Genomic DNA, 233170 nt, shown 5'->3' with positions numbered 1-233170 from the left:
GAAATGCTGGCCACTGAATGTGTGGGCTATCTACCCCAGCATGGTGACACTGCTACCTCCACCTTTGAGGTCTGGCTTCCTCCACCCCAACCCTGTCAACCTTGGCTCAGGCAGCTTTTTCACTTGGCGTGCACTTTTGCCTATCAGCTGGATGTCATTTCCTCCACTGTAAGTCTTACAACGGCTGTGTAGGAAGTGTGTTCTGAGCTTGCTCAACCAGAGCAATGCTGTAAGCCCACAGTGGAAGCAGCAGGCTTGTCGTGAGATGGCCATTGTGTTACGGGAAGTGGTTCTCCACATAAGTCACCTCAGCCCTGGCCACCCAAGGTGGGGCTCCTGGCAGCCTCCCAGGGACCTGGGAAACTCACCCACACAGAAGTGAGTGACTTGCCCTACAGAGATCCCCCAGAGCCATCTCACTCCTGTTGTCCGTGCAACTTCAGGAACCCAGCTGAAGGGGATATTCCTCTGGGAACTCTCCTAGCAACCATCTCACATCTCCAAGCAGGCCTCACAGGCAACATTGCAGAGCCTGTTGCCAGCCAGGTCTGCTGAGAGCAGTGTGACAAGACAGTCTGGTTCCTCTTTGCTCATGATGTGGAAGAGATACATGTTGGGGACATGGGCAGGAGCCGTGAAGTTGAGATGCAGGGAAAGGCCTGACGCAGGAGATGTGATGGGACGATGAAGAGCCAGACAGGTTGGACCCACATGTCAAAAAATCTGCGTGTTGTGGCCAAGGCAGGCAGAGCAGTTGGGCTCAGGTGGGAGCAACAGGACAGTGCCCTGGAATGCCTGGCTAAGCAGACAGAATCTCTTCCAATTAGCCAGCAGTTGCCAGAGAAGTTTCCTTAAGACACTAGATGTTGGTGAAACGAGGAATAGCTGCTCTGGTCATAAGAGTTTTGAGAACCTCTCTAGTAATTCCGAACAGGTTGCTTTTGGCAGAACTGGTCAACAAAAAGGGACACTGATCGAAGAAATCCTCAGTATCTGCAGGACACATTTGAGAAGCGGACAGCAGGTGGGGCTGGGAGGGTAGAATTGGACCTCATAGAGGCTGGTGGGTGGCCAGGGCAACTGGCCTGAACATCAAATGGTCAGGACAGAGGTCATTAGTGGTCCTTGACACACACACACACACACTCTCTCTCTTAAATTCTCAGAAACCTGCTGGTCACTCTGCCCATTCCAGGCCATCTCTGCCACCTGTCCCCTAGCCCCAGTCATGTTTCCCACCTGGATGTTGTCCAGCCTCCTCCTTGAATGTTCTGGGAACGTTCTGTGCTCCTTATCTGTCTCCCTGCCAGGGGCACTCTCCCTGGAGCTGCTAAGCATCACCAGAACGTCCTGGCCCAGGACTGGCACATGGTGAGTGGGTCTATGGGGCAGCCCAGAGGAAGAGCACACGGCCCGAATCCAGACAGATGCAGCAGATGCCATGTGAAGACCTATCCCAGCTGCCCACTGTAATAACCCCTTTAACTAGCTGTTTCAGTCTGTTTAGCACCTGACATCACTTCCTCGATTTGAACCTCACCCAGCCTCTTCTCCCAACACAACCCAGTTGGCTCAGAGCTGTGGACTGGATATGGAGGAGAGGTGCTGCTGGGGTCAAAGGGTGATGTAACCACCCCACCTGGAATAAGGGAGCTGGACCTGGAGGGCTATGGAGGCCTCACTATCCATCCCCAACCATCCCAGGAGGAAGCTCAGGGGGCCAAGGAGAAGGAGGATGATTGCTGACAAGCTGCAATGTTTATTTTCCCCCAAATGCATGCTCACACAGTGAGATAGTTGGGAAAGGAAAAGATTTATTTCTATGTGAATTTTATTTTCTTAGTACTTTGATATTTGTGGTACTTTTTTTAAGAACCAGAATATAGTTAAAGGGGTTATTACAATGATACTTCATGAGGAATACTACTATACTTTTGACATATTACAACTGCTACAACAACTGTAATTTTAAAACACATGACAGTCTTGAAGCCCTGGCCTGGAACTCAGCTGGTTACAGCATTGTCCTGATACACCAAGGTTATGCGTTTGATCCTGGGTCAGGGCACATACAAAAAGGAACCAATGAATGCATGAATAAGTAGAACAACAAATCAGTGTTTCTCTCTTTCTTCCTCTCTTTCTCTCAAATTTTTTAAAAAACAACAGCTCAGAGCCTGTTTGCTCCATCCCTGTTCCACATGCTGAAAAGCTCTCTGAAACATAGCTCTCCGGAGATGGGCCACTTTGTCAGTGTGTGTTAGCTTTGTTCTTGCTCTCAAGATTTTATTTTATTTTTAGAGAGCGGGGAAGGGAGGGGGAAAGTGAAGGAGAGGAACATTTATGTGTGGTTGCCTGTCACGGGCCTCCTTCTTGGGACCTGATCTGCAACTCACGCATGCGTCCTGACTAGGAATTGAACTGGCTGTCCTTTCATTTGCAGGCTGGTGCTCATTCCATGGAGCCACACTAGCCAGGGAATATTAGCTTTGTTCTAAGAGTCATTTCTAACCCCTGTTCTTGCACTTAATATCTGTGCAATGTGTTTAAACTCCATCTGCAGTTAGGTGCACTCTGTTCAGAGCAAGTGTTTGTGTGGCCCTGAAGAAGTCCCATAACTACAGATTTCGGAGCACAAGTGTTCTCTAAAGGGTTAAAGTACAAAACTGCTCAGAACTGTCATCGTGAACCGGAAGTATATCTCCCACTCTGTCTTCACCTACTTGTTTCACCAGTTGCTATCCCCAAACTGGCCATTCCGTGCTTGGCCACCAGGGGGCGCCGGTGGCCCGGGCAATGTCCCCACCAGGGAGGGAGAGCAGGACATCTCCTGACCCGTGTGGCTAGGCAGTCCTCATCTGCAAGTATGTACAATATGACCTGGATTTCAGGGCCTCTCTGTTCCCCACCTGTAACTTTGGGGGTGGGAGATGCTGATTTCCAGGTTCTCTAGGTCGGGGCTATACCATTTCCTCATTTACTCACCAAATATTTATTGGGTACTTATGGGGTGCTAGGGACACAGCAGAAACCATATCAGACAAACTCCCTGCCCTCAGGGAGTGGAACTTCTACCGGCAATGGGCCTCAAATAGAAGTGAGCACGGTCTCGCCTGTGAGAGGGTAGTAGTGCACTGTAGGAGGGACATCCAAGAGGCACGTGGGGCATGCTATGACAGGACAGAGGGTCAACCTCCCTTGGCCAGGTCAGCCAGAGCTGGACAACTTTTCAAACACCTGCTATATGGCCACCAAGATGGGGTTCTGATGAATGCTGTGCTCACGACTTCAAGGCCAAGTAGCTGGGGCTGAGGCTGGGGCTGGGGCTGGGGCTGGGGCAGCCAGCAATGTGTAGGTAGGACTGAATGGCAGCAGGCACATGGGTCAGATGGTGGCAATAACAAAGATGGGGTCACTGACCCCACCTATAATATAGAATTCAATAGCAGATGCCCGATGGCCAGGGCACTTCTGACATTGGATAGGACAGTGGCTCAACTTGCCCCCAACCACAAACCAAACCCTGGCAGATGCCTCAGAGGCAGCTAGATCCCCAATCTGAGTGCCCCTAACCCCCTGCCCAGTGGCCACCACACTGTTTCCTGAGCCACCCCCTCCTCCGGAAAGGGGACATCATCTCCAGAGGAAGTTTTTCCTGCCTCCGGAAAGTTCCTTGGTCCTCTGGCCAGGACAGAGGGAAGTTCCAACTGGGCCACACCCGAATCTCTCTTTTACAGGATCTGTTTCTCTCTCAGCATCCAGTTCTCCTCAGGCCCAAAACCTTGACTTAAGGAGATTATTTTTCCAGGGATCATTTGCCCTCCCTGACTGTGTCCTGGAATGGCCCAGGCCACACCAAGGTTTGGCCTGGCTGTCAATACTACTATGTGCCTTGTCTGTGGAGTGCAGGGCCAGAGTAGGCTTTTCACAAAGACAGAGCCCATGGCCATGTTGGCTTAGCTCCTGTGACAGGACCAGAATCTTCTAACCTTTACATCTTATCTGGCGCTCATAGCCAGTGAGGACAGCAGAAGAAGGGATAAATGCTGAATATACCCCTATCCTTTTCTTAAGTCCCATGAAAAGGTCCAGAACCTAAGTCTGGCTCCAAGTCCATACAACATGACACCCATCTGTGATGTGAAGGATGCCAAAGGCATTTTGATCAGTGCAGTGGGAACATCTAACAAGAGTTGGGCGCACTCAAAGGAATCACCATTTCACAGTCACAGTTTGTGGCCAAAGTGGATTTTTGAAGCTGGTTTTTCTCTCTCTTCCAAGCCACACTAGACTCTAACCTTCATGTTTGACCAGTTTCTCCAAAGGCACCAGGTCATGGGGTCCTGTGAAGTGGAGTATGCAAACCCAGTTGGGGCCTAGTCCATGGAAGATGCTCTATCCCTCTGAGATACACTGAAGGTGTATTTCAAATCTAAAGAGGTACCCTGTGTTTTCATTTGCTAAGTCTGGCCACACTGCCCACCCCAGGGGCTCAAGAACATCTTTAAATAAAGGGAGAGCTGGAAGATTACTGTGTCCAAACAAGGAATTTTACAGGGGAAACAGAGGTCACAGTACTTTGCAGCACACATACTTCTTCTTCTCCTCAGAATAAAATCCCACCTCTTCCCAGGCCCCTATGTCAGCTGGCCCTGTGCTCACTGCCATGTCAGGACTGTGGTACTTACTGTCTCTTCTGCCCAGAAGACTTGCCCCAGGATGAACCCTTTGTTAATATTCAGGTCTCTCCTCAAATCTACCTGTTCACAAGCCTCCAACTCCTGTCCTGGCTGGAGGTCTCCCTGGTCACAGTGTCACACTGTGAGGTTACTCTTCATCATTAGTAGTTGAAATCATCTTGTTCACTTAGTTAGCCTTCCCTCCCACCTCAACTGGCTTACTACGGCATCCAGGGTGTGACCACAAGCCTCTGGGTAGCCATAAATGACAGCCCCAATGGGGAACCTGAGCCCTTGCATAGAACTTCCTGCCACAGGTCCCATCTGCCCCTAAGCTGCAATCTCCTAGCTCTCAGTATCACCTGAAGAAGAGCAAAAGTTTCCAGACCAGGGGGTCCTGATGACTCCTGCACTACTAGTAGGAAGGTCTCTAGATGTGTTCAAAAGGTGGATGGCCTTTTATAACCCTTGACATGTAGAAATATACTGACCCAAGGATCCTTGGACCTTTGTCCTTTTTGGAAGGTCCCAAGGTAGGGGAGACCACAATGTGGGGCTGAAGGTGCTTGGTTCTCAGGAACATTCTAGAGACTGGAACCAAATTCCAAAGGACAGTCCTGAGTCACTGACTGAGGGTGCCTGTTTCTGTGGTGAGAAGGATGCCCCCATCAGAACACTTGCTTTCCATTTAAGATCAGAGCTTGCATACTGTGCCTCTGGCTGCACACACAATCAAAGTGGACCTCTGTGTGTGGAATGGAACCTCTCTGGAGGGACATGCAAGAGAAAAACTGGTGATAGCAGCTGGGCTAGGGCACAGAGAGCCTGAGAGAGATGCCTCCTCCCCAATGCCTTTGCCTACTGCTCCACCCCACAGTGCCTGGTCCTTGTTAGAGGTCCACTGAATATTTGTGAAATACATGAATATACAGTCATCCCTCAGTATCACAGGGGATTGGTTCCAGGACCCCCATAGATACCAAAATCCAAGAACACTCAAGTTCCTTAAATGAAGTGAAGTAGTATTTATATACAATCTATATATATATCCTTTAAATCATGCACATCCTCCGGTATACTTTGAATCATCTCTAGATTACTTATAATACCTAATACAATGTAAATGCTATGTAAATAGTTGTGGCACTGTATTGTTTAGGGAATAATGACAAGAAAACACTATGTACAAGTTTAGTACAGACATAGTATATGTCAGCAACAATGTATTTATGTATGTACTTTTTAGAGAGAAGGGAAGGGAAGGAGAAAGAAAGGGAGAGAAACATCAGTGTGCTAGAGATACATTGATCCATTGCCTTTCACATGCCCCCAACTAGGGACCTGGCTTACAACCCAGGCATGAGCCCTGACTGGGAATCAAACCAGTGACCTTTTGGTTCTCAGGCTGAAGCTCAATCCACTTAGGCATGCCCAGCTAGGGCAACAATGTAACTTTAAGAGAAAATATTTTTAATCTGCAATTGGTTGAATCTGAGGATATGGAGCCCTCAGATACCAACTATAGCAATGAGTGAGTAACCCCAAAATAACAAATAAAATGGAGGCACTAGGTATTTTCTTTCATTCCAGGCTACCCTCTCAGTTCTCACCCTACTACCCACCCACTGCCAACCTCATGCCTGCCCATGGGGGAAGAAGAGGGGAAAATCTGTGCTAACCAAACAGAATTCTATAGTTTTTTATGTGTCTGGGAGAAAGTATTTCTCTCCCAACTGTCTTACCTATACTTCTGTAGCAATCCAGGAGAAAATTCTCATAAGGAAGACCAGAGCTTTGGTGAGCAGATGGGTCAAAGCCTGAACAGCAGTAGGAAGGACAAACCTGGCCCGGTATGGGTGCAGACAAATGCAGGGAGCCTGGAGCCCTCAACGTAGAAATACTGACTTTTAATCATCCTTTCCCTGGGAGAACCAAGGCCATTTCCTGCCAAAGGATGCAGGTTTCAGTAGATCAGCAATTCACACATGTGAACCTCAAAGTGTTTGGCAAACCCTAATGAATTATGTAGTCCAAGAATCTTAGGAAGCAATGATGGAGGGTGCACTTTGCTGTGTACACTTAAACTGCCACTGTCATTGAGTGAAACTGAGGGCTTTAACTTTTGTGCTTAGTATCCTTTCCACTGGTATTAACTAGCTATCATTATTTATTGCCAGTGGGCATTCTTCCTTGTCCAAGGCTACAATACCAACAGGAGGTCTCTGCAAGCTGGCACCCATCAGGCCCTCATTTTTCTATCATCAAAGCCCTGCCTTCTTTGCTGCCTATGTAGTCACCTGGTTTGCTCCCATTTCCCTGTTTGGTTGTGAATGTCACTTAGCCAGTTTGCCCACATGATTTCTCAGGCCCATGAAGGGACACACCTTGATGCAGAGAGATGCAATCGCTGCTACCACTGTGGAAAGGAACGCTCATCCTTGGTATGGGTCGTGTTTTTTTTTTTAACTTGTTTTTTATAAATATTTTATTTATTTATCTTTAGAGGGGAAGGGAAGGAGAGAGGAAGGAAACATCAATGTATGGTTGCTTCTCGTGCATCCCCTGCAGGGAACTGGCCCCTGCTGGAAACTGGCCTGCAACCCAAGCATGTGCCCTGACTGGGAATCGAACCGCGATTGTCTGGTTCGCAGGCCCACGCTCAATCCACTGAGCTACATCAGCCAGGGCTGGATCATGTTTTTTTCATGTCAGAAGCTTTGCTCATGTTATCCATTTTGGTGGGGCATTTCATCCCCTCTGACAAACGCCCATTTGCCTTGGATTCTTTGAGGATACAATTTCCCAGCAAATGGGACTCTTGCTTATGCTTAGGATTCCAGACTTCATGCACAGACCTTAATCCAACATCTCTGCCTCCAGGCAGTGCCTTTTTCTAGAGAATCAGAGAAATTCTGTACATTCCTAAAATAAAAAGGTAAGATGTCATTATAGGTCCTGACATTTCCAGGGATCAGTCTGGAAATTACACAAGATAGCTCTGAAATAACCTCGATTTATTTGCAAGCTTCCTTTGACAAAGTCAATTTAGGTAGTCTTGATCTGGGTTAGGTCCCCCACTTGCACTTTTCTCTTGAGTTTGGAGACTCTATTAGACCTGTATCCAGAATCTCCCCACAGCTTGCCTAAGAGAAAGACAAGGTGCAGGGAGTTTTAGTTTCTCAACAAGGCTCTGCTTTGTACAAGGAATAAAGGGCTCAGGCTCCCCTTCTCCCCTTTCCTGCACATAGGACCAAAGTGAGATTAAGGCAATGCAAGCTTAGGATACAGTCATAAAGTAGCAGTGGGATACGAACAAGTCACATTGCCCTCTGGGCCTCTCAATTCTTCATGTATAAAATGAAGGGGTTGGACAATGAGCTGCTCTTTGATCCCAGTTCAATTCAATAATTATAAAAGCACTGAGGGATTACTTAAATGAATAAAGCTGTATTCCTGCTCTCAGAATACATTCTGGTTGGTGACTGGAATGAAATAAAAAGCTCCTCAGGCCTTCTGTGCACCAGGCATGGTACAAGGCAATTTAACCTATCTTCATTTCAACCTTTAGATATTAGTGTTCTCATTTCTGATATGGTTGAGGAAAGTAACTGGCCTAGCTAGAGAGTGGCAGGTGTGGGTTTGACCTGTTTTGCTAGCCACCAATGGTCAAGTGTTTATTGTCTACCCAGACTATCTCAGACAATTGCAGAATGTGGTATACACCAGAGGTGCAAACAAGGTGCTCTGGGAACACATTGCCTTCATGTTTCTAGTGGTTTCATTCCCTAGCCAAGGACTCTTGGTTCAGGTTCAGATCACTCAGGGAGTCAGGGCCCATAAGGCTCCCTGCCAACCTCACATCCCTGAGAATCTCAGATTTTATTCTTTACTTTTCTTACAGGAATATCAGCCCACTTGTAACAGTAACAATAATTCTTTCCACCCTAGTACATTGCTTTGTGTTTTACAAAGCACTTTCACATCCATTATCTCATTTAATCACTTCCTCTTCTACTTGCCTACAACATTTTCTTGGTATTTCTTTAGTGTAACATTCTGCTTTGCCTAACAGACCTATTTTCCTTCATTGTGTTCATCTTGGCTCACAAGTTGTCTTATAATTCAGGTACCTCAGCAGCTTGCACAGTTCTGCGCACAAAGGTGGTGGGGGGGGATAAAAGTTTGGCATATTAAATCCTCATAGTATTGTGGGTCTTTCTCATTGCTACCTTCTTCACCCCTTTGAATCAATGGACATTTGGTTCCCTACTAAGGGGAAAGCTGGGTTCTTTGGGGGAAAATCAGACAAGGAGATCAGATTAACTGGAGGGAGGCAGAGGAGAAGGCTTCTAACACCTGGTAGGATATGGTATCTACTACCAGAGGAGTTTGAGTGACTGATTACTTTTGTCAGGGGGTGGGTGGAAAGCAAAAATGCTTCTTGGAAGGGCCCCACCCAGTGGAGATGGAAATGGAGACAGAACAGAATCAGAAGGGACCACAGATCTGACCATTGTGAAAGAGTAGGCAGTTACACAGAAAAATTCCCCTCTAAAAAGGGGAAAAGGGCTAAACGCATAGCTTTTCCAAATAGAAGTATAACACCCCACAATTTTCTAGGGAAGAGAAATTGAAAGGTCACAATTTGTAAGAAAAACGGTACCTTTCCTGAAACACTCTGATACTGCTTAGAGAAAAAGCTCAGGGAGGACAATTTCCTGGCGTTTCCTTAGTGAAAGGAGTGAGGTGAGGGTCACGGATTTCCTGCAATTCCTCTCTGTTGAGGAGTGGTGTTTGAGGTTCAAAATTTCTCCTCTGGTTAGGGGAGGGACACGCAAAGTCGGAATTTCTCGTTATCTTCAGACAGGAAAGCCAGGGGCACAAAGCCCCAGTTGCTCTTCAGATAAGGAAGAGAGCCAGTAGTCCCCAGTAAGGCTCAGAAGAGGCAGGGTATGCTCCCCAAATACTGCTCAGGAAAGGCAGTGATTTGGGGGCTTTGAATTCTCCAAATTCTAAAGGGAGCAAGAAACCGAGCCCTCTCAAGTTTTCTAAGAAAAGAGAGCTGGGGTTCCGAATCTACAAAATCAGCTTTATTCTGGCAATTCTCCCAAGCGTGCAGGGCAGGAAACTTCTAAGATTCTCTTCCGCAGAGGGGCCAGTAAGCAAGATCCCCAAAGATTCTCCTCAGAACAGGAGCCAGAGGCAAGAATCCTCAAGATTCTCCTCAGAAGAGGGTCAGACCCACAACAGTAGACTAAGACGAGCACAGAGGCAACGAATTCCCTGGAGAACAAGGAAGGGCCACAGCTCGCTCACAGCACGGCTCCTCAGAGCGCGCCTTACGCGACCCCGCCCACCACCCGGCGTACCCGCTCCACGCCCTCCCGGCCCAGGCTGCCTCCGGTGCATTGTGGGTGGGGCGCCCCTGCTGAGCACTGCAGGGAACCCCCTGCCCCGCCAGTTGTCCCTCGCTCGGCGGCCCAGTCGAACCGCCTTCCAGGGTCCGAGCTTGCCGGCCAAGGATTGACGCGTCTCCCAGGCCCCGCCCTTCGCGGTGTTCCCGCCCCTAAGCCTAAAACCCGCCCCCTGACGACCCTGACTGGCCCTGAGGCCCGCTCCACTCTACCATTGGCAGGCCAACTGTCAGTCACTCTGTTTTACCTCTTCGGACCCTCCCAGGCCGTCGGCGCTATCCCGAGGGCGAGCCGGCCGAAGCGCTCATTGGCGGTTGGGCACAGTCCGTCATTATGATGGACACGCCCACTGTGGGGCGTGCATCCCAGAGGCCCCGCCCAGACCTCATTGGCCTGGGGCGCCGCCACTCGGCAGGACGCGCCTCAACCCGGAAGTGTGTGAGGCGAAATCTGCCTAGCAACCGGGGAAGCCGGGCTGGGAAGCGGGCAATTTCAGTGTGAGACTAAGCTGCGAGACCAAGCCGTGGCTTTGAGTGCGGCGCAGCGGCTCCTCCCGCCCGAGGTCAGCGCCCCGGAGCGCGCACGCGCACCCCCGTCGCCTGAGCGCGCCTCGCGCCGCCCGCACTGTCTGTCGGTCCGCGGTCCGTCGTCCTGTCGCCACCGCCACCGCGGGCGCCACCTGAGGGAACTGCCGCCGCGGGATCTGAGCGGGCCGGACCCGACCCCGCTGTCCGAGGCCGCCCGGGACCCAGCAGCTGCCCACGGAGGCGCTGAGCAACTTCGGTGAGTGAGGGGCCAGAGCCGCTGGTGGCGGGTCCCTGGCTTCCGGTGCTCCGGGCTTTTCTGGGGCTTCCGCTTCTCCGAGGTGGCCGCCTCCAGTGCGTGGACCCCCTTGTCTGCGGGGACCCGCTTCGGTGAGGCCCCCCATCTCTGAGGGGAACCCCCGCTTCTCTGAGGAAGGGGTTCTCCCTTTTTCTGAGGAACCCCACCCCAGTGAGAGACTCCACTGTGGTCTCCCGCCTCTGGCCGCTCCCTTCTCTGATGGACCCTTCACTTTTCTGAGGGACCTCGTCTCTCTGAGGGCCACCCCTACTTTTCTGGGACCCCTTGTCACCTTAGGGATCCTCCACTTCCCGGAGGCTTCTCTCAGGAGACACTCCTGCTTCTAGGGGACCCTCGCCCTCACTTCTCTGGGGGACCTCCACTCTCTGAGGAGACGTCCCCGCTTCTCCAGGGATCCCCCTGCCATATTATCTGAGGAGATTCCAGGTTCTCTGAGCTGTTGTCCCACTTTTCTGATGTGTTCCTTTTTCGTTCTTGCTTTTCTAAGGTGTTTCCGACTTTTCATAGGTTCCCTTTCTCCCTACTTTTCTGAGATGTACTTCCTACTTTTCTGTCCCCACTTGTGTGGTTGACCTCCCCCTTCTACCGAGTATCTCTCCATTAATCAGAGGAGAGATTAATTCCTGCTTCTGTCCGAATCCTTCTTGGAGGTGCTTCCTACTTTTCTGAGTTGTCCCACTTTTGGGGGGAATCCTCTGCTTTTTGATGATTGCCTCCACTCACCTGAGAGGTTCCAATTACTCCGAAGTGCCCATACATTTGACTGGACCTTTAGTTTTCTGAGAAAAAATGGCTCACTTTCCCAAAATCTTTTTCATTTCTTTTGGGTTCCCCACTAGTCTATGGATAATGCAATGTTTGGAGGAGTCTGTAGCTTCTCCAGAGGTTCTCCCCCTAATATGAGATGTCTCACTCCTACAGGCTCCGCACATCTCTGAGGTATGCCTGCGCTTTTCTAAGATATCCCCTCTGCTGATGGGAGACATGGTGGATTTCACCACTTCTGAGGGGTCCCCTTGCATTTTGAGGGGTTTCTCTTCCTCTTGCCTGAGGACATATCCCTTTTCCTAAGGTTTTCCTCCTGATTCTCTTTTTGAATTTTTTATTATTTTATTTTGATTTTTGATTTACCTTACCCTTCTTGATTTTCTCGGAGAGAAAAAGTTCCCTCATTTCTTCTTGGAACTTCAAGATTACTTTGTTTCTGTTTGTGACCCACTTCCTTTAATTCTGGAAGGAAAAATGTGCCTTCCCTTCAGTCTTTCTTGCTGGATTAGTGGGTCTTCTTTTTAACCTTTACCTCAGCTTCCAGGGACCTGAGAGATTTTGTGGCTAGAAGGGATATTGGGAGAGGGGGAAAAAAATCCAACCCTCCCAAACCAAAACAAAATACCGTTTTCTCTTGTCCTTTAAGACTTGCTAGATTTGGGGGAGCAGGAGCTGTTGTCAGATGACCACCTTGGTTACTCTGTTTTTGAGCCTTGGGGCCCTTACTGTGTTGTCAGGCCAATATAGAGGCAGGAGGGACAGGGCTGGAACATTGTGTTGTTCGTTGTTTGCCCATTATCACACTGTCAAGCTGTGGGACTGATCCACTTCCTGTCCCATGCCTTACTCCTCCCTCTGCATAGTGTAACTCACCCCCCTGAAAAAAAAAAACGGGGGAGAAGAAAAATGCTCCTTCATATCATTCTGTTGAATTTTTTTCTCCCTGGGTCCTCTGATTTACCCCTTGATTACTAGAGGCTCCTCAGTTTGTGGGCCACTCTGATTTGAAAGGTAAGGCAAGAAGCAGGAAATGGGTCACCTTAGATCCAGGAAGGGTGGAAGGAAGGAAGAGAGGCAAGGGACAGTTTTGACTTCATTTCTCCAACTTATAGGTGACTTCAACCTGGTCAAAATAAGTTTTTATATGGCTTTTATAAATCTTATGGGTACCTTTTTTAATGCCCACCCTGGATTCCAAGTTCACTCCAGGAGCTAATTTTATCTGCTTTGCCAAACACAGAACTCTCTGGAGCCCAAGTAGATGAATACTGGCATTGAGAGATGGTCCAAAGGACAGGAATGAACTCAGTTTGAAACTTGAGTAACTTGTAACCACTTTGTGTCCATGCAAAAGTTTCAGACTAAAAACATAGAGAGAACGTTCCTGAAGTGGAGTTTTGAAATATAGGCTGAACTCCTGTTTGGTTTAATATTTCAGTGAGTTCTTCCTCTGACTCTGCTAGAACTGCAGGTCACTTTACAGTTTGACTTAAGCCTGTTTCTCTCCTGTTCGTTTCCATCTGGGTCTTGCTTAATTTGAGTCCTTTGTGAAGACTCCTGTCGAAGCTATAATTTGAGTTCTAAATCTGTCGGTGGACCATGTGGACACAAGTTTCAACTCGAGCTATTTTCTTCTGTAGAGAAGTGCTTGGAGAGTTTCCTGGGCCCTCTGCTCCTGGGGTAGTCAAGTCCAGGCAAGAAACTGCTGCAGACCTGGTTGCTCTTATACTGCCTCTTCCTGGTCAGCTGCAGGCACTGCCCTGAAAGGGGGAGAGGAAGGATGATGGGAAGTTCAGGGTTTGGGGTGTCCTGAGGCAGGGCAAAGAAGTGTTGGCACATATTTATTATTTTAAATGAAACCCACAGGACCAGCAAGGTAGGATGTTAGAAAGGGAAGGGAGAGCTTTGAAGTCAGAAGAAACTGATTGAGATCTTGGCCTTGGACAAGTTATGGCATAAAATTGGCATGTCACTAAATATTCAAGGGGTCACATCTCTGTGAAAGTGTGTAAAGATGCCTACAGATGGCAAGTATATCTATAGACATACAAATGGTATAAATGAATGAATCTGAGACAACGAGTGGGTGGCAGACAGCACAGTGCCTAGCACATGGTTGGTGTGCAATAAAGGTTGGTTGTTGTGCTTAGGAGATTAGGGTTCTGTCCTACACTCTCAGGCCAGGAAGTACTTGACAATCTGCCAAGGCTAAATATGTCCAAAGAGAAAGAAAGTTGGTATATCTCTTGTAAAACCCAATGGCCTCCCGAGTCTCACAGGAATTTTGTGTTCAGGTAGCAGATGTGAGGTGGATTTGCTGTGTGGGAGACATTTGTGTTTGCCTTGCCTTCTACCTCTGTAAAATGGGGTAATTTGTGAGTTAAAGGCAAGTAGGGAGATGTATTATTGTAATTAGACTGTAGGCAAGATAGAAGATTATAATGAACTTAGAAGAATTGTGGGAAGGAAATAGTAAGAGAACTATAAACCTATAGGATCATATCCATATTTTGGGACTGGTTGAGTGAATGATGGGTAGTAGTTACCTGGTGAGCAGTCTCTTATACATTAGAATCTTGAAATAAAAACTGTTCTTTTAGGGTAATGGATCAGATTTAGAGACAAAAGACTGGGAGAGCATTTGATGCGACACAATAATAGTACATTGAGAGGGCCAGTGTGTGGCTTAGTGCCCATGAGGAGATCAGAATTCACCTTGAGCTCCCAGGATAGAGAGAGCTGTGGAAATGCTAACTCTGCCTCTGGGGATGGGGGTGAGAACTGGGGTGGGCAGGACAACTTCTTTTTTGAGAGGATTCTTTCTTAGCAGTTAGTGAAAGCCCTAAAATCATGGCTGTTGGGCCCAGCCCTTTCCACAGATGGCACTTACTCCTGATAGCTAAAACCCAGGGCGAAATAATGGATGAAAATTTGAGTAAGGCTCCCACTGGCCTGCTCCTAAGTTTGAAGAAAAGAGTTTTCTTCCCTACTTGAATTATCCCCACTCCCTCCCTTCTTCTCTCTCTCTCTCTCTCTCTTACACACACACACACACACACACACACACACAAACAAAATGACTTTACTGATACTATTGAGGCCAAGAAATACCCACAATCTTAAATTATTTTAATTCTTAATTTTTCTCTTAATTCTTTTTTTAAAAAGGATTTTTATTTAATTTATTTATTTTTAAAGAGAGGGGAATAGAAGGAGAAAGAGAGGGAGAAAACTGTCAATGTGTGGTTGCCTCTCATTCACCACCTACTGGGGACCTGGCCTGAAACCCAGACATGTACCCTGACTGGGAATTAAACTGGCCACCCTTTGGTTCTCAGGTCATGCTCAATCCACTGAGCTACACTAGCCAGGGCTCTCTTAATACTTTTAAGGATAGTTATTCCATCATATGAGAAAGGGGCAAAGTTTATTACTTTTAATATATAGAAAATAAGGTGAACAGCTTTAAAGGGATAAGTATCCCTTTTGAAATTATGCTGTGTCTTTTGTGTACCACAGACTTAATTCTGGTGGATAGTGGCACCACTGCCAAGTCTCTTTTATATAACAGGAAGTTTTTTAAACTTTTTTTAAAATTGGAAGATCTTTACACCAATAAAACTCCTTGGATAATTAGAAATGATATTGATCTAGGTACATTTATCAGATGTAATGTAACATGGTTATCCATTGGTGGGCAGCCCTAAAAGGCATGTGGGTCCCAACATTGCCTGGTTTCTCTGGACAATAAACTGTTGATTTATATAACTGAAATAGCTAGGGAAGTCAGGGTTTCCTTCCTGTTGGAGACAGCACAGGGGGCATTAAATCCCTGTGGGATCTTGATGATAAGAGAGAAGCTGACCTCTTTTGGAATTGGGAAATAACTACTGTATTGAGTTGTTCTATCCAAATGAATGGTTATGTTTTAGAATATTTTAATTATTTTTTAGAGAGAGGGGATGGGAAGGAGAAAGAGTGGGAGAGAAACATCAGCGTGTGGTTGCCTGTCATGTGTCCCCTACCAGGGACCCGGCCCGCAACCGAAGCATGTGCCCTGACCAGGACCCGAACTGGTGACCTTCTGCTTCATAGGCTTATGCTCAATCCACTGAGCTACACCAGTCAGGGCTGAATGGTTATTTTTTTATTTTTTATTTTTTAAAATATTTTATTTATTTATCCTTAGAGGGGAAGGGGAGGAGAGAAGGAGAGAAATATCAATGTATGGTTGCCTCTTGTGAGTCCCCTGCTGAGAACTGGCCTGCAACCCAGGCATGTGCCCTGACTGGGAATCGAACCACAATCCTGTGGTTCGCGGGCCCGCACTCAATCCACTGAGCTGTACCAGCCAGGGCTGAATGTTTTTTGTTTTTTTAAATTTATTGATTGATTTAAGAGAGAGAGAAACAAACATCAATTTGTTGTTCCACTTATTTATACATTCATTGGTTGATTCTTTTATGTGCCCTGACCAGGGATCAAACCCACAACTTCGGTGCATTGGGACAACAATCCAAGCAGTTGAGCTATCTGGCCAGAGTTAGATGGTGTTACTTTTATTTTACTTTTTAAAAAAGATTTATTTATTTTTAGAGAGAGGGGAGGGGAAGGGAGAGAGAAAACATTGATTGGTTGCCTCTCGCATGTGCTCCATCTGGGGAGTGAACCTGAGACCAGGGTATATGCCCTGACCAGGGAATTGAACTGGTGACCTTTTGATTTGCAGGATGATGCCCAACCAACTGAGCCACACCACTCAGGGCAGGATGGTGTTATTTTTAATTTCTGTTATTAAGTTTGGCTTTATCCTCTGTGTAGCCCAACCTCCTTTGTTTAATACAAATTTATTCCTCCAAACTTGCCTATGAGTGATGTTTGAGCTCTCAAGTAAGGGCTTTATTTACCACAGGTTTTCCTGTGTGGCCATAAGTTAGGCTTTTAAATTTATTTATTATTTATTTTTGTGCAACTTAAATTGGATTGAAAAATATAAAGTGTTAAATCTTTTGGCTCATGTAATTTCCTAATGCCAGCAAATAATTCATCAGTGGTTCTGTGCCTACCATGTGTTGGGCATACGACCCTGGGTGCCCAGGGTCTAGCAGTGAGGAAGACAGGTGACGCATTAGGCCCTCAAGGAGCTTACATCCCAGTCACAGACAAGCAAATGAATGAATGGAAGAATATTGTAGGGCTTCTCTGGGAATATCCCTGGATTTGGGGAGTCCTGGGTGGAGTTTCTTGGAGGTTTAGAAGTAACACCTCACTACCCTTCGCATTTCTTCACTGGACTCCTTGCTTCTGTTTCTTCCCTCTATAAAGAGGTGAAATTTCGGCATTTTCCCAGTTGATTGTTGGCTATTGGCACTAGTTGATCTAGGTTGACTGTGGTTGTAGGTTTTTTTAAAAAAAGATTTTATTTATTTATTTTTAGAGACAGAGGTAAAGAAACATTGATGTGAGTGAGAAACATTGATTAGTGGGAGATTAGTTTAGATTAGATTAGGAAACATTGATTAGTTGCCTCTTGCAGGCTCCCAACCTATCCCTGACTAGAAATCAAACTGGCAGCCTTTTGGTTTGAGGGATGGTGCCCAACCCACTAAGCTGCACCAGTCAGGTCAGGGGCTGTAATTTTGGAGTAACTAGAGAGAGAGTCTGGGATAGTCATGGCCAGGAGCATTTTCAGCTTTGCTTTTCTTAAAGTTAGTGGCAGTGTGTATTTGGAATCCTGTGGCATTTCTTAATGGCAGTGCATATTATGCAGAGATAAACAGCTCTAAAAGTCCTTCCTGCCTTGTTTGAAATCTTAAAAAAAAAAATTCAGACAAGGGGAGTGCTTGTCTATTATTCATGGGATAGGAAAAGTGAGACTTCAAATAGATTGCTTTGTTGTGTATTGGTAGGTTCATGGTGAATGAAGTTCCCTCTGTCCTAGGGTTCCCTCTTACATGGGGTTTGAGGAAGCACTATTTTGACTTTTCTATGTTGTGGACAGCTTTGATGTTAGTTCACATAGGTCAGTTATATGATAGGTGCTTTTCTTACAAAAGTGTATTTGTGAGGGAGCCAGAGAGGGGTGGATACTCATTTGGGGCACAGGCTCCAGGAGAGAGGAGGAGAGTTTCTGGTTAGTCTGTCTTTTTTCCTTCCACCCAAGTACTGACTCTGGAGGTGAAGAGACAGGCCCAAGCCGGAAGTGGGTGTGAATAAGTAATGCAACTGTGCATGTGACCAGGTTCCCACCTCTGGGCTCTGCTGTCCTTTGGAAGTGGATGCTTGCTCCCTCCTCACTTCCTGTTCCTCAGCACTCCAGGCTAAGTTCTTGGGCCTCGATTTGAGCATAGAAAGCACCACTTTTTCTTTGGTAACCTGGTTTGTCAGAGTTGGGAGCACTTGGCAGTTCTGAGGCTCAGTTCATGTACTCACAAAGTCAGAACTCTGGCAGGGTAGCCAATAAGATGATTTCCTGTTGCATTACCACAGTGCTCCCTGTATGAGCGTGCCTCTAGAGGGATTCTCTGGAGATGTGTATAGAACTTAAGGAAGCAGAGAGCAGAAAGGTCCTTCTGTGAGAGTGTGCTCTGGAAGAATGGTCTTCTTTGCTTTGTAAAAAAAAAAGTGCTATGGGAGGCCCTGTGTGCAGTGGGAGCTTTAGAGCCAGAAAGCCTTAGGTCTGTATCCAGATTTCACCACTTGCTGGCTTTCTGACCTCAGGGAAGTGGCCTAATTGCAAGTGGCCTAAGCTCTTTGGGCGTCAGTCTCATTTGTGGGGTAGGGATGGTAATCACAAAGCAAGCAATCAGATCATTGTAGGTACCTTGTAAGGGAGTTGTTACAGAATTGTATCAAGACTGACTATTTCTCTCGAGGTTGGCACCCAAGTGTGGTCAGCTATCTATAGCAGTTAATAATGCCCAAGAGCAAACCAGTCCACATTGAGGCCACAGGTTGCTGTGCATCACCAAGGGCCATGATCTAGAGGTTCCTGGGTTGGCTGATTTTCTCAGTGAGTTTCCTCAGTTTAATGTAGCTTCACACTGGGTATACTTGCTCTAAGGACTTTCAGTGCCTCCTGAAGCATAACAGGGTTACTAGGAAAAAGGCTCAAACCTATACTCTATGTGACTGCCATAGGTGCTAGCAAAAGCCTCACCTTTGACTTACTAAGGGTCAGATACCTGGCTGGACATAGGAGCTTATAGGTTACTAGGAAAAGACAGGTACATTAATTGGCAAGTGAAGCAAAGTATTGTATGCAGTTGGATTGAGGGAAGGAGGGGGAGATTTGGAAGGTCAGTAAAGAAAGGGGAGTGATGGAGAGAAGTACTTGTTAGTAGGCACCTACACATTTTGGGGAAAGGAATAGCATGGGCATGGGCAAGGGTCTGGCAGCCAAAACAGCCTGGTGAGTTCCTTTGACCTGAGGAGGTTATGCTTATCTAAAAGATAGAGTTTGAACTGGGTACCTATAATATAAGTAAAGCTCAACGTTACCTTCAAAGGGAGGAACTCTTTTTTTAAAAATATTTTCTTTCTTTCTTTTTTTTTTTTATTTTAGAGAGAGGGGAAGGGAAGGAGAAAGAGAGGGAGAGAAACATCAATGTGTGGTTGCTTTTTGTGTGTCCCCCACTGGGGACCAAGGACGCAACCCAGACATGTGCCCTGACTGGGAATTGAACAGCGACCCCTTGGTTCACAGGTTGGCACTCAATCCACTGAGCCACACCAGCCAGGGGTAAGGTAGTCTAAAATTCTTTTTTTTTTTGGATTTAAAAATATTTCGAGTTTTTTTTAAAAAAGATTTTATTTATTTATTTACCTTTAGAGGGGAAGGAGAGAGGGAGAGAAACATCAATGTATGGTTGCCTTTTGTGCTTCTCCTGCTGGGAAATGGCCTGCAGGGAACCAGCCTGCAACCCAGGCATGTGCCCTGAATGGGAATCAAACCGCAATCCTCTGGTTCGCAGGCTTGTGCTCAATCCACTGAGCTACACCAGCCAGGGCGGTAGTCTAAAATTCTTAATGCAGGATAACAGTTTAAAATTCTTTTATTTTGGAGAGAGGGGAAGGAAGGGAGAAAGAGTGGGAGAGAAACATTGGTGTGAGAGAGAAATATTAATCATTGCCTCTTGCATGCACCTCAACTGGGGAACCCACAACCCAGGCATGTGCCTTGACCAGGAATTGAACTGGCAACCTTTCTGTTTGCAGGATGATGCCCAGCCAACTGAGCCGCACTGGCCAGGGCAGCAGTTTTTTAACTTTCAAGGCATTTTCAAGGTTTATGCTTTATATTTATATTTATAAAGCTTCAAGCTTTATATTTAACCCCTAGTATCATTATTGAAGGTGGACTTTTGACCTGAATTTGAAAGAAAGATCTTACTCTTTCCAAAGTATGAGTTGGTAAAATGTAGGCCTGACTAGGTCAGCATGCAAAGAGGGCCTGGTGTTTGTTATCAAGCTGTGAAGGAGAAAGCTGGGTAGACCTGTTAACTGTATTTTTTCTATAGGGAAATGCTGGGCACCAGGGAAGGAAGGAGAGTACCCATCTTATTAGAAAAACTTGGGGAAGAATGTTTTCCCTCCTCCCTATGTCAGGTTGGAAGATCTGCCATTTAATAACTGGGTACTAAGTGAACTGGGTACTGAGTGGGGTGTGAACTGGATACCGAGTTTTTAAAACATGTTTTTCTTTATGTCTAAATCAAGGATGTTTATTAGCAGACCAATGATGTGACTAACACTGTTTCTTTGCTAAGCAGGTTTGAATATGTTGATCTCTAGATTTAAAATTGCCTCATTGCCTTTTCTTTTTCTGGTAGTTTTCTGATTGTTTTTCTCTTTTAAATCTTGAATTCATAGAAAACATTGTTCACTTAGTAACTTTTCAAAGACTTAGGTAGGTATTTTTTTGTAAGCCATGTATAGATACAAAAGAGATATTCCTTACCACCTGGTGACAATGCAGATGAAGACAGAATAAGAGATACATTTGCAGTTCATGATCACTCTTCTGAGCTGTTTATATTTAACCCTTTAGGGAAACATTTGTGCTCAGAACTCTGTAATGGTGGGACATCAAGGTCGCAGAGAGACTGACTACAGATGAAGCCTGAACTCCACATAGCACAGACACGAAGTGGTTCAGAATTGTAGTTAGAAATGGCAGCCCTGGGCAGTGTGCCCAGTGGGTTGAGTGCTGGCCTGTGAACCAAAAGGTTACTGGTTTTATTCCCAGTCAGGGCACGTACCTGGGTTTTGGCCAGGTCCCCAGTTGTGGGCATGCGAGAGGCAACCGATTGATACTTCTCTCCCTCTCTTTCTTTCTCCTGTCCTCTCTCTCTAGAAATGGATAAAAATCTTTAAAAATAAAAAGCGACACTTAGAAGAAAGCAAACACATGTTGACAAAGTGTCCTATCTCTAGAAAGCTGTATTTGAAACAACTTTTCAGCATACACAACACCCATGGAACAGACAGGTGCTGATATGTCTTCCATAATTCCTAATCTAGTGTAAAAATGTTGTGACTTAAAAAATGAAGCCCTGGCTGGTATGGCTCAGTGGACTGAGTTCTGGCCTGTGAACCAAAGGATCACCAGTCTGATTCCCAGTCTGGGGTGTATGTCTGGGTTGTGGGCCAGCTTCCCAGTATGGGGTGTGTGAGTGGCATACATTGATGTTTCTGTCCCTCTCTTTCCCTATCTAAAAATAAATAAATAAAATCTTTTTAAAAAAGAAGACATTTGTTGCCCTGGCTGGGTTGCTCAGTGGTTGGAGTGTCAGCCTGTACACCAAAAGGTTGCCAGTTCGATTCCCAGTCAGGGCACATGTGTAGGTTGCAAGTTTGATTCCTGGTTGAGGTGCATACAGGAGGCAACCAATTGATGTTTCTCTCTCTCTTTTTATTTATTTATTTATATTTATTTTTCAAAAGATTTTATTTATTTATCTTTAGAGGGGAAGGGAAGAAGAGGAGAGAAATATCAATGTATGGTTGCCTCTCGTGAGTCCCCTGTTGGGAACCGGCCTGCAACCCAGGCATGTGCCCTGACTGGGAATTGAACCGTGATTGTGTGGTTTGCAGGCCTGCGCTCAATCCACTGAGCTACACCAGCCAGGGCTCTCTCTCTCTTTTTCAAAAATATTTTATTTATTTATTTTTAGAGGGGGAAGGGAGAAAGAGAGGGACAGAAATATCAATGTTTGGTTGCCTCTTGCACTCCCCCTACTTGCCTGGCCTGCAACCCAGGCAAGTACCCTGACTAGGAATCGAACCAGTGACCCTTTGGTTGAAGGCTGGCACTCAATCCACTGAGCCATACCAGCCAGGGCAGATGTTTCTCTCTTTTCTCTCTTCTTCTCTCCCTAAAATGAATAAACGTACCCTCCGGTAAGGATAATTTGAAAAAAAAAGACATTTGTTGTAGCAGCTGTCATGTATCATGAGTATCTCATTCTTCATAGAGTATCACTATAATAGTCTTTTTAACTATTTTCTGGTCTTTGAAAAGGTACCCAAAATATCAAAGTACTATGGAAATCAAATTCACTTAAAAATGAATTCTTTCCTTTTCTTTCCCAACCAAGTGCTCTGTAATTTCACCATGTGATCATGAATTTTGGTTGAAGTAAGAAATTTCAAAACAATTCTTTCTTGGAGATTGTGGCTATCTTGTCCTTAAACTCAATGAAAAGAGTTTCAGACTTTAGAGTACAAAAAATGCTAAATATGGGAAGTGGTTAGTGTTCTTGTTCATAAGGGTACTTTAAAAAAAGCTTGGTACACTTTTGAATATATACACTGTTTATTTCATTTATTGATTTTAGATATTTTATTTATTTTTTACTTTTAAAAGATTTTATCTATCTTTAGAGGGGAAGGGAAGGAGAGAGGGAGAGAAATATCAGTGTATGGTTGCCTGTCTTGTGTCTCCCACTGGGAACTGGCCTGCAACCCAGGCATGTGCCCTGACTGAGAATCGAACCGCGGTTTGGTTTGCAGGCCTGCGCTCAATCCACTGAGCTACACCAGCCAGGGCTAGATACTTTATTTTTTATTTATTGATTTTATTGATTGTTTAGTGATTTTATTTAGAGAGAGAGAGAGATTGGCATCGATTCATTGTTCCACCTACCTATGCATTCATTAGTTGACTCTTTTTAAAAAAAAAATATTTTATTTATTTATTTTTAGAGAGGGGGGACAGGAAGGAGGAAGAGAGGGAGAGAAACATCCATGTGTGGTTGCCTCTCATATGTCCCTGACCGGGGACCTGGCCTGCAACCCAGGCATGTGCCCTGACTGGGAATTGAACCGTGATCGTGTGGTTTGCAGGCCCAAGCTCAATCCACTGAGCTACACCAGCCAGGGATACACTGTTTATTTATTTATTTTTTAAAAAAGATTTTATTTATCTTTAGAGAGGAAAGGAAGGGGAGAAGGAGAGAAATATTAATGTATAGTTGCCTCTCGTGAGTCCCCTGCTGGGACCTGGCCCGCAACCCAGGCATGTGCCCTAACTGGGAGTGGAACCGAAAACATGTGGTTTGCAGGCCCGTGCTCAATCCACTGAGCTACACCCGCCAGGGCTACACTGTTTATTTTTTAGAGAGCTTCTCAGAAAATAAGTAGGTCTGTTTAGCTTGTGAACTTAAGTAAGTAATAGTTCATTCTACTTACTTAGTAGTAGTTTTGGGAGAGAATGATGGCATCTAGAAAGTTTATAGTATAATGAATCTTACCTCTTTTTCAGCCCTTTCTGCCCCAAAGCCCCCATACTCCAGGTGTAGCCAGCTCTGGCCTTTTCCTCTGCTATTCTGGATGCCTCGGATGCTCATCTGTTAGGATGCTCATCTGTTAAAACTGGATCAAATGTCACATCCACAAAGATTTCCTAGACCCTTACCCAGGCAGGGGAGCAACCCCTTCCTCAGTCTTTTCCTATGAATGCCTTTTCTGCATTGACGTTGTTCTGTGTCTTTCTTCATCACCAGCCTGTGAATTTCTGGAGTTGGTGCATGCAGGTTTCTCATCATGCTAAACCCTTGGAAAGACTGGTCTCTTAGACAGTTCGTGTGTATCAGTGTTTATCACAAAAGGCATCTTAAATTTTGTCCACCAGAAACTTTAAAAAAATTTCCTGATTAAAACAAAAAAAAGACAGTACCTTAAACATTCAGTAGGTGATGCTACTCCTTTTCTGTCAGTTTCACTCTATTGTGAAGCCTCTGACCAATTTCTGCTATAAAAGAGGACATGAACTTGGATTTTGGCCTAAATTTCTTTTCTTTAGTCCCTGTTTTGTGCAGAAACAGGTTCAGATGGTGTTTAGAACTTTATCTAATAGTACATTAAAATGATAGTTAAAATATTTTTGTAGTGGTTAGGGTGGAAGGAGGCTTAGCTGTTATTAGCAAGGATCTGGTCTATGAAGGATATGAAATTTAAAGTGAATTTGGAAGGCAATTTTAACTAATAAGTATTTTTAAAGTATTATATATTACCTGATATCTATAAGTATTAATTGAATGCCTTGTTCTTAGGACAGAGGGAAAACTTAGAGAAAAATATGGTTCTAGCTACAGTTGTCTTTTGCCTTAGAGTGGCATCTGCAGGTGATTGCATCATATTTCATAATTATCCAGCTGAACTATTTGCTGTTTAGTCCAGTGGTAGGCACCGAGGCAGCTTTTAGTTCAAGCAGCCTCAGTATTCACTGGCTTGAGTATCAGGGACCCCAAACAGGTCTGGATTTACTGTCACTTTCCATTTATACACCTGGCTCTCTCTTCCTATCACAAAAATAAACCTTGTAACAATTTCATTCTATCCCCACTCCTGCTTTCCCAGCTAGAGAAGTTGGCATTGCCCTCTGGAGCAGCCCACCTGTCACCAGTGCACACCTCAGTCCACAGGGGTGTGTCATTAATATGTTGCAGCTGAGGCCTCCTTCTTTAAAACAGGATGGTTGTTGCCTTGGTGACTCATACAGAGCTTGCCAGCTCAGACTGTAGAATCTCTATCTCAAGTCTTGGGTCTCCCACCTGACCACACTTTGGTCTGTTTGGAGTTAATTAAGTTGGCGTTAATCGAGACCAGGGTGAGGAGCAGTGAGGTAATATTTTGCTTGTATTGCTTTAATATACATCATTTGATTAATTGTCGTAGAGTAAAGCAGTTCTTAAAATACACAGCTGCTGAGTTACAGTGAAACTCTGGATATTCGCTTTAACCTATTCTTGCAAATGCGATCAGGAAGCTTCCTGCATTTCTGTATCATGTCACCTGTTTAGGAATAACACTGTTTTTGTTTGTTTTTTGAATTTGAACATTTGAATTGCTTTGTAGCAAAGCAAGTTGCTGACAAAACTGGGTCAAGGAATGTTTGGGGTCAACATTTTGTATTTTGTATCATTTTTTTAGTTTGAGGAATGCTTCTCTTAACCCAGGGGAGGTTGTGTCAGATGTTGCATTAAGCAGTTGGAAGATTTTGGAGCTGGGGTGGTGTAATCAATGACAAAATGTTGCCAAATAGAAATGAACACAGAATTAAGATGGGCTTTTTTTTTAACTTTGTGGCTGGGAGCATATAGCAGAAAAACAATTTTATTTGTAAAACTTGTTCTACATTAAATGTTTTTCAAGTTTGGCGTCAAGAGCAATCATGGGTCAGAATTATACTGGTTTCTCTTTTTAAAATGAAATAGAGAATATCAGAGTACATTGCAAGTGGTAAAGGTATGTCCCGTGAAACTTGTTTCAATTGTATTAATATGTACTAGGATGTATTGTAAAAAACTAAGTCACTATTCAGGAGTCTGTGTCACATCATAAATTATTTAACGTGGAAAAAGAATATGAGTTTTTTTGCGATTCTTCAGAACCTGATCTTGATATTGAGAGACTTCTTGTAATATTTTATTTTCCCTATTGAAATTATGTTGCTTTATGTAGTTTAACATCCCCAAAGTCCATGCTCTCTCAGGTTAGACTGTGTTTCGTGTTTCCTTCATGTCATTAGAGAGTAAAGGGTGCAGGTTTGCTTTCGAAGTTGCGTGGCCGAGGGTGGGGGAAGGGTGCGATTACCTTCTCCCAGAGGCACTGGAGTACACTGGGAAGTAACTGGAGAGGGAGCGCAGTCATCCCTGAGTGTCTGGAATTGGGTGGGTCTGGAGCTTTGTAAACTCTCTTCACTGAACTGGAGAAGTGATGGTTTAGTGGATAGCCGGGAGGGGAGCTTCTGTGTGACGACGGAGACACTCAGATCTTGGTTTTCAGAAGCAGCTGAGTTAGTCCTGGTGGTTCAGCGCAGCTGGAGTGAGGTCAGCAGTGAGCGCGTCGTGAGTCAGCCTTGGGTGCGGCCGGCCGGCTGGCTTTGCTACGGGTGAGCTGGCCGCGACCCCGGGGTCCTACGCTGAGAGCCCGCCCGGGGCCACGTGGGAAACCGACGCGCAGAGCTGGGCGTAGGGAGCAGGGTCTGGAGGTCGGTGCTTCCGGGGCGGGGCCGGTAGGGCCCCGCCTGACCACGCCTTTCAACCATAGGCCCCGCCTCAGTGCTTAGCCCCGCCCATCCGGGCGCGGGCGGGCGGCGTCTCCTTTAAGAGCTCCCCGGTGTTTTGGGGGCCGCGGGCCGGGCGCGCTGACCTGGTGCGCATGTCCCGGGCGGTGACGCCGGCGCCGGGCTCCATGTGTGCGGCCGAGGGGCGCATTATCTGGCCGGCGGCGCGGGCGGGCGGGAGGACCGGCGGAGCGAGCGCCGCGGGCCCGGGCGGCCCCACAGGCGGAAGAAGAGCGCGTGGCCCGGCGCCCCCGGTTCCTCGGCCGCCCGGCCCCGCGGGTGACCCTGGTCCCACGGCCCCGCGAACCCGTGCGCTGCCCTAGGGCCCGGCCGGCCCGTGGCGGCCCGGTAAGTTCCGGACCAAACTTGGCGGGGGGGGGCGGGGTGTATGTGCGGAGCCGGGGCCCCGGGCCCCCTGGTAGAGACTAAAGTGGCAGGGGTGATATGAACTGGACAGGGTCTGGAGGTCGTGAGGGACTTCCCTCCTGAGCGTGAAAAAGTGAGGGTGAGCGAGTTCTACTCCTTGTAATTTCGGGAGCTTCTTTCTTGCGCTGCCCTGGAAAGTTCCGCGCTCAGTCGCTGCTCGGGCACGTGGGGGCCGGGCGGGGGTCCGGGCGGGGGTCCGGGCAAGTTGCGGTGTCGCCCCTACACCTCTTGCGTTTCCTCTGGGACCGGGGAGAGGCCGGGTCGCGAGGTACCGCTTTCAAGTGGCGGGGACTGGTGGGGTTGGTGGAGGCGGCAGGAGGGAGGCACGTGGGCCCGAGGGGGGGGGTCCGGGCGGGCCGCGGGGGTCCAGGGCAAGCTGAGACGGGCTGTGGCGCTGGCCCCCGTGGCGGCGGCGAGGACGGCGGCGGATCCCTTGTCAGAATAAGAGTCCCCGCGCGCCCACGCCTGCAGGGCTGTCCCTCCCCTTGCTCGCGCCCTTCCTGCCTGACCCCCGGGAGCTGCAGGATCCTTCCCCCCTCTCTGTTCCAGCCCTTTACGGGGCCCTTCTCTTTAAATTTGCCCCCTCCCCCATTTAGGCGGTGGCTCTCTCGAGCTCTTTTTTCCCCACTTGGAATAGGTCGGCATCACTTGACTACAGTAGTAGCTGGCCTTTTAAAGGGATTATTGCCAAGAATCGGAATTGATCATTTCAACAAGGAAGGGCTTAATGGGCAGGGCTCCAGCTTAGAGGGTGACTGACACTTAGTGTGTGCCTACACAGGCACCCAGGAATGAATGGGACCCTTCCTTAAGTAACTGAATGACAACCATTGGGGGCACGTTTTTGCTCTGCTCTGAAATTTTGAGTATCCGATCAAAAGTCTTTAGGTGTGTAGTTCATCCTTATCTTAAGAGCTTTGGATTCTTTAGATCAAAGTCCGGGTGAGTCACTTAAGCCTTTAATTTTCTGTCTTCCTCACCCTTTACTTTTTAAAGTTTTCTCGGAGTTCACCGTGCTTGTTAAGTCTCTAGTTCTGTGTGTCTGTTTCCTACAGTGACACCTTCTGGTTGTGGCAGCACAGAGAACCTGATGGACAGACAGACTTCTGTGCATTCGCCTCAGTCTTATTTTTTTCCTGGTAGTGGTTATAAGTTTTCTTTTAAGTTAGATTATGTGAGATAATGTTTACTGGCACCTGATCAGTATTATTGTGGGTGGTCCTTAAGGTAAAACCAGTAGCTTGTTAGACCTGAGAGCAAGCTGTAGAGGAGGGCTAATAAATTACACTAGTACCCAGATTTGAGTACCTACTGTATGCCAAGTTCAGTGCACAGACATCTTCAGTACCTGTAAAAATCTCATGGGGAGGGGGGAAGTATAGTACTCCACTTCACTGGTGAGGAAACTGAGGCTTGCCTGAGTAGCCGAAAGGCAGAACTGGCTTGAACTTGCTGTGTAGGGCACCAGAGTCCAGGAATGTTTTGTTTGCAAACCCGGTGTATGAGCATTTCCTGGGAGCTCCTAAACACAAGGTCATTTACTTGTCCAGGCTCCAGTGCACTTCCTCTTGGAGGTGTGAGATGATTTGGTGACACTGTTTTAGCTATGCTTTGTCTTCAGTTACCAGCTGGCCTTTAAGGAGCCAAACTTGAGTCCTCTCTCTGCATTCATTTCCCCAGGAGAGTTGGCCCTTTCCTAAAGGAAGCAGTTTAGAATGAGAATTTGGAGTGAATTGCTAGACTCTCCTATCACTTACTCCTCCACTCTTCATCTTTCATCTCTTATCCATCCCCTAAGATTCTGATGCTGATTTTTACAGAGGACTGTCTCATCTTGGTTGTGGTGTAGAGAATAGATGGCTTCTGTATTACTGATTTGAATGCATTGTTATTTCCACTGTGATGACATCATTTTTTAAAATGTCAAGTCATCTCTATTAATGCAGTATCACTTAGCAGATTCTACAATCTTATATTTTGATAGTGAGGAAAGAAATACTACTACTCTTGGTAGAAAAAATTCTGGAAGGATTTGTACCAAAATGTCAATAATAAAATCTCTTGATTAGGGTTAATAGTGGTTTTTTTTTGACTTTTTAGTACCTCTATTTTATGAGTTTTAAAAATAAGGAACTTTTTGGGGTAATCAAACACATTTTAAAGGCTCCAATTCTCAGCTCTTCAGTAGCTCCTCTCATTTGCCTTGAATCATTTTGTGAATTTCTGACATTGCAAGTAGTGATTTCTGGATTGATTTGTTCAGTAAATACTGGAGTGTGTACTGTGCTCCAGCACTGTGCTAAGAACCCCTGCTCATTGGAGTTTACGGTGAGATTAATGGGAGAGAAATCATAATTAATCTCATGAACGTGGGGAAATTTACAAGGGCCAAGGAGAGGATGCCATTACTTGGTTTGCAAGACTCGAAGAGTTCTTCCTTCAGTTGGGATCAGAGGACAAGTAGGAGCTAAGTAGGTAAAGAGAAAAAGGGAGAGCATTTCTTGCAGAGGGACTGACTGAATCTCAGTGGGTTGGAGAAGAGAGACAGACAGATGTGTGAGGGAGATGAGGTGGGCAGCCCTGGGGCAGAGGGGCTCTGGGATTTACCTGACAGCAGTGAGATCCAATGGAAGAGGTTAAGGGACTGCGCAACTGAGGTGGTACAATGAGTCTCACAGATAAGACCTCATTGGACTTTAGATAACAGACAACTGCAGGATGCCCCTGAAGGAAATGAGTGGGAAGGTAGTGAGGCCATTATGAAATATTGGCATTTTCTTGAGGGAAAATAAAGAATGATATGCAGAGTCTTGAATGTATTAATTCCCAACAGAGACAAAAATAAAATACCTTTACCACCGAATTCAGTTAAGGACTGTCAAATGTGCTAATCTCTTAAGAGTGGGCAGCTCAAGTATTTTTCCGGAGAAATACCTTCTTGGACTTGGGGTGTTTCTCTACCATCAGTTGAAATAGCCAAGGCTATTTTTCCTAGACAAATTTCTCCCTGATAATTCAGTTAATGTATGCTCATTGTAGAAAACTAGGAAGATTATGAAACAGGTGAGATCTTCCTGAGCAGTATGAGCAGTTGTCCTGGGTAATAGAGCATCCCTGGGATTTCCTTGTAACAGTTGTTGGGCTGGGAGGTGCAGCAGAACCAGAAGAATAAGTTGGCAGTGTTACAGTTTGGGGCTTACAGATTCGTGCAGCCTGCTAAGTTGATTGTTAGAATGGATGCTCTTGAGTTATCTGAACTGTTTAGGAGGTGAGTTACACCATCTGGTATTCTTTGATTGCTATTCTTTGAGGTATAATGAAACTTATTTTATGTGCTAACTGTGCAAAGTTCCCGTCTCTGACTTGAATTAGGAAGGCAGCATGTTAAGGTAGAGATTAAAAAACTGGGGACTTGAAGTGATGGCAGTGTGGTGAAAGTAGTGAGACTAGTTTTCTTAGAAACAAGTACCAGCTGGGGACAGACCCTGCACACACGTGGATTCTGGCAAACGTGATCTAGGACTTTTTAGTCAAGAGGAATGTCAGACCATGGGTTTCTTGCTCTCCTCTCCTTGCTTCCTAGACTGTATTTGTGACCTCTTTTTGTGTGATGAAAATGTAGGTTAGGTCTTTTAGAAGACAAAGAAATTTAATAGAGTTCCTGCAGATAGCCTTAGGAAGTGACTGGGAATTCTCCAAAGTGTGGTAAAGGAGTCCTTGCAGCTTCTCAGTGACCTGCACCCACTTTTCCCCCAGCTTCACAAAGGTACCGCTGTTTCTCATTTGAGTTTGTCATAGACCTTGCTTTCCTGTTCTCCTGATACCTAGTTCTTGGGCTCTTTATATAAAAGGAGTAAAGACTATATCCATGTAGGAAGGCTAGCATCTGAGTTAGGAGGTAGTGGCAGAGGGTGGCCAGTACTCCAAAGGGGACACCCAGGCAGGTGTTTGTAGGGGAAGGTTTGAGGCTGTAGGACTTTGAGGCAACTTGGTACAACTGCAGCTGGGGGCCGGGAAGGGGAGGCAGCATGGGATTGGAAAGTCTCCACTTGTTTGAAATTGAGGGATCCCTCAGCTGGTCTTCTGCAGCTCTATTGTCAGACACCATACCACTTGTTCTGCCTTGCTGGTCAGATCTTATGGTTTGAACCATCAAACTTAATTTAGCCTAAATGGAATGATGCCTTTGAGTATGCTTTACTGAAATTACTGCAAATAAGTAAGTAAAAGTACTGCTTATAGTGGACAACCAGCTCCTAATACCAGGGAGGCTGCTTGTGTACCGTGCTGCCTGCTGTTTGCCAGGTGAGGCCATGGGCCTGTTCTTAGGCAGCAGGTCCCTGCAACAGTGTCCTGGGCCAGCCCTGGTCTTGCCTCAGAGAGGTTGGGTGTGAGCTTCACTTAGCCGCTTCCTAGTGATGTGACCTTTCTGAACCTTGCTTTCTGTTTCCCATTTCTAATAAGGGTAGCACTGTCTATCTTGAATGGTTGAGTTAGGTGTTAGGGAGCTAATGAATGCAGGTGGTTTAGCACATCACCTAATGTGTGTACCTGCTCAATAAATTGGAGTTCAGTGAGCTTTACCATTATGACTAGAACAGATGAGGCAGAGAACAAAAGCATTAATGGCTGCTCTGCTTTTCTTGTGTGGAGCACCTTCATGCTGGTAGTCCAGACTGTCACTCTCTAATGTGTGCCCCTTGGAGCCATAGCCGGTCCTCACCGTCTAGCTGGAAGAAGGTGAAGCCCATTAGAGAGGGTGACATTGTCAGGGTCACCTTGCTGTTAGTTATTTTACAGCTGGGATTTCTCTCGGCCTTTCTGATTTCAGACTTTGCGTGTTTTTCCCACTAGCCTCAGCATCTCCCTAGAAATAGAGTAGAATGGCTGGATTTTGGGGGCTTCACCAGGGGAAAGGAGGGAGCCCCTTTCTGGGCCCTGGGCTTGCCAAATTCCATTCTGACTTTTGGGTTAGCCCCTCCATTTGTGAGAGGGAAAGATGTTTGCCAGACATATCTGTCATGGGGTCCTGGCTTTGAGAACTAAGAGAAGTCCATATATCCCTGGCTTTATCCCTGAGTGGATTCTGGTCAGGAATGGCAATTGGGTTGCCCAGTGGTACATGTAGTGGGAAATGGGAGAGCCTGACCTGAATCCCGTCCTGCTTCCAGGCTTCTAGCTCTCTAGCTGGGTTGGAGAATGAGCAGATTTATCATTGCCTACAGTTTACCACTCTTCAGCCTTGGGCCGTGCACCTGGCCCCCTGACTTCGGGTGGGGGCTGTATCTTTCACCTCATAGGATGTTGTGAGGATAAGTAGTCACAGGTATCCCAGGCCCTGCTCCTCCATTCACCTCTGAGACAAATTTTTCTCCTCCTGGGTAACAGCTACTTGATGATCCCCCTGTGGTATCACAGCTCAGGTATGCACAATGAAACAGATTTGAGGAGCTAGATTTTCTTTATAACAAAATCCTACCATAGCTAATAGTCTGGAGTTACTGGAGCTCATTGTAAGGAGATCTCACCTAAAAAATTCTGTGAGATTATCCAGAAGTAATGCAAAAAACTCTGTGGTCGTGAATTTGCATATACTCCAGCCTAACATTTCCTTCAGTTCCAATTGTTCTATGCAATTAGCCCTTGAGTTAATGGCTGTTAAACTCAACACATTCTTACCTTGTAGGCAGCTGCTCACCATGACCTCAGAGGTGAGCAGGTTTCAGGCCAGGTAACTTGAGTTTCCAGTTGCTGAATTTTTGTGGCAGTGAGAACAGATTGTTTGGTTTTCTTGTGTGTTTTAGGCAGGCTAACTCTGCCAGTCAGTTTTGAGAACTTTCCCTCTGCAACCTTCATACATATCCTCAGAGGAAACACATTTTCACCAATTGCTCAGTGGTTTGGGAAAGGTAGGATACGGCAAACTGAATTTTTTAAAAAGATTTTACTTGTTTTCAGACAGAGAAGGGAAGGAAAAAGAGAGGGAGAAAAACATCAGTGTGTGTTTGTCTCTTTCAAACCCCCTACTGGGAACCTAGCCTGCAACCCAGGCATGTGCCCTGACTGGGAACTGAACCAGTAGCCATTTGCTTTGCAGGCCTGCACTCAGTCCACTGAGCCACACCAGCCAGGATGCAAACTGAATTCTTGAGTTGAGGGTATTGGTTGAGTCACCCCAGATCTGTGCTATTCTCAGGACTTATGTATCATTGATGGGACAACTGAACTTCATGTTCTGTGGCCTAATTTTTTTCCCCTGTGCGTTTAAAGAGTTAATGCCCACCCTCTTAATGGCACTGGCTCTTTCAGAGGATTCTATAGTCAGATCCTCCCCTAAGTGGGATTCTCCTATACCCACTGGAATCCTGGGAGAGTTTGAGGGTTTGATTAGTATTTTCCTTAATACTTTTGTTTAATTACTTGTCTTTTTTCAACCAAAGTGACAGTTCTCTCTTTCTCTCTATCTCTCTTTCTCTCTCTCTATTTTATTTATTTATTTTTAGTGAGACAGGAAGAGAGGGAGAAAGAGATAAACATACTCACCTGGACTGCGGACTGAACCCACAACCCAGGCATGTGCTCTGAGGGATGACACCCAACCAACTGAGCCAACACTGGTCAGGTTCCAAGTGATGTTCTTAATGCTGAAGTCAGGGGAGGAGGTGGGGAGCGTCAGGTGTCAGTGGTAGGAGTTGCCTGGTCTGCTTTTGAAGTTTTCTTGGGTAAAGATATTAATGTGTTGAGTCTGGAATGAGATGTAATTGCAGCCATATTGTTAATTTATATGTGTTGAGCAGGGCATTAGAAATGTAACTATTTGGGTCCTTGGGCAGGAAACAACTTTATAATTTACCTGGGACTAGTCTGCTTCTGTGTGCAGTTTTGCTGTGTCCCCATCATGTGGCACACAGATTTCATTCAAGATGAGTGGGGGAAGCCCTAGATATACACTAGAAACTGAGGTTCTAGAAGAGTGACCTTTCCCCTGCTGACTTATAGAAGGGAGGGAACATAGGTGGCTCTCCATTCCCTCCTAGAGCTACCCTGGTCAGGTCTGTCATCTTTATTTCTTCATGGTTTGGATAGGTTTTTTTTGTTGTTGTTTAGGTTCCTCTTCGCTTTATGTAGGTCCATTGGCAGGTTTCCTTTCTGAGCCAAGATCATTGTGGTGAGAGGATAGGGCAGGACACAGGGAGGAAGACTTCAAGGATGCTTTTGGAATTTCAAGGCAGTTTTTTGTTTTGTTTTTTATTTTTGAAAGATGTAGCTATGTTTCCAGTTTTGGAATTGAGTTGGGGTGGCTTTTAATTTTAAGTGCATAAAACTGCTTTTCCTGTCTACTAAGAAAAGTGATGGTACTTATTTGAGTAGACATCCTTTAGACATGAGGGTGACCATTTCTAAATTCTTAAAAGCAACACATGTAAATAAGGTGGAACTGGCTTAACGTCAGGTTCTCATGGTCAGCTGTGCTAGTCCATGGCAAGAGAGGGGCTTTGACACTCTGCAAAGGATACTGGTTGATTCCAGAACAGTGCAGCCTGTCTGCTAAAAAGCATTCTGGGAGGTTATTTACTGTTATATTACTTATATCTAGGAGAGTCTGTTCTGGCTGATGGAGAGGTCTTTATACCATATCACAGGACTGGTTAGAAGGGTTCAACATGTTTTGTTTGGAGGAGAGAAGACTGGGGGCAGGAGATGGTGAGGGTTTCCTGGAGGCCCATTAGTGAGTCAGGATCTCAGCTCAGGATAGAACAGGAAGCCTTTCCTGTTGCTGGAGCACTTGCTTTACTTCCTTTGGGAGTGTGGAAGGGGTTCCTCTTACTTTCCAGAGATAATATCAGGTGACCCTGCCACAAAAGGCAACGGAAGTGGACAGGTCATCACCTGGGGTAGGAGCTCAGCATTGGGTGAGCAGCTCAGAGACATGCACTCACCTGTGAAGTTTGAGATGGTGGGAGCTTCTTTACTTTGTTACTACCATGGTTTATTACAGAAGAAAAAAGGAAACAAATTTCTTAGAAAACGAGGTAACTTTGATTTGTTTAACCAGCTTTCTCAGTCTATGAGCCACTGTTTGTGTGTGTGTGTGTGTGTGTTTTAATCCTCACCAGAGGATATTTTTTCATTGCTTTTTAGAGGGGAAAGGAGAGAGGGTTTAGGGGAAGGGAGGAAGAAAGAGAGAGAGAGGGACATCAATGTGAGAGAAGCATTGATTGGTTGCCTTTTGTATATGCCCCAACCAGGGACTGAACCAGCACCCTAATAAGCATGTGCCCTGACTGGGAATCAAACCTGTGACCTTCCAGTCCATCCGCAAGACAGTGCCCAGCCAACACCCATGCTGGCCAGGGCTTTTTTTTTTTAAAGTTATTAAAAAAAAACTTAACCCATTGACATTTCAGGGTATAAGCTACTCTGGTCAGTACCCCATGGAGTGAAATGTTGTGTGGGTTTCTCATCACTACATGGTGAAATGACCAGAGCAGGAAATGTGTTGTTGGTTGTGGGATTCTCTAAGCAGAGTTTCTTAGCTGATGGGAGAAGTGCAAAGATGTTCTTGCAGCCAGGTGGCCCTAGCCCCTGGGCAGTACCTGAAGCTGTGAGTAGCTTTGTGTTGTGCAAATTCCCTTTTTGTTACATGCCATGATGTGAGAATAATGGGCATCTGATTTGTATCTGTCCCCAGTCTCCTCCATCATCTCAACCCATTCTCCCCTTTCTGAGAAGAGATATGGTTTTCTTGGTCTCGAGATTTATCATTGTTGTGGAGAAAGGTGCTTGACACTGGATTAGACCCTTCACAAGGAGTGTCCATTAGACCATTCACAAGGAGTGTCCACTGCACTGGAGTGTCAGGAAGGGGTGAAGTTGGAAGATCACCCTTCCAGATGCCAGGGTTTATGGTAAGTTGTAGTGGGAAAGAAGGTTGAAAAATGCATGTTGTTCTGGTTATTGTTGATGACCTTAAATCACAGGTGGCAAACAGGCCCTTGAGATGAATCCAGCCCTCTACCTTGTTTTATCCAGCCTGGCATCCTTATTTCTATCCAGCGGCAGCGCCAAGCTCTCACATAACTGTTCAAGAGTAGTTACATTTATACAGTCCTAAAATTATATTCAGCCCTTTGAAGGCAGCCACGTGGCTGATGTGGCCCTGGTGAAAATGAATTTGACACCCCTGCATTAAAGGGAAGGCTGTTTTATTTTTCTCTCCTAAAAGCATGGAGACCTCTCAGAGGTTTCTGGGGGGAAGAATGTCAACTTGAATTGGGCAGGAAAGCCAGACAGGAAAAAATGACATTGATAAAAGGCAGGCATGAACTGATACAGTCTTGAATTTGCTTGGTGAGGAATAAAAAGCAGGCACAGGTGCTGGAGACAGTGTGTAGGTATATTGGATGGGGACTAAACTGGTTACCAGGGGATGAGAACAGGTCACATCTGTCCATTCAACAACTGGGGTAGCTTTGCTGTGTGGGCTGTGCTGTGCTCCTGGGGTACAGTGGTGCCTGAAATGGCCTGTTCCTGTCCCCAGGGATCCATAGTCACATGGAGAGACAGGGTAGGGTGCCCTGAGAGAGAGAAAGGGTGAGCAGGAACATAGCTGAGAGGTGGCCACTGAGGGAGGATTGGAAGGTGACACAGGTCCCCCAGATTATGGGTCTGATTTTAGGGGTGCTGAATTTAAACAAAGGCAATGTGAGCTAGGTTCTATAGAGGGTGGTTTTAGGTTGTGTCTACTAATACTTCCTGGAAGAAGATAGATGTTGGTGAGACAACCCAGCCTGTGATTCTACATGGCCCCTCTGCTTCTCTAGGCTGGGAGGGTACAGTGGTTTGAGGCGTGGAGGCCATGTGTGGTAGTCAGGATCCTCAAGGCATGTCTGTGATCCTATCCTTCATAGCTGTGACCTCTGGGGCCAGGTACAGAACTTGATTTGTCCTTGCATCTCCTCCTCACCAAACTAATAGTACTTTGTTTTAGGTGCCAGTGAAATAACTGATAGGTGAGGGACTAAAATATCCAAGGGACTATCTCTTATATGTAGGAAAAATTTGTTTTGCTCTATTCCCGGGAGTGAAGTAGTGATGGATGGATGGAAATTAGAGGGACACAGCCCTTAATGTAGTCTGAGAAAGAACTTTGTAGCAATTAGAGGGACCAGAAAGAGACTCAGTGTGATTGCAGTGCCCTGGGAACTGGTTGGTAACCCACATTTTCTAGATTCTAAGGATTTTTCAGCTTGAGATTTTGGACAGTTTTCCAGAAGGACTGAGTGATTAAGATGCTTCTCTGAAATATCCACATGAATTATTCCAACAGCTGCTGCTTCCTGGTGTAGAAATTTTCCTTGTTTCATGCATTGCTCAAGTGTTTTTCAAATCTTGGCTTTTTTGGCAGAGTTCAGGGGAGAAGACAGGTGGTGTTCTGCCAAGTGATGATACTAGTTTTGAGATTGGTGAAGGGTTGTGGTTGCAGGAAGGGAAGGAACTTTGGGGATTTGGCACTTGGAAGAAATGACTTGGATCAGAGCATAGCACCTGGCTGGTGATGACCACAACACTGTCAGGGTCCTGATTAATTACGGGTTTGAGGTCGGTGGTGCGTAATCAGGTGAATTATGTGAAGGTAGCAGTCTGGTGCCCCATATGCAGAGCTGGGAGGGCTGGTGTGGGCCCTGGCTACTCGTACCTGGGAATCCCTCTCTGCAGGGCCTGGGCTGTCCTCTGGGCCTTGTGTCTTCTGCTGTCCTTGAACCCTCCTTGCTTTGTTACTGACCAGTGGAACCAGTTCCTTTCCCACTGGTTTGTGTCTGCCTTGTTCATTGCCTTTCATGGGTGAGGCTTCTGTTGTTTGAACAGAAGGAAGTCCACTGGATGCTAGCATGCACATTGGGGCTCAGCCCTCTAGGAGGTTTCCCAGCAATTCAGTAAAGGGTTAAGTTAATGTGCTCTGAGAAGAGGAATCGAGGGTGTGCTGATCTTTGCTCTAAGGAGTCTCCCAGAGCCCTGAGAAGGATCCAGCCCAAGGATGGTCTCAAAGTCAGACTGTTCTTGATTTGCAGTGGTTCAGATTTGACCCTGGGCCTGGGAGATGGCAGACCTGGGTCTGAATCCCCATTTGACTTCTTATAACCCTGTGACCCTATCCAATCACCTTTACCACTCAGCCCCATTTTTCTTACCTGTCAAGTGTGGGTATCAATGGCAGTCCCCTATGTAAAGTGTGGGCGGGCAGGCAGTCCCTAAGTGAAGTGTGGGTGATAATGGTAGTCCCTCATGTGAAGTAAGGGTGACGGTGGCAGTCCCTGTGTGAAGTGTAGGTGACAATGGCAGTACCTGCACTGTGTGAATGACAAGGGCAGTCACTTGTGTGAAATGTGGGTGGCAGTGGCAGTCAGTCCCCTGTCTGAAGTCTAAGTGACAGTGGCAGTCCCTGTGTGAAGTGCAGGTAACATTGGCAGTCTCCATGTGAAGTGTAAGTGACGAGGGCAGTCCCCATGGCAAGTGTGGGTAACGTCAGTACCTTGTTCCGTGGTTATGGGGATTAAATGAAATCATGCGTGTAAAGTGCTGGTGTGACACATGCCACCAACTAAAGAATTCAATCATTGTTAACCACTGTTGTGCTTTTTTTTCTTCGTTAGTAACCAATTTTTTTCTTTTTAAAATAATTATATTTCATTGATTATGCTAGTATAGTTGTCCCCATTTTTCCCCTTGGCAGGTCACCACCTGGCAACCCTTCTCAGGCAATCGTCACACCATTTTTCCTGTCCATGGGTCATTGGTATAAATTTGTGGGCTACATCATTTCCTGTGTGGTACTTTACATTCCCATGGCTGTTCTGTAACTACCTATTTGTATTTACTTTTTGATCCCTTCACCAATTCACCTATCTCTCCCCCTCCCCTGTCCATCTGGCAACCATTGAAACATTCTCCATATTCATGGTTCTGTCTCTGTTCTTGTTTGCTTAGTTTAAAAAATTTTTTCATTTATTTATTTTTAGGTAGAGGGGGAAGGAGAGGGAGAGAAACATCAATGTGTGGTTGTCTCTTGTGCACCCCCTACTTGGGACATGGCCCACAACCTAGGTGTGTGCCCTGACTGGGAATCAAACTGATGACCCTTTGGTTCATAGGCTGACACTCAGTCCACTGAGCCACACCAACCAAGTGTGCTTAGTTTGTTTTTAGTTTTAATTGTTGATATGTATTTATTGCCATTTTATTATTTATACTTTTGATCATCTTTTTCTTAAAAAGTCCCTTTAACATTTCATATAATAATGATTTGGTGATGATGAGCTCCTTTGGATTTTTTTTTGGCAAGATTTTATTTATTTATCTTTAGAGGGGAAGGGAAGGAGAGAAATATCAATGTATGGTTGCCTCCCACGTGTCCCCCACTGGGAACTGGCCCAGAAACCCAGGCACGCCCCCTACTGGGAATCAAACCGCCATCTCCTGGTTCGCAGGCCCGCTCTCAATCCTCTGAGCTACACCAGCCAGGGCTCCTTTGGATTTTTTCTTCTCTGGGAAGCTTTTTATCTGTCCTTTGAATCTAAATGATATCTTTGTTGGGTAGAGCAATCTTGTCTGTAGGTTCCCGCTTTTTATGACTTTGAATATTTCTTGTCAGTCCCTTCTAGTTTGGAAAGGGTCTTTTGAGAAACCAGCTGAGAGTCTTATGGGAACTTCCCTGTAGGTAACTAATTGCTTTTCTCTTGGTGCTTTTAACATTCTCTGTTTATCTTTAAATTTGGCATACAAATTTTAACTGTACTATGTCTTGGAGTGGGCCTCTTTGCATCCATCATAATTGGGACTCTCTGCTTCCTGGACTTGCATGTTTATTTCCTTCACCAGATTAGGGAAGTTTTCTTTCATTATTTTTTCAACGATGTTTTCACTTTCTTTTTTTTTCTTCTTCTTATGACACCCTTATGATGAGAATGTTGGAATGCTTGAAGTCACAAAGGTTGCTTACACTATTGTTTTTTTTAATTCTTTTTTCATCTTGTTCTGTTTGCTTGTTTTTTTCTTCTTTATGTTTTAAGTCGCTGATTTGATTATCAGCTTCATTCATACTACTGTTTCCCTGTGAATTGTTTTTTTTAAGTCTTTAAAATTATTTTATTTTATTTTTAAAAATTTTTAAAATATTTTATTAATTATGCCATTGCAGTTGTCCTATTCCCTCCTTCATTCCCCTCTACCCTGCACACCCCTCCCCCATCATTCCCCCCTTTAGTTTATGTCCATGTGTCACAAGTTCTTTAGATTCTGTATTTCCCATAGTATTCTTGTCCTCCCCCTGTCTATTTTCTACCTACCGTCTATGCTACTTATTCTCTGTACCTTCTGCCCCCTTCTCCTCCTCCCACTCCCCTTTTGCTAACCCTCCATGTGATCTCCATTTTTATGTTTCCATCCCCATCTTGCTGTCCTCTTAGTTTGCTTTTGTTTTAGGTGTGGTTAATAACTGTGAGTTTGCTATCCTTTCACTGTTCATGTTTTTTAATCTTCTTTTTCTTAGATAAGTCCCTGTAACATTTCATATAATAAGGACTTGGTGATGATGAACTCCTTGAATTTGATCTTATCTGAGAAGCACTTTATCTGCCCTTCCATTCTAAATGAAAGCTTTGCTGGATAGAGCCATCTTGGCTGTAGGTCTTTGGATTTCATGACTTGGAATACTTCTTTCCAGCCCCTTCTTGCCTGTAAGGTCTCTTTTGAGAAATTAGCTGACAGTCTGATGGGCACTCCTTTGTATGTGACTGTCCCCTTATCTCTTGCTGCTTCTAGTATTCTCTCCTTCATTTTAATCTTGGGTAATGTAATTATGATGTGCCTTGGTGTGTTCCTTCTTGGGTCCAACTTCTTTGAAACTCTCTGAGCTTCCTGGATTTCCTGGAAGTCTATTTCCTTTGCCAGACTAGGGAAGTTCTCCTTTATTTTTATTATTTGTTCAAATAAGTTTTGCACTCGTGGCTGTTCCTCTTCCCCTTCTGGTACCCCTATAATTCGGATGTTGGGACGTTTCAAGATGTCCTGGAGGTTCCTAAGCCTCTCCTCAATTTTTTGAATTATTGTTTCTTCATACTTTTCTGTTTGGTCATTTTTTTCTTTCTTATGATCCACTCCCTTGATTTGAGTCCCAGTTTCCTTCCCAACACTATTGGTTTCCTGTGCATTTTCTTTCATTTCAATTAGTTTAGCCTTCATATGTTCCTCTAATTTGTGACTAAAATCAACCAATTCTGTGAGCATCCTGATCACCAGTGTTTTGAACTGTGCATCTGAAAGGTTGGCTATTTCTTGGTCACTTAGAATTCTAGGCTCTGGAGCTTTGAGCTGTTCTTGAGCCATGTTTTGGTCTGTTGGTACCTGTTATGTATGAGGGTAGGAGCCTTAGGTGTTCACCAGGGCGGGGCGACCCAGTCACTGGGGCGGGGTCAGAGAGGGAAAAAATGGCGCTTTGTTCCACTCTCTCTCAGATTTCTGTCTCCTCTGGCTTCCCACAAGCAAATTGGGCCCTTCTGATGAAGCTTCTCGGGTATTTGGGCTTGCGTACCCTCCAGGACCCTGTGGGTCTCTCCAATGAACTCTCTGTGAGCCTGGGAGCCTCTTCCGGCACCTTGACCCCAAAAGTGTTTCCAATTGGTGCTTTCAGGCTCTAATTCCTGTCGCTGGGGCCCTAGCCTAAGCAGTCTGTCTCACTGTTCGCTCCTTCGCTTGGTTTATCCGTCTGGCTGAATGGTTCATTGTTGTCGGACTTCTTTTTTTTTTAAAAGATTTTATTTATTTATTTATCTTTAGAGGGGAGGGAGAGAAACATCAATGTATGTAGTTGCCTTTCGTGCGTCCCCTGCGGGAAGTTGGCCTGCAGGGAACCAGCCTGCAACCCAGGCATGTGCCCTGACTGGGAATTGAACCGCGATCCTCTGGTTCGCAGGCCCGCGCTCAATCCACTGAGCTACACCAGCCAGGACCCTGTTGTCAGACTTCTGTACAGTTCAATTTTCTGTGTTTTGGCTGTGTTTTTGTTACTAAAACTTTGTTGTTTTTAAATTTAGTTGTGCAAGGAGGCACAGTGTTTCCACCCACGCCTCCATCTTGGCTGGAAGTCAGCTTTCCTTAATCTTGACTCATTCTAAAAGTTCAGGAAAACTGAACTACCTTAGGGAATTCCTCGTACACTCGCTTCTTAAGATGCGCTGCCATGGCTGCTTGCGGACCCTCTCTGAATTGTTCTTTATTTCAATTAATGAGTCCTTCATTTCTGACTGGATCTTTTTGATGCTGTTGAAGTTCTCACTAAGTTACTTGAGCATTCTTTTTTTAAAAAATATTTATTTGTTTATTTATTTTTAGAGGGGAAGGGAAGGAGAGAAGGAGAGAAATATTAGGCAATGGTTGCCTCTCGTGAGTCTCCTGCTGGGAACTGGCCTGCAACCCAGGCTTGTACCCTGACGGAATCAAACCATGATCGCGTGGTTCGCAGGCCCACACTCAATCTACACCAGCCAGGGCTACTTGAGCATTCTTATAACCGTTGTTTTGAACTTTGCATCTGATAGCTTGCTTATCTCCATTTTGTTTAGTTCTTTTTCCGGAGTTTTGATCTGTTTTTTTTTTTTTTTAATTTTATTTGGGCTGTTTCTTTGTGTCCTCATTTTGGCAGCCTCCATGTCTTTGTTTTTATGTATCAGGAAGAACTGCTATGACACCGTCTGTTGGTATTGTGGCCTAATGTAATAGGTATCCTATAGTATCCAGTGGCACAGCCTCCTGTATCATCCAAGCTGAGTACTTGAAGTATGTCCTTTATGTGGGCTGAATTTACCTTCCTCTTATAGTTTAGCATTGATTACTGGTGGCAGGTCAGTGGGAGGGATTTATCCAGGCTCATCAGCTGCAAGGATTGGCTGTGACCACTTACCCTCTGCCCTGTGTGGAGGATCCGCTGTGGAGAGGCAGGGTGGTGATGCCCCAGCATGGTCTGTAGCTGTCCACTGGATGTGCAGGCTCTGAGGTTTTCCCAGGTGGTGCAGACCAAGGTCTGCACCTACCTGTGTTCTCCTTGGGGCCACCCTGCCTGATCTGTAAAGCAATCTGAAATGGCTGCTACTTGTGTTGGTCATGGAGGTTCCCAGGTAAAGCTAAGCGGTGAATCTAGGATGACTGCTGCTAGTACTGTGTCTGTGGCCACTTAGTAAGAGGTAAAGGGGGCTGGAGGCTTACTGAGATCAGCTGTTGCTTGTTTGATAGGGTTTAGAAAGTTGTGCCCTGGTTGGTGTGGCTCTGTGGATTGAGTGAGTACCAAGCTGCAAACCCCAAAAGGTTGCAGGTTTGATTCCTAGTCGGGGCACATGCCAAGGCCTGGGTTGCAAGCCAAGTCCCCTGTTGGGGGAGTGGGAGAGGCAACCATATATTGATGTTCCTCTCCCTCTCTTTCTCCCTCCCTTCCTCTCTCTAACAAAAGAATAATAAAATCTTTAAAAAAAAGAGAGGGAAGTTATGAAGCATGAAGCCAAGACCTGCCATTCACCTGGAAAAGTCACTGGGGTGGGCCAGTAAGTTGGGTGGGAGGGAGTCTGAGGGGATTTTCAGGGTGTGGCAAACAGTGTTAGCCAGCTTGATGGAATCTCAGATATGGCACCTGCCTGCTGGCTCTGTGGCTCTGTGGGAGGAGGGTTCACAAAAGGGACAATGGCTTCTGCCTCTCTTTCTCTCTGGGAAAAAGCTGTCCTACAGTTTCCACCTTGATGCTAGACACTTTAATTCCTGCCTATATGCTACTAGTGCCTTTCTAACTGCTACCCTGGAGGTGGAGCTCAGAGGGAGTGAGTCTGAGTAAGTTTATGTGTGGGTCCTTTAAGCCTAACTGCTTGAGGCTCCAGAAGTTTCTTCCATTGACTCATATCATACCCCACTGGTTTCTGCAGCCAGAAGTTTTGGGGACTTAATCTTCTTGGCCTTAGAACCCTGGGGTGAGGGGCCTGGTAGGGGGTTGGGACTCCTCACTCCTGAGATATCCCTCCCAAAAATTTATCCACCACATGTGGGTGAGGGATTAGCCTGTTCTGTGTCTCCGCCCCTCCTACCAATCCGGATGGATGTGGTTTCATTAATTCTGTAGTTGTCCGACTTCCATGCAGTTTGATTTCTGTCAGTTCTGAGTGATGGTGGTTCTGTGTTTTAGTTACAATTTTGATGTGGTTATGTGAGGAGGTGAGCTGTGTTTACCTATGCTGCCATCTTGACCAGAAGTTAGTAACCAATTTTCTTTTTAGCTTGTTAAATGATGATTCTTTCAAAGTCCTCAATGTTGTTCTCAATGTGCTTTTTTCTGTAGCATTTTGAATTGTGTGTCCAATGGTAGCTTTCTCAATGAAGAGTCAGGCATTCCCCTTCCTGCCCCACTGAAACCTGATGAAACATGCAGGAGGAGCCTGGACTGTGGGGAGAGAAGAGCCCCTGCCCTGGCAGCAGTGTCACAGACTGGCACAGACTGGGTCTCTTGCTGGATCTTGGCACTGGCTGGTTAGGAAGGATCTGGGTCTGTGTGAGTCTGCTGAAGGCAGAGCAGAGCAGAGGGGTGGGCCTTAGAGGAGGCATGAGGGTCACCAGCAAGGCTGGCCCAGTAAAGGCTTAGGTCAGTGAACTGCCCCACTTCGTCTCCCTCATGGCCTTGCCCCTGCCTATCTTACAGCCTCCCTGCAGGAAGGACTGGTGGCGTGGGACTCTGGGTGACTTCTCAGGGGTTATCTTTCTTGCTTGGGATTGGGTTGTCTTGGTAGGACTGTTCTCAGAGATACTGGAATGGGGTAGACTTTGTGGGTCGCTTGGGAACCTGACCTCACTTAGGACAGTGTTTCTCTGGGATGTGCAGTCTGCGTACTCAATAACTGACAGCTTAGAAGTGTACCTTTGCCTGGAAGTACAAAGCTTCTAGCACAAAGTTTGTGCTGGTTCTGTGCATGTGTGCATGTGTGTTTGTACGTGTGAGCACTGGCCCTGACTGCTGGAAAGGAGTGTGACCTGTGCAGTCACTCTGGTGTGTGAAAGAAAGACATTTCAGTTCATGTTGGATGTGGACTTTGTGTGGCAGAGTCCTGCCTTTTGTGGGGGCCCCAACTTTGGGGTTGGTCTCAAATGCAGGCGAAGTCCCACTGAGGGCATAGCCCAAGCCTCCATGGCCCTTGCAGATTTCTTCAGATCTTCTTATTTTAAGGCGGAGATTCAAGTGTCCTTGGCATAGTACCTTAAAACATTTCAGAGTTTTTAGTACTGAAACCTCTTAATGGCAGGGAAAACTCCTGACTTGAGAGAGAAGCAGCAGGCAAGTTTCAAGACTCGACTTCTTGCTATTGCATCTTGGGAGGCAGACCCTTCTTTCTTTTAAACCTCCTGTGGAGCAGTTTGGTCTTTGCTACCTTGCTCCTCTTAGAGTGGGGTTCTCCAGATATCAGACCCCCAGTGCAATTTCTTTCCTGTGTGCTCCCTAGATGTTGCCTGTTTGGACACTTCGAGCAAAGCTCCTCCCAGCGGGCAGAGCCTTGTGTCTGTCTGCCATCCCCTCTCCCTGCAGATGGCCCTTCTGTGAGGATTACATGATGGGAAATATCCATGCAGGGTACTGGCAAACTCTGACAGCTGAAAGAAGCCAGGGGTACACCACCTTCACCTCCATCTGGGCCTCGGTTTACTCTGTAGGGCTGGGAGTGGTCGCACAGTTGAGAGTTCTGTGAACACCCTCCCCGAGGAACACCTCTTTCTTGAACCTTCTGATCTTACTTTTATTGTCTGTCAGGTACATTGTCAGGAAGGTATGAGGTCTCTTGACATTGTTTCTCAGTTCTTAATTGGTGTGTGTGGTGTAATCCACAATTTAGTGATGGCTTTTGCCATTTGTTACAGTTTCTTCCTTTACACTTCCCAGCGTATTAGGTGCTTTTTGTCATTGCTGCAGTGCTTCATCATCAGAGTTTGCAGCAGAGATGAAGCGTCTGGGGCTGAGAACCAGCTTGTTGGCCTGGACCTTGTGGTGAGGTCTTAGGACCCTTTGGGCCAACTGTGTGGCTTCAGTCAAGGCCATCAGTGCTGTGGTGGGGTTGTTGGACAGCTCCTGCCACAACTGACAAGTTGCCAGATGGTGTTGACCCTTTGACCTGGTCCCTAATGGTAAAAGAAACTGAATTCTGCCTCTTAGGGAAGCTTGGTTGGTCAGATGGTTATAGGTTCTTATTTGAAGGCCCAGTGTCAGACTGGATTTCTAGAATTCTCACAGGTTTACCCTCCTGTTTAAAACTTGTCTTGAGGGTATCTGGGGAAGGTTTGTGGATATATGACATTCTGACCCTGCCATCTGTCTGGGTGCTCACTAGCCACTCCAGACTTGTTTTGTTTTGCTTTGCTTTGCTTTTTTCCTCCCAAAGCACTTTAATGCATGCAGTAACCCACAGTCCCTGTCTGCTCCCTGGGCAAGGGAGGCCAGCACTGCCTGGAAGATCCCATTGCTTCCATGGCCCAGTGGACTCAGGAGGGCTGTGACCACACATTAATATGTGAGGGGCATCAAGATGCAGAGGCAGAAATTTTAGAAGATTTTAAATTTATTTTTAGAGACGGGGAGAGAAACATCAATGTGTGGTTGCCTCTTGTGCGTTCCTTTACTGGGGACCTGGCCCGCAACCTAGGCCTGACTGGGAATCAAACCTGTGAGTGACCCTTTGGTTCACAAGCTGGTGCTCAGCCCACTGAGCCACACCAGCCAGGGCAAGAGGTGGTCTTCTTCCTTGTGGACCCAGCACATTAACTTAAGGTTGGCATTGGTCTCCAAGGGGCTATAGCACATGTAGAGGTCAAAGTTACTGTCATTCAGACCAGGAGGTTCTTTTTTTTTTTTTTAAGATTTTATTTATTTATCTTTAGAGGGGAAGGGAAGGAGAGAAGTATCAATGTATGGTTGCCTCTCATGAGTCCCGTGCTGGGAACTGGCCTGCAACCCAGGCATGTGCGCTGACTGGGAATCTAACCACGGTCGTGTGGTTCACAGGCCTGCGCTCAATCCACTGAGTTACACCAGCCAGGGCAAACCAGGAGGTTCTTGTTGGGACCTGTGTAGTGGATGGTGAGGCATCCACTGAGCTACACCAGCCAGGGCAAACCAGGAGGTTCTTGTTGGGACCTGTGTAGTGGATGGTGAGGCATTATGGACATGGCTGTGCAGGTACTGGTAGAGGCCCAGTAGCCACTCTTCCTGCTCCTCATTACTGGTATATGGGGCCTCAATCCCAGGGCTAGTGAAGAATCCTGAGCTCTTTGACATAGAAAAGAAATGGCGATGGTCAGGGATGCCCACTTGGACAACACTATAGTAATGTGCGTACGGTGTCTCCTGCAGCACCACGTGGGCTCCGTGCTTCCATACGTGCTCCTGAAAGTAGAGGAAGAGATGGCAAAGAAGTCATTGTTTTTGGAAACGAGAAGTAGGCAGAGATCAATGTCAGGCTCCAGATAAGATTGGTATGTGTGGAAGACGCTGGCTGTGTTGACCTTGGGCAGGCACAGCACCCAGGCCTCCCCTTCATGGAATGATGAAGAGGAACTTACGAGGTTGAAGAGCAGGTGCAGGTCGATGGGGTGCAGGAGTTGGTCTTTGTGGTATGCAAGTGCCACTGGCTGGTTGTGTGCGCCAGCAGGGTGGAGAAAGCCAGGCTTTGTGCGGATACCTGCTGCAGGCTGGCACAGTGTCATACCCAGCTGCCACCAGGGACAGGCACCATGCCACCCCTGTCAGGAAGCTAGGGTCTTGCACCGTGAGCTTCAGCAGGTTGTCTATAATGTGCTCTGAGCCTGAGAATGGCACCACAGGTCATAGTTCTGCTTCTGTTGTAGTTCTGCTTCTGCTGAAGGATGTGGTTCAGCTGCATGCCTGTAAGAAGGCTCAGGATCTGGTAAATACAGAGCAGATTCTGCTTCAGTTCATGCTGGACTGCTGTGTATGGATCACCAGCACCAGTGGGCATACAAATAATACCTTGTAGCCTTCTGCATGAATGGAATAAATGGTGTTTTGCATCAGCCTGCAAGAAGGACATTAGGACCACCATGACACCCATGGTGCTGGAAAGTGCCTCCTCTGGCCCATAACTGGAGTATACAGGTTGCTTGACCTTGCTCAGCACTAAGACGTGCTTCTGGTGCAATTGCCAGACCTCAGCAGCTTCTATATTCCCCTTGCCTGTGCCCTCTCTGGGGGTCTCTGTGGTTGGTGTGCGGCTGCCCCTGGGGGCTCTGCTTAGTCCTCAGCTTCCTAGCAGCATCTCCTTCTGGAGGTCTTGGGCCATGACCATCAGCTGGGTGCTTAGCTCACTGAAGTTATGGTTGATCTGGCACCTGTCTGCAGGTGGACCCCAAGCACCCTCCTTGGGCCTCTCCCCAGGAGCCGCCCCATCCTCCACTTCAGTCAGTTCCTTGTAGGAATAGGCATGGGCAAACATAGCACCATCTTGCTTGGCACCTGGCTCCACTCTCTGGGCCAGTCCTGGTGTGGGGCTTTTGGCTCTCTCCACACTCTGCCCATCAGAAGGAGCCAGTGTGTCATCACGGCATTTGCTGCTTCTCTTTCTTTGCATGTCAGCAGCCATCCCTTGAACTTTCCTATTTCTCTGGGAGACCCAGGACACACAGAGATTGCCAGTCACTGCCCTCTGCAGGACCCCAAAGAGGACCCTAGGTCCTCTTTGGCTAGGTCCGGCTCGGTCTGGACTGAAGGCATAAGTTTGCAGGGCTACAACATCTTGTGGACACAGACATGGCTACAGCGTGGACCACAGTCCTCTCCCACCACCCATTGCTCAGCTGCCAGTCCAGGAAAACCTAGCCTCTTTGGATTTGGATCTAGGGAGATCCTTTAGTATTCTGGAAACTATCAGCTTTAATAGACCTCAGTCACTCATTCCCAGTCTCCTGTTGCCATCCTGGAGGATGGGTCCCTTTGAGATCAAGGCAGAAGCTTCCTGAGGCTCCAGGTCTTTTCCAGCTAGAGTGGTGCAGCTGGAGAGGGAATGATTGGGAGTTAGAGGTGAGAATTGGAGGTACTCCGTTTATCTTTCTTCAGAGAGATTGCCTTCCTGTCTGTTGTTATTAACTGACCGCAGTAGTTAGTCTTATCTTGGCTGTTGGCTCAGGTCTTCATTTTTATATAGTGGGTTGCCCCAGAATGCTGTTCTCTCTCTCTGGGTGCTTGAACAGCAGACAGATGTTTTTCTTTCTCCCTTTCAAAGAAAAGTATTCTGGAAAGTATGTGGGGAGCACCCACTGGAGGTACGAGGTTATGTGCTGGATCTGGCTATCTGGCTGTTTATTGATCAAGACTGTGTTGTGTCTTTGAAGGTGGCCCAGCAGTGGCCTTCACGCTGCTCCTCAGAAGACTTTGGAGATTGTTTGGTCTTTGCCCATTTGTGAATATGCAGATCAGGGTTGGTGCCTTATTGTCAACAAATGAAGTAACCTCCTGAATGGGGCTGTCTTTACTGCGTGGAGATGTTCAGGTGGTGGCTTTGCTCTCACTCTTATGGCACATATGATCCCGTGGACTCACAGACCTGGCTTGAGGCAGCACATGGCACCTGTGGCCAGGGCAGTGGAGGATATTCTGTCCATTGGTGAAGGAAAGATTCTCACCTTCTCAGGAGGTTACCTCTGTGATAAGGTGTTGCTACTTTAAAAACAAACTAAAAAAACCTTCAAGAATAAAATAGTTGGAGGATTTATTTCTTGACATGAACATAAACATAAACTTTCCCTGGCTGGTGTGGCTGAGTGGATTGAGTGCTAGCCTGTGAACCATAGGGTTGCCGCTTTGATTCCCTGTCAGGACACATGCCTGGGTAGCTGGCCAGATCCGCAGTAGGGGATGTGTGAAAGCCAACCATGCATTGATGTTTCTCTCCCTCTCTCTTCCCTTCTGTCTAAAAATAAAAAAATAAAAAATCTTAAAAAAAGAAAGAAAAGAAACACCCCAGCTATGAAGGTAATAACAGTTGTTTGAGATACCACACAACATGGAGGATCCCTGGATGGTCTCTCTTGGGAGGGAAGCTGGATGTATTGGAATCTCCTGTTGGCCACCTGCTACAATGGAGATGATATCTTCTGCAGGTGGGGCTTTTTGTGATCCTCACTCCTAAATTTTCCTGTTTCACCTAGTCCTGGAGACTCAACTGCTCCCTTCCCAGCCTCCCCACTTGTTAGTTGTCTCAGGAGGCTCTTGGCATGTTTTGCAGTGATATGTTGCTCAGGGACATGTGTGTTTGCAAAGAAGACCACTTGCTCACCTAAGCCAAATTTGGCAGAGGATCTCAGACCATTTCATTTTTGCTCTTATTCTTTTCAGGAATAGTTGACCCAGTGATAATTGGGATGCTCTGGGTTTTCCTGTTTGAAATGATGAACAATAAAATGCTCTCCTTCTGTATGAACAATAAAATGCTCTCCTTCTGTGAGTGGATACCTTGTGTGGGGTCCTTTGGTGTTACTATTTTTTCTGTGCAAGCATCCTTACATCTCAGCTAGGGTCTGGGGCTGGCTCTGCCTCACAAGATGGGTGGACTTGGTCCTCAGAACTTGAATGGGGTGCAGCAGTTTCCTTTTCAGTGACATGGTAGGTGGGCTTGTTGTCTGGGTCTCTCCTGTCTGGAGTTGAGTGTATTGGGAGCTCAGGGTTCACTCCCTCAGTGGGCCTGTGTAAAGGTCCCATGTCTGACCCAGGTGCTTCAGGGAATAGGTCTGGGTTGAGCTCGATGTCTCTGGCTTCTACTTTTTGGAAAAGTTTGTGCACAAGTTAGTCATTGTTACTGTTCACCTGACAGGTACTTTTTGACTCCCTGGTTCATGGCTATGAGATGGGGCTGGAAGAGGTGTGTCCACAGAGTGTTGTGGGAGGTAAGAGCAGGGGTGAGACAGGTGCACTTGAAGTGCATACAAGGCATAACATTTGATGCTGCTCTGTCTTACCATTCTGGGTCTTTACAGTGCCACTGGAAAGTTTTGTGCAGTTTATTTGAGGAATGGTGGGAAGCACTGGTTGATAGTGGAGGCTATCAGGGCTATGGCTGGTCTGGAAAGCCATCTAGGCTGCAGGTATACCAGGGCTTTGTCTATGGGCTTTGTTCTGTACATATTTTGGTCCCAAGGGGTTAAAATATATGTTGTTTTATCTTGAAGATACCTTGTGATAAATGAAATAAACCAGATACCAAGGGACATACTGTGTGATCCCACTTACATGAGGCCCCTAGAGTAGTCAAATGTATAGAGGCAGAATGTGGAATGGTGGGTGCCAGGCGTGGGGGCATGGGGAGTTAGTGTTTTATGGGGACAGAGTTTTAATTTTGCAAGATGAAAAAGTTCTGGAGATGAACGGTGGGAGGGGATGGTTGGGCAACATTGTGAATGAACTTAACACCACTGAAATACACACTTAAAAAGACTAAGATGGTAAATTTTATGTATATTTTTTAATTTATTGGGGTTACGTTGGTCAACAAAATTATGTTTCAGGTATACAATTCTATGACCCCTCATCTGTATATTGCATTGTGTGTTTACTACCCAAAGTAAATCTCTATCACCATATGTTTGACCCATTTTTTACCCTTTACTACTCTCTCCACCCCTCCCCCTCTGGTAATCACCACATTGTTGTATGTGTCTTTGAGTATGTTGTATATATTTTATTTTTTTACTTATATATTATTATTATTATTATTATTTTAAATATATTTTATTGATTATTCCATTACAGTTTGCTATTCCCCCTTTCATTCCCCTCCACCCTGCACATCCCCTCCCCCACCATTCCCCCCTTTAGTTTATGACCATGTGTCTCAAGTTTTTTAGATTCTATATTTCCCCTACTATTCTTGCCCTCCCCCCTATTTTCTATCTACTGTCTATGCTATTTTCTGTACCTTCTCCCCCCTTCTCCTCCCACTCCCCTGTTGCTAACCCTCCATGTGTTCTTCATTTCTATGGTTCCTCTCCTGATATAGCTGTCCTCTTGGTTTCCTTTTGTTTTAGGTGTGGTGGTTAATAACTGAGTTTGCTGTCCTTTCACTGTTCATATTTTTTGTCTTCTTTTTCTTAGATAAGTCCCTGTAACATTTCATATAAGAGCTTGGTGATGATGAACTCCTTGAATTTGATCTTATCTGAGAAGCACTTTATCTGTTCTTCCATTCTAAATGAAAGCTTTGCTGGATAAAGCAATCTTGGCTGTAGGTTTTTGGATTTCATGACTTGGAATACTTCTTTCCAGTCCCTTCTTGCCTTTAAGATCTCTTTTGAGAAATCAGCTGACAGTCTGATGGGCACTCTTTTGTAGGTGACTGTCCCCTTATCTCTTGCTGCTTCTAGTATTCTCTCCTTCATTTTAATCTTGGGTGATGTAATTATGATGTGCCTTGGTGTGTTCCTTCTTGGGTCCATCTTCTTTGGGACTCTCTGAGCTTCCTGGACTTCCTGGAAGTCTATTTCCTTTGCCAGACTGGGGAAGCTCTCCTTTATTATTTGTTCAAGTAAGTTTTGCACTCGCGGCTATTCCTCTTCCCCTTCTGGTACCCCTATAATTCAGATGTTGGAACGTTTCAAGATGTCCTGGAGGTTCTTAAGCCTCTCCTCATTTTTTGAATTGTTGTTTCTTCATTCTGTTCTTGTTGAACGTTTCTTTCTTCCTTATGATCCACTCGATTGATTTGAGTCCCAGTTTCCTTTCCATCACTATTGGTTTCCTGTGCATTTCCCTTCATTTCCCTTCATCACTATTTGTATTCCCTTCATTAGTTTAGCCTTCATATGTTCCTCTAATTTGTGACTATAATCAACCAGTTCTGTGAGCATCCTGATTACCAGTATTTTGAACTGTGCATCTGAGAGGTTCGCTATTTCTTGGTTGCTTAGAGTTATCGGCTCTGGGGCTTTGAGTTCTTCTTGAGCCATATTTTGGACTGTGCGTGCCTGTTACGTATGAGGAGTGGAGCCCTAGATGTTCACCAGGGTGGGGCAACTCAGTAGCTGGGTTGTGATGCAGTATGTGGGGGCAGGGTCAAAGGAAAGCAATGGTTGTCCCCTCTGCCGCCTCCCGCTGCTGGGGCCGCTGGGTGGGGCCGCGGGGTTGTCCCACTGTGCTCGAATGTGCAACCAAGCTTAGCCTGCCCACACCCTCACTGGGTCCATGCTGCTACCCCAGGTGCCTGTGCGCCTGGGTCGGGGGATCTTTCCTGCCCGACCCTGCTCTACTGCTGGCTCCGCCCCTCTTACCGGTCCCAGTCGAACTGTTCGTTGTTGTCCGACTTCCATATAGTTCAGTTTTCTGTTCTTTGGCTGCATCTTTGTTTACTAAACCTTTGTTGTATTCAAACTTGGTTGTGGGAGAAGGCACAGTGTTTCCACCTACGCCTTCATCTTGGTGTAAGTCTATTTACTATATTACTATTTTACTATATTTTAATACAGTAAAAAAATGGAACTGTTTGTATTTACCCTCACCTAAGGACATGTGTATTGATTTTATTTTTTAAAACGATTTTGTTTATTTATTTTTAGAGATGGGAAAGGAGGAAGAGAGGGAGAGAAACATCAGTGTGTGCTTGCCTCTCACACATGGCCTCCCCCCCCCCCCCCCCCGGGACCCAGTGCACAATCCAGGCGTATGTTGTTGACTGGGAATGGAACTGGTGACCCTTTGGCCTGCAGGCTGGCACTCAGTTCACTGAGCCACACCAGACGGGGCTATGCTTATTGATTTTAGAGAGAAGGGAAGGGAGAGAGGGAGGGAGGGAAACATCAATTCGAAAGAGAAATACTGATCAGCCACCTTGAGTACACACCCCTAGAGACTGAACCCGCAACCTAGGAATGCGCCCTGACCACAAATTGAACCTGTGACCATTTGGTCCATGGGATGACGCTCCATGCAACTGAGCCAAACTGGTCAGGGCAAAATAGAACATTTTTGAATTCAGAAATGCCCTATATCCCTATGGGAGTTTCATTTTATCTTCCCTAAGAGTTAGCTTAGGGAGAAAGGAACAAAGGCACTCATTTTGATGGTCTCCCTTGTGCCAGATATTGTGGGATTTAAGAGAAAAAGGATATGCGTGGTTCTAGAAGGTTCATTGTAACATCATTTTGGGAGTGTTGGAGCACAGAGATTCCATGGGTGTTCTTTGGTCCCTGGAGGTGTGGGGCCTGGATGTACCCAGCTTGGTGGGCTGATACAGGATTCCTGGAGTCTTCAGAGGGCTTTGAAGAACAGAGCCCAGAAACATCTGAGGTCTTCTCTGCTCTAGCACTCAGCTCAGAGTTGAAAGGTATTTCCTTGTTTTCCTGTGGCTATTTGTCAGAGAATTTCCTTAATACAGCATGATACAAAGTGGGAGACACCAGTTCCTAGGACCTTGTTACTAACAGAGAAGTCATTTCCACTTTATTTTTTGTGACAATTTCTTCAGGATGACTTTTTTTTTTAAACAAATTTATTTTATTTATTTTTTACAAGATTTTTTAAAAAATATTTTATTTATTTATCTTTAGAGGGGAAGGGAAGGAGAGAGGGAAACATCAATGTATGGTTGCCTTTCGCGTGTCCCCTGCTGGGAGTTGGCCTGCAGGGAACTGGCCTGCAACCCAGGCATGTGCCCTGACTGGGAATCGAACCACGATTGTCTGGTTCGCAGGTCCGTGCTCAATCCACTGAGCTACACCAGCCAGGCTACAAGATTTTATTTATTTATCTTTAGAGAGGAAGGGAAGGAGAGAAGGAGAGAAATATCAATGTATGGTTGCTTCTCGTGTGTCCCTTGCTGGGAACTGGCCTGCAACCCAAGCATGTGCCCTGACTGGGAATCGAACCACAATCGTGTGGTTTGCAGGCCCGTGCTCAATCCACCGAGCTATACCAGCCAGGGCTAGGATGTCTTTTAATATTGTAACACATGTATATCCTCATTACTAAACACTTCTAACACTTCTCAAAGTCTCAGACTAGGCTAGATATGGACACTTGATTACTGGACATTTTAAATATGGGGATTTATCTGAAGTTTTATTTTTCAGTTACAGTTGACATTCAATATTAATTTGTATTAGTTTCAGGTATACAATGTGGTGGTTAGACATTTATATACTTTGAGAAGTGATACTCCCTTATAAGTCTATCTAATACCCCATCTGCCACCATATAGGAGGAGGGATTTAAAAAACTAGAATTTTCTGAAGGGTCAGCCCCTTGTAGTAAAGGCTGTGTGTTCACACAGTAGGTGAGTGGGAACCCATCTGTATCAGTATATCAGATGGTGGTGTTGTGAGAGGCTGGTTCAGCTTCAGTGAATTTTTTTGGAGACTTTAAATGCGTTTGCTCATTTCATGGTAGGTAATTTATGAACGTACTTGCTCACACCACGCTGCGTACTTGCTCACACCACGCTGCGTATTCAGCAGTTTTTGACTAAAAAACAGCATCACCCTATACCCAAGGCTCCCTATTCACCTGATCTCACCCCAAGCAACTTCCTTCTGTTTGTTTCCCTGGATGAAAAAAGTCCTTAAAGGGAAACATTTTGTCCTTTGTGGAAGAGGTGAAACAAAAAAGGCAGAAGCACTAAAAGGCATCAACATTGACAAGTTCAAAAACTTGTTTTGAGCAATGGAAAGAAACATCGATGGGTGTATTGCATGAAATGGAGAGTACTTTGAAGGTGACTGAAGTTTAAACGTGCAGCAAGAATAACTATACAATTTTTATAAATTCTGTTTTTTGGGTCCCCCTTATAGGTATTGCAGCATTATTGGTTATAAATCCCTATGCTGTACTTTACATGCCCATGACTATTTTGTAATTACCAATTACATTTCTTATTCCCTTCACCTTTTTCACCGAGTCCCCTAACCTCCCTGTCCTCTGTATCTGTGAGTCTGTTTCTGTTTTGTTTATTTGTTTATGCTATTCTTTAGATTGCACATGTAAGGGAAACAATATGATATTTGTCTTTCTCTAATTTCACTTAGCATAATATCTTCTAGGTTCATCCATGTTGTTGCAAATGATAAGATTTCACTCTTTTCTATGGCTGAGTAATATTCCATTGTATATAGGCACCTACATCTTCTTTTCCAGCCATCTGTTGATGGATACTTAAGTTACCTCCATATTTTGGCTATTGTAAATAATGTTGCAGTGAGGTATTGTTTCTAATTAGTAGGTATTAATGGCCTACTAATGGCCTACACTTCAGTACCCATGCACCCACACCCTACACTCCCCTCCTTTCTTATCCCAACCTAAAACACCCAGCCACAGTACTTCCAACTGATCCCTGTCCTCTCCAAGGCTTGATTCCACCACACCCTCTGTTCTCCTGGAAATTCCAGCAGTCCAAGGCCCTGGAGAGCACATATTGGCTGTTACCTTATAGGTATTGTTTCTAATTAGTGTTTTGTGTTCCTTCAGATAAATACTAAGAAGTAGGATTGCTGGATCATATGGTAGATCTGTTTTGAATGTTTTGAAGGACCTCTGTAGTTTTCTGGTTTGAAGAACCAGCCACAGTTTTCCATAGTGGCTGCACCAATTTGCAGTTCTATTAACAATGCACGAGGGTTCTCTTTTCTCCTCATCCTTGCTAACCCTTGTTTATTAATGATAGGTGTGAGGTGATGTTTCACTGTTTTTAATTTGTGTGTCTCTGATAATTAGTGGTGTTAAGCATCTTTTCATGTCTCTTGGCCAACTGTATGTCTTCTTTGGAGAAATGTTTATTCAGGTCCTCTGCCCTGAATAATTTAATTGGATTGTTTTTTGGTGTTGTGTTTTTTATAAGTTTTGAATATTAACCTCTTATTGGATGTATCATTGGCAAATATTTTCTTCCAGTTGGTAGGTTGTCTTTCTATTTTGTTGATGGTTTTTCTTTGCTGTGCAAAAACTTTGTTTGATGCAGTTCCATTTGTTTATATTTTCTTTGTTTCCCTTGCCCAAGGAGATCTAGCAACAAAAATATTACTGAGAGCAATGCCAGAGTTTATTGCCTGTTTTCTTCTAGCACTTTTATGGTTTTAGGTCTTACATTTAAGTCTAATCCATTTTGAGTTTATTCTCCCCCCTGCCCCCCGAGAGGGAGAGAAACATCAATGTGTGGTTGCTTCTCAAATGTCCCCTACTGAGGACCTGCCCCACAACCCTGGCATGTGCCCTGACTGGAAATTGAACCAGTGACCCTTTGATTTACAGGCTGGCACCCAACCACTGAGCTGTGTCAGCCAGGGCAAGTTTATTCTTATATATGATATAAAAAGGTGGTCTGGTTGTTTTTTGGGTTATTTTTTTGGTATGTATCTGTCCAGTTTTCCCTACATCATTTGTTGAATAGACTGTCTTTACCCCATTATATATTGCCTCCTTTGTCCTAGATGTCTGAAGTTTTGAACTGCCATGGGAACTTGCCTGGGTAAGCTTGCTGGGGAGCAAGAGTTGAAACATTGAAACAGACCTGTAGAAAGGACTCAGTTTTTTGAGGAACAGCATTCATTACAGTAAAAGTAGAGCTAGTTTCTTTTTGAGAATCGACCTGGTTCTTGGTCCTGTGATGGTCCAGAGGTCCAGGGGGCCAGGTGGTCTCCCTCAGCTAGTAATTCGTCAGAAAAAAGCACTGAAACTTTTGGTATGGTTTGGTGGTGTGAAAGGGAGGGACTGCTGGAATTTCCAGGAGAACAGAGGGTGTGATGGAATCAAGCCTTGGAGAGGACAGGGATCAGTTGGAAGTACTGTGGCTGGGTGTTTTAGGTTGGGATAAGAAAGGAGGGGAGTGTAGGGTGTGGATGCATGGGTACTGAGGTGTAGCTCACACATCTCAGCGATGAGAGAGGAGGTCCTTCAAGACACAAGGCCATAGAGGCCTCTGGAGCCTCTGAATGCCTTTCTCCAAACAGCCCTGTGCAGGAGGCAGTGAACGCTTCCCCCACGGGCTGTGGTAGGCTGTGTCCTTGCTTATCTTCATGTTGCTTTTTCCTGGATAGAGTTTATATTTATATTGTTACGTTTTTGACTCAAGTCTTTGGTGGTAGCATAGTGGTTGGGTATTTATAACTCAGGGAGTATTCCATTTGCCATTTCCTCCTGTGTGCCTCCTTGGGCGTTGGATAAGGAGATGAGCAAGAGCTCTTTGTCTTGTGGAGCAGTTGGAGAAGAGAACCTATTGAATGTCAGATGTCAAGTTCAGCTGGGCATTAGTCCTAAGGGGTGGGAGGGGGAGGGGTAAGAGCTGGCAGGCAGAGCAGGCCTTGAATAATAGGTGCTTGATTGTGTCTGAAGGATGAGTGGGAGGAAGGGCTTTCCCAGCAGTGGGAAGAGCATGTGCAAAGTAGAAGCTGGCAGGTGTGGTGGTTGTGAAGGATTGAGACAAGGCCAATGTGGTTGGAACTAGGAGCATGTGTGTGTGTGTGTGTGTGTGTGTGTGTGTGTGTGTGTGTGTGAGAGAGAGAGAGAGAGAGAGAGAGAGAGAGAACATATACATACATGTCTATTAGATGCAGACAGAGTCTTGAAGTCCATGGTGAGGTGTTGCTAGCATTGGGAGGTTTCAACGGGCTTTAGGAATGTCCTCATTGGCACGGTGCGGGGAGTAGAGGATCTTTCCCTTAGTGAGGCTGTGGTTACTGTGGCCGAGGGAGGACAGGCAGGGGCAGACCGAGGCCCTGGAGAGCACATATTGGCTGTTACCCTAGTGCACACCTTGGCTTGACAGTGAATACGGGCCAGTTCTGGTTGCCAAGGACGGGCTTATGTGGCTTCGCTGTCGGCTCCGTGGCCCTCATGGGGCTGGTTCTTTGCCAGTAGTGTGCCGAGTCATGCTCTCTCCTGCTCTGCAGGTTAATGAGGCTCCATACCTTGGGGAGAGCAGGTACTGCTTTGTCCCCTGGGGCCTAATGGAGCTGGAGCATTTCCTTGGTGTGCCTCTTTCTTTTTTGTCTCAGACATGCCACAGTGGCTGGGTCCCCTCTGGTCCTTTAATACTCAGCATATCCTGTCAGGGCTGCAGTTTCTTCCTGCTTTTAAGGATCAGGTATTCAATATTTTTGGTTTTGCGGGTTGTATTATCTCTGTTGCTACTACTCAGGTCTACTTTGTAGGTGAAGCAGCTGTAGAACATGCATACTTGGGTGGAGCATGGCTGTATTCCAGGAAAACCGTTCACTACAACAGGCCCAGGCAGTAGTTTGCTGCCCCCAGATTAGAAAACCAAATCCAGTCCTTCCCCAACTAGCCAGCACATGTTGGAACAGTGTAACCTGTAGGCTTTCTTGATGCTTCACAGTTTGTTCTGCCTCAGTTTCTCCCTTTCTGGTAGGGCTGGCCAGGGAGTTACCCTCCTTGACAGTTTGGTGGTACAGTTGCTAAGACTGTAGACAGAGTCTAGGTTGCTCCTGTCTCCAGGGGCACTTGGATTGCATGAAACAAGTGGACTTTGTGGACCTAGGGGTGGGAGAAGGTGAATGTATTGTTGGGTTTCCCCTCAGAGTTTATTTTCCAAATGTCATGTTCCCAGGGCTGGATTTGAGCCAAGGTGGTAAACATTTGGGTGCAGACACAGTTAAAGAATTTTAGTGATAGCCCAAGTGTTTGGTTAGTGCAGATAGGGGTAGGAGGAGACCAGAAATGTGCAGCTTCCATAAGGGCTGGGCCCCTGGCAGGGATGCTGGGCCCTCTGGGAGCACCTTGGAGAGCCCAGGCTTCCTGGTCAGGTGCCCATGGCCCCAGAGACCTCTATCTCTGCTGGCCACAGGCACTGCAACCCAGTGTCTCCTCCGAACTGGAGCTCACCAGATAGTAGGTGGTGTCTGGTTGGGGCTCCTTGCCTCTCGTTAAAAGGGAGCTAGCATTACTTACCTGAGCTCCAGAGGATGAAATGGCAACACAGGACTTCTGTTGCCCAAAGTGCAGTAACTTGATTTTATGTAAATCACCATGGCTGCCCTCTACCGAGTGTGACTCTTTCAGACTGGGAAATCAGTGTGTTGGGGTATGTCTCAGAGTTGGTGTGGAAGAGGGGGATGTGTGTGTGCATGCATGTGTGCATGTAAGTGGAGTACCCAGGTGCAGGGTCAAAGCCAAACCGTAATGATTTATCAAGGGAGCAGAAGAGTCTCTTATGAGTTAGTAATTGTGTACTTAAGGGTTACTCGATACTGTTTTAAATGTATGGGTTGGACATAAAAACAGTAAAAGCTGTCTAAACTCAGCCAGTGCGGGTGGGTAGCAAAACGGTCCAAATGCTATATCAGTGAATAGTGATTATAGTTTATTTTAGAGAAGTCCTCCCAGTTCTCATAGTGCTGAATGGTCTCTGCTTGGTTTCAACTCCTTTTTGAGTTTCACACTAATTGTATCTGAGGGTCTACTGCTCCTCAGAATGGTTACTTCAATGTTAAACCACCTTGGCTCAATTCATTTCATAAATATTTGTTGTGTACCTGGTACATATCTGACACTGTTCTAGGTGCTTAGGATAAAATAGGCATCAGGGAGACAGATACCTCTTTCCTTGTGGCATTTATGCTTTTGTCAGATGAGAACGCTTGTAGAGACAGTAGCTGCCTTGTGTGGAGCGTGCAGGGCTTCTCTCCCAGGGTTGTGGGAGAGAAGGAGCAGGGTGGGCCTTTGTGAGGGAGACATTTGAGCAGCAACCTGGGGGGACATGGAGAGAGGGTCAGCCATCTGGGGGAGAGTGATTGAGATAGAGGGAGCAGCTAGCACAAATGCTGTAGTAGCTATTGTTGGAACAGGCTGTATAAAGACATTTCTGAGAAATTGTGTCAGCTGAATATGGACTGGGCATTTGTTGACATTTAGGGATTTTTGTATGGTAGTTACATTTTTCAGAGGTCCTTTTCAATTTGTGGTTGCTAAAATGATAAAATATCTGCGATTTTGTTTAAAACATATAAAGACCTCAAGGTGGGAGGGTGCCTGGTGTGTTGGAGTCATGGCTAGGAGGCCAGCACCGCTGGAGCAGAAAAAGCAGGTGGCCAGTAGGTGGGCCTCCAAGTCCAGGAGAGGGTCAAGCTTCATACTAAGTGAATGCAGGACCTTCAGAGGGGTGAAAGCAGGAGGTTTAGTTTGCTGTCCTCCATTTTAGCGGGGAGGGTGTGTGAGAAGTGGTTGGACCCCAGGGGTGTTTGATGGCAGAATCAACAGGATTTTCAGATGGACTGGGTAGAAGGGCATTCTGATCAAGAGGGCAACTCCAGATTTTTATCTGAGCAGCTAGAAGACTGAATGTGCCATAAGCTAAGAGACAGGGAAAGCCATGGTGGAGCATGGTCTGAGGTGACCTTAAAACTTCTTTGCATATTGTACTCTACCCAGGATGCACTGTGTGTGTTGTGATAACAGATTAAGATGACCTTCCTCCTTGTTGGTTAACCACCCCCCCAGGATATGTTGTCCAGTGAGTCTTGTGGTCTCACAGAATAGGGTACTCGGATCTTTGTTGAAAATCAGTTGTCCACATGTGCATGGGTATATTCTGGTTGTCCATCTACATGTTTGTATTTATGTTCATATCAGACTTGGTTATTGTAAGACTTGTGGTAAGTCTTTCTTTTTTAAAATACATGTTTTACACTAGTTCCAATTATTTCCCCCTTCCATCCCCCTGTGCCCAGCCTGCCCCCCGTTTCCATAGTCAGTCCCCCACCATTGTCCATGTCCATGGGTCTTTCATATATGTTCCTTGACTAGTACCTTCACCTTCTTTCAAAATTTCTCTTTCCTCCTCCCCCCTCCCACCTCCCCAACCTTATGGTAAGTCTTAAGCTCAGGTAGGGGAAGTCCTCCAAATTTGCTCTTCTTTTTCAGTGTTGCTTTCACTATCCTAGGTCCTTTATATTTCCATGTAAATTTTAGAATCAGCTGCTTGTTTCTACAAAAAAAGCATGCTAGGAATTTTTGATTGGGCAAGTGTTAAGTTGGATCAATTTGATGGGGAGGGATTGATACATCTACCCACCCTCAAGACCTGACTATTTATTTTTTTCTTCTTTTTTTAAAAAATACATTTTATTGATTATGCCATTACAGTTGTCCCATTCCCCCCCTTCACTCCCCTCCACTCTGCACACCCCTCCCCCACCATTCCCCCCTTTCGTTTCTGTCCATGTGTCACAAGTTCTTTAGATTCTGTATTTCCCATAGTATTCCTGCCCTCCCCTCTGTCTATTTTCTAACTACTGTCTATGCTACTTATTTTCTGTACCTTCTCCTCTTCCCACTCCCCTGTTGCTAACCCTCCATGTGATCTCCATTTCTATGGTTCTGCTCCTGATCTAGCTGTCCTCTTAGTTTGCTTTTGTTTTAGGTGTGGTGGTTAATAACTGTGAGTTTGCTGTCCTTTCCCTGTTCATATTTTTTATCTTCTTTTTCTTAGATAAGTTCATTTAACATTTCATATAATAAGGGCTTGGTGATGATGAACTCCTTGAATTTGATCTTATCTGAGAAGCACTTTATCTGCCCTTCCATTCTAAATGAAAGCTTTGCTGGATAGAGCCATCTTGGCTGTAGGTCTTTGGATTTCATGACTTGGAATACTTCTTTCCAGCCCCTTCTTGCCTGTAAAGTCTCTTGAGAAATCCGCTGACAGTCTGATGGGCACTCCTTTGTATGTGACTGTCCTCTTATCTCTTGCTGCTTCTAGTATTCTCTCCTTCATTTTAATCTTGGGTAATGTAATTATGATGTGCCTTGGTGTGTTCCTTCTTGGGTTCAACTTCTTTGGGACTCTCTGAGCTTCCTGGACTTCCTGGAAGTCTATTTCCTTTGCCAGACTGGGGAAGTTCTCCTTTATTTTTATTATTTGTTCAAATAAGTTTTGCACTCGTGGCTGTTCCTCTTCCCCTTCTGGTACCCCTATAATTCGGATGTTGGGACGTTTCAAGATGTCCTGGAGGTTCCTAAGCCTCTCCTCAATTTTTTGAATTATTGTTTCTTCATACTTTTCTGTTTGGTCATTTTTTTCTTTCTTATGATCCACTCCCTTGATTTGAGTCCCAGTTTCCTTTCCATCACTATTGGTTTCCTGTGCATTTCCCTTCATTTCAATTAGTTTAGCCTTCATATGTTCCTCTAATTTGTGGCTAAAATCAACCAATTCTGTGAGCATCCTGATCACCAGTGTTTTGAATTGTGCATCTGAAAGGCTGGCTATTTCTTGGTCACTTAGAATTACAGGCTCTGGGGCTTTGAGCTGTTCTTGAGCCATAATGTTTGGTCTGTTTGCACCTGTTATGTGGGAGGGGCGGAGCCTTAAGTTTTCGCTGGGGCGGGTGACCCAGTTGCTGGGTTGTGATGCTGCATGTGGGGGTGGGGTCAGAGAGGGGAAAAATGGCGCTTTGCTCTGCTCTGCTCTCTCTCAGATTTCTGTCCCCTCTGTGGCTTCCCACAAGCAAATTGGGCCTCTCTGGTGCTGGTTCCCAGGTGTGTGGGCCCGTGCATTCTTTAGGACCCTGTGGGTTTCCCCAACGAACTCTCTGTGAGCCTGGGAGCCTCTCCCGGCCCCTCAACCCGGAGAAAGTTGGATGAAAGTTGGAGACCTATAATTCGGATGTTGGAACGTTTAAAGATGTCCTGGAGGTTCCTAAGCCTCTCCTCATTTTTTTAATTCTCATTTCTTCATTCCTTTCTGGTGGGATGTTTTGTTCTTCCTTCTGGTCCATTCCATTGATTTGAGTCCCCGTTTCCTTTCCATCACTATTGGTTTCCTGTGCATCTCCCTTCATTTCAATTAGTTTAGAAATATTCCTCTAATTTGTGACTTTGTTCCTCTAATTTGTGACTATAATCTACCAGTTCTGTGAGCATCCTGATAAATAGTGTCCTGAATTGTGCTTCTGAGAGGCTGGCAATTTCTTGGTCGCTGAGAGTTATTGGCTCTTGGACTTTGAGTTCTTCTTGTGCCATCTTTCGGGTTGTTCGTGCCTGTTCCATAGCAGGATCAGAGCCCTAAAATGTTCACTAGAACAGGGCAACTAAGTCGCTGGGTTGTGACGCTGTATGTGGGGGCGGGGTCAAAGAGGGACTCTGGCATCCGGTCTGCCACCTGCCGCCCCGGCCCTCACCGGTGCCCAAGGGCAACTAAGTCGCTGGGTTGTGACGTTGTATGTGGGGGTGGGGTCAAAGAGTGACAATGGCTTTCACCGGTATTGCAGGGCAACTAAGTCGCTGGGTTGTGATGCTGTATGTGGGGGCGGGGTCAAAGAGGGACTATGGCGTCCCATCCGCCGCCTGCCGCCACAGCCCTCACCGGTGCCACAGTTGCTGCCGTCACCTGGCCCACGCGTTTCGTCCCACTGCTCGTGAGTGTGCCACCGCCGTCAGCCCTCGCCCCCTGGGGCCTGCGTGGTCTGTCTCACTGTGCGCGAATATGCGCCCGGGGTCCGCCCCGCACCCCAACTGGTTCTCGTCTGCCTGCGCGCCTGGGTTGGGGGGCCCTGTCCTGCCCGACCCTGCTCGCTGCTGGCTCCGCCCCTCTTACCGTCCCCGTTGAACGGTTAGATGTAGTCGGACTTCCGTATAATTCAATTTTCTGTCCTTTGGTTGTGTCTTTGTTTCTCCAAACCTTTGTTTTATTCAAACTTGGTTGTGGGAAAAGGCACAGTGTTTCCACCTATGCCTCCATCTTGGCGGAAGTCCCGGAGAAAGTCTTTCTAGTTGATGCTTTCAGGATCTAATTCCCGTTGCTGGGGCCCTAGCCTGAGAGGTCTGTCTCACTGTTCGATCCTTTGCCTGGTTTATCTTCCTGTGAATGTGTGACCACAGTCAGCCAGCCGCCCTGGGCCCTCACTGGGTTGTCCCGTCGCCACTCCATGCCTAGGATCCACCAACCACCTCCGCCTCCGCTCCTGGGTCTTTCCAGCCCAACCCTGTTCCACTCCGCCCCTCTTACCTGTCTGGCTCAGTGGTTCGTTGTTGTCAGACTTCCGTACAGTTCAATTTCACTATTTGTCTGCGTTTTTGTTACTAAAACTTAGCTGGGTTTAAATTTAGTTGTGGGAGGGGGCACAGTGTTTCCACCTACGCCTCCATCTTGGCCGGAAGTCTATTTTTTTTTCATGTCTCTCCAGAATGTATTTATTATAGTTTTCAGTTTATAGGTCTTGCACATTTAAAAAAAATCAAATTCTTAAGTATTTTACATTTATTTATGCTTTAAAAATTTTTTTTTAAATTTTATTTATTTATCTTTAGAGAGGAAGGGAAGGAGAGGAGAGAAATATTAATGTATGGTTGCTTCTTCTGAGTCCCCTGCTGGGAACTGGCCTGCAACCCAGGCATGTGCCCTGACTGGGAATCGAACCGCGATTGTGTGGTTCGCAGGCCCGTGCTCATTCCACTGAGCTATACCAGCCAGGGCTTACTTATGCTTTTAATGGATTTTTTTAAAGCCTATAGTTCTGGTTGTTCATTGCCAATGTGTAGAAATACTGCTGACTTTTTTGTATTGACCTTGATCCTGAAGAGATCAGGTCCTCTGAAAGTCCAGGGTCCCTGGTTCTGAGGCTTCCCTTCCATGGCAGAGAGGGGCCGTCACTTCGGAGATAGGAAAGAACTAGGACTAACTTCATTCCCTGTGTTTCCTGCCCTGGACCTCACTGAGGAGGATGCTGTGTGCTCCTCAGTACCCAGAGGCCTTTCCAGGGAGGTCACTGATATTTACTTATTTCTCAAGTTCTCCTGTTCAGAGTGTTTTTCACCACCCATGAGCTATGAATTACTGTGAACCCAGTTTAAAAATAAAGGTTTTATATCAAGCAAGCTCTGGGATCATGTGGGTGCAAAGAATAACAGGAGATACTGACAATACTAAGACCATGGTTTGGCTGATTCACTGGGTTTTATTTAGCCTTTGCAACTGGAGCCCTGGACATCTGATGTCACAAAGAAGGGGAAGTCCTGAAGTCAGCTATGTCTGTGACCTCAGGAGAGTTCCCGAACATTTTTGAGCCTTAGTTTTTCTGTCTGTGAAATGGTCAGCCCCCTCCTTCCTTGAACAGTGTTTGCTCTCTGGAGATGATCCCTGGGGGAAAACTGTGAGTTGCCCCATAAAGGCGAAGCTACCTTCATTTAGAAGGTGAAGTATGTCTGTCCCCAGGCACATCACACCCTCAACTTGTTGAGGGTGAGTCCTGCGCTGACTGGGATGGAGGGTGGTTTCTCTGGGGTCTGTGCCAGGGAACATGCACCAGAGAACAAAGAGGTCATTTCTGGATAGGGAGACCTAGGTGACCCTGGGCAAGTTCATGAGTATCAGACATCAAATTTCTTATCTGTAGAATGGGTATGGTTCTGTAACCTGCCTCTAAGGTTGTCCTGTGGATTCATAGAGATGCTGAGTTTCTTAGCACAGTACCTGGAACTCACTCTTAAGCACCTACTCAATGCTGAGTATTACTGTTTCTGCTGATAATGTTATTACTGTTACAAGCAAACCTTGAACCATTTACTGTGTTTCTGGCAAGTGGCTGTGGGGCTGTGTACAACCTTTTGTCTCCATCATATTGTCAAAGACAGCATCTACTATGGTAGTGTTTATAACATTGCATCAGGTCATAGGTCAGAGACTAAAGAAACTTATTTCTTCAGCTTCTCCCTGTAGAAGAGAGCTGAGACAAAGCTTTGGTTAAAATCTGAAATTTTACTATGTAATTCGAGGGGTTGGAGGTATTTAAAACTACCAGAATGTTCCAGAAACTTTCCTTGGAAACTCAGTGTTTCTTTTTCTGTCCTTCATTTTAGGTTGGCAAGCACATTGACACAGGTTGCCATTTACGTAGTTGCTGCCATGGCCAGCTGGTAAGACCAGAGTCCCATGCCCAGAAGCCAGGTGAGTGTTTAGGTTCTGGTATCTGTGTAATGAAGGTTCTGACTTTCCCAAAGGGCCTCATTCAGCTCTTTGGGCATTTGAAACTGAGCACTGCTTTAGAAGCTGATGGCCACCTCCTAGAGGAAATGGAGGGAGGCAAGTCCTCCAGGATTGTGTGCTAATAAGACTGTCTCCATAGGGCCACCCAGGCCCTGCCTGCCTTGTGTATCAGGGGTCACTTGAAAAGCCCTGGCCTAAATAGGATGAGCCATCCTCTGTGAGGATCAGTAGCAGAGGATAATCCTGACTAGGTGGCCATGACCCTCTGGCCATTTCTGTGATTTCCCAATGCTGACCAAAACTGGTAGAATTTTTCCTTACCATTGTCAGCAATGCAGGTCCTTGCATTGTTGCTTGGAGCTGGTTGCCCTTAACTCATTCTGTGTCTGTGCAGAAACAGAGCCATTCCTCACTGCTTAGAGCTGTCAAATGCAGGTTCTGTCAAGGGCTCTCAGGACCCAGCAGTCAGAGCCTGCCATCCAGGTGGGATTTTTTAAAGATTACAAATTTGTCAGCTTTTTGCTTTTTGTTGTGGGGTATAAATTAGTCCAACAAATCCATTTATTTTAGGTTTTCTCTGGTTGGCACCAGTTCAATACTGACTTCAGCTGAACTGTGGCATGTGGTCAGCTGGGGTCTCCTCATTCCTGCCACCCAGGACACACTTGGGCACAGAGGAGGAGCAGGTGGGAGGAGGGCTGACTCTTGGTAAGCCATGAGGCACACATAGCCCCCAAACATCACCCACATCGTATGTGGTTGTTGGTGTACACATGGAGGGTCAGACTGCCTATTTGGGCTAAGGGACATGGTGTTCACCCTTGAAGTTCTGTTGGGTCCTGTTCATTCGGCAGGTACAGATGGCTCATGTACCAAGAGATGGGCTTTGTGCTGTATATTCAAGATCAAAAATGGGTGTGATTTACAGAAAAACTGTTCACAGAAAGAGTAATACAGGTGACCCTTAACCAACCAAGGTGTGGAAAATGGTCAGTCTCTCTGATACTAATAATGGTTGTTGGATTGTCAAAACATTTTTGACCTTTTGTCCATAGAGGTGGACACCATTCTATTTGTGAGAATTGGGTACCACCGTACATTGCCTTTGGAGGTTCATACTCCTCTGAGTGGGCATCACTTAGCCTTTGCTCTAGCAATTCCACTTCTAAAAATGTATCCCAGAGATACACTGTTAAAAATAAGGATTGTGATAAGGCTGTTCATTATAACATTCTGAAGGGGCAAAACTAGAAAAACTTAGGTGTTCGTCAGTTGGGGTTGGGGACTGATGGGGTAGAGCTGAGCCATTCAGCAAAGGAATGATGAGATCTTCATGTCATGATGACAGGATTTCTAAGGTGAGATGACAAGTGGGAAAAAGAACAAGATGAAGGGTAAAGAGCTGTAGTGTACTTACTTTTATCTAAGGAAAGGTGGGGAGGATATGAACATATATGTACTTATGTAAATCAACCATGTGGTCACACCTTTGAGAAGAGGTATGAGAAGGGGGACAGGATTGCTGGAGATTTATTCAAGTTTCCTTCTATGTAGAGCTAGATATATGTTTATATAATTATAAAATGAAAGTGGGTCAGGGGCAGTGACGATCCCTAAAAACCACAGCAAAGTGAAATAAATGAATCTAGGTGCATGTCAGTTGCAACTCAAGTTGGTGACATAACCTCTTATAGTTATTTTACATGACTTTTAAACACAGTTTGACTGTAAATGTTTTAGTGATGCAAAATGAAAAATTTATCTTTAGCTGTTTTTAGGAATCATATTTTTGGTTTCAGGTTAATACCAATAATTTTAGTGTTATACATTACAGAAGAAAATAAGCCATTAAATTCTGTAAGAACCAGAATTTTCAGCATGAAATAAAAGTGTGAATATAAAATAAAGCATTTAAGTTAAACTGTTAATTCTAAATCTGCATTGAAACATCCCAGTTGTGTCAGAAGGACCCATAGGGTCTTCCTGGCCAAGGGTGGGGCAGGTGAACATGAGGGAGAAGAAGGAGTCTTGGGTTGGAGCATCAAAGGGATAAAAAAATCGATGTTCATGTTGGTGCTCAAAAGAAAGGAAAGCACTTGCTGGTCTCTTCACAGGGTGTTAAGAAACCAACTCATTTTGATAATTGATAAATAGAGGGAAAGAAGCATTTATTACCTCTTATCTATGGACTTAACTCTCAAGGAACAAAATAGTGGGTGAGGGCAAGATTCCCTCACAGATTAGAACTACCCTACAGAACTTTCTGAAATGATCTGAATACATATCATCTAGTATTTTACCTGACTAAGGTAAATAGTTTGACTAAGGAAGTCAAATTTTAATTTTAATCTATTCAGACGGCCACATGTGGCTAATGGACACCACAGCTATTGACATATTCTGGCTGGTTAAAATGAAGTGATGGAATTAAAAATTATAAGTTTTCAGGCATCTAATGAAGTGATGGGTCTCAACAGCAAGCACCCCCAGTGGACAGTGCGCCCCCCCCCCCCAAGGAATGTGCATGTGCTTGGTTGGGCCTCAACATCTAGTTGACAGGAAGTCAGGGGCGTGTGGTATTTACCACAGGGGTGCCACCAGCAAAACCTGACTGTGGGAAACAGGCTAAATGACCTAATTCCTCCAAGGTGTGATTGAAAAAGGGGCAGGGGGCTATAGATTTCAACCAGTGTGACTCTGACAGGTTATGGAATGCTGGTTAAGTTGTTGAAAGTATGATGGTGGTGGTGGTTTGTCCTATGGAGATAAATACTGACCTGTTCGTTTGTAAATGTATGTTGGGTAGGATTTGCTTCACAAAAGCTAGTGGGGTGTGGGAGACTAAGGTTGGTCACCTAGAGACCATGAATGGGAAGTGCATGCAGTTAATCCTGCTGCTCTGTTTCCTTCTGTGGGTATGTTTGCAGTTTTCCATAATCAAAGTTTACTAAATGGACTTGATGCAAACATTCCCTCAGGGAGCTTTATGACACACATCACCCAGAGCAGGGTAAATGGCCATTTACAAAGTGAGGATGGTGGATGCTTGTGGTTAGTTTAAATTCAATCAGAAAACTTGAATCACTGTGAGAGGCCTTGGCTTATGGTCTACCAGGTGGGACTGGAACAGCCTCTCCTGCAGCATTCATATTTTCTATAATAACACTCATAGCTACCCTTTGTGGAGCCCTTAGAGAGCATTAGTGATAAACTAGGTGGGTGCTGTTCCTGTTTCACAGGTAAGGAGGCTAAGGTACCTGGAGGTGAACCAGGCATCGTTCTGTGCTTGTTGGTACCTTCTATTCTGTGAGCCTGCCCCTGCCCACACACACCTGAGTTCATCATTGTTACCACCTGTGCTTTCTTTTTCCCTTTTATTATTTTTAAAATATTTTGTTTATTTTTAGTGAAAGGGGAGGGAGAGAGACATTGATGTGAGTGAGAAACATTGATTGGTTTTGCCTCTCGCACATACCCTGATCAGGGAACTGAATCTGCAACCCAGGTGCATGCCCTGACAGGGAATGGAAAAGGAGATCTTTTGCTTCGTAGGAAAGTGCCCCAAAACTGAGCCACACAGGTCAGGGTCATCTGTGCTTTCTCACTTCAGTACTTTGACACCATGGCAGCCCATACATTGTTTTCAGACTTAGATTAATATTCTTTATTTTAATTTGTGTATCCTTCATTTATGACTGGATTTTTTTTTATACTGTTAAGGTCCTCCTCACTAAGTAGCTTGAGCATCCATATAACCAGTGGTTTAAACTCTGCATCTGTTAGATCGTTTATCTCCATTTCTTTTAGTTCTTTTTCTGGAATTTTAATCTGTCCTTTCATTTGGGTCATTCATGTTTCTTTGTCTCCCAATTTTGGCAGCTTCCCTGTGTTTGTTTCTATGTATTTGGTAGAGATGCTTTGACTCTGTGTCTTGGTAGCATGGCCTAATGTAGGTGTCCTGTGGGGTCCAGTGGCATAGCCTTCATGTGGGCTGAGTATACCTTTCTTCTGTAGCTGAGCCTTGATTGCTGTTGGTTGATCAATGGGAGGGATTTACATAGGCAAGTCAGCTGCAGGGATTGGCTGTGATCACTCACCACCAACCTCTACCCTTCGTGGAGGATCAGCTGTGCAGGGGCAGGGTGATGGTTCTCTGACATGGTCTGTAGCTGTCCACCGGTGTGCTGGTCCTGGGGTTTCACAGGTGATGGAGGCCAAGGTCAGCCCCTACCTGTATTTTGTCCAGGGCCACCTTTCCTGAGCTATAAAACAATCTGAGATGTCTGCTGCTTGTACTCAGCTTAGAGATAGATTCCCAGGCATCTAGTACTGGACCTGCGGTTCACTGAGGCCAGCTGTTGCTTGTTATGACAGGATTTAAGAAGTTGTGCAGTGAGAGCCAAGACCAGCCATTCATACAGAAAAGCAGCTTGAGTGGATCTGTAAGTTGGGTGGGGTGGAATCTCTGGGGATCTTCAAGGCTAGTCAAACAGCATTAGCCATGTTGATGGAGTCTCAGATATGGCACCAGCTTGCTGGCTCTGTGACTCTGTTGTGGGAGGGTTTAGCAAAGAGATAATGGCCTCTGCTTACCTTGATGCCAAACAGTTCAGTTTCTCCCAGTATGCCACTGGTGCTTTTTCTACCCCAGTGCTAGAGCTCAGATGGAGTGAGTAGAGTAGGAGAGCATGTGCAGGTTCTTTTTAAGAGGAACTCCTTGGTGCTCTAGCAGTTTCTTCCACCAACTCAGTCCCCACTGCCAGAAGTTTTGGGGATTTATCTTCCTGGCACCGGAACCCTGGGTGGGAAGGCCTGGTGTGGGGCTGGGACTCCTTGTTCTCAAGATATTCCTCCCAAATTTTTGTCCATAGGAAGTGGGTCAGGGAACAGCCCTCCAACCAGTCTGGATGGATGTGATTTTTTAAATTTTGTAGTTGTCAGACTACCATGCAACTTGATTTCTGCTGGTCCTGAGTGATGGTGGTTCTATATTTTAGTTGTAATTTTTTTAAGAGAGGAGAAGGTAATTTTATTTTATTTTTTTCCACTTTTTAAAAAATATATATTTTATTGATTATGCCATTACAGTTGTCCCATTTCCCCTTCCCCCCCTTCATTCCCCCTCCACGCCCCTCCCCCACCATTCCCCCCCTTTAGTTTATGTCCATATGTCACAAGTTCTTTAGATTCTACATTTCCCACACTATTCCTGTCCTTCCCGCTATTTTCTACCTACTGTCTATGCTACTTATTCTCTGTACCTTCTCCCCCCTTCTCCTCCCACTCCCCCCACTCCCCTGTTGCTAACCGTCCTTGTTATCTCCATTTCTATGGTTCTGCTCCTGATCTAACTGTCCTCTTGGTTTGCTTTTGTTTTAGGTGTGGTGGTTAATAACTGTGAGTTTGCTGTCCTTTCCCTGTTCATATTTTTTATCTTCTTTTTCTTAGATAAGTCCCTGTAACATTTCATATAATAAGGGCTTGGTGATGATGAACTCCTTGAATTTGATCTTATCTGAGAAGCACTTTATCTGCCCTTCCATTCTAAATGAAAGCTTTGCTGAATAGAGCCATCTTGGCTGTAGGTCTTTGGATTTCATGACTTGGAATACTTCTCTCCAGCCCTTTCTTGCCTGTAAGGTCTCTTTGGAGAAATCTGCTGACAGTCTGATGGGAACTCCTTTGTAGGTGACTGTCCCCTTATCCCTTGATGCTTCTAGGATTCTCTCCTTCATTTTAATTTTGGCTAATGTAATTATGATGTGTCTTGGTGTGTTCCTTCTTGAGTCTATCTTCTTTGGGACTCTCTGAGCTCCTAGATTTCCTGGAAGTCTATTGCCTTTGCCAGACTGGGGAAGTTCTCCTTTATTATTTGTTCAAATAAGTTTTGCACTCATGGCTGTTCCTCTTCCCCTTCTGGTACCCCTATAATTCGGATGTTGGAACATTTAAAGATGTCCTGGAGGTTCCTAAGCCTCTCCTCATTTTTTTTGAATTCTTGTTTCTTCTTTCTTTTTTTGTTTGGTTGTTTCTCTTTTCCTTCTGGTCCACTCCCTTGATTTGAGTCCCAGTTTCCTTCCCATCACTATTGGTTTCCTGTGCATTTCCCTTCACTTCACTTAGTTTAGCCTTCATTTGTTCCTCTAATTTGTGACTATAATCAACCAGTTCTGTGAGCATCCTGATCACCAGTGTTTAGAACTATGCATCTGAAAGGTTGGCTATCTCTTTGTTGCTTAGAAGTATTGGCTCTGGGGCTTTGAGCTGTTCTTCTTCTTGAGCCGTAATGTTTGGTCTGTTTGCACCTGTTATGTGTGAGGGGCAGAGCCTTAGGTGTTCACCAGGGTGGGACAACCCAGGTCGCTGGGGCAGGGTCAGAGAGGGGCAGTGGGGCTTGTTCCATGCTCTCTCTTGGATTTTGGGCCCTTCTGGTGCTGGTTCCCGGATGTGTGGGCTTGTGCACCCTCCAGGTCCCTGTGGATCTCTCCAGTGAACTCTCTGTGAGCCTGGTAGTCTTTCCCGGCACCTCGACCCCCAAAAGTTTTTTCAATTGGTGCTTTTAGGCCTTAATTCCCAGTGCTGGGGCCCTGGTTTGCGTGGTCTGTCTCATTGCTCATTTTTTTGCCTGGTTTATCTGTGTGCAAATGTGTGATTGCGGTCAGCCAGCCAGCCGCCTTACACCCTCACTGGGTCTGCCGGTTGCCACCCCATGCCTGGGATCTGCCAACCCCCACCTGTGCTCCTGGGTTGGTCTGGCCACTTTTTCCTGCGAGACCCCACTCTGCCAGCTGCTGACTCCGCCCCTCTTATTGGTCTGGCTGAATGGTTCGTTGTTTTCAGACTTCCGTACAGTTCAGTTTTCTGTCTGTTTTGGTTGCATTTTTGTTACTAAAACTTTGTTGTCTTTAAACTTGGTTGTGCAAAGAGCCACAGTGTTTCCACCTACGCCTCCATCTTTTTTGTTGTAATTTTGATGTGGTTGTGAGAAGAGGTGAGCCTTGTCTGCCTACACCACCCCTAAGTTAGTATCCTTGATTAGAGACCAGTCTCATTTCCCCATTGTCATCCATCCATAGCAGTTCTAGCCAGTAGAGTAGATAAAGTAGGTGGTTAGTTGGTCTTCAACATGACTTTGTCCTAAAAGAAGTAGTGCTTTACAAGTTTGAGCCTGTGCCATCTAGGGATCACTGTATATCTTCTCTTGGGAGGGACCTGGCCCTGCATCATCCACCTGCTTTGTGTCCACTGCCCATTCCCCCACCTTTGTGTGTGTTTTCCCAAGGCTTCATGGGGTCTGTGGTCCCTCGGGTGTGAGGCATATCATTGGAAACCCCCAGGGTTGTCCATGGGCTCTAGTCAGCCCTGGTCCCTGGTAGAGACTACGCACATGTTTGTATGAATGAGTGAGTGAGTGGAACCCCTGTGAGACTGAGGTAGGTAAGCACACTCATAGTGAAACCTGTGTGGGCCTGACTTGAATAGAGCTCTGCCTGTGGTGACCTGGTGACCCTCTCTCCACTTTGACTCTCTTATCTGTAAATTGTATGTCCCACATGGTTATAGTCCAAGGCATCAGCTCCTTTTCTGGGAGATAGTTCTTTTTTTAAAATTATTTATTTATTTATTTTTAGAGAGAGGGGAAGGGAAGGGGAAAGAGTGGGAGAGAAACATCAATGTGTGGTTGCCTCTCATGTGTCCCCTACTGGGGACCTGGCCCGCAACCCAGGCATGTGCCCTGACTGAGAATTAAACCGGCAACTCTTTGCTCCACAGACCCGTGCTCAATCCACTGAACTACACCAGCCAGGGCCCTTCTCTGGGAGATAGTTCTTATTTCCCATCTGTATGGTGGACTTGCTGTGCTGTGAGCACAAACCCTGTAATATCTAAGAAGGGCTGTGGCCCTGTTGATGGGGGTTCTTCAGTGGTTTAGGATCTTGGTGCACAAAAGAGTCTTTCCTTGAAGACCTGATTCTGTGCTCCCGGAGTAAACCTACTTTTGTCTTTTAGTTTAGTAGTTCTCGAGGGGTTGTGGCTCTTGGGATTAGGATTTTTTTCCTTTTTTAAAAATCCTGTCTTTAAAAAATATGAAGGTAAAATTCACATAAAATTTACTCTTTAACCATTTTAAAGTGTGAATTCATCGGCATTTATATTTTTTCAGTGTTGTGCAGCCATCACCTCTAATTCCAGAACATTTTCATCCCTTCAAAAAGAAAACTATGTCCCATTGGCAGCCACTCCTCTCACTTCCCCACCTCTGTGCTAACCAGGGCCCTAGCAACTACTGTTTACTTTCTGTTTCTATGGATTTGCCTGTTTGGGACATTTCACATACTCTGTGGAATTTCATGTCTGGCTTCTCATACTTAGCATGTTTTCATCATTCATGCTGTGGCATGAATCAGAACTTCATTCCTTTTTATGGCTAAATAATATTCCACTGTGTGGATGGACCACATTTTGTTTATCTATTCATCTGTTGATGGACAATTGGATCATTTTTACTTGTTGACTGTTGGGAATAATGTTGCTTTTTAACATTTATATACAAGTTTTTCTTTGAATACATGTCTTCACATTTCTTGAGTGTAAACCTGGCAGTGGAATTTCTGGGTCATATGGTAATTCTGTGTTTAACTTTTTCAGGAACTGCTAGACTTTTCCACATCGTTGCACCATCTTATATTCCCTACAGCAATGTATGAGGGGTCCAGTTTCTCTACATCCTCACCAATATTATTTTCCCATTAAAAACTTTTTTTTAATCATAGCCATCCTGGTGGGTGTGAGGTGGTATCCCATTATGGTTTGATTTGCATTTCCCTGATGATTAGTGATGTACATCTTCTCATGTACTTATTGGCCATGTGTGTTATTGGAAAAGTACCTCTTCAACTCCTCTGCCCATTTTTGAATTGGGTTGTCTCTTTATTATTGAGTTTTAAGAGTTCTTTATATATTCTTGGCACTAGATATATGGTTTGCATGTATTTGCTCCTTTTCTGAGGGTTGTTTATTCACTTTCTTGTGTTCTTTGCACAAAAGATGTGAATTTTGATGAAGTCCTATTAATCTTTTTTCCTTTTGTTGGTACTGTGCTTTTGGTATAGTATGTAAGAATCTACTACCAAACCCAAGGTCATGATATATCTTTTTATTTTTTAAAGATTTTATTTATTTAAGTTTAGAGATGGTAAGGGAGGGAGAGACACATCAATGTGTGGTTGCCTCTTTGTGCCCCCAACTGGGGACCTGGCCCGCATCCCAGGCATGTGCCCTAGACTGGGAATCAAAGTGGTGACCTTTTGGTTCATAGGCTGGCACTCAATCCACTGAGCCACACCAGCCAGAGCACCTTTTTATATTTTCTTCTGTGAGTTTTATAATAGGTTTAGCATTTTAAATTTAAGTCTTTCACCCATTTTGGGTTAATTTTCATAATGTGTAAAGTAGGGTGTTTTTTTTAATCATCTTTTCTACTGGCATGAAGACATTTTGGCTTATTTAACTAGGAATGGGGTGGGGGGCGATAGCTGGGACTTCTGGAAGTACTTTTTCTCGTCCTTTATTATTTTTAAATCCTCACCTGAGGACATTTTGTCACTGTTTTGAGATAGGGGGAGGGAGGAAGAGAGAGAGAAACATTGATGTGAGAAAGAAACTTTAGTTGTCTCCTGTACATGCCTGGACTGGGGATCAAACCTGCAACCTAGATTTGTACCCTGACCAGGAACCAAATCTGCTGTAGCTCTTTAGTTAGAGCATTGTTCTAACCAGCTGAGCCACACTGGCTCGGTGGCTCTCTCTCTCTTTATTTTTTCCTTCTCTCATCTTCTTAACACATATGTATTGAGCACCATTCTGTTTTGGGCCCTGGGATGGTAGTGATGGTAGAGGTATTTCCTATACTGTGTAGGGGGCGGGGCACACAAATAGATGGGATGAGTAAATAGAATGTCAAGTGGTGATGAAGTGGGAAAGGGCATGTGTGGAGGGGAGATAGATGTCATTTTGCTGTCTCAGCTGAGACCTGAAGAAAGAGAGCTTTGTACAAAGACCTGGGGGAAGAATCTTCCTGAAAGTGCAAAGACCCTGAGGTGGAAGTGAGCTTGGCTCTCAGAGGAGCAGCCAGGATGTAACTGTGGGTAGAGCTGAAAGAATGGGGTCGAGGGGTTGGGAGGGAACACGGGATGGTGGGAGGTGAGGTCGGAGAGGCCGATAAGATCTCTAGTCTGGGTTGAGGGCCTTGCTTTTACCTTTAGTAGCGTGTTTTACAAAAGGATCACTAATGTGATATTCTCCAGCTTATTAGCTTGGCAGTTTCCTAGAGGTTGGTGTAGGTGTCCAAAACCAGGACAACTCCTGCCCAGGGGAATATTTCCACTTAGAAGGTAGAGGGGAAAGGTGGAGTCTGTTTTAGTTCTTATAGTTTGCAGAAAGTGCTATGAGAACTGTTTTTTAGGCCCATGGCTTCATTGAGACCAGAAACTTGCTTTAGCTCTAAAAGTAGTTTATCGTGCTGGCTCCAGTCCTCCTGGGGCAACTGTGGGCTTTGACACCAAAAAAGGACTTTTGCAGGGAGGAGCTTGACAAAGGAAGCCCAGGCAGGGTGAGTTACAGCATTGCTGGGTGCCCTGATGAAAAACAATAACAAATGCACACCTGTTCGCCCACTTTCCACTCATGTCTCCTCTTTGGAATGGAGAAGGCCTTTGTGGCTCTTCTGGAATTTTTCGTGCAAAACCTCCCTGCCATTTCCAGCCACAGGCCCCAGTGGAGCTGGTGGTCAGGGCTGTTCTGCACTGGGCCCTGAGGGAGCCGGCCCTGGAAGAGTTAGGGCCTGTCATTTTGTGATGTGACACTGACGGGCACATTGCAGATGTGGAAATGGCAGGCATTAACAACCCTTTGTGGGCTTCAAGGCTCATAGCCCATGAGGGAGCTGGGAGGGGACAGAGGGCTGGTCCTTTCCTTTGGGTGGGAAATTCGGCCAGCTCATTCTCACAGTGATATTCTGCACCAGGGGGACTCCTGGTCACCATTTCCCTGTGGATATTTAGTATTACTCAGATTCCCCTTTATAGGCGGCTTCTTTGTTTCTGTTCTGTGTGCTCCTCCAGTAGCATCTGTTTTTCTCTTTGGGGCCTCAGGGTTGGGATTTGGCCATAGTCCAGCAGCTGTCGGAGACCCAGATGTCAACCTGAAATGGCCCCAAGTGGGTGGCAGTGGGTGCTTATTAAGCACCTCTGAGATGGCAAACACTAAAACTAAGTCCTCATCTCCAGTGTGAGCTTGAAGGAGTTGGTGACAATTTTAAAAGGCACTTTCTAGCAGTCTTTTCCTCCTAACATGTGATCAGGGTAGGTGCAGTTACTTCCACTGAGTGCCAGCCACAACTTAGAGATGAAGGCAGGATTTTGTCTCATGTCACTGGGAAGGGTGCTCAGAAACCAATGGATGGGGCTGCAGTACAGATGGAGCTAAGTGGGATCCATGGAGCTTGTGTGGTCAGTGTTTGCTGTTTTCAGAGTTTTAGGGGGAAGATAAAAACATAATCCCCATACAATATTCCAGGAAGAGCTATGCTTTCTCTAGTTTTTTCTCCCATGACACCATGAAGGGAGGTTGAGGTCAGGGGACCTGGTTGTCCCAGGGTGAGTTTGAGCAGCCAGGTGCAACCATCTGGTGGATACTATGGCACGAGCCTTGCCAAGGGCAGTGACTTGTCCTGAAATTGGCTTTGTTCCCACACATTGTGCTGGGGTGAGATGCTCCCAATGCCTTCTGCACTGTGCAGTCATCATGGGATTTGCATTGAGGAATATGAAGAAGTTTTCTTTTTAAAATGTTGATGGTCACTATTTGAATATGTTAAAATGTCTGCTCTCCAGGTTAATTTTGTTAACTAGATACCAAAAAAGTGTTAAATCAGAGGCATTATTTACAAGTCTTCCACCTTAAAAAAAACACCCAAACAGATCGTAAATGTGGGTTTCTTGAACCTAGGAGTGAAGGTGACTGGGATAGGATGGATGTCTTGGTCTGACTCTACCTTGGATATGACCCCTCTACCCCACCCCTGTGTGATGGGCCTATATTTGATGACTCATCAGCATTTCAAATGGAGTACAGTGTTTGGGCACACCTGGGGTGTTAGAAGTGCCCTATGAGGAGGCTGAGATGTTCCTGAACTTAACCTAACTTAACCTTCCCTTTTGACTCCTGTCTCTGAGCTGAGCACCACACTTGCAAGTGGTATCTCTTCCTGGAAGGGTTAGGTGGGGAGCACCTGTGGGGGCTGGGGGCAAAGAGATACCCTGAAGAGCACACAATACTCAGAGGGACTTACTTGATAGAGTGACTGGAGGCACTTCTTTTAAGTTGTGTGCACACACAAGTCTTAAAAAAAAACACAACAGCTGTTAAAAGTTTTGGTTGAGGATCCTTTTATTTGGTTGGTGGTATCTCCTTTTCTTGAAGACGGGTTTTCACGTGCCTGTATATTTGTGCCACTTCACCTTTTCTGCTACCATTTCTTCCTCCCTGTTTTCTCTCTACAAATTCAGATTCTGCCCCAGCTCAAGTGAAACATTTCTAGATTCTTCCCCATCTCCTCTGAAGCAGCAGGTGGATTCCATTTCTGGTGTTGACTTGCAATAAAATGGTGATTGGCACTCACATCTCAATAGCCCTTACCGGGTCTGTGTTCCCATGAAGGTGGGGGCCCCGAGCAGCACCTCCAGTCTTCCACAGAGAGGCACCCCCAGGTCACTGGCTCTTTGGAGGTCACTATTGGGCACAGGATCAGTATTTGTCAAGAGCCCATTGGTGTCCACATACTGCTGGGTCAGGTGGGCCATGAACTTGGAGATGGGGTGTCCCAGGCCCTGAGTAACAAGCACCTTGTGCTGCAGAAGTTCCCTTCTGGGTTCACTCATCACTCAGATAAACAACAGTAAACAGTTCTTTGCCTTCTCTGGAAACTTAAATTATTTTGTGCATGAACGAAGCTGTAGAAATGAGCATGGTTGTACTGCTACGGATTTCAAAACCTCTGCTGTTCCAGTCAGGTGCAAAATTATATGTGGGTTAAGTGACAGAAGTACACGGGGATTCACACCAGACCCTTCAAGGCTCTGGACTCCTTCACGTGCTTTAGAAGTTAATGATCCTGGCTCCTGTGTCTGATCTCGTGTTTATACTTACTGGTTTTCCTTTCTATTGAGACAGGTGGATCTGGAACTGAGTGGGCACTAATCACCTATAAGAACTGCTGCTATTCTTTTTTTTTTTAAAGATTTTATTTACTTACTTTTAGAGAGAGGGCAAGGGAAGGATAAAGAGAGGGAAAGAAGCATTGATGGGAGAGAGACACATTGGTTGCCTCTCAAGCGTGCCCTGACCAGGAATTGAACCTGTGATCTTTTGCTTTGCAGGGTATTGCCCAACCAACTGAGCCACACTGGTCAGGGCAAGAACTTTTATTCTTTGCCAAGAATTGAACAGTTAAAAAAGATCTTTCCTGAGATAATTGGGCAAGATTCAGAAGTGGGAGGAGGGGTTGAAAACTGTGCAGCGTGTGGGGGTGCATGTGTCTATGTGAGCGTGCATGAGTGTGGTTGCATACGTATGTGTGTTTGTGTGTGTGATGCAAGATTGCTTGGTGTTTACCTAGCCTGGTGTGTTGCATCTTTGGGGAGCAAGGAGGTGTCTATTGATCACCCAGTATCCTTTATATGTTCTCTATCAATAGGGTGTCCATTGAGTGAGGTCACATGCTCCCAAGTCTAAGTGCCATGTTTCTTGTCCCTTTCCCTCTCTATTCACTGCCTTTGGCTCCCTGCAACCCAGAGTCCGTGGAACCATGGCTGTTGGAAGTGGACCATGAGATTGCTCACCTCATTTAAGGCTTTGGAAAAGCAGCTGAGCCCCTTCAGTAGGACAGCAGAATTTCTTGGTTACCTGTCTCATTTTTGTAAAGTGGCTGTCCATCTGGAGGGCTGTGTTGGCTTCTCTTTACAGGCAGAAGATTCAGAAAACCTGCTTCAAATCCCCAGGTCCAAGGAACCCCAGTGTAAGACCATTAGGATGCCACCACCTTGGGGGTGAAGTGCCCACCAGCCAGGCCCAGTGTTAACATAAATGTTAGCAGAATTGAAGGACTGAGGTGCTGACTAGGTGCAGGCTGAGCCCCAGGCAAGTTCTCAAGACTCTCCTGCTATCTCCAGGCTGGGCTGTGGAGCTGCAGTCATAGGCAGAACATACTGGGTGCAAATTGTGATTGTTTAGAGATCGGCAAAGGGTGCCATGGCTAGGGTGGTGCTTCCCGCTGCCCTAGAGTGGGACATTTGGAGACAGTTTGGTGTGGGTTTGCATCCAGATGGTCTCTCTTTTATACCAGGTAAAGCACGCTTCTTAGGTTTTTCCCTGGCAAAGGGGAGTCCTGGTTACCTATGGTCCTTCAGGGCATCCCCATGGGCTCCCAGGTCTCCAGTGAGTCTGCACCACTGTGCTTGATCCACACTTTCCATCCCTACTCAAACTCTCCTCCATCAGAGAGGCTTCTCCTTCCTCCACCCTCCACCCCCCACCCCCCACCCCCCACCCGCCTTTCACCATTAGTTTCTTAGCCCTTGTGCTTCTCCTCAGAGCTTTGGCCCGATATTCAGGCATGTGTGCTGAGGAACTGCTTGTTTTTATAACGGGGTTAAAGTTTCATCCGCCACAGTAATTGAGTTTATAGCATGTAATTTTCTTTTGTGAGGGACCTATTTGTATTGAGAGTGTATAGGGCTTTTAGGATGGTATAAAATTGACCTGTAGTGAGACAAGCTGATCCTGCAGTGAGCTGTGTATACTAGGCACTTTTTGAAACTAAATTTCTTTTGATTGTTAAAAGGATTAATCATGAGTATTGGGCTCATATTGAATTTACATGTTCAAGGCCTTTTTTTAAACCTGTTTTTTTCTGTAGTTCAGCTCTAATGCTTGTTTTGGAAAAGCACATTTATTCCAACACTATTGATATATTAGGGCACAGTTGGAGAATAACACACACATCGTGTTTGGTTATATGTGATTTTGTCCAGGAGAAATGCTGGGTAATCTAAATGCTGGTGACCTATTTTGATAAATAAAGTTTGACTGGGAGACAGCTATGCCCCTTTGAGGACATGCTGTTACAGAAGTAGAACTGAGTAATCGGGACAGCGACAGAATGGCCCACAGAGCTGAAAATACTGTATTTGCTGTGTCCCTTGAAGAAAAAGTTTACTCACTCCTGTACCAGGTGAATCCAGAAGACTGTTCTAGTCAGAAGAGCACCTGCTGGTACACAGAATCAAATGCACATACTTAAGATGCACCAACCCTCCCTGGGTCACACCCATCCCCTTCTGGAGTCAGGTAGCCTCCTACCAACTTGTTAAAGTAACTCAGAAACTGTAGCTGCCCACAGTCACACACACTTAGGTCTTCCCAGGGCAGGCTTCAGGTAGCATTTGTGTACTTTTTGGGTTGTTTAACATGCTGCCATTTTAAAATTGGGTTCCTGTCCTTTTTTTTTTTGTGATGATGGAATGCCATGCACATAACTGCATTGTTCCTGTAAGCCCTTTGTTTCTGTTGCATGATGCTCCAGCAGAACTTACTGTACTTTGAAAGCAAATAGCAAATGAGGTGTGGTCTCACTCTGACATTCCATAAGGCTGTAATTGCTTAATATTTGATCTGGACTCTGTGGTGAGAGGTAATAAGGCCCACTCCCCCGCATGAGGAGCTCTTAGTGGCCTTTGGAAACCTTGAGTCTGGCTCTGGGTGGTTGATGGGATGTTTTGATGGACATTGCCGGGGGGGGGGGGCATGGCCTTTAGTACCCAGCACTGTCCCACTCATTGCTCTATGACCTCTAGTTTCCCTACCTGTAAAACAAGGGCTGGTGCTCTGACTTGTGTGGCTCAGTTGGTTGGGTGTCATCCTGCAAAGCTAAAGGTTGCTGATTCAGTTCCCGGTCAGGGCACATGCCTGGGTTGTTGGTTTGGTCCTTCTTCAGGGCATATGTAAGAGGCAACCGATGGATGTTTCTCTCTCTTTCTCCCTCCCTTCCCTTGTCTCTAAGATATAAAAATCTTCAAAAAAAGGGGAGGGGGCTGTGGTAGTAGTACTCACCTTGCAGGTAGTCCTGAGGCACATCTGAGGTAATCCCTGTGGGTAAACAATGTGAGAATAGTCTACATTTCTGTTAACAACACACAAGCAATTTGGGTCAAGGTATGAGAATCCCAGTATTGAAAGGGGGCCTGAAGTATCTGATCTAGGCACCCCTCTTCCCAAACTTCTCTCTGTAAAATCTTCATTTGTTCATTCATCAGATGTTTGCTGTGCACCTATTATGTGGCCAGCACTTTTCATGGACTAGGGACATACCAGGAACTGGTATGCTGTTCACCCTGCTGCCTGGTACCTGGTAGGTGGTGATAACACCTGAATACCGGGGGCTTGTATCTTCCCATGAAGGACAAATCTTAATTCTCTCAGGCGAGGCAGCTGCTGCAGGCATTTGAGGATGGCTGTTTGATCTTCCTCACTGGAATGTGCATCATTTTAGTTCCACCACGTGATTGTCCCTCTAGATGAAAACAAACCACTTAAACATAATTAACAAAAGGTCTTTAGACCATATAATGCAATGGTTGTGAGAGTGCCAGATAGAGGAATGTGGACCTGGGTTCCAGCCCCAGATCCTTAGCTCACGGAGACTTGGATTTCCCCACCTCATGGAGTGGCATGCCCATCCCCTTGTCAACATTCAGAAGCTCTAGGTGAGTGGCAGCTGTCACCCCCAGTGTGTGGGTGTGCCCCTCTCCTGAATTGCTGCAGGGAGAGTCTCCCCAGGGTCTTCTCAGTCTGTGTTTTTGAAGTCTCATGTAGCTTCTGGCCAAGTGTCTGGGCCCAGGGCCTTCCTGATAGTGTAAAAGAAAGAAAATGCCTGTGTTTCTAGAGTGTTTTTTAAGTTTCCACACTGCTAAGGGTTAAGATCCCAGCTTCAGGCAGTGAATATAGAGAGACTTAGTTCCCCTTTTGAGCAAACCTTTAGCACAGGACTTGCTGTGGCTCCTTCCTTGTTCAGTATAAGATGATTTCTGCTCAGCAGCTTGTCCCATGTTCCCCTGTCTGGACCATCTCTCCATACTCCTGTGCCTACTTCTGCCTCAGTCTGTGGGACTCCATCTGAGTATACTTGCCTTACAGTCAGAGTGCAGGAGTTTTTAGTGAAAGTACGTGACTTAATTTGCTTTGTTTTACCCTATAGGGCAACCCCAGGAATCACACTTCATGAGGCTAATTTACAGAAATGTAGGTTTAACTCAGTAGCAAGTAGTAAAGCCATACTGTGTGCTTCCCACTGAAAATGAAGATAAATGGTAACCCTGGCCACTGTGGCTCAGTTGGTTGGAGCATCATCCCATGGACTGAGGGGTCATGAGTTCTGTCTCAGGCCTGCGCACATGCCCAGGTTGCAGGTTTGGTCCCTGGTTGGGGTGCATAGGAGAAGGTGGCCCATTGATGCCACCCACTTTCTTCTCTCTATAAAACCAATGAAAAAAATGTCCTCAGATGAGGATAAAAAAAAGAAAAAGAAAAAAGATGAATGGCTAAAAGAAGTTTCTGCTATGAAAAGAGTTTAGCATCAGCCGGGAGGGGAGACGAAGCCATGGAGTTGTGTGGGGTTGCTGCTGTGGGCAGTCCTGGTGAGGGACTGTGTGGAACATGGGCCCTGTCGGAGTGAGCCCACACTAATGCTGTGTCTTGGTGGCCCCTCCCAACAGCTAGTGGCCCAGGTAGAAGGTGTGCATGTGGGTGAACCAGGGGGTTGGGTACACTCCTTAGAGCTCTGGAGTCATTGTGTTGAAAGAAAAGGTGGACTTTTAAGCTGCGTAGACATTTGCCAATAACGAGTGGGAAAGTGGCAGCGGTGTTCCCTCTAAGCCCACTGAGGTTCTGTGTTCCTCTAGTGTTCTTGGTTCCACCTGTTGCAGGAGCCAACCAATTGCCCTCCATGCATCTTATGTGCCCTCTTGGCCAAGGGCCATGGAGGGCAGCACCTCCCTCCCTGCAGGGCCTTCTCTTGCCTGCCCCCTAACACTTAACATTTCAGTTCTCAGCCTCTGAAGGTAACTATTATTTTATATAGCTTTCTTTTTTACCTTCATTTTCTTTTAATATAAGACTGACACACAGTCACTGTTCAAAGAAATAATTTAATACAGAAAGTGAATGTTTCTGAATTATAATCCACTCTTCAGAGATGAATGCTATGGATTTTAGCCCCATTTCTTTCAATTTCAATTTTGGGCAACTTGCAATTTTTTTCCTGCTGATTACAAGCACTTTTAAACCATGTGAATGGTATTATACAGTTGTACAACTTAATGTTCTCATTCAGGTTATTTCTAACATCACTCTCTGTCTTTTCACGTAGCATGTCTATAAGGAATGGATGGGGAAACTAAGGCTCAGAGAATGACAAGCTCCCCCTGCCAGTTGCTTTTTGTGGCCCTGGCTCTTCTCTGCTGTGTCCAGTGGTGCAGGCTGGCCATCGGGTCATCTTGTTGTTTCCCAAGTTAAATTGCATTCCTTGTACTCAGCCTAATGATCTCTGACATTGTGAGAGCTGGTGTTTTGGTGTGAGTTTCTTCCAGAACACAACCACCACATCTCTGCCACTGTCACTCAGAGATGGGTGTCAGGAAATGGCTCAGGCCCAGAGCAGAGTGAGATCTATTCTGGAAGGGAAGACCAAAGTGCAGCTTAGCTCTTTTCCCCTGACCCCACCCCAGGCACCTGGGTTTGACTCAAAAGACCTGGGGAGCCTGTGGAGAGTGTGCAGACACAGGGTTCAGCTTTGGAAGCTTCCTCAGGCTGCTGTCTTGGGGAGGGTGGGTAGGGTTCCTGGGTCTAAGCAGGAAACAAAGGAGACCATGGAGAGGTGGCACAGCTCCAGTCCTGGGACCATTAGAGTGCAGAGACCCACCTCTGCTGTATGTCAAGACTGTGGAGCTTGTGGTTGGTGAGACTGACATGTAGATCCTGTCATCATCCAACCTAGCATTGGTTGCTTCATAGACCCTTCTTCCTTCCTGGCCGGAAGAGGTGCCCTGTGCTGCCCCTTGTGCAGGCAGGCCTTCACCTGTCAGCAGATGCTCCTTGGCCTCTCTTTGTGGGTCTGGTAGAGAGCTCATGCTCAGTATATCCAAAGTACCTCCACTGCCAACCTTCTTACCCCAGAACAGCTTCTTCCCAGTAGTTGCTCAGGCGAAACCCGACAAAACAGAGCAACCCTCTGTCACCTCATGTTCAGCTGTTGGAATGTTGTGGTGTCTGTATCTTCTAAAGTACCACCCAGCATGTGGTCGTGTCTCCCTACTGTTCTGTCCTCTTCTGTCCTGAGCTACAAGATACAGAAGCTCCCAGTCTGTTCCCGAATCAACCAGATCATCCTTTAGAACAAATTGTATCCCCCTGTGCTCCCTCTGAGGTTAGTCCACACTCAGCACTCTCCTCCTACCTCCTCATGCTCACTGCTTTCTCTGGGCTCCAGAAAAAGCATCCCAAGTCCACTTTTCAGCATATTGGCTCTGTCACTTCTTTCGAGCACATTATTGCTGAGTCTCGCTTTCCTCATAGCTGAAAGAGGAGTATTGCTTGAGTAATACTGCTGGTATGTTAGTAACAGAGTAGTAGTGTAAATAGTCCATATAGTGTCTATTGACTTTTTTTTTTTTTTAACTGGCCTGCGTGCCCAAGCTGAGTCACTTGCTTTCTGTTGGTCTCCCAAGTCCTGTTTAAAAATTTGGGTTTCTGCTGTAGCATAATTTACCCTTTGGAGTTGTTTTAAAACATGTTTTCCTCCTGAGGTTTTTAGACCAGTTGGATGATGGGATTTTATTAAAATAAAGCTGCTTTTGGTTGAGGCAGCTGAAATTCATATTGGATCCAAAGCCGCATGTCAGCATTCTGCCCGGAGCTCAGTGGCCCCATCATCCTGGATTCAGTCTGTGCTGTGCCTTTCTACTTTCTAGCCTCTAGTGTGGCTGAAATCTGCCCTTCTTGGCTGAGGAAGACCAGGACTACACCCTGCCACCTCCCCATGGCTCAGCCAGGTTGGAGAACAGGACACATAAGAACAGGGTTGTGTTGGGAGAGTGAGGAGGGGCTGAAGCTACCTGGGTTTCAGCCCTGTTCCCTGTGTAGCAGTCTGTGCCTCAGGTAGCCTTGGGCCTCGGTCCCTCATCTGTATAATGGGCATGCTGCTGTCTGGATCTGCCCTTCAGACAACAGCCAGCACCCAGCACAGAATCCCACCAAGAGGGGACTGCTCTCTGTGGGCCCCATATTTCCTGAATGAAAGGCCATGTGGTGGAACTTCTGTGGTCACTGCTTCCCCTTCATTTTCCTCCCCTTACTTGCCAGGAATTTTGAAGATGATTTAAATTTGTCAGCTTGGGTAATCCAGCCTCTTCACCTGCTCTTTTGAAAGTATTCTAAATGCACCTCCTCACTGCTCTTTGCAGAAATCAGCCATTATACTTCATTCCACAAGGCTGGTTTATCCTGAAACTTTGTCACCATCCTTGATTCCGTGTCTGTAGCCACCAGCTTTGATGTGCTGGTGGCATTAGCTCTTCCCTCTGAGAGGAGGAGCGGCTATTTACCAGCATGTGCCCTCCCCAGAAGCAAGGCCCTAGGGGCCAAAGATTGGCCATAGCAAACCCCACTGGGCCCGAAGGCAGCCTGGCACCTGGCTGTGGAGGAGGCCTCATCCCCATGGTAGGTTGTGCCCTCTCCAGCTGTGCTTGTCCTTTGTGGGGTGGGGGAGAGTTTGGGGAGGGTTTGAGCAGGTCTGCCAGAAGCACAGACCAGGTCATTGATTCTGAGCCTAGGGTTGGCAGTGGTCCAGTCCCTGGGCTTCAGAGTGAGTTGTTCTGACATTGCACACGTAGGACCAGCCTGGGAATTCCCAGGCTGTCTACTGAGGTGGAGGGAGTGGCCCTGTGGTGTGAGGCTCTGCTCTGACACCTCACAATTTGCTTGTTTTATACCAGTGATGATGAAGTGAGAGTCTTGGGCACCACCTCACCAGTCTGGTCACCTGGCTCACAGTGATCTTGTGGGCTCCCCCTTATCTGTGGGCAGTTGAAACGAAGGACTTCACACAGGTTCTGGGATTTATGTGAGCTTCATGAATAAGACCTTGGCACTTACCCTGTGGGGGGGAAGTATGGATACTCTGAGTGCAGGATTGGGGGACACAGCATCATGAAGTGGGGGTACATTTTCCCTGTCTACCTGGGACCCCTTACACCCCCAGTGGGTACCAGGCCAGACTGGGAACTTCTCCTTCAGGGGCAGAATTTCCCCAGACTTCAGCAGCAGCTCTCCATGCCTGAGATCCTGGTATCTTCTCAGTTTCTACCTAGACAGGCATCCCCCCATCCCTGGGAGCACTCATACCTATTGGCCAAGGCAGCAGCAGAATCACTTCTTTTGTCCAGTTCTCAGATGTTTGAGGAGCTCCTGTTTCAGGCTGTGCTCAAAGGAAAGGTGATCCATCCCTCTCACAGTGGCAGACACTCAGGGCAGTGACTTGTCTGCAGTCTCATGGGGAGACAGGATGGACACTCAGTGAACAGGCTGAAGGGGGCTGTGGTCAAGGCATGTCAGGAAAAGAAACCTAGCATGTTAGGCTAGGAGGCACATGTGAGCATCCCTTGCTTCCCTGTGGGGGCAGTGAAGAGATGAAGGGGGTAGATAAGGGGATGGGGAGGTCTAGGGGAGAGCAGGGATATGGGGGTTATATGGAGGCCGCTGGGGCCAAGCACTTGTAAAGCATAGATTACAGGTGCAGGTTGGGATGCCAGAAGGGGTTGGGGGTAGATAGAGGCCAAGCCATAACGTGTAGCTCTGCCCTTCATGTAGATGGAGCAGGGAACACTAGGAGGCCATGGGAAGACCTGCTCTGTTCAACCTTCTGTAGGAGCAGGGACAGTGTCATGCTGGTCTAACAAGTGTGCAGAGGGGCCGCTCTACCTCCTGTGCCAGGAGCAACAAGCAGCTGTTCCCACTTTTCTTCCTTTCATTCTGAGTCCACAGTAGGGCCCGTTGGGGCATAGCCTCCTTAAGGATGTTTTGAGTGAGTCATCTCAGGAGTGTGTCCTCTATGTGATGACATGGCCCTTTTGTTGTCCTGTGCTGTCCTCAGCCTCACCAGAGGTGGGCTCTGGGAGTGGGTATGCCCAGCCCTGTCCAGAGCAGGCTTCCTCGGGTGTTCACTGGTGAGAGAACTGAGGCACTAGGTGCCCTGCCTGCATGGACACAGACAGAGCCAGGAGGCCTCGAGTGTAGGCACACCACAGGTGTGAATTAGGATTCCGGGGGGGTTCTTATGGTGCTCTTCCCCGTGCCTGAGTGTGGATGTGGCTGCTGACTGACCTGAGGAGAAGAGGCACTTGGGGAATTCTACTAGAGCCTGGCAGCTAAATTCCTTTCTGTCCCCTGGTGAACTCTCAGTCTCGTTTCTGGTGTTCTGCCCAATTGAAACGTTGAGACTCAGATGTGGTTGTGAAATGCCTGCAGCCTCCCTGCAGACAGACATCACTGTCTCTGTGAGGGTTAACTGCACTTCAGCTTGTTGTCTGGAACCGGTTCAGACTAGTTTTCTGGAAAGTGCTTTGTCTCTCAGACTGAATCCTGGGAAGGGTCATGTGGAGCCCAGTGATGTCATGGGATCAAAAACTGACTCAGCTGTTTTTTTTTCCCCTTGTCTTTAAATCAAGATATGTATGTGCTGCAGTTACAGGGTGCTGGCATCATGATGGGCCAGGCCTCACCTGACTCAAGTTTGCCTCATCAGCAGTTAAAGGGTTAAATGTTATCCTCACTCCTTACCCCCATGCAGTGAGCCAGGAGTGGGGAGGACATACTCACTGGAGGGGAGAGGGGTCAAGGGTCAGCTCAAGTTTTGCTGTGCACGACTGGACCTGGGCACTGACGTTGTTCCTGGGACTGCTTGGTTCCCTTTCCTGGATTTCAGACACCTCCAGGGAGTTCACAGTTTTCTTCTCTTTGCCTTGAGTCTGAAGCACCAAGAATTCCCCTTCTTTCTTGTAAACAGCCACCCTCCATTGTTTCTGTCTAGGTCCCTGAGGTCTCAGTTCTCCAGGTGCTCCACCACTCCTGTCCCAGCCTTCCCCAGGGTGGTAAAGAAGTGTTCCAACACACTTTGTGGGCCCTGCCTGTGTTTTTTATACCTGTGTCTGCCATTGTCATGTGGCAAGGCAAATACTCCAGCTGACACTGAAAAGTTTCTAGGAAGGTAGTAAGCAACTCATTGTGTTGAGTTTAAATATCTTGTTTTCTTCTTCCCCAAAGATCAGAATGACTGAAGAAGCATGCCGGACACGGAGTCAGAAACGAGCGCTTGAACAGGATCCAGCAGAGGACGATGTGGAGAGCAAGAAAATAAAAATGGAGAGAGGATCGTTGGCTTCAGATTTAAACACTGATGGAGACATGAGAGTGACGCCCGAGCCAGGAGGCCCAGCCCAAGGATTGCTGAGGGGCACTGAGGCGACAGCCATGAGCCGAGGTGAAGAACAGGCAGGTGATGGGCCTGTGGACATGCGCACCTCACACAGGTGAGTGGGAGGGGACAAGAACCAGCACAGGCCCAGGTGTGAGGAAGTGGGCTCAAGGCTGCACCTCCCCATTCCCACCCCTGACCTGTAGAAAGCAGGTTTTGGTGGTTATTGTGTAGGTGTCTGTGGACCCCAGCCCTTGGTATCATTGTGCCATCCTGGCCAAGAGACCTTCTTTCTGTGGCCAGGACATCAGTGGAACAGAGTGTGGATTTCATAGGAGGGGGAGTAATATCCTCTCTCTGCTATCCTGCTATCTGTTCAACTCAGTACTTTTGGTTTGTAGGAAAACTTGAGTTTTTCATTTGGTTATGCCTTCCTGCTTTTCAGATCCTGGGGCTCAGTAACTAGGGATGCTGTGACCTACGTGGGTTTCTTGGCTGTAGGCAGAGCCAGGAGCCCAGCCCAGGGTACATCTCACACATGCCACCACTCCTCATAGACAGCTCATCTTGGAGGAGGGGTCACACCGAGGCGAGGTCTTCTGTGGCTCTGTTGATTTCTCCTTAGTTGATACTGATTACTTCAAGAGTAACTTTCCTGTTCTGCTGATGTGGCTTGGTTAGTTGGAGCATCATCCCATATACTGAAATGTGGGTTTGATCCTTGGCTGTGGCACATACTGGAGGCAACCAATGGATGTTTCTTCCCCTCTCCACCTTGCTCTAAAGAAAAAAACAAAAACAATGAAAGAATGTCCTCAGGTGATGATTTTTAAAAAATAATAACTTTCCTGATTTTCCACTTTTGTGAAGCTTTTAAAGAAGGTTTGAACGAAATACAATTCAATGTTCCTCTGTATTTCTTCCCTCAGAACTTTTTCTCCCTGTAGAGAGAAATTCAGCCTTAGTTTCTTCTACTCCTGCTTCTGCTGTCACCCCCAGAGCTCTGGTGAAAGCAGTTTTCTCCAGAATGTTCACACCCAGAGTCTTATGACATTTCTCCTTGGGCATGTGAGTTTGGCTGTGGCTTCCCAGCCAGCCCCACAGCCCCTCCGTGTGGTCTATTCTTTGGCTCCCTTGCTGCCTCCCTTTCAGATTTCCCTTTCCCTCTGTTTGCCCAGGTGGGGGTGGAGGGTAAGAGGTAGCAGATACGAGGAAATTTGGGGGCTCTTGCTTTCTTGTGAGTGTTAGCTGATCCCCCAGAAGGGGCCTCAGCCTGCAGTCTTTGTGTTAAATTTGTTTTAGAACTCAGTTTGTTGGCATCCTCATTGTTTGAAAAGTCTTATTACCTCCTTGAGATAAATGGAAAAATCCAAAACCCTACTGGAAAAGCATCTTTGCCTGGGGGTATGGGGTATGCTTTGTGTTTCTGCTACCCAGAAAGGCCTTTTCTGTCTGGTTCTGTTTTCTTTAGCCCCTGTTCTAAAGCCAAAGGCCTCTTTAGAAGTTCCAAAAATAAAATTGTAACTCCTTTCTCTCTCTCTGACTTCGTCCTCAGCGATGTCTCAGATTGTGAGGATAAGGAGGAACTTGTGTTTGTGGAGATCTTTTGGGCTCCTGACTTATATTTTTTTCTTGTAATCACCATGCAGTTCTGCAGGGCAGTCCAGTGAATTGTGAGAGAGAGGTTAAGTGTTGAAGGAGCTCTGGGTGTCATCTGAGTGATTATGAGGGTACACTTATTAAAGCTGGGGACAGTGAAACAAGGAAAGGCTCAGAATAGAAGAAGCAACAGCAGACCCCAGGCCGAGTTGTTAATTCACTGGGAAGTCAGAGAAAAGAGGGGCCCTGGGGGCAGGTTCAGGGGATCAGCCTGGGATAAACTGCACTGCTCATGGCTCTCCTGATTGCAGGTCTCAGGGTTCCTTAGAGTTTAAGAGATGTGTGCCTATGGGGAAAGAAGTGAGGGAGGAGGAGGGAAAGGGAATGGTGTGGGCTGCTCCCTAGAGGGTGAGCACCTGTGCACTAGGTCCTTTGTCTTGATTTTTTATTTCTCTCGCAGGCAGGAATCTTAGGGGAGGTTTCAGGGGAGGGTTGCAGCAGAATATCCATCAGTTCTCCAGGTATGTTCTTTCAGGGATGTGTTTTCCACTGATTGGTTGGTCAGTCTTAGTCATGCAGCTGGTTCTGACATTGCCCACCTGGTTTTGCTGCTTTTCTGGGCCTGGAGCTGAAATACAGCTGAGGCCTAGATGTTATCTCCAGGGAGGTGACCTTCTCTATCTGGCTGTAAATTGGTCAGCCATTTTGTTCAGCTATTGGTCTCAGTTTCCCTATTCCACTTATCTTGGCTTAGTGTTCTGTCTCAAAATCACACTGCCTGACTGATCTTGGGCAGATGATCTTTGTCTGTGCTTCTTCATTTGTAAACTGGGCAATAATCTCTGCATTTCAGGTTGATGGGTGGTAGATGTTTACCCAGCATCATTCCTGGAGCAGCATAGCATGTGGTGAGAGAAGAATATGCTCTCAACACTGCCCTTCAGTTTTAAGTGTCACTGAAAATAAGATGTCATATGTAGAGCTAGTGTATCCACGAGTTCCCACACTAAATGTTCTGCCTATAATAGTTCATTGGTGAAGTACAGTCATAGGTTTTGACAGAATCAGAATCAGGTTTAGCCCAGAGCCATTCTGGAGTGAGTAGTATTAGAGGCAGGCAGTGTTTGGATTCTTGTTAAGAGTATCTGGCTTTGGACACACCCCCTGGGAACCTACACCACACAGAAACATACAGTTGATCCTTGAACAGTGTGCGGTTTAGGGGCATCAATCCCTTGTGCAGCCAAAACTCCATGTATAACTTTTTATTAAATTATATTTTATTGATTATACTATTACAGTTGTCCTGATTATTTCCCCTACTCCCCTCTACCTGGCACCACCTCACTCCCTCAGGACCCCCACCCTTGTTCATGTCCATGGGTCATACATACAAGTTCTTTGGCTACTCCCTTTCCTAGGCTGTACTTTACATCCCCATGGCTATTCTGTAACTACTTATTTCTACTTCTTAATCCCCTCACCCATTCTCCCCCTGTCCCCCATCTCTTTATCTTTACTTTGGTTTGCAGTGGATTGGTGCTCAATGCACTGAGCCACATCAGCCAGGGTTCAAATAGATTTTCAGTTTCTTGCCCTTTCTCTCTTTCTTCTGCCACCCCTATGAAACGAATGTAGGATTAATTAAAATTTTCCCCCAGGTTGCTTACACTATTCTCATTTTTTATGGATTCCCTTTTCTTCTTGTTCTGATAGGTTGGGTTTTTTTTTTTCTTATGTTCCAAGTCATTGATTCTTGGCTTCATCCACTCTACTATTGTTTCCTTGTAAGTTGTTATTTATATCAATTAGAGGGTATGCTTATTAAAACTGGGGAGAGGGAAGAAAGGAAGGAAGGGCTCAGCATAGAAGCAGCAGCAACAGCAGACCCCAAATTCTTAGTTTCTCACTGGATATTTTTTATGCTTTTTAGGTCCTTTCTGAGTTCCTTGAGCATCCTTATAACCAGTGTTTTAAACTCTGCATCTGGTAGATTGCTTATCTCCATTTCATTTAGTTCTTTTTCTAGAGTTTTGATTTGTCCTTTCATTTGGGCCATGTGTCTTTGTCTCCTTGTTTTGGCAGCCTCCCTGTGTTTGTTTCTGTGTATCAGGTGGAGCTGCTTTGACTCTTGTGTCCTGGTAGTATTGTGGCCTAATGTAGTAGGTGTCCTGTAGGGTCCAGTGGCACAGCCTCCCTTAGCTCCCAAATTGGGTACTCAAGGTGTATGCTTCACATGGGCTGAGTACACCTTGCTGTTGTAGTTGAGCCTTGGCTGCTTTTGGCAAATCAATGGGAGTGATTTACCTAGGCCTGTCAGCTGCAAGGATTGGCTGTGACCATTTACCACTGACCTCCACCCTTCGTGGAGGATCAACTGTGCAGGGACAGGGTAGTGGTGCTCTGATATAGGCTGTAGCTGTCCACTGGGTACAAAGGCACTGGGGTTTCCCTGGAGGTACGGGACAAGATTAGTCCCCACCTATGTTTTGCCCAGGGCCACCCTGCCTGAGTAATAAAGCAATTTGAGATGGCTGCTAATTGTGCTGCACTTAGAGATTTCCAGGTGGAGCCAAGCTCTGAATCTAGGCTGCTAGTTCTGGGCCTGGGGCTCACTAAGGCCAGCGGCTGCTTATTTGAGAAGATTTAGGAAGTCATGCAGCATTAGCCATGACCAGTCATTTGTATGGAAAAGCAGCTTGAGTGGGCCTGTAAGTTGGGTGGGACAGTCTCTAGAGAATCTCCAAGGGGGGGGGTCAAACAGTGTTAACCAGGTTGATGTAATCTTATATATGACAACAAGTTCTGTGGGGCAATGGCCCAGAAAAGGGACAATGGCCTCTGCTTGCCTTGATGCCAGACATCTCAGCCTCCCCCTGCACACCACTGGGTGCCCCTCAAGCTGCCTCTGTGGTACTGGAGCCCAGAGGGAATGAGTCTGAGTAGATGAATCTGTGTGTAGGTACTTTAAGAGGAGCTGCTTAGAGCTCCAGAAGTTTCTTCCATTGACTTAATCCCTGTTGGTTTTTGTAGCCAGAAGTTGTGGGGACTTAATCTTCCTGGCACTGGAACCCTGGGCTGGGACTCCTCTCTCTCGAGATATTCCTCCCAAATTTTTATCCACCACATGTAGATGTGGAACCAGCTCTTTCCTCGTCTGTGCCCCTCCTACCAGTCATGATGGATGTGGTTCCTTTAATTACATAGTTGTCAGACTTCATTCAACTTGATTTCTGTTGGTTCTGAGTGCTGGTGGTTCTATATTTTAGTTGTAATTTTGATGTAGTTGTGCAAAGAGGTGAGCAGTGTCTGCCTACACTGCCATCTTGATTGGAAGTCTTCTGTGTATAACATTTGACTCTTCCAAAACTAAATTGTCTTTTGGTATCCATGGGGGATTGGTTCCTGGATCCCTTGTGGATATCAGAATCTGAGAATGTACAAACTGACACATGTAAATTCAATCACATCAATAATTGCATTAAATGGGAATGGTCTAAACACCCACATCAAAAGGCACAAGTTGTCAGAATAGAACAGAAAGCAATCCAGATTAATTATGTGTTGTCTATAAGGGACAACCCCTAGATCCTTTCAGTAAAAGATGGGGAAAGATATCAGAAGTAAACCCAAAAAAGCTAGAATGACTGTATTATACTAGATAAAATAGACTTTAAGACAAACAGTATTGCTAGAGCCAAAGAGGAACACTTTATAATGATACATCAAGAAGATAATAGTCATAAATGTATATGTGCCTCACAACAGAATCCCAAAATACCTGAGGCATAAGCTGATAAGACTGATAGTAATAAACAATTCATCAGTTATAGTTTAAGATTTCACTATTCCACTCTCAATAATTGGTAAAACAGCTAAACAAAATCAGCATGGTTCAAGAATTCTCAAAGAGCCCTGGCTGGTATAGCTCAGTGGATTGAGCGTGGGCCCGCGAACCACAGGATCGCAGTTCGATTCCCAGTCAGGGCACATGTGCCTGGGTTGCAGGCCAGTTTCCAGCAGGGGACTCACGAGAGGCAACCATACATTGATATTTCTCTCCTTCTCTCCTTCCCTTCCTCTCTAAAGATAAATAAATAAAATCTTTAAAAAAAAAAGAATTCTCAAAGCGCACTGTTGGCCTATTTGGCTGTAGAACACTCCACCTGGTAACTGCAGAATAACATCTTCTCACAAGTACATGGAAGATTTTCCAGGGTAGGCTATATTCTGGGCCATGAAACAAGTCTCAAGAATGACTATAATAAAGACAGACAGTCATAAGTGTTGGCAAGGATGTAGAGGAAAGGAACTCTGATACATGGTGGGAATGTAAAATGGCATAAACAGTTTGGCAATCTTATAAAGTTAGACATGAACTTACACATGACTTGGCAATCTGTCCAAGGAATGGAATGTACACAAGAGAAATGAAAACATATGTCCACACCAAGGCAGGTACTTGGATGTCCATAGCATTCTAATTTGTAATAGCCCAAAAGTGGAAACAGCCCTGGAGGGTGGCTCAGGTGATTCACGTGTTGTCCCTTAGTCCACAGTTTTGATTCCTGGCCAGGGCACATACATAGACTGTGGGTTCGATCCCTCGGTCAGGGTGCATATAGGAGGCAACTGATTGATGCTTCTTTCTCACATCGATGTTTTTCTCTCTTTTTTCCTCTCTCTTTTCCCCCCTTTACCCCTCCTTCCTTCCCTCCCTCCCTCCTTTCCCCTCTCTCTAAAAATCAATGAACATATCCTCTGGTAAGGATAAAAATAAATAAAAAGCGGGAACAATCCACATATCCCTGGTTGAGCACAGTATGCTGGCTAAGTTTGTGAGTAGATGACTTCAGAAATGAAAAGCACAAACTATTGATACATACTACAACATGGATGAATCTCAGGCTCGTCATGCCAAGGGAGAGACTCCCAGCCCAGAGACTACACGTTGGAGAATTTAATCTATGGAGGGCGTCTAGAAAATCTAACAGTGTAGATATGAGAGAGTGGCTCTATGGGGCAGGGGTGGGTGGTAATCGTGATTAACAACAGCTCATGTTGATCAACAGATCAACAGCAGCTCACAAGAGAACTTTTTGGGATAATGGAAGTTTTCGAAAATTAGACTGTGGTGATGGTCACACAACTCCAAATTTACTAAAAATCATTGAATTTTGTACCCTTACAATGAATGAATTTTAAACATCCATATTATACCTTAATATGGATGTTTAAAAAAAACCAGTGAGGTTAAAATAGTTTGGTTTCTGTTCTGGCAACCATAAATGTGCTCACAGAGGTGGGAATCGTGAGCCTCTTGGTCTTTTGTGAAGCTGACTCAAAGGTTGGGCGCAGGCTGTCTTCCTTCCACCTCAAGTCAGGACCATTAGGTAAGGCTGAAGCTGGGGCATTCAGTGAAAGCTGTATTGGGGTCCTTGTTTTGTTTTTGTGATAAGTAGATTCTACTCCTGCGCTTTCCTGTAGAGCAGTCTTTTTGTCACAAATTGTTGATATTCAGAGATCATTTGGGACAAACAGTGGTGAAAATAACTCCCTCCTGCTCCCACTCCTTCACCCCCACACACATACTTCTCTTGGGTCAAGGAGCATTTAACTCAGCAAGATACGAACCTCTGTGCTAGATGTCCTGTACCGGAAAGGGTAAGGACTGAGTCCCTCATCACCTTGGGCATATGTGGGATTGGAGTTCCATGAACAGTCACCTCCATGTTTCATTGAAAATGTGTTTGTGTGTGTGTGCCTTTTTCTGAGACACCAACTCTGTGACAGGCTGGTCCTGGGGACAGAAGTGATCTGATCATGCGTTCTGGGGTACTGTGTTATGAAAGAACATGCAAAGGTTTGGGGGAAACTACTGGGAGTGTGGCTCATGGGGAGTAGAAGTCACTGGGTGTCTGAGCAGACCATCTCTAGTTCCTCATTTTACCTGAGAGGAAACACCGGAGCCCCATTTTCTCCTCTTAATAGCTTGCCACGTGGCCCTTGGATGTGGCACAGGTGTTCTAGTGACTGCCATTCTGGCTTCCGTTGGGGGGTGTGTGGCTTTGAGGCAACCTTGTATCTCCCACCTCTCCCCCCTTCCTTCATTGCGTCATGCATTTCATTAGCTGTGGGTTGGGCTTTACTCAGACCAAGGGCTTATCGCCTGTGTGGTGTGGGTGGGTGAGAAGGGCTATTATGCCCACCGATGGCCTAATGGGTCCTGGCAGTAGCATCCTGAGCCCTTAGAGATATTAATTGGCTTTTGTTTTTCTGGCTTTCCACCTCCCTGGTCAAGTACTTGGAAGTTCTAACAGACTGTAGCATGCACTAAAAGTGTCTGTTTACTGGGCCTCCAAAGCAGGGCATCTTTGTTGAAGCTGTTATCCTTGATGACAAAATCACTGTCTCATCTTTCTTTTGAGACTTTGGCATTCACTGAGGGAGTAATGGGGATGGCATATCTGTGTAGAAACCAGTCACCTCTTTCTTGCCCAGGGATCTCATTGGCCAGTCATTTGGAATTAAGACAGAGCTTGGTGACCCACAGTGCTGAGAGTTGCGTGTGTGAGCACATCATTCACGCGCACGTTAACACCCAGGTCTTCTTCCAAAGCAAAAATGAATCTGAAAGTAACATGGTAGTGCAGCTACTTGTCTGTAATGTCAGGATGTGGTGATAGCCTGTTCTCTGCTGTGTAGCAATGGTCAGAAAAGGTTTACATGACCTAAAATGCCTCTAGGGGTCATAGATAGAGTTTTTGTTGTTTGGGTGATGCTCTTTAGAAGTGGCCTCTTGGGAGCCGAAGGATAAAGTAAACACTGGCGCTGCCTGCCCTGGCAGGAGGTAACACTATTGCACACTGTGTGTGCCTCTCCTGGTGCAGCTTGCACATGCTTCTGCCTATGTCATCCAAAGCCCTAGCAGGACACAGAACCTTGCCATGACCCCAGAAAATTCCCTCAAGTCCTCCATGCAAGTCCTGCCTTCCCTGACTGGTGCACTCTCCCTCTAGACCAATCTCTCCTCAGACAATGTGTGCTCAGTAGAGTCTGGCTTCTCTCCATGTGCTTTGAGATTAATTTGTGTTCTGTGTGTATCAGTATTTTGTTGAGCAACTTCTGCGTGGATATGCAGAGTCGTGCACTCACCTGTCTGCAGACCAGGGCTGGGTGAGCATAGCTACTGTGATAATTCCTGCAGAAGTCTTCACATGGACATTGATCCTCATTTCTCTTGCTAAATACCTATAGGTTGAATTATATATAGGGTCAGGGGGTTGATGTGTATTGTTTTGAAGAAACCGCTGGTCCTTTCTTTGAAAATGTCTAAGCCTTTTTACTAATGCAGGTATGGGGGGCTGGCCACTTCATCCTCACTTTGTGTCTTCAGTCTGCAATTTTAGTCATTGGGTCTCAGAGAGGTATGGGTCTAGATCCAGGTCTGCTTATATAACCATTATTCTTTTCCCATTGGTGACAGAAGGGTGATTGTGGCTGCACTGGCTGTCTGCCTAGTGGTGGTGGGGGATCTTGTCTGTCATATGCAGACATGAGCTCCCACCCACCCTGTTCTTAGTACCATACCCCACTGCAGCTGTGCCTGGCCTGCCAGCCAGCTGTCTGCTGGAATGTGCATCCTTGAGTGAGTTGGTTGAATATTACACAGCTGTGGGCGTGATGGCTTGGGAAAGGGCCCTAGTTCTCCCATAGCCCAGTAGGTGTGGGTGTGGCCCTTACCCTGGTTCTTCTGCAGTCTTCCTCATAGGGATTGACCTCCCTGTATTGTGTGAGAGCTGTGGAAGTTCTGCAGCCAGAAACCTGTTCCTTCCATCTAACCATCATTTGAGTTGGGGGCTGCAGCTGCCTGGGAGACTCTTTGGAGCCCAGCCCCTCCTCAGCATCTGTTGTGGGCAGGCTGCTGCCTTTCACTACTGATTCTCTACTGGGCAATTTCCAGGAGAGCCTGGGGCAGTCTGAAGGAGCTGCTCCATCAGCTCCAACTGGAAATCTTAGCCTGCTTGCATTTCTTAGCATGTTCAGCACATGGGAACTGAGAGGTATGTTCCTTTGGAAATGGGTTCCTAATTTTGTGCTCCCTTCCCTGTCTCAGCTGCCACCTACAAAGCTGCATGGCGCCTCTTCGTCTCCTCATTCTCTGTCTCTTCCCTGCCCTTTGGGCTCCTCATCCCCAGTTCTCTCTGTCCACCTGCCTTTATTCTCCACCATGTCTTATTCCAGGTTTGAAATAATTGAAATTTGAGGGTTTCATCTGTACTTTAAAAAGTCATTAGATTATTTTGGGGTATCAAGGTAACAGATTCTGGATGTCTTGTTTCTCCTTAAGCGACCCGCCCACACTGAGCATAGTGTGAGCCAGCCTGGTGCACTGTGTTATTGCCACTTTTCTGTTGCCTTTATCACACCCTCCTCTGGCCATGGAGGGGATGGTTTCTCACCGGACAGTGCAAACCTTCTGGGGATGTTCTGTGTGGCTGCCCCTATACATAGTAATCATGGTAAGCATCCTAAGTGCTCATCCTTCAGCAGTCAGCTGTTAACACATATGTGAGTTAAGCAGATTTGCAGATTATTTTGAAATTATGTGTTGTAATTCTTCAGTGCAGTTTCTGATACTTCCTCACAGCATGTATTTCTGCTAGTACTTTGTCACATGTTGACCGGTTCTTCAACCTGTAACCAGTGCCCTGGGTGTGTTTGCAGGTCATTTAAGCGTTCTATTTGCATGCATATGTGAGAGAGGGTCTCTGATCAGCCCTCCACTGGGCTGGCTAAAACTGTTCTTTATATACACTGCTTTGTATCTTGTAGCTAGTTTCTCTGCAGTGCTGAGAGCAGTTGTGCCAGAACCTTAACCAACATGAGGGGGCGGGCGGGGGTGGCAAGCGCACTGGCCAGAGCACTTGGGCTGAGGGATCATACCTTCAAAGCCACCTAACCTTGTAAAGGAGTAAGATGAAGGGGGCCTGCCTATCTGTAGAACAGGTGGAAACGAGTGAATTCCTGGGACCTCTCCAGGGGTCCAGGAGAGAAGCATTTTCTCCAGGGGTCCTAGAGGAAAGAGGAGAACTGGCCTATTCGTAAGAGATTGCCAAGCTTTTTCCCTCAAGAAAATAAGCATGTGAATTATACTTTGTGAGCTTGAGGGTGGTGTAGCAGGTGAGGGAAAACGAACAGAGGTATCTTGCAACCAGATTCCACTCACCCCCGTGTGACCCAGGACAGTGGGCTCCCTGTGCTTGGAGCCCACTGTTTTCTGTGAATCAAGGTTTGGTCATTCTTGAGCCTCAGAAGCTCCCAGCATCGTTCAGTGAAGTTTGTCACAATAGTGATGGGAAGGAGCCATGGGGCACATGGGACTCATGTGTGTCCAGGAATGAAAGAGAGGAGAGTAGGTGGAGGGCCTACTCTCCTAACAGGGTTACCAGATTTTATTGGCTTATAATTAGATAGATTTTCTTTTTTTTAATATATTTTATTTATTTATTTTTAGAGAGAGGGGAAGGGAAGGAGAGAGGGAGAGAAACATCAGTGTGTGGTTGTCTCTCATGTGTCCCCCACTGGGAACTGGCCTGCAACCCAGGCATCTACCCTGACTGGGAATCAAACCGTGATCCTTTGCTTCACAGGCCTGTGCTCAATCCACTGAACTACACCAGCCAGGGCTAAATAGATTTCCTTAAAAGATTTTATTTATTTGTTTTTTGAGAGGGGAAGGAAGGGAAAAAGGGAGGGAAACCTCAATGTGTGGTTGGTTGCCTCTCATGCATCCACTATGGGGGACCTGGCATGCAACTCAGGCATGTGCCCTGACCAGGAATCAAACCAGAGACCCTTTGGTTCTCAGGCTGGCACTCGATCCAGAGGCACACAGGCCAGGACTAAATTAGATTTTATAAGGAAATTGTGGCATACATGTGGGGTGAATCCTATTAAATTTTTAGTACCTTTCACTTTTCAAAACACAGCTTTGGCAGCAAGAAAAAGGCTACATGTCAGGAAGACTCCACTCTGGAGCCTTCACCACAAGCACTGACATGGCCCCTTTACCATCTCTAGGACCCAAAGAATATTAGGTTGTGTGATAATATTTGTTGACAATACTTATGAGCTCATTTAAAGATGACAATAGTAAACCCATTGTCACATGATAGCAAAAGTAGCATTTTTTATGAGAGCTATTTTGCAGATTTCTTTAATACTTGCTGTAGCAAGTAGATGGCTGGATTCTCATATCTCTTCTGTGTCCAGTTTCTTGTGATATGTTGTTAGGGCTGAAGCATGTGAAGAAAACCCAACCTCACACAGAAAAGCAGTTGGATCACAGTGGTGTGTTTGGGTAGTCTTTTTGGGGAATTGTGCATTTCTTCCTTTAGTGAGACACCAAAACACAAAGTGGCCTCTCCCTAACAGTTAGTTGCACTATAGACTCTGAAGCCTCTTTAGTGAACTCGTACTAGTTATATTAAAATCTGTCAGTTTTTCTCACACTTTGAACATAATAATACTTTTTAAGTAAATAAACTCTTAATTTTAGGATCATTTTAGATTTACAGAAAACTTGCAAAGATTCTTTCTGTACATCCTACCTCAGTCTCCCCATTGTTAATACGTTATTGTGAAACCCAACACCCATATGTTACTGTTAACCAAAGTTTATAATCTATTCAGATTTCCTGCATGGAAACATTCAGATGTTCCAGCATCCATGTTACATTCCGATTTCTTAGGCACCTCTGGGCTGAGACAGTTTCTCAGACTTTCTTGGTTTGATGACACTGACATTGTTGAGAACTGGTGAAGTATTTTATAGAACGCTCTCAGTTTGGGTTTGTTTGTGTTTCTCTCATGGTTGGACTGGGGTGATAGGTGTATGGGGGAAAGGAGGACCACAGAGATGAGGCACCTTCTTGGTACATTGTGTATAGGGCACATGCCATCAGTGTGACTTCCCTCTGATGTTGAGCTTGATTCTCTAGCTGAGGTGGTGTCTGTCAGGTGTCTCCTGGGAAGCTGCTCTCTTCCATTTTTTCATGCTGTCTATTTTGGTAGGAAGTCACCATTTACAGCCCATACCTAAGGGTATGGAGTCCCATTCCCCTTTTTCCAGGGTGCAGCATTTGCACAAATTATTTTATATTTTTCTGCCTGGGAGATTTTACTCTTCTCCCCCTGAATGACTTTTTACTCGTATTTGACTTTGATACCAAAGAACATTAGAAAATAATAGTTCAGTTAGTTATTGAGATCTTCCAAATAGAGTTGATCCTTGAACATCATGGGCTTGCACTCTGTGGACCACTTAAACATGGATGTTTTTCATTAAATAATGTACAGTCCTGTAAATGCCTTTTCTTTAGAATTTTCTTGACTTTTTTTTTACCTGTCTTTATTGTAAGAATAACAGTATGTGATACATATAACATACAGAATAAGTGTTAATTGACTATGTTATCTGTATGTCAACCAGTCAGCAGCGGGCTATTAATAGTTAAAGTTTTTGGAAATCAAAAGTTACAGGTGGATTTTTGACTGTGGGGGGGGTCTGTGTCCTTAACTCCTGAGTTGTTCAAGAGTCGGCTGTACTGACGCATTTCATTTTTGGTATTGCAAAATCAGATTAGTTAATCTCTGATATGTTGGGAAGCTGTTGGACTCACAGTGGCAAACACAAATTTTCCAAATTTTTATATTTTGCTTAAGGGAAACTCAGACTTTATCATTAGTGACACAAATACCTGTGGCAGTTTTTCCTTGGAGCAGCAGGTTTTGTTTTGACCATTTTGGAGAAAATGGCTGCTAAACAGCCAAGCTTTAATAATCACAGTGTGCCTGTCAGTCTTTCTTTCAGACAGCAAGAGTACTTTATTTGGTCACAGAATGTTAGAAAGACATGGACTCATGAGCTGAGGTTTAATACAATCAATAACTTCTTCATAAGAGTGTTGCCCATAGTATGACAACATAACTCCTGGCACAGCTTGGCACTGCTCTCCCAACTTGGCAAAAAAGACAGATGTTGTCTCAGTGTTGCAACAACCTGGCAGAGCCCCTGGAGGGATCCCGCATACCACTCAGGGGACTGCTAGTGGCTCAGAGCCATGCAGAGGATGACAGTTGGGCTGTCCCTGGCTTTCCAGCATGGGCAGAGACAGGATGCCTGGTAGGGCTCTGTGCTGATGTCTCAGTCAGCACAGTGGTTGATGGCCTGCTGGGGTCAGACAGTGGAAGGAAGAGAAGCCCTCAGCCTGGGACCTTGTCCCCAGGGACATTTGATTGCAGGGCGTGAGCCAGATGAGTCAATTCAGAGCATAAAAAGTGATGGGGCTGCTCTGAGTGTGCACATTGCATTCTGGGAGGATCTAGAAAAGAGACGGAGCCACCATCTTGTTGACTAGATGACATTTTGTGTGTGTGTCTTTTACATATCATGATGCCTCCTTGAGTATAGTGTCGCCCATTCTGCATATAAAGAAACCAAGGCTAATTGAGGTTCAGGGCCAGCTTCTTGGCAGAGGTGCACCTAGCCCCCCTGGTCCTCCTGTATGACCTGAGTGGCTGACCTGTGTGGAATCCTGTGGCTGCTGGACTCAGAGTAGCTGGAGCAGGTCCCGTGGGGGTTAGGGGACCGGTGGCCCTGAAGGGATTTGCTATTGGAAGGTAGGGGATGATCCAGCAGTTTGAAATTGGTATCTAAAAGGGGACAGGAAACTTGCAGGCAAGAGCATGCACTTTTCATTTATCACAAAAGTTTGTGGTCATTGCATGCTGAAAAGCAATGTTTCTTGTGTGTGGTTTTCAACTACACATAACAGTTTACTCTTGCCGTATGTTGGTGAGGAAGCTGGTACCCCAAGGGATGTGTTTGGGTTCATTTGATGGATGAAGTCTCTCTGAGCTGGAGAGTGCTCCTGGGTTTTCATCATGTCTTCCCCGGTAGAAGATTGGCCTGGCATGTAGTTAGGGGACCAGAGGAAGGCTAGTATTGATGCTGTGGCCAACAGTCTGTGTTCGACGTTTGTTTTTCTTTCACTCTTCCTGGGCCCTCGCCCTTGGGGAGCTTGAATTCCTAAGTGTCAGAACCCCACCCAGTTTTGTCAGGCAGATGGTGGTCCATGTGTAGTAAGAGTTGTTTCCCAGTCAAGTTCAAGGATCCCATCTATGTCTTCACACTGTCATCTCTGTCACCTGAGGGACTTCATAGGCAGGTATTGCTGGCTGTCTAGGATCTTTCAGACATAAATGAAAACATTTTCTGCCCCAGCTGTTGTGGTTCAGTTATTTGGAGTATTGTCCCATACATCAAAAGGTTACTGGTTCAATTCCCAGTCAGGGCCCATACCTAGGGTTGTGGGTTTAGTCCCTGGTGAGGCCAAGTATGGGAGGCAGCCAGTCAATCGTTTCTCATGTTGATGTTTCTCTGTCTCTCTCTCTCCCCCACCCTCCCCATTCCTCCCTCTCTAGAATCAATTAAAAATATCCTCGGGTGAGCATTAAAATCTTTTAAAAAAAATTTCCCTTTTAATCTAGTCCACAATATAGTGTTTGCTAATCTAAGGTAGAGAAGTCAGAGTTGAAAGTCACATGGGACCCATCCTGTCCAACCTTATAACCCTCTGTAGGCCAGGCATATGACCTGAGCAAGTCACTCCCTCTCCCAGGAGTGACTTCACCTGTGGACCTGGGTGACAGGCAGTAGATTAAGATTACTTGGAAGCATGGAACTTAGGGTTGGTACAGAGATGGCCATTATAAAGGATTAGAGTGTGTCCTGGGTGATTTTCCAAACCTGACATAGATCAGCTTTTCTGTTCTATGACTATGGTCATTTCTAACAAGTGCCCCTTCCCGAATTTCTGAGCAGAGTATGCTGAATTGATTAAACTTTCCTGGTGGCGTTGCATCCTGGCCGGACAGGTTGGCAGCTGTTTGGGTCTTACTGCAGTAACCTGCTTGAGTGGGAGCTGATCCTGCAGGCTACCCCATTGCCACTTGGTGTTGGGGTCTTTTTTCCTGGGGTCACTGCTAACTGCTGGCTCAGGGAGGGCTCAGGGAGGTCCTCTACAGTTCTCAGTGAGTCTGCATACCCCTGAAACTGGCTTCCATCACTGCTTCCAGTCACAGTGAGGTTCTCTTGGCTTCCTTGGCCAGGTTTTGTGACTTTTGGGGGTTCCTGTGATCCTAGAAAAACCCCCAGCAAGAAAGGCTGGACTCCTCCTGACCTTGCTGAGGATGCAGTGCTCCTCTGCTCCTGCCTCGTGCCCTGGGATTGCCCACCTCTGTGCTGGGGGCAGTAAAGTGGGAATGGGCTCACAGGCCAGAGGCTGGCCACACATGCTCCCTCCTTTTCTCCTGAGATGTTCAGCTGTAGCTGTGGCGGGGTATGCCATAATGGAGTCCCAGAGTGATAGCTGGATCTGAAATTTCCAGGAAGAATAATGGCTGAGTTTCAAAAATCCCATTGCAGCTGCTCACCTTCATGGCCTCTGTGGCCAAGAAGCAAAATGTATTCTGACTTACCCGCCTCCACAAAGCAGGCTTTTTTTCTCCTGACATCCCAGCCAACTGGGTGTCAAGTTACAGTGCTTGGAGAAGGGGCAGTGAATGCCAAGAAGGAAGCAGAGAGGTAGGAAGCGGGTAGGTTTCAGGGCTTCAGGATCTGGAGAAGGGACAAGACATCACCCCCACCCCCTCGCTCCTGCCGCTGCCCTGCCCCTGCCCAGTTTTTCCTGGGAAAACCCTTTTCTTTCTCCCAACCCTCTTGTCTTTCCTAGGGTAGTATCTAGGGTGGATGGTCTCTTTTGGGGACAGTCTGAGGGAAGACAAGGAGTTACCATGGTGTGGGCTAGCCCTGTTGGCCCCATTTTCTCAGAGGTTTAAAGTAATGATACGGAGTTGTCTGCTGGTTGGCTGGACAGTGGTTCTTGTGCTCTTATCCTTGCAGTCCCATGTCAGCTGGGCTGGATGTCTCCAGTGGCTTTGTCACTCACAGGGGATTTCTAGGCCCATCTCCATGTCTGTCTTTGTGACTCTCAGAGACCCTCTTTCCACAAAGCTGGATTAGCATCTTATATTAGGGTGCACTCAGGACACCCCCAGAGTGCTCACTCTAGGAGCCCAAGTGGAAGCTGCAAAGTTCCTGTGGCCTTGCCTTGAAACCTCGCAATGTTGCTTCCTCCATGTTGCTGCAGTTCAGAGAGCAAACCACAAAACCAGCCCAGGTCATGGAGCCAGGGCCGGACAAGCTATAGCACAGGCAAGGGTCAGCTTGAATGACCTCCTCCAAAGGACTCTCCAGGCTGGACTGGTGGCCTCATCAGGGTGGAACACTGGTCCTCTGAACACTGGTCCTTGTCAACCATGAGTATTAGGGCTCACTCTTAACATCCACCAAAGTTCTGAATTCATAGGCTAGAGGTTGGACTCCCAGGGCTTCTTTCCTGAAAAAGACACATAATGACAGAATCCAGAAATCCTTTTAAGTGAATTTGTACATCTTTAGCAACATAGCATCTATGTGCCTGTGGACATGACCACCCAGGTGTGCAAGGTTATCAGTCACTCTACAGGTATTCCTGGGTTCCTCATGAACTCACAGACCCCACCCTGGAACCAGGTGCCAGGGACAAGGCGGTAATGGGTATGTGCCAGCTCTGTTGCCTGAGCACCCACTGTGCCAGGCCTGTGCTAGCTGCAGGGATGCAGTAGCTGCAGTCCCTGCTCCTCCAAGATTTGAGAATGTTTTAATGTTACCCCAGTGGCTGATTGTGAGCAGCCTCTTAGTGCCCCAAGAAATGTCAGAGCTTTGACTATCCTGACAGTCTCTTTGGGTATCTGAGCCTCACTCAACAACTCCAAGGGGCAGCTGGGCAGAAAACCCTGTTCCTATCCTGCAGGAGGAGGCACAGAGAAGGAAATGTCCTGCCCTAGGCCTCTCACTTGGAAGAGGCAGAACCAAGTGATACCAAAGGTGGTGTTGTGGGAACATGACAGCAACACCCAACTCCTTCCCCAGTGTGCAAGTTTGGTGTACAGTGCCCACTCATGATAGGCCTTTGCAAGCATGGCCACGGGGTCTGGGAAGAGGAAGCCCTGTGGCCTCTCCACTACCCCTAGCCAGCATGGCACTTGGAGGAGATTCCTGCTCCTCTGGCTCTAGGGAGATGTGGGGAGCCTTACACCCTCTTCTGGGTCCATAGTATCACATGAGGGGTTGCTGCTCCCCCCCCCCCCCCTTTTTGCCCTTTACTTGTTGGGTTCCCCTGGGAACATCCCGGGCCCTCACCAGGAGCTGGAGTGCCCAGGCTGCTGTTCTGTGACAGCCTATAGTCCCCACAGTGGGTTGAGAGAATCCATCTGTGGGCTGGATTCTAAACGAGCAATGACTCTGTGGGCTGACTGGGCAGGGCTTCCATGCTGGCACTGTGTGGGAAGATGGAGTCAGAGGCACTTTCCTTGGACAAGTTTGCTGGAGTGAGGGTGTGGAAGTGGTGACTCTACTCAGGCCTGTGCTGCCCTTAGATGTCTCCCCAGGTTCTGTCCTGAAGCTTCCTAACCCCAGGGTGGACAGTAGTGGACAGGGCTTAGGATGGCATCCATGGGCATGCATACTGTGGGAACACTGACCACACTACAGGGGTCAGGGCTGGGACAGCCAGGGACCTTCTGAGGGTATAGAAGGGTTGATGTGCATCTTGAAGTGTAAGTTGGAGTTCATAGGGGGTCTTGGGAGTTTGGTGGAGGGAATGGTGGTAAAGGTAGGAGCCTATGGCAAGATGAGCCTAAGGGTATAGAGGCTAGTGGGGCTGAGTGGCCTGGAAGGTGTGAATGGGCTTTAGTGGGAAGAATGTCCTGTGACCCAGGTGGGAGTTTGCAGAAGGAGTAGGTGAGGCTGGTGTTGATTTAGCAACTCCTCATCCCACCTTTAACCACAACTAGCAGCCACCTGCTTCTGGACCCAGCTCTTTTGCTGGAGCCTATCTGCCTCTCTGCCACTGACCTTGAGGAGGACTTTGTTGTCCTGAAGCCTTACTGGGTCTGTGGTTATCCCTAATTTCCCTATTGTGTGCAGGAATCTCAGGGGTTTTGTAAAATGCAGGATCAAGCAAGTCTAGGACAGCAAGATGCTGTAGTTCCATAAGCCCCCTGCAGAAGCTTCCCCAGTGGGCAGTAACCCTGTGCTGCAAACCCCCCCCCCTCCTTCCTTGGATCATAAGGACAGAACCACCTTTTATCCAAGGGTTTATCCTTACTGCCTGGTACCACACCTACTTCTTAGGTGGGCATTCAGCAAATAAAGAGTGAATGAATGAATGCAGGAGCATAGATGAAGCACTCCTTCCCCAACATCAGGCAGGCTCATTCAGAGAACCACAAAGGTCAGAGCTTCTGAGAACAGTTTGTGTTCGCTCTATGAGACTTCCCTGGCTTGGGCCAGGGAGACACTAAATGTTAACACTGACCACTGGCTGGTGAAAGATGGGACAGTAGCCTGGCATTGTGGGTACAGGATTCTGTTGTAAATTACGTTTATAATCCAGGTCTTCCCTCCAGAAAACTTGAGGGAAGTTCCTGGCAAGTTAACAGCTTTTATGTTTATCTAGCCAGGGGCTTGCCCAAAGGGAGGAGGTAGTGAGACCATTTTCACAGACGGCAGGCTAGCCTGCTTCCAGGAATTTTTGTAGGTCACATAAAATCTCTTGATCACAATATTTTGCATAAGGGTTCCTAAGATAGGGTTTGCCCTGAAATCATATAGCTTCGAAAAAAACTTAGTGCCCAGGTAGCTGCTGTGCACTGAAGCAGTATACCTAGCCATGCCACTGTCCCCCTAGTGTGTTGGGCTAGATTTCATTTGTTTTTATTATCCTGGCCTAAGTGGTTCTGTAATTTTAAACAATTTTTTAAAAAAGAATGTCCATGTTCATGTTTATTCTGTGTCAAAGAGGTGTTCTTTTTCCTGAATTAAAAGAACTCTCTGGGAAGGAACTAAGAGAGTTTGAAGCATCCTTGCTTTAAAGATGGAACTTAGGAAAGTTTTTTTGTTGGAAACTAGAAGGGCTGGTGGCCTCTCGGTTTGGAAAGGATGACCTAGTCTCTGTAATACAGCACAGTCTCTGTGGGCGTGCAGCGCACAGGAAGTGCCTGCCAGCCTGGCAGCTCCAGGGTGAACCGGGTGCCTCCATTTTCTGACAACACCTGAACCCTACCTCACTTCTCAAAATGAAGGCTGCTTGTCACAAACTGGTTAGAACTGGCTGTTGCCATGGTTTTCACCGTTGGAAGGCACAGTTAAAGGGTCACATGACCAAAGAGGGAAATGCCTTTGTCACATGACTTTTTGGTGGCCTGATTAGCATACAGGAAGTACACTCCCTGCTGGGATGCTGAGTGATCTTTGATGGGAGGTGATGTCATCTCTTCGACGAGTTATTGATTAGTGTCAGTCCAAAGTGGGACCTGGTAGTGCTGTGGTCAGAGTGCCCATCTCAGGGAGCTTTAGCTTCCACATGATCTCGGTCCCTCACTCTGCCCTTTTCCCTCAGGCAAATTTCAATTTTTTAGCTATTTCACCCTCCTAAGATACCCTCAATGAGATGATAAAAAGTGATAAATCCCTGTAGATCACTCTCGCCTCAGCACTCACCAGGTTAGGAAGCGCCTGCAGTCTAACTCTAGACAAGGTTCTGCCTCGGCTGCTGCTCTGCTTGCATGCAGCCACCCGGGAGCCCACCTGGGTGGGGCCCAGTGCCATAGCTCCTGTGCTGGGGCCCTGCATCTGCTTGGTGTCTCTATGCAGAGACATCCAGAAAACCTGGGATTGGAGCCTGAGATCATCTTGGAAGTTGATCTTGGGCTGAATGGGCAGCCAATAGAGAGACATAGACTTGAAAGAGTGGTGTTCCATGAATTGATTGCTTTTTGGTTGGCTGAGGCCAGAGTGAGACGTTCTGGGTTACTTTATAAACAGTAACCGGTTTCTGGACTTGAGAATGGAGCCTGATAACTCCAGTTAGGGGTTATATATCTTTAAGTGGGTGCCTTTGGTCCCCTCCCTGATTTCTTGTGAGGCCAGCCAGCAGCTGTACTGTTTAAGTTGGATCATGGCTGGGAATGTCGAGGTGCAACTGCTGTGCAGCTCTGGGAGTTGGGGAATAGGATTGGTTCAGAGGGGGTGCAGGGGTCCAGAGTCCTGGAGGAGTCAATGAATGCTCAGCAGCTGGTCCTCTGTGAATGTGCAGCTCACTTCAGGAACAGCAAAGGTGGTTTAGTGTGCTGTTAAGCAGCAGTTTTCCATCCGTAACTGCCCCTGCTTAGCTGGAATAAATACAGTGAAAGGACAATTTAGAGCTGTTGGTTAAACTTCGTTTGTTCTCTGGGCAATAGTGCCACCTAGTGGATATATTTGGTCCTCAGTTGGTTCTGCTGCTGATGGAAAGAAGAATCAGTTTCTTCAGCACAAGTGTTGAGTGAGGCCAGATCTTAAGGGCAAGTTTACATTGTACCCTCAGCAAATGGAGCCGCTTGGTTGGAGGTGAAATGTTGTCTCTGGGACCCCTTGTTCTCCTGTGTTGAAGTGTTGTCCTGTGTGTGGAGGTTCAGATATGCATAGCAGAGGTTCAGATGTTCATATATGTCTTAGGTACTCATGAGTGGTCGGGCTTGTGGTAAGAGGGCAAGAGAGTAATGGGCAGGGGTGGGAGTTACTGAAAAGAGTTTGTGAGCAGATCAGGTGGGTGAAGAATATCCAGATATGCAAGATAAAATGTACTTTGTGTTCTAGTCTATTTCAAAACTTGCAGCCTCTACTGCCACTGAAATGATGAAGGGGCCACATGTGGCCCAGGAAGCAGGCAGCCTTTGCTAGGATCCAGGGTCAAGCTTTCATAATTCAATACCTAGCCACATTTTACACAATACCTAGAGAAAGGAGTGGTGGTGTTTTCCAAAATGCCCATGCCATCCTTCAACATATAGGTATCCTCATCCCTGGGGACACAGAGGCAGGCACCAAGTACATTCCCAACTGGGCAGGGCCCAGCCATATATTGGTGGCTTTGGGAACTGCACAATAAATACAGTTAGAGAAGGCAGCCTTGGTGGATGATAGGGAAGCCATCAAGGAGGTCACAAAGAGAGAGATTGCCACCAGTGGGGCAGTGTGCAGCCGCCTCCTTGCTGTCTGTGTTTGAATCTAGGCACCTGGAGGGTATGGGCATGGGTCTCTGGGGAACAGTGTCCAGCACAGTCAAGGTGCTCTGATAACAACTTGCTGTCCCTGCTCCACAGCGACATGAAGTCTGAGAAGAGAGCCCCCTCACCTGATGTGATTGTGCTCTCTGACAATGAGCAGCCCATGAGCCCACGGGTGAATGGACTTCCGAAGGAGGCCTTGCAGGAGACCAGCACTGAGGCCCTCATGGTGAGCCTTGTCCCCATGCTAGGGACCACCGCACCCAATGGCATCCCCGAGTGCAGCTGGTGACAGTGGGGCCTGTGAGCCTGGCTGCTGACCCTTCTTCTCAATACTGTTATTTTGCACTTGCAGAAAAGTAGTCCTGAAGAGCGAGAAAGGATGATTAAGCAGCTAAAAGAAGAATTACGGTTGGAAGAAGCAAAACTCGTTTTGTTGAAAAAATTGCGGCAGAGTCAAATACAGAAGGAAACTACCGCCCAGAAGGTGTGTGCAAGTCTGTACTTTCATCAAGGGTCAGTGAGAGCCATTCAGAGCTGGGGACAGAAAGGCTGGTCATGGGGAGATGGGTTTCCTCAGGGGTATGAGTGCCGAGGTCTTAACAAGGAACTTACAGATGCAAGTTGGATACAGATCCAACATGGATTCCCATGTTGGATTTAGGTAAAGGGTATCAGAGTACTGCTTATCTAAAATGTTCCAGATCTGAGTACATAAAACTCACTTCCTGTGAAAACATCATGGCAGTGGAAAGCAGATAGATGTGTGAAGCTGCTGAAAGCACACTTCTAGGTTCAGAGCTCTGTCCTGAGCTTTTTTTTTTTTTTTTTAAGATTTTATTTATTTATCTTTAGAGAGAAAGGGAAGAAGAGAAGGAGAGAAATATCAATGTATGGTTGCTTCTCATGAGTCCCCTGCTGGGAACTGGCCTGCAACCCAGGCAAGTGCCCTGACTGGGAATCGAACCACAATCGTGTGGTTCGCAGGCCCATGCTCTCAGTCCACTGAGCTACACCAGCCAGGGCCGGAGTTTGTTTTTAAAAAGACCTTTTGCCCTACGGATGGCTGTGCTGTTTGGCACAGATTACTGTGGGTTTTGGGGCAGAGCCTCTGTCCTAGGGCACCTGCTGTCTCCCCTGATGCCTGAGGCTTTTTGTGTTGCTGTTCCAGTCACAGCTCACCATGTGGGGCAAGTTTCATGTTAGTTTTATTGGATTTCTGTGAAGGTTCACGGTTGATTATGTAGCTACTCTTATGGTAACACTGTCATTCAACCAGAAAAGTGAGTGCATGTCGGGCAGGACAGCTGACAGAGTGTGTAGAACATGTATCTCCTAAGACAGAGGTTCAGGAGAACACTCACCAGTCTGACTTGAGGGTTTGCCTGAGCTCCCACCCCACCCAGTCAGCAAGGGATATGGCCTGATGTCTGTTAATCTTTAGGTGGACAGATTCTGTGTATTACTTGTTTCCTTGTCAATTGTTGAAGACATGACATAGTGACCCAATTCTATCACTGCCCCTTCCCTAGTGAAATAGGTTACTTTAAGAACCCCAAGGTTGGAATTAACCTGTCCAGGTCCTGGGTCCTTTCCCATTGCCAGTCCTTCTTGCCCCCTGGAGGGCAGAGCCAGCACCTGAACCACAGAGTGATGATGGGAGACCCCAGCGAGCAAGGGGTGCTAGAACAACTCTCCTCTGCCCATTTCAAATGTGTCAGTTCCCTTCACAGATAGATAGGAGTCACCAGGCTGGAAGCAAAACCTCTGCAAGCCTGGTACCCCTGGAAGAGAAAGAAAACTATCCTCCATCAGGATTATAGGGGTGGGGCAAGACTGGTGGCTGTCTCACCTCCCAAGTGTCCTGTCTCTTGCAGCCCGCAGGCTCCACTGGGAGTACTGTGACTACCCCTCCCCCGCTTGTGAGGGGCACCCAGAACATTCCTTCCGGCAAGCCATCACTTCAGGTCAGTGTTCTTTCCTCATTAGACTTCTGAGCAGCTCTACAAAAAGGTTGCCTGTTCCTTCTAATTAGACTGAGTGAGGTTTTCTTGCCAGTGGCCCCAAAATAAATCATGTTCACATCCCAAACAACGCCACCATTGACATCATAAACAAATCACACCAACACATAGGAGGCCCTTCCCATGACTAACCCCTATTGAAATTGGAGAAAGGACTAAGATCCGCCTATATAGACTGGGCTCCCTCCATCCTGAGTCTCCCAGAGGCAGCGGGGGCCCTTGTCCCAGCACAGCTTCCAGCCTCCTCTGCTCTAGGTTAGCCACAGGACTGAGGTCTGGACAGGGCCCCTGCTCCCCTCAAACAGGCCCGAGCTCCCACCAGCAGGTGGCAGCGTCAGTTCTGATTGGCTGGACTCTTGCTATGGTGGGGCTTGTGTCTTTACTCAGCCCAGGTTTATAAGTCTATTATTGGCATCTGTGTTCCTTGTGTGTTTTTTTTTATTACCCCATTCTGTTTTTGTTGACAAGTATGTGGATTTACAAAATTAGCAAAACCTGTTTGTTTTTAAAAGCTGTGTAAGATCTGGGGGTTGGTATCGTTGACAGACCTCTTCAACTCGAATGCCTGGTAGTGTCATCCCACCACCCCTGGTCCGTGGTGGGCAGCAGGTGTCCTCGAAGCTGGGACCGCAGGCGAGCTCACAGGTCGTCATGCCCCCACTCGTCAGGGGGGCCCAGGTGAGCAGGGTGTATCCTTGGGACAGGAGTATGCCCAGACAGCCCCGAGCAACTGTCCACCTTGCAAGAATGATCATTTCTAGTCCTCAGGCTGGGATCCCATCCCTTCCCTGTGCCTCTCTTCACCATCCCTCATTGTCTTGTCCCCACCTCACCCCACAGCAAATTCACAACATCAGACAACATTCCAGCACAGGGCCACCGCCGCTCCTCCTTGCCCCTCGGGCATCTGTGCCCAATGTGCAAATTCAGGGGCAGAGGATCATCCAGCAGGGCCTTATCCGTGTCGCCAACGTCCCCAATGCCAGTCTGCTCGTCAACATCCCACAGGTGAGGTGTGTGCTGTGCCAACATGGGGAGTGTACCACACAGGTACCACTGAAAAAGCCCACAGTTCTGGGGCTCAGTGGGGTGGTACAATGTGACCTGCCTGCACCCTCAGATCCAGGTGAGGGCTTGGACACCTTGTGGTTTGTACTTGAGCTCCTTCATGCAGGAGTCCCATGTTCAGATTTGCCACCTGGCAGAGGTGAAGAATTGCTTATGGTGAGGGGTGCAGAGACATGGGGGAGTTTGAACAGTTGTAGGAGGCAGGTTTGAGGGGATAGAAGAGCCCAGGAAAGGTATCTGATGGGCCTAGAAATGGCTGGGGGAGCACCAAACCCCCCCCCTCCTCCTGCAGGCACAAGCACATGAGGAGCACATGTCTGCAAATGTCCTTGAAGCCCCAGTGCATCTGTTCACACCCACAAGTCCTTTCAGTTTTGGACAGAGCCTCCAAGATGGGGTGGGTCTGTCTCTGCCCAACAGAACTGGGACGATGGGACTGGGAGCAGTCTGGAAGCAAAGCTTCATTGATAGATAAAATTGCTAAGTCAGCTTCTCTGCCTCCATTGGCATGTATCTTCACCTGCCTCCTTTTGGTCAGGGTCAAGTGCAGTCCTGCCACCACATAGGGATGTCCTGGCAAAACAAAAGTTTGACCTGTGCAAACAGTTCATTTACCACATAAACCTTGATCAGATTTCTCTAGTGTGATCCTGTTCCCAGCTTAGCATGCCAGGAGGATGAAAAGCAGGTTAGCAGCAGTGGAGCTGGGGGAGGTTCTGCTCCCAGTGGGGTGGGGAACCCAAAAGGGGTTCAAGGAGAAACTGGTCAGTCAGGCCAAGGTGCTACGATGGCATACTCTGTTGGGGACCCTCTTTGGCTTGGAGATTCTCTGTGGGGGCAGGGGTCCTGGGAGAGCATGAGAGCATCCAGGGCTTTCTGAGCCCTGTGCTACGTTATAGGCAAGTTACCAGGTGTGTGCATTTTCTTGGGGATGATAGCAGCTTTTCTCAGATTTCTAAATGAAATGGTTCCTCAGCTGTACAATGTTAAGGGCACTGATGTGGTTAGTTCCAGGTTTGGGGGAGAGCACTTGACAGTTGGGGGTGAAGGGACTGGAGCAAGGTAACGATGGAGCATTGGCCCCTGGGGTTCAGACAAAGACAATAAAGTAGTACAGAAATAGCAAAGGGGTGAGGGGTAAGTGCAGGAGCTGCTTTGTCCTGCAACCCTAATGAGGACATGTGACTAAACCATTAGGGTCTCCCGATGAGCACATACAAAGATGTTCACAAGGGAAATGCCACAGGTGCTGTTTGAGCCACCATTGCACCCCTGTGAGGACGGAGACCGCCAGACCTGTGCTGAGAGAAGGCTCAGGCGATAGAGATAGGACAGGGGCAGTGTTGTCTGGGTTGTGCTGGGGAACCATTGACAGGGTTATGTCCTGGTTATGGTGATGGCTTGCTTCAGGGGCATCTTCCTGGCAGAATGCAGGAAATTACAGATTCTAAATGTGTGTGGTTTATTGGATATCAGCTAAGCCTCAAAAGGTGTGTATAAAATATTAGTCATCTCATAGAGTAAATGTTTTAATGCTACTCTGCCTGCTGTTCACAGCTTTCAGGCAGCTTGTAATTTCTCAAGGACTCATTAATGTAGTGCATCTAATGTTTCTGACTTGGGTTGTGGGTGCAGTGGTAGGGCCTGCGTTAGAGCCAGGCACCCCCAGCACCCTGACCTGGTTGTTATTTCCCAAAAGCCCTCCCCAGCCTCACTGAAAGGAACGACAGCCACCTCTGCTCAGGGCAACTCTACCCCCACCAGCGTGACTTCTGTGGTCACATCTGGTGATTCTCCAGCCAGTCGGCAGGCGGCCGCCAAGCTCGCGCTGCGTAAACAGCTGGAGAAGACGCTGCTTGAAATCCCCCCACCCAAGCCCCCCGCCCCAGAGATGAACTTCTTGCCCAGTGCCGCCAACAACGAATTCATCTACCTGGTCGGCCTGGAGGAAGTGGTACAGAACCTACTGGAGACACAGGGTGAGTGGGCCCTGGGCTAGGACTGTTTCCATCTCTTGCGACTAAAGTTCCTGTTACGTAGGTTTTTTTCAATGTATAGCACATGTCTGTGTGCCTATAATGTACCCAGAGCTGTCTTAAACGTTGGAGATTATGAATGACATTTCATTACCAGTTCTGCTTGTTCTGAGGTTTGATAGCTTCTTAAACACATTGTAGGCACCTTCCTATTAGTGCCTTCTGAGAGCCAGGCCCCGATGAGGTCCAGGGGTCTCCACATGTGTGGCCCGGGGGACAAACAGCAGCATTGTGATGTGGGTGTGCCATGAGGCATCTTGTCATGTCAACACTTGACATGACAGGTGTTGCTTCCAGATAGAAAGTCATCATAGAAGTGGCACTTTGAGTGTTCCAAGCCTCTAAGATGGGAGAGGGATACCCACACCTGAACCAGACTCACTAAATCACACTCCTTGAAAGCAGTTTCGAAAGCGCACCTGCATGTCAGGAAGTTTTCAGAATAAAAGGGCATAACTAAGATAGTGATAAAAAACAATATTAGAAATGGTGGTGAAGGCCATGTTGCCTCTTTAGGAGCCTCCGCCAGACACTTGGAGGCACTTGTGCCCTGTGATGGACCTGGTAGTGACATTAATTGAGCAGCCAGCCTGAACCCTCTTCCTGTGTGATCTTATCAGCTTCTCAGTACTGAGGAGGAGGCATAGTTACAACTGGTCCTGGGGAACAGGGGAGGGGCTGACAGGCTCCACCTGTCAGGTTGCTTTAAGGGACTACAGAGAAAGTTCAGGCTCTGGTGCGGCCTGAATGTCTGAGTCCTTTTGGTATCTTCTTTATGATGAAGTCATATTATTGGCAAAAGAGCTGTTGCAAGGCCAGAATAGGAAGGATGGGCACAAGGCTGAGTCAGGACAAGATGCCTCCCCATCCTGCTCTGGGTGGGCAAGGCAATTGGGGGAGCCCAAGTTGGTGGCACAAATGTTTTTGAGAATTTATACCAAAGATGCTTGACCCACAGTGTTTCCAAAGCTTTGGCCAGAAAATCTTCCCTGAGGCCTGGTCCAGTGTATGCGCACAGTTGGCATCAACTTTAGTTTGCTGATAACCGCTGGGCCTTGTGGTTTGGGATGCTGCTCATGCTCTATCCTGCATCCTGGGTGGTGGGGATTCTGACTTGTGTCTTGTTTCTTTGGCGTGCGCCCACCCACGTGTCCCTACAGCGGGCAGGATCTCAGCTGCCGTCGTGCTGTCCCGGGAGCCCTACATGTGTGCACAGTGCAAGACAGACTTCACATGCCGCTGGCGGGAAGAGAAGGGTGGTGCCATCATGTGTGAGAACTGCATGGCGTCCAACCAGAAGAAAGCGCTCAAGGTGGAGCACACGAGCAGGCTGAAGGCTGCCTTTGTGAAGGCATTGCAGCAGGAGCAAGAGATCGAGCAGCGCCTTCTGCAGCAGGGCCCTGCTCCTGCACAGGCCAAAGCTGAGCCCACCACTGCCCCACACCCCACTCTGAAGCAGGTGGGTCCTTGTCTGGAAGCCAGAGCTGTGACTTGGAGGCCTAGGAGCTGGACTGGGGCCCGGCCCTCCAGGAGAGGTGTCTGTTCCCTGGCAGGGAAGTTGTCCCTAGCAGGCACAGTGTTCTGGCATTCAGTCCCACACTCAGCAAGCATCTGCCTGATTGTTAACTGCGTCTAAATTGCATTTAATGGTGGTGTTTGGTGGTGAAAATACTAATTTGCCGTTTCTTTAGATTTTGTAGCTTTCACGCTCAGTGTGCCGGCTGACAAGTACTTCTTGTCTTTAAGGACTTTTCTGAAAGCCACATTGAGATACCAAAGAGGCGTTTGGAAGAACTATTCTAGCTAAATTAAGGAGAAAAGGAAGTTTGAAATCAAGGGGGTTTTTTTGTTTGTTTGTTTTTGGTTTTTTGGCTGCTTTTTTTAATGCTCTGCTTTCCCACCCCATAGATCCAGAGCTCCCTGTTGGCACTTTTTTGTATCTTTGGAAGTAATTTGTAACTCACTAATGACCACATCTTCTCAAGGTCTCTGCGTAGTGGGAGGCCACACTGCCCTCAGGAAACGACCTGTCCTGTGGGGACTAGGATTCGTGTGGCCCCAGCTGCTGCCCTTTGGTCACTCTAGGTCACCCTGGGCTGGCCTGTGGATGGTGCTGACCTTGATTTCAACCCCATTTGTGTAGGTCATAAAACCCCGGCGTAAGTTGGCGTTCCGCTCAGGAGAGGCCCGCGACTGGAGTAACGGGGCTGTGCTACAGGTCAGAACTGCAGTGCTGGGAGTCCCCTGCACCGTGCCACCAACCAGCCCTCACGCCCCAGACCGTGACCACGTCAGCTGCCTGCATCTGTCTGTTTCTCTCTCCCTCTTTCCCTCCCTTGTCCCCTCGGTGTAACCTGGTCTCCTGATTTTGGACTTTAGGGACCCTGTGTGGGTGGGAAGAGGTCTGCCACAGCAAGGAAAGGCTGCACTGAGCATCTCACCCTCTGCCCTTCCTTTCCCTACATGAGCCATTGTATCCTCTCTCCACTGTAGGCCTCCAGTCAGCTGTCCCGGGGCTCGGCCACAGCACCCCGAGGTGTCCTGCACACGTTCAGCCAGTCACCCAAACTGCAGAACGCAGCTTCAGCCACAGCCCTCGTCAGCAGGACTGGCAGACATTCCGAGAGAGCTGTTAGTTCTGGCAAGGGCAATGCCACCTCCAACTGGAAGAAGGCACCCCTGAGTACAGGTGGGTAGCCTCTCAGGGGCTCTAAGTGGGGATCTTGCTGGGGTTGGGTCCACTCCTTTCTTATTTTTTAACAAAGACCTGCATGTGCACAGGGTGAAGGGAAGTGGCACAAAGGGCCCTGGACCCCCAGATCTGCTCCCTTGAGAGCAGCTGCCTCCAACTCTTTAGCCAAATCTCTTCTGTTCACTAAATAGGCTGCACTGATCAAGTGGCAGCCCTTGATAGATGCTAATTGCCCTCACTGTCTCCACACTCTGTTACTTAAACTTGCAGCCCTTGACACGAAATGTGGGACAGACCCAATTTAGGCAGTTGCCCCACCATCCAGTGGACTCCTGTCAGCATAGACTACCCTCCTTCCTGCCATAGGGCACACCTGTTTTTTCTGTTAGCTTATGCCTTTCCTGCTGTACTATTTCTTGCTCACCCATACAGTGTCCTTTATTCCCTGATCTGCAGGCCACTCTCTTACCCCTTCTTCTGGCTTGGACAGGTCAGGAGGTGCAAAGTGCAGAAGAGAACAAGAATGCAGGGCGGGGAGGAGGGGGACCCTGGCACGGGGGCTGAGATTTTAACTGGGGTGAGCCAAAGGCCTCTCTGAGGAGACAACATTTGAGGAATGGTCCAGGGGATGTGGAGACGATCAGGTAGGTATTTTTCAGTCCTCCACAGCCCCATCATCCTGGGTCGTCTTTTTATTTTTTTAATTTCTTATTTATGTGCTAATATTAGAAGAAAATTCACTATTTCTTGTGTCTGTCAAAAACGGGAAAGTGAAATGTAGACACAAAAGGCTGAGTGAAAGACACGGGTGAGAGTGCTCAAATGTAGGAGTTGAGTGCGTGCCATGTCCCTACAGGAAGAAAAGGAAGAGAGAGACCCTAGTCAGATCTGGGAAGGCAGGGATGTTAGTGCAACTGAAATACAGGAACCCACTGTACATTCAGCTGATCATAGGGTAGAGAGATGCTCGAGTGTCACAGTCTCCCACAGGCAGAAGAGCTTAGGAGAAAAAAGACGTTCAACTGACTGGAGAAGAATTTGGGCCGCCTGCCCTCCTTTTCAAAAGCTGGGAACACATCAGGCAAAGACAGTTTTGCTCAGCATGTATAAGATACAACTGAAAACTCACAGGCTGTGGTTAGAAATTCCTTTTATGGTAAATTTGAAAGTATATGAAATTAAGTGGAAAAGTCAAGTATGAGTATATGCATGTGTACACTGTGTTAGCAGTCACTTGAGAACTGTGAGTGCACTTAAGGGTAATGTTTGAATGGGAATATGAAGTAGTAGTTGCTGAAATAAAATGTGAAGGCCTAGAAGCCACTTTCCCAGGAGAGTCTGCCACAGCTCCTGGTTACTTGACTTTCTAAGGTGGTGATTTGTGGGAAACTGGGCGGGGTCTAGTTGGCGGTGCTGCCTTGAACATGCGTAATACATTTGACCTCAGAACCTTTTGTTCCACAGAGTGTATTAGCCTCCACCAAAAATATTCTTGGGTTAATACATTTATTCTAGGAGGGTCCTGCTACAGCTGGGGATCTAGAGCAGTCCTTACACCAGGCCAGCCACACACTGAGGTGTGCTGGGGGTGGGGGGGGTGTGTGTGTGTCAGTTTTTCATTTTCCTATTACAGAAGTGATACTAGTGCACCATGGCTGGTGTGGCTCAATGGATTGAGTGCCAGCCTGTGAACCAAAGGGTCACTGGTTCAGTTCCCACTCAGGGCACATGCCTGGGTTGCGAACCAGGTCCCCAGTGGCGGGGGGGGGCACACAAGAGGCAACCACACATTGATGTTTCTCTCTCCTCTTTCCTTCTTGGTAAAAATAAATAATATCTTTTTAAAAAGTGATACTAGTTCATTGGGGAAATTGAAGGAATATAAAAAGGGAAGATGATGGCAGTGGCTAGTACTTTCTACCTTAGGAGAACAAATGCAGCACTTAGGAGCCTTCCTCCGTCATCTCTTTTCATGTCATATGTGTAAATAAGTTTTGTACAAAGGGATTATGCTGTGGTTGCCATTGGCGTTTCTTTGAATGGTATAATGAGAGACAGTTACCATGTTTTACGTTCTCTTAGCTCTGAGGCTGGGAGTTTTGCTGCCCATGCTTGGTGGGCCCTGTGTCCTCCTGAGCCTACCCCTGACTGGGGCTATCTTAGTCTGTTGCTCTGTTCTATTGCAGGTGGGGCCCTTGCATTTGTCAGCCCAAGCTTGGCGGTGCACAAGACCTCCTCGTCCGTGGACCGCCAGCGGGAGTACCTCCTGGACATGATCCCACCACGCTCCATCCCTCAGTCAGCCACGTGGAAATAGTGCGAGCCGGCCCAGTGGAGAACAGGCTCCCTCCTCCCTCCCACCTGGCCTGCCACCCTCTGCTCGATGGGGAAGACACCCTACTCCCCAAGACAGCGAACAAGCATCTGCCACACTGTGGTAGCAAGAGCTCTGTTCTTGGCTGTAAAGTCTTGTCGTGGCTGGAGGGCTGCTTCACAGGTGGACGAGGATTATCATTACTGGGGGACCTTTCCCGTGGGCTTCCCTCCTTTCTTTGCCTTTAGTTTGCCCAACACCAGCAGAAAATCGGACCTCGGGGGGCTGGTTCTGCTCCTGCCCTCTCCTTCAGCCCCCTCAGGGCACATGGGCGGCCTGGACACTGTGACACACTCAGGCAAGACCAGAGCTCGGGGCTTCTGAAGTTGAGCGGACCGTTCTGTTTTGGTTTTGCTTTTTCCCGTCTTAGCCTCCCAATCTTTGCCTTCCTTCATGGCAATCTCTAGGTTGACTTTTTTTTTTAAATCACCTCATGATGATGGAGTTTAAAGTAAACCATGCAGACCCAGGGGTTCCTGCCGAGCACAGCTCCCATGCCCCAGAGGATGGGCCGCTGACTGACCAGCCCTCATTCGCTCTAGCGGAAGGCCTGTGCTGCTGCTCGTCACAGAGACCCCCCCCCCCCCGCCCCCAACCTCCCACACTTAGCAAAAGAACAAACTGCAACCCAGACCCAGCCAGAGAGCCTGGGATGCTGGAAGCCACGCTGCTGCCCTCGGAGAAGGGAGGAGAGAAATGGCAGCAACATACAGTGTCTGAGCGGGAAGTTGGAGGGGCGGGCTATTGTGTGTTTTTGTTGTTGTGGTTTATTTTATTAAATTTTTCCTTTTCTTTTCCTCCTTATTTTGATGGACAACATCCCAAGCTGCCCTGGCCTGTACCCCCATCAGGTGTGTCAGGTGGGGAGGTACCCCCACCCCCCACAGACTTCAGGGTTTCCATTTGGGTCTAGTTTAGAACCTTCCCTTCAAGGATGGCCATGCTGCCAGCATTCACCTTCAGGTTTTCTTTTTAATCCTCTTTAGAGTCCACAGAGATGTCTTACAAAGGATCAGGTCTGCTCTTAGTTGTGTTTCATTTTGGTTTCTCCCACTCCTTAAAAATCATTTCCATGAGGAAAGGCAGATGTCATATGCATGCTGCACATGAGACCAAGGCCATGTACGTGAGGGTGTCCCATGTGTGCATACATGTGTGTATTGATGTGGAGACGGGTACACTGCTCCCCACTTCAGCCCCTGCCCTGGTTTTCCTGTCCATGCAGTTAGGGACTTAATTTAAAATCCTTGTTTTGTAGGGCTGCCTTCTTCAGACACTGCTTCAACATTCGAATAAAGACTCATTTAACCCCCTCTCACGTTGTATGAATATCAGTGTTTAGAAAACATTTTTGACATGCAGTAGAAGACCTAGTTTTGGAAAACCTTTTTTTTTTTTCTCTGTAGAACTCTAAATTTCTTGTTGATTTTTGAGTAGATGGGCTGAAGGAGGGGAGGGCAGGGAAGGGTGGCTTTCATTACAAGATCCAGGGATTTGGAGGGAAAGAGGGAAATTAACATTCAGGAGTGAAGGGGAAAGGGTGTGTTTATACACCAAAAACTCAAAAGAATATGTAAGCATTTCTATTCCTCGCATTTTTCTGTGTGCCTGGTAAATAAATACCTGTCTTATACTACCCTGAGCTGCTATCCCTCTCTGTTCAGTTACATGGGCCAGTCCCTCCAAATCCCCCAACAAGGAGCACTGGGCTGGCCACCCCTGGCAAATAGGCCTCAGTTCTGTGCAGTAATGCAATCAATCAGGTGTCTGGGCCAAGGTCTCTGCACTGGAGGGTTGTGCCAGGATTGTTGTACTCCCAGTTGGGTTGACTGGGTCTGTGACTCAAGGGCATATGTTGGTCCCCAGCACCATCAGAACTTGGCTCATCACATGCTTAGGAACATGTCATCTCAGTTTGCCTGGCCATACCACCTTAGGTGGACAGGACAACTGTGCCTTGGCTTTGCCTTCTCCAGTTAACACTCAGGGACATTCCCATCGGGGAGGACCTACTGTGGAAACGTAGCTTTTTTTAAAAGGGGAGCAAGATGCTCTGTCTGGTGTGGCTCTGGATTAAAAGCAGACTGCGAACCAAAGGGTCTCTGGTTCAATTCCCAGTCAGGGCACATGCCTGGGTTGTGGGCTGGTAGGGGGCACACGAGCAGCAATCACACATTGGTGTTTCTCCCCCTGTCTCCTTCCTTTCCCCTCTCTCTAAAAAATAAAGTATTTTTTAAAAGGGAGCAAGAACATGAGAGGCTTTAATCTTTAGTTCAATTCTGTTTTATAACTCCTACCTCCCTTTTCTTCAGTTTCCTATGTTGCCGAGTAACATCTATGATAAACCCCAAATGGGTGGTTATGTGATTAAGTTAAAGGTCTTTGCCTTTTTTAAAAAAGATTTTATGTATTTTTAGAAAGGGAAAGGGAGGGAGAGAAACATCTTAATATGTGGTTGCCTCTTGTGTGCTCCCTACTGGGGACCTGGCTTGCAACCCAGCCATGTGCCCCAACTGGGAATTCCAGGGACCCTTTGGTTTGCAGGCTGGCACCTCAGCCCACTGAGCCACACCAGCCGGGGCTGTGTTTTTGCCATGTTAATACACACATTTTTGTCCAACTGGTGGTTTTTTTGTTTTGTTTATTTTTTAAGAGGGTAAGGGAGGGAGAAAGGGAGATAAACATCGATGTACCAGAGCTACATCAATCGGTGGGCTCTGGTGCACACCCCCTCCTGGGGACCTGGCCCACAACCCAGGAACATGCCCTGAATGGGAATCAAACCAGCAACCTGCCAGTTCACAGGCTGCACTCAATCCACTGAGCCACACCAGCCAGGCATTGCCCAAATTTTTGAGGGGAAAAATAAAGATGTGCATTATACATAAGTATAATGATGACATGCCATGGCTATATAATCATAATGCACACAAAACTTCAGTTGTGCATTATGCCCAGCAAAATATAATAAATACCTCTTTGGTGAATGTGGAGTTTGGACATAACTAGGAAAGGACGTCAATGGTAAGGTATTCTCCCAGCACCAAAGTTCACTCCCTCAGAATCTGCCACAGCACTGGGGGCCTGGTCTCCGGAGCATCAGGCCTGAGGAGTCCTGATTTCCAGAAGCATTGAGAATGTGGGAGGCCCTAGGCCCAAATGATGATGGTAATAGTCTCTAGTTATTTGTGACACAAACCCGACAATAACTGGAAACTTTAAAACGTCAGCTGCCCCGTGGACTGGAGTGGAGCTCATAAAGCTTATTCCCAGTTTTGATGAGGGAGCAGGTTTGAAGCAGAGTGTGTGAACGTGTGAGTGCACAGATACATGTATGCCCACTTAGAGCTACCCATGGCTCTGGCCATCCTGCCCTTGTCTAATCCAGTGTCTTAACTCTGAAGCCAGGACTCCTTTTTAAGAAGAGAAATACCAATTTGGTTGCTGCCTGTATGTGCACTGACTGAGATAAAACCCACAACCTTGGCATATTGGAACAATGCTCTAACCAACTGAAGCTACCCGGCTAGGGCCTGGACCCACATCTTTGACAAGGCTGAAAGTGGCCCTGCACCAGGAGCCTCTCCTGTCCTCCAAGACCTTGAAACAAAAAGCTCTCCCTCGTGCAGAGGGAATAAGAGAAGCAATTGAGTACAGCCTTGTCATGTGTCCCACGGGTCACTCCTATGGGCAGGGAGACAAAGGGAGTTGTAACTCCAGTAGGCTTTTTTAAAATCCTCACCTGAGGATACAATTATTGATGTGAGACAGTAGTATCAATCAGTTGCTTTCCATATGCAAACCTGCAATCTTTCAGTAAAAGGGTCAATGCTGCAACCAAATGAGCCACACCAGGGAGGAATTTTCTAAGTAATGTAAACGTTCTCATCACGGGTGAAAATGAGACATCTCCTTGGACTTCATTTGGACAGTCTTTGATGCTCCACCATAGGGTTTCCTTTTTTAAATTCTGTGTTGTATACTGCACATGACGTTTGCCTGAAGAACTTGAAGCTTTTTTTATGTGACAGCTAAAGGATTTTATCCTTAACAAAGTAATAAACAGGTACACCAGTGCAAGGTTTTTTTGGAAGTGGATGTGGGCAGGAGTCACATATTTATTCTAAATCTCTGATAATGTAAAACCAAAAAGTTGACCACGAAACCAATAGAAGTTCCAATAAACACAGGCTGGAATCACTGGCTATACCTGGTGTTACAAGAATGTTTTAGATCTGAAGAATAATAGAGAGATGGATGACGAGTTGGCTCTATTTTTCTTTTGGCCCCTCAGTCCTGGTTTTCCTGCATTATTTAGTCCAGCAGTGGAGCAAGTTGGAAACTTGGATGTGCAGCAAGGTAATGCTTTATTTTTTAAATGTATTTTTTAATATTTATTTATTTTTAGAGGGGAAGGGAAGGAGAAAAAGGGGGAGAGAAACATCAGTGTGTGGTTGCCTCGCATGTGTCCCCTACTGGGGACCTGGCCTGCAACCCAGGCATGTGCCCCGACTGGGAATTGAACCAGCAACCCTTTGCTTCACAGGCCCATGCTCAATCCTCTGAGCTACACCAGCCAGGGCAGTAACCCTTTATTAAGGAGGAAGAAGCAAAGAATGAGACATCTGCTCCTTGGACTTCATTTGGACTTTACTTTCCATGGATAGGGAGTCCTCCCCAACTGGGTGCTACAGTCTTGCCTCTGGCCCTCCATCTCCACCGGTATACCCATGGGCTTTAAGGCCTGGGGGAGTGTTGTGAGACTCCAGCGGGTTTTTCCCATTGGGTTGGCTCTTAGCCCCTTCCAGTATCCACTCTGGAGTGGTAGGTTTTTCTGAAGTGTTTTTCAGGCTTGGTTCCCCATTGTCTTTGCTGCAGGACACAATATTACAGGTGGCAGGTTTTAAGTACAAAGGGAGCCACCCATACAGGGTGAACAATTGAACAATTTGTTCAATTCCCAGAAATGAACAATTTCCTGTTGAAAATCTGTTTTCAGAGGTTGACAGTTTCAAATTTTATTCATAACATGAGCCCTGTGTTTAATTTGGTAATGTTACCACTGTTTTCCTAGGTGCATTTATTTATTTATTTTGCTGGTTCTTGATTTTGTTAGTAAGGCATTCCTGCCTCTGGAGTGAGTGCTAATTGCCTTCCCCAACAGCCAGCTTGGTTTCACCTGGGCAGGCACAGAGCTGACAGAAATTAGACCCAAACCAGTCTACCTTTGACACGCTGACTGCTGCCCTACACTCTTAACACTGGCTGCAAGAAGCGGACTTACAGGATGCTTTCTCAGGGGCTTTGCTCTCAGCCCTCAGGTGAATCTTTGCTGGATCAGCCACAGGCTTCTTGGCAGACCCAGGGGGTGAGACTCAGTTTTTCCAGCTAACAAATGGGACATTCACACCTGGTTCCGAGACTTTGTCCCTCCCTAAACCAAGCCATGGCCATGGGGTGGGAGTATACCTTGGCTTGTTGCTTATGCAGATTTACTAGTGAAGGACAGAAATAAGCATATGCTGCACCCCAGGCATTGGATCAAACCTGTGACAAGGGCAGAGGTGAAGAATAGAGTGACAGTCCTGACCAGTGTGGCTCAGTTGACTGGGTGTCATCCCACAAAGCAAAAGTTCGCTAGTTTGATTCCCCATCAGGACATTTGCTTGAGTTGTGGGTTCAGACTGATTGATGTTTCTCTCTCTTCCTCTCTCTCTCAAATCAATAAACATATCAAGTGAAAAAAAGAATAGTGACAGAGGAGGTAAGCTTGGTAGGCCAAGTCTTGAATGAAAAGGAGAGAAGTACTGCTGGGAGTGGGAACATCCAGTGAAGTCTCAAAGGCAAGACCAAGCCTGGCAGGGGGAGGATAAGGGCAGTGTGGCTGGATGGTGGGAAACGGGGGTGAAGATGTGACTTTTATTCTGAGTGCAGTGCCACAGCCCTTCCAACACCCCTAAGGTTGACTTCCTGACCCCGTTTTCCAGGTGCAGAGCCTGAGGTATGGTCCAGGTCAGGAGAGGCACCTGGACCATACCTAAGGTGAAGCAAGTAGAATTAAGACTTAGGGAGACATTTCCCATACCCGTAGCCTCATCTTAGCAAAATAACCTCCACACTCCCCCAGGCCATGTGTGGTCCCCTCTCCAGACAATATACCTTTACCCCTCCACCTACTCTCCATTCCAGCCACAGGAGCTTCCTGGCATTACTCAAACACACCAGCTCCATCCTGTTTGGGAACTCAAGAAAAATGTCCTGCTGTTTCCAATGTCTGGTTTCTTCAGGGTTCGGCTCAGATATCTCCTTCAATCCCTCAGGTATCACCCCCAACCTAGCATTTAGTACAACTGACAATTTTTAGAAGATTTCCACGCAACTTTTTACTTTTCACTTGCCTCCTCACTGAGGGCAGAGATGAATCTAAGCCTCTTTGCTAAGTCCCAGAGTCTGGTACACAGCAGGCGTTCAATAAATGCTTGAATGAAGACTGAACGAATCAGCTTGCCTGGCAGACTTATGCCACACCTTTGACTTCCCCCACCGTTAGCCTAAGGAAGGGCCCTCACTAAGAAAAGGTTCCACCACCTTCCCACCTTACTTCAGCCATATCTGGGTTCAAATCCCAGCTGTGTTCTGGGGCACGTGACATCTATGTGGGCCTCAAATTCCTGGTCTGAACGCTCAGTCCACATCAACACAGCGTCTTCTGAAACACAAGAAAGATGCTGGGCCTTTGCTCCCCAGCCCAGCAACTCTATTCCCAGACCATCACGACGCCGGGAATGCCTTAAAGCTCCCTGGACCCTTCCCAGGATGGGAGGGGGACGGAAAATGGTCCGGGTTCCAATCCCCCCAACTCCCTTTTGAGAACTGTAGCAAGAACCTTCACAAACCTTTCCGTAAAATAGAGCGTCGGCGCCTGCCTTCCGGGGGAGAGACCCTCCCCCCTTACTCCGTAAAAGGTGGCCATCGCTAGAGCCCGGGTGCAAGACAGAGCAAGTTTATTGCAAATTACAACCAGGGTGGCGCCCGGAGGGCGCCGTCCCGCGACCGCCTCAGCCACAAGCTGAGAACCGACACATCCCCTGTGCTTGCCCTCGCCGGCAGCTGCTCAAGGCAGCCTACTCCGGCTGCACAACCATCGCTCATTCTGCGCAGGCGCAATGCTTCCGCATCCTCTGGTCCCGCCCCTTCCCGGGGTCTTCTTGCAGGGAATTGAGGATGTGCGTGCAACCTCCTGCTCTCCAAATCGTGCAGGAGGAACTAGATTCGGAACCGGGTCGATCACGGCCCCGCGGTCGAGGAAGAGGGAAAAGGGGAAAGGACGCTTGGCGTCGCAGGGCTCTGGAAACACGCCTCCCGAGCGTGCGCCAAGCATGCGCCGCGCTTGCGGAGATGAGAAGGAGCGGAGGACCCCGGCTTTTAGCCGGAGTCTCCAGCGCGCAGCCAGCCGTTGCGCGCTACCTGGCCCGCGGAAGGTCTGGCCGACGGGCTGAACTGCAGCAATTCCGTGATTAGGGCTTTGCAGCGTTCAGACAGCTCGAGGCCGTTGGGGTAGAGGACGCCACGCTTCTGGCGCCTTGGCAGGCCAGCGATGTCTGAGTCGTCGAAGGGCATGCATCCGGTGACCATGACGTAGAGCACGACGCCTAGGCTCCACACGTCGTACTTCTTGGGGTCATAGGGGATGCCCAGGAGAACCTCAGGCGATGCATAGGCTGCCGAGCCGCAATAGGTGGTGCTCAGGTCAGGGTAGCCATGGGCCTGGCGGCCAAAGCCAAAGTCGGTGAGCTTGACGCGGCGCTCATCAGGGCTCAGCAACACGTTTTCACACTTGAGGTCGCGGTGCACCAGGTGGTGGTCATGCAAGTAGCGCACAGCACCGGCTATCTGTGCGAATAGGTCGCGTGCCTGCCCCCCGGGGATGCGCCCGTTGCGCTGCACGGCCTGCAGCAGGTCGGTGGCGGCTGCCTCCATCACGATGTACAGCTTCCCGTTGCACACCTCAATGAACTCGAAGACGTGCACAATGTGCGGGTGCCTCACGCCTCGAAGGATGGACAGCTCACGCGGCAGGAACTTGTTGACGAAGTCTGGCGGTGCGCGCCGCCGGTCCACCACTTTAATGGCCACCGTGCCCTTGTACTTCTTCGACGTGGCTACCTTCACCTTGGAGTAACTTCCCTCACCTATCGTGCGGCCCAGCTTATAGCCGAGCTCGCTCAGGAGTTTGTCGCCCGACATGGCGCCTGGGGCGCGGGGAGCAGGAGGCGGCTGCTGTCGGGGGCGGCCGGACTCCAATCTCGGGCCTAACCCATGGTGCTTGGCACCTGCACACCTGCACCCCCATGTGCCCACTCCTCGGCCCCCTCTGCCGCGATGCCTTTTATTGCCCGGGTAACAATTTCTGCCTTGTGAAGTGACCGCGGGCGTCACCTCACTTCGGGGTGGGGGCCCCGCAGGCGTCACCCCGTCTAAGGAAGGAGGCTCCCCAAGGCGCTAGGGCTTTGTGACTCATAATCGCTCTGAGTGGTCCAGTTCCCGATGAGAGGCTACTAACAAGGAAGGGCTTCCTACCACTACCAAGGAGCAGAATCCGTGCCTGGGGTTGGGATGGCTCCTCTCAAGTCCAAATATGAGCAGCAGCAGCCCCCACCCAACTCCTTGTACCCAGCCGCACAAACCCGGAGGGGGAGAAAACGAGTAAGAGGGCTTAGCTCGGTGAAGCGGCTCGGCAGTTTGATTGCCCTGCACACCGCCCCAGAGGGAAGGTGAATGGGAGGTCGTTTGATGCAAGGACACGGCTGACCCGACGGCCTCCAGAAGCCCACACCGACTGAGCTGCGTCTCATTTTGGAGAAAAAGAAATAACAATTCTTTGGCCGCGTAGGGCATCGCATCCCGAGCTCTCCGGCGCTAAACAGTTGCTACACAAGGGTCCTAGGTTCCCCAGCCCTGCTCTAGACCTGCGCGATAGCTTCCGCGCATTCATTGTGGCGGCGGCAGCTGGTACGTCACTTCCGCCCACGACCGGAAGTGTAGAGCCCTGTGAACATGGCGGCCTCGAAGGTGAAGCAGGACATGCCCCCGCCGGGGGGCTACGGTCCCATCGACTACAAACGGAACCTTCCGCGTCGGGGACTATCGGGTCAGTGTCCGTCTGCGCCGAGTGTCGGGGTTTGGGACTTTTGGGTGCTGCAGCGGGGGCGGGACGCTGGGGAAACTAACAGGCCTCAGTCTACCTGCAATGTGATACAAGGTGGAGTTTGGAAATCCCACATACTGTCAGTGGTAACAAGGGTAACTACTGCAATTTGTCGGACAATTACTAAGACTTTTAATTTCTTCTCTTAACAGCTCTGAAGTCAGTCTTGTTAATTATTCCCATTTCACAATAGGTTAAACGGAAATTAGTATTGTCTGCGTCCCTAGCTCTGTTCCGCGCTTCTATTTGACAGATGGGGAAACTGAGGCTGCGACCATCCCCCGCCAGGACCACCTATAGCAAAGCGGGGGCCAAACCCCGGAACACCAAAGGAATTTAAAAACTGTTCTATGTAGTGGATCCTTGCTAGTGTCCCCACCTGCAGGGATATCCCAGGAATATGTATTCTTAAATTTTTCAAATGTTTTAAGTAATTTTAAAAAAAATTTGCTGTTGCATTCGTCACAGAAAAATGTAAGAAAGGAAGTAAAAGGCATTCATACTCCACACCCAGGATTAACAAAGAAATACAAAGAAATTTAAAACATGTTAAGGGTGGCCCTGGCTGGTGTGGCTCAGTGGCTTGAGTGCCAGCCTGCGAACCCAGTGGTCGGAGTTTCCATTCTCAGGGCACGTGCCTAGATTGCAGGCCAGGTCCTCAGTAGCGGGCACGTAAGAGGCAACCACACACTGATGTTTCTCTCTTTTTCTCTCTCCCTTTCCCACTGTCTAAAAAATAAATAAATAAAATATTTAAAAAAAAACAGGTTACAGGCTAGATTTAGTGCCATATGGGCACTCCATTCATCCTGGAGCAGATTGAACGAATCTAGTATTATCTGAGTCACTTTCTTTTTTCTCTCGTGGTATAACACAACACCCAGACCAGTGCACCCGCAGGTGTGCCATGCGAGATCTGTTTACACACATGCACCTATGTGACCTGTACCCAGACCAGGCTGCAGAAGAATTCCAACCAATGGGCTTTTTTGGGCTCTCCCCAGTCAGCATAGTTGTTTTGTTTTATTTTGTTTTTTTATAAAGTCACAAACTGATGCTTTATACTGGTCCTCTTTCTGTTCATGTCACAGTTGTACCTCCTGTTGGTCCTAAGTGCCACTCCCTGGGGTTGGCTCTCCTGATTGCATCCCTTTATATTAAATTCCATTGTAGCATATACCAACCCACCCCAGTACTTTCTTGGCTCCAGAGGTGTGAGGAAAATACCCCTCTGGTGCTGTGGTCTTTGTTTATGAACCTGCATTTGTTTATTAACTAGTTCACTGTGCATATGGCTGTGGCCCTTTTCTCAGAGTTCACTGTCACATCACACCAGAATTCTATTGTGGTGAATGGTGGGGCCTAGGCTAACCAGGGCCTGCCTTAGCCAGGGTGGGCCTGAGAAACCTCTCCGAGGAGTTCCCTGGGTGGAGGAAACAGCAAGTGCAAAGGCTGTGTGCTCTATCCTGCACACCACCCTCATCTTCTGTCTTCCTGGCCCTCTTCTAGCCATGCCTCTTTTGAGCCATGGTCCACAGCAGCTCCCTCTCCATTAGTCTTATCCTGCCCTGCTCTTGGACACTGCCTAAGCCGGGTACCAACTGCCATTATCTCTCCCTGCACCACTCACTGCCAGCATCCCAGAACATGCCATGCTGGCTCAGGCTGCCTTTAATCCACGCCGGTCCCAAAGTGACTGCTACCCCCACATCTCCTCATCTCTCACACCTAGCTCCTTTCTCCACTCCCTCCTGTACCCACTGTGTGGCTTCTTTTTTTGTTGAGATTCCATATCATATATTTCACCCATTTTGTGTGTACAAATTACTGATTTTAGTCTATTCACAATTGCACAATCATCACTGTGGTGTAAGATTACAGCACTTTTCATCACCCCACAAAAGAAACCCCATACCCATTAGCAGTTATTCCCCATTTTCCCTCTACCCTCTGACAACCACTAATCTTTCTCTCTCTGTGGATTTTTCTCTTCTGGACATTTTATATAAATGCAATCATTCATGATGAGTTTTTTTTTTATTTCTGGTTTCTTTCAGCACGGTATTTTTAATGTTCATATAGCATGTGTGAGTGCTTCATTCCTTTTTCTGGCTGAATAATCTTGTATGGATGGACCACATTTTGTGTATCTATTTCCCACTTGATGCACCTTTGAGGTTTTTCTGCCTCTTCCCTGTTGTGAACAGTTGTGCTATGATTGCGCATGTACAGGTGTCTACGTGGCACATGTTTCACCAAGAATGTAATTGCTGAGTCACGGTAACTACACCTTGAACATTTTGAGGCACTGGCAAAGTGGTTTTCACATTAGCTATACCATTGTCCATTCTCACCTACAGCATATGGGAGCTCAAATTTCTTCACATCTGAACACCACCAATTATTTTTTATTTTTTTAAGTCTCACGTCCTGGTGGGTATGAGATGGTATCTCATTGTGGTTTTAATTTGCATTTTCTTGGTGACTAATGTGTTGGGCATCTTGTTGTTTATTGGCTATTTGTATAGCTTCTTTGGAGAAAATCTATTCAGATCATTTACACAATTAAAAAAAAATTTAAAGGTTTTATTTATTTATTTTTAGAGAGAGGAGAGAAACATCACTGTGTGGTTGCCTCTCATGTGCCCCCAACTGAAGACCTGGCCTGCAACCCAGGCATGTGCCCTGAGTGGGAATCCAAACGGCAACCATTTGGTGCATAGGCTTCCACTGAATCCACTGAGCCACACCTTTCAGGGCCATTTACACATTTTTAAATTTGGTTGTTCATCTCATTATCATTGAGTTTTAATAGTTCTTTATATATTTTAGATATCATTCACTTTTCAGATACATGATATGCAGTTACTTTCTCCCATTCTGCGGGTTATCTTTTCAGGTCCTTTTGCAGGAGGACCTTAAAATAAAAGTTGTTTTATTTTAAGACTTTATGTATTTAGTTATTTTTAGAAAGAGGGAAAGGGAGGGAGAAAGAGGGAGAGAGAAACATTGATGGGAGAACTGTTGATTGGTTGCCTCTCATCCATGCCCTGATCGAGGACTGAACCAGCAACCCAGGCATGTGCCCTGACCAAGAATTGAACAGGTGACCTCTTTGCAGAATGACACCCAATCGACGGAGTCACTAATATCAGTAAAGTACAATTCATCTATTTTTTCTTTTGTCTTTTTTGCTTCTGGTGTCATATGTAAGAAACCATTGCCTCATCCAAGGTCACAGAGACTGACTCCAAAGAGTTTTTTTAGTTTTAGCTTTTACATGGAGGTCTTTTATCCATTTTGAGTTAATTTTTGTGGATAGGAGTAGAAAGGAGCACAGTATTCTTTTGCATGTGGCTATCTAGTTGTTCAATTTGCTGAAAAGACTATTCTTTACCCCATTGAATTATCTTGGCACCCTTGTATAAATTCAATTGACCATAAATGTGAGAGTTTATTTCTGGACTCTCAGCTCTATTCCATCGATGTACATGTCTGTCCTTATGCCAGTGCCACGCTGTCCTGTACACACAGCTGCGTGATAACTTTTGAAATTGTGTAATGTGAGTCCTCCTACTTTGTTCTTTTTCAAAATTGTTTTGGCTATTCTGGTCCCTTTCATTTCCCTATGAATTTCACGATCTGCTTGTCGGTTTCTATTAGGCTGTGGGGGATGGGGGGGAATTCTGAAGAGGACTGTGTTGACTCTACCTCATTTTGGACAATGCTGCCATCTGAACAAAATGTTAAATTAAATTCTGATCCATGAACCCAGGATGTGTTTTCATTTATTTAGGTCTTTACCCATTGTCCATATACCCTTCTGGGTAGGCCACTCTTCGGCCTCCCCCACCATTCTGGAAACTCCAGAGGCACAGACATCCCCCACCCAGGGCCTGGAGTCTGGGCCTTGCAGCTTTAATGAGGAAGAAGTGAATTAGGGCTGTATCATCATAAAGGGCGCCAGGTCCTAGAACTTATCTTACAGATGGACCCACACTTGGGTGCCCGGTGTGATGGCAAAGAATTTTCACAGACAGCCTAGGTCTGTCCCCTGCAGTGGTGTCAGAAGGGAGGGGCTCCTGGGCCTCTCCGCAGCTATTGACAAGAACGAAGCATCTCTGATGAAATGCCCTACACAGGTAGCCAACCACTGAGGTTGCCAGGAGGGGTCCTGCCTTTGTGCAGGAACCAGGTTGCCCTCACTGACCAGAGCTGGTGGGCTTTTTAAAGTTAGTTTGTTTTTTGAGTTCAGCCCTGGCTGGTGTGGCTCAATGGACTGAACACTGGCCTGTGAACCAAAAGGTCTCTGGTTTGATTTCTGATCAGGGCACATCCCTGGGTTGCAGGCCTGGTCCCCATTGTGGTCTCCAGAGGGGAAGAGAGAGAGAAACACTGATTGGTTGCCTCCATACACACTACAACTGGGGACTGAGCCCACAACCCAGGCATGTTCCCTGACGGAATCGAACTGGTGAGCTTTGGCCTTGCGGGATGACACCCAACCAACTGAGCCCCACTGGTCAGGGCCTGAGCTGGTGGTTTTAACAGGTTGAACTAAAGGGAAAAATAGGAACCAGTTTCTTATTTGTCTTTGGGTCCAGGAGAAGTGCCTGATGAGCCTTGTGTCAGAGCTTAGCTGAAGAAGAAAGTCTCCACTTTGTCTCCCCATGAGGCCCACGGAGTGGCATCACCCGTTATTTACTGGTCCTTTATTGGGTATTAATTGGAGCTTGACCTGGCTGAGTTTGTCCACTTGTCACAGCAACCTCAAGGCCTGGCTGGAGAAGAGACTATGCTCGAAAGATGAGGGTGTGCAGGGCCAGCCAGCCCCAGCCAGGCCTCAGGTGTCTGGGCCTCCCTGGAGACCCCAGCAGGCCCACAGTCTGTCAGTCAGGATTATGGTGGATGCCTGCTGAAGCTCAGGAAATATTCATGGCATCTTGTCCTGTGGGGCCTGGGGTGGGAGTGGCAGCACCCCAGGAGGCCAGGGGGTTGGTGGCAACCCCTGAAGGGCACTGAGTGCCTCTGGCAGCGTTGTCCAGCCCCTGTGGGCAGTATGCATGGAAGTGGCCCAGGCAGCCAGGAGCCACCAGGGAGCTGGAACCCAGCCATGGACACCATCAGCCAAACCACCTCCTAGAAGATTGCGGTGCCAGGGCTGCCAAACCATAAACATGTAAACCCTTGAGCCCTCCTGCAGTCCCTGCCCAACCTGTACCTTCCAGGCACCCCAGCATGGGGGCAAAGGTGATAAAGCTGCAACAGCCTCGCCTCAGAGAGAACCTGAGGCTTCTCTGGTGTCCCCAGCCTGCAGAGTGGGCAAACATGATAGAGAGTGTTCTGCAGCTGTAGAAGAGGGGGTGTCCAAGGAAGGGGGCGAGTGGACATTCCAGAGAGACAAAAAAATAGCCTGAAGAAATACGAACCGGCTCTGGGAAGAGGTTGGGGATTCTCACCTCCTCCATCATCTATATTTCTGGGGTTATTTGTACAGCGAGCAAATTTTGCTTCTTGAGAAGAAATGACAAGGGTGGCCTATTTCGCATGCAGATGCTGAGCCGGCGCTCCTCTCCCCACAGGCTACAGCATGTTCGCTGTGGGCATTGGGACCTTGCTCTTTGGGTACTGGAGCATGATGAAATGGAATCGCGAACGCAGGTAGGCCTCGTGCATATGATGGTGGGCACGTGTCTATGGACTTGGTGTACATCAGGGACCCTTGTCAATCCCCCAGGCCCTAGGGACCCAGCAAGTCCATTGCTGTATTTTACCCTTGATGATTGACTAGAGAGTAAGGAGCTTGCCTCCAGGAGTTAACCAGGTGCTTTAAGGGTCCAGGTTAGTATATCCCATTGGGTAGAGATGGAGGAGTAGCCCAGGAATAAGATCTCTTAGAAGGCTTTTGTCCATGGTGACCAGGCAATGAAGATATAAGGGCTTAGAAAGCAGATCATGCAAGACAGTGGCCATGCTAGCTACATGGTCTGAGGGAACAAGCTCTGCCAGGTGGCTCCAACCTGACTGCCTGGGCTACTCTACCGTGTTCCACCTGTGTCATGTGTTTTAGCATCCCCCATAAGGCTGGGGATCTCTGAGGACGGTGCTAGAGAAGGCCCAGCTTGTGGAGGGCGCTCCACATTGTTGAGTGAACGCAGGAGCACCTGGTGGGTACTGGGTGTTAGGGCCCCTGCGTTGGACAGGCAAGACCAGGCCCAGCCTCTCAGGGGCACAGAGTAGTAACCACAGTGTATGGTGTGGCAGGGTTAGCAGCCTGGGGGATGGGGCAGGGAGATGGGGAGAAGTTCCTCTACCCCTTCCCTGTGCCTCTCTAAAATTCCTACTGATGTGGGGACAAGGCCAAAGGCCACTCCCTGGGCCACAACATGGCTCTACTCCCCCCACCCCCAGCTCAGACAGGGCTGGTGGCTTGGAAGATGCTGAAGAGCAGGGAGAAGAAAGGAACTGCCTGCCCAGGACTCACACCCCAAGGTTATTTTGAGATGAAGGGGACATGGTTTTGTAAGGCCCAAAGCCCCGTGATGGACACTCCCCCTCCTTCACTGCAGTCATAGGCCTGGGCTATTTTTAGGATTAAAAAAAGTTTTTAATTGAAAAGAAAATGTGAAGCCAGCAGTCTTGTGGACCAATGCCTAAGCCAGCTGGGTCCCCATTTGGTCCCACTGCCCTAGCTCTGTCCTGCTTGCTTGCCTCTTCCCCAACCACCATCCCATTCATTACCTTGAATGTCCAGGGACCATGTTGTCAGCACCCCCAGCCTGCCCACTAATCTGATGCAAGTGTTGGTTTTGGGCTTTCACAGGCGCCTGCAGATCGAGGACTTTGAGGCCCGCATCGCACTGATGCCGCTATTGCAGGCAGAGAAGGACCGGAGGTGGGGCCACCAGGACCAGGGTCAGGAGGTCACAGGCCTGGGTTCCTCAGCATGCAGTGTGGGGACAGAGCGAAAACACATATGGGGCCTTCAGCTGCACCCTTGTACACATGGACTGCTGTACCCTTGGAGAGGGCCCTAGACAAAGTGGATACCCAAGGGGGAGAACAGGAAGGCTTTCTTCAAGAGGGGAGGGGATGTTGGGGCTAGAGCAAGGGAATAGTAAGAGTTTGCCAGGGAGAGAGGTAGGGAAAGAAAGGGGTCAGTGTGTGCAGGGTTAGAAGTGACAGGAGGTGATGGAGAAGTTGAGCAGGGAGGGGTCTGGCAGGGGCATTAGGCAGGAGTCCCTTGGGGTTCTAAGGTCTGCCCCCCCCCCCCACTCCATCCTCGGCAGGGTCCTGCAGATGCTTCGGGAGAACCTGGAGGAGGAGGCCATCATCATGAAGGATGTGCCTGACTGGAAGGTGGGTGTCATGCAGGGAGGAGGGCAGAGGTCTAGGCCACCGTAGAAGTGCAGCCTCCCACAGAAAACCTAGGACCAGGATGGGTAGCAGGTGCTGGGTGAGGAGAGGAGGGCAGCAGCTTCTGTCTGACAGAAGCCAGCACCCCACCTGTACTTAACTTTCCCCGCAGGTGGGCGAGTCTGTGTTCCACACAACACGCTGGGTGACCCCCATAATGGGTGAGCTGTACGGACTGCGCACGAATGAGGAGATTCTCAGTGCTACCTATGGCTTCATCTGGTACACATAGTGTCCACTCTTCGGCTGCTGGACCCCGTCCCCTCCCATGGAGAGAATAAATGCTCTGGAAATCTGTCTGCCTGTGTCCCAGGGACTGAGTGGCTCAGGAAGGAGAAGCATCACTGGGTCACATATGATATGGGGACTCAGGAACTGGATCTGGGGGTTCGACAGAAAACACCAAGCTGGGTGGCTTCAAAAAACACCTAGAGGCTGCCCTGGACCTACCATCAGCCTGGACTCCCAAACTCGACTGCCTTTCTCTGTTGAAATCCTGCTTGACTACGTGTCTGCAGGCTTCACCAGAGCACAGGGATGGATTAGGGGCATGGAGAGGAGCAGAGTGGGTTGGCGTGGGTTGGGGGAGGTGTGTCCCCTTACTCCCAGGCCAGGATCCCATAGCAGGGGTGCTCAGCCCATCATGACCCACCTCTGCCCCTCTAGACTTCATTTCCCTGCCAGTAGGGGCATCCCCAGGGTCCCTTACATCCCTGCAACAGCTCAGCCCCTAGCACAAAAGGGTTAAGTCCACCTACACCTACTGACCAATGGTCGTGCACAGCGCCTCCTGATTGGTGGGTGGGAGGGGCTGGAGCCTGCTCTGGGATAGCTTAAAAGGCCCAGTCCACTGGGGATCCCCTGCTGCATGCACAGACTTACCTGAACCATGAGCACCACGGCCTGCCGGGACCCCGTTGAGACACCGGAGGAGCAGCGTTTCCTCAGGTCAGCTGGGATAAGGTTGCTATCCTGGACCCCGTGGCCAGGGTGTGACCAGGAGAAGGGGGCATACCTGGGAGGGGTAATGGGGGAAGGAGCATGGCCCAAAGGGGACCCATTGAATCTGAGGTCCACACCACATTTCACTGGGGAGGATGCTGCTGCCTCAGAAGCTGTGTTGCCAGGTAAACAGCATCAGCAGCAAACCCCTGCCCTATTCATGAATTAGTCATCAGCCCTGCTCCTCATTCCCCCATCAGCCCTGATCTCCACGAGGGCCCACCTTCCTTTTCCATCTCCCAGGGACCTTGGAGCCTGCAACCCTCCTTCCCCATCTGAACACTGACTCTCAGCTCCCCCGATGCTCACTCCACGGTGGCCTGCCTGCTGTTAACACCTTGTTCAGCCAGAGAAGGAAACAGGCCTGGGGAGGGAAGCCACTGCCTGAGCCAGGGCTAGGACAATTTTTGAACACATGGGCCACTTGCAGGGGTCTGGAGCTGGCAGCTGTGGCTGTCTCACACCTCGTTCTGAGTCATCCTGTGTAACGTGGGACTGCAAGTAGGGCTGTGGACCTTGCAATAAACCAGATTTGTTCCACAGTCCCTTGTCCGACCACTTCTGCCCACTGTCCAATCAGCTCCTCTTAGGGCTGATAACTGATGTCCAGATGTTGACTGATAACCAGACTCAGCCTGAACACCCAGCCCATCTTTGCCAAAGGGAGATGAATGTTCACATGGTGTCGGGGATGGTGGGGTGCCTCAGATGCCAGCTGAAGAGTGATGACTCTGGGACAGGTGGAAGTGGGACTTGTGAGCAAGGGGAGAGGACGCAGTGAGGTTGGAAACATAATGGGGGGCGTGTAGGCATCATGAGGGATTTGAATACTGGGGAGACTTAAGGTTTGTGACAGGATGATGTGATCTGATGTTCAAATTTCAAAGCCCAGTGGCTGGTGGTGTGGAGTTTGGGTGGGGGGGTTGGCATAAGACTGTGGCAGGCAGCCAGGTGGGAAGTAGTGATGGGCTGGCAGGAAGAGGCGTGAGGGTGGTGTGGGTGGAGAGAAGCAGGTAGAGCTGAGAGCACAGGGAGGGTCTGGCATGGGCATCCTGGCTTTTTGGCTTCCTGGAAGCATTTGGAAGTGTCAGGCCCACGTTGAAACCACGTTGCCTCAGCCCTTCTGAGGCTGGTGGGCAAAATCTTTGGGCCTCATAGCCTTTCTCATCTCGGGGATAGGATGAGGGAAGCAAGAAGCACCTCCATAACTGAGCTGCACACCCCCCCCCCCCAGTTCACAGTGGCTCTGCCCTAATTCCCGCTCATGCCCCACCCATAAGCCACTACCCCAGGACCCTAGCCTGGACTACCCTCTTCCCATGGAGTCCCTATTATCACTCTAATGACCAGTTAGGCAAGCAGATAATATTCCAAGTGGTGACCAGAGGCTACAGTTTTGGGAGAGAGGAAGAAGAGGAGGAATGGACAGTCCTTCCACCCTCCTCATGCACCCCACCCCCCACACTCCTAACTCTGCCCTCCTGTTGGGCCTGCAGCCAGAACTGTCACAAGATGAAGGTGGGAAAATAAGCCATGTTCCTGAACACCATTCCCAGGAGCTGGGCTGGCCTGCCCCTCCTGAGGTAGGGGAGGGGTGGATGTGTCTTCCTTTGGCCCCACCGTGAGCTCCTTTCCCCACCTGGTACTTCAGCCTTGTCTGACATTGGGTGAAGACAAGCAGAGGGTTGAATTGGCTCTAGTTGCTGGGGTCTCAGGGCATGCGACCTCCCTGTCCTCAGCCTTCATCTCTCCCATCTGCAGGGATCTCCCAAGTGTGTTCCTGACCCAGTTTCTCAGTCTCTCATTGCTCCAGGCACACTGGCCTCCCTTCTGTCCCTTGTACCTACCAAGCTCACTTCCACCATGAGCCCTTGGCCCTCGGCCCTCGCTGTTCTTGCTACCTGAATCACCTCCTGTAGTGCTCCAGGCCAGCTCCTCCAGGAAGCCCTCCCTGACTCCCCATCCCACAGCAGTCTTCATCCCCCACTTCTGCTCATCCTGCTGCTTGGTCTGATCACACTGCAAAATTGGCTGGAAGGTTGTGGTTTCCTGCTCACAGAATCAAAGGAGGGAATCTAGGGTTCATCCCAACAAACCTCTGCCACCTATAGATCCTCTGCTGCTTTGTTCACACTGTCTGTGGCTGTGGAGACAGACACCAAGGGTGTAATTCTCAGTTTTCCCACTTCTTGCATGACCCTGGGCAAGCCTCTTGGCTTCTCTGAATTGTTGGATATTTTTTCAGCTCTCTGGGTCTGGTTCCATAGTTATTGTTATAGTTATCGTTATTATTACCCTCACTAGAGTCTGCTGAGCAGGGCCTAGGTGCTGCTCCCAGCAGGAAGGAGTCCTGCCTAGAGGAAGCTGCCATCAGACCACAGCCCCTGCTCAGTTGCTCAGTCTTTGATTCTGGAGTGAGGAACACTTTCTGATCTTCAAAACTAGCTTTCCCTCTGTGATCACCAAGCCCAGGCCCCTTGGAAGGCCCCTAAGCCAGGACCAGCTTGGTTCCTGATGTTAGAAGGGCCCAACACTTGGTTTAACACTCTGCCATCTCAATGAAATTATTAACCTTTGAACAAGGGGCCCCACATTTGCATTTTGAACTGGCCCTCAAAAATCATCTAGTCCATCCTGCCTTCACTTTTGCAAAGGAGGAAGATGATTCAGAAAGATGAAACAGACACTGGTCACTCCAGTGATTCGAATCCATGGCAGAACTTTACCTCAGAGACTTGGCCCCATCTCTTTAGGCACAATTATTTGAATTTTACCATGGTCTTTGAGGAGAGGGCACATCCATCTCCCTAAATGAGCGATCAAATGCCTCTGCACCCTTCACATACCTCCGCCAGGCACCCCTAGTCCAGTTAGCCCCCTCCAGTGTCCTGGAGGTCAGTCACTGGTTTTCTCTCCTTGAAACCCACCCATTGTCCTCATCAAAGTCCTTCACGCTCCATTTTTCCTCCTGAGCTCCTCCCGTCTTGGGGGCTAGGAGCCTTTGGGAGGCTCAGTCTCCCACTTTGGACGAACAGAACCAAGATGCACCACTGTGCCCTTCCTGGACCACCAGAGGGCGCCCGTGCCTCAGCCTTCGGCTAAACCTCCTGTTGCCTACCAGATTCCGATCAATCGTGCATCGGATAGGGAAACAGGTTGGGGAGTGGCGCCAGAGACTGGCTCGGAACTTTTCTGACTCCATCTGAGATTCTGTCTCCATCTCTGTGTCTCTAAACGTCTCTCCCCACTCTGTCCCCCAGCACGGAGGAGGCCGCCGCCCTGGAGCGGGAGCTGCTGGAAGATTATCGCTTTGGTCGGCAACAGCTGGTGGAGTTATGTGGCCATGCTAGTGCTGTGGCTGTGACCAAGGTACCTAACCCATGACCCTTGACCTTGACCTCAGCCAGACGACCAGCCCACCAAAGCCAATGCCTAGCTGCATGACCCTCATGGCCAGGATGGCCCAGCCCTCAAGAAGCTCCTCTTTGGTCAGGGCCACCCCAGCCTATCACTCAGATGGGGAAACAGACCCAGAGACCCTCATCACTGGCCAGGCCAGGAAGGGACCCAAGATCCAGTGTGTCAATGAGGGTCAGAGCAGAGACTGAGGCAGCTGCAGGGATAGGTCTGGGGCCCTTGAGGTGTAGACATGACCGCCTGCCTCTGCAACTTCCTGGGTCTTAGGCATGGAGCACCCCCAACACCCCTGTGCCACAGGGGGAGAAACAGGCCCAGAGGTGGGGAGGGGCCTGGGTAGGGTCTCAGGGGGTAGAAAGCATAGCTGTGTCTGGTTCTTGGCCAAACCCCCGCCCCACCGCCGCCTTGAGATATCTACAGGGAACTAGAGAAGAACTGCAACGATGGTACCGCCACCTGGGGCCTTGCCCCAAGCTGCCTCTGAACAAGGGTAGTGAACTGACACCGGTGAATAAACATAAACTCCTTAGAAAAGTGTCCAATAGGGTCAGAGATCCAGCCTATAAATCTTCGTTTCCTCCCCTTCTTCCCATCCTTATTACCACTGTATACTTATTAAAAACTCAGTATTTTTTATGTGGACTCAATTTTATCTTTTTACTTAAATGTTCTTATTTCCAAAAGAAACCTATCCTGAGTGAGGTGCCCAAAAGAGAAGGATATGGTGAAAATCTAAGCCAGGTAGTAAACCCTTGCCTGGCCCTTGGTGACCGACTGTCCAGTTTTTGCCCTGAAAGCCCCAAGTCCAGCTGGAAGCCCCTTGGTTCCAGTCAGCCAGTGTCACCCTTCATGACTTGTGATGTGGTGTGGTGAGTCACAGGCAGGTCAGGGTCGGTCAGGAGCTCACTGATGCCTTGGGGAGGAGACTCGAAGACTCAACAGCTTCCTCTCTGTGAGGTTGGAGGTTAGAGTAGGCCAGGCCCTGTGTAGCCAGGGAGAGGCTCCAAGGGCCTGTCAGAGACATTGTCACTTCTTTTTTTTATACATATTTTATTTATTTATCTTTAGAGGGGAAGGGAAGGAGAGAGGAAGAGAAACATCAATGTATGGTTGCTTCTTGTGCATTCCCTGCTGGGAATTGGCCCCTGCGGGGAACTGGCCTGCAACCCAGGCATGTGCCCTTACTGGGAATCAAACCGCGATTGTCTGGTTCACAGGCCCGCGCTCAGTTGTCACTTCTATTTAATAGAGGCAACGGAGTCTGGGAGAGGAGAGAGAGCTCAACAAAGACGGACTCAGGGTTGGCAGGTGAAGGCTTGAACACCATGCTTAGCTCCTGTATTAAAGAGAGGACAAGTACAGGCTGAAGAGACAGTGTGAGAGATACAGACCAAGGCAAAGAGGCAGAGACAGAAGAGATGGAGAGAGAGATACAGAGTGACAGGGGGTAAAGACAGAAGCCAATGGAGAAGGCCAGAGAGAGAGAGAGAGAGAGAGAGAGAGAGAGGGCATGGCAGGTTGGAAAAATACCTCCCCCCACCAACTTTGGGGCCTCTGGGAGTGCCTGAGGCCTGGAAAATGGGCGGGGGAGGGGCAGCCACTACAGTGGAAAAAGGTGGAAGAATGTCTGCAACCCAGGCCGAGGATAAACAAACCACAGTCCGGGCTCCAATGGTGGCAGGAGGCAGCTTTCCTGTTCTGTCTTGGCAGAGACTGAGGCAAGGATTCTGCATCTCTAAGGAGTAAACTGAGGCCCCAAGAGGCCCCACCTCTCACCTAGAATGCCCTTCCTTTTGTCCTACTGCCTTCAAGCCCAAGCCACATCCCTTCTCCAACCTTGGCCTCAGTTTCCCAACCTGAGCAAAGAAGAAATCCAAGCGCCCATGCCTTTGTCTTTGCTGTACCCCCTACAGGTGTTCCCCTTGCCTGCTCTCTCCCGGAAGCAGAGGACGGTGCTGGTCGTGTGCGGCCCAGAGCAGAATGGGGCGGTGGGGCTGGTCTGTGCCCGGCACCTCCGGGTGTTTGTGAGTAGTGAGGACCCCCTTGACCTCCAAGGGTCAGGCCCCACCTTGTCCCTGCGGAAGTCACTTCTTCCTCTTTGTAGTGTCCCAGCAGAACATTGAGACTGGACAAGTCACAGAGTATGCTCAGTGCTTGCCCTGTGCAGGGTCTGCTTCCTGGGACCAGGTCTGCAGGCTTGGCAGGGCCAAGTAGGAGCTCGGCGGCCTCCACGTTGACTGCTTCCTGCCCCCCTCCCAGGATTATGAACCGACCATCTTCTACCCCACACGCTCACTGGATCCCCTGCACCAGGACCTGACCACCCAGTGTGAGAAGATGGACATCCCTTTCCTGTCCTATCTGCCCGCAGAGGTCAGCACTCCTCAGCAGTTGAGGGGCAGGTGGGGATGGTGCCCCAAGGCCGCCCCTTACCCTGCCTGCCCTCCCAGGTCCAGCTCATCAATGACGCCTATGGTCTGGTGGTGGATGCCGTGCTGGGCCCTGGCGTGGAGCCCCGTGAGGTCGGGGGCCCCTGCACACGTGCGCTGGCCACACTCAAGCTGCTGTCCATCCCTCTTGTGAGCCTGGACGTTCCCTCAGGCATGCCAGGCGGAGGGGGGCACGTCAAGGCTGGGGAGACCTGGGGGCTCTGTGTGCTCCAGCTTCTGTTACCCCGGCTTATCTGCCCACCCAAGCCTCAGTTTCCCCAGCATGGGTGGATGTGCACTCTGGGTATGGCAGAGGGTCACCTCCATCCCTCAGACCAGGAAGACTGAGACTATTTCCCAGGTGACCCTGCACTGTCTCCCCACCACACCCAGCCCAACATGCCTGCTGCCCACCCTGGCCCAGTTACCCTGGCAGACGTGAGCTCACTGGGCAAAGGCCTCTCCTGTCCTGGCCGCCGCCTCACGCCTGGTGGAGCCATTAGGCCATGGGCAAATGGAACAAACAGCCGCTGGCCAGCCGGACCCTCCACAGGGGGTGGCTGGATTCAGAGGGGTGTCCCTGGGCTTGAGAGATGTCAGCACCATTCCAGGAGGGTGCTGAAGAGTGGGGTTGGGGGTGGGAGGTGACTCTGAGGAGGTGGGCTGTCTGGGATGAGGGAGGAGGCTTGGGTCACAGAAGAAAGGATTGAAGTCAGAGGGAGGAAGCTTATTTATATTTATATGTTTTTAATTTTGAGAGTACATTTATGAAATCTGGGGAGAGTGAAGCAAGGAAGGACGTAAGATAGACAAAGCAACAGGAGAGTGTCTAGGCGGGGCTGCTTTGACTCTCTAGGAATGTTACAGGAAAGAAACGAGCTGAGGTGGGGCTGCTTTGGCTCACTGAGTCAGAGAAAGGGGCCTTGGAGACAGGCTTGGGGGCTAGCCCGGAGGAGCTGCTGCTGCCCCCTGCTCCTCTGGTTGCTAGTCTCCTGGGAACCCTTAGAGTTTAGGAGACACGTACCGTGGGGGTGGGGAGAAGAGGGGGAAGGGCAGGGCACAGGTGTGTTCCCGGGAGGGGGGCCCACCAGAAGGAGGCTGTTAGTTAGTGGTTCTAGACTCCAGTCAGGCAGAGGAGAAGGCAAGGTCCCAGTCAGAAGGTGGGGTGGTGTGTGAGAGGTGGCAGAGGCTATGATGCGATGAGTGAGGTGGTGGGGTCCTGTGAAAAGGCCCGATCTAGCATGAGGGTGAAGGCGGTTATGTCCGATCAGAGGACAAGTATCAGTTGGAGCGAGGAGGATGGACGCTCAAGTTGGGTGGGGAAGGGGGCACTGGCTGTCAGAGGCAAGAACTGAGGCGAGAAGACAGGCCAGATAGGAGAGAGCTGCCTGAGGGTGGAGGCCAGTCTGTTCTCCTAGTGGGGCTCTGGTCAGAGAGGAGGCTGGCTGGGAAGTCTGGGTGGACATAGGTTCTTGTCTAAGTGGGGAAGCTCAGGATTGATGGGGAGGGAGGCAGGTGTGGAGACAGACCCCCCAAGAAGCATGGGTCTGATTAGGAAAGGGCAGCAGGTGGAAGTGATGTAGTCTGAAGGCAGAGGCTGAGTCAGATGGAGGAGGGAGGAAGATGTACCAGGATGGGAGGAGGGGCAGAAAAGTATGAGGGCTCTGGTGGGAAGGGCAGGGGAAAACATCTCCGAGGAGGGGAAGAGACTGGTCTGAGGGTGGAGGCTCAGTTCTATGGCCAGGCAGGTGTGACCAAACCTCTGTCTGAGATCAGAGGCTGGGGGGCAGATCTGAGATCTGATGGGGAAGGGGAAGTGGGTGGTGGGGTACAGGACTGTCCTCTGAGGGTGAGCAACCTTGTCAGCTCCTGATGCCCCCTCCCCTCCCCCCCCCTCAGGCTGGGACGCGGAGACGGGCGCCGACTCCGAGGACGGCCTGCGCCCCGACGTGCTGGTCTCACTGGCGGCGCCCAAGCGCTGTGCCGGCCGCTTCTCTGGGCGCCACCACTTCGTGGCCGGCAGATTCGTGCCCGACGACGTGCGCCGAAAGTTCGCTCTGCGCCTGCCGGGGTACACGGGCACCGACTGCGTGGCGGCGCTGTGACTGCCACGGCGCCCACGCGGCTTGGATGCGCGCTAATAAACAGACGTCCCAACACCTCCTGGCCTCGTCTCCTCTGTGCGCCACGGGTGGGCAGACTCGGGTAGGGACTTCCCACCGGTCCCCAGGCGGCCCCAGGCGGGAGGGATGGAGGGCAGACGAAAAGTCGGACTTCCCGATGTCCTCCATAAAGGGTAGATTCAGGGACTTCCAGCCCACTCGATGGACTAAGGCCATGGGGTTGAAGTTCCACTCGTTGGAGGATTTCTGGCTGCCCAAAGCGTGAAGAGTCAGGCAGTTGCAGGCAGCTTGGGACCCTACGTGGAGAATGGAGGGTGGGTGGAGGGCAGGACTTCCAGCAGCCGGCGACAAGGGGACGCAAGCCAGCCTGAAGCTGGACGCACTGAGCGGGGGTGACCCAGAGTGGTGGCTCAGGCACCGAAGTCACCCAGGGCAAAGGAGCTTGGCCCGGACGGGGCGGGGCCTGGGCCAGGCGGGGCTTGTGGGTGCGTCCCGCCCCCACCCTCAGCCTCAGCAGCCGCCAGAGCAGCGGGAGTCCTACCCGGACCGAGCGCGCGGCAGAGCCCGGACCCTCCCTCGGACACTCGGACCCGGCCATGGCGTCGCTGCCGCCACTGCTGTGCCTCTGTGTCGCTGCCGCGCACCTGGCAGGGGCCCGAGGTGAGGCGCCCCCAAAGCCCTAGCCTGTCCCATAGGCGCCCAAACGCCTGGCAGCAGGCCTGGCATGCAGCCCGCCTGGAGAAAGAACCAAAGGACCACTCGCTTCCTCAGTCCTGGGTCCCCTTTGCCAGCAGCTGGAGACTGGGGTAGTGAGAGGGCACCAGGGAGAAGGAGCCCAGAACTGCCTAGGGCGGGAGAGACCTTCTCTGATTTCTTCCCTCCTCTAGGAGACAGTAGGGGCACCTGAAGTGTGGGTATGAACTTTAGGCTTTTCCGGGTTCCCAGTGGCTGCGGGGTACCTATCTCATCTGAGCCCCCCGAGTCTGGACCCTGGATCAGCAGTACTGGACCCTCTCACCTGACTCCTCCCCTTTCCCACACACACCTCCCATTCAGAAAAGAAAGTATCCTCTCTGGAACACACAAGTGAAGCTGGGAGTTGGGCCCATTTCTCAGATGAGGAGACTGAGGTTTTGAGAGGGAAGGGGCTTGTCTGAGGTCGTTGGCTAGCCCAACTCTCTCAGACAACTGGAGGCCAGAGAAGCCAGGCTCAATTCCAAAGACCTCCTGCTGGCGGCATGGTTCCCAGTGCAGGGATGGAAGGTAGAGTGAGGGAGGACTTCAGCAGGCAAATGGACAAAGGGAGTGCAGCTCAACCTGAGGGAAGAATACACCTAGGGGGAGAACTTGGTCTGGGGGAGGGTCAACAGGCTTCCAAGGCCCATGGGGTTGGGGCTGAGAGGTCTGAGGGAGGCTTCCTGGAGGAGGGAGTGCTGCAGTCCTTGTGGTCAGCCAGAGCTGGGTTCTGGCTTCTAAGAGCCTCAGTTTTCTCTTCTGTCAAATGGGGATGATCATGACAGCATCTTACATAAAAGCTCACAGGGCTCTCCATCAGTGCTCCTTGTGCCCCCACCAACTCTTCACCCCTTCCACAGGCACCAGCCCCATTGAGGAGCCCACAGAGACCATGTGGGGTCTTGAAGGTTCATCAATGCGCCCTGGCCTGCCCTCCCCAGCCCTGGAGGACTGGGAAGGTGAGTTAGCCCAGGTCTGAGTCCTGGCTCTGCTGTGGGCTGTTGGGTGAGCTGGTGGGGACAAATGAGGAGGGGACACAAGCTAGGTGAAGAGCACAGTACCATTTTGGTCCCTGGACATGACAGCCCCTGGAAGTGGTGCTCCTGTTTTAGGAGCAGGGAGCAGAGAGTCCAGGTTGTTTGCCAAGGAGGAAACTGAAGACGGGTGGTGGTAGGATGCTGGGCCTGCCGGCCCAGGCCACACAGGAAAGCAGGAGTTCTGGAACCTGGGTCTCCAGTTTCCAGGCCACAAAAGTTCTATATGAGTACTCTTGAATCAGAAAAGGAGTAAACTTCCCCTGGAGGAGTTGATATTGGGGGCCAACTCCTTCCCACCAGTGGTGGGTTCAGCCTGTGGTGGGTTCAGTCAGGCAGTGAACAAGGTCCCAGCTGGCACAAACAGGGAGCTACCAGGCAGTGGAAAGCCACAGCTAAGGCTGGTAGCAGGCCAGGGTCTCCAGCTGCCTTTGTATCTCTCACACCTCAGGCGTTCTGTACTCAGGATGGAGATGGGTGAGACAGCCACAAGATCTCCGTGAGCACGGATGCCCAGTTCAGGCACTAGGCAACAGAACTAGGGCTGGTCAAGGGAAGGTCAACTTCCCGGTCACTCTTTCACAGCTCCTTCTGCCCTTGAGGGCTCCGGATCAGGGCCTGGTCGTGGGCGGGCGGAGTTAGCCTTCAATCATTGGGGTGTGTGGAAGCCCCCAGCCTCTGGACAGCGTGTAAAGCCCGCATTACCACGCAGATGGGGCCCGGGTCTAAGCGCTTATGTTGCCCACAGAGGCCAGCGAGTGGACGTCCTGGTTCAATGTGGACCATCCAGGCGGCGACGGCGACTTTGAGAGCCTGGCTGCAATCCGCTTCTATTACGGGCCGGCGCGCGTGTGCCAGCAGCCGCTGGCGCTGGAGGCTCGCACCACTGACTGGGCCCTGCCGTCCGCCGTCGGCGAGCGTGTGCACTTGAACCCCATGCGCGGTTTCTGGTGCCTCAACCGCGAGCAGCCGCGCGGCCGCCGCTGCTCCAACTACCATGTGCGCTTCCGCTGCCCTCTAGGTGAGGGCACCTGGGGGCGGGGCCTGCGGGGGCGAGGGCAGGGGCGGGGCAGGACCCGAAGGGGCGGTGCTGGGGAGGACAAGGGGTCTTGTGGATTTGGGCGTGGCTAGGGAGAGGCGGGGTCCTTTAGGAACTTGGCCCTGGAAAGGGCAGGACCAGACAGGGGCGGGGCTTTGGTAGAGAAAGGCTTGGAATAACTGGGATCTTAAGTGGTGGGCAGAAAGGGACCCCTGGGGGCGCTACTCTCTCTGTCGCAGCCCTCATTTGTTCATCTGTAACTGCTCCGTTCTGTGGGGTTGTGTTTTGAGCCTAAAATGTGTGCGAGATGCAGGTAGACCAGCTGGCTCACCTCGGGGAGCTTATGGGGGAGCCGGGAGGTAGTTCAACTGCATCTTTGACGGGTGCGCCTAGGGAAGTGATGGTGGAACCGGTGGGCAGGACTTCTGTTTGGCGTACCTGCCCTTGGATGCACATGGCAGAGGCCTGTCCCACATTGTCACCAAATTTCTGAGTAGCAGCCCCTAGGGTGGGTGGCTGCCTGACCCTCCGCACCCGCCCTCTCCGCAGAGGCCGAGTGGGGCGCGTGGGGCCCGTGGGGTCCCTGTTCAGGGAGCTGCGGCCCAGGTCGTCGTTTGCGTCGCCGCCACTGCCCAAGCCCTAATGGGGATACTTGTCCTGGTCGTCCCCTGGAGGCACAGAAGTGTGTGAGACCTCACTGTCCAGGTAGGAGAGGCGGGGACTGAATTTCTGGAGCCGGGCCAGCTGAGGGATGAACCTGCAAGGGAAGGGCTCCTAGTGTGGACCCCTGATGGGCAGGGCCTGAAGGGAAGAGGCAGGGCCTGGGTGCCTGGACAGGGCCTTGAGGCCCCAAACTTGCTTCACAGGGAAGTAAGCCCTTCCATTCCTATTGGCTGCCCTCCTCTCGGGGACCATTGGTGAATGTGTACATTTGGATGGGTGAAAGCTCCGGAGGTCATGTTCAGCAAGGGCGGATCTGAGGGGGGCGCTTCCCTCATGTGCACGGCTGAGTGTGGGGAGGTCCAGGTGACCACTGACACACACAGAAGCGGCTTACACTATTGGAGTTTACACACACGGCATTTGCAGCCCCCGCCTGTCCCCTACGTCCATGTGGGCACGCGCTCACACCCTGGCAGACACGATACCCAGGCCCTCCCAGGGCCAGACACCAGGCCAGCCAGGAGGCCAGTGGAAATTCCGATCCTGCCCCTGGGCTCCACAAACATGGTCTGGAGACTGCCGGCAGAGCCCGCGGCCGGGTGGGGGAGCACGGTGGCCAATGGGGTAGTGGGGTCCCCACCCTACCAGGCCTGGCTCTGCCCTCCCTGCGGCGCCTCTGCCCTGAAGTTTCCAGTGGAATTTTCCATTTTATGGAGAAACCGCGGGGTTGGGAGGGGAGGGAGACATTCTGGGTCCAGGACCCAGCCCCTGCCTGGACATTTTCTCTTATGGTAGAAGGAGCCTCTCGGTCCTGTGAGAGTTGCCTCTCTTGTCCCCTCCTCCTGGGCATCTTCCTCACCCCTATGGACCTCAGGTCCCTCCCCCTGCCCAGCCCTGAACACTCAGCCCCCTGTTCCCCTCACAATAGGGGCTGCTCCAAGAGCGGATCTGCTTAGGCACCTTTGTCGTGTAGGCCCCTCTGCCCCTCTGCCTCCCTGTGTCCCTCAGGGTGCAGCCTCAACACATGCAGATGCCCCAGTCACATCCTTCTGGGCTCGGTGGTCACGCCATCTGGCCGACCGCTCCCAGGGGCCAGGGTCTACCTAAGAGACTGGCCTGGCACTGTGACCACCAGTGATGCCCATGGAACCTTCCGGATGCCTGGAGTCTGTGCCAGCAGCCAGACCAATGTCAGTGCTCAAATGGATGGCTTCTCTGCTGGTGTGGCCCAGGCCCAGGCCAACAGCTCGACATCTGCTGTGGTCACTATTGTTCTTGATAAGCTGGGTAAGTGCCTTGTGGCAAAGGGGATGAGGAGGCCTAGGAACTGGGAAGGAAGTTCTGGGTGACACCAAGCACTTGGGGTCAGGGCGATATGAGAGAGTGAGGTCACTGGGGGGAAGAAATGAGATGTGATGTGGTCGCAGAAGGCCCAAGGTTAGACATGGAATTGCAGAGGGAAGCATTAAGATGGGGCATCACCTTGAGCAGATGTGGGGTGAATGAACTGGAATTGGAAGAATAGAGTGTCCTTGGAAAGAAGAGGAAGGGCCCTGCTCTTGGGAAGGATCATTGGGAGAAGCTGGGATGGGGCAGTGCCCTGATCTTTACTACCTTTGCCCTCAGAAAAGCCCTACCTGGTGAAGCACCCTGAGTCCCGAGTGCGAGAGGTGGGCCAGAATGTGACCTTCTGCTGCAAAGCCTCAGGCAACCCCATGCCCAAGAAATACTCCTGGTGAGTGCCCTGACCCATGCTCAAGGGCCTCGTGCCAGCTCTGGGGTTGGATTGGATTTCTTGTGATATATGGTGTCTCTGAGACCTGGAGGGAAATGCTGTGTACCCCCCCCACCCCGCCCCAGCTGCGTTCAGGGTGGGATGGGGACAGCCCCGCCCCTGTGCCAAGGACCCTTGTGGTGTTGTCCACCCGCCACCCAGGTTCCACAATGGGACCCTGCTGGAAAGGCGAGAGCACAAGTATGGGGCCCACCTGGAGCTGCGGGGACTGCGCCCAGACCAGGCAGGCACTTACCACTGCAAAGCATGGAATGACGCGGGCTTTGTGCACTCGGGTTCCGCCAGACTCACTGTGCTTGGTAAGCACCCTGCCACCCTCCTCCAGCACACTCTGACTCAACCCCAAGTAGAGCCTCAAAGTCAGAATGACTTCAGACCCTGCTGAATCTGATCCCAGGCCCCTACTAAGCCCCTGACCCCAGTCCAAGCCCCCACCCTTGGCCTCCAATGGAGTCTTCCCCGTTTCCCCTGACCTGGCTGATTTCTTGCTCCCTAGCCCCGGGACAGCCAGCCTGTGACCCCAAGCCTCGTGAGCACCTGATCAAACTCCCAGATGACTGCAGTCAGCCAGGCACTGGCCCTGCCTATCTGGATGTGGGTCTCTGCCCTGACACCCTCTGCCCCAGCCCCGCAGGCGCTAGCCCCAGGTGTGGGGACCCGGGCTCACGTTGCTGCTCGGTGCGCCGCCTGGAAAGAAGGGAGATTCACTGCTCCAGCTATGTCCTTCCTGTCAAGGTGGTGGCTGAGTGTGGCTGCCAGAAATGCCTGCCCCCTCGAGGGCTGGTCCGGGGACGTGTGGTGGCCTCTGACTCAGGGGAGCCCCTGCGCTTTGCCCAGATCCTGCTGGGCAGCAAGCCCATTGGATTTACCTCCTACCAGGGCGATTTCACCATCGAGGTGCCGCCCTCTACCCAGCGACTGGTGGTGACTTTCGTGGAACCCAGTGGTGATTTCATGGACACTGTCAGGGTTCTGCCTTTTGACCCTCGAGGTGCTGGTGTGTATCACGAGGTCAAGGCCATGCGGAAGAAAGCCCCGGTCATCTTAGATGCCAGCCAGACCAACACGCTCCCCCTTGGGGAGCTGGAAGAAGAGCCCCCTTTGGGCGAACTGGTCTTCCCACCAGGAGCCTTCCGCAGAGCCAATGGGGAACCCTATTCTGGAGCTGTGGAGGCCCGTGTGACCTTCGTGGATCCCCGAGATCTCACCTCGGCAGCTGCTGCCCCCAGTGACCTGAGTTTTGTGGACAGTGATGGCGATGTGGCCCCACTGCGTACCTATGGCATGTTTGCGGTAGACCTCCGGGCCTCTGGCTCCATCGACCAGCTGCAGGCCGGGCCCCTGGCGGTGCGTGTGGCCACTGGCCAGATCCGTATGGCGGGCCACGTGGAGGCCCTCAAGCTGTGGTCGCTAAACCCCGACACAGGTTTGTGGGAAGAGGAGAGCGGCTTCCATCGCGAAGAGTCAGCGGCCCCACGGGTCCGCCGGGAAGAGCGAGTCTTCCTGGTGGGCAATGTGGAGATCCGCGAGCGGCGGCTGTTCAATCTAGACGTGCCTGAGCGCCGTCGCTGCTTCGTGAAGGTGCGAGCCTACGCTAACGAGAAGTTCGCCCCTAGCGAGCAGGTAGAGGGCGTGGTGGTCACGCTGGTTAACTTGGAGCCAGCTCCTGGCTACTCCGCCAATCCCCGCGCCTGGGGCCGGTTTGATAGTGCGGTTACAGGCCCCAACGGCGCCTGCCTTCCTGCCTTCTGCGATGCAGACCAGCCAGATGCCTACACAGCCCTGGTCACGGCCACCCTGGGTGGGGAGGAACTGGAGCCCGCCCCCTCCAGGCCTCGCCCTCTCCCAGCCACCGTGGGCGTGGCCCAGCCCTACCTGGACAAACTGGGGTACCGCCGCACTGACCATGATGACCCTGCGCTGAAACGAAACGGCTTCCGCATCAGCCTCGCCAAACCTAGGCCTGGTGACTCCACCGAAGTCAACGGCCCCGTGTACTCGTGGCGCAGCCTGCGTGAGTGCCAGGAGGCCCCAGTGACCGCCAGCCACTTCCGTTTCGCACGCATGGAGGTGGACAAGTACGAGTACAACGTTGTCCCATTCCGAGAGGGCGCGCCAGCCTCCTGGACTGGAGATCTCCTGGCCTGGTGGCCCAACCCACAGGAGTTCCGAGCCTGCTTCCTCAAGGTTAAGGTCCAAGGCCCGCAAGAGTACATGGTACGCTCCCACAACGTGGGGGGCAGCCACCCACGCACTCAGGGCCAACTCTATGGGCTGCGGGATGTCCGCAGCGTCCGAGACCCACAGCGCCCTGGGACATCTGCTGCCTGTGTGGAGTTCAAGTGCAGTGGAATGCTGTTTGATCAGCGACAGGTGGATAGGACGCTGGTGACCATCATGCCCCAGGGCAGCTGTCGTCGTGTGGCAGTCAATGGGCTCCTCCGGGATTACTTGGCCAGGCATCCCCCACTGGCCCCAGCTGATGACCCGGCCACCTTTGCCATGCTGGCCCCGCTGGACCCTCTGGGTCACAACTATGGTGTCTATACAGTCACTGACCAGAGCCCAAGGCTGGCCAAGGAGATTGCTATTGGCCGCTGCTTCGATGGCTCCTCTGACGGCTTCTCCAGGGAGATGAAGGCTGATGCGGGCACAGCTGTCACGTTCCAGTGCCGGGAGCCAGCGGCTGGCCGGCCCAGCCTCTTCCAGCGGCTGCTGGAGTCCCCAGAGGGAGCACTGGGGGACATCCGCAGGGAGATGCGCCAAGTGGCCCAGGCCCAGCCCCGAGCCCAGGGTCCCCTCCGTGCCCGACGGGGCAGGGCCTGGCAGTGACCTGGGCCGCAGCTTCCCTCCTCTGCCTTGCTCTGGACTTCTCTGTCCTGGGAAGTCTCACCCCCTTCTCCAGATGTCGCCTCCCTGCCGCCTGCTCAGAATTCAGAGTCAAGTCCAGTGGTGGAAATGCCAGGCAGGCGATTATTGGTGTCTGACATTAAAGAGAGTCGAAGTCCATCCTGACTGTGGGAGCCAGCATCTGGGGAGACCTGGCAGGCTGGAGGGAACGGCTCCTGGATCACCTGCCAGCTCTGATTTCAGTTGTATTTTGACCCTGATTTCAAATATTCTACCCCTTGGGATTTCTGACCTTTGGCCTGAAGCCCCCTGTGTGTCACCGAGCTGCATGCTTTATCAGGTCCTCTGCCCCAAGCTTTGTTCTTGGGGTTATTTATTGAAACAAAGCCTGTGGGATTGGTCACTGGGGTGAGTGGGGAGTCCAGGCCCAGTGAAGGTCAGGGGAGGGGCGTCTTGGTTCTGGGGTTGTGGGCACAATTCTCATCTTTGGTGTTTGGAGACCCTCAGGGGGTCAGGGCAGGGAATCAATTAAAGATGCTTCATTTCCACCTCGTGGTGTCAGTCTCAGGGAGCAAAGGATGAAGGCTGAGGCTGCCAGACACAGACATACCTTGGCAGAGGCAGGCCTCAACACAGAAGGACATTCACGTGCAAACAGTCAGGGGCCACCACGAGGCTGACGATGTACCTCTTGCAGGCCTGTAGGCCCCCTACCCCCACCCGGGCTGAGGCTTGCAGAAGTATGTCTGTGACACGTGTGTGCAGCCCTGACCGCTGAACACAGTAGTAGCGGCTGCCCTGGCCTCCTCGGGGCCTGGCTGTGGCAGTGCCTGGCAGCGTTCCTGGGACTGCAGTGGGCAGGGAGGGGCCCTGACAGGGTTGCATGTCCCAGGTAGCTGGAATTGAGGCCACGGTGGGCTGCCTAAGTGGAGACCATAGCTGTCCCACCGCAGGGCCCACCACACCTTGGCCAGTGGTCCTTGGGCTATCTAAGGCCACATCTTGGACCCTCTGACCTCACTGAGACCCTCAGTCTGGGGCATCAGAACCACCTCTTGCTCTTGCTCTTGCTCTGTGCACATGGCTGAGTGAGTCCTCCGGGAACTCCACGGGCAGGCACTGTTCTGACTACACTCCCACTTTCCAGATAGAGAAGATGAGGCCCGAAAAGGAGAGGCAAAGGCCTGCCTGGACCCTGGAGTGATTCCTGGTGGGAAGCAGGGCTCCCTGGTGACCCAGCAACTCCCTGAGCACACGTGTGAGGCTCCCTTGGCCTGGAGATGATGGCCCCTGGGGGGCAGCAAAGTGGCATTGCTGAGGGGCTGGCGTGGGAGGCGCTGTGCCTGGCTGATCGCCCTGGGGAAGCAGTGAGAGAAAGGAGCCCAGGTGTGTTTGGGCCTTCTGCACGCCCAGCTATCCACTTCCCCTTCTTTCACCCACTCATTCACTCAGCCACCTGCCTGCTCACACCCCATCCCGACCACCCCACCATCTGCCTGTCCAGCACTTACAGGTGTCGGAGCACACTTGGGGCTTGGAGAGGGCCCAGCCTGGACAGGCGATGGGCTCACACACAGACACAATGCAGCTCTTCTCTCCCTGACAGCTACCAGCTTCCACTGTGCTCTCACCTTGGCTTATGTCATTCTCTTTTTGGGAACAACTGCCCCTACCTAGGCAGTGGACATGGGGGCCTGGAGTGTCAGGGGCAAGATGGCAAATGCCTGTCGTCAGCCACAGTCCCTGAGGGTGGGCCCTGAGGCTCTGCTGGAGTCAAGGTTTGGGAGGCTCCTGGTGCTGGGACTCCAGACTTGTCCTGGACAGGCTGTGACAGACAAGAAAGGAGAGACACTTTGAAGGCCCTCAGGAGCCAGGAGACGTGCATTTATCCAGACCTTACTGGGTCTGTACCCCCAGCTGACAGGGAGGCTCAGAGGGGCAGTCCCCCTGCCCAAGGCGACCAAACTCAGCCTGCCTGCCCTGAAGCTCAGGGCTGCCCTCGGGGTCCTGGGGGGCAGCCTCCTCATGCAGCCTGTAGGCAAAGCTGGTGTTCACACCAAGGGTAATGAGGTGTCAGGCTTCACAGAGGAAAGGGGTTTGGGCTATGGGCCATTCCAGGACTGAGGCAGATGGGTTTGGGGTAGAGGGCTGGACCCCTCCCCTGGGGTGAAGCAGGAGAGGGTGGGCATCATCCTGAAGACCCCTCCCCAGCTGCCATGGCTGGGCCAGGAGTGAGTGGGGGCTCCTGGAGGGAAGTGGCCCAGGGAGGGCATTCCAGGAGGAGGGCCCAGCCCAAGCGAATGGTGGACGCCAGGCAGGAACTGTAGCCCCATCCTGCTGACGACTCTTCAAGAAAGCAGCCCCTGGCCCCAGTTTCCAGAGGAGAAAACTGAGGCTCCAAGACAAGGAGTCCATCACCTTGAGCTGCCAGCCCTGTGCCTCTGACGCTGCCTTATGACCCCCTTCTGGCAGCTGAGCCAGGAGTCTCCCACCGGAAAGTTGGCCATCAGCCTCCTGGCAAACCCAGTGCTCTCCCCACAGCTGGGGCCGCCAGACCACGCCCCTCAGCCTGGGGGGAGAGGAAGGCATGAGGCCCCCCCAGACCCAGGCTCCTGAACCACTCTGGGGTCAGCTCAGGGCACAAGGAGGCCCTTGGGCCCGCCCACAGCATTTTAGACTTTATAATTTTAGAACCAGGGGTTCTTAAAATTCCTAGCACCGTGAGTTGGAGAAAAATCCTGGAACAATGCTTAAAACAAGAGAGTCTTAAAAATCACAGAATCCAAGAAGAGGAGGATGGAAATGAACATACATCAAGCAATGACTGGATGTCAGCTCTCCCTGCCCCCTCCCCAAGTCCTAACTCACGTTACGGGCATCTAATGTTTATTTATTGTTTTGGGGCTCAAAACAGGCTTTTAGGGAGTGTGATGTTCACACCCCCATTTAACAGCTGAAGGGGTGTGCCCAGGGTGACACAGCAAATAGAGACACTGTGCGCTGGGAGGAAGGGCAATGTTTCCCAGAAACGAGAACACAGGCTTCGGGTCTTGAAGGATGTGTTGTGCTTTGCCAGGTGGCAAAGCCGGAAGGGCATTCCAGGTAGCTGGAATGGCAAATGCGGGGCCTGGAGGAGGACAGCCTGGGGAGTGGGGGCAGCAAGGAGAGCAGCAGGAGCGGGGAACCTAGGGAAGTAAACACGGCTTTGAATGCTGAGTTGCCTCTGGAGGGTGATTGCAAGCTACAGGAGGCGTCAGAGCAGGGGAAGTCTGCAGTTTCTCATAACAGAGACTTCCCTGGAGTGGGTGCTGCATGCAGCTCTCTGCAGTGTTTACCTTATGGAGCTGGGGTCTGCCCCCTCCCATGTGGCAGCCCCTGCAGGGTCCAAACCCTGCAGCCCAGCACCTCCTCCCCTCCTGCCTCCTGTCCTGGCTGAACATCGCTGGCTTCTCCTTCGGGGCCTCGTGGGCCTGGCGTGGGCCCCCACCGCTTCCCCAGCCCTGTCTGTCTCTCTCATCAGCCCTCAGAGTTGGGTATGGCCCAGCCTCAGACCCCAAAGACCGGAGCCAGCCTGGCGGGGAGACCTGGCTGCAGTCGGGTCGGGGGAATGCTTGGCATTAATGGTGGAAACAGAGGCAGGGTGACAGCAGAGAAAGCTTCTGTCCTGAGCCCCCAGGGCAGCAGCTGAGGCTAGACCCCAAGGCCTGGGGTGGGGGTCGATGCAGGCGGGACGGAGGGGGCTCGGGGATGAGGCAACAGCAGACACAGACATTCTGGGGTGGATGTGGGGCAGCATACACTACCCTGCCCAGAGTCACAACCACCCTGCGGCACAGTGCATATGGCACATGGAGCCAAGCGCCTTGCCATCATTCCCGAGGTCACACTGTCCCTGCCCTCCCCAGTCAGACACTCCCTCACACACCACTACAGCCACCTTCCTGTCACCCATTCAGCTACACTGCCACTCTCAGTGGAAGCCCCACATGCAGTCACCCTGCCTAAGGTGCACATGGCTTGACTCGCCCAGTGCACTGGACACACAGGCCCACTGGACGCTGTCCTGGCTGCCCAAGCAGACGCACCCTGGCAGGCAGGCGCCCAGTGCTGGCACAGAGCATCCACACGCCCAGTCAGTCTGTGTTCTCCCCACATCTGAGGGCCCTCTGATTCCCAGATGCCCAGGGTACCCTAGTAAAGGCCATTCCAGCCCCCCGCCCTCCATTCAGTCCCTCCCAGCACACTGGGCCACAGCCAGGTGCATGGGAACCTCCCACCCTCTCAGGGTCCTGGGGACAGCAGGGGTTGGGGCGGGGGGGGGGGGCGCGGGTGCTCGAGGTCCCGGCAGCTTTTCCTGGGAAGCCCTGAATCTCTTCCTGCTGATTCAGCCCTGGGGGCTGGCCAGCGGGTGCAGCCAAACCTCAGGTATGTCCTCGAAGGCTGCCTGCAGGGCCTCCACCAGGCGGGGGCGGGTAGAGCTCCCACTCAGGACTTAGTCTTCCCTGGGCCCCTCCACCCCCCTATCTTGGCCCCAGATGGAGCTTGAAATTTAATGGTGGAGGCTGAGGCTGGCTGCTCACACCCACAGTTCTTCCTGGCTGAGCCAGGTTCCTTCACAAAGGGGCCCTGCTCGGCCCACCCTCCTAAAGACACTACTCTCTCAGGCAGTCAGGGGGTTGGCCTGACTGCCCATCCTGGGGCCCGGCACTGGAAGAGGGACAGGCAGGCACACACACACAGATGTGTACACGTGCGCTCCCATGTGATGGCTACCTGCAGACCCATGGGCACACGTGTGCTTGATGCGCGGTTCTGGACTGGCCCTCACAGAGCCCCATGCCAAAGAGCAGGACAGAGCCACCTCAGCCGGGGGTGGTCAGGGTGGAGCCCGAGGGTGGCCCAGGGGCTGGGAAAGCCCAGAGGAGCATGCAGGGAAGGCCTTCTGCAGGAGAGGGCATTTGATATGGGTTTCGAAGGATAAAGAGGAATTTGCCAAACCAAAGTCAGATGTCCGAAGGTCTGCGCTGCTGGTGTTGGAGTTTACCTTTTGTCTGTGAGAATTTTAGGTAGGGGAGGGACACAGTCAAACAAACCCCGATTTATTTCCTCCCCTTGAGGACCAGCTTCTGCCCTCCGGGCTTCCAGTCAGCTAGGGAGGCAGAGCTAGAGCAGCGGGAGGGGCAGAAGGAGAGACTTCAGGTTTGTGAAGCACCTGCTTGTCCACTGGGTTCTATTCTATCAATAACTTTTTAAAGCAGGTTGCATCACCACCCTCCCTTACAGACGAGGAAACCAGGGTTAAGAGAGGGAAGTACCTTGCCCAGGCTCCCACAGGGAGGGTCACACATAACCCAGGCCTCTGACTTGCAACTGTGGCTGCTGACCTGGTCTCAAATGGACCCTAAAGTTTGAAGGACAGAACAGTAAAGCTCAAATAAGTCAATTTTGCCCAGGGTCATGCCTTTGCCCCCGGGGTCCTGGTGGGGGATGGAGAACCCTCCGCAGGAAATATATAAGCTCCCCTCGGGCCTCTTCAGCAAGGTCAACCCTGCCCCCCACCCCACCCCCATCCTTTGCCATTTGGCTGCTGAGTGTATTTAATGAGGGACTTCTAAGCAGAGGGAAGTCCAAGTGGGAGGGCCTGGGGGTGCTTCTCTAGGCTTTCTGGGAGGCCTGGGCCCCTGGCCTTGGTCTGCACCCACTGTCTGGCCCGGCTGAAAACAAACACTTGGAAATGGCCAACCCAAAGGAATCTAGGTTGTGGTCAGGCCGTGGCTGAAGAAGCTACTGGAAAAACACGCAGTCCATGGGGCCAGGCCCAGCTTACGTTTCAACAGGCAAGAGTAGCTTGCCGATGCCCAGAGCTGAGGAATGTCAGTTCTTTAGCTCTTTAGAACCTGTTGTCTGACCACGGAATCCAGCTCCTGGGCAGTACCACCCTCAGTCTCCTGTCCTCAGTCTGTGACCTGCCTCCTACTCTGTCCTTGGAGAATCAGGCCTCTTGGCTTGGCCCCCGGGCCAGCTGCTGTTGGAGATCCCTTGTGTACTTGCATGCCCCTGACAATGGGGAACTCACCCCTTTACAGCCATCATACACAGCAGCCAGGAGCCTATAATAGGACTGATATCCCACAATAGGCTCTGGCTCCCTTCACCACATGGAGGGAGGTCAGGGCAGCCTGAGTAGATTCACCCCAGGCCCCTCCGTAGGTCTCATCCCTTCTGGGCTTCTGGACCTCCTCAGGACCTTTGGGTTCAGTGTGTTCCAAGTAGACCCTAGTGTCTCCCCCGAGAATGTGCTCCTTGCCCATGGCCACATTGCAGCAATGTCCGTCTGTCCACCTGCCTTGAGAGATGGTGGGGCAGGTTGCTCACACATTCATTGGGCATCTACTGGACACTGAAGTACTTTCCTTGCATCTCATCACCGACTCCTCCCAGGGAGGCTGTTCCTGTTATTGCCCCACTTTACAGGTGGGAAAATTGAGGCTCAGAGTGTTCGCTTGGCATCCTGGGGTAGCAGGGGCCGATTCTGGAAGTAGGATCCCGCTCCCTGCTGGCACCAGGTTAGGAGTCTTGTCTTTTGTCAAGTCCCTGGAGGCCAAAGTCGTAGCTGCAGCCTGAGCCACATGGGTGGGCCTGAATGCCTCTGGCTTCCCACAAGCCCTGGCCACACCCTGCTCACACACCCTGCCTGGCTCCCATGGTTCTTCACTGGGGGCAGGGTCTCTGGGTGAACCATGGTCACCACAGAGACCCCTGAGCACAAAATCTAGCCTTGGGTCCAACCCAGGCTCTGCCCCCAGTCAACCTCATGGCCTGTTTCCCTGGCAGAAGACTGGACCAGAACTGGCCCATCTTTTTCAGGTCTGGTGGACGCTGCCTGGCACGAAGGAGGTGCTCAGTAACGTGCAGGAGGGGAATGGGGATGGTAGCTGTGGTGTCCCATGCAGCTCCAGCTCCCAGCCCTCAGCTACTGTCTCCCCAGGGCTTTGCAGTAGTGCTGAGTGAGGGACAATAAAACTTCCCAAAACACCTAAATCAGGGCCTGGATTTCCCCACCAGGTCTGAGGGCCTCCAGACTTCCTCCAGGTCTCTGCTGTGGCAGACAGACTTTGAGACACCTCCTGGAGTCTTAGTGGAACAGAGATCTTTACTAGGGGTTGGGTATGGGGCCTCATCAGGCACTGATGAAGAGGCCCTTGGAATTTCCATCTTCAATTTGATCTGGGGGACCTTGAAACTGCAGGTGGGGATCTTGAAACTGCATGTGGGAGAACTTGAAGCTGCCACAGCCCACCTAATTTGGGCCTGGACATACTTTTGCAACCTCTAAATCTTTCCATGCATTGGCCCAGGGAATCTGAAAACCTCTACTAGGTAGGGCTTGGACGTGGGGAGCCTCCAAATTCCCATGTGATGGGTGGAGGGTGTTTGCAAAAACTCCCATTTCTAGGATCATACCCTTATGAGTGGCCCCGGGAGGGTGAGAGGTTGTGGCCATTCTTGGGGATGGGAAACTGAGGTGAGGAGAGGATTGGAGGAAACCCTGAGAGGAGTTTGCATGAACCTTGACATTGACATAACCCCTATTTCCGGCGGAAGCAGCAGGGAGGAGTGTGGCAGCTTTAGGTGAGAAGGGGTAGAACCAGGATCTGAGGCAAAGCCAAAGCCCAAGCCCCTAGTAATGGATGGAACCAGGGCTTGGTGGGATCAAATGTCAGAAGAAGAGAGGGAGCAGAGTCAAGGTCATGTATGGCAGAAGGTGGGGGGTGATGCAGGGAAATCCCAGAGAGGCGGTGGATCAGGTGAGGGGCAGGGTCTAGGTGGACCAGAACATGTGCCTGCCTACCCCAGGAATTAATTAATTAAATAATTATAAACTAAAAAAAAATATTTTTAGACAGAGGGGAAGGGAGGGAGAAAGAGAGGGAGAGAAACATCAATGTGTGGTTGCCTCTTGTGCACCCCCTACTGGGGGTATGGCCTGCAACCCAGCCACGTCTCCTGATGGGGAATTGAACCGGCAACCCTCTGGTTCACAGGCTGGCACTCAATCCACTGAACCACACCAGCCAGGGCTGCCCCAGGAATTTAAACCAGAAGCTTTGGGGGAACTTTGACAACCAACCAACCTGGGATGACTGAGATCACAGACCTCCAACCCCAGACCACAGCTCTCCTCACCTTTCAACCCTCCTCAGGCAAGTGAAAGGCTGAGAACCAGGGAGGGGCAGACTCATCTCTAGGGACACGCAGCCCAGGCCCCTCCCTGTTACCTGGCTGCCAGCAGAGGCCCAGAGCAAGATCGGCAGGAGCCAGGCCAGCAGCTGCTGGAGTTGCCTCTAGTCCAGAAGAGAACAAGGTGCCAGGTGAGAGAGACAGTGCCCCCAGCCCCTCAGGTGCCCCAGCCCCTAGCTGAGGTCCCAGGATTGCTGGCTGGCCAGTGAGGAGGGGTGGCTCAGGGGGGATTACAGCTGGGGAGGGGACAGGGCTGGGAATGTTGGGGAGTGAGCTGGGACAGAGAAGCGTCTGCGGAGGGGCAGAGCAGTTAGCCGGGCAAAGAAGGGAAGAGAAGGTACTTAGGCAGAGGAAATAACCTGTGCAAAGGACCTGGGGTGGGAATGTAAATACTTGTCAGAGGGACAGTTGGGGACCAGTGGAGAGAGAGAGAGGATGTTAAAGGTGGATCCTGCAGGGCCTGGTTGGGGAGGGGGAGGGAGGTTTGGATTCAGAGGAAAGGGAAACCAGGGCCCAGTTAGTAAACAGGCCTGGATCATTGTATGGTTGCCCCTTGGCAACCCAGAAGAGAACATCAGGGAGGCAGATGGGGCTCGCCCTCTGGCCCTTGCAGTGGGTCGCAGAGTGTGGCAGCCCTAGCAAGGCTGGCCTTGGTCTGACACCTGGCCTCTTGTCTTGGTGTCCCCCTGGGTAGAATGGGAACCGTGTAACCCCAGACTGTCCCCGAGCATGCGCACCATCCTCGGCGCGTTGTGGGTGTGTGCCTATGAGATTCCCACGGAGCCTTACAGGCAGAGCTCCTTCCATTCCCACTTCACAGAGCGGGAAACCAAGGCTCAGGGAGGGTAGCACATGGGATGCAGAGGCAGGACGTGAATTTGGGCTCTGGCCCCACATAGGGTTCTAGCCTTTCCTGACAGGCGTCCCTGGTGTAAGGAAGCCCTGGCCAGGCAGCTGGACCAGGGCCAGGAGCTGGAGGAGGCGCAAAGGGCCTGTGAGGGCTGCAGGTTGGGCAGGGTTGTGGGTATGGAGTCCAGAACGTGAGGGAGAGGGCCTACACTCCCTGAGATCCCTCCCTGTGCCTCGGTTTCCCTGATTCTTTGGTTGAGGGAGGAGAGTGAGAACGCACCAGCACCTTCCTCAAACTCACCTTCACTGGTCTTAGTGCCTGCTGGTGGTTCTTGAATCAACTGGAGCCACCATGGGCCAGTGGGAGCCCCTTCAAGGCTGCGGGTCTCAGTCAGATGACTGGCCTCCTGTCTTCCTGTCATGGTGTTCACATCAGCACAATGGGTACAAGATGTCCCTGTGCCTGTAATTTACTTAAAATTCAGGTCTTCTGGCTCCCCAACCTCTGGCTCCCACAGATTTGGACATGTGTTTTTTGATGGAAAGTCCTATCCTTCTTTTCAGATTCCCGATATTCCAAAATAAGAAGCCCTGGGGATCTGACAGCCAGCGCCCCATCTCAGCCGGCCCCAAGCGATGGGTGTGTAGGGTCCAGGCTCAGGCAGGGCGACCACCCCACCAGGACCATACCCTCCAGGTATTCAGGTACCACTTGAAAAACTCTAACCCAGAGCCCAGCCTTTTTAAAAAATTGCCAACCCACCCGATACTTTGCTAATTACTTCGTATGACGGACACTACAATTTTTTTCCAGTAAGAGGAGTGAGGTTAAAATGAGTGGATCAGGGAGAACGTTAGCAGTGTCCCCGCCCAGACACGTGGCCAGAGCCTGCATTTGGCCACCTGAGGGGCCCTGGCCCTTGCCCTGAGGGGAGACTCCATGCCTGCAGGACTCCCGGTTGGTCTTGTGTCCCGCTGCTTGGAACCTTGCTAGGGTGTGGGTGGCCTCTGCTTCAGTGAACCTGCAAGGCCCTAAAAGGACAGAGAACACCTTCCTAGGGCTCCTGACCAGGCGAGTGGAGGTGAGATTTTATGGAACAAGGAGGTGAGAATCCCACATGCAGTTCTGCCCACATCCCAGAGGCGTCCCCAGGACCTGGGTCCCCAGTCTCCGTCTCCCACCAAAATGGTTCACAAATCAAAACAAGTCTATGAAAAGCCATGCAAATGGCATGCGAACAATACGCAAATACCACGAGTTAAATTCAAACAAAGCAGACCATGCAAATTACATGCAAATATAACTCGAGGGAAGGGGACTGGATCTGGGGTGGAAGTTGTCAGACACATTGCAAGGGACACCTCGAGTATGACAACAGTAATGATCAAGGTCTCTGTTTCCTGCAGAGACCCCATAGTCACAGGTCTCTAGGACTCGGGTCTCCACCTCTGTGCTCTCTGCAGGATGTGTGGGCCACAGCGACCTCTGGTGCTGGTGTTGGGACACAGACGCTGGACTTCTCACCTGACCCCATCCTGATCACCTCCGTGCAGCGGTCTCCAGTTCCCCTCTCAGGTGAGACCCCTGATCACCCACCCCCAGGCTTCAGGTTGCAGGGGGGACAATGAGCAGGACTGGCTAAGGGGAGTGATCAGGGTCTCAAGGGTTCCTGCTTCCCTCTTCACACCATCGTCTTAGGATTTTTAAAATGCAAACCACTGAAGGAGAGAGGAGAGACTGACTCCTGTCAACCCATAGGTCTCTGGTTTCCTCTCCAGAAGCCATGGCTGTGACCTGTGTTTCTTCCAGATATCTGGATAAAAGCCCCTCCCCTACAGTTTAAAAAAAATACAAGATGTTACCCTTCCTACTCTTAACATGAACCTCATAGAGAAAAGCCCCATCAGCCTTTTAACAGGTATGCAGCACTCGAATACCCTGGCTGAGCAATCGCTGGTTTACACAGTCCCCAGATGACAGGCGTCTGTTTTCAGTTTGAAAAAAAAAGTGGAAGAAATGCATCATTTGCGTTCATATCCAAGTATTTGTAGAAAAATCCCTGGACGGGGGAATTGGTGGGGGGAAAGGTATTTGCATTTTTAATAATAATAGAATCTAGAAAACTGCCGTCTTGGGCAGCCGTGCTGAGGAGCAGTCTCCAGCACAGCCAGTGCCCCCAGCACTGCCAGTCCTTCTGCCCGTCCCTCCGAATTGGGGACTGGGGCACAGGTCAGGAAGCCTCCAAGCCCCAGTGTCCCCTCCTGTTGCAGGGAGGGTCTGTGCCCACAGGGAAGGCACTGGGAGAGCCGGACAACTCCTTTGCGCTCCTGTAAAGTTTACAGCTTGATTGCTGTCATGGGGCCACATTTTAAGCATTTTTGAATAGTGCGATACAAAATGTTAGAGAAATGCAACTTTATGTGCAGAATTTGACCTACGGGCGTTTTCTCAAATTAAAACTTTCCAAGTAGGCCCAGCTTGGAGTCTGTAGCCAATCCAAACACCATCTGCATTCACACCATGGCCACAAGAGAGCGCACGAGAGCCAAAGGTGAAGGCACCCCTGTCTTCTGAGAGTACCGTCACGGACTTGAATGACATTTCAACTGAAAATGGTATAATCTGTATTAGCAGCAAAAAGAAAAAGGTGCAACACCAGTCCCCAGTGAAAATCTGAGCCCACGACAGACTTGAACCCAAACTATGAAATGATACAAAGGCAGGCAGTGTCTGACGGGTGGGATCACACCTCATATGACTGAGCAGCTGGGACCCTGCGCCCCTACTGTCAACTATCGCCAGAAATGAAGCTGGAAACAATACCAAAATGAGGGCAAAAATTTTAATGGGAGAATTTGTAACAAGTCCTGGAAGAAACAACTCATTATTTTGCTGTAAAACTACTATTAAAAAAAAGAGTTAGACCTCAGCCGGTGTGGCTCAGTTGGTTGGGCAGTCGTCCAAGCAGATCGAAGGGTCACCGGCTCAATTCTTGGTCAGGGCACAAGCCTTGGTTCTGGGTTGGGCCCCTAGGTGGGGCGCGTGTGGAAGGTGAACGATCGATGTTTCTCTCTTGCGTTGATGTTTCTCTCCCTTTCTTCCCCCTTCCTCTCTCTGTAAAATAAAACAATAAAAATAAAATAAAGTAAAGAGTTGAGTTGGGAAAATGAGCGGCACCTTGGCCCATTCCAATTCTCAGCTCACAAGCAGGAGTCGGTGCGTGTCCCTGGCACAAGTCAGGAAGAGCCACTGGTTGCCAGTTCTGGGTTTTCTGAGGTCATCGGCTGCTCAGGCAGTGAAAACGCCAATGCCCGCACTCCACAGCAGGTCACGCTGTTCTTTTTTCTGCTGTCCCCAAAACTTAATGAAATGCACCTGAGTTGACACTGCTGGGACGGCAGCAGCTGAAGCAGTCAATACCGGTGGTGAGGGGGGTGGGGGGAGGAGGAGGGCAGTCCTCTGCCAGCTGCCCCTGGCTGAAAAGATAGCACCAGAGAGTCAGAGAGGCCGCCCTGGGACTGATGGCCTGTCTTGCCCATTTCCTGGAGAACCACGAAGAGGAGACAGGAGAGATACAGAGGGGTCAGTCCTGGGCTTCAGTGTCTGACCCATGACACGAAAGTGCTTCCCTAGCAGGAAACTGGCCACCAGGGGCCATCCCATGGGGCTCTGGAGAAGGACTAATGTGGCATCTCAGCACAGCCGAAGTTGCTACACACTGAATAAGGGGGGGATCCAGTCAGGCCTGGAGCTGAGGATGGTCCGCAACATCCTGGAGGGATGCAGCAAACAGGAAGAGGCTCAGCACCGCTGCTGGATGCTCGGGGGCGCCGTCTGTAGAGACGTACTGAGCACATGTGGCCTGGGATGTTTGTCCACAGAATGTACTCCCCCTCCGCCGGTGGAAAACACCACTGAAAATGGCTCTTCTCAGGCGGTCTGCTCTGTGGCAAGTCCTGTTTGCAGCCCACGAGAGCTGGGCTATGGTTCCCCTCCCCAGCTCAGGCTCTGGAGTTGGCTTCCAAGCCAGTGGTTCACAGCTTTCTCTCCCTCCACGTGACCCTCAGGGCTCAGACTCTCCTGACTGCGCCAGCAACCGTGGCCGCCACTACCGGGCAGTGCGGCACAAGCCTCTTCAACTTCCTTTCTGGAATTTTCCTTTACAGGCTGAGCCCTCCTGCCGGCCCTCTACCCCATCCAGCCCACCAGGACCTCCTTCATCTCAGCTCTTTCCTCCCCGAGTTCCAAGGAGCTGCCACAGTGTTTGTGCCTCAGTGGACAGTGTCGGGCAAAAGAATCCACAGACTTTTGGGGGGGCTGCCTCCTCATGTGACATGGAGACACCAAGAGGCCAGTACTGCTCCACCCATCAGTCCGAGAGCAGCTGGGACGCAAACACTGGCCTCGTGGGGGCAACACTCTGTGTTCATATGGACACCCACAGGCCTGTGTTCGCAGAAGGCAGACACGAGTGATGAGGGGAGGTATCCGCCTGCGGGACAGGAAGGTGACAGAATGGCACACAGGGGTGGCGCTGGGGGCCAAAGGGCAACTCAGACACTTGTCAGGCACCCAGGGCAGAGGTGATGACTCCCAGTCCTGGCAACCTGGGTGCCCGAGACCTGCTCTCTGAAGGAGCAGCTGCGCCCGCCCAGGGCAGGGGCCGCCCAGGGCAGGGGCCGCCCCGAGCAGGGTGGGACGCCGGCAGCCAGGCAGAGCACTCACAGTGTGCCATCTGCACCAGACGGTCTGGGGAAACCTCAGGGCGTCTTAAGCAGCTCTGGACCTCCTGGGGATGGTTTCAGGGTTTAGGGTGGGCCTTGTCTGCCAGTGCCCACGGGCTGTGCACACTCCGTCTGGTCCTTGCAGACTCCAGGAGGCAGCTTCTCGGACATAAGTCTGCTCTAGTTCACCTGCACGGGAACTGCACAGGCGCCACCCTCTCACCCTCCCAGCTACCCCCCCTCCCTCTGTGTTCTCCTCCTGATCTGCCTTCACAATTAACCCTCCACCTGCCCCCCTACCCTTAATGCCATTCCCGGGCCCTGTTGCGCCTCCCCTCTCGAGCCTCTGTGACCTATGGAGGAGAACCCTCTTCCCCTCCGATCTGTGGAGCACACCTGCAGGCCAGCCCCCTCCCAGTGCTGTGTGCCTCACTCCCGTCTTTTGTTTAAAGACGGCAGCACCTCCCTGGCACCCACAGGTTAAAGCCTGGAGCCTTGCCTGACTTCCTTCCAAACCCAACCTCATGACCCTTCCCTCTGCTGGGCCCTGCTCTGTGCTCTGATGGCATGCCCATGTCTGCGCCTGTTCCAGGCCAACTCAGAAGCTCCTTCCTGCATCCAGGCCAGGGCTCAGGAGTAGGCCGAGAGGGGTACACAGCTCCTAGCCCCTCCCCACAGGGCCCCCAGCATGGCCGGACGCCCAGGGGTGGAGAGGCCACATTCACCCTTCCATTTCACTGTAATGCCTGCAGCTTCAGTTGAATTAGGGAAGGAGCAGGCAAGATTGGGGCACACGGCTCAGTGGAGGGTGTGTGGGGGTGTGTTCATGGGTGTGCACACATGTGACGCTGGGCTGCTGCGGGGCTGGCAGTCTTTCCTTCATGCTTTCACTCATGCGACAGCAAGCCCCTGAGATGCCCCCACAGGCCGGGGACCACACCAAACACACACACACACACACATACACACAGGCGCGCGCATGCACGTGCTTGCGCCCCGACCCAGGGAGCTTACTGTTCTCAAAAGAAGAACTCTGAATAATGGAGAGAATGCCCAATGCTGTTCCTACTTCTCTTCCCAGGGTGTGTGTTCTGATGCAGGCTTTTCTGGAGGGCAGTTTGGAAACACTGACCAATGTTGGAAAAACACGTGTCCTTTGATCTCCAAACTCCTGCACTGAGAATCTGCCCCACAGGAATACTGGTCCCCTTGCACACTGCCTTCACAGGACATGCATGACCACACCGTTTGTAATTGTGAAAAACGCAACTGCTCCGATGACCAGGAGTAAGGAGACAACTTGCACACCGTGTATCATGGATGGTGATAAACAAGCACATGTCTTGAGACGCTGTTATGAAAAACAATCACCTGGCTGGTGTGGCTCAGTGGATTGAGTGCTGGCCTGGGAACCAAAGGGCTGCCAGTTGGATTCCCAGTCAGGGCACATGCTTGGGTTGTGGGCCGGGTCCCCAGTAGGGGGTGCTAGAGAGGCAACCACACACTGATGTTTCCCTCCCTCTCTTTCTCCCTCCCTTCCCCTCTCTAAAAATAGATAAATAAAATCCTTAAAACAAAACAAAAAACCCCAATCACAAGACAAGCTTTATTTCTTTAAGGCTATATATTTTTACAATATGTGTATGTAAGAGCCTACCTTACAAAAAATAAGTTCCCTGGTACCTTGGTCACCACTGCCAGTGACAGCTGTGGATGAGGCCACACCAAGCTCGTGCATCTGGGCTTCACTTTCCCTGAGTGCAAAGTGTCCCTTTCCCTCCATCAGCGACTGGTCCAGCCCCACCCGAGTCTCCCCCGAGTGGTGCACCTGCCCCCCCCAGTGTGCTGTCACTGGCCTAATTACAGTCATTAGACATTCACTGTCTTCAACTGCAAGTTCACTTCCAGCGGGTTGTTCCGGAGCATCTCAGATGTGCTCCTCCGTTCCCCCAGGAATGGAGGCCATTCCACCTGACCTCGAGCAGGAGGCCTTGGGGACTGGGAGCGCAGCTCAGGGCCACCGCCTGTTGGGGGCACTCAGAAAAGCAGGTGGGAACTGAACAGTTTCCTTCTGTTCCCAATTTAGTGAGGGCGATAAAAACCCTAGGAAACGAAACAAGGAAGTAAATCACATTGTGACTATCAGCCCATTATGTTTTTTATGAGAAACAGTACAGAACCGCTATGGACTGAATTGTGTTCCCCTCAGATTCACATGTGGAAGCCCTAACCCCCAACAGGACTCTCTGTGGACACAGGGCTATGAGGAGGTGATTAAGGTCAAATGAGGCCACAGGTTGGGGCTCTGACCCGAAGGACTGTGGCCTTCGGAGAGACCTCCCCCCTCCACTGGCACACCTGCTGATCTCCAGCTCACAGCCTCCGCAACAGTGAGAAAACAGATGTCTGTTGGTTGAGCCGCCCGATCTGTGGTATTTTGCTGTGGCAGCCTGCACAGACTAAGACAGGAGCATGGCCCCAAGTTGTTTTTACTTTTTCTGTGCTCATGGCACAGAGCATGGCTATCTGGGGAGGGGAGGAAGGCCCGGAGGGAGTCTCCTTTGCCCTGACTGCCCTGCATGGCCCCCTCACGCACTCAGGGGCCTTCGTGCTTGGCGGGGAGCTTTCCCTGGCCTGGGGCAGGAGGGTGATGAACCGCTCCAGGACCCTCAGCTGCCCAGGTGGAAGTCTAAACCACCAGCCAAGCGCCGGAGGCATCAGATGCCCCAAAGGCCCCTACAATCAGCCACCTCCCAACCAAGTGAGGGAAAAACTCATCACCTGCAGCCCTTGGCTGGGAAGGGGCTGAGGAAAGGAAGGGTGCTTACTGAACTAGCAACTGAAAGAATGAACGATGAGCCTTTGTAAAACTCCTTACTAAGACGCAAACCGTGGGGGATAATCATGTGTGTGACCTACACAGTTTCAGCACCAAAGGTCAATGATCATAGAAAACTTCCTGTTCTTGCCACAGCCTGATAAAAATCACCTGAGTGAAGTCATTTGTTTCCAAACTGCAATTAAAACTTCCCGACGCCAGGGGGCATGGAGGTCAACTTAATTTGTGTATACATTGCTTTCATTTGGTGAAGCAATTTAACAAATATTTTATTTATATTTATTTTTAGAGGGGAAGGGAAAGGGAAAGAGAAAGAGAGAAACATCAATGTGTGGTTGCCTATTGCACACCACCTACTGGGGACCTGGCCTGCAACCCAGCAACCTGCCCTGAGAGGGAATCAATGCAGAGACCCTTCGGTTCACAGGCCGGTGCTCAATCCACTGAGCCACACCAGCCAGGGCGTAAGTTTTAAGACTTGTTTATTTTTTTAAAATATAGTTTATTGATTACGCTATTACAGTTGTCCCAATTGCCCCCTTCACTCCCCTCCACCCTGCACACCCTCACCCACCCACATCCCTCCGGCCTTTAGTTCATGTCCATGTGTCTTAAGTTCTTTAGCTTCTACATTTCCCATACTATCCTTGCCCTCCCCCTGTCTATTCTCTCCCCACCATCTATGCTACTTATTCTCTGCATCTTTCTCCCCTCTCTCCTCCTCCCACTCCCCTGTTGCTAACCCTCCATGTGATCTCCATTTCTATGTTTCCGCTCCCGATCTAGCTGTCTGCTTAGTTTGCTATTGTTTCACGTGTGGTTGTTAGTAACTGTGAGTTTGCTGTCCTTTCACTGTTCATATTTTTTATCTTCTTTTTCTTAGATAAGTCCCTGTAACATTTCATATAATAAGGACTTGGTGATGATGAACTCCTTGAACTTGACCTTATCTGAGAAGCACTTTATCTGTCCTTCCATTCTGAATGCAAGCTTTGCTGGATAGAGCAATCTTGGCTGTAGGTCTTTGAATTTCATGACTTGGAATACTTCTTTCCAGCCCCTTCTTGCCTGTAAGGTCTCTTTTGAGAAATCAGCTGACAGTCTGATGGGAACTCCTTTGTAGATGACTGTCCCCTTATTTCTTGCTGCTTCTAGGATTCTCTCCTTCATGTTAGTCTTGGCTAATGTAATTCTGATGTGCCTTGGTGTGTTCTTCTTTGGGACTTTCTGAGCTTCCTGGATTTCCTGGAAGTCTATTTCCTTTGCCAGACTGGGGAAGTTCTCCTTTATTATTTGTTCAATAACTTTTCCACTTGTTGCTGTTCCTCTTCCCCTTCTGGGACCCCTATAATTCGAATGTTGGAACGTTTAAAGATGTCCTGGAGGTTCCTAAGCCTCTTCTCATTTCTTTGAATTCTTGTTTTTTCATTCTTTTCTGTTTGGTCATTTTTTTCTTCCTTCTGGTCCACTACACTGATGAGTCCCAGTTTCCTTTCCATCACTATTGGTTCCCTGTGCATTTTCCTTCATTTCACTTAATGTAGCCTTCATTTTTTCATTTAATTTGTGACCAAATTCAACCAATTCTGTGAGCATCCTGATCACCAGTGCTTTGAACTGTGCATCTGATAGGTTGGCTATCTCTTTGTCACTTAGTTATATTTGTTCTGGAGCTCTGATCTGTTCTTCTGTTTGGGCCATTTTTTTTTTTGTCTTGTCACACCTGTTACATATGAGGGGCGGAGCCTTAGGTGTTCACCAGGGTGGGGCAACCCAGTTGCCGGGTTGTGACGCTGTATGTGGGGGCAGGGTCTGAGAGGGTACAATGGTGCTTGCTCTGTTCTCTGTGGGATTTCAGTCCCTTCCGCCGCTTCTCCCAAGCAAACCGGGCCTTTCTGGTGCTGATTCCCATGTGGGTGGGCTTGTGTACATTCTAGGACCCCGTGACTCTCTCCAGTGAACTCTCCTGTGAGGCTGGGAGTCTCTTCTGGCACCTCAACCCCCACAGGTGTTTTCAATCAGTGTTTTGAGGCTTTATTTCCTGGCGCTGGGACCCTGGGTTGCACGGTCTGTCCCGCTCCGGTTTCATCTGGCTTATCTGTGTGGGAGTATGGAACTGCCCCATCAACCGCCTTGGGCGCAGTGCCTTGCTGCGTCTGCCCATGGCCACACCTCTCTGCCCGGCTGCCTGACTCCGCCCCTCCTGCCTGTCTGGATGAGTGTGTCCATTTTAACTCCTTGGTTGTTGGACTTTCGTACAGTTCAATTTTCTGTTGGTTCTGGCTGTTACTTTGTTTCTAAATTCTTGTTGTCCTTATTTTGGTTGTGCGAGGAGGCACAGTGTCTACCTATGCCTCCATCTTGGCTGGAAGTAGTAGTTTTAAGGCTTCTTGAAGTTCTTGTCTCAGGCTATAGTCCTCACCAAGGCCATAAATAAAAATCATTCTAGTATTTTCAGAGACTCACTTTTTTTTATTGATGGGATGACACAGGACAGGCCTGGTCTGGGGCCCACCAGGCAGGGGGACTCAGCAAAACACCTGCCTTCTCTCCCTGCTGCCTGCTGTGGGAAGGCCTTGGCCCCAGGCTGGAGGATTCGAAAGCTAGGGCAGGGGGAGGTAGGTCTGCTCCCGCTCCAGCACCAGTGTAGATGGAAATCAGTGTAAATAAGTATAAATGAAAATCTCTCAGTTTTAATCACGGGTGGCAAACACAAGGCCCAGGGGCTGAATCCGTCCCTCCACCTTGTTTTATCTCCCCCATCACCTTGCGCTGAGCTCTCCTTAACTGTTAAGGAGTAGTTACATTTATGCATTTATACATTTATACGGTAGTTACATTTTATACAGTTAAGGAGTAGTTACATTTATAAAGTTACATTCAGCCCTGTGAAGGCAACAGCAAGGCTGATGTGGCCCCGGGTGAAAATGAGTTTGACACCCCTGGTTTAAATCATCACAATAACCTAAAGGAGAAAACCATAACTCAAAAGATGCAAAAAGAAACAACCGAGTGAAATATTAACGATAAAAACTCTTAGCAAAGCAGAAATGGAAAGAACCCTCCTTAACCTGGTAACAGGCACCTCCCACGCTGCTCCTTTGGACTCACCAGGGACCCTTCCTGCTTCACATCAGACATGGGCGGGGAGGCCTCCCGGTTCGTCCTCGGTGCCGGCGGAGAGAGAGGAGGAGACCAGCAGCCTGAGGAAGAAGTTGGGGATGGGAGTCTGGCCCGCTGGAAGGCCGAAGGGCTGAAGGGCATCCCCGCTAGGGTGGTCAACATCACATAATTCAATGGCACTAAGGGGCCAGTGACCCCAGGGGATGAGGCTGGTGTGCCCACTGTGGTCAGTCTCTCAGCCCACAGGTACTGGACTCGGGAACGATGCTGGCCTGTTCACACAACTCAGGACAGCCTGACCTCTGTGCTCCACTTAGTGGAAGCCATGATATCCGCTCCCCACAATCTAAACAAAGAGCAGATGAGACCAGACCACTAGGCGTTCAAACACCTGTGAGACGCATCCTGGTTCAGCATAGGGCTCACAGCCCTGCAGAGGGAGGCGGTGTCTTTGGAGGAGGGGACCTTAGCCTTGGGTGGGGGAGCATAAGAAGGGCGAGGAGGGCATCACGTGGGAGCTGCCAGCAGCGTGGGTGTCGGGAAGCAGAGGTCAGGGTGGGCTGAGGGCTGGGTGTTCGCAGTGCAGGGGAAGGACCCATTAAATTAGCAAAAGTACTGAGGCTCCTGGGAGCAGGGTTCTCATTATCAGAGAAAAGAGTTACAAACCCGTAAAGAGAAAAAATAGAATGAACCCTGTGATGTTGAACTAGAATGCAATATATCGGAATGAACTCAGTTTTCAATATATACAGATGCAGACAAAATTGATGTGAATGTGTGTATACACATATATGCAGCAACCACAAAGATTCTTCAGCTCTGTCCCCGGAAAGCGGCCAGAGTGGTGATACCTGGACAGCAACAAGCACACCCAGGGCCAAGATCTACTCTGAAAGGGGCCGGGGCTCCTCGGAGAAATGGCTGTTCTGGCTGGAGCGAAGGGGGCGGACTATGAGCCTGAGTGTGCCACGGGGGCTGTGACACTGGGATTCATAAAAAGAAATACACGCACATGTTTGGTCTTATCCCCATTCTGGCACAGAGCTCATAAAACCCTTGGAAAAGACCCTGGCTGGTGTGGTTCAGTTGATTGGGCATCATGTCTTGCAAACCAAAAGGTCACCAGTTCACTTCCTGGTCAGGGCACAGGCCTGGGTTGCAGGTTCAGTCCCTGCTTGGGGGTATATGGAAGGCAAACAATCCCATGAATGTTACTCTCCCTGTCTTTCTCCCTTTCCCCCCCTCTCTGAAAACAAACAAACAAACAAACAAACAAAAATAATCCTATCTGGGAAAAAAAGTATGTTTTGTTACGTAAATCAAGTGACTTTGGGACAGCACCTAGGGCTAGGAACTGGTCACCAGGGGACGCACCCCACTCTCAACCCCCGACACCAGGGAGGGGAGAGGGGCTGGCGTTGAATAGATCAACAATGGCCAGTGATTTAATCCATCGTGCCTATGTAACGAAGCCTCCATCTGGCCGTACCTGAGTTATATCTTTCCACGATAATCTAGTCAGTGAAATGTTTCTGAGTTCTGTGAGCCAGTCTAGGAAATGAAACCCAAAGAGGGTGTCGTGGGAACCTCCAGTCTGTAGCCAGCAGGTCAGAGGCCCAGGTGGTCACCTGAGCGTCTGAAGTAGGAGGCAGGGGCATGCAGGCTGCGAGACTGAGCTCTCAGCCTGTGGGATCTGAGGATTACAGGCAGTTTCAGAACTGAGTTGAACTGTAGGATACTCAGCCGGTGTCCAAGAATTACTCACTGGTGTGGGGGACCCTCCCACCAGATGCCGGAAATTGGGTACAGAACCTTTTAGCAGCAAGTAAGGAAGTGTTCAGAGGGAGATGGCGTCTTGTCAGAAGGACTCAAGGCTATCTTAAAGAGGCTTCTTCTACCTAAACCTGGAACAATTTGAGCATCAAAATGAACGATGATAGTAAATGACCATGATAAAATCCTGATGGTCAAACAGAAAACTTAATGAGTATTTCTGTAAATCTGTGATTACTTATTTTAATTGTTCAAGTATAATCTGTGATTATTTCAAACTAAAAAGTTAAATACCTATGAGAACAAATGTAGCACTCAAGCTACAATGGCCTTGTAAACCGAAAGGAACATAACCTTCTGGCTACAAAGTACACTAGAAAAGAAAAGAATTAGAACAGGAAAACAGGAGCTGCCAGTCAAGATGGCAGTGCAGGTGAATGTGGTACTCCCACCCTCCCAGAACTACATCACAATTACACCTGAACTACAGAACCACTACCTGGATTCAGCCCTGCCTGGATTCCAGCTGAACAGAAATTCTACGACAAGGATATACAGAAGAAGCCACATTGAGACTGGTAGGAGGGAGAGAGACATGAACGGGTTGGTTCCACACCCACGTGTGGTGGTTAAAACCTGTGAGGGATATCTTGGCTGTGGAGGTCCCCCCTGAGAAGTGAGGGGTCCCAGCCCCATACCAGGCACCCTAGTGCAGGGTTCGAGGAACAGGAAGAGAAGTCTTCATACCTTCAGGCTGTAAAAACCAGTGGAATTGTGACTAAGACTAAGTAAGTGCTTCTAGAGTCCCAGGCAGTTCCTCTTAAAGGCTGTGAATGGACTTATTTGAACTGGTTTTAAGCTTCAGCACTGGGGCAGCAGCTCAAAAGGCACCAGGGGCACACGAGGAGGAACTGAAGTGTCTGGCTTTGGTGCTAAAGTTGGAAGGACAACTTTCTCCCAGACAAAAGTGCTGGCAGAGGCCATTGTACCTTTTCTGAGCCCTCACCACATAGAGCCTGTAGGTGGGCACCCAATATGGGAGTCCATCAACCTGGCTAATACTGTAAGCCCCACCCTTGTGATTTCCTAAGACCTGCCCCATCCAACTTGTGGGTCCACCCAACCTGTTTCCAGTGACTTTTCCAAATAAACAGCCTGTCTTGGCTTATGCTTGAGAAGTTCCTAAAATCTCTCAAACAAGCAGCATCTGGCCTCAGTGTGCCTTCTACCTCTTGCTAAGTGGCCCTATGCCCAGCACTTGTGGCAGTTGGCCTTGGTTTGCACCTCAAGCCCAGCACGAGTAGCAGCCATCTGCAGATTGCTTTGTGGCTTCATGCCAGGTGGCCCCAGGTAGAACGCAGGTTGTGGCTGAACTTGGCCTGCATCTCCCAGGTGGCCCCAGAGCCACAGCACCTGGTGGACAGCTTACAACCATGTTGAAGCACCATCCAACCACCTCCACAACTGACAAGGGACAAAGACGGACTCAGTGGGCACCAGAGTCCTACAGAGTCCAGTTATATGAGGTGGACTCCTGAATAGCTGACCTTCCGTGGTGGTAGTAATCAGTCCTTGCAGCCAATCAACCTGGGGGATAAATCCCTCCCATTGACATGTAAACAGCAATCAAGGCTCAATTACAACTGGCGGGTGCACACAGCCCACACAGAGGCAGGGTGCACCTGAAGTGCCCAGCTTGGGTGAATTGGGAGGCTGTGCAATTGGACCCCATAGGACACCTACTATGATAGGCCACTCTACCAAGCCCAGGAGACATAGCAGCTCTATCTAACACGTAGAAACAAACACAGGGAGACTGCCAAATGAGGAGACAAAGAAACACGCCCCGAATGAAAAAACAGAACAAAGCTCCAGAAAAAGAGCTAAATGAGATGGAGACAAGCAATCTACTAGATGCAGAGTTCAAAATACTGGTTATAGGACTTCCGCCAAGATGGAGGCATAGGTGGAAACACTGTGCCTTCTCCCACAACCAAGTTTGACTACAACAAAAGTTTTGGAGAACTAGGACACATCCAAAGACCAGAAAATGGAATTATACGGAAGTCCGACAGCTACGAACTGTTCAACGAGGATGGCACGAACAGCCCAAAAGATGGCGCAAGAGGAACTCAAAGTCCCAGAGCCAATAACTCTAAGCCACCAACAGATTGCCAGCCTCTCAGAAGCCCAATTTAAGACACTATTCATCAGGATGCTCACAGAATTGGTAGATTACAGCCACAAATTAGAGGAACATATGAAGGCTAAACTAATTGAAATGAAGGGAAATGTCCAGGAAACCAATAGCGATGGAAAGGAAACTGGGACTCAAATCAATGGAATGGACCAGAAGGAAGAATGAAACATCCCACCAGAAAGGAATGAAGAAATGAGGATTCAAAACAATGAGGAGAGGCTTAGGAACCTCCAGGACATCTTTAAACATTCCAACATCCGGATTATAGGGGTACCAAAAGGGGGAAAGAAATAGCCATGAGTGGAACACGTATTTGAACAAATAATAAAGGAGAACTTCCCCAGTCTGGCAAAGGAAATAGAATTCCAGGAGATCCAGGAAGCTCAGAGAGTGCCAAAGAAGTTGGACCCAAGAAGGAACACACCAAGGCACATCATAATTACATTAGCCAAGACTAAAATGAAGGAGAGAATCCTAGAAGCAGCAAGGGATAAGGGGACAGTCACCTACAAAGGAGTACCCATCAGACTGTCAGCGGATTTCTCAAAAGAGACCTTACAGGCAAGAAGGGGCTGGAAAGAAGTATTCCAAGTCATGAAATTCAAAGACCTACAGCCAAGGTTGCTTGATCCAGCAAAACTTTCATTTAGAATGGAAGGACAGATAAAGTGCTTCTCAGATAAGGGCAAGTTCAAGGAGTTCATCATCACCAAGCCCTTATTATATGAAATGCTAAAGGAACTTATATAAGAAAAAGATGATGAAAAATATTAACAGTGAAAGGACAGCAAACACACAGTTACTAACAACCACACCTAAAACAAAAGCAAACCAAGAGGACAGCTAGATCAGGAGTGCAACCATAGAAATGAAGAACACATGGAGGGTTAGAAACAGGGGGGTGGGAGGAGGAGAAGGGGGGGGAAGGCACAGAAAATAGCATAGATGGTAGGTAGAAAATAGATAGGGGGAGGGCGAGAATAGTGGGGGAATTATAGAGTCTAAAGAAATTGAGACATGTGGTTATAAACTAAGGGGGGAGAATAGTTGGGGAGGGAGTGTGCAGGTGGAGGGGAATGAAGGGGGGGAATAGAACAACTGTAATGGTATAATCAATAAAATATATTTTAAAAAATACTGGTTATAAGGATGCTCGATGAAGTTAGGGGAAAAGTGGATGAACTTAGAGAGAACCTCAACAGCATAAAAAAGGACATGAAAACTGTAACAAAGAACCAGTCAGAAATGGAAAATAAAAACACTAACTGAAATGAAGACTAATTTACAGAAAATCGATAGTTCAGTAGATGAAGCAGAGGATCAAAGCATAGATTTAGAAGATAAGGAAGCAGAAAACACCCAATCAGAACAGTAAAAAGAAAAAAGAATCCATAAAAATGAGGATAGTGTAAGGAGCCTCTGAGACAACTTCAAGCACACCAACATTCACATCATGGGGGAGCCAGAAGAGAAAGCAAGGAATTAAAAACATATGTGAAAAAATAATGATAGAAAACCACCCTAATCTAGAGAAGGAAATAGACATACAAGTCCAGGAAGTGTGGAGAGTCCCAAACAAGATGAACCCAAAGAGTCCCACACCAAGACACATCATAATTAAAACAGGAAAGATTAAAGATACAGAATCTTAAAAACAGCAAGAGAAAGGGAGTTAGTTACATACAAGGGCGCTCCCATAAGACTGTTCGCTGACTTCTCAACAGAAACTTTGCAGGCCAGAAGGGTTTGGCAAGAGGTATTGAAAGTGATGAAAAGCAAGGACATACCTCCAAGATTACTCTACCCAGAAAAGCCATCGTTTAGAAGTGAAGGACATATGAAGAGCTTCCCAGCCAAGGAAAAGCTAAAAGAGTTCATCACCACCAAGTATTACATAAAATGTTAAAGAATATTCTTTAAGAAAGAAAAAATGATAAAAAATATGAACGATAAACTGGAAATAAATACATATCTATCAATGATTGAATCTAAAAAGCAAAATAAACTAACAAGCAGAACAGAAACACAGAAACAGAGTCACAGATAACAGAAAATTTTGATGGTTGCCAGATGGGAATGGGTTGTAAGGATGGGTGAGAAGGTGAATGGATTAAGAAGTACAAATTGGCCCTGGCTGGTGTGGCTCAGTGGATTGAGCATCAGCCTGCAAACCAAAGGGTTGCCGGTTTGATTCCCAGTCAGGGCACATGTCTGGGTTGCAGGCCAGGTTTGGCCCCCAGTAAGAAGCACAAGAGGCAACCACACATTGATGTTTCTCTCCCTCTCTTTCTCCTTCCCTTCCCCTCTTTCTAAAAATAAATAAATAAATAAATAAATAAATAAATAAATATTTTTAAAAAAGACATAGAAAAAGAAGTACAAATTGTCACAGAATAGTCATGGGGATGTACAGCATAGGGCATATAGTCAGTAATACTGTAATAACTATGTACGGTGTCAGATGGGTACTGGGTTTAGCAGAATGATTACTTAGTAAGTTATATAATGTCTAATCATTGGGTTGCACATCTGAAACTAATATAATATTGTATTGTCAACCATAAATGAAAAATAAAAAATAGTTTTAAAAAACTCTTCAAAAAAAGAAATCTAGCACAGGCTGCCTTTTGTGAAAAAGGAAAGCGGTGTTGAAGATAACAGATAAAACTTGACTCCTCCCTGGGTTAAGGGGTGACACCGTGAAGACCCATAAGGAGGTATTTCTTTGAACTACTATGATTCCCAGAAAATGCTGTCATCAAATCAAGTCTTTAAAACACCAAACGAGTGTAAAAGAATGAGATCATGCTCACCACAATGAGCAACCCCTTCACACCTACTAGGAGGGCTATTGTCAAAAACAAAGACAAAGACAAAGACAGAAAGTAACAAGTGTTGGCAAGGAGGTGGGGAAACGGAATCCACAAGCAGCCAGTAAGAATATAAAACGGTGCAGCCACTGTGGAAACGGTCTCACAGTTTCTCAGAAAGTTCAGCACAGAATGGCAGGATTCAGCAGTCCCATTCCTGGGTGCGCCATCTCAAGGAACTGAGAGCACGGACTCATCGAGGTATCAGTACGCACACGCTGACGGCAGCAGGATTCACAACAGCCCCAGAGTGGAACGCAACCCCAGTGCTCTGCCACCAGCGACCGGACAACACGAGGCAGCCCTTCGCACACTGGACTGTCACTCAGCCTAAAAGGGAATGAAACTGACGCATGCTACCACCTGGGTGACCCTTGACGATATCATGCCAAGTGAAATTAGCCAGATACAAATGGATAAATATGGTATAATTCTACTTACATGAGGTGTTTAAAACAGTCAAAATCATAAAGAAAGTGGAGTGACGGTTACCAGAGGCCAGGGGAAGGGAAGTGAGGACTTGGTGTTTGATGGGGACAGAGTTTCAGTTTGTGAAGATAAAACTCTGGAAATGGACGGTGGTGCTGGCTGCACAATTGTGCTATTTAATGCCACTGAACTGTACACTTAAAAATTATTAAAGCGGTAAATTTTATGTCATGTATATTTTACCACAATAAAAAACACTCAATCTGTGGGAGAAAAAAACGAATAGCGGGTCCTTACAGCATTTGGGTGAAACTTAAACGTAGGTTTAAAATAGTTTCCCTTTCAGGCACCAGCTAAGTACTGGTGGCTGGCACTGTACCCACGGCCTTACGTGCATAAACTCACACAGCCCTTGATAGCACGAGCTAAGTGTCACCACTGTCCCCTAGTCACGGAAGACGACTGAGGTCAGAGAAAGATGCAATCACATGCCAGGGCCAGGCAGAGGGGAAGCAAAACTCAGACCCTATTGCTCCTTTTGGCTGCTCTGCACATCAAGTGCACGACAATCTTGTATCGAAACCACGTTCCCAAAGAAACGAACTGTCCTTTTGACCCATACACACTTTCCACGGTCCCCAGCATATCTGAAGTGCCATGCTCCAATGTGGCACCCCAAATTCAAATAACTGACCCAGATGAATTCACTCTAAGAAATCAAGTGACAACCTTTCTGTTGATAAGCTTTGGTTTCAATGATATCTTAATCTTATTCGGTGGCCTCTCTTGTCAAATACTTTCAAATTGTCTTTAACCATGACCAAGCGATCAAGGTCTGCACCTCCAGAAACAGGATACATCAACAGCAGGCACTCCCAACACGGGCCACCGAAAAGAGCACAATACCACTTCTGTGGGACCCTTGCCAAAGACATGCCCCCCGCCTCAGTCTTGTTGTGAGGGGCGGTGCGCAAACCACACTTGGGGACACGGCACAGGACGGCTGAGTGGTTCTCAGCAAGTGTGTGTGGGTCACGGGTGCAGTGGGAAGACGGAGGAGCCACCACAGATGAGGAACTGTCACAGATGGAGGAGACTAAGGAACGTGAGACTACAAGCCATGTGGGAGCCTGTGCTGGAAAAGGGCATTAGGGCCCAGACCGGGGACATCCGAATGAGGCTGGTGGCTCAGTGAAAGAGCCCTGTCACGGGATTAATTCATGGTTCTCCTCATCACATTCTGGTTCTGAAGGCGTCAACCTGAGAGAGGAAGCTGGGAGAAGGGTACAGGAGAACTCTTTGTATTTTTTCCAACTTTCCTGCAAATATAACACTAATTCAAAATGAAAAGTTTTTTTTAAACAAAAGATTTGCATTGGCAGAAGTCTTTCATGGGGATAACTTTTGATGCTTTCAAACGAACTAGACAAAATCATTATTTTTATCATCTCTCCCTTTCCCAAATGAAGGCCACAGAGCCTCTCGGGTCTCGCTTAATGCCAGTGCAGCTGCTCATTACTCCTGGCCGCCGCACTGCTGCAGCCAGAATGGGTGAAGCAAATGGGTATGAATCTCAGAAAGCAGGGCTCCGACAGGACGGCAATGAGCCATCGCTGCCAGAGAGATGGCCACGACTCACACCAGGGTCGGGCCAGGAGCCGAGGTGTGTGGCTCGCTCAGCCCCGGGTCCGCACAGGAGGGGCCTGCTCAGCGGCCTCCCTGTTCCTTCCTTGGTTTCACAGAGCACACTGAAGACAGCAGGCTTCACCTGGTGGCAGTGAGGCGCACGCCCTCGGAAATAGATGACTGAGAAGTGTGTGGGAAAGACAGTGGCACCCTGTCCACCAGAGTGAAGGTCCTCCACACTGAGTCGCCCAGTTCTATTGAAAATCCCTCACAAAGGTACACTACCATAGCGTATCATACAGATTTCATTAGTACAAAGTGTAAATAGAGCAATAAAAGTAAACGGTCAAAACATTTCCCTTTGGGTGTAGAATTTTAAACGATACAAATAACACAATAACTCATCAAGAACTATTCAAGGTCCAGGGGTTTGAAAGCCGTGCTCACGTCACAGCCTTGAGGCTTTGGTGGGTAAGTGAACATCCCAGCCATCCTACCCCGGCCATGCCATGTTAATGTAGCAGGTGTTTACTAAGCACCTACTGTGTGCCACACACCATTCTAGTGTCACAGAGACACAGACAAACAAGGTTCCTACCCATGCAGCGTTGAGATGGAGGGAGAGACCAAGTACACACACACAGAAAACTGTCAGCCCCAGCAGGTGCTGTGTGATGGTATCACCCAGAGCGGTGACTAGAGGTTTACTGGGATTCATACATCTCCAAGGTGGCAACAAAGCTAAGATCGGAACGATGAGCAGAAGTCAGGCAGGAAAGGGCTGAAGGGAGTAATAATTCGGGGGGAGAAAACAGCCAGTGCAAAGGGCCCAGTGAGAACACACCTGGCTTTGTAAGTGACCGGGATGCTAGGGAAGGAGGGGACTGAGACAGCATGTGGTGAAGTTAGAGAGACAGGTGGGGCGGACTCTGGCTTTTGTTTACCTGTGATGGGAACTGTAGTTGGCAGAATGGCCTCCAAAGATGTCTGCGTGCCATCCTCAGAACCACGAGTATGTTACAAGGGGAAACACTGCAGATGTGATTAAGGTTAAGGATCCTGAGATGGGGAGACTGGCTTAGGCTATGCGAATGGCCCCCCTCTAATCACACCCTCAGCCTGGGAAGTGCACAGACTCTTCCAGTGGTGGTCAGATGAACGGATGTGATGACTACTTCTTCTGATCTGAGACAAATAATTTAGGAAGGTCGGAGTACTTCAACAAGGAACAGAACAAACCACATACTTACTCCTTGCTTGGCAAGGAGTTCAAGGCCACGCTTGCCTGAACAGCAGCTGAGGCAGGCAGTCACCCCTTAGGCCATGGCCTCCGCTCAGGCCAGATGAACCCACAATGCACACGTCCCTGCTCTGAGCCTGCCCTGCACACGGGCTCGCCCCCAGCCTACAGTGCTGTGCCTACTTCCTCTGCTGCCCCAAAAGGCTCACATCCAGATCCAGGTCATCTCTGTGGGGCGTGCTCCTGTGCTGGGCCCCAGCCTCCTCTCAGCTGGATTCTAGGGTCCTACTGTTTATGCTCCACGAGCTCGCTCTCGTCTTGCTGACGCGTGGTCTCCCATGCCCTAGCTAGCATCCTCATCTCTTTGCTCCTCCGAAGCCTTAGCCCAACAGCCTGATCTCCTAAGGGACCTAAAACAAGAAGTGATGTCTTACTCTAGTGAGCACACAGGAACTCTGGGAGGAGGCAGGGCTCAGGGCAGCACCCAAGTTTAGGAGAACAGAGCCAAGTCTCCACCCAGCCACCCCCTCACTGTCTGACCTCAGGCAAGTTCTTACTCATTCGGGAACAGTTCCTCATCTACAGACTTAAAGAAAAACCAGCCACTTCCTGGGATTACTGGGAGGTCTGTACTCAGACTGAGATACTCAGTAACTGTCATTTAAAAGTGAATGAGTGGTACCTGCTCATTTGTGAAACTCCTGAAACATTCTGCACATTTTAAAAAATGGATTTTATTTATTTTTTTAAAAAAGATTTTATTTATTACCCAGAGAGAGGGTAAGGGGGGGAGAAAGAAGGGAACACTGATGTGAGAGATATATCAATGCGCCTCTCTCATGCGCCCCCAACTGGGGACCTTGCCCGCAACCCAGGCATGTGCCCTGACTGGGAATCGAGCTGGCGACCTTTAAGTTTACAGGCTGGCACTCAATCCACTGAGCCACACCAGCCAGGGCACATTTCTTTACTTACTAATAAGATCACTTCAAAATGAATTTTACTGTAATCTAAGATTTTACACAGTTTCAAGAAATTATTTTAAAACCCAAAATTTCAACTCCAAGTACACCAAAAACACCAAGACTTTCCTCTGGCACAAGACCAGGCCAAGATAAGTGTGTTAACTCAAGTCTGAAACTGAAACCTGCAAGCAGGCTGAGAACAAGGACAGCAGGCCCCAGGTCGGTTAGTATCTGCTGAAGCTCTTGAAGAATGATGAAAAAGAAACTTTCAGCTTTGAAATTCTACTTCCCAGGTTGGAACGAACAGAATCTCTCATGCTAACACTCTCTGGCTTTGAGAAATTCCAAACCGTAAATTCCCCCTCTGACCTGTTGCATTCTTTGAATGGGTGTGCTGAAAGCCGAGACGGACGTGCACCAACACGCATGCCTCCAAAGGACTACGGGCCCTTATCTGGTGCTGAGACAAGGGCACAGCACACCGTTCAGTGGAGGACTTGAGCCCTGCCATCTGGGTAAGGTCTCGGGACAGTCAAAAATTGCATCATCTCCCTTTAATAATTAGAACGGAATCCGTATTATAAATGAAGCCAATCTGCAGAAATATTGCATGAATTAAGAAAGTCAGGCAAAAAAACTTAAGAAGTCATATGTGTAAAAATCAAATTGTAAGAAAGTTCAGCCCTGGCTGGTGTAGCTCAGATTGAGTACAAGCTGTGAATTAGGGGGTCACCAGTTTGATTCCCAGGCAGGACACATGCCTGGTTGCAGGCCAGGTCCCCGGTGGGGGATGCATGAGGCACAGCCACATATTGATGTTTTTCTCCCTCTCTTTCTCCTGCCCTTCCCCTCTCTCTAAAAATAAGTAAATAGCCCTGGCTGGTGTGGCTCAGTAGATTGAGGGCCGGCCTGTGAACCAAAAGGTCCTCGGTTCGATTCCCAGTCAGGGCACATGCCTGGTTGTAGGCCAGGTCCCCAGTGAGGGGCGTGTGAGAGGCAAACACATTGATGTTTCTCTCCCTCTCTTCCTCTTTCCCTTCCCCTCTGTCTAAAAATAAATAAATAAAATACTAAAAAGTAAATAAATAAATAAAATCTTTAACAAAGCGATAAAAAAGGTTCAGAGGCTTTTCTTCCTATGAAATGCTGTGGCACAGTTGTACTACCTGTTATGTTGCCTAAATGCCAATTGCTAAATATAATATTTTTAGTCTCAGGCACACCACCCCATATATCAAATTGCTCACTCCTAAAATGTGTATAACAGTGGCCACTCTCCGTCATACTTCTAGTTACTATATGTAAATATATATTTTTTGCCTTTAAAATTTTCTTACCATTCCCCAATGGTCATTTTTTATTATACTCAAGTTCCACAAATGAGCACAAATTTGACTTGTGGTTTTATAGACTCAAAGAAAATACAGAAACAACCCTGGAACCTCTAAAGCCTGATTCTCTGAGATGCAAAGTTGTAAACACACCCTAAAACAACAGGGTCCCTTGGCCTCAGGCCATGTGATTTATTTAGAGAAAAAAAAATGAACTATTTTCTGAATTTTATTTCTAATTTTATTTCTATATTAAGTAGGAAAAACAATGCTAATACTACAGGGGAATCCCCCCTAAACAACTGGAATTATCTTCTGGAGGGCAGGCCCTTTGTAGTACAGGCTTCCCCCACTAGGTGAGTGTTCTAGGAACCCAAGTGTATCAGTGCACCAGCTGGTGTTGTTGTGAGAGGCTGTGTTTGGCTTCAGTGAATTTTTCTGAAGACTCTTTCAACACGTTTGCTCATTACATGATGGGTGATTTATGAGTGCACCTTCCCACACTGTGCTGAGTATTCAGCAGTTTTTGACCAAAAAAAGGCAACATGCTTTGCCTCAGCCTCCCTGTTTACCTGATCTCACCCTGAGTGATTTTTTCTTCCTGTTTCTCTGGATGAAAAGGGTCCTCAGAGGAAAACATTTTGCTGATGTGAAAGAGACAAAACAAAAAGGCAGAAGCACTAAAAGGCATCAAAATCGACAAGTTCAAAAACTGTTCTGAGCAGTGGAAAAAACATCTTAATAGGTATATAGCATGAAATGAAGAGAACTTTGAAGGTGACTGAAATTTAAACATGTAAGAATAACTACACAATTTTTTATAAATAAATTCTGGTGTTTTGGGGTCCCGCCTTGTATGTGACCCTTGTGATTAATTTAAAATCCATTATGCCCACAAATACTACTCAGGCTCAAAAATAATTTCCACTTGTCAGGTTAACCATCTACAAGGTAAATTGATTTATGAAAATTGAAATAATGGGACTTTATCGCCTCCACTCTTGAGAGCCTGCCCTCCCCATGCGTGGTCTGGTATCAGGAGCACGGGTGCCCTGGGGAGCTTCTTAGAAATGTGGACTCTTGTCCCCCAGCCCCCAGAGACCTACTGCATCACAACTTGCATTGCCGAAGGACGCCCGCGGAGATCTGCTGCGCGTGGAGCCTAAGCAGCGCTGTCCTAGAACCCCGCTGTTGGGGAGGCTATCCTGCAGTGACGGAAGGTCCTCTGTCTGAGGTGACATGGTAGCCACTAGCCACACCTTGTGGCTGTTGAGCATCTGTAACTATGGAATTGTGGAACTGAATGTATCATTTATTTAATTTTAACTCATTTAAAAAAAGAGATTTATTTCCTTTTAGAGAGGGGGAAAGGGAGGGAGAAAGAGAGGGAGAGAAACATCAATGTGTGGTTGCCTCTTATGGGCCCTCTACTGGGGACCTGGCCTGCAACTCAGGCACGTGTTCTGACTGGGAATCGAACCAGCGACCCTGTGGTTCACAGGCTGGCGCTCAATCCACTGAGCCATACCAGCCAGGGCATAATTCATTTTTATTTAAAAAGACATGTGGTGAGCAGCTACAACAAGGACAGTGCAACTCTCTAGTATATCCGCATGTACCTGCCAGCAAAGGGTCGAGAAGTAGCCACTACAGCCAAACCTGCCAGTCCTGCAACACGGCCCACCTGTCCTTCCAGCAGGCGGGGGACTGGAAGAAGGGTCAGTCCTCTCCAGCTGCTTCTACCAGCACAGCAGGTACAGAGTCTGGGTCTCCAGGGTGACACTGCTGACGGTTCTGCTTCCCTTTTTGATTGGTTTCCAAAACTCACCCCTCAGCCATTCCTAGCTCTAGAGTTTTCATCCCGACTCCGTAGGAAATTTGCTACTAGACAGAGGAGTCCAGGCTCTAGGGCACCTGAGGCTTGAGGACCCTCGAAGGCATGGTAAAGGGCCAGGGTTGGGAGGGATGGGAGGAGGGCCCGGGCCATGCAAGAGATCTCAAACCGGGCCGAGAGTCAAACATTGGCCCAGGACCCTGAGAGGTGGGAAGGACTTTGGCGCTTGACAAGCTGAACAGAGGAGCTCTCAACCCTAGTCTGGTAACCCTCATAAACCCCCCATACAGGTGGCTGAGGAAAGCAAATGAAGTAACTATGTAAACTGTAAAATGTCATAAAATGTATTATTAAAAAAATAAGGCTATGCATGATAAAGCAAAATATTCGACAATCCTTGGCAAATGGGTTATAAATGTCTGCCTTACTGGTCCGTACAAGAAATGAATGAGAACGTGACCAGTGAAAGGTTCCAGTGAGAAGATGTGGAACTGTCCCTTCCCAGGAAGGGCTCCGGGTGTGGCCTAAGGAGGTCAGAAGATCACTCAAGGAGACCGGGTCACCCTTCGTACAGGAAGTCCCCAGTTGACTTGGGCTGAATCTAAACAAAGATGGCCCATCCCAAAGTTCCCAGTGCCTCTCCAGTATCTGTGTAGCTGGAAGGAGGAACTACACACAGTCCACTACCCTCAGACTACGGAGCTATAATAAAGGAATGAATTATGTACAAGCACTTGGGAGCTGCCTTTAAAAAAATTTCTTATTTATTTATATTTTTATAGTAATTTTCTTTCTTTTTTTAAACTGTCATTCAAGTACAGTCTTTTCCCTTATTTATTTTTAGAGAGGAGGGAAGGGAGGGAGAAAGAGAGGGAGAGAAACATTGATGTATGAGAGATGTATTGATTGGTTGCCTCTCACACACCCCCAACCAGAGACCTGGCCTGCAACCCAGGCATGTGCCCTGACTGGGAATCGAACTTGGTTTGCAGGCTGGCACTCAATCCACTGAGCCACACCAGCCAGGGCTGAAGCTGCCTTCTGAATAGTAATGCAGAAAGATATAAGTAAGAATCTAGGTTTAAGGAGAGCAGGTCTACTTTCACACTCGTGGTGACAAAAGAGGTGGAGGGCCTCACAGCTGAGATGGAAAATTCCTCTTGCTAGCCAGTTGAGCAAAACTGACCTCAGGGACTGTGAAGGGTCGGCAGGCACACTGTGAGAGGACAGGGTCAGAAAGACTTACAAAAGCCTCACTCCCTCCATCAGCTGACCTGGTAGTAAACTCTACCAGGCTGCAGAGTTTACTATGAGGAAAAGACCCACTCAGGCTGTTTTTTGCACAGTAGAGTAAGTGGCCCGCCTGAGAGTTGGAGATTGTTGTCTGGACTTGGGTGTCTTTTAGAGCCCTGAGTTCATCTAAAGGCAACAGCCAAAGAAGGGGGACAGCCCTGGCTGATGTAGCTCAGTGGATTGAGTGCCGCACTGTAAACCAAAGGGTTACTGGTTTGATTCCCAGTCAGGGCACATGCCTGGGTTGTGGGCCAGGTCCTCAGTAGGGGGTGCATGAGAGAACCACACACTGATGTTTCTCTCCCTCTTTCTCCCTCCCTTCCCCTCTGTCTTAAAATAAATAAACAAAATCTTAAAAAACGAACAAAGGATGGGGGCATATTTGAAGCCTCTAAGTCTCAAAATAAAAGCCCCAGAGTTCTTTCTACCACAACAAGAAACGGAACCAGATATCTGACAGCCGTGTTGTCAGGCACATGTAACATTCCGCTATCCATTTTCTTAGGCTTAAAAGAATATAGAGCTGTCTTCAAGAACAGCAAATAGAGGTGACTGACTGCATTTTATCCTGAAGCCTATATAGGGGAGTGTCAAGAGACTGCTACTGCTTAAAGCAGCAGCCCAAAGCTGTGCTGGGGCCACAGGCTCCTGAGGAAGGCCATCACTGGGCGGAGCTCACTTAGCGAACAACTCTGCCCTGAGGAACAGAAAGAACTCGAAGACCCAGAGCACAGCCCGTGTGGTTTCCGAGGGTGAACAGTCCACTTTCCCTCGCCCTGGCTCCTGCTAACCCTCCATAATCTAAATGCCACCAAACTTTATGACTGCTGGGTGCCAGGCCCTGGCAGTACAAAGGCAAGCACAACAAAGCCCCTGCTCCCCAACTAGCCTAGCAAACCGTGAATCACACAGAGGCACCCTCTCCTGGTCTGGCTCTTTTGTGCCAGGAAATACCTCTACTCAGAATATTCCTGATATGATAGCTATTTATAAGCCAGATATGACAACTATTTACAATCCCCCACACTCTACTTTTCAGTGAGCTCCAAGAGGGCAGAACTCTCTCGGCGATCTGGGCCTCTCTAGCACCTAGCACTATACTTCAACAAGCAGAGTAAACCAGTAATGGTGGGTGGGGGGGTATCACCCCTAACTTTTAAGTAGGAGCTTATGAAACTGCCCAGGGCTGCCGTGCAACTGGCTTTGTGACCCCTCTCCCCCCGAAAGCTTTAGTTACTGACTGCACAGTCCACACAACTGGACCCTGGTCCCAGTCCCAGGGGCCACCCTTTCCCCCAAACAGGCCTCCATTTAACAAGAACTTATCCACTTATCCTCCAAAAGAACTTCAGTCCTTTCCCATTTTCTAATAATTTGGGCAGAACCTAAACATGATGGGCTGCCTTGTGGAGGAGCATTTGCCAATCCTGGTTGGCTGACAGTGGTGGGTGCAGGAAAATGGACCCGAGCGGTGGTCTTTTCATTGCTATGATTTCCCCACTGCAACTGACACAAAACCCAAACTCTTTCTGAGACCTGGAGGCCTCCTGTGACGCCGCAGTTCCACCCTCTCTCCAAACTCAACGGCGGCCCTCCAGTCCCTGACTCTGCTTTCTTTTTTGTTTCCCACCTCGGGCCCCTGCAGGTGTCGCCTCTCCACTCGGCTTCCCACGGCATGCCAACCCCTTCCTTACGGCTTTTCTCACGATTTATACTAAGTGTTTTGCACTTAACGTTCTCCCTCACACCGTGAGCTTGAGAACTAGGACTTTGCCAGCAGCCAGTTCAGTGCTCAGCACATAGTATCCAATAATATTTCCCAAATTAATTAAAAGGGGGGATTCTTCCTGGCTTCCACTTAGCTCCCCAACTAACCATTTTTCCTGATGGTCGCCACACCTACTCAGTCACCCATCTCTTCATTCCCAAGTCCCATTCCCCAACTTACCATTACCTGTCCTCAAAACTTCCCACTTCATGAATACCACTAACCCATCCATTTACACCCTCAGCATTCCTCTTACCCCCTTACCATTCCATAAACCCCGAAAGCATCTTTCACCATACACTTCCCTGTCAACAAACTCCCCTTAAACCTGTATCTCTCCCTCCAGGACGAGCTCCTAAAACTCACCACCCCACTGCTTAGCCCCATACGCCATTTCGACCCTATAAATGCCTTCGTCGTTCTCCTCAAGCTCCTACCTCCCCCCCCTCCCCCGCCCCGCCCCAATTCTGCCCTCCCGGCTCAAATACTCCACGCCCCCATCCTCCCCTGTCCCTCAGCCAGCCCGCGCAGCACCTGGCCTGCGCCTCCTCCAGGCTCTGGTAGGTGATGCTGGTGATCTGCTGCAAGACGTCGCCCAAGCCCACGGGCGGTGGGGTGCAGCGGGGGGCTGATGGGGGGCCACGGGGCCTAGAGCACTTGCACGACCTGGCAGCCAACCACGGCCACATTTGCTCAGTGTGCACCTGGACACGCCCCCCGCTGCTGCTGTCAGCCAACCGCCGCCTCCCAGGCCGAGGAGCACCGCTCACGAACACGCCCCCAAAGGCCCTCCTCAACGGCCAGGAGTCAGTTGGTTTGTCCAGGCAACAGCGCTCCCCACCCCCATTCCCTAGCCCTAGAGAGGCCAGGGTCAGCTTTGCCCCTAACCCTAGAGAGGCCAGGGCCAGCTTTGCCCCGCTTCAGAGGCCCCTACTCCTCTCCATACTTTCTGTTCAGAGATCCTACTCCTTCTCTTCAGAGCCCCCCCCAACCCCCGTACCTGAGCTCCCCACTCCTCAGGAACCCACACTTTCCTGCATCCCCACTTCTCAGGGCAGCCCACTCTTCCTTCCAGCCATCCCTTCCTTCTCAGACTCTCCCTTGGACTCCATCGACACCCCCAATTCATCTCCAGAAGCCCCAGTCCCCTGAGCAGTCCCCTAATGCTCTCAGCCCCATTCGGGTGGGTCACTAGGGCTCCCTGCATCCTGGGTCTTGCCTGGAAACTTTCCATGAGGATCACAAGTGTGTGTTGATGGTGGCTGGGAGGTTACAACTGAGTCATTTTTTTTGCTGTAGAAGTCAGTTCTATTTACCTTTCAAGGTCTGGCTTGAGCATGACCTCTCTCTTGTTCATTCATTCTCTTGCTCTGCAGCATTCCAGGTCTAGAAAACACTACCACATGGATAAATTAATGAATGGAAGACCCACCTTGTGGTGCACCCCAAGACAGCAGCTCCTCATTCGAGAGAAAAGGAACAGACTGAACAAGAACTACTTACCCAACTTCATGGGACCTCCTGGAGCATGTTTGCTCTAAGGGTAGACTCCAGATGCAAGCTCATTAAAGGTCCTCAAGCCTGGCTGCCAACCCTTCAGGCAGGAGAGGAAATGTAAGAACTGTCTGGAGTGATTTTGTTGGGGGACTCCAAAAAGACATCAGGGAATGGAAACGGGTGATGTGGGCTGTGTAAGAACGACTTTGAAAGCTTCCTGATGAGAGTTGACACTTGGCCCCCAATCACAGGAAGTACTAGAAGAGGTGTGGGTGCCATTGAGAGCCAATGCTCTGTTTCCAAAGGTCAGCTGCTAGCACAGCACTTGCACAGGAGGCCTGAAAATAGTGGGGACCTTTAATGTCCTTCTGAGAATGCAGTAGGGGATAGGTGTTTGAAAGCTTAAAAGACCAGCAGAGACAAAAGCTTGTAGAGAAGAGAGACCTACAAGGGAGGGGAAAACTGGTGGGACAGAATCCCAGAGTGTGAATTAGGACCTGGAGGATGCTGATGCAATGCTCTTGCAATGCTGATGCAATGCCAGCTCAGAGCAGGCAAAACACAGAGCTGTCTTTCGGAGGTCCTAGGAATTGTTGGCTGCCTCTGCCTCGACCCCTCCAGTGACATGTCTGCCCAGCAAGCTCAAAGCTCGAAGGAGGCCAGGACTGCATGGTTCATGGGCGTGTGCCCAGGCACATGGTGGAGGCTGCTGGCCTGGGTCATGACCTCTGGAGATTCAGGCCCTCCTCGCGGGAGGAGCCATGCTGTCCACCTTGGACCCTGGAGAAGTACCCAGCACCCCAGTTCACCTCACAAAGCTGCCTTAGGGCAGGGGGTTTTCCCAAAGGGAAGCCCAGATGCATTTAACATGGAAGGACCTAGATGTTTTTGGTCCTTTGGCAATATTTATATTAGTAGGTTAAGAACTGGGCCTCTTATGGGAAGCCTGGTTTCACATTTGGCTGTTATTCTGTGTGAACCTGAAGTAGGGACATCACCCTCTCTCCTTAGGTGGAAGCAGAGAATCCAGATTCTGGTCTGCACCATGCCTAGCGGGGTATCTATCTCTATGAGCATCTGAGACAGGGCTTATCAGCAGGGGTCTCACCCATCTGAGGCCTTCAGGGGCTATGTGGTGAGGTGGGAAAAGCCAGGCTGAGCCCTGGCTGATTAGTTCAGTTGGTTGGAGCATCGTCCCAATATGCCAAGGTTGCGGGTTCAATCCCTGGTCAGGACACATACAAGAATCAACCAATGAATTCAAAGATGAGTGGAACAAGAAGTTGATGTTTTTCTCTCTCTCCTTTCTCTAAAGTCAATAAACAGTAAAAATGAAAAGAGCCAGGCTGAGCTGTGACCAATTCCATACTTTGTGGGAATCTAAAGCCCTTTCCCCAAGGGCCTCTTTAGTCCCTGGATGCATCTCTGTGCCCCTGCAAAACTGCGCAACCATGGGCCAGACGCCTACCTCTCAGAGCCACTGTCCTCACAGGAAGTAGGTGTAATGCTTGCAGGTGATGATTAAATATTGCACCTGACGTGCTTATCAGTGTGCCAGGCAACGTCATAGGAGCTTAAGAAATGGCAACACTCAAATCTGACACCCTGCTCCATGGATCCCACTACCCCTGGCCCTGGTGTGTGGTGTGCAATGGGATGGACACGCCTGTTAACCTGGACTAGGATGGAAGGGCCGGCATGAGAGGACTTACGTGGGTCATGAACTTCTCTGGGCTCCAGAGGATGAAGACAGGCAGTTGGCAAGAGGGAAGCAGGGGAACAAGTGGAAAAGACGGACAAGAGGGAACAGATGCAAAACTCCAAGACAGATGGAGTAACAACCAGCCAGAGACCGAAGGGGAATGAGAATAGGGCTGAAGGGTCCCCGCCAGGTAAAACTGTGCTGGACAATTCTGGGACACAGTGACAGACGGAGTTAATGACAGAAAGTGCTTTCAAAATACCAGAGGAGAAATAAAGGTTTACTTCTTAACATGCCCTCCTCATGGACACCCTCAAGTCTAGCAGGGACAGGCAAGCCCCGGAGGCTTAACGGGGCCACACACCTTTCCCAGCTCTTGCTCAGCACCCTTCAGTCTGTGCCGGACTGAAGAATCAGCTTCAGGCAGACGGTGCATCCATGATCTGTCCTTATGATTTTCAGCAGTGTGGCCTGAGAGTCCTCATCTCTCCTACCTGTAACCCATAGCAGCACACACAAAGAAGCAAGCCACAGGGTTCACCAGGGGTGTGCAGTAAAAACAGAAAAACATCCATTAAAAACCCCACAACCTGAGATGATTGAAGAGCCAGTTCCTGAACCCCATCTGACACTCCTGGGCACTGGAGATGACCACATACCCCCGGCCCCGAGGCAGGCAGAGTTGTGCGTGTGGGGAGGCCTGGCACCGGTGTCATCCGGACCAAGAGTCTGCCTTTAATTCTGTCCCTCAGAGTGGGTTGAACCAGGCACACCCACGAGTGCTCAGGGGTGCAATCTGGCACTTGCTGCACCCCACTGAAGTCCGAGGTTGGCTAAAGGGTGGAGTCCATCAGGGGGTGGCCATTCTTAGAAAGCATTATGCGGGTGTTGGTGCCTGTTTGGGTGGAGGCTGTGTAGCGGGGAGAACCGCCGGCGGACCGGCGGCGGAGGCATAGACAGCAGAGGAGGCGGCGGAAGGTGCGACGCATCTCTGCATCACGGCAGGAGTACACCACAGCGTTGACCAGTGAGTTGGCCTCGGCCAAGAGTAGGAAATACTTCTCCACAGCCAGGACGTTGCAAGACTTGCAGTCCAGACCATCCAGGAGCAGCACCACCTGGCCTGGCGTCCAGCAGACCACGAACGCTCCTGTGGGATGAAGCCCAAGGTGAGCAGGGCCAGCTCTGAGCTCAGGGCTGCAGGGGTGTCCAGAGCTCGGACAACAGCCGTGGTTTACGGCGCCAGAGAGGCTTGTCTTGCTGCCTTGGCAGAGCGATGGGGCAGGTGGGACAAGAAGGGGCTCTTTAACTTGTTTGCCAGAAGGGACTCCTTTCCTAACTGGTACATTGTGGGCAGTGTCCTGGACGTTTCTACGTGGATATCTGTTCCGTGGGGGAAAGCAGGTCACCGTGGGACAGGCCAGTTTCCCAGAGGGGGGAAGGCGATCATTGGGAATCACTCCTTGTTCTTAGGTGTGGGGGGGGTATATCCCAATGGGAAGGCCTCCTGCCGCCTGCCCCACCCAGATCATCCTACATTTCAACAGCCAGAGTGACCATGTTACTCCCTGCCAAAAACTCTTACGGGCTTCCCACGGAATTCAGAACAAAATCTGACTCCTATCTGTGCCCTTCAAGGCCTGCTTGGTCCTATCTGGGGCTCTGTTCCCTCTGCCTGGAACTTTTTTTCCTTCCCCAGCACTCAGGTCTCTGCTCAGATATCACCTCTTGGAGAACCTTCCCCACCCAAATCATCTTCTCCCATCATGCTCTTCCACCAGGTCTTGGAGGAGCTGGGGGGATCAGGGTCCCACTCACCCAGGATGATGACAACAGTCTTGACCAGGCTGAACGTGGTCTCGCGGTAGCGGGGGTGGCAGCTGACATGCCCTGCCATACGCTGTACCCGCCCACGAACGTAGAAGAAAATGCGGGTGTAGACAGCCACCATGAGTAGGAAGACAAGCAGGCTGGAAAGAGCCCAGACGGCCAGGTAGGAGCGGCTGAGCAGGGGGGCCATGCGTGAGCAGCTGTCCAGGGCACAGAGGCAGTGCCAGGAGTGGGCGGGCAGCAGCCCCAGCCCCAGGGCGGCTACCCACACCCCCACAATGAGCAGGACCACTCGGCCGCGGGGCATGCGGCTGTGCAGCTGCACAGCCATTACACTTTGGTGCCGCTCCACGGCAATAGCCAGCAGCGTGGCCACCGACGCAGTCAGGCTCGTGTCCAGCAGACCCTGCCGCACAAACCAGCCCAGGAGAGAGAGCTGGGCTGTGCGCGGGCCCGTGTGGAACATGAGGAAGAGGTAGGCCACCCCAGCAAAGAGGTCGGCCGCAGCCAGGTTGCCGAGCAGGTAGTAAATGGGCTGATGGAAGCGGCGGTTGGAGGCGATGGCCGCGATGATCAACAGGTTGGTGAGCAGCACCAGCACACTGACAGTCAGCCCCAGCGCCACCACCACAACATCCTTCGGCCGCCAGCGGGAGCTCAGCTCCTTGCCACTGTGGTTGTAGAAGAAGCCGATGGTCTCGTTGTAGTAGCACTGGCCCATGGCGACCTAGCTGAAGGCACAGAGGCAAAGGTCAGTGCAGGTGGGGATTGTCCAAAGGACCTAGAAAGGAACAGCACCCAGAGGGCAGGGTCCCGACAAGTAGGCCAAAGCTCTCAAACTTAAATGCCTCTGGGCAAAGTGGTGTTTTGGGGGTCCAGGGTGCCCGAGAAAAGCAAGCTCTATGGATTGGGGTGGAGGGATCAGCTGTTGCTTATCTACTAATAAGACTGTTATGAAGATATCTCCCAAATCAAACAACTAGCTGGGTTTCTTTATTCTTTTCCATTTGGTTGCCTTTTGTAACTTAAAGAAACAAAGCAAAACCCATCTGCCCACATGCTGCAAATTTGGGTCCAGTCTGTGTAGCCGGTGGTGGGGGCTAGGGTAGAACAAAGGGGTGCGAGCTGTGAAAGTAGGGGAGGGAAGGTCAGTTTGGTGTGGGGCTCACTGCAGACTGCAGAGCTCAGAAGTCACGTGTGCGCAGGGCGGGATCAGTGCTGGGACCTTGCTGGCTGTCGGTGCTCGGGCGTGGAGCTGACTGGGGAGACCTGGGAAGGCAGCGAGCCAGCCCCAGAAGGTGGGAGGCAGGCTTTGGGCAAGGGCGCTCCCGAAGCGGTCGGATCATTCTGGGTGGAACGGAGGACCCTGCTGGCCTCCGCGACAAAGGGGGCAGCTGGCGGGGCTTTCCGGAGCCCCAGGATGAGGGAGGATGTGGGTAGAGGAGAAGTGGGCAGCACTCGGCCCCCACCGCCACTTGCCGCACCCTCCCGAGTACTCGCGTCCACCCGCCCCTCCATGCGGGTCTCACCTAGGCCGCCCGTCAAGCCGCAGACTGGACGGCCTCGCAGCGGGTAGGGCTGGGTCACAGGCCCAGGGCCCAGCGACGGTGTAGGAAGTGGCGAGTCTGGGGGCGCTTAGCGCCGCCGTAGACACCGCGGAAGGCGAGTCCCGCCCCCACCGCCCTGTCCCTGCCCAGCCCTGGCGCCCCGCCCCCGCCACCTGGGGGAGCCCGGCCTCTGCGGCTCGGAGAAGCCGGAGTCTCCCGGAACCTCAGCCCCCCATTTCCTCCCCACTTCCGGCGAGACCACCACCCAGTCCCCGCACACCTACGCGCCCTGTTTCGGGCCTTGAGGGCAGCTGAATCACTCGGGGCTGGAGAACTCCCGCCGTGACCTCACGCTACCCGGGCTCAGCGCCGGGTGGTCCCCGGGTCCGCACCCCCGCTCCCACCCAACCCCGCTTCCACGCGTCCAATCCGCCGCCGAGCTCCAAGCCACGCCCTCATCCGACTAGGCTCCCACCGCCCGGACCCCCGCCCCACCGCAGCTTCCCTAGCTAGCGGCTACCGCGTGCCGCCGCCTCTCTTACAGTGGGACCTCCTCGGCCCGACTGACCGTCCTGCCACGCTCAAGTTTCTGGCAATCACGCCCCCTCGCCCCCAGCCCCTGGCGGCACTGCTCCGTGCCCGGCCCAGGCCTGTGTCGGCCCTGCGCTCCCACGGGCGGTCCCAGGGAACACAGCTCCATTGTCCCGGTTATCTGCACTTTGTTCTATTTGATTACGCAGGACCGGATCTAGACGTGGAGCTCGGGGAGGGCCGGGCAGGCATGACTCAGCTCGGTGCCTAGGTCCAGCTCGACTACCTGTAGGTGCTCAGGGAGAGCGGCCTCCGTTTGCCTGCGGGGTGAAATGGGGCCAGAGGATGCTGCCCTCACCTGGCCAAGAAAGACACTCAAGGGCATAAAGACACACAGTTTATTCAGGGCCCATCAGACCCCAGGCACCTCCAGATGTCGCTGTCACTCCCCCACTCCAAGAGCTGGTCACTTCGGGTCAGCTAAGGAGGCTGGTGGAGGTGGGGAAGTGGCTACCAAAGTAGCAAAAGGCATCCCTGTCCTAGGGGTCAGAGGACCCTGGGGGATCCTAGGGTGGACCCCAAGGATCCTGTGATCTATATTGAACCTGAGTATTGGCCCTGAGTGACCTCAGAACCTGAGTGGCCCCGATGCTTGACAGTGACCTGTGTCTTGTAAGGGGAGCCGGGTACATTGTGACAAAAAGGGTTTCAGTCTTCCCCCAGGCCATGCCGTTTTTCCTTATAGGAACTCTCCAGAACCCCCCAGCATTGAACTCCTGGGAGAAGTGGGTCTATCTTCTCAGTCCTGAGCCACTTGGTCAGAGTGCTGGGGTGGTCAGAGATGGTCCTCAACTTCCTCCTCCTCAGGCTGGGGGGCCGGGCAGCAGGGGGCCTTGGGCACAGCCTCTGTGTGCAACTTGGAGAGTAGCCGGGCTGTCTCCTGGGTAATCTCAAAATGCTTGGGCAGCGTGGTGTACCTCAGGGTGCTGTCCCCGGGGGTGGCAGCAGTTGGGCCCAGCCCTTTCCTCCGCAAGCTCCCTTGGGACAATGATGTGACAGGGGTCTCCTCGCATAACTTGGAAGCCACCAGGGCCAAGCTGGATAGCTGGTGGGTGACAGGCCGCACGCCACCCCTGGGATACTTCACTGGCTGGCGGCTGAAGTAGCTACGGGACTGTGTCCCTAGGAGTGAGTCCTCCGGGTCTTGGCTGGACACTGTGGAGTGGGGTGGTCATTGCTGAGCATCCCCAAGTCCTCTAGATGTCCCCACCCCTGGGGAGTCATCTCTCAGCCAAACTGCCCTCCGCAGGGGCACCTGCAGAACTCCTGGGTTACTCCCCAACACACTCACCTTCCCCTCTCTCATCTTTCCTATCTTCGGCCGCTTCTTTCAGGTCACTCTGTAGAGTCAGAACCTGTAGGGAGAAACCCAAGACCAAGACCCTAACAGTGAAATCGCAGTTCTTTGAGACTCTTGGAGAACTGAGGGTCTGTTCCTGGACCTGCAAGTTCCTTTGTAGATTTGGTGACTGGGGAGAGATAATGCCCTTAACAGTGTACCGCTTGTCCTGCTGTGCAGGGCACTGTCCTTGGCCTCCTCGGCAGGCTGTGAGGGCAGCAACGCCTTGGCTCAGCAGAGGGCCAGGCCGGGTTGTGACTTAACCATCCCCACAGGGGGCTGAGGTAACTCTCCTTTCTGCTCTGTTTGCTGCCATATTATGCCTGCTTTTTATATTTTCACTGTTCTGCCTTTAAGTAAATGCTAATAGCAGCTAGAGTTTTTCTATATGTCAGACACTGTCCTGAGCCCTTTCTGAGCCATTCCAGCGTGTGGAGTCCCGCCGCGCACCGGCAGCCCCTTTCCCAGCCTGGGGCTGCCATGGAGGAGGTCTGTGCTCTTGGGAATGGCAGGTACAGCAGAGAATGAGGGTCAGGGAAACCTCCTTAGGAGTTTCACGTGTAAATGGTTTTCACTAGTATCTATGACTCAGGGCTGTGGGGAGAACAACAGGAAGCCTATGAAGTGCCCATGCATAGTAGGTGGCGGCCCACAGATTGCTCTTTGGCTCTTCTCCTGACCACCTTCTCCTCATTTGTTACAACGTGATAAAGCTGTGCCTTGAACACACCAGGCACGCTCCCACCTCAGGGCCTTTGCATTGGCTATTTCCGTCGCCTGGAACACACTTCTGGTCTCCACCCAGCTTATTTCTCCTTGACATCCTCTCAGTCTTTGAGCAAATCCAACTTTCCATGAGACCTGTCCACACCCCCCTACTTATTGCTATAAACTCTCCATCACCTCTCACCTTGGTGTCACTAATATCCCTTACCTTTGATATGCTACCTTTTCTTTTCTCCACAATACTTGTCACCATGTAACATTCTATAGAACTAACTCTGTATCATATTTCTTATTTATTAATGGTTTCTGTCCTACAAAAATGTAGGCACCAAGAGAACGGGGTCTTTGAATATTCTGCTCACTGATGCATATGTAATGCCTAGAACAATGCTTGGTACATAGTAGGTGTTGAATAAATATTCTGCTGGAAGAATGAATGATCACCTGTGTTTGTACCTCTGTGGGGCTATATATCCTGTTGTTACTTCATTATTAATTACCCCCCACCCACTCCATTCCTCACTTCTCTTCCTAGAATGAGCACAGGGTACATAAGGAAGGAATGATGCCCTGGCTCAGTAGACTGAGCACTGGCCTGCAAACCAAATGGTCCTCAGTTCAATTCCCGGTCAGGGTACATGCCTGGGTGGCAGGCCAGATCCCCAGTTGGGGGCGAGAGAGAGATATCCAATAGATGTCTCTCTCAGGCATGAATGTTTCTCTCCCTCTCTTTCTCCCTCCCTTCCCCTCTTTCTCAAAATAAATATAAAATTAAAAAAGAAAGGAATGAAAGAAAATTTTAAAGGGAAAGGAAGGAAGGAGAGTGAGTGAGAAGATTAAATGGAGAGAAGACCCTCCCCCTGTCCCTAGGCCCAGCAGGTTCCTACCTCGGGGGGTGCAGCCTCCAGATGCTTCTCCAGGGCACTGTGGGGCTCAGGATCTGGGTCCAGGTCTGAGGGTAGGGTTGGGGGCTGGGGATTTGGGGCAATGTATGGGGCTGGTGGCTGGGGGCTGGTTGTGAGGGGCCCAGGGATGGGGCTGGGGTCTTGAGGTGGAGGCTCAGTGACCAGGGGGAGTTCGTCCATCCCAAAGATCTGCTCATAGTTCGAGATGAGGAACTCAACAAGCTGGGCCTGGTATCCAGAGTCCAGGAGGCAGGTAACAGGACCAGTGCCAGCTGTCCCAAGACAATCCGGTGGCCGCAGCAGCGTTGGTCCGAACACAATGCCCAAGTTGTTGGCAGACATCTTATTTTCTTCAAATTGTGCAGCCACCCTGGGGATAGGGTGGGGAGAAGGGTAAGGCACAGAGTACACAGTCATGTCTCATCAGGGAGGACCTGAAGGTCACACTAGTGTCAACCTGCCCAAGTTACGGGTCAGTGGCCCCCATCATTGAGACCAGCAGCCTCATGCCCAGCAATCCAGCAACGGGGGTCAGGAGCAGGCACTCAAAGTCAAGAGCCACGTATATTAAGGTTCAGAGCTTTGAAAACACATGCAAGAGTCAAAGGTCAGTGCCAAGGATCAGTAGTCACGTGTCCAGGGAAAGGCTCACAGATCCGTGTCTCAGGTCAGAAGTTAGTTTCAAGGTCAGGGACAGTGCACACCTGAACAGATGAGCCACGAGGTGCCGCAGGGTGTTGTAATTAGAGTCAGGCAGCTGCACCAAGAGGGTCTTCAGCAAGCGGATAACCTCAGGGCTGGGGCTGGGGGTCCCAGGGTCATGCTCAGGGTTTGCATGCAGGGTCTTAGCCAGAGAGATGAAGGCATCGTAGAAGTGGAAAGGGACCACGGGGTCAGTGAGCTGGGGGTGGAATGGCAGAGGGAACGTGGGTGAGGGTGGGCTGCAGAAGGTCCTTAACCTGAGCCTGCCCAGCCCCTGCCCCCTGAGTACCCACCTCCTGGAGGAACCGCTTGAGGACGCTTGAGACATCATGAGGTGAGTTCCCTGATAGGTCCACCAATGCTCGCCCGTTCTCAAAAGCCTGGCACAGCCGTTCTACCCGGACCCGGGACCCACTGACCCGATAAATGCCCTGCAGGGTAGGGTGGGAAATAAACACCTGGGTAGTAATCCAGTCATGGAGAGGGCCAGGCAATTGCTGGGGACGGTCAAGTGTCAAGGGTCAAGGTGGCACCTGCACACCCAGGGCGCGCTGCTCTATCTCGGCCGTGCACCTGGTGACTACAAAGGGCACCTCTTCTGGAAAGTCTCTGGGCAGCTGTAGAAAGTCGACCCCAAAGAGGGTTGTCCGGGCTGGGAGCCGCCTGTGCCCACAGAGGATCAGCAGAGTCTCAAGGCAGCGCTTGTGGCAGGTCAGAAAGCACTAGGTGGAAAGTCACAGGGTCAGGGAGGTCAGCCGGAGAAGTGCAGGTTGTAAGGATCCACGGGGAATGGGAAACTCATGGGAAATCATCAGATCAGGGCTGGTTCCCAGGATGGGAAGGTCACAGGGATGTCAGGTCATGGAGGCGTCTGGGGTCAGGGAGGTCACTGGGGGCTGGCAGAGGGTATTAGGTCATTGGCCCGGGCCACACCTCCTCACATTCGGTCCCGCTGACCATGAAGGCCTCACACTCTCGGCACTTGGCTGGGCCCCTCAGCCGCCGCAACCGGTGGGTCTGGGCCGCGCTGGACAGAGTCCACTTCTGGAAGGGGCTGCCTGACCCGTTCTCGAGCCCATCTCCCAGGTCTGTGGTAAAATGAGGTCAGGGAGGCCTGGCCCATCCCCCACCTCCAGCCCTGCTCCACCCACTTCCAGCCTCACCAGGGTCCCGCTCCTCAAAGTCATCTGAGGATTCAGTGCCTGTGGATGAGACTTTCACCAGCCGCCTCGTACTAGGGCCTGGAGGCAGAGGGTCAGAGTTCAGGGTCATAGGGTATATGGGGAGGTTCCAAGGCTAAGAAGACCTTCCTGGTTTTCAGGCCTTTCAGAACCACCCACAGATGACCTTGGGGAAAGGGTTGGAGGTTGGGGGGGGGTCAAACAGATCAGAGGCTGAAGAAATAGGACAGGAATGTGGTTAGAGATCAAAGGTCGGAGCCTGGCCAGGACTGGAGGATGGTCAGAGGTCAGGAGTGGGTCAGGGCTAGGTCCTGGCAACACCTGGGCTGGAAGTGGGAGAGTCCAGGGATCGAGACTCACTGCCACCGCCCACACTGTCCACATCGCTGCCTGGAGTGGGGCCTGAAGTCCCTAGAAGGGGACAGGTCAATTGTTAGGATGGCTGTTGCCTAGCACCATTCCCGCCGGCCCCTCACCGAACTTACCCTGCCATCCTGGGCCTGTGTCCTCCCAAGGGCCTGGCTCAGCCACACTCTCATCCAGCCGTGGAGGCAAGGGGCCAGAGAGCTTTTTTCTTGTGTCCAGAGGGGAGCTGAGAGCACAGGTTTGAGGGCTCTGAAAACCAGGACACTGGCAGGGGTGACAGCACCAAGCCCCAGCCCCGCACCTTGGATCCAATTCCAGGCCCTTGCATCTGCACTGTGGCCAGTGCAGGGACTTAAAGTCCTGACCCTCCCAGGATGGGGTACCCGACTCCCAAGTGAGAGCCTCAGGCACTAACTCCAAGTACTGGGGCTCTGAGTCTCTGGCCCTGAGTTTTCAGCCCCATGGTGCCAACAGCTGGCACCGCCTCCAGGGGCGCTTTTTTCTGACTCTGCTCCCAGGGGCCCACCTGTGCAAGGTAGGCGTGAACTCCTTGAAAGAGAAGGCAGGTGGTGGGGGTGGTGGGACCTCTGGCTGCAGTGTCTGCACAAACTCCTGGTAGCGCTGGCCTGGTTCAAAGGGCTCGCAGCACTCGGCAAGGGCAGCAAAGGCGCGAGGACCATGCTCTGCTTGGGCCCCCCGCAGCCCGAACAGTCTCAGGGTCACCTGCTTAGCAGAGACCAAGAACGAGGAGGGGGTGGAGTCGGGGTACTGACTCTTAGAAACACCAGCATAGTCAGGGGTGGGGGGTGGGGTCCAGCAGTGGGAGGCAGCTCAGGGCTGAGGGCAGCTGGCTGTGGGGGTGTCTGGTCAGAACTGGCAGGGTCACCCTGGGGGTAGGACCCAGAGGAGTGGGGCCTAGGCAGAGGTGCTGTCAGGGGTCAGGGGTGGGAACTGGCTGTGAGTGGAGACGGAGGAGTCCTGTGTCCTGGAAACAGTTTAGGGAGAGCAGGGGGGCGGGGCGCTCAGCTGGAGGGAAGGGTCTCACCCGCCTCATCACTTCGTCGCCCTGCAGCACCAGCTTCCGTATGTGCGAAACGATCCGCTGCTTGGTGGCCTCTAAGTCCTGCTGCCTGGAGTTAGCCTCACGGATGCAGGCCTGGTACAGCGCCTCTGCCTCCTGTGCCTGGAGAAACCACAGCAGGGCACGTTTGGGAGACTGCATGGGGAGGAGGGCGCCAGAGCATTGGACGGGCAAGGGGCAGGTCTCTACCTTGGCCTGGGCCTCCTCTCGCGAACGCCGCCGGCGCTCTTGCTGCTTTGTGGATCCCGGCGAGGCCTGCGGGGGTGGGTCCTCCAGGGATGCCTGGGAGCGTGCCCGCAGGTCCTCGCTCCTCTGCGTGTACTGGAGCTGGGCCCTCCGGAGCGCCTGCGCCGCCTCGTTCTGGGGCCAGGGCAGGAGCAGTCAGTGCCCCTTCCTCTCCTCCCCTGGCTTGCCCTCCCTCACCCCGGGTCTCACCATCCGCTTCTGTTCTTTCATCCACTGCTCCTTGAACTCCTTCCTCCACTTCTCAATTTCAGTCCGTTTGGCGGCCAGGGGCTGGCAATGATGGGGGATGGAAATGTCTCAGGGCCACCTGATCCTTCCACTCCCCGGGACCATGTGCCTCTCATCCTCTGGACCCTTTTCTGGGTCTGTACCCTCCCAGGGGTGGGGAGTCTTCTCACCCAGACCCACCCTCCCCCAACCCCCTGTTCCGACAGAGACATAAAGTCACTTCAGCCTTTCTGCCTCAACCCAGAGATGCCAAGACTGTCTTCCTGGGAACACTCAGCGCCTCACCCTGCGCCCCACCAACAAACAAAAGCACAGTTTTGCAATTGCACAGGAAGCTGGTTTGAATCTCTGCTGTGTAACCTTGGGCAAGTTCCTCAGCATCCATGGACCTCCGCTTCCTCATCGGCACAATGGCACTGACAGTAACGGTGCCTACCTGCTGGGCGGCTGTGGACAGCACAGCCTCCTTACCTGGTAGTAGTCTCTTTTCTGCTGGGCCACCGTCTCCACGGCCAGGGCTCCCAGGCTGAGGTCATGCTCCAGAAACAGGGTGTAGATGTACTGCAGTGGCATGTGGCTCTGTGGTGGGGGTGTTGGAGGATGTTGAGGATCTGGGCGGGGTTGGGCTGGGGTTCTTGAGGGCTTGGGCCCTGGGGGGTGGTCTGGTCCTGGTTACCTGCTGGTGGATTGACACCTTGCCAGCCTCGGCAATCTTCATAATGCTTTTGGCAAACTCCAGCTCTGGGGGAGACAGCAGGGGTCTGAGTTAGGCGGGGTATGGACGCTGCCTGAAGCCTGGGGCCTGGTGGAAGGAACCCTCACCAAGGCTGGCTCTCTTCTCGGTCCAGGACAGCAGCTCCTTGGCATAGCGGCTCCAAGTCTTGGCGTACTCCAGGGCTGCATCCACACCACCCTTGTTCCGAATGAGCCGTAAGTCCAGTTCCTGCCCTGGGGCAGATGGGTGGACCTTTGACCTCTGAATCCTAAACTCCCATGGAACCCTGGCCTCACTTGAGCCCACAGACCAGACCTTATTCTATACCCTAAGCCTCCCCAAAATACCCTTTACAATGACTCGCAATTCTCACTGATTCTCCACTCAGGCTGGAGGCTCCCTGAAGGCAGGGGCTCAGCTCGGCTGTGTGCACTGCAGGGCAGGCAGGCAGTGATGACTTCTTAAGGGAAGGGCTTCTTTCTGCCCCCACACCCTGGCCTCAAAGTCCCTTACCTGTAAGGGGTGCAGGACCCTCCGTGGAGGTGCCACTCCAATGGCTGGTTTCACTGGTCTGAGGGGAGGGAGACAGATTCAGAAGCAAACAGATCAGGGGCCACCTCCTTAAAATCCCTCCTCCTGGAGGCCCCCTCCTCCCTGCCCGGTTGGCTCTGCCTCTCACCGCAGTGGCTGTGGGAGTCTTGTCAGGCTCTGCGTCTCCAGTCTGCGTCTCAAGGGTCCTGGGAGGTAAGGATGTCAGCGTACCACCCTCCACCCAGCTTGTCCCACCTAGGGGTGCTGAGGGTCCCAGGGTGTTATGACAGATGGTCCTGGATATCACCTCAGTGACATATCTTGTATCTAGGATATCTAAGGGATAGGGTTTTGGGGTAGAACCAGGTGAACTTTTTTTATGGAACTCAAGAGAGAATTTGATGGGTTACAGGTAACTTTGGGGTTCAGAGAGTGGGATTATAGGGATCTCAAATGTTTTCAGGGTCACAAGAAGGATATATGGGGGTTCTAGGACCACTATGGGGATTTCCAGGGGATGTAGGGGGTTGAATTTTGGGATATTCAGGTGTTTTGTAGATCCTGGCATGATTTGGGGGTGGCCCGGTCTCAGACTCACACGTTCCCCAGTGAGATCTCAAGGTTGTCCAGGCTCCGGAAGATGTCACTGTATCTCTTCCTGCTCTCAGGAACTGGGGGCAACCCTGGGGGAGGGGAGTGTCACACATGGGCACACCAAAGCCTCTCTCCACAGGACCTTGGCTGGTTGTTTGGAGGGTAGGGAGACAGAGAGGAAAAGGAGAGAGGAAAAGCTGGGGTTCCGTAGGGAGTGCGTGATGCAGTGCGTGTCTGAGCTGGGATGGAGGGAGCCTGGGCTGGGGTGGGTGGGGCTGACTCGGGGCAGGAAAAGGACTCCAGCACGACCCAACACAGAGCACACAGAGCGCAGACACCCACCGATGCAGGGCTCAGAAGCAAAGAGAGAAACACAGATGCCCCAGATGCAGTCACACTGTCCCAAGGAGAGACTGCCAATTTAACAAAGGAACCACATGGGCCTCAGGCCAGACAGATGAAAATACACGTGGGACAGACAAGCACAGAGTTGTGACAGGAACATTGGTGGACTGGGACCCTGAGGGCCATAGAGACTGACACTTGACATGTACAGCAGAGACACAAAAGACGGCCCCAAACACAAGGGGAACCTTGCTGCATTTCCGCAACAGCCCCCCTTCTAGGGGACCCGGATCCGCACTGCCCCTCCCTGGCGTGTGGAGCAGCCCGGTGGGGGTCCTGCTGTGCTGCCGCCCTCTCCTCACTCCATCAGCAGTGGTGACACCCTGCCCCCATCACAAATACCAGAAGCAGAAGCAGCCACTTCCCCTTCCTGGGCCCCTTGGCCCAGTCATCCGGGGTGAAGACTCCAAAGGGGGAGGGGATCAGGGACTGGTGTCCTGGGCTCCTCTTGGCTTGGGGGTCCCCACAGTGGAGGATCCCCGCATCCTCCCCACTCAGGAACTCCTCTCCTGCTCTATGTACGGAGAGGGACAACCACGGCTCCTCGGTTTAGGAAGCGGGGTATGGTCGGGAATACCCCTCTTGGATCCCGTATCCCGGACTCTGCCTACCCGGCTCTGCTGCGTCCATGGCCCAGGGATCCCTCGGTGGGGACTGAGACTGGGATGGGATCGTGCACCGGCCGGCCGGCAGGGCCTAGCTCAGATTTCCTGCCAGAGCAGCCACTCCTTTTCTGCGTGGCCCCGCCCCACGGCTGACCACGCCCCGAGTTTATCACCCTAAACACGCCCTTGCCCCAGGCCACGCCCCCAAGGCCCAGAAGCAGAGTGGTGAGCAGAGAGGCTGTAGGGCCAGGGTCTCCTGGGCGATCACCCCAGCTGAAACGCCCCAGAATGGATACTCCAGGACCCCATCCTGGCCAGGGTTCTCCTCCCCAGCTGTGCGGCCCCAAAGCCCCAGCACATTCCCCCAGGAGTGACCCCAGAATCCGCCTGTTTCCGACCCTTTCAAACACCCAGTGATAGCCTCTCTCTCGGATCCCTGAACCTATCCCAGCCTGGCGGGAGACATAGAGCTCCTTGTGGAGGCCTGCAGTCCTGCCCGATTACAGGGGAATCCAAAGTCCCCTAACGCCTGGTGGACTCCCAGTGGCCTTCAAAAGCTAGAGCCAATCTTGAGGCCCGATTACAGCGTTAGCAGTAAGTGCCCCTGGTGCTTCTCAGGCATGGGGCAGGGTGGCACGGGGACCCTGCCCTGAGCCCCCAGAGAAGTATTCCTGGCAAACCCAATCCCGGAGTGCTCCCTGCTGAGTTGTCTCAGATCGTCTCAGGGACTGGCACCTCCCTGCATTGCACATGACCACAGGACCCCTCTGCTGGCTGGGATCTGGGGCCACTCTCTGGAGACCTTGGCCAGTCCTGCTCACATGACGCTCGCAGGTGTGGGCCACCGACCCGGCCCCTTTTCAGGGGCTCCTCCGCCTGCAGACAGCACTAGGCTGACTGGAGAGCCAGATAGTGGTGGGCTGCTGAGGGTGACCAACGGGGTTGGGTGGGGGCAGGAACTGAGAACACCCTAACGAGTACTGGTGGGGAGAGGGTCCCTGGAAGTCTGGGCCTAGATCCCCTGGCTGGTGGTTGTCACATGCAGCTTGTCTAAAGTTTTTAAAAATGTGCCTATTCTTCACTCCACAGAATTCCTGGCTGTAAACGAAGACTTCATGGTTTTTTTTTTTCCTGAAGTTTTTTGCTGTTGACAAGGCATGTCGCCAGCTGGCTGTGACTCTCACCTCCCATGTGGCATGCCTACTTGGACGTCCTGAGTTGCAGTGAGTGCCCTTTGAAAGGAGGGAGTGCTGCTCCGGCCAGGTGGCTCAGTTGGCCGGAGCACGTTTGATCCCTGGTCAGGGCACCTACCTAGGTTGCAGGTTTGAGCTCCTGTCCCCAGTCGGGGAGCGTATGGAAAGCAGCCAATCAATGATCCTCTCACATTGATGGTTCTCTCCCCACCCCACCCCTTCCTCTCTCTCTCAAATTAATAAAAACCGAGCCTCAGGTGAGGATTACAAAAAAAAAAAAAAAGGATGGAGTGTAAGGGGAGAGCCAGGGCGGGCGTGTGGTGGTGGTGGAAGCAGGATGTTATTTTGTGTATTACTGAAAAGGGAAAAATGCCATAGACCCTAAGGCTTCCCCAGTGCCTGAGGGGTCAAAATAGGAAGCTGAGACCACAGAAATATGGGAGTGCTTGTTAAGCCAGGAACTACGGAGAGTTCTCGGTGCTGGAAGCTCAGCCCATCTGAGCACTGACCATGGCAGAGGGTGTGGTTAACAACCTCACACAGCCTTCTGGGAGGCACCAGGATCTTCTCTGGTGAACATCCAGCCTCCTGGTGACACCTTGCATGGTACAAACAGATGTGGAGACAGGGCTTCTTAAAACTGTGGATGCTGCTTTATTTACCAAAGGTGCTGGCTGGGGGCTGGTTCTGCCAGCCAGGCCTTTGGACTGGGGTGTGTGGGGGAGTCCCAGCTCAATGTCAGTGGGCAAGGCTGGGCTGGCCTTGCCACGGGGCAGTGTTCCTTTCTGGGGCCCACATGGGGCTCCTGGCGGTAGCAGGGTGGGCAGTTGGGTGCTGGCACTGCCGTCTCAGGAAGGCACTTTCAGCTTCGGGGTCCCCAGGCAGAACTGCAGGACACGGTCGGCCAGGAGTGCCAGGCAGAAGTCAAGGATCAGGACCTGGGCGATGACCAGCTTGAACTGCAGGGCAGGGAGCGATGATGAACTGGGTGTCTGCAGAGGGGCCCAGGCCAAGTCCTGGGGCCCCAGCCACAGGGACACTCACCTCCACAGGGATGTCCACAAGGCCAAACTGGCTGTTGAAGTCAGGTGAGGAACCAAGAAGCAGGCCCACAATGGCTAGGAGTGACACAGCTAGGCTCCATACCAAAGGCTTGTTGTCAGACAGGCTCTCCATGAAGGGTGGGCCCTGCGGGGACAGAGAGAACAGCTGTGTGCTGGGGGGTCCGGGTGGGTGGGCAGGGCAAGCCTGGGCTAGGGCTGGACCGCACCTTGTAGTTGATGGCAAAGGTGGCCATCTGCATGGCCATGGCCATGATGTATACAGTGCTGTTGACCAGGCTTGGCTCAAACTCCTTGTACAGGTCCACAAATTGTTCCTGCCTGCAGGATGCATGGGCGTCAGGGCCTTTCTGTTGCCCCCACTGCCCCCACCCTCAGCTAGGGCTCTGCTTGACCCTGGCTGCCCCAGGCCAACGCCTGCACCTGCATCCTCCTCCCACCTCCCACCACAAGAGATGCTACCTCCTCTGGGTGCCTGCTACTAGGGTGGCACTTACTTTTCAGGGCTCCGGGCCTGCGCCTCACTGTATAGGTAGACGAGACTTAGGAAGTGCACACAGAACTGGAGCAGGACTGTGAGGATGGTGTATAGGTTGAAAATGTTGGGCAGGGGCCGCTCTCGGGACAGGGTCTTGAGGGGCTGCAGGGGTGGGCAGGGGTGTGGTGAGGAGACGGGTGAGTGTCAAAGCCCAGAATGCTCTGGGCCATCCACCCACCATGTCTCTTGCAGACCTAGTACATCCTGGGCCCACAGGTTGGTGCCAGTCTCTACAGCCCTGCTTGCCCATGGACAATACTGGGGACCCAGCTGCGCTACCTGGAAGAGCCTCAGTGGGCTCCCCTCTGCACCCCAATCTGTAACGAGGGGACAACTCCCACCCTGAGGGCTGCTGAGGTAGAAAAAGATGACATCTGGCAGCATCTCTAACAGCCCGTCCTGCCAGGCCCAAGTGTCCCTTGCCACAATTCCACAAAGCCTCCAGAGCAGGTGCCATCGTTTTGTCTGGGATCCCAGCCCACCTTGGAGCGGGAGATGAAAAGGAAGCAGCCGGCCAGCAGCAGCCCCTGTAGTGTGGCCTGGAAGTCACTGAACTTGACACCCTCCAGGTAGAGGACACTCTGACTGTAGGCCAGGATGAGGGCATTGAGTGCCAGGATCTTGAACATCTGCAGTGTGGTCACGAGTGTGCATCGGCCCTGCTTGATCACGTGACAGACTGTGGGGGGAGGAGGACGGCAGGAGTGGGCACAAGTGCCATTCAGGGTTGGAGGGGGGGGACACGGACGGGACACGACAAGATGACAACGACGACACACAAGGCCAGTGGGGGGGACTCACTGCACTGAATAGACGAGAGCTTGGAGGTGAAGGGCGCTGCGATACTGGCATCCCCCAGCTTCACAATGGGTGTGCTCTCATCCTCCAGGTCCCGCAGCACCTGGCTCAGGCGGTCCTGTGGGGTGGGTGGCAGTGGGTGAGGCCTGGCCACAAGGGGGAGCCGGAGACCCCTCCCAAGACTCACCCTCTGAGAGGTGGGCTGCTCCTCTGGGGGTGGGAGTCCCAAACGCTGCTTGGCTGCCCTGGAGGTGGCCCTGACGCTGCTGCTGTTGCTCAGGACGGGGCTGTCTCGGGGCCGTCTCCTCCTCTCTACAACCCGCTCTGGGGCATTGGCGAGGAGTGCCACACCTGAGGGGTGGGGAGGTGTGTGTTAGGGTCCAGGGGAGCCCGCCAGCCCCAAGCTGGAGCTGGGTGTCTGTTCAAAGCCAAGATGGAGCCAAAGGCCTTGGAGCCAAACCTCCCACCAAGGAGTACCTCAGAGAGCATTTATCTTACCTGCTATAAACTGCTTAAAAATAAAAAAAACAAAAGCCCCCCAAATCCTCAATACTAAATGGGTCAAGACTAACTGAATTCCAAAGAAGTTTACTGTCAAGGATCATAGTTCTAAGAGGTAAATAAACACTCAGTGGATGTTCCAGTTGGCAAGTAAATAAAATGTATCATCAGTGGAGATCCCAGGCTGTGAACTGCTGGCAAACGCTTCAGCTCCAGTAACTTGTCTGTTCCCACTGTCCCATCTCCCCTGGCCTCTGTGCCCACGTGGTGCCCAGGGGGCCTGAGCAAACCAATTTGCACTTGCCCCACAGAGCTTCCCTGGCTCCCCAAATTTTCCCCACGGCTGTGGTGCCCCTGACACACGGTTCCTTCCTCTCCCTGTAGACCCTTGGCTCCCTGACCCTATCAGCCCCACCCTACCCACTGCTGGGGAGGTGCCCTTTATGCTGTGCCTTGTCGGCAGAACAGCAAAGGGAGGACTAGCCCCTGCCCATGTGACTCACCCACGTCAGCATGCTTCAGGGCGCCCACGTCATTGGTACCATCCCCACACATCAGGGTCACGTAGCCCAGCTCCTTCAGGCTGGTGATAACAAACTCCTGTGTGGGCAAAGGACCAAGTGAACGCTGTGTGCTGCCTTAAGGCCCTGCTTGCCTGTCACCTGGGCACTCACCTTCTGTTTAGGGGCCACTCGGGCGAACACCTGCACGTGGGGGATGAGGCGCAACAGCTGCTCAGGGTCCTCTGCCTGCAGGTGGGCCAAGCCATCGCCTGTGAGGCACAGGGCATGCTCCTGGGCCAGTGTCTTCGGGGAGCCTTGGGCCAGGGGTAGCACGACGCTGCCGTCGATGGAGCACCACTCACAGGGTTGACCTGCAGGGCCAGTGCCCAGGGTCAGGGACGGGGGTCAGACATAAGGCAGACCTCTCACGCGGACTCCACATGCCTGGCCCGTCTCTCCTCTCTGGAGCACCTCGACTCTCACACCTGTCCTCACTTCTCCCAAGCCTCACCTACACCTACATGTGCCCTGGATCCTACTGCCCTACAGAGCTTGTTCAGAACGCTCCAACACAGATGGGAGATCCCAGAACCCAGGGCCTGAGGCCATGTGAAGGGGCTAAACTCCAACCCAGGCCTACCCCAAGTTTGTTACGTAATTAGCTCCACTCTTGCGGCCTTCCTGGCCCCCACTCTCTCAGGGCTGGGGAGCCTCAAGTCACTTCCTCTGGCCAGACACTCACTATTGACTTCCTCTTTCCAGATGGCTGGCCCCTTGTCCTCCTGGCACTGGGTGGCTCACCCCAGACTGTCTCGGTGGGGCAGGAAACCTCCACTGGCTTTTGTTGTTGCTCTTTTTTTGGAGGAGCTTCACTTGCCAATCAACAGCCCTGACAGCTACCTCTCTGGACCACCTGCCCACAACCCCTGCCCTCTCAAGAGCCGAGTCTGGAGCTGGAAGGAGCCCTGGGACCAGCAGTGCAGACTGGGAGAAAGGCCGGGAGGTTCCAGAAGCCAACCTGGCTGGGCCTTACCAACACCCTCCCCCGGCCTGTAGCCCTGCAGCCCTGTGGACACACCCTGGTGCATGTTGCTCCTTAGCCAGGTCCTGCCCTGGGCACCATCCTTCAGTGCCTGACAGACCCAATGCCACAGGCCAGAAAGTGCGGGGGCCGGATTTGCTCCTCACTCTGGGGTACTACTTGCAGCCAAGTGACCAGCTTTTGGTTTCTTAGGAGTGGCCAGTGGCTGCAGTCAGGCCACCCAGGTTTAAATGCTTAGTCACATGGCACCAAGTGACCTGAGTGGGAGGGTTCACCTCTCTGTATTTCCTTGTCTGTAAAGTTGGGTGCCAACAGCTGCTTCGGATGGCTCCCTCCTACGTGGCAGGGGGATGGCAAGCCCCCTGTGCAGGGTGAAGGGACAATGTGGCGACCTGCCCCAGGCCCTCTGCCCAGGGCCTGGCCACACTGAGCACCAGCACCGGCAGTCCCTGAGCTTGGGAGGAGGGTGCTACTGTGCACAGGCAGCCTGTTGGGTCTGAGGAAGATGGACAATATGAAATGTAGGATAGAGCAACTACAGTCACCTGCCTCGAGGTTTTAAGTCACCACCGACCCAGAGCCAGTGACCACCCATACGAGCACGGAGGTCCTTGGCCAGATGGCCTAAGGAGCAGGGCTGTGATCCACAGGCCCATGTCACACTGCTGCCACCATCACAGGTACTTAAGGACACCGGGCATGTTTACTCAGGCCTGGCAACCCAGGAGCCGTTATGGGTTGGATTCGTGGTTTCTCCTCAGCCCCCAGCCCCGCAGGGCCTCACCTTTCTCCGCAGGAGGCTGCAGGATCAGCGTGCGTGCCTTTTCAATGAAGTGCAGTTCCTGGGCCACATGGCAGGCAGTGAGCGGGTTGTCACCCGTGATCATGACCACCTAGGGAGAGGGGTGGAGGCTCGGTGGGGCAGGGCTCCAGCCTGGACACCTGCTGCCTGAGTCCCCTCTAAGGAGTTCATAGGGGGAGGTCTTGGCCCCTTGAGAGGGATTGGACTTCCAAAACCACAATGTAACCCCACCTGGGGACATTTTATAAAAATAGTACTCGTACGTGTGTCTTTCCTGAGAACACCCGTACCTTTCCTCGAAGTGTAGACTGTGAGTCAGCTTTTGGCGTGGACCTTTTTGGATCGGTGGGTGCCCAGGAGGTTGTCGTGTGGGGGGGTGGGGACACTGAGGCGGCCCACTTATCTCCCACACTCTAAACTGCATCCTGAGCCCCAAACTAGACACCACAAATCACCAGGGTGAAGAGACTAATAAAGACACTGAGACAGACAGACGCCAACTGTCTGGGTATTGCTTCCACATCCTCTTAACCGCAAGGAGGAGCCGAGACCCACCGCCCACCTGCCTGAGGGGCCTGGTGGGGAGAGGTCCTGAGGCCATACCCGGTGGGAGGCATTCTGGATCTCCCGAATCACAGCCTTGGAATCAGCCTTGAGGGGGCAGGAGACCACGATGAAGCCGACGAACTTGAGGTTGCACTCCAAGGCCTCCCGCTTGACCTCCCGGGCCTGTGGACAAACATGGGGGGCTCTCACAATCGTGACCTGCCCCTCCCCCATTTCCTGGGCTCCAACAGTGTGCTGGGTGGGGAGGTCAGAAAAGGGCTTGATGGGCCTGGCAATGGCTGGGTGGTCCCTGCCACCGATGGTACTTCCGTTTCCCAGCACGGACACGGCACATCATCACAGAGGCCTTGTGTCTTGGCTTCTGTCAGTAACTCTGCTTTGTTAACCACCCAGTATGCGCTCACCCTCTGGTCATCCCAGAAACCAAAGATGCCCACCCTCATGAAGGCCGTCTCCTGGGGAAGGCGTGCAATAAATAAAACCACAGAATCAGAGTGCTGAGTGTCACAAAACAGATGAAGGCAGTGGACAAGGCAGACAGGGTCAGGGGTGGCGCCGAGCAGGAGTGGTTATATGACCAGGCATTTGTTCTGGAAGGATCTCTTGGCCACTGGGTGCAGCTGGCCTGGATGAAGGTCAAGGTGGAAGCAGGTAAAGGAGCGCTGGCAGTGGAGGCTGGAGAAGAGCGGATGGCATGCGGTAATACAACTGACAACTGGGGATGTCCCCAAACCATGCAGGAACCAGGTGGCCAGGCTGGGCAGGGGCAGAGCTAGACTGGACAGTAATCCAAGATGTCTTCTGATGTTTCCTAAGGGTGAGTGAGGACCCCTGGGTGTGGGGATAGGAGCTCTAGGCTCTGGGACGGGATGGGGGTCCCATGGCGGCAGAGCACCATGGAGGGGAAGGGCCAGAAGGCTGAGTGCCACCTGGAATCCCCAAAGGTAGAGACTGGGGAGGAGGAAAGCAAACCATGCCTGCTCACAGGGATGCTGAGAGGGTACAACGTGATGTGGCCGTGATGGAAGTGGGAGAGGCCGGCAGGTGGGGAGCCTGGGCCCTTACCTGCTGGTGGGTGAGGTGCCCCAGCTCCTTGTACCCCAGAGCCAGGACACGGGCTCCTTCCCGGGAAATCTCCGTGTGGATGTGGTGATAGTTGGGTGGGCACTGGGAGAACTGCAGGGAATGCAGGGGGACGTTACCGACCACCTTGCATTGACCCCCCCCCCCCAACCCCGGGCTCAGCTCACCATGGCGTGCAGGGTTTCAGGGGCCCCCTTCACAGCCGCGATGTAGCAGAGGTCCGTGGAGCCCAGCTTCTCGTAGGAGGCGAGCACGGACATTCGCTTTAGGGCACTGGCAAAATGAAAGCGCTGGTGAATTTTCAGCCCCTGAGTTTTAATACTTCGGGGGAATACTTTCTCATCTGGAAACAAATAAGTACGAGTCCTGAGGGCCTTCGCTCCAAAGAGGCAGCCAGGCCCCCGCCTGTCCCTCCTTCCTCCCACCCCCATCCCCAGACCCGGGGCCTAAGGGCTCCTGGCTCCAGGGAGTCAGAGCTGAAAGACCAGGGCTTGGAGGACCCTGCCCTGTAGCTTTGGGTAGGGTGGGTTCCAACCAAGGGGACACCCAAAGGGGTGGCAGGTCCCAGGTCAGAGGCGCCTCCATCCACCCGCCAGCCTGAACTGGATCCACAGTGATCTCTGAAGGGTCAGTTTTGCTGGCCCGGGGGTGTGACAGCTGTCTGGGCCCAAGACTGCAGCCACTCACCTTTGGTCAGTGTCCAGTCCACAGCTGTCAGCATGGCCTTCTCCAGGGGGTCACCCACCAAGGTGCCATCATCCAGCTGCATCAGGGAGTGACATGAGGCCAGGGCCCGATGCGTTTCCACGGGGATGTTGGACACAGGGGTCACCTCCTTTCCATCTCTGCAAGGAAGGGGAACAGCTGGTTACAGGGTGGAAGGACCTTAGAACTGCCAGCCAGGAGGAAGTATGAGCCCCCATATTCCGTGCCGGTCACTTCAGAGCAGCAAGGTGTCATCTGGTCCTCGAGACACCTTTACTTTTCTCATGGATGCCCCTAGATGTCATGTACCTGCTCACTCGAAGCTCAGGGTGACTCGCATGCAGCTGTCACTTGCTGAGACTGCACAGGCAGCCCCCTGGATCAGACCCCCACAGTAGGGCCTCTGACAGGCCCTCACTTTGGGGGCGTGGGTGGGCAGCTGTCAGGCCCTTGAGCTGGCTGGGCACCTCCTGGCCTAGGCCTCCATGCTCACCTGAGCCCAGCCACACCTCGCACCACCAGGCTGTCGCTGGTCAAGGTCCCTGTCTTGTCAAAGCAGCACACCTCTACTTTGCCAGCAAAGGGGATCCGGAAGGGCTCTGTACAGTACATATCTGGGAGGGGAAGCCAGGGTCAGGGTCCTGCCAGGCCCCTGCCCTTGGTGCCCCAGCTCTGCCCCAGGCACTCACAGAGCTTGGCCAGGGCAATGAGGGAAGTGTTGACAGCCAGAGACAACTCAATGGGTAGCTCGGGAGGCACGACGGACGTGAGGATCAGTGTGCATTCCAGAAACAGCTTGTAGCGGTTCCGGCTGGGATCCTTAGTGCCTGCGAAGACAGGGGCTGTTAGCCTGGGGTGATGGGCATGGGACCCAGCAATTTGGTGGGGTACGTGGCACTGACCTTCAATCCACACGTAGGTAGCTGCTGCGATGGCAAAAACAAGGAGAAAGAGAATGAAGACAAAGGTCTCCAGGTTGTTGGCAGTCACTCTCTTGACCCCAAAGAGGATTGTGCGCAGCAGCTTGCCCTGGAAGGACAGAGTCAGAGGCAGATCATCAGTCAGGGCATCAGGAGCAGATCCACCCTCAGCTGGGGATCCACCAGTGAATCCTGCAATCTATCACACAAATGCTCCAGGAACTACATGGTCACATGGGTGGCTGCAACTCAGCCAAGGGCTATGGAGACCAGTGGCCAAGGCCAGGGGGTGGGAGAAGGAAGTGGCTGACATGGGGGCAGAAATTTCTGAAAGAAGGTCTGGCTATCACCTCTGCCTGTCAGTGTTTTTGCTGCTTTAATGAGTTCGAGGGCTCAACTCTGTTCATGACCCCAAAACACGTGGTCACAGCTGGTCCGCTGTCTATCCCCCACCAGACCCTCAGCTGGGGAAAGTGGGCCTGGTTATGAGTTCACCTCCACACGGCCTCTGGCCCAGTGCCTGCTGTCAGAGTGAGCCTGTCGGGTAAATGTTCTGGGGCCTAAAAGGGCCACAGTCTCAAGTGTCCACCACCTGCCATGGAGGTCACCTTCCCCAGAGCCAGGCAAGATGCCCCACCTGAGATGTGTTGAATCCAGTCCTGAGGACGAAGGCTACACATCCACTGTCGACCGCTGTGGAAACAATTGAAGCCAGCATCATTGTGTCTGTCCAGACTCCCTCATGGCCAATCAGACATGGAGGGGGTGGGAGGTGAGGCCAGGACACCCCCAGAAACTCCCAAGGCACCTACGCTTCAGGCCCGTGGTGGCCTTCTGGGGGGGGATGTGCTGTACCACCTTGGTGCCCCCAAAGATGACATGAAGCCGGGAGTCGGCCTGTAGGTCCAGCACCCGGTCAGGGCTGAGGTCTTCAATGGGTTCCTGGGGAGGACAGTGAAGTTGATGGTCAGTCCCACCTTGGCCCCCTCCTCCACCTGGTCTCTGGAGAACTGGGCCTGGGGCTGGAAGAGCCCTCTCGCTCCTCACAGGGCTCGCTGCCTGGCTCAGTGGATCTCAGCAGGGGCAGAGGTCCTAATGCTGTCTTCTTGCCATCAGCACGTATGTTGACTTCCTGTGACCCTAAACCTGTCCACTCCCAGAACTCACTCTTCCCATTTCTTGCAGTCCACCTCAGTCTGTTATCTCAGGATACCTGGATGCCCCCAATGCTCTAGGACTCTCATCTCTTCTGCCCCTCACAACCCAGTTTCCCAGTTTCCATTTGTCCAGGGCGCAGAGACCTAGCAGCTCTGTCCAGATGCTGCACCCACGGCCTCCTCCAGCCTCCTGGGCCAGGATTCCTTTTCTCCTCTACATGCACCTAGGCAGCATCCCAACACTCTCCTGGCCAGTGGCCCCTCCAAGAATGGGTCAGCAAGATGCCTGATTGGACTGAGGACTTCCCTTCCCCGCACCTTCATCTGTGGCACCGACTCCCCTGTGAGCATGGCCTCATCCACGATGCAGCGGCCTCGAAGCAAGAGCACATCACATGGCACCAGGTTATCCTGTGGTGAGCGACCTGCGGGGTACCGCCAGAGGGTGAGGCAGAAGCCAAGGCTAAGATGCCACCGGGAAAGAGCAGACCTGGGCCTCACCAATGGAGACAATGTCCCCGGGCACAACCTCGTCACTGGCGATGGGCCTCCACTTGCGGCTTCGGTAGACCTGTGAGGGGTGGTATATGGTCAGCTCTGGGAATGCACCTGTGTTGGGCACACCAAGACCTCGGGGACCCTGCTGGCCGCACCTGGATCGTGTGGGGCTTATTGCCCATCTTCCGGATCTCAGACATGTTGCGCATCTGCTGTTGAACCAGGGAGGCCTCGAAGGCCACCAACATGGAGAGTGTGAAGACGCTGTAGTACCAATACTCATCCAGGCACCAGAGTCCCACGCAGAACACCTGCCCAGAATGCAGTGAGGATGCCTGCTGAGAACTGGACGTACACCGAGGGCCATTCCACCCACCTCAGGACTCTGACCCGAGGATGAAGATTTTGGGGTTTGGAACTGGGAACATGGCACTCTGGCTATGAAAGTCCTAAAGAATGGAGCAGGAGGAGAAGGGCTGGAGCTGTTATTTTACCTGGAACACAAAGAAAGGCGCTGTGGCTCTCTCCTTGAATAGCTCTGAAAAGTCAGGCACCACCATCTCTGCCCTGCAAGAAATCAGACCCCATTTGTGTTGGGAGACCTCAGAGGCTCCACCCTGACACCTCCACCTGGGGGCACTGCAGGCCTCCTTAGGAAATGAGAAGGCTTGGCAAGCTTCGTGACAGGATTCTCCATTCAGCCATGCACCAGGGAAGGCATGCTATCTGCCCCTAGCCCTCTGCTCTGCTGAACCCAGATGAAGCTTCTGAATGGCAACAAGGTCTTCAGGAAGCCACCCCCCCCCCCCGACCCAAGTTGGGGCTGGTGAAATGAGAACCCATCATCTGGTCAAGAGACAAAGCAAGTGTAGAAGCACCTTGCCTGGGGTGGGGGCCCTAAAGCTGAACCTGCACAGAGGAGGCCGGGCAGCCAGAAGCCTGAACCCCGAGCCCTACCTCACTCTGAAGAGTGGAGGTCTGGAGCCAGGATTTCCCCCAAACTCCCTGAATACAAGCTTCAGGAATGTGACAGGAGTGGGGGCTAGGGGTATGGTCTGCAGCACTGTGTGTAGCAGACTCCGGGATGGGGGTGTGAGGTGAAAACCACTGTGACAACAATAATCTGAGTCCCGCACTGTACTGTGTCCTCTGCCTTAAAAGGAGTTGGGATGATGTGATGGGAGGGGCAGTGAGGACATGGGAGCCGGTAAACATTTCTTCGGTATCTTCCTATTAGACTGATGGTTGTAATAAACACATAAGTCCAGAAAGAATTCCCTAGAGGTTCTGTGCGTCATAGGGATGACTGTCACGGTGACCAGGACAGGGGCTTAGAAGTCCAGCTGTGCCCTCGCCCAGGCTCGAGTCGCCGCTGGCAGCAGTGGTGAAGATTAAAGGAGAAGGTGCACACACTGCACCTGCCGTTCTGTCTGATACAATTAAGAGCTATCCTGTTAACTGACTTCTTTTTTATCACCATTCTTTAAGTGCTGGGATAGAACCGACATTTAAAACAAGATTTTATTTTTTTTAAATTTGTTATTGATTGATTTTAAAGGGCGGGCAGTGGGGGAGAAACACTGATTTGTTGTTCCACTTATTAATGCATTCACTGGTTGATTCTTTTTTTTTTTAAAAGATTTTATTTACTTATCTTTAGAGGGGAAGGGAAAGAGAGGAGAGAAATATCAATGTACGGTTGCTTGTGTGTCCCTTGCTGGGAACTGGCCTGCAACTCAGGCATGTGCCCCGACTGGGAACCGAACCATGATCCTTTGTTTCTTCGCAGGTCCGCGCTCAATCCACTGAGCTATACCAGGCAGGGCCATTCATTGGTTGATTCTTATATATGCCCTGACTGGGGAGGGGATTGAACTGCACCTCTGTGTATTGGGACAACACTCTAACCAAATGAGCTATCTGGGTAGGGCAAAGAAAGAATTTAAAATGAAGAGGGGAATTGCAAAAACAAAACGAGAACCCAAAGCCAACTTTTGTATGCCAGGCTCCCCAGGAAGGGCTTCTGGACCAGAGCCCTCCATGAGATTCCTGTCGGGGGGCGAATTCAGGGGAGACTAGACTACAGCACATTGTCCGGCCACACCTGGACACCCATGTGAAGTTCTGTCACCACATTCCTACCCTTGCCACTTTCACTTGAGACGTTTTGTTGGAAAGGTCAACTCTCCCTCCTCATTCCCCAGGGCCCCTGACCCAGGAGCGCCAAGGGGCAGAAACAGGAAAGGGGCCACTGGCCTCCGAGACAGTGCAAGGCCTGTGCCCACTGACCAAGGCTGGGCCCTGTTAGCAGAGGGGGCATAGGGATGTCAGGACTCACTTGTTACTCCCAAACTTCTTCTCAGCTGCACGGATCTCCGCGTCTTCCTGGAACCCCCTGTAGCTTTGGTAGTAAGAGAATGAATTTCGCACAGGAAAGGCCACGGGGAGGAAGCGCTTCTTCTCCTGGGCATCGTAGGAATACTTGATCTTCTGGAATTCGAAGGACAGCACCTCCTGCCCGTCCTCGCCCTATGGGAGAAGGCCTATCTGTGGCAGAGGTTCCTGACCTGGGATGTCAGTGCCTGGGACTCTCACCCAAGTCCCTCACCGGGCAGCCTGGCAGGTGGTCCCTACCTCGTCTCGGTGCAGGGCCACGAGCTCAGTGGAGCCATTGTTGGGGGTCGGGACCACCTTCACGAAGGTCGCTTTGCTGGGATCGTACTCCTGTGAGAGGCAAAGCAATGCTGCTGAGCCCTTCTCAAGTCCCACTGTAGGAAGAATAGTGCCCAGTACGAGGCGCAACCCTCCATCCTTGTGAACCCAGCCCTCTCAGAGCTCACTTTGTCTACTGATGCTTGGCTTCCTCCCCTGACCCCATTACTATTCCTGCTGTGTCCTCCAGCAAGGAGGAATGACCAGTCCTTGCCCCAGCTAATGGGCTTGGCCTGTACTGTTCTGTCTGGAACATGTGGACACACAGCTTTCAGGCCTTTGCTTAAACATCTTCTCCTCAGGAAGCCACACTTGGACACCCCGTGTGAAGTTCTGTCACCACATTCCTATCCTCATCCCTATTCTCTCTTTATTTAGCACTGACTGCTGAGCACAAGTCTCTACTACTAACACCGTGAAGGCAATGAATGGGTTTTGCCTGCTCTGTCCACTACTGTTTCCTCAGCACCTAGACGTGGAAGCACTGAATGGAGCTCGATGAGCACCCCTTCAGTCATGAGCTGACCCCCCCCCCCCCCCCCCCCCCCCAGCGCCCNCCCCCCCCCCCCCCCCGCCCAGCGCGCCACTGCCGTTCGGCCAACGTGGGTTTGAGGGAGGGTGTCACAGTAGTGACCAGGAAAAGCAAGGCCCTGATCCTCAGAGGGTGCGTGGGCAATGGAAGTAGGCAGAAGATAGTAACACACATATATAACTCTCTGGTAGTGCCATGGAAGAAAAGGACAAAGTGCTACTGGGGCCAGCCCCACACCCGGAGCTGTGCAGATGCCATGTTTTTTCTCACAAAGGCACCTGGAGGTAGGGGTTTCGGCTCTCACTTTACAGATGGGGAAACTGAAACTCAGGAAACTGAAACTCCAGTGCCTGAGATCTCTGATGCAAATCTGGGTCTATCTGTCCTAACCCCACAGCTGCTTAGCTCCTCGTTGTTCTCTTTTAAGATACAGGCCAAAAGGCAGCTGGAAGTTTACGGGGTGTTAAACTCCCTCCACCCTCCTTCCATTTTCCTGTCCCTTGCTGGGGTCTTTCATCATACTGACTTGAATCTACCAAGCCCCAAAGTTTGAACCCCTCCCTTGGAATAAGGCTTGTTGGTAAGGGGGAGGGGGTTGTACTCGGAAGGGAAAGAGGATTCAGTCCAAATTAGAAGTCAAAGATGGCAGCTCCTGCCTCTTGCTGCAGCCAGGCCCTGGTGTTGGTTCCTTTCCCTCTTCTTCCAGCAGACACCCACCTGGGATCAGAGGGGAGGCTGGCCTGAGGCTGACCTCCACACCCATGGCTCCAAACCTGCGGGGGTGGGGGTGGGGGGGCCGCCCTAGAGAGCGGTGGGTGCAGTCCTGGATATCAGCTGCTGACCCCAGGGCACCTTTCACTCCTCCACATCTTGGGACTAAGGATCACATTCTGACAGCAGTCCATGCCATCACCACCCTCATCTTGCAGACACAAAAAGAGACCCCAAGCAGTTAAGTCGCTTGCTCACAAATAGCTCCCTGCTTCTTTTAAACAGTACCATTAACTGCATTTCAAGCTCGTTCTGGTCACAATACCGGAGGCCTTTGAGCAGTGGAGAGCCGGACTGATGTTCAGTTTTTAAACCACACTTCACAGACAGGAAACCCCACTTGGCAGGTCTAGCCTCACACGTTGACAATCAAGGTGGGAGGCATACAACAAGGAAGAGAGGACTGTTTCCAGCAGAAACAATCGAGTTCGCTACGATGGGAGCTATCAAACAGAGACACGTGTTGGGTTCTGCGCTAAGCTTTTTACAGGTATTACCTTGTGAAATCTGAATGACAGCACCGGGAGGAATTCCAAGAAAGGTCGTAACCTGTGCCAGGGTGGCACAGAAAATCAGCAGTGGGACCAAAATTACGCCAGCGCTGAAGTGCATAGGGAACCGCTTGGGAACCTAAGCCCAGATGACGGGAGGCCGGGGCCAGGCTGGAGATCGACGAAAACGCAGTGGCTGGGACCCGCCCCGAGACCCGCCCCTGTGGGGGTCGGGCTCCTGTCCGCGCACTTACCGGGGTGCAGGTGAGCGCGCAGTGAGCGTGCACGGACCAATGTCCCGAGAGGACGGTGAGCGCGTGCGCGAGGCAGATAGTGGCAAGCACTAGCAGCGCGGCCTCGGGGACCTGCGCCCAGCTGCTGTCCCAGCCCCAGCAGCCTGCGGCCGCGGCGCCTAGCCAGGCCGGGTAGAGCAGCCCGGCGAACGGCAGCACCGTGAGGCGCCGCAACAGCGCCAGTCGCCGGCATGGCCACACGGCGGCGACCAGCTCGTCGCCGCTCGCTATGAGCGCCGGCCCGGCCGCAAGGAGCGTGCGTGGCTGCGGCGCGGGTTTGGGCTGCCTGCCGGGCCGAGCACCACAAGACCGGGTCCCGCAAGGAAGCGCGTTGCCCACCGCTGCCGCCATCTTTCCCAGAGCCGCGTTTGCTTCCGGGCAGAGGCTCCACCTCACATTTAAAGTTTTACTTCCGGTGACCCTTGGGAGCCGCCATGGCAGCCTAGAGTAGGAAGAGCTGGTGCAGCATGAGGGGCAGGGTCCAGAAATGACTAATCAGGGTGCCGCCATGACAGGCTTGGTCGGAAGGAGTGGCAGGGCGCCGCCATGACAGAGAGGATCTGAAAGGACTGGGGCCGCTGTCGGCCCTGCCACGCCGGACTGAGACCGGAATAGACAAGGCAACGCGGGCTGGGGGCCAACACCACAACCTGAACCGGAAGCCGCCGGCCCTCCTCTGACTGTACGGGCCTCCGCCTTCTGGGTAGTCAGTGGCGAAGCCTGTACCGTATGGAGGCGAGCCTGTTAGGGAAGTGCCGGTGTTCTGGGCACTGGTCCTCGAGGTGGTGAAGATTCCGGACGTGTGGGGGCGGAGCTCGTGATGGGTGGGTCCCAAGCTCGGCTCCTGGTGCTGGGAGGTCCTTCTGTCCGTGTCCTGGACCGGGCTGGGGCGGGCGGGGTGGACAGCTAGCACCTGACTCAGCCACGCTGGACAAGAGCCATCACGTAATGGATAATTACACACACAAAAAGTTACAACTTTAACATAAAAATATGAAACATTTGTGTTTATTTGAAATGCTATGCTATTTTGTGCTGTTTCCTGTTACATAAATGCTATTTGGACAAAACCACAAAACCACAAATGCTATTTGAACTACTTAACAGTGACAGTAATTTTAATAGGATTAATTAAATAATACATGGGACAAGAAAGTATAACTTTTTATGTTTCTTTGTGTTCTCTGATAAAGCAATTTATTTGAACTACTTTTTAAACAATATTTATTTTAGAGAGAGGGGAAGGGAGGGGGAAGAGAGGGAGAGGAATATCAAAACATCATTTGGCGACCTCTTGCACACCCTCAACCAGGGACCTAGCCCCAAACCCAGGCGTGTGCCCTGACTGGGAAGGGAACCAGCGGTCTTTCAGTTGGAAGATTCACAACCCGGTGGGCCACACCAGCCAGTGAGGGCTGTTTGAACTACTTTTTCAACTTTTTGTTGGATATTTGAATTTCCAGGCTATATAGTGGCATAGTCTTAAGATACATAAATGTAAGACTTTTAAAAGAACTTAAATGCAGTGGGACTTAGGTAATATCCTGTATTTAGTAAACTAATGACATTTATTTCTGTCCCATTATGTAACAGGGTGCAGCCAAGAGGGGGGCGGCCCAGAAAAGGATTTGGAATGGAGTCCAGAGCTCAGGGTGTCCAGGAAATAATAAGATATCCTCACCACCCCCCAGGTGTCAGTTGGGGGAAGGAACAAATGGAGAAGGGCCAATGAGAGATGTTTTGCATAGCAACAGTTTCGCAGCTAACCTCTGGAATGGTCATTTAACGTATCTATCTATAACCTTTAACTGGTTTCATAGATATGTTAAATGGCTGTGGCCATGCTCTGAGCCAGGGGGTTGAAAGTGGCTTCCACCCAAGACGTAACTAGGGGCAGGTCCTCCAAGTTACAGCCCCTGCCTGAGAGCTTAGAGTTGATTGGCTCCACGCCATGGGGCCATACCTGCCCAGACTAATGATGGCAGCCCAGTAAACTTGGAATAATATAGAAATACTGGCAGATGTGGCTGAACGTGGGAGGAGTCTGAAATAGGGATACAGAGGAAGTTTGGCGCGGAGATTTAAACCCGGACACGGCAGCCATTGCGGAGAGAGCCATGCGTTTTCAACAGAGTTAAGACCTCCTCTTGCCCAGGTGAAAGAGGAGAGCCGTGTGGCTTTAGCAGAGTGAGGACCCCCTCTTGCCCAGGTGAGGGGAGAGCCACGCTGTTTTGAAAGAGTGCAGACCCCTGCAGCCAGGTGAAAGGGAAAGCCACTTGGCTTTGCCAGAATGGGGACCTCTGCAGCCAGGTGAAGAAGAAAGCCACACACTTGGTCAGAGTGCTGACTCCTGCAGCTTTGGTAGAAGAGGCCCACGTGGCTTTGGGGCGCTCCCTTTGGCCGAGTGGCCTGGAAAGCAGGAGAGACTTTGACTGGAACTTGGTACGAAGAACTCTTGCCAGTGGAAGGTGCCGCATGACTTTGGATTAATTGGAGATCCTGCTTGGACGGTGACACAGCTCTCGGTGCCAGCAACCTGAAACACAGACGAGTGCTTCTTTTTCTGAGATACGGTACCCCAAAGGAAGCTCTGTGGGTGTCTGTGGCTATCCTAAAGTACTTTGATTTTTTAAAAAGATTATTTATCTTTAGAGGGGAAGGGAAGGAGAGAAGGAGAGAAACGCCAACATATGGTTGCCTCTTGTGTGTCCCATGCTGGGAACTGGCCTGCAACCCAGGCATGTGTCCCGACTGGGAATTGAACCACGATTCCTTTGGATCCCAGGCCTGCGCCCAATCACTGAGCCACACCAGCCAGGGCATACTTTGATATTTTTATGGGGACATTGGGTCACTACTTTAAGTCTATACAGCTTTAAATGAACATTTTGTTTCCTTTTCACAAATCTCTGGCATTGAGAGATGTCTTTCCAATTGGCGGTGGACGGAAGAGCCCAGTAGGTATTAGTATACCGTTCCTGGGAGGGGCCCCTGTTGTTCTCTAGCAGTTTTTTGGCATCCCTCGGTGGGCCAAGTATTGCCCCCACCTTGGACCTCTGTTCGGTAACAATCACACAGTATAAATGAAACCTTCCCTCTCAGGGAGAATGGTTTTAAAGCACAGAGATAATTTGAAGTTGTGAAATCCAAGCTGGATTCCACGTACATAGGACACTGAGAATGTGCTATTTAAATGGATTGACTTCCTTTTCTGATGACATTTTGATTTCTGAAGCAGTCTTATTTCAAAAATGAGTTATTGTTATTATTTGTGGTATGAGTTTTCGTCAAACACCAAACACCTTAGTGGCAGTCAGTTCTTCTTTGGGCTCCATTTTGCCCCTTCAAAAAAATTTGGGCCCTGGCTGGGTAGCTTAATTGGTTAGAGCATGGTCTGTATACACCAGGGCTGTGGGTTCCATCCCCTGTCAAGCCATGTGCGAGAGAGTCAACCAAGGGAATGCATGAATGGGTAGAATAACAAATCAGTGTTCCTCTTAAAAAAAAAAACCCACCAAACTTTGGAGACACAATGTAAATTTCTGCATTCTGTAATTGTTTTCTCCATTCTAATATTCAAGGGAGTTCCAAATTAGAGGACACTTCTCTCAGACTTTGAAAATACGATTTTCAGCAGGCCAACTTAAAAAAAAATCCTTGGGAATGATGGGGGTTGGGGGAATTGGAGAAAGGCAGACAAAAGCTACAAACTTCCAGTTACAAGGTAAATAAGTACTAGGACTCTAATAGCGTGATGACTGTTGTTAGCAATGCTGTATGACATATATGAAACTTATTAAGACATCTGGTCAAGGTGGCAGCATAGGTAAACATGGCTCACCTCCTTGCACAACCACATCAAAACTACAACTGAATTGTAGAACAAGGATCACTCAGAACCATCAGAAATTGAGTTGAATGGAAGTCTGACAACTATGGAATTAAAGAAACCATATCCATCCAGACTGGTAGGAGGGGCACAGCTACAGAAAGGGCCGGATCCATACCCACGTGTGGATAAAAATTTGGGAAAAATATCTGGGGAGCGAGGAGTCTCAGCCCTACAACAGGCCCACCAGCACAGGGTTCCAGTGCCAGGAAGATAAGTCCCCAAAACTTCTGGCTGCAAAACCCAGCAGGGACTCAGGTGGTGGAAGAAACTTCTGGGGTCCCAAGTAGTTCCTCTTAAAGAACCCACACACAGACTCGCCTATTTGTAACAGGGTGCAGCCAAGAGGGGGGGGTCCCCAAAAGGGATTTGGAATGGGGTTCAGAACTCAAGGTGTCCAAGAAGTATTATTAGGATGTCCTCACCCCTTCCCCCACAGGTGTGAGTTGGGGGAAGGGACCAATGGAGCAGGAACGTGTAGAACTGTTTTGTACAGCCTCAGCTTTGCAGCTAAACTTTGCAGCTTTGCAGCACCTGGGTAGCAGCTTTAAAGGCACCAGTGACATACAGGGAGGAAGTGAAGGGTCTGGCATCAAGGTGAGAGCTGGGGCACAGTTTTTTCTCAGACGGGCCATTCTGCCTTTTCTGAACCCTCCCCCTACAGAACCACAAAGGTGGCAGGTAGGTGTCATATTTGAGACTCTGTCAACCTGGCTAACACTGTTTGCCTTGCCCTGGCGGTCCCCTATGACTCCATCCCACCCAACTTAAGGCCCATATGGGCTGATCTTGGCTCATGTTACATAACATCTTAAATCCTCTCAAACAACCAAAAGCCAGCCTCAATGAACCCCTAGCCCCCACACCTCTTGCTAAGTGGCCCCAGGCATGGCACTAGTAGCAGCCAGCCTAGATTCACAGTTTGGCTTTGCCTGGGAATCTCCAAGCCCAGCACAAATAGCAACCATCTCAGATTGCTTTATAGCTCGTGCAGGGTGGCCCTGTGTAAAACACAGGTGGGGACTGAACTTGGCCTGCACCACCTGGGAAACCCCAGAGCCTGCACACCAAGTGGGTAGCTACAGACCATGTTGGAGCACTACCACCCTGCCCCTGCACAGCTGATTTCTCCACAGAGGGCAGAAGTTGGTGGTCAGTGGTCACAGGCAGTCCTTGGTCTTTTCAGTGTCTTGCAGCTGGCTAGCCTGGGTAAATCCCTCCCACGGACCTGCCAATAGCAATTAGGTCTCAGCTATAAGAGGAGGGTGTACTCAATCTACATGAAGGGCACACCTGGAATACCCAGCTTGGATGATAGGGGAGGCTATGCCACTGGACTCTACAGGTTACCTACTATGTTAGGCCACACCACCAAGAGATCTACCCAATACATAGAAACAAACACAGGGAGGTTGCCAAATGAGGAGACAAAGAAACATGGCTCAGTATGAAAAAACAGATAAAAGCTCCAGAAAAATAACTGAACAAAACAGAGATAAATAATCTATTAGATGCAGAGTTCAAAACACTGGTTATAAGGATGCTCAAGGAGTTTAGTGAGGACCTCAACAGCATAAAAAAGATCCAGTCAGAAACAAAGGATTCACTAACTGAAATAAATAACAATATACAGGGAAACAACAGTAGTGTGAATGAAGCAAAAACTCAAATCAGCGATCTGGAACATAAGGAAGCAGAAAAACAACCATGCAGAACAACAAGAAGAAAAAAGGATCCAAAAGAATGAGGATAATGTAAGCAGCCCGTGGGACAACTTCAACATTCCAACATTCCTATCATAGGGGTGCCAGAAGGAGAAGAGAAAGAGCAAGAAATTGAAAATCTATTTGAAAAAATAATGAAATAAAACTTCCCTAATTTGGTGACAGAAATAGACATGCAAAATTCAGGAAGCACAGAGAGTCCCAAAGAAGATGGATGTAAAGAGGCTCACTCCAAGACACATCAGAATTAAAATGCCAAACGTTAAAGATAAAGAGAATCTTAAAAGAAGCAAGAGAGAATCAGTTACTTACCTGCATGGGAGTTCCCATTAAAATGTCAGCTGATTTCTCAAAACAAACTTTGCAGGCTAGAAGAGATTGGCAAGAAATATTCAGTCATGAAAAGAGGAACTTACAGGCAAGATTGCTTAACCCAGCAAAGTTATCATTTAGAACTGGAGGGCAGATAAAGAACTTCTTGGACAAGAAAAAACTAAAGGAGTTTATTACCAAACCATTATTGTATGAAATGTTAAAGGGACTTATTTAAGAAAAAGGAAGATAAAAACTATAAAGAAAACGACAATAAATACATATCTATCAACAATTGAATCTAAAAAACAAAGTAAGCAAATAAGCTCAGAGACAGAATCATGGATACGGAGAGAGTTTTGATGGTTGCCATATGGGAGGCGGATGTAAAAAAAGGTGAAGAGATGAGAGGATTAAGAAGTACAAATATATAATTACAGAATAGCCAGGGGGACGTAAGGTATAGTACAGGGAAGAGAATAGCCCGAGAACTTGTATGTATGACCCCTGGACACGAACAGTGGTGTGAGAATTGCCTGAGGGGGTGGGGGTGCTGGGTGGAATGGAACAACTGTAAAAGCATAATCAATAAAATTTAATTAAAATAAATAGAAAATAAAAAGCAATATAAACAAGAAACTTACAAAGACAGTAAGTTCTGAATTCTCGTGAGATGACATTTTTTTTCATTTTTGGCTTTTTTTATTGTTTCTATATGAAATGACGGAGGCTAAAAACCCATGGTAATCATTTCACAATCTAAGTTAAACCATTGTGCCGTGCACCTTAAACTTACACAGTGATGTATGTCAATTATATTGCAATAAAACTGGAAAAAAATGAAAAACTCCTTATTTTACTAGAACATTTTTAGGTACAAGCAAAACTGAGAAAAGTACAGCTACTCTGTGTAATGTCACTATCACCTCCCATATTATCAACATCCCCCACCAGAGTGGTATGTTGTTACAATTGGTAGACCCTCTGATGTGTCATAATCACCCAAAGTTCAGTTTGCCTTAGGGCTCACTCTTTTTCTAATAGAGATTTTATTTATTTATTTTTTAGAGGAAGAGGAAGGGAAGGAGAAAGAAGGGGAGTGAAACATGAATGTGGAGTTGCCTCTAGTGCACCCCCTACTGGGGACATGGCCGCAACCCAGGCACCTGCCCT

At 49.9% G+C, this 233170-nt stretch overlaps 8 protein-coding genes, 1 long non-coding RNA gene and 1 pseudogene across 18 annotated transcripts; 4 read left to right on the top strand and 6 right to left on the bottom strand.

Annotated features, from left to right (window-relative positions):
- Positions 1-9747: 9747 nt before the first annotated feature.
- Positions 9748-10202, bottom strand: LOC118975117 (uncharacterized). The gene is made up of 2 exons (XR_005064008.1): positions 10049-10202; positions 9748-9962 (listed from the first exon to the last, which is right to left on the bottom strand). It is a non-coding gene; the product is annotated as an uncharacterized LOC118975117 (long non-coding RNA).
- Positions 10203-10548: 346 nt separating this feature from the next.
- GATAD2A (GATA zinc finger domain containing 2A) lies at positions 10549-123939 on the top strand. Of its 4 annotated transcripts, none has more exons than XM_037029008.1 (13): positions 10549-10876; positions 66577-66664; positions 90137-90402; positions 112200-112332; positions 112459-112590; positions 113981-114070; positions 114674-114805; positions 114968-115135; positions 116895-117174; positions 118392-118690; positions 119375-119449; positions 119725-119920; positions 122110-123939. In XM_037029008.1, the coding sequence occupies exons 2-13, from the start codon at positions 66650-66652 to the stop codon at positions 122238-122240; spliced, it is 1917 nt and encodes a 638-aa protein (XP_036884903.1). In that variant the 5' UTR covers positions 10549-10876; positions 66577-66649; the 3' UTR covers positions 122241-123939. The 4 variants fall into 4 exon arrangements, with proteins under 4 accessions (XP_036884903.1, XP_036884905.1, XP_036884902.1 ...); XM_037029007.1 differs by lacking the exon at positions 10549-10876 and adding an exon at positions 26302-26621; XM_037029010.1 differs by lacking the exons at positions 10549-10876; positions 119375-119449 and adding an exon at positions 26301-26621.
- Positions 45679-48774, bottom strand: LOC118975040 (vacuolar fusion protein MON1 homolog A-like; annotated as a pseudogene).
- A 4091-nt stretch (positions 123940-128030) lies between the features above and the next one.
- TSSK6 (testis specific serine kinase 6) lies at positions 128031-131299 on the bottom strand. Its single transcript, XM_037028687.1, has one exon. It carries the CDS (start codon positions 130542-130544, stop codon positions 129723-129725), a length of 822 nt encoding a protein of 273 aa, XP_036884582.1. The 5' UTR covers positions 130545-131299; the 3' UTR covers positions 128031-129722.
- A 19-nt stretch (positions 131300-131318) lies between these two features.
- NDUFA13 (NADH:ubiquinone oxidoreductase subunit A13) lies at positions 131319-139220 on the top strand. Its single transcript, XM_037028690.1, has 5 exons — positions 131319-131448; positions 137088-137166; positions 138329-138400; positions 138795-138864; positions 139034-139220. The coding sequence occupies exons 1-5, from the start codon at positions 131355-131357 to the stop codon at positions 139151-139153; spliced, it is 435 nt and encodes a 144-aa protein (XP_036884585.1). The 5' UTR covers positions 131319-131354; the 3' UTR covers positions 139154-139220.
- Positions 139221-139325: 105 nt separating this feature from the next.
- Positions 139326-147928, top strand: YJEFN3 (YjeF N-terminal domain containing 3). Its single transcript, XM_037028688.1, has 6 exons — positions 139326-139869; positions 143184-143292; positions 145254-145364; positions 145600-145713; positions 145791-145941; positions 147669-147928. The coding sequence occupies exons 1-6, from the start codon at positions 139811-139813 to the stop codon at positions 147872-147874; spliced, it is 750 nt and encodes a 249-aa protein (XP_036884583.1). The 5' UTR covers positions 139326-139810; the 3' UTR covers positions 147875-147928.
- A 526-nt stretch (positions 147929-148454) lies between these two features.
- Positions 148455-156476, top strand: CILP2 (cartilage intermediate layer protein 2). Its single transcript, XM_037028905.1, has 8 exons — positions 148455-148552; positions 149488-149586; positions 150410-150682; positions 151250-151405; positions 152372-152650; positions 152990-153098; positions 153300-153457; positions 153655-156476. The coding sequence occupies exons 1-8, from the start codon at positions 148489-148491 to the stop codon at positions 155988-155990; spliced, it is 3474 nt and encodes a 1157-aa protein (XP_036884800.1). The 5' UTR covers positions 148455-148488; the 3' UTR covers positions 155991-156476.
- Positions 156477-196561: 40085 nt separating this feature from the next.
- LPAR2 (lysophosphatidic acid receptor 2) lies at positions 196562-200513 on the bottom strand. Of its 4 annotated transcripts, none has more exons than XM_037028706.1 (3): positions 200233-200513; positions 198132-198874; positions 196562-197463 (listed from the first exon to the last, which is right to left on the bottom strand). In XM_037028706.1, exons 2-3 carry the CDS (start codon positions 198862-198864, stop codon positions 197147-197149), a joined length of 1050 nt encoding a protein of 349 aa, XP_036884601.1. In that variant the 5' UTR covers positions 198865-198874; positions 200233-200513; the 3' UTR covers positions 196562-197146. The 4 variants fall into 4 exon arrangements, with proteins under 4 accessions (XP_036884601.1, XP_036884600.1, XP_036884599.1 ...); XM_037028705.1 differs by lacking the exon at positions 200233-200513 and adding an exon at positions 199971-200094; XM_037028704.1 differs by lacking the exon at positions 200233-200513 and adding an exon at positions 199673-199835.
- A 92-nt stretch (positions 200514-200605) lies between these two features.
- GMIP (GEM interacting protein) lies at positions 200606-210038 on the bottom strand. Of its 4 annotated transcripts, none has more exons than XM_037028699.1 (21): positions 209912-210038; positions 208900-208984; positions 208450-208507; positions 208284-208341; positions 207878-208003; positions 207732-207796; positions 207527-207634; positions 207017-207097; positions 206771-206941; positions 206546-206683; positions 206027-206226; positions 205620-205726; positions 205456-205545; positions 205117-205194; positions 204887-205041; positions 204487-204675; positions 204247-204384; positions 203956-204152; positions 203234-203621; positions 201573-201636; positions 200606-201436 (listed from the first exon to the last, which is right to left on the bottom strand). In XM_037028699.1, the coding sequence occupies exons 1-21, from the start codon at positions 209928-209930 to the stop codon at positions 201057-201059; spliced, it is 2895 nt and encodes a 964-aa protein (XP_036884594.1). In that variant the 5' UTR covers positions 209931-210038; the 3' UTR covers positions 200606-201056. The 4 variants fall into 4 exon arrangements, with proteins under 4 accessions (XP_036884594.1, XP_036884596.1, XP_036884595.1 ...); XM_037028701.1 differs by having other exon boundaries at positions 205456-205536; XM_037028700.1 differs by having other exon boundaries at positions 206027-206223.
- Positions 210039-211729: 1691 nt separating this feature from the next.
- ATP13A1 (ATPase 13A1) lies at positions 211730-226860 on the bottom strand. The gene is made up of 26 exons (XM_037028672.1): positions 226034-226860; positions 223908-223997; positions 223612-223802; positions 221768-221840; positions 221429-221584; positions 221277-221346; positions 221094-221200; positions 220431-220560; positions 220256-220311; positions 219601-219727; positions 219388-219525; positions 219192-219312; positions 218681-218838; positions 218161-218336; positions 217976-218086; positions 216947-217072; positions 216326-216434; positions 214671-214870; positions 214500-214596; positions 213683-213846; positions 213499-213613; positions 213180-213376; positions 212657-212799; positions 212369-212480; positions 212143-212286; positions 211730-212057 (listed from the first exon to the last, which is right to left on the bottom strand). The coding sequence occupies exons 1-26, from the start codon at positions 226421-226423 to the stop codon at positions 211947-211949; spliced, it is 3612 nt and encodes a 1203-aa protein (XP_036884567.1). The 5' UTR covers positions 226424-226860; the 3' UTR covers positions 211730-211946.
- Positions 226861-233170: the final 6310 nt, after the last annotated feature.

The sequence above is a fragment of the Sturnira hondurensis genome, unplaced genomic scaffold, assembly GCF_014824575.4.
Source record: "Sturnira hondurensis isolate 20B ecotype Veracruz unplaced genomic scaffold, ASM1482457v3 Scaffold0020119, whole genome shotgun sequence".
NCBI classification, from domain to species: Eukaryota; Metazoa; Chordata; class Mammalia; order Chiroptera; family Phyllostomidae; genus Sturnira; species Sturnira hondurensis.
This window is presented reverse-complemented; position numbering and strand designations above follow the sequence as displayed.

Coding starts and splice junctions, on each gene's coding strand:
- GATAD2A (XM_037029008.1), top strand. Junction 112,333..112,458: donor CCAGCACTGAGGCCCTCATG/GTGAGCCTTGTC, acceptor TTGCACTTGCAG/AAAAGTAGTCCTGAAGAGCG. Junction 115,136..116,894: donor TGCTCGTCAACATCCCACAG/GTGAGGTGTGTG, acceptor ATTTCCCAAAAG/CCCTCCCCAGCCTCACTGAA.
- TSSK6 (XM_037028687.1), bottom strand. CDS start 130,544: ATGTCGGGCGACAAACTCCTGAGCGAGCTCGGCTATAAGCTGGGCCGC.
- NDUFA13 (XM_037028690.1), top strand. CDS start 131,355: ATGGCGGCCTCGAAGGTGAAGCAGGACATGCCCCCGCCGGGGGGCTAC. Junction 131,449..137,087: donor TCCGCGTCGGGGACTATCGG/GTCAGTGTCCGT, acceptor CTCTCCCCACAG/GCTACAGCATGTTCGCTGTG. Junction 137,167..138,328: donor AAATGGAATCGCGAACGCAG/GTAGGCCTCGTG, acceptor GGGCTTTCACAG/GCGCCTGCAGATCGAGGACT.
- YJEFN3 (XM_037028688.1), top strand. CDS start 139,811: ATGAGCACCACGGCCTGCCGGGACCCCGTTGAGACACCGGAGGAGCAG. Junction 139,870..143,183: donor GAGGAGCAGCGTTTCCTCAG/GTCAGCTGGGAT, acceptor TCTGTCCCCCAG/CACGGAGGAGGCCGCCGCCC. Junction 145,714..145,790: donor TGTCCTATCTGCCCGCAGAG/GTCAGCACTCCT, acceptor CTGCCCTCCCAG/GTCCAGCTCATCAATGACGC.
- CILP2 (XM_037028905.1), top strand. CDS start 148,489: ATGGCGTCGCTGCCGCCACTGCTGTGCCTCTGTGTCGCTGCCGCGCAC. Junction 148,553..149,487: donor GCACCTGGCAGGGGCCCGAG/GTGAGGCGCCCC, acceptor CCCCTTCCACAG/GCACCAGCCCCATTGAGGAG. Junction 153,099..153,299: donor ATGCCCAAGAAATACTCCTG/GTGAGTGCCCTG, acceptor CCCGCCACCCAG/GTTCCACAATGGGACCCTGC.
- LPAR2 (XM_037028706.1), bottom strand. CDS start 198,864: ATGGGCCAGTGCTACTACAACGAGACCATCGGCTTCTTCTACAACCAC. Junction 197,464..198,131: donor GACTGTTGTCATCATCCTGG/GTGAGTGGGACC, acceptor TTCATCCCACAG/GAGCGTTCGTGGTCTGCTGG.
- GMIP (XM_037028699.1), bottom strand. Junction 207,797..207,877: donor CGAGAAGAGAGCCAGCCTTG/GTGAGGGTTCCT, acceptor TGTCTCCCCCAG/AGCTGGAGTTTGCCAAAAGC. Junction 203,622..203,955: donor CTCGTGGCTCATCTGTTCAG/GTGTGCACTGTC, acceptor CCCTATCCCCAG/GGTGGCTGCACAATTTGAAG.
- ATP13A1 (XM_037028672.1), bottom strand. CDS start 226,423: ATGGCGGCAGCGGTGGGCAACGCGCTTCCTTGCGGGACCCGGTCTTGT. Junction 221,841..223,611: donor AAGAAGTTTGGGAGTAACAA/GTGAGTCCTGAC, acceptor GATTTCTTGCAG/GGCAGAGATGGTGGTGCCTG. Junction 216,435..216,946: donor TCCAGAATGCCTCCCACCGG/GTATGGCCTCAG, acceptor CCCTCTCCCTAG/GTGGTCATGATCACGGGTGA.